The following is a 288358-nucleotide window of genomic DNA, read 5'->3' on the forward strand; positions in this document are numbered from 1 at the left end:
AGAAATACTGATGTATCTGTAAGTCCTTGCGACATGATGCGTCATACATTGAATATGACGCATCATTGGTGTCGCAAGGAGTGCGCAGTGAAAAGTGACGCATCGCTTTTTTCACGCAGCGATGCGTCACTTTTCATAAATGAGGCCCCAAGAAAGCATTGCTTTCTGCATAGAATGCGCACAAAAGATAAAAGTATGAATGCGCCAAACAGTGTGAGGATTGCGCGTATTAAGCACTGACAGGAGGGTGCAAATGATGACGCACAAAATGGCCCGGTATCGTGAGGTGAGTGCGTAATACTGTCCTGGGTGGAGCCAAAACTCACTCTTTGAATGTTTTAAAGAATTGAAAGCAACACATCTAAAGACTGCTGCGCTGTTCAGCCAGACCTAAAAACTGAATATTGACAAAGAAAGGAGAGCAGCTGAGAGCGCTTTGCCGGCTCGCGCGTTAAACGCACGGGGGCGTGGAGGGCAACGTGCAGCTACATGTCACCGCGCACTGTGATGCATGAAAGCACGCGCTCCATCCGAGCAGCAGGCAGTGGCAGCCATTAGCAAAACAGATGACTTGTCCTGTCGCCAAGCTGGATCCTGCCTTTCTGACGTGTGCGGCACCTGCTGCGTGGCCGAGCATGATAATGCGGGAGACACAGATTCCCATGGAGATGGTCGTTCATCACGTTTCCTCCCTCTCTTATGCTACATTTGAGGGATTATATGAGTTGAACATTGCACTGAAGAACAAGTGATTTAATCACACAAAAGATCATGGGAGGAATGCTTGGAAATAGTCTAACTACTGTGGCAATCACTCTGTGTAGCATTCCAGCCCACTGTTTTTCCCCGCTGTGCCACTCTAGAAAAAGGCCTACCTTATGCAAATAAGTACGGCCTCTGCTCCTCATGGAAACAGTCCGTCCCGAACTGTCCGGCATGGCCCCCTCCAGTAGGCAACAGAAGCAATCCCAGAGCAGTTTCAGCTTTGCTAGGCATCATCAGTGAGGTATAGCTTTGATCCTATGGCACAGTGAGCAAGGTATCCACATCTGGACATACTCTTGGCCATTTAGAGGATTGCATCAATCATACAAAGTACTGACTCAGCTCCTCATGGGAACAGTCTATCCCGAATTGTCAGGCGTGGTCCTCTCCAGAAGGCAACAGAAGCAATCCGAGAGCAGTTTTGGCTTTGTTAGGGCTCGTCAGTGAGGTATAGATTGGATCCTATGGCATAGTGAGTAAGGGACCCACATCTGGACATACCCATGGCCACTTAGAGCTTTACATCAACCACACAAAAGGTGATGGGAGGAATGCGTGCAAATAGTCCAACCACAGGCAATCACTCAGGTAAGCATTCCAACCCATCGTTTTTTCACCCACTGTGAAACTCCAGATAAAGATTTGCCTTATGCAAATTGGTACTGACCCCGCTACTCATGGGAATAGTCCAATCAGGATTGCCAGGTCTTGGGTTCTTGTGTTCCGGTTCAGAGAGGACCGCACTCTGCAGCTCGGGCTGGAGTGGGTCTAATCTGAGGTGGCTTGATGGGCAAAGGAATGATGGATAGGAATGCTACCCGAGCAATTTTCAGCGGTATGCCTTATTACAAGCATTTTTCCGATCACATTTTCTGTGTTTGCCTGTGTAATTTAGACACAACATTTACACTTAAAAGTCTGTGCAAAATGATATTTTCACTGTGTAATAATGAAAGAGCGACATTTTCACCAGCTACAAATTACATGTTGGGGTGTTCAGTTTATGCAAATGCAGATGCAAAATTCATTGTTGATACCCGGGGCAAAAATGCTCCAGCCAACGGTTCAATACCTTTAATTCCTCACTTGACTCAGGTCCCAGCTCTGATACATGGGTGATGTGATCTTGGGCAGGCCTGTGACATGCGTGTGAGCAGCATCTTTTTTTCATTCTGAGGTTTCAATCACAATAGAAGTGAAAAAGAGTAGTCAGATAAAAGCAAGATGGCGGTCGCTTGACACGGCCGTAGGCGGCTCTCAACTCAGTGACAACCATGTAGTCCACAGTTTAATAATGGTTAAACCCCCGAAATCCATAGAATTTAAAGAGACCGGCTGGGCCTTACCTTGGATCCAGTCTATAGTCCGGCAGGCCGAGTAGGGTATTATTCATTGGAGGTGGCTTGAGAAGGAGGTTACCTTGGTTGCCGGACACCAGATCCCGATGTCCAGAGCAGCGTCAGCCATGAGACCCAAATCAGTAGCAGTGAGGTTCCGTGACGATTGTAAGTGGTGTTTTCGACTCGCACGAATATGGTCGAGTCTGGTATCCATGAACCGCAAATGACGAGTTTAGTGGGTGTACGCAGTTTCGCTGTGCTAACCTAAACCGTTCGTCTGTTTCGTGGGTTTATCCATCTGTACCCACGGGTTCCATCTTAGATACGGCATCCATTTTGTTTCTTGCCCTCAAGTAGCCAGCGAACGGACGTTGTCCGCTTCGCGACCCTGGGATTCCCAAGACATTTTGCGGAGGACACATTTCCTTTGAAAGTGTCGTTATGATGAGGGGGATGATACTGTAAGGCAGATGGCCCCGCTCGAGGCTCATCTTGCCGTGCCGGTCTATTGTCTCAGCCGTGCATCTCATTAGGCACGTCCCTTTGATGCCTGTAGCTCGTGTTTCCCAAAACCTCCCCTTTTACACCCTTTCCGATCTCCCCACTGTTTCCATCTTCCTCTGCACCTGTCCTTGTTCCCTCTTCGATCTGTTTATTGCTGATTGGAATGTACTAATGGTGGGAAGATGGGCTTTTACAGTTGGGAACCGCCAAATGTTTCCGCACTTATGTCCCGGACCCTGAATACATCAAAGCGACCCCTCTCGGGGATAACTATGGGAACCAAGTTGTAAACCTTTGTGTACCATGTAAGCCTATGGGAGAAATATGTATAAAAAGGAGCGATCCACAGTAGCAAATTGAAGCAGATCCCGCGAACATACTTGTTGTGTACTTCTCGTGACTTCTGTGTTCCCTGCAGTAAATAAACCTCGAATCTTTGACGCCGAAGGAAGTGTCCCGTGTCTCTGTCACTTGTACGCCGGAACAGGTTACCCACGAAGGTTTCAGGTGTTGTCCCCTGGCACCGCTGGGTCTTAAAATAACCCAGTCCTTCAGTTGGCGCCCAACGTGGGGCTGCATCAGTGGTACCGGTCCAAGCCCGACGATCGTGAGGAACTTCGTGTGAAATCTCCGAGGGAAGGTGCACCCCGCTTCATCGATCCTGTTGTCGAAATAAGTGGCCCGACGACTTTTCCCGCGAAGATTCCCGCCTCCTGACGGCTGCGACGGACTGCTGCCCTGACTGTAGACCTGTTTTGGCGCCTGGCATAGACCTTGGTATAGCGAGACGATTGACAGGCCTTCCTGGTGACGCCATCGATCTTTGAGTTAAGTATCTGTGGGTCGCTCCCAGAGTTCTTGGTTGTGGTTGCTTAGTTGTTGCATGGTTCCATTGCATTTGTGGTTCTTGGTACTTTGTTGTGATATTTGACGACTGCAGCCGCCAAAGACCGAGGGTTTTTGCTCTTTGCTGGGACTTGGTAAATCCCGTAACCCTTGAAGTTTGTGAAACTCGGCTAGTGTGCAAGATGCCTGGTCGCTGTACTCTGTTTAGTTGTTTCAGACATTGTGGTACGGATTCCCGACTGGAGGACTCGTATCCGATACCTCCGGTTGGAACTCCCACTTATGAGCTCTACAGTAAACATGGACTAGGTCCTATTACCTTTAATGAATATTGGATTCGTTACACCAAAAAAGATGGTGTCCTTAGTTGGCCACCTCACGGTAGTTTTGAGACCCCGATTTTAGATAATCTTGAGGCTAAATTGTTTAAGAAAAAGTCAAGGCCGGCCATGTTTGATGCCTTTCGGTTGTGGCGTAAAGAAGCCCAACAGAAAGAGATCAGACAGACTAAACGTAATCAGAGAGATGGTGTTGCTACCATTGTAAAGAAAGCAGAGCAGTTCCAGCGTGATAAGGAGGATAAGGAAAAGGAAGTATTTGATAGGCTACAGCGTATGTCTATAGATAAATGCTATCCCGCTTTGCCTACGGAGTCGGATAAAAAGGAAGAATTAGTTGAGGATCCTTTAATGTCCTATCTTATGAAGTCGCCACCTCCGTATGCACAGGGTACCACGGCTCCCGCGGTACCTCCAGTGCTTCCTCCTATTCTTCCTCCTCAACCTGTTCCTCAACCTGTACCTGTTCTTCCGACTATTCTTGCTCCTTTGCCTACTGCTGTTCCTACTGCTCCTCCGCTTGTACTTCCACATACTCCTGCTCCCGCTACCGCTCCTGCTTTACTTACTCCTGTTGCTTCGTCTGTTTCTACTCCTTCTCTTGTTAATCCCTTATGTTATACTTCTCCATCTACTCGATGTCGTACCTCTCCTGTTGCGGCTAACTTCTTTAATTCTCTTGGACCTATTCTTGAGTCCGCTGGTTCGGACGGTCCTCAAAGGCATAGCCAGCTTCCCGGTAACAGGGAACGTGCCGCGCTGTATAACATGGCGATGGGTTGGATGACATATCCTCTTAGAAATCCTCCACGTGCTGTACTTGATACGTTCTGTCAATTCAATATACCGACACAGAGATACGTTTTCGAAGAAATGTGCAAGGTTCTGCGCGATCAAATATCGGCCGATGCATCTGATGATGTATTGACCGCTTTGTCTGATCTACAGTTTCAGTTCTCGAGCGGAATGATAGTGGACACCAACGTTCGACGCGCTGTTGAACGGTTGTTATCTCTTCGTCCCTCTCCGATACCTCAAGCCTTGTTCGTTGAGGACGTTGAAAAACAGTTCGATGCGTTTGGTCAGTTTCCCATGCGAGAAGTTCCTCCAGTATGGATGCCAGCTAATCCTCAGGCTCAGCCCCCGATCTTGGCACATTTCCAGAGAGGGTGGATACACCTCCCATGGAAACGATCAGAAGTTTTACAGGTAAAGCAATCTTTGCCTGACCCTCGCAAAAATCCTGCAGGGTACTATAAAGAATTATCGCAGCTTGTAGACGCTACGATAATGAACCTTGCTGATATCGATATGCTGTTCGGCAATGTCGTACCGCAACCGGTATGGGCAAAGATTCGTCAAGAAAACCATGCGGTAGAATTAGGTGGTGATTGGGCTGCTCTTATTGCGGCAGATGCACGACAAGTTGGTGGTGCTAAACCTGAACAGCTTATTACCGATCTCCCTCAGAGAATAATTACCCTAATGAAAACGCTTATGCCTGCTATGAGGGTGAATTGGGACAAACTGTCCGCTTGCAAACAAAAGAAGGATGAGAGTGTCTCGGATTTCTTTACGAGATTCGAGGAGGCTTTCATCGACCACAGCGGTCAAGATATGGGTACCGAAGGTGGTCAAAGGTTGTTTGTGGACAAATTTGTTTCAAATTTATTGCCTGACTTGAGCAATAAATTAAGAAACTCCGAGAGTGCGTGGGCTGTCTCTACTTCTGCTCAAATATTGGCTACGGCACAGTATTACGAGAACAGAGAAAAAGAAGAGAACGACTGTGCAGATAAAAAGACGAAAGAACTCAAAACTAAAGTGTTGCTGCAGCAGGCTTATCCTCCGCGTTCGACTCAGAATGATTCGCAGCGGAATCGGTCGCAGCCACAGTCAAATAGGTCGCAATCGCGAAATGACTCCTCTTCCCAAAGATCTTCGTTAGGGTACAATCAGTGTGCCTATTGTAGACAGGAGGGTCACTTAAAATTCAACTGTCCTGTTCTAAATGATCGTAATAGTGGTAACTCCTCTAGAGGAGGTCATGGTGGTTCTCAGCAGAGATCACGTGGTAGGGGTCGTGGTGCTCAAAATGATCGTTCAGATAACTCATCAAATTCCAATAATTGTTTTGATCAACGTGGATCCTCGCAAGGACGATCTGCGCAGTACAATGTAGACGATTATTACGTCGATCAGGGAACTGACGACAGTAATTACTAGGAGAGCCATAGACAAGGAGAGGGAGTGGTATCAGTTCCGGTTGATCAGAGAGGGCCTTACGTCGCAGTTGCTACATCGGGCGTCGTTGAGCCTTTTCTGTTGGACACTGGTGCAGCGAAAAGTTCCATAATGCATTCGAAACTCCCTGGCGCACCTTTGTCTGGCTTAACAAATGTTTCCGTTGGATTCTCTGGCGCCCCTGTTAGCAATCCAGTTTCACGCCCTTTGCCTCTTACAATTGGGCCACGCGAGCTTCAAGCTCCGTTGATTTTGACTACTGGTTGTGGTGAAAATCTTTTGGGCCTGGATTTGCTAAAACGTTTGTATGCGACTTTGTATTGTTCTCCTGCGGGAGTAAAGCTTACTTTGGGTGAGAGGGTTGTCTCTCCTATGTACTTGTCTCTCGATAAGCTTCCACCGGAATTGAGCTCTCTTCCTGCATCTTTGTGGGCAACAGGTCCCAATGATGTGGGCCTGCTTGACATCTCCCCTTATGTTGTTCAGCTGAAATCTAATGTGCGATTGCCACGTATTCCCCAGTATCGAATCTCTCTTGATGGTGAACGAGCACTGTTAGCGATCATCTATGATCTGATCGAGAAAGACGTTATTGAAGAAACTCGGGGAAACGTGTGCAATAGCCCTGTACTGCCCATTCTGAAACGTACTGATCCCTCGAAACCGCCTGTTTATCGTTTCGTTATCGATTTACGGGAGGTAAATAAAATTGTGATTCCTCAGTTCCCTGTTGTGCCTGACATCACGGCGCTACTGACTCTGATTCCAGCTTCTGCATCTTGGTTTTCGGTGATCGATTTGAAGAATGCTTTCTTTAGCATTCCGATTGCCGAAGAAAGCAGAGACCTTTTCGGTTTCTCTCTTGGTGGCCGTAGTTTCCGGTTTAAACGTGCTCCTCAGGGCTACTGTGAGAGTCCATCCATTTACAGTCAAGCCTTGAAGGGTCAACTGGATGCGTTTATGTTGCCGGCTGGTGCGGCCTTAATCCAATATGTCGATGACTTATTGGTGGCTGCAGATACTCAGGACATTTGCAAAATTGCTACGGTGTCGTTGCTGCAACATCTCTGTGACTTACATCACAAGGTGTCACCTTCTAAACTCCAATATTGTTGTCAAGAAGTAACCTATCTAGGTCACTTATTGTCAAAGGAGGGAAGGCGGTTGACCCCAGAGAGAATTGCAGCAATTGCGCGAATGACTGTGCCAACAACCCAAAGAGATGTGCGTGCCTTTCTAGGTATCACGTCATATTGCAGGCAATGGATTCCAAATTTTTCATTGCTAGCGAAACCATTGGTGGCTCTTACGTGCAAGGATGTTTCAACTGCTTTACCATGGACGGAAGAATGTCAGAAGAGTTTTTCTGAATTGCGTGACTCATTGTGTTCGGCTCCTGTGTTAGGTACCCCTGATTACAGCAAGCCGTTTACATTATACGTGCACGAGAGAGAAGGTTGTGCTTTGAGTGTCTTAACGCAACCTTTTGGTGGTAAGCAACGTCCATGTGCATATTTTTCCTCGACCTTGGACCTGGTAGCTAGGGCATTGCCGAGTTGCTTGAGAGCAACAGCGGCAGCTGCGGTGTCCATCCGACAATCAGCAGGATTGGTCATGGATAATATGCTTACGGTGATGGTTCCGCATGCAGTTGATACTCTCCTAAATCGTACGAAAACTCAGCACTTGACGAGTGCAAGATTGTCTGGGTACGAATTGACGCTTTTGGCAAGTCATATTCAGATAAAACGTTGCAATGTCCTAAACCCGGCGACTTTATTGCCAATCAGTACAGAGTCAGATGAAATAACAGCTCATGACTGTTATTTAAGGACTGAGGAGGAAACAAAAGGTCGCGTGGACCTTAAAAACACTCCTTTGGATGATCCCGATGGGACTTTGTATGTGGATGGTTCATGTTTTAAATTGCCAAATGGTGATGTGACGACTGCGTATGCTGTTGTAACTTTGACTACTGTTGTGGAAGCTGCAAGATTGAATCAGAACTCTGCCCAGGCTGCAGAACTGATTGCTCTCACTAGAGCGTGTGTGTGAGCGAAAGGGAAACGTGTGAATGTGTTTACCGACAGCCAATATGCATTTGGCGTCGCCCATAGCATTGGACGATTGTGGAGAGAGAGAGGGTTTATGACGTCGCATGGTACGAAGATTCAGCATGGCCAGCTTGTGAATGATCTTTTGGATGCACTTACGTTGCCTAAGCAGGTAGCGATTGTTAAATGTAGTGCGCATCGTAAGGTGACGGATGATGTCGGTCGTGGTAATGCGTTTGCGGATGAGACTGCTAAGGAGACTGCCCGGAACCTTAGCACTCGAATGTATGTGACGAGTTTGGTTAGGTGGCCTACAGAAACGAGCATGTGTGAGGATACTATCGAGAGTGTGAAAGCGATACAGAATGAGGCCACCGAGACTGAAAAGACGAAGTGGAAAGAAAGTACGGGAAAGTTGGATGCGAATGGTTGTTGGGTTGATTTGTCGGAACATAAGAGATGGATGTTGCCAGATGCGTATGTGCTAGCTGTTGTGACGATGGCACATGGGTTAGCACATATTAGTGTGAAAGGTATTTGTAAGTTGCTGTCCCCTGTGTGGAAGAATGATGGTATCACGAAATGTGCTGAACGGTTGGTTAAGAATTGTATGGTATGTATGTTGTACAATCCTGGTAAGGGAACCCCAACACCTCCTGGCCATTTTGCTCCCCCATCATGTCCTTTTGAGGCGATTCAATTAGACTTCATCCATATGGAGAGATGCAATAACCTGAAATACGTCTTAGTTGTGGTTTGCGCGTTCTCCCGATGGATTGAAGCCTACCCCCTCAAAGACAACACTGCCCTGTCGACCGCGAAAATCCTGCTGAAGGAATACTTTCCTCGGTATGGAATGCCTCGGATTGTATGGTCTGATAACGGAAGTGAGTTTGTGGGGAGAGTGATGAAGAGTGTGTGTAAGGGCCTTGGAATTAATCAAAAATTCCATAGCGCCAATCATCCCCAGTCAGCTGGTTTGGTTGAAGGGTATAATGGCACCCTTAAACTAAAGCTGGCGAAGATTCAGGCTACGACTGGTCTTTCGTGGCCTGACGCTTTACCCTTAGCTTTATTGTCAACAAGGGCGACAGTACACTCCCGAGTAGGGCTTAGTCCCTATGAAATAGTGTTCGGTCGTCCTGCGAATGTTTGGGGGGTCACTAGACCGGGTGTGTTTTCTAGCCTTGAGTACCCAATGTTGATTGACTATCTTCATGATCTGACTGCTAAACTGAGGTTAATTCACCAACAGGTTTACGAAGCACTGCCGACGCAGACGGAGGGTCCAGGCCACCAGCTCCAACCCGGAGACTGGGTGGTTACCCGCAACTTTGCTCGCAAGAAGAATTTGGAACCCCGCTTCACTGGACCCTTCCAGGTCCTCCTTGCCACGAGAACTGCCGTCCGTTTGGAAGGTCGAAAAAATTGGGTGCATGCCACTCATGCAAAGAAGGTTCCTATACCTTTACCGGCAGACTCGTGGGTGAGGAAGGGCATTGCTTCAGCTGAAACCGAAGGATTGCCGGCTTTTGTACCTTTTAGCGACGCACAACCTGTCGGAGAATCCTCAGTGCAGCAGAAAGACATTGTTGAACATTTGTCACCAAAAGACTCAAGACCAGAACATTCGACTGATCAGCAGAACTCTGTTCCCTCATAGGGTCCTTTGTTTGATGAACAGACACGTCCTGGGAAAACCCGATACTTTTTGCGATCCAGCACTCAGGACTAATAAAGAAATTCTGTTTTCCCCTTGACAATTGCATTATCCCGTATGCCAGAGGTCTTCAAACTTTTTGATGCCGAGACCCCCCTGTCAAAAAATGTAAGGCATAAGGACCCCCTCCGACAAAAAAATTCTAGAACTTGGTACTCATCATCATCGACAACCAAAAGCGCCCCCAATTACCACGGCAAATCATTTTACAGTGGGGAAATAGTATTAAACAGTGTTTAGCAAATCAAAGGTCAGTGCCCCTAGAAGTTCCTCCTCTATGCAGGCCAGACATTCAGTACAGTGGGAGGCTTAGTGTCTGGAAGGAGAATGGCACCCATTGTGAACACGTGTTCCCATGCATTTGGTGCAGGTGGAGGACAACATGTTGCACGGTCAGACTGGCTAAACTGAGCCTTTGCCTTCGAAAGACCTTTGCAGGGTGAGGGTCAGAAGAGAGGTTGTGAAAGGTTGCAAAACACACTTGTCTAGAGATGGAAGCAAAAAGACACACGTTGTTTCTTTTTTGTGGGTGGAGTTCATTGTACCCAGAGGCTGGTAATCTAACAGACAGGTAAACTAGATCATTCAAGATCACACAGGCAGTCGGCAAGGAGCTGAGTGGCCTCCAAATTAGCACACAAAGCGATTCTGTGAGAGCCTGGCCTTGACACGACAGACAGCTGTTTACCGCACGCCATTGTCTCCTTCTCCCCTCCCCGGTACCTGGGTGATTTATGACGTTTTATTGCTGACAAACTTATAGACCAGTCATGGAAAATGATGCCAGGAGAGTACAGTTTTGGCACACATCGGTATTCAATACCACAATGACAACAGCATATATGCGGAGGAACCATTCAACGCTGAGTCACATGTGCTTAGTTTAGGACACAAAATCTCATTGCAAACAAAATGGCGGGATATGTTCTATATGAACTGAAGACCCACAAAGTATTCACTGCTGCAGCATGTCAAAGGTATTGTAATTGCATTTATATAGCGCTAATTACCCCTGAAGATGTGTCTAAGCGCTTTTCCAGCAAGTAGCACGCTTCTACAGAACCCATAAAGAATTAGTGGTGAATTAGTATAGTGAAAAAGGAAAGTAATTTGGAGTGGTGGATATGGTATTATATATTTGGATTGAGAAGGATAGTGGAGAGATGTTTTGGAGCTCATAGCAGTAGTAGGAGGCTTAGGGTGAGTAAAAAGGAGACGGAGGGGGAAGAGTCAGAGGGCAGGGTTTAGAAAGGCTTGTTTGGGGGGAGGGAACAGAATAGCAGAAGAGGTATGAAAAAGTTAAGAATTAACTAAATGGACATTTCGAGACTTAGTGCTTGGTCACGTTTGCTGAGTAATGCTTTGATTTTACTCATGAGAAGAAACTTATGCATTGAAACTGTAGTTGTATCTACATGGTTGACTAAATGTTCTGGCATATTCTTATGTTTTGCTGTATTACCACGAATATTACTTCCATTGCTTGTCATTTATAGACTCTTTCTTAATACATTTGAACTGCACAATTTAAATTACTCCATGTTTTGGAATCTTGTTTCTTTGCAAAAAACATGAAAAAGCCTAATTTTGTAATTACAAATGTCATAATTTTTCTAATGTGTATAGCACCAATATCTTTAAAATACATTTATTTTCAGGACACAATGATCTGTTTCAACCACAGCTGAAATTCAGAAGGCTATTTAGGTTTCCATGAGCCCATATTCACAGATCTAGTGATTAGCGCAGTTATAAACCACAACCAATGCCCTCCTTCAGGTGGAATCTATAAGTGGGTAGAACAACCTATGAATATTCTGACTGCATCAGGTGTTAGATCAAAACCTAGACAGTTGGTCCTGTATATATAAGAACATGCTAATAGATTAGAACTGGGAACGTACATAGAATGTGGATCCAGTCTACATAGCCTTGACATCAGTGACATGAATTTGTGATCTCCTGTTTACATGTATGAAGATATGCAAGGATATTATAGATCAGCCATTGGCCGCATGTTTCTGCAATTTGCATCATGCACTGTTTTAAGAGTGTGATCACAAGCTCCATTCCAAATTGCAGAGTTAATTTCAAGGACTGCTTCCTTTTCCTGTGCCTTTAGAATTTTCTCTTGTCACTGCAACATTTGCACTAATATTTAATTGCACATCCTATTGAATTTAATATACGCTATTTTTCCTATATAAAAAAACACTGCTACATGTAATAAAAAAAACCTGAGGCGGTATTGTGGCCACCAGTCTCATATATTGCGATTTTGGGAATATTTTCTATTTATACCTTTTTGACAAAAAATGATGTCCTCAGATGAACTCTCCCAGACCCGTTTTAAATGATTCCACCACGTGATACTTTTTTTGTACTACAAAAATCACTACATCAAGTAAGGTGCAATCATGGATGCTTTACACATGAACAAATAACCATCGCTTTTTTTGGGGAAAGTGTGGCAACTATAGTTGGCCAGAAACATCATATTAATCTGCTGCTAAATAATAAAAGCGGAAAGAACACACAAAATAAACATTTAAATGTCACAAAAATGAATCTGTAACTGCAGCTACAAAAACAGAAAGTACACCAAAAATAAACACCATTCCACCGTCATAAAAATTAGCCTTTTTCCTGCCCCCCCCCCACCCACCTCAATCAAGGAAACCGATAAGAAAGAATCTGTGTGTGTTTTTTTGCGTGCATGCTAGACAGTTTCAGTGTATGTCTGCAGCTGAAAAGCCAGGGCCTGGGGGATGAGAAGGGGGCTTAACTAATTATTCCTGGAAGCTTCGGGTTGCCATGGAAACCGGCCTGGAAGGAGATCCTAATGCCGAGGCAGCAATGAGCCACGGAGATGAGTTGAAAAAAAGAACTCGAGGTGAAAGCAGCACCCGCCAAGAAAGACAACTGGATCCAGTGAAAGGCAGCAGAACTCCGTGAAAATCCAGCCTGCATTATGAAAGCGCTGGTCCATGTACAAAGTTCGCGGGCATTTCCTGGTGAGCTGCTGCAGTCTCTCTGATTGGAGGACAGGCATTGATGACGTAGCCACATTATGATTGGCCTATTTTGCCCTGTCCTCCAATCTGAGAGACTCCTGGGATGTAATTATTTCGAATACAAAACGAAACGAAAACGTTTTGGATTCGAAGCAGCAGTGAGGCAGGTGAATGCGCGACCCCCTGTCAATGACTCCACGCCCCCCCTGGGGGTCGCGCCCCATAGATTGAAGACCTATGCCGTATGCTACGATCAGTCTGAACACCCGTATTATTGTGATTATTTCTGTATATATTGAGTTTTGTTCCACATGTGTTTTTTCTTCCACAGCTGAGAGACTTTTTGTACATACATTGTGAATAAAGGCCGTAGGGCCGCGCGTGTACTTCCTTCTGGTTAGTAGGTCTTGACGCTAGGTTAAAGACCGTCGGTTCCTGGGAACTCCTGGGGATTGACTACTGCTACACAGAACAAAGTGCGTCAAGAAACGTTGCGGACGGTCATAGGGGATGGCGTTTTCAAAGCTGATGGACTTGGAAGAAGCTCAGGCGCAAAGATTCAAACTGCAACAACTTATTCGTACCAAATGTTTTATGTTTCAAGTGTTCGTATTGCTTTTGACTGTTTCTGCACTATTGGCGGGTGGGGTGTATTACATGATGTCGTACTTCTTACCTTCTGCCATACCTACTCCTACTTCTGATCCTAAGCTTACCTCCACTGCATCCCCTCATTCCTTCCATATCTTACCCGAACACGAACAGGTTAAACGTACAGAATTCCGAAATAATTCCTTTATCCAGCTCCTTCATCAGCACCAGTTAGTGGTTAATACTACTAATTGTTGGGTGTGTGGGCTAATGCCACATACCACGGATAAGGGAATTCCATATCTGGTCCTACCTTATAGTTCCCAGGGTTCAGCTCGAGCATTCCAAACAATGTTTCGGAGCGCACTAGATTCTTACCCCAGTCGAGAGCCACGTTCTCCCTACTCTGGCCCTGGCTCGTATCATAAGCCTTTGTCTATAGCGATAGAAGATTTGGATAGAGATATCTATGAGCCGTCGCTCATCCCAGAGGAAGAGGTACAAGCCTATAGGGTCCTGAGTAAGGTCGAGTATAGTGCGCTCACGAGTGAAAAACAGCTTAGAAGCTCGCCTCCGATATGGGTTGTACCCCACATTGGTAATTTCTGTCTAATGGGTCGTGGCCGAAGATCGAAAGCTCGTCTCGGAGAGAGTGCTTGCTCCGAGAATTACATTCTGCCGATGGTCTCGTCCCCTGTGTTTCTGGCTGCCAAGGGTACATACTTTGTCTGCCATGATCGTGCGTATGCATGGTTGCCCTCCGACTTTGTGGGCTCATGTTTTATTGCAAATCTGTTGCCTCCGATGTTCACTGTAGATGCAGACTATCACAAGACTAGAGTTGTGAGGGGCGTAATTAGCAAAGAGGACACTGCCGGTCAAGAGGCAGGAGACTTTTTCAAGGGTTTCCTCCCGTTTTGGGGGCCTATGGTTAATAGTAGGAACCTGAGACAATTGACTCGAGTGGTGGAATCAACAGCTAATATTACTGCCAGTGCCCTTGGTAATATCACCACAGAACTTCAGGCGGATAGGCTTATGACGTTACAAAACCGTATGGTTTTAGACGTGATCTTAGCAGATCGAGGTGGGGTATGTAAGGTGATCCATTCGAGCTGCTGTATTTTCATTCCAGATAACGCTCCGACCGTCTATCAAACCATCTCAAAGTTACATAAGATCTCTGAGTCCATACACGTGGACGTAGGGGATTGGACGCTGCTTGGGTGGTTTTGGGGCCTGATGTCGACTTGGGGTTGGAAGATTCTGATGATTGTCGGAGTTGTTGTGGCGTTCCTGTTCACGTGCTGCCTTTGTGTGCAGTGTGGTCCTGCCTTATGTGGCCTCTGTGCTACGACGTGTATAAGGCAACCGCCTGTTGCCGAAGGAACTCGGTTGGACAGAGTGATGTTACAGCAACATCTAGATGGTCTGATGAATATCGAATATGATTCTGACTAGTGCTTGCCTACATGAGGGCAAAAGGAGCGTCTGAGGTTCCGTGACGATTGTAAGTGGTGTTTTCGACTCGCACGAATATGGTCGAGTCTGGTATCCATGAACCGCAAATGACGAGTTTAGTGGGTGTACGCAGTTTCGCTGTGCTAACCTAAACCGTTCGTCTGTTTCGTGGGTTTATCCATCTGTACCCACGGGTTCCATCTTAGATACGGCATCCATTTTGTTTCTTGCCCTCAAGTAGCCAGCGAACGGACGTTGTCCGATTCGCGACCCTGGGATTCCCAAGACATTTTGCGGAAGACACATTTCCTTTGAAAGTGTCGTTATGATGAGGGGGATGATACTGTAAGGCAGATCGCCCCGCTCGAGGCTCATCTTGCCGTGCCGGTCGATTGTCTCAGCCGTGCATCTCATTAGGCACGTCCCTTTGATGCCTGTAGCTCGTGTTTCCCAAAACCTCCCCTTTTACACCCTTTCCGATCTCCCCACTGTTTCCATCTTCCTCTGCACCTGTCCTTGTTCCCTCTTCGATCTGTTTATTGCTGATTGGAATGTACTAATGGTGGGAAGATGGGCTTTTACAGTTGGGAACCGCCAAATGTTTCCGCACTTATGTCCCGGACCCTGAATACATCAAAGCGACCCCTCTCGGGGATAACTATGGGAACCAAGTTGTAAACCTTTGTGTACCATGTAAGCCTATGGGAGAAATATGTATAAAAAGGAGCGATCCACAGTAGCAAATTGAAGCAGATCCCGCGAACATACTTGTTGTGTACTTCTCGTGACTTCTGTGTTCCCTGCAGTAAATAAACCTCGAATCTTTGACGCCGAAGGAAGTGTCCCGTGTCTCTGTCACTTGTACGCCGGAACAGGTTACCCACGAAGGTTTCAGGTGTTGTCCCCTGGAACCGCTGGGTCTTAAAATAACCCAGTCCTTCAGCAGCAAGGGGAAGAGGCACAGCCCACCAGATAGCGCACATCCCAGCCGACAGCCCAGTTGGAACGCAGACAGAAAACGACCAGAACGGAGATCACCTCCGAGGTGAAGGGGAGGAAGGCGATCACGCAGCCCCAGCAGCAGTGGACCGGCACCTCGGTGCTAGAGCTGCTCCGAGGCACCAGAGGCATTGGGAATGGCTCTCTGGCCGCTGCAAGCACAGAGAAGGACTGTTTGACACCCCCTGTTCAGGGAAGCGGCCAGAGCAATGCACAGAGTGGAGTGCAGGCCAATAATAACATTCAGGGCTCTGGGGCTAGCGAGACATTGGTAGATGTAGCCACTTTGGATAAGCTACCCATAGTGACTGGGGGTGAAACTCTGGGGCCCCATTCACAGGATGTGAGAGACCAAACCCAAGGGGCAGCAGTGGAGAGTAACATGGGAATGAGTACAAGGGACATGCAACAAACCAGCACAAGCGTCATTTCAGGGATACCCTCTCAAGTACGGCTGCAGGTTCAGGATGCCTCTCAAGGAACCTATACCACAAGCAAAGGTGATGCAATCCCATAAGATATAACTAAGGATGGGGAAAAAGTCCACACCATAGAAGATGCTGATCCAACAGTGGAGGCTGAGCCAGATCTTTTACAGTCAGATATGCTTAAGAAGCAAAATCTCCACATGGTACGACACTCCAAGAAAGGGGGAACACGCAGTGGCTGGGAGCAAGACTCTGAGGCAAAATATTATTTTTCTCCCTTTCGGATGCCACTTGGTCAGATGTAGGATCAACTTCAGGGTCTGTCACAGATTCAAGTGAGACGGAGAGTCTACCAGGTGACAGCGGTAGCGATACGACAGCCACCACATGGAAAACACATAAAAAACTGGGCAAAATAGACAACCAGAGGTACAGAGACCTAAAGTGGGACTATTCCCCAGGAGATCAGTTTGTTGGGGACAGCAATCATGCCCCTCTTGAAGGACAGCCAACAGCGCCTCCCACCCTGGATACTATTTTGCAAAGTGTTGTTGCTCACGGTGAGGAGGCTTGTTTGGAAAGCCGACATTCACAAGCTACAGCCCGTAAACTGCAAGGGGCAGTGAGGAAAGTAGCTAAAACATGCAACGCCTTCAGTGACCATCTGACGGACCTCAAGTCAAGAACAGCTGCCCATGAGATGGACATCGCTGGCACCAGGGGCCAAGCAGAAGCACATGAGACACAACTGATCGACATCCAGTGGAAGCTTGAGGACAAGGAAAACTGCCAGAGAGGGAATAATCTGCGGTTCCTAGGAATTCCTGGAGGGAAAGAGGGATCGGATGATTGAATGTACATGGTCGAGCTGCTGCAAAAATCCTTCCCAGAGTTAGAAGGGTTGAATTGGCTCCACGAAGTTCAAAGGGTGCATCGAGTCCCCTTCTCTCTTCAGCAACCAGTCGAGCCTGATGCTAAACCACGCGCTGTCCTGGGATATTTCAGGAACTTCCTGCTGTGGCAGAACATCTTTGAAAAGGCTAGGCCTGAAGCTCAGCCATCCATGGATGGCTTTTCATTTTTTACCAGGCCAGACTTTTGCCATGTGACGGTTGAACGACGTTGGCGCTTATTCCAAATGATTTAGTTATTCCAAGATAAAGATGCACAGGCTTTCCTGATGAACCCAGCCCGCTTGAAAGTAATCTGGGGGGACCGAACCAGATTTTTTACATCGGAAGTCTAGGCTAAAGAGTTCTTGACAACAGGCGGGGTATAACTTTAAGGTTTATATGTATGTATAGGTATTGTCTATATGGCTTGGGGACCCAGGTAGGGTCTCAGGAATAGTAGGCTGAGAACCAAGCGAATTACAGCCCTTATGAAAAGCTGGTAGGAACTAGGGGGGTTTAAAGAAAAGAAAAAAAAGGGGAGGAGGGTCGGGGGTAAACCCTTCACTGCTTTGCAAAAATGTAAAAATGTAGATAGACCAGAATCACAAATTCTACAGTAAGTTAAATAAAAAAAGAGGGAGGTGGAAAAATAAATGCGAGAGACTTCAGGTAGGGACACACTAACATGAATGCCACCGGTTGAGATGGATGCCGCCTTCCATCCACTAAAGACTGACACAGGTCTGTTTTTTCCGAATGGAGGGTGATGTGGGGGGAGGGGATGGCTGGGGATGTGAGGGGTCTGGGGGAGGTTGGGAAGGGAGTGGGGGTCAGGAAGGGTGGTGGTAGGGGGGTGCTGAGGGGTGAGAAAAATCCCAGAAAAGAAGCAGGATTTGTGCAACCTATGTAAGGCTATTGGAAGAATTGTGTCTAATTTAAAAATGCATGACAATCAATTTGGATTCCCTAAATGTTTCAACAATGGGTAGTCTAGTTATTTTCTCAATAAATGTTGGGGGATTTAATGATAGGGGGAGCGGGTTAGGGTGAGTGAGGTACTTAGATATTTGGAGGCAGGTATAACAACAAGAGACCCACATCCTGTGGCAGCAGAGATGGCTCAACATGATTCCAGGATGCACACAGGTAGTCTGCTCTTCCCAGACCACTACAACTAGAGGTGTCGCAATCTATGTTTCAAATCAATTGACTCCAGCAAAGCGAACTCTAGCAGATAAATGGGGGCGAGGGGCAATAGTCGCATTATGAGTCGGGCTCACTATATGCACGGTTTATGGGCCCAATTTAGATGACCCTGGGATGCTTGAGGAACTGGAATTAGAACTAGCCTTTTGGCCTGGCCCCTTCATCATTTGTGGGGATTTTAACATTCCTTTGGATACTAATGGCTCTTTCACTAAGGAATATCAGGGGAGAAAGCCTAAAGTTTATAAAGCACTAGCCGCTGTGACCTCTAGCCATGGGCTAATCGATATATGGGTCTCTAGGAAGCCAAGGGACTTAGGTTATTCTTACTTTTCTTGCCCACAAAAAAAGTACACCTGGCTCGACTATTTCTTCGATACTAATGTTCTTCTTGATTGTGCCTGCAATTTAGGGGTGGGAAGAATTTGCGTAGTCGCGCTACGCAGAGCTCCGCGAAACAAGAAAAAATCTCCGCGAGCACGCACAAGTTGCGCGAACATGCGGAATGCTTTTTTCCTGTTCGCAATTGCTCTTTGCGTGCTCGGGGAGAAATATCTTGCAAACACGCATTTTGAAAGCGCGAACAAGTAAAATATTCCGTGGATCACGGAAATGTTGGCAATTCCGCGTTCTGCATGGAACACAAAATTACCAAAATTCCGCAAGTTCCGCGAGCGGAACGGAATTTACCATCCAGGCTTAGCCAGCATTAGGACGCTGCAGAAAATAGTGTTGGATCACAACCCTTTGATACTGGAAATTATGGTCCAGGGGCATTAAAGGCGCCAATTAAAGGGGACCTTTGACAGGAAATTATTGGTCAATGAGGTGTTTATTGAACATGGACATGTCAGTTTTTTTTAATAAACAGATTCAGTGCCTCTTGAGAAATAGTGTGGGACATGTTTAAGGCAGGCTTAAGGGGGGATGTTGCTAGCTTTGTCGGATCACATAGGAAGAGGCAGGATAGAGGATCTACTCTGACTGACAAACCAGCTGACTAAGTGTGAGGAGGAGCACACAACTGCAATTGCCCATAAACAGGCAGAGCTAAAAACTCAGCTTCAGTCGGAGGTCATAAGGATAAAGGCAGAAATCAATAGTATCTATAATAAGAAAGTTGCAGAATCATATCAAACGTATGCAAGGGACAATCATGAGTAAGGGGAATTCTCAGGCAAACATCTAGCTCTGTGGCTAAGACAAAAGGCAGTTAGAAATAACATTGTTAGGATACAAAAGAAAGATGGGACGTTTGCAATGGATCCACAAGGAATCCTTAGTGTGATTGCAGAATTTTATGGGGACCTTTATCAGACTGAGAATAAACCCTCAGCGAATGGTGGGCTAGGGTATGGAATAAATCTCACTTAGTACATTTGTCATTTTTGCAGCTTTTTCAACTGTTTTCTTTTTCTTATTGTAACTGCTTTCTTTTCTGGGATATATAATAAAAAAAAAATATATATATAAAAAAAAAGAAGTCGGAAAGTCTTTAAATTTTTAATGGATATCCGCTGGCTGATTGTAAAAAAAATGGGCTTTGCACGGTCTACTTGGTCTGTATAGACTGATCTAGTTTGGATTTGCAGCAGGAATAATTCTGAGTGTAGCCAGCCTGAAAATGAATGTGTTGCTGTAAAAAGGTTCCATGGTCGGCATGCACGCTCTGCTAACAGCCTGACACATTTCCGTTTCCTCTTCTTGAAATGTAATTGAAATGAAATATACCAACCTATTAAGTTAAACAGTTCTGTCCATACACCTTTGATCGTCTTGCCTGAAACACATTCAATTACAGTTCAGCGACTGCTTGGAAACATCATTGGAACCAAAAAAAAGACAATTTGCTGATGAGTCCAGGAAAGGTCGGAGTTTATAGACTCGCCTGTTACCACCACACAAAAGAAGTAACATATGTACTAGTGCCAGCTCTCCTGGCCTTTGATAACCTTCTGGTAATCAACCCCAATCGTTTAAGATGCTTCGGACCTTTTAAATGGTCTTTATGTTGATTCTATGTTATCACATTTCATTGTTGCCTTTTCTCAACCAACTTATATATCTATCAAATCCTTTTTAGTTTGGCTTTATAAATGCCGATGTAATCACTTATAAGTAGAATCCTTTACATATCTATATCTATACTACTATTATAAAGGAAGAACTTTGAGGCTTTGAGGCGGGTAAACTCGGGAACCACCACATCCACACACCCGATACATCGTTGGAAACCTCAGGGTGTGCAGATGGACAAAGGCTATATAAAGTTAAAGAATACGTTATATTTCAAAAATTCACATTATAAAAAAGTAGTCCCCTCGAAGTAGCGCCGGCCGTGACCTGCGTGCTGACGTCAGGAGCACGGGGAGGAGCGGCGTCCAGGAGCGGTGGACATGGCACGGGGGAGGAGCGGTGACGAGCGGCGAGGAGCGGTGGATTGAGGAGCGGTGGCTGAGGTAAGGCAGCGAGGGTCGGGGCAGGCGGGGGACGGGGTCATGTAAGGCTCCAAACTACCACGATCACGCTCATTAGTTTCACCTCAAACACAGCTCAGGAAGTTGAACTGCAGAACGCCAGCGTTTCAGCGTTTCAGCTTTAAGGGTCATTAGGTTGACACGCGGGCATTATGTTACCATGCTGGAATCTCGGCAGGCCGAGCTCCGTCAAGGGTAAACCCAGGCTCAAAGAGACCCCACAGATGAAAGTGATCCGTCAACCTCGGATCCTTGTTTAAATGTGCCCTCTTTTTGTGGTACTTTTCATGTGGACGGGGAAAGCAAACAGCCCGTAGAGCACTGCTGTGACTATCATATGTCAACTTTTTAAGGCTCCGGGGACAATGTCGGTGCAGGCGGGGGTCGGGGCAGGCGGGGGATGGAGAAAGCAAGCAGCGTGAAGGAAAGCCAGGAAATCTGGTTCGGTTTATCCCCACTCTAAACATATGGAAATGGTAATTTCCAGGTGAAGGCTGGAGTAATAGCTGCAGTACAGTGAGACGGTTTTACATTATAGTGCACTGCTGTGACTATCATATGTCGCCTTTTTAAGGCTCCGGGGGACAATGTCGGGGTAGGCGGGGGTCGGGGCAGGCGGGGGACGGGGCGGGCGGGGGCCCGAAATGCTGGACAATTTCGGGGCAGCCGGGGGTCGGGGAAGCCTGATTGCTCCCTGACAAGGTCGGTATGGGCTGCTAGTATATTAATAAAGGAAGACTTAAATGAGGTAGATGAAATTGATGAGTTTGTAATTGGTTGAGAACTAGAGAGGAACACAGCTGCCATGTTTACACAATGGAATTGAACCTCTGAACCAGAATCTTCATATGGCATTTTCTGTTTTCATTGATCAGGCCACAACTGAAGCCAGTTACTGCCTTTGCACATCAATGCATTTGTTTGAACTTGTTAAAACGACATTGATTTTAAAGCTTTCTGTCAACTTTCTGTCCATTTACCACTTAGTGCATACAGATAATTTTCTGCTGTGAATTTAAACTAATAGTGGCTCAGGAAACTGCACAATTAAGCATTTAAAATTTCCATCTACTTGTTGCAAAATGTCAAAAACTGTATTTCTTTGAACACAGCAAATGAAATCAAATTAGACTAAATTTGCCATTTAATAAATACCCAATACAGGCTTAAGTGTGAAATATGAAACGTGTCAGGCAATGCAAGTACATTGAAGTGGTAAACTATAAATGTTCAGCTATGTCCCTAAACCACTTTCAATGTGCAAAGCAGTACTTTTTTATATGAACTTTATTAGATCTTGCAGTGTATATACAAGAAATGACAACAAAGAGCAATGAAGCGCAATGAACACCCCTAAATATCACCACCGTGGCACAGCAATTGGAGCGAGCACAAGCAAGATAACCTGCAAACATCAGGTAATTGAGCCCGCCGGTACCTCCAAGAAAGCCCAAATCACTCCCGCCTATGTAGAGAACCTAAACAGACGCCGAGAGAAGCTCGGACGAGCCCTCGTGTACACAGCCCTGGGTGCCCGATACATGAGAGTCTGCTGTTTTGAATCACTGAGGCAACAGCTCGCATTCTAGGAGAAGGCGCGAATGATCCCGGGCACGTTAAATATCTCAAAATCACGGGGAACCAATATTAGGCTACTATCAAGACAGAAATATCTGCATGTCTTACTTTTTAGGATAAGTAAACCTAGAAGACTAAATTTTAGAGCCTTGATCTTAAAATTTATTTTTGAGACATCTACCTATCCCATTGTTTGGAAAAAACAAATTGAGAGCTATAAATCGTCGAGCTGTGATCCCAATACCACGCTCTATGAGCAGTCTCTGACCCATAATATTACTGAAAATAACAAGGTTTCATATCGTACATGGCTACCTGATAAAGGCGTAATGCCAAAACGCACGTACTAGACAGACAAGTATGAATGCATAAGAATATCTGGAATACACAGATTAGCATTTAGTTGTGAAATCATGTGATGGGTATATATGTGAAAGTATAATTTGGAATCCTTTATAACTGTATTCATAGTCCTTTTTAAAAAAAACAAGAACACCCACAGATGACAAAAGAATGAAAGAAAAATAATCAATATTGATTTTTGATATCGTATAATCTTTCGGTGTTTGCATATTCTTAAATTCGTGAGTCCAGTTTTCCATTATGTGTCCTAAATGTTCCAGACAGCTTTTAAAACATCAATCTTACCACCCAAGCAGATAGAATTGACTAATTCTTACAAGGAATCTCAGTGAACCAAGAAGTCAATGGGTTTGTGACCCAGTACATGGAGGCCATGAATGCCAGCATAGATAAGCCCCCCAAAAAATAAATCTAAAGGATAAAAAATCTGCACTTGGTACTCAAAAGATCTGAATGAGGACATGAATACTGTCGAGCAACTGAGCACATCTGGTGCAAACATGTTTTCCAGAAGAGTCTTGCAAAACTGAAGAATGAATGAAAGAAATACAAACAACACCGTTTGAACCCGTATCTACGTAGATTGACCTGGGAAAGAAAATACCCCGAAAAGCATTTCAAATTCGGAAAATCTACTCTACCACCTTCATAGGAAGATACTGACTTTCCCAAAATGTAGAAAATTCTCCATCTTTTTTAATAAAATTGTAAAAAAGATGATTATTTTCTTTACCCTCTTCCGACTGAGAAATCTAAGATTACTTGGTCATCTTCAAGAGAAGTCACACACAGGAATGCTCAACAACATAATGAAGACCACGTTATCAACTCATTTCCTAGAACAAATGCTCTCTACACTTCTCAAACAGATTAGCTCTTCCTTTACACCTTTACTAGAATGACCTGATCAACACATCTTGTCACAAGCTGCAGTATAATAAGAGGTCGGGCCTCCCACATCCAAAACAACCCAGAATGGATCCTAAAGTTTTGAATTGCACTCAAGTTTTAAACTTGCCCCTCTTAGCAAAAGTGCATAGAGGCTTAGAATAAACCTTAAACAGCTAAAAATGACATCCTAGATTATCTTCAAATTTAGCTTCAGGTCAATAGCTGCAGTGAAACTTCACGTACAGGAAAACCCCAGCCTCCCCATCATCTTTCACTTATATGCAGCATTAGACAGTGTAAATCACTCCACTCTCTTGGACATTCTCAAAGATAGAATAGATTTGAGTGGCACAGCCCTCGGCTGGTACTTTTCATAAATTACAAACCCAAGTTAGCACCTCCAATTGCCAAGATCTCTCTCTGTCCCCTCTATGGTACACCGGTGCATTCCGCAATGTTCTATTCTCTCTACATTGTTTTCAGTTTTTGAATGGAAACCCCTACCTCACCTCAAATATCTCATCACACTTGTACACCGATGTTAGTCTGCTGCCCTAAAGACTGTGAAATTATAGCTTGCTTAAAAGAGAGATGAACAAGGCATTTTTGTGGTCACAAATGCTCTTATCCACAGTCTGCACCCGCAAAAATGCTTTTGACTACTCAAATGGGTTTAGAAATGAATAAGATATACCTGTTTAAAAGGGGAGTGTTGTAGGCATCCCTTCCAAACAGTGATCCATGTGTATCAACACCTTGACACCCCCGGGTGTATATTTCGCGCTTTATACATTTCTTTTTCATTTCATTCATTTCATTCATATCAGGGGCTTGAGGACCGAAATAGTGGTAATAAATGATTGACAAGTTACTGACCTCCAAGTTGGCATTTTATTTTTAGCACCTTCTTTGGCGACCCCTGTCCCTTTCTGAATTCTACACATAATTTGTTATGGAGTAGGCAGTGGTCCATTTGAAAAAAACGAAACTGGTCATCTCAGAAGCAAGGACCAACTCCATATCTGAGACACTCTTCTTGAAAACCCATCGGTTAGGTTGGAAAAGACACTCAAGCAATCCTTCTCTGGGAGGGCCCTGGGATCTAGAGCTCCAACCAACCAGGCAGCGAGGCAACCTAGTCTCAGGAAGCCTTTAAAGGGAATAGAAAAGTTTGGTATTCTAACAACACTTTATATTATAATGGGGCAATGCCAGTGCATTGAAAGCTATAGCCAGTGATTCTGGAAATATGTCTTACTTACATTAATATTCTGCTTAAGCTCCTGCATTTATGGTGTCACACTGTGACTTTTTATACCTCTGAACCTATCTGTTGATACACTGCTACTGCATTCCTGTCATGGATAGCTGGATTTTAGTCAATCAATACCCTTGCAACTTGTCTAAGTGGGAGAACACAATCTAACTATATTCTAAAGATAAATGTTCCTACTACATGTGTGGTCTGATGTCAGATGCACCTAGCTGCCTGTAATAAGCCATTACAAGAGACTTTTGAAAGAACAGTGCTCAGGTCTCATGGGGGTCTTCAATCGGCTTGTAGGAAGTTCGTGCACAAGAGCCCAAGTGCGGTTTGTGTGCCAGTAGCAGTTTGTAAAATACAATTATTCTTGGCAAAGCTTACAGAGGCAGTGCTTGTGATCCTGCGTTCCAGCTTCAGTCAACTCTAGAACGAGGGATCTTATAGGCAGCTTCGAGGAGTGAGCATCACCAGTATGTCTAAGAACAAACAAATGTTTTCACAGGTGAAGGTTGAGGAAGCAAAATAATTGGCTTATTAGTTTTGCTCCTCTACATTTCACCTGTAAAAGAAATGGTGGGGCAGATTTACAAGAAAGTATAATAGATGCGTCACTTTCCCTGCGCCGCCCTGAGAAACCCTTGCACCACCATAGATGTGCATATTTATAATACGGCGCACCATGGCGCAAGGATTGACAGATGGGTCACAAATTCTGATGCATCTGTTGGGGCAAAAGTCACGCATTGCTGGAGTTGTGTGGCAAGCATGATGCAAATCCAGCAAGGCATTTTAAGGGCCTATTCCCACTTCACAGCATCACTCCTTACGCCTGTTTCATTCAGGTATAAGGATTTGACAAAGTGGCATCCTAGAAATAACGCGGTGAAATCTTGTAGATTTCACTGCGTAACTTTTACGAGGCTTTCCTGCGTGGGAACGCCCACCCTGCATACATTATCCCCGACGCAGGTATAATGTGACGAAGGGCTTCACAATGTGACGCATCTCCCCAGATGCATCACGTTGTAAATTGCCTCATTTTTTAAGCCGTCGCTGCGTCACTAAAGTGACGGAACAGCGGCGCTAATGTGTTGCCTTGGGCTTGTAAATCTGCCCCTGTGTTTGTTTCTTGTAATGTTGGCCACTGCTCATTCCTGCAGGATGCCTAAACAAAGCTGCCAAAATGACCCCACCTTCAGCCAGTCCTGCCTTTAAAGCCTGTAGCATGTTACATTCTGGGACATGTAGTTTTGATTTTACCATTGACACTTTCAGCTTGCAAACTGAAGTTCGGTAAAAAGCAGGATTGGTAGAAAGTGTCACGCATAACATGGGACCACTTGGCAGCTGTGTAGTCTATTTAGAGAAATGAGAAAGATTTTTCAGTAAATAAGAGTAAACAGAGCCTAGTGACAAACCAACTAACTGCCAGGGAGGTCCACCCACCACCAAGTGCACTGTGGAGGGCGCAACATACTTAAACACGGTACTCCAATATTTTACCACTAGTTGTGCATTCCAATGTTAGATCAAATTTAGGAGGCACTGGAGGGGGTGAAGTGGAATTGACTGGAAGTGGAGGGAATGTTTTATACATTTATCTGTTTTGTCATATGCTTTTTCAAGGCTCCCTTGGCAACCACTGATCTTTCAGGCTGCCAAGAGGTACAGTGCAGGGATAGTAGTTTTTACTTTGAAATATTCCTCAGTGCTCCCTAGTAAAAGCACCCTATAATGAAGCTGATAACCAAAATACTTGTCTACAGGCACCATTATAATCCTTTTCCTCTCCCTTCTAGCACTCCACAGACGCAGGGCACTCACTCACTCACTCGTGCGTTCCACCACTCCCGCGACCTCCTATTTGCTGATGCTTTGACACATTTCTCTGTGCTCCATTCTACAGCAGCTACTGCTATAGTGTCCCTAGTCCCCTTTGCACCAAATAAACAATTCACACTCCAGTACTCATTCATTTTCCCCTAGTAGTCAAAGTTCCTGAAGTGTTACAGTGATGCAGGCCAGGTTCTACCCTCTGCATCCTTTCATGCACCACAAATGTGAGTCCAAGGACTGTCAGACTAAGGGCTAGCACCTTTATCAATGATCATTCAACTCAAGGCAGCCTAGTCCAATCCACTTTGGGCTACACAAACGCCAGGGCATGACCATCACCCCTCTAAGTATCACTCTTCTGTAGCACCTATTCCTAAAGAATGTCCTCTCTGTTCTCCCAGACATCAGAGCACGTAAGGTATTGAATGGGAAATACATGTTTCAGCAAGGGAGAGACAGCTGTTTGGGATATGTGTTCAAACTACGTCACAGAGAGAAGAAGAGGGGTTGTCTGCTCCTATGGTATTCTCCTGGGCCTGGCATAATTTCAAGAAGCAACCTTGTTTTTCAGTCTCCCTGACAGACTCTGGGGCATATTTACGAGTTCTGGCACATCTCTGCAAATCAGCAGGGATGCACCAGAACAGATGCGGCACGCAAGTCTCCCCTTGCGCCACCACTGATGCATCTCATTTACAAAGCGGTGCACAGTGTCGCAAGGATAGACAAATGCGTGTCGCATCTTGTGGCGTAAGGACTGAGTCGTTTCGCAAGCGCAATGCACAAGGGCTGCCCATACCTAACGTGTTGCGCCACTCCTTACGCCTGCTTCAAGCAGGCGTAAGGTTTTGTCACAGCGACCTCGGAAAAGTGACTTAATGAAATCTTGTAGATTTCACTGAGTCACTTTTACGAGGCGTTCCTGCGACGGAACGCCCACCCTGCAATGGAACGCCCACATGAAACCTAACTCAGGCTTCATGTGGCGTAGGGCTCCCTAGATGTGTCACGTTGTAAATAGGGCACAACGTGGCGCATGGTTTACGCCGCCGCTGCATCACAGAAGTGACGCAACGGCAGTGTAAATATGTCAAATGGAGCATGTAAATCTGCCTCTCTGAATCTGCTATCAGACACAAATACATACACTGACAAATATTCTAATAGTCTCTGCCCTCGTTCTCCTACTACCGCCTTCCCCTCCTTCCAATTTGTCAATTAGCACCAGGAATCATAGGAGCCAAATCTCTGAACCAAAGATTGCTTTGGCTTGCGCACTTTTCACACAGATGCTCAAAGATAGACCCATGGGTTGTTTAAAATAGCCAAAGCCCTCTGCCCAGTGCCCTTCTATGCTTTTACTTGAAAAGTTCATAAGTTGTATTTTTTTACTTTCGCTTTTAGAGAATTGGACAAGGAACCCTGTCTAGGGTATTCAGAGCCCGCTGTGGCCCTCCTGGGATCTAACTGACTATGATGAACTCATCCGCATACACAAGTGCAAATATTTTAGTTGGGGCCTTATAGGAGCAGAATTTTACTTGGATGTTATGTCTAAAATACGTTCACTCGTGATGTTTAAGAGGTATCCCTGCATCACTCTGGGTCTTTGGTGGATTTTGCTGCATGTAGGTTGCCTTCCGGCCTTGTCAACATGGCCCAAATGTTATTATGACCGCTGCTTAGTATGGAAACTAGAGGCGCGAGCCATTTAGGTGTTGACAGTTTTTGCCACAACAGTGGTCATCAACGGTGTTAGAGGTCTTTGAAAAGACCACAAGTACACAGAGCTGCAGCACAGCCCCCCTACCTAAGGATTCAGTGTCGAGCAGTGCAAGAGCAACCACCCTGTGTCCCAGCGACATTCCCGTGGTTAGGGTAATTGGATGGGCGGTCATCTACCTGTTCTGAACATACAGAGAAACTTTGGTTTTTGGTGTCAATGGCCACCAGATTTTGACTGAGAGTTTTTGCTTTTATTAAGAATTGATATAAGAAAACAAGATGGTCCTGGACATATTTAAAAGAACACAAATCAATGTATGAATTGTTATTTACACTTAAAGGAACAAATCCTGCAGGAAGAAAGGGGCGATGGAAAAACAATAAACAGCCAGATACATGTATTAATCGTTCATAGTACCCAACATCCTTATCAAAGAGTAAATCTTTTCATCGGTCACAATATTTCAATTTATTTACAATATATATAAAACATATGTACACAAATACAATTTGAATAAAAAGAGGGAAACTGCCAGATGCAGTAAGTATGTGAAAAGAAGGTGCTCAAGTGATTAGAAGAAGGAGAAAATCCAAAAGGGGAAATTCAAAAGGGAAAATTCAAATAATTTAAGCTAAACTAAAATGTGATTCTTCTAGTTATTAAGGATTGAGCAACGATAAATGACTGGCTAATTCGACTAGCTCACTGCTTGTGATAAGGTCTTGATGGGCACATGATGGACTGGATAGAGAAATCTTATATTTTTAGCTCAGCCATGAACACCGGATTAGTCGCCGGGGTGTTCTGATGGTAAATCAAGCAACTAACAGTTTTAACAGTGTTGGACTTCATGAATGCCAACTTTGGCCCATAAGTTCCAGCACGTTTCCCCACAGACAGAGAACGGGTAAAAGCCTTTAATACATCAGGACATTGGTTTCCTCACGCTTCCTTTGAGTGTTGCCTCTTTTCTATTTTAGTAGATCTTTTTTAGAGCTTGACACCTTTTTCATATGTCACCAAACATGTAGGAACATGTATCTGCTCCTTTGGTTTTACCCAATAGATCTTAAAATTGAAACCCTCATGCCCACTATGGCAAACACTTGTTCTGGAAGAAGGAAAAAGAAGCACAAAAGAGTGGGGTAAGCAATCTCTCCTGTGTCGTGCAAGAGAATAAAAATCAACCTAATTGGAAAAGAGCCCAATATCTTCAAAAGCATATTCCAATAAAGAGCAATAGCTCTGGCCATTCCATGCTGAGACAGCAGGAAATGCCTAGTAGAGCACCTATACTAACGGTGCAAATTATTATCTCCATAAAATGCCAGAACTACCCTCTCCAACTGCTTTGTTTGAGCTATCACTACAGACATGTTGGCATTGAATTCTCCCATCCATATATGATTCCCTCTGAACATAGAAATACCTTTTGATGACCTGGGTTCAACTTTGAGAACATACTTCAATACAAAAGTAACCCTGGGCGTAGTTCGCGTAGTAGCGCTACACATAGCTACGCGAAGTGCACTTCGCACTACGCAAGCTACGCTTAGCTACGTGAACTGCGTAGTGTGGAAGGAAAAATGCTGTTCGTACTGATTGCACAGTGCAGATGCAGTCATTGCAAACTGCATCTTGCACAGTGCAAGCAGTTTTTTGCCGCTCGAGTAAATTTGTACTCGAGCAGCAGCTTTCTCAACGTGGACTGGTAGTTTCTCATCGCGAGCGGCCGCGAGCATACGTGACCACTCGCAATGAGAAACCTGACCTCCCTGCATTGAGAATCTCGTCGGGGACGGCGAGTAAGCAAAAAATGCCTGCTACACTGCGCTATGCATTTTTGCACTGTGGTATGTGCAATTCATGTAGCACGCAAGCGTACCGTAGTCCTTTGCCCTGGGTTATACAAAAGTATTCTTTGCGGAGCATACACATTTATCGAGTTGTAATTGAAGCCCTTGATATCATTTGAGGTGAAAATTTGATCTCTAAGTGCTATCGCATATGAGGAGGAATAGCTTATCACAAGCTTCATAGACGTCTAGCTTCCATGTCTCTTTTGGCGGGTTTGTGTTCGGGACATTGTCTATCTCAGAGCCTTTTAAGTGCTGGGTACAAAAAGTCCTTTCTGTTTTCCAAGATAGGCAAACTGGGATTCCATGTTTCTTGGAACAACAAGCTACCCAGGCCGTGATTACAAGTTTAGGTGTTATTTATCGCACCTAATAAATAATGATACCACGCGGCACGTTATTTATCATGTGAGATAAATATCTCCTATTAAGAGCTGGTGGGGAATACCATGCATATTTAGTTGTTTAACACACCAAAATACTTCTGATACGGTAAATACTGTATGCTTTCCCCTGTTAAATGACCACAGGTTTGACCTGCAAAAAGTTGACAAAGGTTGAGATATTTAATTAATCCGCTAATTATCAGAAGCATTAAAAATGCATCAACTCATAATTTTGACTTGTGCGTAAACAGCTGTATACAAACGGGTCGGAATATACTGACCAACTCATGATAAGGAGATGGTGGAGTGGTGTGGCTCACTGGTTAGAGGCAGCAGACCTGAGAGCAGAGGATGGCCTGGCACCAGGGTTCAATTCCCGACGCAGCAGAGTGGTGGACCAGGGTCAGCAGACTTGATAATTCTCGCCTCGGTGCCTACTCTAACCAGGGATCACACTCGGCAACTCTGAGCATTGGCTTTCCTCATCTCCACAACAGCCCCCCACATTCGCCGGGGATGCCTGGTTTCACCTTGGAGATACCCAGTAGGGACCATCTCACAGGGAAAGCCAGGACAGGTTCCCCAGCAGTCTACTGCGCGGAGATACTCCTTCGGGAGTCGATTCTAGCACATTACAAACCCACAATTAATTATTTAATTAATAAGGGCCTGAATGTCGTTACCCCCATCTATTCTCACTGCTCCACAGGTTCTCACACTAGTACAGCGAGGCTGGTACTAAGAGACATTCACCGGTAGAGCCAACATTTGATGCTGCATCAGAGCCGCATTAAGCTTTTTACAAGGAACCACCAGAAACTAAGATAACGTAGCATGACTTGCACCATTGAATGAGGGTTAACTTGAATATTTTATTTTAAATCGTGGCTATTTGAAATCTATCTTCCTTTGATGTAGGGTAGACCATCACAAGTGAACTGCCAATTAATTCTACTCTAGTGAGAAGCTGGCATGGATTAACCTCTATTTTATATTCTAGAATAATTGCATTTTCAAGTTATAGTTGACATCATCCTGAAACATGTATAATGAATTATTACAGTTGTCTTGCCCTACCTAACTTTGTTATAAATTTCATGATCTTAGTATGAAATGTCTGGGGAAGTCTCATTTTTGCAGAAAGGCCTCAGTGAGTTTTCAGTGATCCAAACATTAATTATCTCTCAATTTATGAAGAACACATTCACAGAAATACAATACCAACTTCAGCTCCCCGGTGTTATCAACAGGCCCAGAACACTTATCACAGCATTAGCCTTTAATAGCTGTCTTGCCAGTAAGACACAGTAACCAAAGCCAATTCTATTGAGCATCTCTTCAGTGGCCAGCACAAGTCTGGGCTGGTTTGCATCCATCGCACTCGTGCAGTTTTGCAGCAGCATTTGTTGCTCATAACAACTGTATTATTTCCTGAACAATTTAGCATTGGTAAATACACTACATTGTTTGAGCAAAACAAGCACTTTGCACTTGTTGGTTAACGCAAGTGTGGGTGGAAACGAGTTAAAGAGTTTACTCGAAACCAGTGCAATCTATGATTCTAGATGTGTTGTAGCAAAATTGTACTTGCACCAGCGCACGCTGTGAAATCGTGAATTAGTGGTCAAGAATTGCACAAGCTCGAGTTCAAACAGCACAAAACAGAAATGGCAGTGAAATAGGAATTCACAACAAATTAAATCTATGCAATTCAGAGATTTTAGTGCAAACTTGCAATTGAGACCTTTCTCAACTCTTTCTGCAACATGTTGTTTCTGTGTCAAAGTCTTTAGACACAGCCATGACCTTTCTATGCACACGAGGTCGTAGAGTTTGTGCTCTGCACAAGTCTTCAAGTCTTCTGCACTTTTGACTTTGAAACTCTGCAGGAACAGCTTCTGATGTTGTGAACTCCGCCTCTTCCACTTTCAAGACAGCTTGGAGTCAATTAGAGACAAGCAGAAGATTCCAGGAGTTCATTACGCGGAGGCATGTGCGCGTGCTTTATTGTCGATTTTAGGGAAATGAGCGAGTTATTCCACTCCCAGCAAATGCTCTGATCACAAACCCTGCAGTTGGTAATGCCGCCTGTTCTGCATAGAGAACGGTTCTCTGAATTAGTGGCTTTATTGATAGTAAAGAACTGTGGGGTTTTAAGCTTCGTGCAGTAAACCCCTTGTGCTGCAAGCAGAGAGCAGAGGGATACCCATGCAGCCAGCATCTCGGAGAGCCTGTCAGCCCTCTAAGGATGATGTAGCAGGGTGGAGGCATTCATTTGAGGAGCTGGTGGCTGCTGGTGGGCACAGGTGTTCATTAGGGGACTGGCATTTTGTTTTTAATCATCAGACTTTCACTCTGAGCAAGATAAAGAAAGACAAAAGGGAGAAAGAAGGAAGAGAAAGGTAGGAGAACTGTGACAAGGGGTTAAGAGGCGATAAGCAGAGAAGAAATGTATGATGGCAGAAGAAAGAGACATGAGGTACAATCACGATGAAGCAGTCTTAGCAGTTGGCAACCTTGGCATTAGGCAGTCACTGTGGTGGGGTTTTGAGTACATCTTTAGGTCTTGCTTTACTTTTCTCTTGTCTTTTTTTACACATTAAGCACTGAAAGAATTTCAAAATTCCACATTTCTGAAAAGAAGACTGGTTTTATGAGCCATTCTTTTATGTGTCCATGGATGAACCGATTTAGATTTAGAGCCTGAATTACAGTTTGTTAGACGGGTTACTTCTCCACACATTCTCCACCAAACTGACAATCTGGCTTCTCTATTCTGAACTGGGCCGCCATATTTCCGGCAGTGATGTCATTCTAAATCTATGGCCTGATGGAGTTGGAACAGTCAAAGTGAGTTCATCAGACCATCTGCGCTATTTATATTGGGGGCTGGGGGGTGTCTGATTTTTTGACAGCCTCGTCAGAAAGTATATTGTGTAGGGTGGTAACATTGTGATTATCTTCCCATTCCTCATAGACATTCCCTTTAGTACCTCAGTGGTTGAGAGTATTAGTGCGTCATGAAGAGCTTGGCAGAATGAGAGAACCATTGTAAATTGGCAGTGCCCTGACCCCAACAGGTTGACTATTTCCCACCTCAGTTAGAGGTGAAGGAATTAATGCCTGACTCCTGATGGAACTTCCCCTCGCTCTGCTGTCGCTCAATCAGAGGCGGTGACCCACGCACCATGGAGCTTGAGCCCTTTGTGCATAACATAACATGTGTATTTTGTAAAGCCCACGTTCACCCTGAGGCATCTTGGCGCTGAACAACAGATGTTTATTGTTACCCAACTCAATGGTACTCATTTTATCGACCTCAGATGGCTGAAAGGCTGAGGGGACCCACCGGGATTTGAACCTGTGACCATGAGGTTGAACACAGGCCCCTGCAGTGGACGCATTAGTCCACTGAGCCACCAGACCCGGCAACATGGGAATCACCCTATTGAGGGCAGTTATCCTGAGGCATGTTTTCCCTCCTTAATATAAGAACGGTGAGCCGGGCCATGGGAAAAACAAAATCACGCTAGGAGAAACCGTCCTGCACCTTTGGGCCAACACTTTTTCATTTTCACAAATATGGGTTTGTTCTACCCTGCACACTATCTCTCGCAATTAAAGTACTGGCAGTTGGATACACCAGACGCGGTGGCCATAGAAAGTGATATTATGTCATGTCTTTGCAATCTAAACGCCTTATAAAAATTTAGATCACTCCCAGCAAGAGCAGATAATCCATGCTGTCAACCTGGTACCTTGCTCCAGTTCTCTTGTAAATGAATCCTTGACGTCACACCTCTGTCACCCTCTAGCACAGAGCTGGCCTGATGATGAGGCTGCAACATCCTCTTGAGCAGGTGGAAAATGCCTGCCATTGTATGACTGGATCATTTAGAATGCATTCTGGGTCTCACAACTTTCTGCAACCCTCAAACTGAATTTGGTCAATGCCGGACACAACAGTTGGTCCATTGTCCCTGAAATAGACCTGGCAGTGTTCCTGCTGTACGGGGAACAGCGTTTACAACACAACTTTTACAACGAAGTACCTTTACGACGCAACCATTACAACGCAAGTCATTACAACGACTTGCGCTGGGGGGGGCGCTCTAGGATAGGGAATAGTTTTAATTTACTATCCAACACCTTCCCTACTATCCACGGGGACTGGAGTTGGAATAGTAAATTAAACTATTCACTACCCAGCGCCCCCAACGCAAGTCGTTGTAATGACTTGCGTTGTAAACGTTGCGTCGTAAAGGCATGCGTTGTAAAAGCATGCGTTGTAACGACGTACATCCCTGCTGTACATACATCCCTGAATCGCTGATATGGAAATATCTTGAGAAAGGAGGCAGGTCCATGGGAGTGGTGTTGGGTGTAAATTGATTGGTGCTAAAACATGTCTATGGTGTCTTAGTGGACGAGTCATTAAAAGGGCTTTTGTAGACACCCCGCAACACAACTATACCCGAGGGTCGGTCGACACAGCCATTGACCCATGATCCTCTACTCAGAGAGACTAGATGGAAATGTAGCTATTTTAAAATTCTTCACACTTTGGCATTGGTCACCATGGATGCTACATGGGTCAAGGCTATCCGTGTACTCCAGACGCCGGAGGTGCGTAAGGAAAATCTGTGATCTCATTCACTAATTATCAAATTGTGCCCGTTTCGACTCATGTTGGGCTGCAGTGTGGACTATCTTATTAGGCGCTGATGGAATTATCCTCTCCCCTCCGCTCACTTAGCTCTCCTTCATGATATGGAGTGTGTAGCGCTATCCAAACATAATCGTAGGAGGCTGGCGCCATTGTTGGAGATGGCCAAAACGTGCATCCTCAGACATTAGATGAAACCATTGCCGCTGACTCAAACAGAAGGGCTCACTGTATTAACAAGAGTAGCTGATTGGACGAATCATACACAAGGTCAATGACCAAATAGGCAATCTTGACCATTAGCAGCATCAGCATAGCCACACTGTAGATACTCAAGAGTAGACACGAATACAAGTGCGAATACTGATGAAACATAGTCTTGCACATACCTGTCACGCAGTATCCCTGCCCATAGAATAAGGGAGCTCCTCTTTTTAGCAGAGAAGGATGGAATGGGCAATGACACCCTGGAATAAAAGTGGGTACATTAGTAAAAGCTCAGGTTTGAGGGGATGGGTCTGGGAATGCTAAGGTATGGAGCATGTGGAGTGACAATACACCATGTATGATTGACTATCTCCAGCACTCTATTTCAGTCTTGACAACATACCTTGCACTGCTGTCTCTCTCTCCCTCACTCTCCCTCTTTCTCTCTCTCCCTTGCGCTCTCTATCTCTCTCTCCCCCTCGCACTCTCTCTTCCCCTCTCTTGAGCTCTCTCTCTGTCTGTCTCTCTCTCGCTCTGTCTCCCTCGCTCTCTCTCTCTCTCTCCCTCTCGCACCCTCTCTCTCCCTCACTCTCTCCCTTTCTCTCTCTCTCTTTCTCTCTCTATCTCTATCTCTCGTTTTTTCTCTATATCTCTCTCTCCCGCTCTCACTCTCTCTCTTTCTCACTCTCTCTCGCTCTCTTGCTTTCTCTCTCTTTCTTGTGCTCTCTCTCTTGCTTACTCTCTCTCACACTCTCTCTATCTCTCCCTCGTTCTCTTCCTCTCTCTCTCTATCTCTCTCTCCCCCTCTTTATCTCTCTTCTCTCTCTCTCCTTCACTCTCTTTCTTTCTCCGTTGCTGTCTCTCTCTCCCTCTTATTTCTTTTTCTCCCCCCCACTCTCTCCGTCTGTCCCTCGTTCGCTCTGTCTCTCTCATACTCTCTCTTTAGATCTCTCTCTCTCTCGCTCTCTCTCTCACTTTCTCTCTCTCTCTTTCTCTAACTCTCTCTCTCTTTTGCTTTCTCTCTCGCTTCCTCTCTCTCTCACGCTCTCTCCCCCTCTTTCCAACTCTCTCTCTCCCTCCCTATCCTTCTTCCTCCCTCGCTCTCTCTCTCGCTCTCCCTCCATCTGTCCCTCTCTCTCTCTCTCCTTTGCTCTCTCCCTCAATCTCTCTCGCTCTCTCCCTCACTCTCTCTTTCTCGCTCTCCCCCACTCTCTCTCTTTGTCCCACGCCCTCTCTCTCTGCCTCGCTCTCTCTCTCTCTCTCTCTCTCTCTCTCTCTCTCTCCTTCTCTCTCTCTCTCTCCCTCGCTCTCCTTCTCCCACTGCCTCTCTCGATCTCTCTTTCGATTCTCTCCCCCTCTTTTTTCAAGATGATAATTACATTCATGGGAAGTGAAATTAAGGTGGTATGCAGTTATTTATTTACTATCTTTTTATCCTGGAGGGCATCTCCATTTCACGATGTTTCATGTTTCGTTAGTAGGATTACGATAAAGTTAATTGTTTTACGTTTACCTCAAAGTCCATACGGTGTATAATCCGTCTGTGACACACTTGCTGTATCTGTTTCACCTTATTCCTGAAAACCAATAAAGAAATATTGGAAAAAAGGAACGAATAAACAAACTTTCACAAATAAACAATAACCACTACTGGTGTGTGCTTTAAATCTTGCTCATGAGAAGCTTTCCAACAGTTTCTACTTTTAACCTGCAGCACTGGTTAACCTGTCAGGTTCTGCAGCATGAAAATGTACTTCATCCATACAAGTGTAGACCAAGCATTTCAAGAATGGACCGACTTGCCACAAATATTCGGGGTATGTCGGTGTGAAGTAAAGAAAATGAAGTCTGTACTTCCCTATATGTACTTAGATCCTCAATATTGTCATTTAGTCACGATATTGTGGCCCCCTAGATATCCTATTTGTGATATTCACGCGAGAAGAGAAAGGGCTAGGTTCCTCGCAGCTGATTGGATCAGCGACAGCCGCATGATAATGAGACACGTAGGAGTACCTAGAAGCTGGTAATTTAAGTTGTCTACTCAGAATGGCACTCTGCAATGCTAGTCAGTGCCACTGGCGGGTAAGTAGGGTAGGGTTTTGTGTAAGATCCTCATTAAAGAGTAGCACGAGGCAGAGAGTTTGTTGACATGACATGTAAGTGACAGATCAGATTTGTACCTCTAAATTCCGAACTGAAGTTGCTTCAGTTCAGTAAATTATTTTGCTGTGCACAGAAAGGTCCACTTTGTTCCCAGAAAACTACCCTCCCTGCATCCCAGTGGACAGACTATAAGGACCAGTCGAAGACTCCCTTGATGGTGATTGCTATTGGTGGTGTCTCACATGGGCTAAATTTGACAGGCCCAAGTCTACATAACATTCCCCGGAAGTGTCATCAATGGTGGTTCAGGACTGCCTTGCATGAGCCTGCTGTTACAATGTCAACACAACGTTAATTGAAAATGTGTCACAATCTCACCAACTTCAACATTAAAAGCTAAATGCAGAGTAAAAATAATCTTCAGAATTTCCTCTAACATAAGGATAATGGATGAAGGTTCTCTTCCAAATTTAGCACTATACCCAGAAACTGGAGGATTTTCCATCACTACACAACACTAAAGCATGCCCTCAATAACAAGAAGCATGCGTAGTACAAAGGCAAGATGAGTCGTTCTTGCTGGAGCTTCGCGACCGCTTATTGATCACTTTTTGCAAGACCTATTCGTAAACCTGATGACGCAAGTGGGTGACTCAACTGATGTATGAGCTCCTTCGCAGCCCCAGCAACAGTCATGGTCAACTAAAATATGTTCTGACTTAAGTAGATGCTGACGTCAACTACAGACCTCCGTCTGTTTCTTGGCCTTAGATCAAGTGCAATGCAAGGGATACAGTTTGGACCATATAAGTTATCATTGACAAACTTTTAACCAGTGTTGCTTGAAAAAGGTAACTAGCTATGCTGCCAAGATGTTTTTGTAAGAAGGTTCCTGCTGCATGTCTACTCCATTACATTATTGATCTGCACACATTTAATATCTTTAAGATTCCCTTCCATTTACTATTAGCTTAAGATCCCTACCCAGCACATTTGTTGGCTTGTCAGTTCTTTAAGGGCACACGTGCATATGTCAATGGATAAGTTATTCTCAGCTTTTTTGCTCCAAACAAAAATAATCTTCTTGTGAAGTTTCAGCTTTGGTCCCATCCTTCCTCTCTCTGAATTATCCTAAACCTTTCTGACTGCTATGAAATCCCAAACATCCTTTCCAAACTTTTCCATCCTTTTGAGGCATGTCTACCAACTAACAGATGCGCATAACCACTATTTACAAAAAAAAACTTACTACTTCCCCTTTCAAATGCATTCCAATCATCCTATTCCTTCTCTAAACTCTACTAAAGACACCAGAAATCAAGACCACAAACATAACTCACTGAATGCACAAAAACAAAAAACATTTACTAATCTATTAACTATTAACCTCAACTCTTGGGTTCCGGGGAAGTGTGATTCTCTCCTCAAAGTGCTCCAATGCCTTGTCATGGGTAGTAAGCGCTATATAAATACCATTTAGAATTACAAGTAGACTACATTTCACATACCAATGCATTAACATCCTGTCCTTCTAAAGATATACACTCACTGTTTAAAAATGTAGTTATAATACAGTGAGTTGGATTTATGCACCACTAACTGGTGTAACTTCCTTTAATTTGGTCCCTCTTTATGGGTATTGTGGTTCGTATGGTGGTAAAGTGATTTGCCAGGAATTATAAGGTGCAGAAGTCTGACATTTTATCTGAAACTAGTAAATCTTGTCTCCAGACTTTCAAACCATATTAAAATATTGATTATGGCCAGAATTGAAGACCCTCATTTCAGATATGGCAGAAAGGAGACTGCTGGTGAGATCAGAGGTTCGAGCCTGCTTATCATTGTGCACACTAAAGGCAGAGAAGTGTTAAGGCATGGTCAAAGTGTTTGTCTATGCACCCCAGCCCCTCCGCCCATGGGGCCCCTGGGAAAAGTAACTCTCTCTATAGCTATCTTTTTCTCCAGCTTTACCTTTAGCATATTATTTAATATTGTCTGACATCATAGGGCTTGAATTAGATGAAAATAAGGAATTAAATACAACGTTTTTACGATGGGGATCCCTTAAGTATGCTTGCCCAGGGACCCAGAAATTCTTAAGATGAAACTGACTAAAGGAGGCTGGGTTAAGCCTGTTCCATGATATGGGGTCTGGGAGGAGAGTGGGACATCTCTCTCTCCTCCTAAGGACATTGGAGGTCGAGCGCAAAGCAAAGGGAGAAGCAGACAGGTGATGTGCCGATCATAAGTCTGACGCACGGCATTACCAAAATTACCCAGGGTGAGCATTCAGAGGGAAAACAATCCCCTCCTGCAACCTGAGATGGAGTGGCAGGCAGTGCTTAATTTGAGCCGGTGATATCTAGTGCTCGGCACCTGTACTTAATTGGTTTCTGGTGCTAGCTAGACACTGGCACCACATTTTCAAAACTGCACTTCTGACATTCTGCCACATGGTGGCGCTGCTCATCTAAATTTAGAGTTGAGCAGAATATCGGTTGCTTATGAATACAATACACATTAAAAATGACTAATACTTGCCTCCCTAGCCATTCGTTTAGCGTTGGACACCTGGAATAATCTGAAGAGTCGCACTTACAGGCGACAGAGATGGTTAGTAGTTGTTTTGGCAGGAATGACAGGGGCGGATGGGTGGTGCTAGCTGCAGTCTCCTCCAGTCCAAGCCCCTGTCACCCATTATTTTTCAACTTAAGCATTGGTGGCGGGGCTTTAATTGAGCCAGGTCACTCGGGGTCTCGGACCTGGAATTAATTAAAAATGGACATTGAAACGGGCCCCTATGGGTCTTATCTTCATGTCCTTATTTTTACTGGCAAAACATTTGTTGATACCTGAACAATGAATGTAAAACAATGTCAAAGGTAATCCATGTTCCTATTCATATTTCACATCCTTAGCCCTCTTGGGAATGCAGGGCTAAGTCAACTATTTCCAGAAAGTTGTATTTTTTTGGTGTTGCAGATTACTCTTGTATAGTGCATGCTTTGAACTGAGGCCTCATTAATGAGGCCCTACCAGCACTATTGCGCCACTGGAACGTCCCTTTTTTATGTTTCGGTGGCGCAATAGTACCACTAGCATATTTAAAAGGCCACGTAAAGGCATGTTACGTGACGTTTCATGGTCTTATAAATATGTGGCCTTTCACACAGAAAACTGTGTAAAAGGTGCATTCCATGGGTGTTGCTGGGGGCGTTCCCAGCAACATCCATGGCTTTTTGACACTGTCCCAGATTTACGAGAAATTGTAAGTTTGAGGCAGCACCAATAACGTACGCTTCCCCAGGGAGGCGTAACTAAGGTACAACTTGAGGGAGGCACAACGAGGAGAAAGACCTTTATTTTTCTTCGTTTTTCCTCTTGCTATGTGTGCTGCATTCTGCAGCACACATAAAAAGAAGACAGAACCTCTTGTGATTGTCCTACAAAAAATAATCACCCCCGCATTGCAGGCACCCTTTCACCATGTTGCAAGGGGGCCTGCATTGGCTCACGGCAGCCCATTGTGCGCCAGCACAAAGGAAAAGTGCAAGAATGCGTCATATCTAACAGATATGGCACATTCCTGCCCTCCCTTTTCTTTTGCCGTATGACAGTGCAAAAGCAAGGCCTGCTGCACTGTCCTACGTCAAAAGACCCATAAAACAGACACTGAGTTTCCTCAGTGTTTATAACGGGCCATGATTGAAATCATTGGAGTGGAGGCTGAAGGAATAGCGAGTATTTCAGAGTGCCTGTTAAAGGGTTAAAAGGGTGTTCAGAATGTATGGCCATCCAATTTTTGGCCTCTCTGCAGAGCGTACAGAGCGTGGATGGCCTATTCCATTTGCAATTGTTATTCTTTACAAATATATGTGAAGGAGGTACACAGATCTCAAAATATTGACAAGGTGAAAGTAAGAGAGAGTGAGAAGTTGGTGCTGAAGAGGAAAGAGATGAGGTGTAAGATATGCAGATGGATGAGATGTGGAGAGAAAAAAGGACTTACGGGCTTAAACATAGAGTTGACATAGCAAGAGTTATTGAGACACACAAGAGACCACTATCCCTTCCAAAATCCCCAGTAATGTTTAATTCTCACCTATACAAGAACTATTGGCTTTGGCAATGTGTTTTTGCCATGTTGCACACCAGTGTGGCTGCTGTTCAGCATGGCTAAAAGTTATTGGCTTGGAGTGTCCTAGAGTGGAGTGGGGGGAGTAGAGTGTCGCAGACTAAATTTGTTGGAGTACAGTGGAGTAGGAGGAGTAGAGTGTCGTAGAGTTGGATAGAGGTGAGTAGAGCTCAATGGTTCAGTGGCACAGTGTTATGGAGTGTAGCGTCATAAAGTGCAGTGTCATAGAGTAGAGTTGCGTACAGTGGAGTAGATTGTGGTGAAATAAGGTATAGTGGGTTTGAGGGTATTGAGGCAGTGGGGTGAATTGGATTGGATTGGAGTAGGTTGGGGTGTATTGGATTGGGGTGGAGTGGGTTGGATTGAGTGGAGTGGGGTGGATTGAGTGCAGTAGAGTGGGTTGGATTGGAGTGGGTGGACTGGATGGGGTGGATTGGATTGGAGTGGGTGGATTGAGATGGGGTGAGGTGGATTGGAGTGGGGTGAATTGGATTGGTTTGGAGTGGGGGTGGGGTGTATTGGATGGATTATAGTAGGGTGATTTGGAGTGGGGGAATTAGAGTGGAGTAGATGGTGGTGGAGTGCACTGAACTGGAGGGGAGGAATGGAGTGGGTTGGATTGTACTGGAGTGGGGTGGATTGGAGTGTGGTGGACTGGGTGGATTGGATTGAGTGGGGTGGACTGAACTGGGGTGGGTGGCGTGGTCTGGGTTTGAGTGGGATGGATTGGAGTAGAGTGGGTAGAATGGACTGCAGTGGGGTGGGGAGGATTGGATTTGAGTGGGGTGACTGGATGGGGTGGATTAGACTGGAGTGGGTGGACAATGGTGTGGGCTAGATTGTTTTGGGTGGAGTGGATTGGAGTTAGGTGTAATGAGATGGATTGAAATGGAGCTGATTGGATTGGAGTGGGATGGTCTGAAGTGGGTGGACTGGGGTGGAGTGGAATGGAGTGAGGTGGAATGGAGTGGTGTGAATTTGAGTGGGTGAATTGGAGTAGGGTGGTTTGGGTTGGCATGGGGTGGAGTGGATTGGAGTGGAGTAGATTGGGTTGGAGTGAGATGGATTGAACTGGGGAGGGGCGAACTTGTTTGGGGATGGGTGTATTGGATTAGGGTGGGGTGGATAGGAGTGGGGTGGGGTGGATTGGAGTGCGGTAGATTGTATTGGGGTGGATTGGATTGGTGTTGGATGGATTGGATTGGAGTGGGGTGGGATAGATTGGAGTGGGGCAGATTATTTTGGATTGGAGTGGGCAGATTGTTTTGGATTGGAGTGGGGCAGATTGGAGTGGGACAGATTGTTTTGGATTGGAATGGGTCATATTAGAGTGGGGCAGTTCATTTTGGATTGGAGTGGGGCTGACTGGAGTGGGGCACATTGTTTTCTACTGGAGTGGGAAGATTATTTAGGATTTAAGTGGCACAGATTGTTTTGGATTAGAGTGAAGCAGATTGGAGTGGGATGACTTGTTTTGGATTGGAGTTGGGCAGATTGGATTGGAGTGGGTTGATTGGACTGGAGTGGCTTGGGGTGGGGTGGATTGGACTGGTGTGAGGAGGATTGGATTGGTGTGGGTGGTATAGATTGGTGGTGGGCCGATTATTTTGTATTGGAGTTGGGCAGATTGTTTTGGATTGGAGTGGGTCAGATTGGAGAGGGACAGATTGTTTTGTATTGGAGTGAGGCAGATTAGAGTTAGCCATATTCTTTTGGATTGGAGTGGGGCTGATTGGAGTGGGGCACATTGTTTTCCATTGAAGTGGGGCACATTGTTTTGGATTGAAGTGACACAGATTGTTTTGGAGTGGAGTGAAGCAGATTGGAGCAGGATGACTTGTTTTGGATTTGAGTTGGGTAGATTGTTTTGGATCGAGTGTGGCACATTGGAGTAGGGCAAATTGTTTTGGATTGGAGTGGGGTGATTGTGGTGGATTGGATAGGAGTGGGATGGATTGAGGAGGGAATGAGGTGTATTGTATTGGGGTGAGGTGTATTGGATCGGAGTGGGGTAGATTGGGTTGGGCTAGATTGGCGTGGATTAGATTGGTGTGGGGTGGGGTGGATTTTATTGGAGAGGAGTGAATTGTGGTGGATTGGAGTGGGGTGAATTGGGATTGAGTGGGAAGATTGGGGTTAGGTGGATTGGACTGGAGGGGGGTGAATTGGAGTAGGGCGTATTGTAGTGGGGCATATTGGTGTGGAGCAGATTGTTTTAGATTGGAAGAGGGCAGACTGGAGTGGGGCAGTTTGATTTGGAATGGAGTGGGGAAGATTGGAGTGGGATGGTTTGGAGTGGGTCAGATTATTTTACATTCGGATCGGACAGATTGAGGTGGCACAGCCTGGAGTGTAGCAGGTTGGAGTCGGGCTGACTAGAGTGAGGTGGATATGAGTGGGGCAACCTGGAGTGGGGCAGATTAGGGTGGTGCAGATTATATTGGGGCAGGTTATTTTGGATTCAAGTGGAGCAGATTAGAGAGGGATGGATTGAAGGGGTCAGATTGTTTTGGATTGGAGTGGGGCAGATTGGAATGGGCAGATTGTTTTGGATTGTAGTGGGGCAGATTATTTTGTATTGAAGTAGAGCAGATTGGAGTGGGGAAGGTTGTTTTGGATTGAGTGGGGTAGATTCTTTTGGATGTAAGTAGGACAGATTGGAGTGGGGTAGATTGTTTTAGATTGGAGTGGGGAAGATTGGAGTGGGGCACATTGGAGTGGGGGCACATTGTTTTGGATTAGAGTGAGGCAGACTGGAGTGGGGCAGACTGTTTTGGATTGGAGTGGGGCCGATAGAATTGGGACAGATTGTTTTGAATTGGATTGGGTGCAGATTAGAGTGGGGCATATTCTTTTGGATTAGAGTGGGGCTGATTGGAGTGGGGCAGATTGTTTTGGATTGCAGTGGCGCAGATTGTTTTGAATTGCAGTGGCGCAGATTGTTTTGGATTGGAGTGAAGCAGATTGGAGTGGGATGACTTGTTTTGGAGAGCTCATGTGCAAAATCAAAAGAAAGCATCAGTGCAAAGAGAGAAAAAAAGACTTTGCAAAATAAAAGAAAGTTAACTATAGCAAATAAATATTTGCAATTTTGTTTGTCCTGCTCGCCATGTATTTGCCAGTCACCCACCTTCTGTTTGCAGGACACTAAAAGTTAAAAGAACAAAATAGTACCTCAATCACATCTGGAGCAGCGAACGGGCACTGACTAAGTTGAATCAATCAGTGCTTGGCCCCTGTTCCACATTGAGGAATGGAATTGGTGTATTAGGTCTGCCTTGACGAATTATGAGGCTGTAAAGAAAAGTGCTGTGCAAGCAAACAAATGGTAAGCAACGGGTAAGCAACGGGTTGGCTCCTAGCCCTTGTTGTTAACAACAGTGTCTCACAAGCTAGTCGCATACGCTAGCGCATGCTCTCGCAGGCTCGACCCTAAAAAGAGCAAAACAGATTAGTGGGTAAATAAGGCAAGAGAGACGGTTAGTTTATGGACAAATATATCCAGTGGAGGCACACAAAACAAAGAAAGCTATAAGCTTGTGGCCATTTTGAACTCTCAGTATAGGTTTCCTGATGGGTTAGAGCATTCTTGATAGGAAATCAAGATATTTTCTGCTGGGGGTAGTACCTTGCGGCCAGAAATGTAGGAAAACTCTGGAGATTGTTTGGAGATTTCTCATTTTCTATTTGAAAGCATGATTGGACGCTGAAGCTAAATACTGAGACAAATTCTAAGGATACAGTTGTGTTTTGGAAACAAACTTAAATAGTTTGAAGTACTGTTTCTGAATTTTCCTTTATGGGAGATAGGCCTATGCTTTTTGTTGCATATTTTTGGATCCTATACTGTGTGAAGAAAGGTGAAGGATCCTATTCACTATAAAAGACTGTTGATATAATCACAACCCCTATATTGGGTTTCAGTTTTAAGAAAATACAACTCTGCAGTATTATGAAGACATTTACTGTGACCAAGAGACAACAGTGCCCAGAAGAGTCATCAGACATCAGAATGGTGATATACATTGTCTTCAATTGATCTCTTTTCTCATTCCCCTTTCCCCTGGTTGACTGCAAACCAAAATATTGCTATTATGTACAGGGACTGTGGATAGGAAGAAGTGAGGAAAAGTACATTGCCTCATCAGATCTGGAATTCAGGTTAGTGTGTTATGACAGAGGCCACACATTGGGGTCAATCATTGTGAACATTGTTGGAGCTAGCTAGAGCATCACTCTATTGTTCGTTGATAATTTTCACCCGGAGATAATGATTTGGCCCAGTCAATTGGTTTTGACTGAAAAAGGAAAAGAATAAGGGACTGACAGAAGTACAGATGGCCTGTAAGGCAAGTTATAGGGACAACTCTAATACCACTGTGAGTTTAGAGAGCCTGATTAATATTGTAGTTATCAACAATACCAATGGTCACAGTATTGTGACCATGATATCAAGGGATAGTATATCCAACAGGTAAGTGCAAATAAAAGGTATGGATTTACTATTCATAGCTCCACATCTACACACCTTACTGATATTTATCAGAGACACATATATGTGGAGGTAGGTACTGAAAATGTAGAGAAACTTACCTGTCAGTATTTGTTCCTCAATAATGTGGTCACAATATTGTGACCTGTTGATAGTTTGGATTTTATATTCCCAACTCACACCTCTTCAAAGATGGCGCGTGGTAGGAGCAGCAGCAGAAGATCAGCAACACCAGAAGTGTTAAAAGTTAGGAAAAGTTGCAAAGTGGGAGTTTGGAGAAGCCAACATGGGATGTTTTGACTTGTTTAACCCCTTCCACGCTGATGACGAGCTGGGCTCGTCATGGCGTAGCCTCCTCGCATACTGATGACGAGCCCAGCTCGTCACATAACATGCGCTTTTAAAAATCTCAGCGTACGAGCGGAATTCCGCTAGCGCGCATTAGGTTAAATGGTAGGATGAAATGTATGCATGAGTTTAGTTACGGGGTTATATTAGCGTGCCTAGCCCTATAGGACTGAGAAAGAAAAGGGTGGGCTTTATCCTGTCTCTTCAAGAAAGCACCCTGTTATCAAAGTCAAAACAGGTCTTGTGTGATTACCGTTTAACCCCTCAATGTTCTAAAGCAAATGCGGCCCGCGCCTGACTCTGCTGACATTGATTGCCATTATGTCATCACAGTCCCTTATTCCGTCGAAGTGGTTTTTCAGGGAATATTAATAGGTGACATATTTGACTATAGGAGTGGAGGACCTGATATTGGTGTTGAGAAATAAAATGTCACCAAATGTTTATACTATGAGGGTCTTGGGACTCTAACTTGTAAGCAAAAATATTTCATTGAAACCCACAAATTCATGTAATATGCAGCCTGGATCCTCAGACGGCAGCCGATGGATTGTTGGAACAGCACCCAAGGCTAGGCCTGGATGGTGAACTCTGCTCTGTTCGCAAAGTTTGCGGATTTTGCCGCTCTCCGCAGAGCGGAACAGAGTTGTCCCTCGCTCACGCTTGCCAACCTCAAGTTGGCGAGCAGGAGTGAGGAAAATACACCTCCCGGTGAGATTTCTCAAAGTGGGCAGAGAGAAAACTTCAGTTTGCATTGAGAAGGCTGCCGCTTGGGTAGAAAATCTAATCAAGCGGCAAGAAAAGAAGCAGCACCCTCTAGCGCTGCTCGAGCCAATCTTACAGCATGCGACATACACCAGGCACTGAAAATCAATGTGAAAGGCCTGACCATGTGGACTCAGCCTCTTGCAGAACTCCACGTGGCGCAAAGGACTTTTTTGGTCACTTCACAGAGTTCTGCGTAGCAGAACTCCGCGAACTCTGCCAAGGACTAACCAAGACAATCTTTTAGGGTCTTGCAAATGTACCGGCGTATTTAATGTATTGCAAACATACATTTAAAAAATGCATGAGGGCTAGTTTATAAAAAAAAAATGCTGAAGAACAGGAAAAAGCAGTTCCTTGTGTCTGTTTTCAGAATATTCTTCTTGCCCCATTAGAAGGATAGCCATGATTATTGCCCACTACTTCGAATCAAAGATCTTGAAGATCTGCTAGGCTTTTACATTTTTATTTTATTTTGGAAAACTTGCTTTATGTGAGCAAGAAAACATCTTAGGTTAAACTACATAAAACTAGTAACACTCAATAAAGAAGAGAATTTAAAAGGTGTAAATTATTTTGCTAATATAAAAGTACACATAATATTCATAAAATCAATGATAAAGTTAGGGAATTCAAACGATTGGGAATGGGAAACACATGAAGTTCAAAGGAGATTTTAATTGACTCTCAAAATGGGCAAGCACGTTTGCTACTTAAGGCTAGCTTGGGATTTGCCATATTTCTTTTCTAATCTGTTCACAAGTAACATAAAGGAAAATGGCACAAAACATAGATCTGGACAGGGAGAGCTAACAATCTCTCACACAAGCTTCTTCAGACACAGATACAAATGTGTACAATATATCCATATATAAAACTGGCAGCAGGTGTGCCCTTAAGGGGACATACCGTCCCGATTAGAACTGATGCCCCCTCAGAGTGTGTTGTTGCTGATATCTTGAAGGAATGACAAGTGAATTTTGCAACTTTCTTCCAGTTGACAATGTTTGGCTCCAGGAAGGGAAAACATTTGCTGCTTCAAACCTCGTTTAGAAATCTGCAGGAGCTTGAAAACTGATAATAGGAGAGGACTGTCAGATCTATCTAGTGTGCCAATTTTCGTACTCAAAAGGCTAACGCAAATCCTCTCTTCTGTTCCCAAATCGGGTCTTTAGAAACTGTTAGTTAGCCTTTTATGTTCCATCCTGCATCAGTCAGCTCAAGGCATTTATAAATAGTCCTGAGAAGACATAGTGCATCTTTCTGCTCCAGATACTCAACTCATCTTAATTTTAATGCATTCTTATGATCTCAGTTACACGGACAAATTCCTAAGGTACACTATTAAGACTCATCACATGTTCCAGTATGGCCCTAATGCCAGAGCAGTGTAAGTGACACCAAACTCCCTTTGATTCATGATGATATCACAGGGTTGACCCTTGACTCCACTCATCAGACTCCTATTTGCTGTGGGGAGCAGGAAAAGACAAGCCAAGCAGTGGAAATTGTGAGAAGTAAGCAGGCCTCTTAGAGTCTGCTTTACTATCCGGCCTTGCTTTGCCTTCATCATCGCTGAAATCAGGGGTGGCAAGGGCAGTGCCAAGGGTGCCAAAGGGCCAGCCAAGGGACGGTGGTTGATGCTACCCCTGGGTACCCCTAATTCACATCCATTTCATTTCTTTGTCTCACACTGTCGTTCCATATGATATGGTGAATGTGTGAATCCTTGAGTCTCTCAACCCAATACTTAAGATGCGAAAGCCATATTGGCAACCTCTATCTTGACTTTCATCACTACTTCTCTAAGGTTGTGGAATCTAGTGGTCGCCATACTCAAGATAAGGTAAATTCTAGTGTATCAGATCTCTATCAAAACAAACATTAGGAGTTGTCATATGACATGGTGCATATGATACCGGGCATTAAAGAGTAGAAACAAGGAGACTCAATTGGATTTATATGGGGGGGGGGGGCTGAAATGTATGCCAATGCCTTGTGCGGCTCTACATCTGCTATCCCCACCCCAACACAGGCAGTTCATAATATTACTTGCTGTTTCCAACGCAGAATGGTGAAAGAATGTTTCACAACTCATAACTTGGTATCAGAACACCAATTGGGAAACCATTTGGGTTTGACCTGTACAACCACTGCATAGGTAAATCCAATCAGGTTTCAGGGTATCCCTAATGAAAATTCATCAGGCCAAATTTCATTGAAGACATTTCTTTGTGAAGAATATTTGCATGAATTTGGGGAACTGTAAAAAGTCGACTGGATTTTACTATTGAGTGGCTTGGTGAACCAAGCCCAGGAAGCCAGTGTAGAAAACTATGTTGTGCATGTTGTTAAATGAGTTCAAGTGTCTAATCAAAAATTGTAGGTTGGAGTGAACTTCTATCTATTTCCTGGGTGACAGCTGGTAATGCAATCTTTTCATTCTGGCCACTCCTCTGGAGAACAGGGCTGCAGTTTTAAGACTGGGATTTCAAGTAGTATTGGCTCACAGCATTCAAGACTTAGGTGATGGGAAGTGATGTGAAAGGAGATATCAGACACAATGGAACACAAACATCACTAAACTTAATAAAGATCATATTACAGGTAGCAGTATCAACTTTTAAAATGAAATATGTCGAAGCTCTACCCGTCCTCCTCTGCCTTTGGCCGACTCCTATACGTCTCTGTTGTTCCATTGCCAATCTTTCGCACCTTTTGGCGTTTCCTTTCTTGGTTTAGTTATCTTTATTATTAAAATAAAAAACAACCTGCAATGTTCTGATGTGAATCGCCTTGCACTATTTTCCTCCTGAGTCTATGCTGCCTTGCCTCCGGGATGTTAGGCTGAATAGCTGTGTGCTCTTTCATAATAAAGGTTTTAAAAAATTAAAAAAAAAAAAAAAATGAAATATGTACTTATAAGATTAAATAGACACCAAAAACCAAACCAAAATGTTCTAGCCTTAACCACTCCATGGATATGACCACAGCTTTGGCACTGGGTGGGGTCTATGCCCTTGAATCACTGTAGAGGTTTTCCCACAATTCAATTTTTGACCCACAGCAAACTCAATAACCTGTATATTTCTCCTTGTAGATTAGCCAATATGTGAGTTCAAAGGAGGCACTCCAAATTTCCCAAGATGCATGATAACAGAGCAGCCGGACCTTCTGGACAGCTATAGGAACCCAAAGTGTTACCACCCGTATGCCTGGGTAGCTGCTGCTCCCTTATACCTGGTCATAGGACAACTAATGGTGAGAGGCATCTGGTTCTTGTCTGGTTCTTGTCTTGGTTTCATCTGTACTTCGGGAGGTGAAAAGGAGGATCAGCCTTTCCCCTGTAAAATATGATCTGTGCCTCATAACCAGACTTCTCAATTCCCCCCCAAAGTTGTGTGCAGGTAACTTTATTTTACATGATTAAATTCCAAAGGGAAGACCACTTGCAGGTTAAATATTTTGCTGTGAAGGGAAGTTGATGTCCTGCACAAAATGGTGGCTCCTTTTCACAATGTTTCTATTCTTTCCCTGTGGACACATGCGCATTGTCCCTCAGATCCAGCCCTCAGACTATGAGGGCCTGATTCACAAATGTACCTAAGACTTGTAAAGTTACGAGTGTGAAGCCTGCTCACCTGGGTTGGATTTCCGCAATGAGCCCAGCAGTGCAGAGAATCTACTCCGAATGTTGAGACTCTCTATTTTACGAGTCGTAAGTCCCTTTGAGAATCGGGTCCTAATAGTCTTTTAACTGTGGGATATACAACTAAGCCATATCCTGCATCGGACTGACCATTGCAGTCACTTTCCCTAATTGTGTTGTTCTCAGCATTGTCTAGCTACTCGAGAACCTTGGCAGAAAGTGTCTGGTAATAGTCAAAGCTAAATCACAAAACTTGACTTTGGCCACCTAGGGCAGAGGTGACATGCATCCTATTTAACTAAGTGCACTGATGCATTCTGTATCACATTCCTGTCCACTGAGTGTTTGTAAATCTAGGGGAAGATTTACTATTCTTTCATGCAACGCAGCAAGGCAACTTAGAATTCCATCTCGGATAACCTCTAGATCGGAACTTATGGCCCAATTTAAATGTTGGTGGGTGGCCAGTTTCTCTGCAAGGCCAACAAAGTAAATTAGTCTGTCCTCCTTGCACAGGTGCCGCCTGCCAAATTTAGAAATGACCACCAAGCAGGGAGTCATTTCTAAAGCATTGGAAGAAACTCCGCCAATATGATGGACCCGTGCACACAAATGTTGTCTTTTTTATTTTCAAAAAGAAAATCCTTAAGTGAAATTTTCACTTCCCCTTACCACCGGGGTTTTTCCTGGCGTGACAAGCTCTGAAAACTGACCTCTAATTTGCCCATCTAAATGAACAGGTTGGAATTAGAGGTCTGCCTCAGAGCACCCTTCAGAGGGGTTTAGTCACGCCGGAGACAGAGTTGTCTGTGCCTTGATTATACCTATGGTCCACCCACATCTAAGGGACATATTTACAAGGGCTTTATCTCAGCTTTTTTTGGCTTAAAAAGCCAAAAAAGCGGAGATAAAAATATTGCCCTATTTACAAGAAGGTGCAAACATGCATAATCGCATGTTAGCACCCTTTTTTCCCAACGCTTCCCTTTGAAACTCTAATGAGTTGCAAGGTGGGCGTCACTGGGCATACCCCAGATGGGCTACCTTGAAAATATCGCTGATGATGTTCACATCGCGATATTTACAAGGCAACCCACAGGATTTTAGCAGATGTTAGATTTTGGCGGAAACAGCCGTTTTTGCCAAAATCTAACGTCTGCTAAAATCCTGACTTACCTTGACATAGGGGGTGGATTATGCTGATACGACCACAGGGTCGTATCAGCAAGGTTATCACCGTTTTGCAGGGAACATCACTGGAAAACCAGCGATGTTCCCTGCAAAACGGCGATAACCTCACTATCTCTAGAATTTTTATCGCCCTGGAGAAACGCGTTGTTAATAACGTGCTACCAGGGAAAAAAATTCCATAGATAGCCTGCGACACGAAATTTATCGCTAAGCACGACCAGTGACAAATATCGCTGGCCATTGATAATATGCCCCTAAAGCGGGCGGGCTTACCACTATGTTGGCTGGTTGTGACCACTATCTCCAGTGCAACGGAGTTCCCTCTCCACCAACATATAAATTAGTCCCTAATTATATTAAAGTAGATTTGCTCATTCCACCAAACCCCCACCCAGGACATTTCGAATCTTTTTCTTTAATTCTACATTTTTCACAGAATTAAATGTAGAGATTTTCGCTGTGGTCTTCTGTGGGCCTAATTTTTTTTTAGAAAATCTGCTGTTACCTTTGATCTCTCTAATTTCTGTTGCATATTTCCTATTACATCTTTATCTTGTACTTAAATGGGAGGTGAACATGCTTCCTTTCTTAATGTAATGTTATTCGGTTTGTTTTTAAACTCATCCCCTACACTCGTTTTCTCCAAGGCTTGCTTTGCTACCTCGACCATGCTTCAAAGGCCTGCTCCTGATGCTGCTGGCAACATCTGGACGCGGTGCGACTTCAAACACGTTAAATCAATGTAACCCCTTGGTCATTTCCATACCGCGCATCTGTGCGGCCGTGAAGCACCTGTGTGCGTCATACGTGTACACGGTAATTAAGTAAAAAGACCTGGGTGCATATATTCCACTTCCATAACCCAGTTTTAAAACTGTTGAACACATCATTACTGATGTCTGAGGCATTGATGGCTGGTAAAACGAGATGCTTCATTTGTGTCTCGAGAGTTTAAGAAACCTGATACATTTTTAGATTTTCTCTTCCATATAGGCATAAAATCAAGTAGAAATTCTTGAGAGCAATCTCCCTTTTTATTAAATGTTTAGTGCTTTGCAGAGTATTGGAAAAATTGGAAACGTTTTTTCAAAGCTGATGGGAGCTCATGTTCCACTATTCGAGCTAAGGTTAAAACTTCCTGCCACATGCATCAAAAGTAGGATTTGTGATTAGCAAATAGCGATTTAAGGAATCACTATTTGGTATTGCAAATTCTTATGCATGTAGAAATCGCAAAAAAAATTGTGATTCTTAAACATTAGCTAATAACGATTTGGTAGTTGTGATTCGCTGTTAGCTAATGTTACCCTATTCATTACTATGGGGTCTACGGGCCAATAGGAATAAATGGTAATGCATTCGCAAATTGCGATTACCAAATTGGTAATCGCAAATTGTGAATGCAATTCCAAGGGTGCAAGGGGGCCTATGGACCCCTGATGCACCCCCCAAAAAAGGTAAGTGTGCACATGTGCCACAGTGCGCCACATGTCACTTTGAAAAATGGACTTTTGTGCATTTTCAAAGAATGCGCAAATTACCATCAACTTGAAGTTGATGGTAATTAGTGTTTCCTAAAAGCACAGTGTGCATTTAGGAAAAGCTTGATGCACCGCCTTTAGGGAATCGCAAATTGTGATTCCCTAAATGCATTCACAATTTAGGTAATCGCAAAAAATTGTGATAACCTAATTTGCGAATGGAAAGGGGGTCATGCATCAGAAACGGAATTTTCCGATCAAAAACGGGCGGATTCGCAGAATCATCCATCACCCATTTGCGACCAGGAAAAAGGTTGATGCATGTGGCCTCTGTCTGCGTCTGGATCCAAGAAGTATTTATTAAGTTATTTTGTTTAGGGTTTCGTAAAGTGCTCCCTGTCTCCATTAGAATACTTCAGCGCGCTGACAGTGAAGACAAAAATGCACTTCCTGAATAAGGTAGGGGGAAAAGTGTCCAATCGGGTAGGAGAGTCTGATGTCTGATATTCCTCAGCCCCTGCTTTGCAGAGAGCTCAGTGGAAAACAGGTCCAAATAGCTCCAGTTTCAGACATTTCCTAAACAGCCTCTACTCGGATTGGGATCTCAAGACAGGGGCAAAAGCTTTCCAGAGGCTGCTGCCTTGTGCACAGAGTAATCGCCCTTCATACTTCATCCTCTTGAGAGATCCTTTGTTAGACCTACCGTTGAGCCTTGAACAACAGTTTCTGTGTAGTTATGGTGAGGTGCCAGTTTGTGTAGGTATTCTGGGCCTTCGCCCCAGTAGGCACTATGAAAAGTGCACAGGACCTTCAACTTGATCTTAACACCATGCAGTGCTTGAAGGGCTGCATCAATGTGGTCTCGCTTTTGGACTGCAACACATATTTTGTATGCCGAGTTCTGTGATCTTTGAATTCTGGTGATGGATTTCCTGGGGTGACCAGAGTCGATGAGGTGACATTAGTTGTGGCGTGCCAAGATGCAGGCTTATACCTGCTCAATATGGTGCTTGATTCAGAGTAGGCATTCTTTTCTACAGCATTGCAGTGAGGAGTAATTGTTATCCCTTGATTCTCTAATTTAGATAAAGAGGAAGGAGAGGTCCAAAGCCTGGGGGCCCAATTGAAAAGAATTTCACCCTGGTGAATCGTGCAACCTTCTTCAGGACCCGACCTCTCTGCGGCTACCCCTGAGGGCTACGTAGCTTGTCGTCAGGATAGACCCAATAAGAAGGGTGGCGGGCTAGCAATAATCTACTGTAGCAAATTCTCAGCTAAAATAGATAATATACCATTACAGACCTGTGAAGCATTAAGCTTCTCTATCCTACTAACCCCCTCCCAAACTTTTAAGGGTATTTTACTATACCGGCCCCCAGGTTCTCGGACTCAGTTTCTCTCCACTCTGAGCACCATGCTAGAACCCTTGGCCGCTGAACCGTCCCTCTCCATTCTAGGTGACTTTAACTTTCATCTTGAAAATTTGGCTGACAATGATACAACCACGCTACTCTCAGAATTAGAGGTGTTGGGTCTTTCGCAATGGGTATCTAACCCTATGCATATAGCCGGCCACACCCTGGATGTCCTCTTCTCCAACTCTGCAAACATTACCTTAAAGAATATTCTTCCCTTGCCCTGGACAGACCATCATGCCGTCATTTCTAATATGCATATTAATAAAAAATTGACACCCAGTGCCCTCTCAGGCCCCCCATCTCTATTAAACCTATTAAAGCTTGGAAAAGCACAGATCCTGAGCTCCTTAGAGCACATCTATTGGTAACTCATCCAGAAGCTTCCCCAGACCCCAATATAGCATCACTAAACTATACTAAATGGCTGCAGTCTGCATTTAATTATCTGGTGCCAAAACAGACTCTCTCAAAAAATTGTTGCTCTCCTTCTGCCCCCTGGTTCTCTGAACCCCTTAGAACACAGAAGAAGCTGTGCAGGAACCTCGAAAGACACTGTCGCAAAAATTACAACACCCAGGAAAAAGTCCTTTACAAAGAATCACTTAACAAATACAAACTGCTGATCACTCAGGAGAAAAGCAAATATTACATTACACAGATTGAATCTGCACAAGATTCCAATAAACAGCTTTACCAGGTAGTCGCGAAACTATCAGGACAAATCTAAAATTGTAATCCAGCCCCAACACAAGCACTTTGCGACTCCCTGGCTAATTATTTTTTTGAAAAAGTGAATGATATTTACACCAACTTCTCCTCATACGCCCATACGAATGATCAGCCGTCTAATACTGACCCTACTAAACACTCTCCTTCCCTTACTTTTTTTGAGAACACTGCTCCCGATCAAATTTCACACCTAATTGCTACCATTAAGTCCGACTTGGCCACTGACCCTTGCCCTCCTTCAGTACTCAAACCACTAGCTGACCTAGTTGCACCATCACTTTCTAACATCTGTAATGCAATGTTCTCATCAGGCATCTACCCCAGAATTTGGAAAAAACCATTATTAAACCCCTACTGAAAAAACAAAATCTGGACTTGAATGAAGCAAAGAACTATAGACCTATAGCCAGTATGCTGTTTCCAGCCAAAATCTTTGAAAAAGTCATAAACTCCCAGCTTTCCAGTATATTGAAGATCACCAACTCTTGAATGACACTCAATTCGGCTTCCGTAAAGGTCACGGAACAGAAACGGCGCTCATCAAAGCTTCAGAAGACATCAGAACTATTCTTGATCAGGGAGGAACGGCTGTCCTCATATTGCTGGATCTCTCGGCGGCCTTTGACACGGTCGGCCATGCTATTCTGATCGACCGTGTCACACAGATAGTCATCCGACAGATGGCAAGAGCCTTATTGTCTTCTTTTCTTACTGACCGCTCCCAATCGGTAAATCTCGGCCCCTTTAACTCATCCCAACTTGCCCTCCCGTGTGGTGTTCCACAAGGATCCTACTTAAGTCCGACACTTTTTAACATCTATGTGTTGGACCTGGCCAAAATCATCAAATCACACGGGATGGGCCTTACATCATACGCCGATGATACCCAATTGGTGCTCTCAGTATACAATGATGGCGATAAAGTGGCAGCTAACTTTCAGAAGGGCATGCTTGCCATTAGTAGTTGGATGGCCACTAACTGCCTCAAATTGAACTCTGAGAAGACAGAGGTGATGATACTGGGTAAGTTATCTCCAGTTTGGTCCCCCAGCTGGTGGCCGCCCTCGCAGGGTTCCCCACCTGCTCCAGTTACCAAGGTTAGGAATCTGGGCGTCATATTCGACAACTGACTATCCTTTGTTCCCCATGCCAACTCGGTGGTATCATCCTCGTTTTACAAGCTGCGCATGATAAAAAAAAAAAAAAACTCTTGCCATACCTACCTACCTACACTTGTCATGTCCACTATTAATTACTGTAATGTTCTTCTTTTCAATGCCCAAAATAAAGTCATTCAAAAACTCCAACTTGTTCAAAATGCTGCAGCCAGAATGTTATCTGGAACCCCCAAACACAAGTCTATTTCCCGCATCATTCAACAATATCACTGGCTCCCTGTGAAAAACCGCATAAAGTTTAAGGCTCTATGCATTGCTTATAAAGCATCCAGCAACTCTGGACCTCAATTCCTTAACAAGGCTCTTGCAGCATACGTCCCCACTCGGTCCCTCCGCTCCTCTACAGCTAATCTGCTTACGGTCTCACGAACTAAGACTGCTTCTTGGGGTGCTAAGCGTTTCAGCGTGGTTACAGCAAAACTCTGGAACATCCTTCCAGCTGAGATCAGATCCAGCCCATCGCTCCTAGATTTTAGAGGACAGGGGGAACAGTCAAAAGTGTCAAGGTGGGGAGGTGATGCCATCCAAAGTAATGACCCAACAGGAAAATCTCATCTTCTTCTTGGTTTGCAGCTTGTCAATATTGAATTTTGCTTAATCAAAAATGATGACATTTTGCACATTTCATGCAACAAGAAATTCATAAGTTATTTGGTATTATGCACAAGTAATTAAAATTACACACGGTCCTATGAGAAGCGCTGCCTATTGAGTCACTCTAGAAATCGTCCGCCGCTGCTGGTGAATCGGTATTAGCTAATGCAACACCATTCATTCCTATGGGTCTACAGGCCCATAGGAATGAATGGGAATGCTTTTGCAAATTGCGATTACCAAGTTGTCAATCGCAAATTGTGAATGCCGCTGCTGGTACTCACACCACCCTCTTGAACACCCACATTGACTCCCTCTCATTGTAATTTTGACTCTCATTTTCATGCTCTCCTCGTCATTTCCCTCAGTGATGGTAATCTGGTACTGTTCAACTGAGTGAGAAATTCACATTTCAAGGTGATAATTAGTGTGATTTCAATTGTCTACTTGAAAAACACTGTTACCTTCTCTTGATGTTGCTTGAAAGTAAAGTACGGTGGAATTACATTTTAATCGTTGTTTCTGCTCATCTCCTCATGACTGTACCTTGGTGTCATTCATCATTCTTTCTGTTACACATCCCTCCATGCATGCCCAGTTCTGCCTCTCTGTTTAAGGGGCATCCCAAAGTCTCTTTTGTTGATCCATCTCTTATTCACAGCCAGCTGGTGTGAGACATTAGTTTTTGGCACCCACAATCAGCGGCGGCCGGCATAGGTAAAGGTGGTGGGGCAGTGGGGTGGGGTGTGGTGGGAGGAGGGAATCGACAGACGACGGAATAGGTATAATTAAATTCATAAATAATACCTAACCCATGGCTGTCATCTTCCCTACCGCCGAGCCCTGCCGCGCCCGCCCCACTGCGCTTGCTTGAGCCGGATTCCACTGCCCCAATGACCTCCTTCATCACAAATTCCCTCACTACCACCCTTTGATAGTGCCCTTCATCTCTCCATAGCCCCTCTCTCACATGCATTTCTTTTGTGTTATAGCGCTGTTAATGCCAGTGTACTGCGTCAGAGCACTTTATTTATTTATTTATTGAAGTTTTGTATAGCGCTAGCTGGACCCGAGGGTATCAAAGCGCTTCACAGCAAATACAAATAAGCATCAAAAAGACAGTGTGGAAGGTAAATAAGGGCAGGGAGCATAGGCGGGGAAGTACTAGTCTGCACAGTAACAACATGAGCGCAATTAAGTAAGAGTCTGCATAGTGACCACATGCGCGCACCTACAGGGCGTAGATCGAGAGCGAGTCATCCGACTCTGGGATCGTAGAAATAATGGTCTTTCAAAGTCAAACGAGGGGTTCTCGTTACGATCCAGAGCGCTCCAGGAAGAGGGCTTTGAGTAGCATTTTGAATTTCGGGAAGGAGGCGGTCATTCTGATATGGGGGATGGAGTTCCATATCTTCGGAGCATTACCCGCAAAGGACTTACTAGATTTTTTGTGTTTCTGTGATTTCAGAGGAATGAGTAGGAGCGTGTTGGAGCTTCTGAGGTTCCTAAACTGACCGGCCCTTTTGAGTTTGGTGGCCAGATATTCAGGTTTGGCTGTATGCAGGGCTTTGCGCGGGGACACGCCGGGATGGCGTCACCAGGCGCTTTATAAACTCCTTTATATATATATATTTGTGTGTGAGGCAAGCTGTATGGAAGCTGGCTCGTTGGTCAATAGGGAGCCACTTCAGATCCTTGAGAGCCGGGGAGATGTGCTCGTATTTCTTTGTTCCCGTGACCATTCTTGCTGCGGCGTTGAGGGTAGTGGTCAGAGGTCCCAGGTGAGATTTGGCTGTTCCAGTCAGAGTTGCAATGCCGTAGTCAATTCTGGGGAGCACCAGTGCCTGAGTGGCCTGTTTCAGGTCTTTCGTGGGGAGGAAGGGTTTCAGTTTATAGAGAAGTTTCAGGTTAAGGAAAGCACTTTTGGCTGTTTTTGAGATGTTCTTTCATGTCCAGTTTGGGGTCAAGAGTGATCCCTAGGTATTTTACGGAGTTTGTAGGTACTAGAGGAACATTAAGGGCGTTTAAGGCTTTGAGCCATTCTACTATTTGGGGGTTTTCATCTTCATTCGAGATGAGGAGCACTTCTGTTTCATCTTCATTGAGTTTGAGGTGGTTGGATGAGAAATAATGTTGAACCTCTGTGAGTGTGCCGTTCAGTCTGTGGATGTGTGCGATTGAAGTGGTTTCCAGATAGAGTTGTGTGTCCTCCGCGTAGAGGTGGAAGGGGATGTTGGAGTTCCTTAGAATTGATGTGAGGGGCTCCATGTAGATGTTGAAAAGTTGTGGTGAGAGTACTGACCCTGTGGGACTCCTCTACTAATAGGGAGGGGGTCGGATTCGAAGCTTTTAATTTTTATTCTTTGTGTGCGGTTGTTAAAAAAGGAGGAGAACCATTTTAAAACCGTCTTTTCCAAACCCGCTCTCTCCTGGAGGACATTGAGTAGCAGGGTATGATCAACTGTGTCAAACACAGCCGAGAGGTCTAAGAGGATGAGAAGACTACATTAGTTGGAGTCGAGCGACATGTGTAGATCATCCAGGACATTTAGGATTGCGGTTTCAGTGCTGCAGCCCTTTCTAAACCCTGATTGGTGTGGGTCGAGTAGATTTGTGTGCTCTAGGTGTTGGGTTAGCTGTGACAGCACACATCTTTCCAGAATTTTCGATAAGAGTGAAAGGTTCGAGACTGGTCTGAAGTTGTTCATGTCCTTGGGGTCAAGGTCGGGTTTTTTTAGGAGTAGCGTGACTTGACCTAGTTTAAGGCAGTCAGGAATGGTGCCCTCGCTCAAAGAGCTGTTGATGATCTTGGCCCAAATTGGGGCTAGAGTGAGCTTCAGGCCTTTGGTCAGTCTCGGGGGTAGCTGATCAAGGGAGTGTGACGAGGGTTTAGCGATGGCTATGAGATTGCTTATCGCTTCAACCTGGATAGGCCGGAAGGACGACCAGCGAATAGCTGCGGTTGCTGGCCTGATGTGGATAGTTGTAGGGGGGTGGGACTCATTTACTTGTGTAAATCATTCTATAGCAAATGTTACATAAAACAATGAGGATTACAAAATCTAGGAATCACATGTCATCCTTACTAGTGGGCAGTATATTTTCAGAGTCTTTGGTGCGGAGAAGCACAACTTCAGGATTTAAAATTTACTGTTCTGTTCTGTGAACCGCATGATACAAGTTCTTTGTAGCAGGCATATTAATCCTCTGCGGTACTTTATGACGAGTCAAAATAACCACTAGACAAAACTCCATCTCTTTTCAGCAGGAATATTAATCACCAGGGTTATCTTGACATTTTTTAATGTTGCCTGAAAACAGCTAGACACACAAGGAACTCTGCAACAGGTGCTTTTAAACCCATGTTATTTTGAAACACAGTGCCTCCCCGAGATCAGTGCCAGGTGTGGCTGCACCGGTCACACCACCCTAAAGCTGGCAGTGCAGTTTTGATCCCTGTCACTGACTTCCCTCTTACACTACTGCATACTTCTCTCCCATATCTTTCTACCAGCTCTCCCAATGCCAGTTCACCTTCAAACCTTTTCTCGGTCTCTCCCACTTGCTCTTACACTGATTGATTCCTTTGGTGGCTCTGCCCAGGCTCTTTTACAGAGCCCCTTGGGTGCTTGCATTGAGTCTCTTATGATGCCTTCTAGTTGTGCATTTTGCCACACCTTTCTTGTTCCTCATGCACCATGCCCTACTGCAGAGCTGGGTGAGCAAAGCTTGCAGGATGCAGGTTTGAATTCTAGCACAGATGACTTGGTTGTTCATCCTTCCAACGTGGGTTATTTAACACCTATGTTTAACCTGTAAGTGACTGGTTTGAATCATGCTCCTTTCTTCCTTATTAAGCAGATAAAATAAGTTCTGCATGAAAAACCAAGTTTTTACACTGCTAAAAGGCATGCAGATACCCTTCCTTCCTATATTGTGGCACGTGGCCTGCAGGCCAGAGATAACATCCAATGATTCAGCTGAACCTTTTTTAATGCAGCCTTCATATGGACTAATAATCGTTCATCTCTTTCATCTATATCTAGATTTTCTGCTTTTTGCACTTCTTCATCTCCAGACGGATGGTACCCTGACTCCACGTGTGCTAAGAATAACTAGAGATGATGACTGATGAGTGTGTTAGACAAATGAGTAGTGATGCTGGTTAGAACATGATGGCTTTGTAGATGATGTAGCTGGTTTTGAAGATCAACGCAGGCTCTTGAGGGGTTCCATCAGAGTAGGGATGCTGTCATATTTCTTCCGGGACTTAATGAAGAAAGCCCCCCCATGTAACATGCCCTTGAGGGGGCTAATGTGGAGTTGGGGAGGTCGTGGGTCATGGCTTCACCACCATCCAGATGAGGGAGAACAAGAGTTTGAACAGCAGTTCTGAAGTCCTTTTATGGAAGAAATGTTTTCACTTCCTTCAGAAGGGACAGCTAGGACAACGCCATCTTTGTTTTCTTTGTGATGTCTTTCTTGAGGGTGAGGTTTGTATCCAGAATGAATCTGACTGAGTTTGCCTTGAGTGAAAGTTGGGTTTTCCAGTCCACCAGGTTCTTGGTGTTGAGCCACGTGACCACCTTGTTGTTACTATTAAGGGAAAAAAACAGTGGCAGTAAAACCATAATAGGCAGCAGGTTGATGCATTCGTCCAACAGAGGTAACAACATGTTGGTGTCAGTGGTTTATGTTTTCCTAGTTTTGCCTTCTTTTACTACCTGCCGATATTTTACTACTAATCCTTTTTGGGTTCCGGAGTAGCATGCTACTTGCCAAAAAAGCGATTCAACACCCCATCAGGGGTAACAAGCGCTATATAAATACAAACATTTTTTTCCCTCTTCTATCCTTCCGCTATCCCTCTGAATCCAAATAACTGACTAACCTATCCACCACTCAAATTGCTTTCATATTTCACTGTACTAATTGAACACTAATCCTTTATGGGTTCCGGAGTAGCGTGCTACTCACCGAAAAGTGCTTCAATGCCTCGTCTGGAGTAGTAAGTGCTATATAAATGCAATAACAATTACAATATTTTACTGACAACTAAGGATTGCATCGATGCACTTTACACATTTTACTCCTACATGCATGCTCCCGACCTCTTGTCATCATGCGATTTTCCTATGAACTATTTAAAATGTATCTTTTTTGCTGTCCTGAATGGCCTGAGGTGGTTACGACTCTGTGCCTCAAGGAGAAATCCAATAAGAAAATATTTTTTTGTAATACAGAGCAAAGCTCAAGGTGTCTATATCCCTCTGACCCATATAGTGAAAACATTCTTATGTTGATACTTACACATTTAAAATTTCATGCTTTCGATGCGTCTTCACATGGACTTTCCTCCTACCCCTTCCTATGAGCAGTTTTCCACGACTAGCAAAGTAAGGGGTGAATGGTGGTATCATTCGCCAGCCATGAAAAATCTCTTTCTGATACCTGTAATAATCAATCTATCTATCTATCTATCTATCTATCTATCTATCTATCTATCTATCTATCTATCTATCTATCTATCTATCTATCTATCTATCTATCTATCTATCTATCTATCTATCTATCTATCTATCTATCTATCTATCTGTGTGTAAACCTTTTGAAGAGTATAAAGCCACTTTTTGTGAATTCCGAAAGTGTCTTTAGTATCATAAAAAAAGATTCAACATGCAGGTTGAGCATACACACACAAATAATAGGCCCGAGTAAGTTTCTAAGTAGTTGGAGGGTTCGGATGTCATTGGTGGCTGAGATCAGGGCGGTTTTGGTGGTGAGATTGATGCAGAAGCCGGTTAGGGAGACGTTAAGTACCTGGTTCTGCTCCAGGTGTATCATATGTTGACTGTTGATGATCTTTTCCAGTACCTTCACTAGAAATGGGAGCAAGGAGATTGGCCGATAGCTTTTGAGTTCTATGGGGTCGGTGGTGTTTCTTTTGCGTACTGGTCTGACTTTGGCGTTCTTCCAGGCGTCAGGAAATGTTGCAGTGGTGATAGAGGTTGTCGCGTAGGGTGGTGAGTTCCTGGCCGATCCTAGGGTTTCTGAGGTTGAAGATGTGGTGTTGGCATGAGATTGTGGGAGCTCCTGAATGGATAGATTTCATTGGTGGAGTAGATGTTCCAGGTGGTCAGTGCGTGTTTCGTGTTGATTACAGTGGTGGCGTAACTGTCGAGGTAGTCTGTAGGTGTGGGTTGGGGGTTTGATGTTTCCGTATATGGTTGCAATGTTTTCGTGGAAGAAGTGGGCGAAGGTGTCGTACAGCTCCTGTGAGGCTGTGATGTTGTTTTCGCTGGCAACCGGGTTGGGGAATTCCTTAATGATGTTGAAAAGTTCCTTGGTGTTGTTGGCGCTGGTTTTGATGCGTGCAACAATGACTATCTTCTTTGTTGTCCTCATCAGGCAGTGGTAGAAGTTGAGAGAGGTCTTGAAGGCTGCCCTGTCGAAAGTGTCCTTGCTGGTGTGCCGTTTCCTCTCTAACTGTTTGCTGTATCGTTTTTCGATTCTGAGTTCTTGGGTGTACTAGCTGGCATTTTCAGAGGATTTTCTCTGGACGTTACTCTTCATGAGGACAATGCCGTTATCCCTATCAAGAGTAACATCTAGAGAACATCCTCTAAAAAGGCTATCCTCTAAAAGATACCTGTTTTTTAGCTGCCTTTTCCATATGTGTGAAGCGAAAGGGCAGAAGGGAAAGGGAGGACTTTTCTAAGAACTTCCAATAGAACAAAGCTGGAGGCTTAAATTGAGGAAACTCAGATAATAAAAGTAAATTCTGATCTAAGCGGACCCCATGACATTTAGCTCTGGAACATGGGACTGAGGGTTGAACCAGGTCAGCAAGCCACTACCACTGTCACCATGATATATTGTGCTTGCTAACTAGTAACATTTCTGTTTTCTCATAAATGGGTCTACATCCAGTTTTACACAGGCACCATGCAAGATCTGAACTTCTCCTGGGTATCCAGAATAAAAGATGGAGAATAAGACTATAAGTTGTTTATCATCAGCACAAGATAAATATTACAGCCAAATGATGTGACCAGTGCCACCAAGCGGGCCATATATACATTAAACAATGTTGGACTAAACGAGGATCCCTGTTGGACTACGTATGGTGTAATAGATGAAGAAGGATTATAAGGTGGTAGGAAAATAGATTGAGGTCTATTGGAAAAAAATAGCTCAAACAGTTAAGAACCTTTCACAAATTCTGTTGTTAAAAAGATGTTGAAGCAGAATCAGATGAGAGACTGTGTTGACCATGGCAGACTGTTCCATTAAGATTAGGATGGCCATGCCGCCATTGTCTAAGATGGTGTTAAGATGTTCTAAAACTGCTAACAAGGTAGTTCTCTGCTCAGGTCTGGAATCAGATTGCGAGTCATCAAGTAGGTAATGATACTCAATATAGAAAGATACCTGTTTATTAGCTGCTTTTTCCATATGTTTGGAGGGAAAAGTCAGAAGGAAAATGAGGCTACATTTACCCAAAACTGTGGGGTCAAGACTAGAGTTCTGGGGGGCTTAGGCGCACATGCAGCAAAGGTTTTCGTTAGTGTAAACAGTGCAATTTGCAAAAATCGTCGGTTTACGCCCACAAAAAGGCCTTTTGCGATGCATTAAAGTGTTAGGCACTCGCAATTTAAGAAATCGCAATTTACTGCGATTTCTTAAATTGTGATTGCATTTAAGGAATCGCAATTTGCGATTCCTTAAATGAAATGCTAGAAGCACTTAGAAATAGCGAATTTGCTATTTGGGGCAGCAAAATACAGAGAAATTACTCTGGTCTGTATTTTGCAAAACCCTGAAAAATGCACTGACGCGCATTTTTCAAGGTTTCAGGTTATACACAGGGCCCGATTCATAGAACTAATCTGAGGCAAAATCTTAAACTTACTACTTTTGGTATTCAATGAAGGCATTTAGTAGTAGTAAAGTTAGGATTTTGTCTGAAGTCTGTTTTAAGTCTGTCTTAAGTCTATCTTAAGCAAACTTAAGACAAAATCCTAATTTTACTACTACTAAATGCCTTCTGTGAATACCAAAAGTAGTAAGTTTAGAATTTTGTCTCAGATTAGTTCTGTGAATCGCCCCACACATGCCCTTGGGGCATGTAGGTGCGCAACATGGGTGCACATCCTTAAGGCCCATAGGAAGCCATTCCTTAATTGCGACTCACATTTTGCGTGTCGCAATTAAGGAATGTTTAGAAATCGCTATTTTATTAGCGATCCCTACATGCATAGGCTTTTGAGAGTCCTTAATTGCGACTCACATAAGCTTTTCTTGATGCATGTGCCTGTTATTACCTTACTCAAAACCATTTGGCTGAACACTGAGTTGAATGAGTAGAAAAACTGGATTCTCCAAATGTTTCTGAAACTTAATAAATGAATTTTTAGGGCGAGAGGTAAGGTCTTTCAGAGAGTTTAACCTTGTACATGGAAAGTTCATTCATCGAATCTTTTGAGCTTATTTGTGGGAACTGATAGAAGGTTTGTGTGGACGCTCTCACGCGCCTGTGATGCTGGATGGAGGAAGGACACGTTGAGGCGAGAGGTGGTGTGACCCTGAAGTGATTTCTAGAAGAAGCACAATGTTTTGAAATGTGATCTCTCCTGAACCCTGACCCAATGGGGGGCAATGAGGCAGGTTTAAATGGCCTTCACGTTTTAACATGTATTTTTACTCTAGCACCTTTAATCTGAAATGTTTTATATTTTGCTAGAAATTTCCTCAGGTAGCCAGTGTGCATTTTATGGCATATCTCAGTGAATTAATGAATGCAAACCAGAGACTTTTGGCATTTGGTTGGGCCATATAATGGAATTCCGGCATTTTCTGTCTCAGCCTTGTATCTTGTCGAGGTGAATAAATCGAGTAACAGTCAGTTGACTTACATCAGCCTCTATTATCAGAACGATTAGTTTGAGTCAACACGTCAACCTCTCCATATTATCTTGTAATATCACTTGCTTATACACTCTCAGGGTGTCTCTCCTAAACACATGACACATCAGTGAACGTGACATGCAAACTGCTGATATATTATCTGTTTGCTTATTGAAAAGGTGCAACAGGCAAACATGTCACGGGATAAACACACAACACGCACCTTCCCCAGCTTCACACCGGTGTCAACATCTGTTGAGTTCTGTTTACCTTCAAATGTAATTATTGTTTTTTGACGCGAGCAGATGAATTGTGGAGCGCTTAATAATATGTGTGCATCCGGGGGGGCTCATCCGAGATCATAAACAGACGAGGAAGGCAGATAATCAAATCAGGGGGGTAGGCAGGGAGTGAAGGGTCCTGACAGATGTGCACCCGGGCTCCTGCAAAGTGCAGACATGAAACGACGCTCAGAGCAGACTGTAAACCGTGAAGATAATCCTTATGCTAATTCTGCGCACATCTCACGCGTGGGAGCCTCCTCCGTGCATTAGGCTTTCATTATATACTGTATTACTCTGACATACACACTCTACATGACAGCAAAATCACCACAAAATATGTTTAGACGTCTGTACACAAGGGCAACCGTTCGCAGGCACGCTCGTATGTCCCGAGGCATTTGTGTAAAAGATGCGCCGATAAACTGCATGAAATCACAGCCTGTCTCTGTGGATCATGTACAGGAATACAGTTCGGGCGCGTCAGCAGCCACATACAACTCCTGCTGTTAAAAATAGGTGATAAATGCATGTACAGGGCGCAGCGCAATGTCTGCCTCTACTCGCTAGTACAGATGGGGAAATCAGGGGTGGCTCCTCAGTAATGGCGGAGGAGCGTTGCCCCACTGGTCAGTCAGTCAATGGTCTAGCAAATGACCGCTGAATAAATTAGCCATTGCCAGCAGTGTACGGCGAGGTGTGGTCTGGCCCAGCAGAGTGGAGTGGGAGGGGCAGTGTCAGTGCGCATGTCTGTTTGGCCGGCTGTCTTAGGCCGCCCAGACATGTGCACTTAAGTTTCTCCAACCCAGCTGTTTTACATGTTGGAGAAATGCCACAGGCACCTAGGCACTGTCTGAGTCGCGAACCACGCCACTCAGACCAATCCTGGCACTGCTCTCATAGCATGTGCCCTAGTGCATGCTGGGACTCGAAGTGAGCCGGAGAAGTGGACCGAGGCACCCGCCACTGACTCAGGTACGTTTTTTTATTATTCATCAGTCCCGCCGACCCCCCACTTCAGTACTCTGCAACCGCCACTGAGAGAAATGCATTCTGAAAATCAGAGGGGTAGCTTCGTCAATAAGACTGAAGAGCGTCAGATTTTCCGACAATCAAACTGGCATATCAGGTTAAGCATCATTTGGGAAGCAGCAGTGCTTTAAATGAGCAGGTACTGTCCGGTACTGAGTACCTGCACTTCTTTTATTTGGAAGGGAGAGTACCTGCTCTTCTCAGTAGTGCTGCAACACATTTTATGGGAGAGTACTGGCACTTCTGTGGAGCAAACAAGTACTCTAAACTGGTGAGTACCTGCAGCTATTTATTTCCTTTTAAAGCCCTGGGAAGCCTTAAGGGCCAATGGAATGGACTACGGATTATGAGTGGTACTCAAAACAGTAGTTTGTAAAACAACCATGTTTTAAGACCTTCAAAACAGAGCTGAGTGTGTGTGTTTTGCCAGAGTGAGTATTTAAAAATCTCAGGTGAAATGGAACAGGCCACTTACAATACCCGACTGAAAGCTCTGTACCCATCGATTTATGAAATAATACATTTATTAGGGGGGTGAAACTCCCCAAACACTCATACGACCATGCTGAAAATATCACCGCACCTAAACTAGAAAGTTACAGTGGATTTTGTAAGAGAATGTTTCTGGGAACTTCATAAATCTCGGTTGTAAGCACTCATCATAAATGAAGGAGCATCCACACATGAAAGAGGAAAGGGTGCTTGGTAGAGGAACAGCAAGTAGGATGACAACAAGGTGCTCAATGCCGGGGACCCGGAGGGCTGCTCAGTGTGGCAAGAGTCATGGACTGTAGGATAAATATGTCAAGCTGAGATGCCAGGGTGCTCCCAAACCTTACTTGTCAATGGCACTGATTTAGAAGGCAGACCACTGCTTTTTCAAACAAACTACATCCACCAACTTGTCTTGTCATTTATTACTCATGTCTCCTCGGTCTTAAGCTCCACTCAGTTTCTCTTATGTGATCTGTCCCCCACTCCTTAGGAGGTCGTGGGCAGTTCACTTCAAGAGTGGTTTGTGACCCCTTATAACTCCCTCCCCGCCCACCTATGACTGACCCAGGACCATCTCACCTTCAGGAAACACCTCAAGACCTGGCTCTTCGAGCAGTAGTGACCCCCCCCCCCCCTCAGCGCCTTGAGACCCTCACGGGTAAGTAGCGCACTCTATAAATGTTCTGATTGATTGATTGATTGATTGATTGATTGATTATAAGGAGCTTTGCCAGTGTTGGATGCTCTTGTACCAGCAAATAAGCTTCTTGGTGTACTAAGGCGACCCTTTAGTGAAATGCCATCACCAGTTTGCACCACAGCCCTTAGAAATAGAATGAAAAGTGATTGGTTTGGTGCATTTAAAGTCTTTCTACTTCCATGGACCAAAGTGGGAACAAAAGAAAGACTCAGCTGGCAGCAACACAAGAAACAGAGCTAATTAAGTGCCAACCCCGTGGCCACTGGTCAGTTACCCTTAATTAAATGCAGTGAATGTTGTGCTCAGTGCCCAAAGCATCTCACACAGCAGTTGACCATTAGCTCCATAGCAGTTTCTCTTGTGCCCATTGACCCAGTCTGGCGCTGCAAAGAGACCAGTTATGGATCCCTGGCACACTGTGGCCACTGAAGACACCAGGGGGCCATGCTCTGCCTAGTACTCACACAAGGCCTATCTGATCAGCAGATGCCATGTTGTCCACAGCCAGCCATACAAATCCTATGGGCACAGATTTACTGCATCATCAATGTATAAACCACACAGCTAACATGGTCAGATAAGAATACTGCTGTTTGGGGCCATCCACTGCCATCTGCTAGCAGCATTCCATTTAAAACATACTAAGACATCACACACAAAGATAAATACATGGACACAGTCACACCAATGTTAGCCACACTTAGTGCCCCAGTGTTGCAAACCAAGTGGTCATGAATGTGAACGCAATTTATAAAGCGCAAACTCATGCCCGAGGTCGTCATGGCGCTATAGGACGAGGGAAAAAGTGAAGAAAGGATTTGAGAGCATACAGCCAGATTCATCATCGGCATGTTTTGCGAGTCTGTAATAGCGATTTATGAGGAATCGCTATTACAGACTCGCAAAACGGGATTCATGTAGGAATCGCAATATTTATTGCGATTCCTACAGCTTCCTTATTTGCGATTAGCTAATTGCTAATCGCAAATAAGGAATAACTCCCCATTCATTCTTATGGGCCTAAATAGGAATGAATGGGAAGACATATCAATGTGCGAATTGCTATTAGCGATTCGCATTTTGATTTTGCGATTTCAAGGGTGCAGGGGTGTCCAATGTTGCACCCCTGAAATGTACATGTAGCCTGATGTTTCGCACACACATGTCCAAAGGACATGTGTGTGTGTAACATACCACTTAGAAAAATGCACTAAAGTGCATTTTTCTAAGTTTTCGCTATTTACCACGAAGTTACACTTCGCGGTAAATAGCGGCCAGGAATAGCCAATTCGCAAATAAATATTGGTTAATGAATTGCTTTTAAGGAATCTCAAATAGAGATTCCTTAAATGCAATTCCTCGCAAATATGCTATTTCGCAATTACCGATTTTTGCATTTGGGATGATGAATCCCAAATGCAAAAATTGCGCTTGAAAAGGGCCAGATTCGCAGAATCTGGCCCTTTGCGAGCCGATTTTCCTTTCATGAATCTACCTGAAAGTTTCCTTGCAAGAGATCAACTACCACTTAGTCTTGTGAGAAAAGTCAGGTCTTGGAAGATACAGAAGAAACTGATTAACTAAATTGTAGAATTTGGCGGATGTGATGCTATGTCACAAAAGTGGGTTTTGTCCCGCCTGCTGTAATACAGTGGATTAAAGCCTATGGCACTTGTAATGCAGCAGATGGGATATCTGCTATGTTTTGACAGAATAATCCCATATGCCAAATTCTAAATAAAGCCCCAAGTCTCTAAACTGAGTGAATAGATGGTAGGACCAAAGGAATGCTCAAATATAGCGCACCAGAACACCATACTGGACAGTCCACCCTTAGCCAGCCGGCCCTTCGTTTGTACAGCATGAACGTCCAAAGAATGATTGCTATCACCTTATGCATGATGGGCACCAAAAGCAATCCAAATTGCACGCGTCTCAGGTTTACAACTTGATATATATTTACACCTTTCTGTTGAAACTCTCTTGAATGCACTTCTACCTAGGCACAGTTGCAAACCAAAACACCCATACCAGTCCTTATATACATGGATGAGACACTTTCGACAAGGATGCACACATCGCTATTTCCAGTTCCAATATGGGTAGGCAAGGAGAGCACTCACAGAACAACAAACACCTTTTGCCATCTTACGGTGGATCCGGTGGAAAAGGCGCGTAGCAGTCACAATGGCAGATACTGTGCATGCAGATGCTGGATCTGCTGGTGGACAGCACTTGGCATGAATAGAAGGCTCCTGAAGAAGGTAAGGTGTATTCCTTCATGGGAGAGGTGCAGCTTTTATACAAATACTAACACCCCCAGGATTGGAACAATGGACAGAAACACTGGTAGAGATGTCCGAGATTCTCGAAGGTGACATGATCTTTCTTACGAAAGTACAGCAACAGGTTAACGTCATCTACCATAGTAACAAGGTGCACTAATTAAGGCAATCACGCTTGTCTCAGAATGTGTCCAGTACCCCTTAAATAATACATCTCATGATCTTCCATTATTTTCCAGATGGTACATTTTTACAAAGGGCTACTTTAGTGCTGTGGGGTAATGGGGCATCTCTCAAAAATTAAGAATGTCCCATCCATCTAGTTCACGGTTCCCCTGACTCATTTAGAGGCAGTAGACGTGCTAAAGATAGATCCACTATCAGAAACAAGCAATGCTCTGGGACTTTTCTAGCAGCTCACTTAGAACACCATTTATTTTTCCTATCCTGTTTTGCCATGCTATGCTATTCTTTGCAGACTGGCCAGGAAAAAAATCAGTGATCAATGAATTACAAGGCCTGCGCCTTAATGGGTGAGCTATCAAAAACCAAGGTCACTGGCAGACCAGCTCGAGGGATTGGGCTTTAAGGTGGTGCCTTAGACAACTTTGAAACCTCAGGATTCTTAAACTCATAACTCTACCCTAACATTTTACCTCAGCCACTGCCAGAGCACCCCCCTTATTAACTCCAACCACAGCTTTCTTGTTCTCCTTCCACACCAAGTTCCACCTCATAGCAGCATCATCACAACAAAAGGGCAGAGGAGAACAGAGACAATGCAATATCCATGAACAAGAACGGATTCATCATATTTGATCTCCTCTCAAAAGCAGCACCCGACCTCGCTTTCATCACTGAAGCGTGCTAAGTGAGGATGTATCCACAAGCCAAGAATGTATTCCACTGCAAAACGGCATCATGAACAGGAATCTCATTGGCATCATTGGGGGCTACTCACAGATGGGACATCACTTTCACTGCACTGGAACACACCTTGGTGACTGGTGCAACTCCCTTCATCTGGTGCAACCATCACATCATTATAAAGATCAAAGTAGTGATCTATAAGAATACCTCCAACATAGCAGTACCCAACAACAATAACTCTGCATATGTATAGTAGAAATTATTGGACCTTGGAGATTATGATTGTGGGGATAGCAAGGAGTTTTTGTTGGAATCCAAGGCATGGAAACATGCATCACATGTCAGTCATTGTGTAGGAGGTGCTCCCTGTGACCTCATTGGCATGTGGTATTAGGGGTAGTACCGAGACCATGGCTCTCCGTAGGTTTCAAACAACAAAAAAAGAGAGGTCTAATCTGGTCAGGCACACGGCTACCAGAGATATGGAGCAAAAAGATAAGTGGATGGTATTGATCACAGTCACTCTATTAGAGTGGGATCACAGTCACTCTATTTGAGTAGGAAAGCCCTCACACACCGACCTGGTCAGTGTCATGCTTCATCATCGGGCCCCACCGAAGAGACCGAGTGTCTCTTCGGTGTGCTGCGACGCCAGAAAGACTGCGGAGCTGGTTGTGTGGGGAGGATGTGTTGTGAAGATTCTCAAATTAAAAGTGACTAACAGGGTATCAAGAAAAAACTTTAATGAGTGATCCCTAAGACACGTGTAAGTGGTATATGTGTCTGAATTTAATAGCCAAGGTTGTTAGGATTTTAGTTTAAATTCAGCTAAATACCACGAATATATTAAAATTAATCAGTCAACATGTTTCTGCCTTCAAAGTGGTATATATTCACCATGGCATTCTTCAGGACTAAAACCCCGGCGGTATGGACACTCTAATAGTCCACCCTAACCTGGGGGCGTGAAAGTGAAAAAGAAAAAGTGAAAAAAGTGCTTAAAAAATTAGGAGAGCAACTTGCTCAATCCAAAAAAAAACCCAAATTCAGGGGTGTATCAGCACTTTAAAACTGGGCGCTATTTGCCGCTCCTCACACTCAATACTCAATACCCTCAAGACCGGACCCCGATCGTCGGGGTCCGGTCTTGAGGGTTCTTGCAGGTTGACAAGCGGGCTGTGAGCGCTGAGGGCGATGTGCCAAGCGCGCTCCAACCCCCCCTCCCGAGACCCATGGTGCAAATAGCGCCCAGTTTTAAAGTGCTGATACACCCCTGAATTTGGGTTTTTTTTGGATTGAGCAAGTTGCTCTCCTAATTTTTTAAGCACTTTTTTCACTTTTTCTTTTTCACTTTCACGCCCCCAGGTTAGGGTGGACTATTAGAGTGTCCATACCGCCGGGGTTTTAGTCCTGAAGAATGCCATGGTGAATATATACCACTTTGAAGGCAGAAACATGTTGACTGATTAATTTTAATATATTCGTGGTATTTAGCTGAATTTAAACTAAAATCCTAACAACCTTGGCTATTAAATTCAGACACATATACCACTTACACGTGTCTTAGGGATCACTCATTAAAGTTTTTTCTTGATACCCTGTTAGTCACTTTTAATTTGAGAATCTTCACAACACATCCTCCCCACACAACCAGCTCCGCAGTCTTTCTGGCGTCGCAGCACACCGAAGAGACACTCGGTCTCTTCGGTGGGGCCCGATGATGAAGCATGACACTGACCAGGTCGGTGTGTGAGGGCTTTCCTACTCAAATAGAGTGACTGTGATCCCACTCTAATAGAGTGACTGTGATCAATACCATCCACTTATCTTTTTGCTCCATATCTCTGGTAGCCGTGTGCCTGACCAGATTAGACCTCTCTTTTTTTGTTGTTTGACATTTAACCGGGGACTAAGAGAGTGTCTTTGACTCTCCCTACCTCTCTCCTTGTTGATATATCTCCGTAGGTTTCATCATCTGTTGACATAGCAGGTTGGGCATCAAATTCCTTGGGCTCCAAAGCTAAACGCGGGTGTTTGCGTCACTGTGCTCAGGTCATGGCCTCTGTCTTTGTGGTGCTGCTGTGTTGGTCCCTCGTCATCGACTCATCTATAATGCAGAGGCAATAGTCAAATCTTGACTTTTAGAGGCCTTCTGGGTCATTTATTTTTAGAATAATGTATGTAACAATTGCACAGTTGCATGTAAGGTTAAACTATCTGATTGAGTCTGGTAAAGGGGGTTAGGTAGACGTTCAATAGGAGAGGCAAGATGATGCACCCGTCAGGGACAAAAAGTATTGAGTGTGAGGAGCGGCTATAAAAATTGTGTTTTAGTACATTCAAAGGTGAAGCAGCATGTAGCAGCATGTAGCATGTAGCATCATGTAGCACCTCTATGTAGCAGCATCTGATGGTGGACAGTGTCAAATGCCTCTGATAGGTCCAGAAGTGGTAGGGTAGCCACTTGTTTTGGGATTGCCTGTGCATCTCTACTTAGTCTGAATCCCAATAGTCGATCAGATATCTGGGCCTGATGTTAGAAATTTAGCGAATCGTAAGTCACAATTTTCACTATTTTCAAATTGCAAAATAGGATGTACCCATTTCGAAAAAGCAATTTCCCCTATTTCTAAATTCCAATTCTTAATAGCGATCTGTAGTAAACACAATAGGTGAATTATCATTCACAAATAGCATACGTTGCAGAGGCAGCAATGAAGTGATTTAAACAGCTGTTTGAGGTCCTGGGAGAAAAGGAGTCCGTTTCTCTCAAAAGAAGAAAAGATGTCCATACAAGAGCCAATAGAATAGGTTTTCCAGAAAGAGGAAATCAAAATTCAATGGTATAGAGCTGGAAATATTAGTTAAAGATGAGTTGTAGAAAATGAAAGAGTGTTTGGCAAGGCATCCCTCACAGTAACAGAAGCTATCAAAACAGGTATGGATAAGGATTCAAACTGGGATTGGTGCTGTTGAAGTGATTTATGAAACTTTGGAAGAAATATTAAAAAGTTGGTATGTCCTTAGGTCACTAAAAATGAAATCTAACTGCCAGGGGGATGTGGTCTGCTGCAGCAGGTGGTGGACCCAGGTCTAAGGAAAGTGCTTCATCTTTTGAGCAATTGACTTAGTCACCTCTACAGCATGAGGAAGCGGCAGGAGAATCAGCTATAGATTCATCTACTCCTAGAAAAAAAACTACAAGTATTTTTTATTTAAATAGAAAATTATATATCGTTTTATTTAAAGAACTTATATTCGTTTAACAATATTCTACACAATAATCCATGTCAGGGTTTACTTTATTTGTAAACAATAACATTATGGGTAATGTAGTCCTTTAGTGTCCCTTAGAAAGATTTAAAAATGATGTTGAGAACTCATCTGCAAAAAAACAAATACACTTAATTACAATTATCATGTTGATCATTTCATTATGATAAAATGAGCAATTAGTTAGAAAACTGAAAATACATTAATATTAATTAATTAAAATATGGTCGATGAAAATCACATGTCCCCAAACAGAGCTACCATCCCAGAAAACACGGACCCAACTAGTTGAAGAACCATCAGATGCTTAAGCTGTTGATATTATGGAACCTGTGACCATAGATACTTCTCTTAGCAACAGAGATGATAAAAATCAGTAAGATGTGGGTACAGTGTTGCCAGCTACTAATGCATCTAGTATTACTTCAACTGTAACACCTGCTTTTGTTACAGCATCCACAATACAATGTGTTACAAAAAAACCGCATGTGCATCTAAGCAAGCAGGTACTGAAATTCCAGAGAACACACATTCGTTGCTAAAACAGCGGCAGCAGCAGCTCAAGAAAAATCAATGCTAATAATTTAAAAAACACTGGGCCGCGTGTGAGCTCGGTCGAAGGGTTAAGGAGGTTCAGAACACCATTTATGAGTCAAATAATGTATTAAGTGGTTTGATATTAGACAGGCTATAAAGGACCTATGACAAGCAAGAGGGGCAAAGTCCCAGAAAAATAGCCACACAAAAACAGAGAGATTTGTGCTGTAAGGACTTAGGCCAGTCTGTAGAGATAGAGAGGTATCTGCTACTAAGACATCTAATGCACAGGTAGAAACTATTGAAAGGGTGAGTTAAAGTAGTGACACAGCCAGAACTCTGGCGTAAATGCCGCATACCCTGGAGCTATTTCAAAATAATGTCTCTGACAGATCCACAGTAGGTCCAGCAGAAGGTGAAGATGCTTCTACTGTTAGTAATGTGCATGAGCCTTGAATTAGTAGAACTACTAGTAGTCAAAGTGTGCATGAAGATGTATCCAGAACATCACATACAATTAAAAAGTCTATAAGTAGAAGTTCAAAACAAAAATTGTTCAGGAATGTTAGCGTATGTTGTTACAATTTTTTTTACAAATGTATGCATGTCAATAAAGTTTCTTTTCAAATAATGGTTGTCACAGAAATAATGCCTTGGGGGCTCATTAGTATGGCAGACGGATGAAATGGGACCACCCGCAATGCATGCGGCGGTCCCACACATACAATTTGGATGCGCCCGCCACACTGGCGGGCGCACCCCGCATTTTAACATTGTGGCGGGCGAAAAGGACAGCCCGCCGCAATGCCAAAAATGCAAGTTGTGCATTTGAATGCACAACGTGACAGGCACCGCGCGCCACCATATTAACAGATTTTCTGCCCGGTCGAGGCCCGGCGGATGGTCTTTCCATTCACCGGGCCCCCCCTGACATTGTAATATGGTGGGGGGAAATTTGCATGCGAGCGGGACAGAATGTCGGGCGGATTGCCACTGCCATGCGGGCGGTGGCAATCTGCCCGACATTCTAATGGGCCCCTTGGTTTGTGAATACAACAAAAAAGGTATGCTTATTTTATGAAGAAATCAATTTAAATGATTTAAAATAGCGCAGATGCATTTCTTTTTCATACCTTAAAAGTGATTGTTGGACACGTCTTTTCATCCTCTTCAATTGATTCATCTGAAAGTATTTCAGATGCCTTTACTTGTTGTTAAAGAAAAGTGCAAGCATTCAAGGTCCCAACAAATATGCACTGTCACCTATCGAAATAATTCTCTGTACAAGCATATTTAAATGTACTTATCTCTGATCTTTTATTAATATGGTATCCTTGCCAAGCAACCAGCCATTTCCAAACTGTCCTATAAGTAGTAAGTTATGTAAAACACTGTGTCTAAAAATATATGAATCACGTGTGGTTCCTGGGAGGCGTGATACAATAGCTCTGATGAGGCACGAGACATTACAAACGAACTGCATATTTAGAGAATGGTGGCATTTATAATTTGTATAAATGTACTACGTCTCTGATGGTAGAAAAATTAGCATTTCTGTTCCATTCACACGTCCAATCACATTTGGAAAATGAGCAATAGAATAAAATGCAACCTTTGCGATTTGTAAATCCGCTGGAGGGTGAGGAAAAAATATGGAGCGGTAATTGTTCTGAAATAGTACCTGGAAGGTTCTGGAATATTCTAGACAGAGTACCCTGTGTTATTCCGCCAGCAACTGCTACTTTGATCTGGAGGTGAAGGCTATATAAAACTTAAATGTGTGTTGGGATAGCCACACTTCGCAGAGTGGGCCTTTTTAAAACAGGCTTCAACTCAGAAATTACAATTAAAATCACCTCCTTACTAAATCTGTACCTACTGTAGGCTTCGTTGTCTGTGTGTTCACTAAGGGTGGGCGTAGTTCGCGAAGTAGCGGTACGCGAAGCTATGCGAAGTGCACTTCGCACTACGCGAAGTTCACGTAGGACTACGCGAGCTGCGTAGTAGCATGTTCGCACTGTGCAAGATGTGTTTTCACTGATTGCACAGTGCGGACAAGCATCCGGCACTGTGCAATCATTGAAAACGGCATCTTGCACAGTGTGAGCTGTAGTTTTCTGCTGCTCAAGTAGATTATTACTCGAGCTGCAGCTTTCTCAACGCGAACTGGTAGTTTCTCATTGATAGTGGTCGCGAGCATGCGCAACCACTCACAATGAGAAACCTGACCTCCCCGCGTTGAGAATCTCGCCGGGATGTCATTTTGCTTGCTCGCGGTCGCGAACATGACGTTCAGGACCGCGAACAAGCAAAAAATGAGTGCTGCACTACGCTACGCTGCACTACGCGTGTTCGCACTGTGCTACGTGGAGCTCGCGTAGTGCGAAGTTGCGCAAACTTCGCAAACTCCGCGAGTGTAGCGTAGTGCTTCGCCCAGGCCTAGTGTTCACATCACAGTCTGTTTAGACATTCCCTTTCTTCTCCCTCTTCTCGGCTGAGATCCTGGAATGTACATTGCTACAGCATGGTATACAGTGCTGCCGCGGTGAAAAAAACTAACGTATTTTGAGTGATCTTCCAATTGCTTATCACCTGGTTCAGGCTGGTGTTTATTTGCACATGCTATTTAATATTTTTGCAATTGTTTGTAATTTGCAAATACTTTGCATATTCAATTTACGAATCTGTATTTGTGATTCGCTATTTATAACATGGTTGGGCCTGCACGGAGTAGTGGTTCCTCTTAAGGTTGCCTTCATCCTTCCACTGTGGGTATTACAATCTGCATTCCCTTTCCCTGGATGACCCTACTCCAAAACTTGGCAAAAGGAATACACTTTCACTCATTTCCCTGCCAAACCAATTTTCCCTGCTACAATACCTCCTGGATTGTTGTAGGTGTCACCTGACCAACTAAGGACATTGGCTGACAAAGTAAGATGCAAGTCAGATGCAAACTTTACAGCTTGACAAGCTTGTTCCAGTCTTTTCTCCCTCTGCCCTCCAGAAAATCCCCAATAGATGCACTCTGCCCCAAGTAACAAATTGTTCACATTAAAAAGACGACTGTAATTTGGCTGGCACTGTCTTCACTCCAGTGCTCCCAAAGCAGGATCATTTTAGGAGTGTACAAGATTCATGTCATGTGGTTTCGTGTAATGCAAACTTGTGCATAAAATTTGCAAAATGCAAACCCACCATTCCCCGCTACATTTTTGCGCCGAATGTGTCCTTGTGTCGCTTTTGAAGCACGGAAGCAATTTTTACTAAAATCAACTGCAAAAAAATTTCAAGGACGGTAAAGTAAATGTAACTGAGCGCAACTATTATAGCCCCAGGGGTCGGTAGGTGTCCCAACATGTTTCCCAATCTCTCCACAAGCAAGCTAGTCGCATGTCAGTTTTGTCAGACTTAAAATTACAGAGCCTGTCTTCTTGCTCTTCCTTCACCCCTTTTTCTCCTGCCTTTTTCTTTCACCCTGTCTTGTTCTCAGCACATTACGTCATGTGGGTTAGCTAAGTACATGTGCCAAAGTGCCTCAAGACACTGTTGTACAAACTGGGATTGACTAACCTTGTAACAGAAATGTTAATGTCTTTGCTTATAAAAAATTAAATAAAATACTTTGAAATAAAAATATTTTTTCTAAAAAAGGACGGAGAACAGCTACTCACGTTCTCTTGTTCACATATGTTTGCAGTAAATGTTTGCAATACGAGGTGCATTTGTGGCAAATTATTATCGTGAATGGTGGGTTATTAAACAAAGTGGCAGAAAGGCATAATTTTGGGAATTTTGCATAAGAAGCAGAACTTGAAATTCCCAAAATTACACGACTTGTGCTTGCCTAATATGGATTTTGCCCAGAACAAATACTTTGACTACCCCCTACCCAGCCAGGAGCTCTGGTTCATATGGACTTCCGAGGGGCATTGCACCAGCCCAGAGAGATGTTTGTTAAGGACAGGATAGTGGGTGTAGATATTTCACACCAGGGAAGAAGGAGGTCTAGCTTCTGGAGAATCCCTATAGTTATGACGTCACGTACCCTAGAGAAGAGAAAACTGGACTGTTCAGTGTATAGAGAGGAGTTGACCCAAGACCAGGAACCAAAAAGCAAGGACCAAGTGCTTGAAGCCGGCGTGATGATAATCTCAGTGGAATGATTAGTCTAAGAAAGTTGAAGACTTCTCAGCCTAGTTTAGCAGAGTCAAATCAGGCAAGAAAAATATATGGGACCAAAATTCAAGGACATGAAAAGAATCATTTAATCACTGAAGGTGTAGTGAGAAAGGATTACTTCTGACCCTCCTAAAGGGACCTCATAGATTACCAATCCTGATAGTTTTCAACTTTGTGTATTTCTTCAAAAGTGGTGGCCAGGTTGCAGAGAAAAAAACGTTTATTTTTCATTTTAATTTTTTTTCTTCTATAAATTGCAAAAAGGGGCCACATTGCATTGAAGCTGGAACATTCGTGCTGCCCGGCAGCCCTGCCAAGTGCCAGGCATCTTATGTTAGACTAACATATTTTTGGTAACGTCCCTTTACAGTAATGACTAAGGGCCTGATTTAAATCTTGGTGAATGGGGTACTCCATCACCATGGTGACGGATATCACATCCACTGAAATATAAATCCCATAGGACATAAAGTTCTAAATCAGGTCCTAAGATTGTCATGCACCTGGCAGGGCCTGAATTGCCTCATCCAACACCAACACCCTTTCCTATCTCTTTTACATTGATATGTGGCTGATCAGAATAGCCAATTAGAGGCGATGGGTGGTCTTTACGCTAAAGCTTCACTCCACTCTCATCAAACAATGCAATGGAGCTAGCTGGCCCTTCCCTGTCCTATTATCAATTAAATTCATGGTTTCAGCACTGATGAGCATGCGCACAAGTAAGGGTCAAAAAGATTTTTATCTTAGGAATGGGGCGCACTGCTATACAATAACGCTAAGACTCGTGAAGAGTTGGATTTAAGTGGAGTTCGAGGTGCAAAAGGGCGGTGGATGAACCCTGTAGCCCCCCAATGGAGTGTCAACCTGGGCTAACACTGTATCAGGACAAAAAAACAGATACCCATGCACACTCTAATATAAGTACAAAAATGGAGTTAGAAACAGCTTAATAGAAATGTGGAGACAAAGGCATGCCAAATACATTTATAATTCAAGTATTGAGACAGGATAGATCAACGTTGTCGTAGAGTGTCTTTTAATGTTCAGACACAAGAAGGACCAGCTGACACGTGTTTCGTCGTATGTGGCAGAATCCGCCTACGACTCTTCAGGGCTGTACAAAATTGGGAAATGACCGAAGGTCGCTCAGTCGGTGATAATTCCAACCCGACAGGGCTCAGGACCAGATAAAACACAACGGCGATGAGGTAACGTTTCCTGCACGAGAGTCCTTAGCGCGTAAGTGAGTAAGTAAGTTGGCGGTATGCCTCGAGTATTGGGTTTCAATGGAAAATTCCAGGATAAGTACTCGTAATGTTCTATCAGATCCCTTCAGTCTTCTGGGCGTAGAAAGGTCTTCACTCGGAACAAAACGCATGACTGACGCACCCGTCTTTCTGCACACTCTACAACAACGTTGATCTATCCTGTCTCAATACTTAAATTATAATTGTATTTGGCATGCCTTTGTCTCCACATTTCTATTAAGCCGTTTCTAACTCCATTTTTGTACTTACATTAGAGTGTGCATGGGTATCTGTTTTTTTGTGAAGCCCACAAGTGCCTAGTACTATGGGCCCTCAGTGGTGTAACGAAACTTCAGGGGACCCCAATACAGAGTACATGGAGGTGGCCCCCCACTCTCCAGACCCAGTCAGGGGCCTGCAGCCTGTGTACTATGCCGGAGGGGGCCCCTGCACCTCGGGCATAGGGGGGTATTATTATGCCACTGATGGACCTAAGAGAGCGGTTCCCACCCCCTACCACAGTAACGGGCGGCGGCCACCATTTTGCAAAAGGAGCTGGAGATCACTGTGTCCCTCTGGAGTCTTGTTGGTCCGGGTGGCTGAGTCCTGTCAGCCTTAAAGCGGCCAAGCCCAGACTTCACCTGATTTCTAATTTCTAATTTAAAATATTTCTAGAGCGCAGCGTACACCTTGCGGTTTCTTGGCGCTAGGGGGATCAGCAACTGAGGGAGAAAGACCAGAAAAAAGATAAAGGGGATATAGAGAGAGTTTAAGTGGGGAAAGCCTGGCTGAAGAGGAACGTTTTCAGATCTCTACGAAAGGGGTGATACTGAGTGGCAGAGCGGAGGTGGTCAGGGAGTGAGTTCCAGAAAGTTGGAGCCAGGGTGGAGAAATTGGCCCCGCCCCACTTTTTACGAGTGAAGCGAGGGATCTGAAGGAGGGACTTGGAGGAAGACCGAAGTTCTCTTGCAGGCACATAGGGATTGATTAATGAAGAGATGAAGGCGGGGGCAGTGCCCTGGCGGGCCTGGAAGACCCGCCGGGCCTACCGAGACTCCATACTGAGCGCGTCCCTCTCTTCCATGCCAAGGTAATTCAACACCCACTCAGAGCTACTTGAGAAATATATGTTGTATTCCTACAACCTATATGTACATTTTAAAAAGGGAAGGGCTGCTATTTAGCACCCTTAAATATTTTAATAATTAAATGCAAAACATCAAGTTGTGAAGGCTAATGGTTTGCAAGAAGCGGTCAGGACCTCCTTTCACCTTGCCCTGGTGGCTGCAATCAGCTGATGCTAGGCAGAAATCACTGTGTGCAACTGAGCAAACCAACTGGGGTGACTTTACACTTCTAATAAACAGAGAAGCCCAATGTGCACATTGATCTAGCTGCACGGATTAGAGCACACACATTTGTCCAGCGCCTGGAAGCACACAGATCTAACCTGTAGAATGGCACAAAAACAGCTAAATCCCTAATTTGCAATTCGGCCCCTTGTGTCTCCACAAGTTTACTTCTCTCACAGCTTACTTCTTTCTCCATGCCTTGGATGGACTGTGGTGAGCTCTGGTTTCTGCTAACTCAGACAGCCCTCTCCTCCTCTAAGACTCTGGTCTTTCCCTTGCTTCTGACAGCAGTGCTCTGAAGAAGACACCCCCAGGTCATGTGCATTCTCCCTGCTACTCAGTCTCGCCAATACTGTGCTGTGGGAATGTCAAATACCTCTCTCATACTCAGAATTCCCCCTACAAACCTTTCCTCCCAATCTGTTCAGCAAGAACACCAGCACCTGTCTCATGATAATATCCAAAAGGGCAGTACAGCATCAGACCTGGCCTGACACTGTCATCATTTGAGGAGATGATCCTGGCACGCGCAGAAGTACCTTAGGGGGGAGGAGCTTAGCTTACATCTCACACAACCTCAGCTGAGCTACTGTCACAGATGCCAAGTGGCTGTGCAGTGTTTGTCACTTCAGTTTTAGTCTAACCTTAGCACCATTTTTTTGCCAACATAACCGAGCACATTTTGCATTTAAGATGAAACTTGAACAGTGAAACTGCTCCTCCCAAAATGAAACATGATGTAGGTTAAAAGGTAAGCACAAGAATAACATGTCAACTATGCTAAAGGACTTCTTAGCATGTAAACATTAACTAAGAGATCGTTCTTCCTCAGCTAAATGCGAACAAGAGTCAACAAGATTTGGAAGAGTGGAGGAGAGAACGAAAGACAGAAGGGTGAAAATGGTCCTAGGGGAGGAAAGAGAGACAAATGGAAGAGGGCGATTCTGCAGAATCCATTTTGTTTCTAATTCCATGTTGTGGCACTTAATATGAGTTTGCATTACGTCTAAAGGCCTGCTGCCCTGTCGAACGGGCAGTGACCACAAGACATAAAGGAAATCATAAGTCTATGAGACTGGATCCACTTTGCTTCAGTTGCACAACAATATCCAAATATATTAAAATGTATGTTGCTGGTTATTGGTTGGATAAATGTTTGGAAAACTCAACGTCGGGCATGCGTGATTGGCTGTGTTAATTAGGCAAGATGTATCAAAAGGTATACAAACCCATATCAACCATGGATAGGGCTGTCTCCTCACTGTGTTTAATAAAATATTGCTTTGCACTTTACTACATATTTGACTTATTTATTATTAGGCTTCTACAATAAGAGGGAGAAAATGAAGGAAATGGGATAGGAAGTTGGAAATATGAGGAGAGAAGTTATTGTGACAAAGTAGGAAGTAGAGATGTTAGCAGCAAGGAGGAAGAGAATGACAGGAAACAAAAGTAGAGAGCAGGGAAAAGCCAAAGCAAGGGATGGCCAAGACAAGAGAAGGGTTATTATCAGTTTCCTGGCCTGTAAAAGAATAAACAGTGTGGTTCTGTGAAAACGGACCTTGTCTCGTAAGGTTATGGTTCCGTCACGATTTTGGTGATGTCGGACCGTATTTAGTGAGTTCGGCTAATATGGAGTGAATTTGTCACGTTAACTAGCGAGTACATTACGTATTTGGAGATTTCGTCTCAAACATGGGTCCCATTTTGTTTAGGTCTCCATTTTGTAATGCCATCACGCAGGCCGACGAATATGGTCGAACGAACGAAGCGGCCTGGCCTTCACGTATTGGTATACATTAACAGGATCTTTCTTGATTCCGAGGTGAATTGCAAGGATCTGATTCCTTCACCTGAAGCTGACCCTGCCAAGTCAATTTCCCTGGTTTTGATCGTTGTCTGAGATTGCCAATCACTGTTGAGGACATCGTTAACTTTTAGTCTCCTTACACATGCCTTTTCTTGCTCACTACCAGTCATTGTTTCCTTTTCTATGCTCTTTATTACATGCATTGTGCTTTCAATTATGGGTTTGTCCGGCTTGTGGAGATTGGATTTTTGACATTCCCAATTATTAACTTTGGGTTGGGATGTTGCAAACTGAGCATTTCATCATGTGATACTTTGTGTGAGAATGTACCCCATTGGTTGGAATTTTGCGCAGTGGGTGTACGTTCGAAATGTGAATATCTATACTACTATTATAAAGAGAGAACTGTGCCCTTTGAGCCAGGTAAACTCGAAAAGTACACCACCAATCAAAACACCCAAGACATCTTTGAAAACCTCAGGGCAAGCAGAAGGACATAGGCTATTAAAAATAAAAAATATACGTTGTTTAAAAAATGTCGAAATAAAAATAAAGTAGTCCCTTGCAAGTAGAGCCGGCCGCGACGTCTGCGTGATGACATCATTTGCGTTTGCGCTCCCTGGCAACACTCCCGGAAATGGCGCAGAAGATCGTGACCTGCTGGGAGGACTGCCGCGGCCCTGCTTTCTGATCGGCGAAGTGGCGGCCTGTGTGGGTGGGGCGCATGGAGAGTGGCGGCCTGTGCGGGCGGGGCGCCTGTAGAGTGGCGGCCTGTGCTGGTGGGGCGCCTGGAGAGTGGCGGCCTGTGCGGGCGGGGCGCCTGGAGCGGGACCAGCGGCTAAGGTAAGGATCAGGCTCTCCGGGACACAGGCGGGAGGGGGCCAGGACGGGAGGGGGTCGGGCCGGGCCGGAGCGGGAGGGGGCAGGAGGGGGCCGGGGCAGAAGTGCACGCAAGCCTCAAATGCTGCCCCTAGGCCCTTTCTGCCCCAGGCAACGCTGGGGCAGGCTGCTAGTTGTGTATAAAAGGAGATGCCTTGCTTTACAAATTTGAGCAATCTCCTGAAATACCTCCTTGCTGTATTTTTAGGATCACTATTACTGGCTGCAGCTAATAAATTTGGTCTCCGACGCCACCCAGAAGTATTCCGTGTCTCTGTATACCAAGACAGGTGAATCCGAAGACTTTGGGCGTGCCCCTGGCGCCGCTGGGTTCTAAAAGCCCGGTTCTTCAACAGTGCCTCATATGCACTACCGTAGCTTCTCTGTAATCTATCAGTTTAGATTTAGAGGTAGGTGGTGATAGAGAATTCCCCAATTCTTGGTGGAGGTGCAAAAATCTGAAAGAAAATTCATCAGGTTGGATTTTATGGATCATAATAGTTACGCCACCTGTGTACCTTCAGTAAGAGGATGTCAGTTTATCACCGGTTGTCCTTTGTGCAAGGAGCAAATGTTCAGGCCCCGGTGCTTTAAGCTGTCTCTGTGCTTGACTTTTGACAGACTCGGACGCAGCACAATAGGCTCCCAGTTTCAGCATTTTTGTTTTTGTTTTATATAGCCCGAACTAGACCCGAATTTATCAGAGCGCTTTACATAAGCATCACAGCAGCCTGATTCATCAAGGTACCGTTTTGCGAGTCTCTAATAGAGAATCATAAGGAATCGCTATTAGAGACTTGCAAAATGGTATTCATGTAGGAATCGCAAAATAAAATGCGATTCCTACAAATTCCTTATTTGCAATTAGCAAATTGCTAATCGCAAATAAGGAAAAAACTCCCCATTCATTCCTATGGGCCAAAAGGCCCATACTTGAAAACATACGAACATCCTAATTCTATCATATTGACTGTCACCCGAGAGCAGAAACATTTGTACATTGATGAAAAATGTATTAACATTAAAACCAAAATCTGGATACACATAATACTATAAGATTAAAAATATGATGGCGTAATACTTAATACAAATTTAAAGAGCATTTTGGGACTGTAGAAATACAAGTGCTCTTAAAATACATTATAAAAAAAAGGAAAACACGGAATAGAAGAGCAGGGTGCATGATGCCAACCAAAATCACCATTGGGCTAAACAACATAAAATTCCATTACGAAAGTACCATGACTCCGCAATGCCATTATAACGCATGGCATTACATTTTATATGCTTTTACCACGCATACATTTAAAACGAAATTCGTTGTAAATGCATGAATGGTAAAAGCATGTTTTTTTTTACATTTTTGGATAAGGTAAGTATGGGTATAGGGGTATATGTTTTGGGGTACTGAGGTATATGTTTTGGGGTGTTTAGGTATTTTAAGGGTTCAGATATAGTTTTGGATTATGGGGTACAGGGGTAGTTTTAGGGTTTAGGGATAGGTATGGGGTTTGGGGTACAGGGGTATTTTTAGGGTTCAGGGCTAAGTTTGGGTTTTGGGGTACAGGGGTATTTTAAGGTTCAGAGGTAGGTTTGGGTTTTGGCGTACAGGGTTATTTTTAGGGTTCAGGGCTAGGTTTGGGTTTTGGCGTACAGGGGTATTTTTAGGGTTCAGGGTTATGTTTGGGTTTTGGGCTACAGGGGTATTTTTAGGGTTTAGGGATAGGTTTGGGTTTTGGGGTACAGGGTATATTTGTAGGGTTAAGATGGGTTAGTGTTTAAGGGTGTTGTGGTATTTTAAGGAGTAAAGGTGGGTTACGATTATGGGGTGCAGGGGTATTTAAAGGGAGCAGGGTGGGATTAGCACACGATATGAGACATGGCATGAAGGGCGGAACCTACCTCACGCCCCCAGCGTTTGTCACACCCCCAGCACACGCCCACAGCACAACGCAGTCACGCCCACAAAGGACCACTTTGCTGGCACGGTTCTTTTACCGTTTAAATGTATATGGTGGGCGTCTGCATAGCCTATGTCCTTCTGCTGCAACTGCCCTTTCCAACGCTGTATTGGGTGTTGTGATTGGTGCTGTGGTTCCTGAGATTACCCGCCTCAAAGGTTTGGGCTCTCTCTTTATTATATTCGTATATATTAACCTGTTTTGTTTATAGAAACAAATTTCTCATGTGCTTTGGTATGTGCTGCAACTAGTATAAAAGTCAAAAAGCATCGGCATGTCTTGCCTTTAGCCCCGCCCCTAGCCCCACCCAATCGTCACATTTAAATGAGTACCTGCACTATTTTTTTCCCGATTTAAAGCACTACATAAAATAACTTAAAGGTTAAAATCACAAGTGTAACAATCATAATGCTTCCTTAGTGGCATTCTATTCCATGAAATAGGTTATTCCTATGGGTTACTTCCCCCTATAGCGAAATATGAAAATTGGCATTAAAAGGCTATATCAAATTTCATGCATAGGGCATAAAATCTCACAATTCATTAATCACAGAGTGAACGACAGAAAAGAACATTAAAACCATGAGTAACTTTCCTCCCATTAGCATATTGCTCTCTTTTTTGTGGAACCAGCACTTAGCCAGTTCCTAAACAGCTGATGCTTGAACACACTTATTAGGACTCTGTCAACTGAGAAGACCACCAATCTGCTTGTATTGGTGCAGATAATGCTATATGCCTCCATACATATGTCAGGGTCAAGCTTCCTACAAAGAGGGGCTACTCACTTTCTTCTCTGATACGGATATGCTGGGCAAAAAAATAGAATATACGTTAGAGATTGCGAAGGCTCACCACAGGCAGGGCATACATTTCCCTAGGTGCAACTCTTGACCAATTAATGCAGAATTTGTTATTAGTTAGGAGAGTCCTGTAGCTGAACTAGTTAAACAGTTTACGTGTCAATGGAGGAGTCATTTCATCTATGGTTCGCTCATAACATGGAAGTCCTTTCACATCAACGAATTCCAGTGCAAAAGAACCTATACAAAATTACAGAATTCCCCCATGAGATGTTTCATACACATGCGGTGTACAGAGGTTTTATGGGTTTTTTTTGGTAAGAAAATCATGATTTTATTGAAGACATGGGGCTAATATTCTGCAGACCTCTTTTACTGCTTTCATACACATCAGCAAGATAGATTGAATTCTCTTGTGTAAAATAAAAACCGTAAAGTGCTAGACCATGCAGAAAAGCATGGAACCCGCAACCATCTTCCTTCCTTTTATACTGAGAATAAGCAGTCTTCACTGTACTTCCCTAACACTGAAGCACCTTGCTCCAAAACCTCGTCTTCCAAATTCCCCAAATCACAAATCAAACATTCTTCCTCGCCTCTTCTAATTTATTTTTAATAACTCTTTTTATTGAAAAATTGGCATGTAGACAATTAGGACACAGCATTTCGCAGGTAAGCAGTAACACACAGTGCATTAAGACATCAAAAGCCCCTGTACCACAGTACAATACAATTTTCCTCGGGCATACCACACGATCCAACATTAGAAACAATATCATCCCGGCTCCCCGGCGGTACACATATCTCCCCCGGAAGGTGTTCCAAGGCCCCCAAATTTGCAACCACTACTTCGGGCATCCCCTTGAAACTTAAATAGGTATCTCTGTCACCATACACCAATCCATATCCTTGACCCAGTCAGCAATACGCGGTGGGTTCAGAGCCCTCCACAATTGTGCAATATTCCGCTTGGCCACCATGTAACCCAAAGCAACCCAGAACCTCTTCTTGGCCGTAAGGTCAGTGGGGTCCCATATATTCAACAAAATCAATTTGATGTTGCACTGTATCTGCCATCCCAGTACTTACCCCAAAATGAGTACCACCCCCTCGCAGAATTTTTGAATTGTCACACATTCCCAAAGTGTATGGATGAAGGTGCCCTCTTGCCCGCATTGTTGTGCACAACCACTGTAGTGTGCATAGCCCATATGGACCAATGAATGGTCTGGACAAATATATCCTATGGAGGATTTTTAGTTGGGCCAATCGGAGTCTGGAGGAGATGGCAACTTCACGGGGAGAAGCCACTGCAGCCCGCCACTCCTCATCCTCCAAGCCAGCGACATCATGGTCCCATTTACCTCTCAGGCGGGTCAGGGGATCGGTCATGTTGTTAATAAGCTTCTTGTATATGAGAGATAGGGCTTTTTCTGGCAAGTCACCATATAAGATCCTGCCCTCCAAAGGGGAGGAATCAGGGAGGACCGTACCTTTAGGGAGAACTGCAAACAAGGCATGCCTGATTTGAAGGTACTGGAACTGTTCAGATTTGGCCATTTCAAACTCTTGACGTAATTGGGAAAAGGGTATGACATTGCCTGATTTCCAAAGGTCCCCAATTTTGGAAAAGCCAATAATATCCCATTTGTCAAAACCCAAGGAGCGCGACAGCAGACCCAGCTGGTCACAATTCCAAAGCGGCGTAGCTTGAGTGAGCATGCCCTCCCAACCCAGACTTTTAGTAGCGTCCTTTTCGAACTTGCATGGCATGTTTGGTCGGGCCGGACAAGACGGATTTCTGAGATTTTGTATACAACGCACCCTCAAACCCACCCCCGGGGAGGAGCCAACGATCGATCCGAAATGCCGGGTCATCATGCCGTTTATAACTGCACTGGTTAATGGCAGCGAGCTGGTGCATAGGCTTTTAAGGCCCACACGATATGAGCCTAATGCTGCTGTTGACCACAATTGATGCAAATATGTCAGCGTTCTACACTCAGTTTTTGGGGCAATGTGTAATTGGGCTAGATCTAGACATAACAGGATCATCGGGGTATTTGCAGGTCATTTTAACAGCAATCTAATAAACTTATTTTCTACTGTTGTTAGAATATGAATGCTTGCAAATCCACAGATTTCACAGCCATATAGGACTGCACCTAAGGCCTACAAGTTGTAGGTCTCTAGGGCCGGTGATGGACTCCTGGAAGTTGTTCGTTTGTGCATTTTGGCGATACAAACTGTATGCTGGGTTGAGGCTAAGTGCGATTTCTGAAGTTGAAGGACCCAATTCAGGTTTGGCGTAAGACCTCATTCAAAAATAGTCAAAGCGGGGCGCCAGTTCAATCGTATTACTACCGTCATGTGCCTCTTGTAGCATCTTTGCACTGCCGGACTAAAAAACAGTAATTTGTTTTTTGAACAATTCAATTTCAAGTCCTTCTTCATACAAAATGAACTACAGTTGTTTAACAGCTGGTGCAGCCCCTGAGGACATTTTGAAAGTAGCAGAGTATCATCAGCGAAAAGGACTGCTGGCTCCCCGTGGCCACCCACCTTTGGGGAGTCACACCGATTCTTGTCCAGGTACTTCACCACCCCATTAATGTACAATGAGAACAGTGTCGGTGTAGGACAGAACCCTGTCTAAATCCACATTTTTTTCTAAAGGGCTCTCTCACTTGCCCATGTTCGTCCCACCTCAATGGCACGTAATTTTCTTTGTGGAGCTCTACCAATATATTCAATAGGTTTAGATGCCCATTTCATCCAGGGTAAGAAAAGTTCTGGGATGGACTTCCGGAAGCTGTGAAGGGGAAAGGCTTTTGTGGGGGCAGCAACTGTTTTCCTATCCCCAATTGAACTAAGAGGCTTGAGTGACAGCCTAGGCAATGATTTCTTATAGCCACGTGCACCTCAGAACTTCTGGCTGCAAAGAACGCACCATGTGCAAATGATGCTTCAACTATGTCCGACTTGGAAAGTTTTGGACTTTTTCATAAATGAAAACGTTGTTTGCTTTCTCATGACTCTGAAGACAAAAATAAACTACACACCCCTTGAGCTTATGCTTTTAAGTCTACCTAATTCAGTGCTTACACATGGGGGGGGGGGGGGGTGGGACATGAGGAGAAGCCAGGCCGCTCACACCCAAACTCTTGTTTTTAAAGTAATAGCACAACGTTCAAGGTGGTTCTGGTGGCTCAGGGGACTAATGTCCACAGCAAGGGCCTGTCTTTGATGTCATGGTCACAGGTTCAAATTCTGCTGGGTCCATTCCGCCTTTCATTCATCTGAGGTCGATAACATGAGTATCATTGAGATGGATGACAATAAACATCTATTATTCCGCGTCAAGATACCTATGGGTGAAAGTGTGCTTTACCAATACACATTTTATGTTATATCTAATTTGAACCAAAATCTCACAATTAAATGCACAGGGGAGTGAACAGTCAGAGGTTAGAAATCCGGCTCGGCAGAGTTGATTAAGACTGGATGAAGGATTGAAATTCACCCAGCCTGAGAGCCTCCCAGTTGGTGAATATTGATGGGGTGGGGGCCTCCCTGTTTAGTTTACAATCAGTTTAAATGTCCAGCATTCACATCCACAACAAACCGAACGCCGGCATCTGGGCTGAAATAAAATCTGGGGCGGCCTGGACGACCAATGCGCTCGCCTTCCTACACCTCCCCTTGTTGCACGCAAATTGCGTGACTCAACGCATACATAAAACTCGTGGATTCAGACGTGCATCCCTGTGGTGCCACTGCGCAGAGGCGAGTGGCAAGGGGCCAGCAATGGGGGAGGGGGGGTGGGGACAAGAGAAAGTGTAATGAAATGTATGCTTTTAATTTCACTTAAAAACTCAAAGCAGGCGAACCTGAGATGTGTCCTCCGGGAACGTAATCAATATGAGAGCAGACAACAAAGGCCTGGCTCTGACGCAAGCGCGCGCGCTGCCCGGGCCCCATTAGCTTATTGCATGGCCTCCTCTTCGAGAGCTGCAGGGAGCTCTCCCGGGCCCAGGCTCGGCCTCTCAGCCTGCTTTCAGCGCACAGAACACTAGGGAGCAGCAGCTGCCTGTCAACAACCCCTTCCCGAGCACGCGGGATAGCGATCCGTGCTTGCTACATTGTAGGACGGGAGTGATGGGGGCTGGGCGGAAGGAAGACCAGACGAAATGCACTTCATGATAATACGATTGCGTCGGCAACAATCTGAGTGCTGCAGACTTATTGCTAACATGCATTTCACAAATAATTTCTAATATTTTGCTGGTCCTTTGTGTAGACTTGAGAGAGCGCAATTTGAATATAAAGTATATCGTAGCCATATTTAGACGTATATGTTATAAACGTAGGAATGAAATGCAAATCGTAATGTGAAGTTGATGACTATAGCATAAAGTCAATTAAAGTGATATTATGGTATAGGAAACGTAAATGTATTTACACGTTAAACATGCATTAGATTTAGAAGGCTCGTATACGTAGTGGGCTAATGTAGAAATGCCTACGAACAGTAGAACGTGCAGAGTAGAATTCATGTACGTGTGTAGCTTTAAATGCAGAAACGGCGAGAAATGTAACATGGAGAAACGTGCAGAGAGCATACATAACGAAGCAACCAATGAGAATAAGGTTGTATTCTATGAAATTTATATTCTATGTATTAAGGTTTATATTCTACGAAATTGTATTTTAGCTAAGATCTATTCACATATGAACGAAGTATTTGGTAGATACGATTGTATATAAATGTATGTTAAAGGTTATATTGTGGAGAAGAAGTTTGTAGGAATGCTAGAAGAAATTAGGTCATTTGTGATTATAACCTGAATGACCAAGGGTTCGCAAGAGTGTAGTCCAATGTATGTAATTTAGTGGGCTCACAGGAGTCGTGAATAGTCTTCACATGAAGGTGCGAGCCGAAGAGTCTAGCATTTGTTAGATTTAAGGTGACAAATGTCGAACGAAGTTTATTGCCTAAACATGAGAGGAGGCGATTGGAATTTGAGCTTTGTTTTGAATGACCATTCACAGGATCTAGTAAGGTCAGAGAAAGAGTTGTAATGTTAAGGTCTTGTTTAAGGTTATCTGACTTTGGATGGAAGTGTCAACTAAAAGTCGCCAACGAGAAGATGAAGATGACATCTGAAGAGAAGGGTCAACCTAACGGACGACGCGAAGAGATGAAGCAATGGAAAGAGCCAGAAACTGACATCATCGGGGAAAGTCCGTGGTGGGCGTCAAGGGGCGTTCCACCCACACTGTGATTGTGTATTTTAGGGACAGCACCCCGGGGATAAGATAGCGAAGAGCTCAGAGAGAGGAGAGCGAGAGGCAAGTTAGAAGGGTAGATGCCTTGAGCAGATGCGCTGAGAGAGATCAGAGCGCAAGGGAGCAGTAGGCCGAGGACCCTTAGAAGAGCGGATGGGTAGGCAGAGAGGGTACTGCTTCTTAAACTTAAGTTACCTTTAGAGGCTAAGAGAGTTTGAACTTCTTTGGAAGTCAAACTGCTGACACCTTTTTAGGGAAGAAACTTGCGAAATAGGGATGTCACCTAGTATAGAGTAGGGACAGATTTAACTTGATTATTTTCCTCTTTCTGTAGATGACGCAAAGGAACCACTTTACATCGAAGCTTTGATTGATTTTGTATTCTTTGTATACTTTGAGATTTATCCTGAGAGGATTGTAATTTACATTCAAATTTGATTTTATATAAACCTTTTAAAACTTTATCAGTTGTAAGTGGTTCTTCAGAGTGGCGTCATTTAATGGGGTTTAACTAAACCTATGTGGGAGTTGTCTTTTACTCAACGACAGATATTAGCGGTCCAAAAATTACGAATGAGATAAATTATTAAATTGATTATAAATTGATACCAAAATCTCATTCCCCGCAGACTCAGAGGGCCCTAACTTTGGGCGGCCCTCGCGCATAAGGGTACTGCGTGCAGGAACAAGGAATGCACTCGGACACTGATATAGATACTATGGCTGGACTGGCCTCGTGCGGCCATGCCCCCTTTTTTATTTCTCGCCCTGCGCCGCCCCTCGGCGTAACGTTTGAGTGCCACATTTCCGGCACATGCTCGGCAAAACATTGCACTGCTGACTTATTACTAGGCCTGGGCGGTAAATTTCGTTCCGCTCGTGGAATTTGCGATATTTTGACATTTTCGCATTCCGCAGAGAGCGCGAAAATATCAAAACTTTCACAATCTGCCAGGAAACCGAAGTTTTTTCTTGTTAGCTCTTAAAAAATGCATTCTTGTGCACGCGTTAGTGACTTACCGGGTCCCTGCGTTCGCGACGAGTTTCCCTATCCGTTCGCGTGCATCACGAGATGTTGGATTGTTGGTAGCCGGTCGCGCTATCCAGCGCGAGTTTGCGATCAGGAACACATCATTCGACCCAGGAGAGGAAATAAGCATCACGAGCAAGATGGCCGTGCCCATTAGCGTCCGCATGGGCAAGTTAGAGGTAAATTTCCCAGCGACCACGCAAAAACACATCGGGAACGGGTGGGAAAAGCAATCTTCGCGAAAGTTCCGCGTGCTCGCGAGATTTTGCGCAATTTCACGATAGTTTGTGAAAGTCAATTTCACAATTTCCGCCCACCCTATTACATACCATCCCAACTCAGTCTCTTCTCCTCCCTTTGCAGGGGGGAGCCGCAGTGGTCACTCCGCATGCAAAATCCCTCAGGCGGGAACTCAGGGCCAGATTCCTTCTCAGTTCGTATCTGGGATGATGACCCCTCTACGGGGATGGATCCTTTGATATCACTGGTATGCCCGTTTGTTCTCCTGAGCTTAGTGGCGAGGTCTCAGCTTCTCCCTGCCCACTGGGCAGCCGTCCAGTAGTGTGCTTGTGACCCTGCTCTCATATCTTTCATCTCCCACTTCTCTTGCCTCGGGCTCAGAATCCTGATCTGTGGCGGGACGAGCTTCCACTACCCCCTTGAACCATGAGATGTGTCTGGTTACCTCCTCTCCGTCCTTTTCCACAGTAACCATGGTCCCTTTGACACCGGTCACACTCCAGTAGCCTAGTTCATAGGGGGTTCGGAACTTTCCTCCCGGCCTCCTGTCTCTTATTATTACACGGTCCCCTGGTTGCAGGTGGCGGGCCCTTGCCCTTCTTTTGTGGCTGGCTTCTTTTGTGGCTGGCGGCCAGGTTGTGCTTCTCCCTCCATCTGAGCACTTCCGTCTCGTTGTAGGGCAGCGGGGCCCATCCGGCGCAGACGAGGAGCGTGTCTCGATGTGTGCCGTTGAACATGAGGTCCCACGGGGCTTGGTGAGGGGTGCTGTGTGGTGTGCTTCGATATTCCTGAAGGAACAGTTGGAGGTGTCACTTAGGATCTGTGTTCTCAGCTACAGCAATGCGCAGATTTTTGTTGAGAGTCCTCATGAACCTTTCAATTTCCCAGTTGGCCTGTGGCCACTAGGGGGTAATACAATGGTGTCGGATTTCGTGGTGCTGTAGGAAGCCTTGTAATTCTCCTCCTTTGAAAGAGGGCCCGTTGTCGCTCTTGATCTCTTCCGGGCACCCAAACATTGTGAATATCTTCTTGAGCACCTGTTAAGGGTAAAAGCGGCAATCATGAACATTATCTGCACCATCTTGTCTGATGGAAGTTCCTCCGCGCACATGGACTGCGGTCATTCTGACCACCGCAGCCATTTTGTATTCCATTGGTCACCTTTGTTTCACACTGCCCATACTGGCATCCCTCTGACCAGCCTGGTATATGAGCTGGGGGCTATGGACTATCGCCACGACAAACATCAACACCACTTGCTGCCACAGACTCGTTTTTCCTCTCATCTCTGTTTACAGGCAGGCCCATGGACACCCTTACGCAAACAGGTTCCAAATACCAAACTGACTCTTGCAAACATGGTTTATTGCAGTGCACACAGCAAGACTTGTTTTTGCCAACAATGTGACCTGTTTTTATCAACAGAACGGACTCTTAGATCTGGCCGGTCTCACATGTTTTAGACCCCGAAGCAAGGTCCAGCTGCAAGATTAAATTGTCTGTTTGGCCAGGGTGGGAGGAGAATAACTGTTGGGCTTGTGCAACCATGTTGATGAAACAATGTTTGGCTTGTGTGACAACCTATCCGGGGCCGGGATACCAAGCTTACATGACACTGATCATAAAGATTTCTTTGTCCTGATACTGTATAAAAGTGACCGGCAGGAGAGCTGTTGTTAGAACACCTCAGTAGATTACCACAGTGTCTGTTGACAGGTTCTACTCATGAGAAATAAACTTGTTTCTTGTCTTGCAGGTGCCAGCGCCTGCCTCATTATTTTGATAGTAAATCCAGTGAATTTAAGGTGACCCTGTGCCGGGCAGCATTGGGTGTCTTAGGAGATTTGCTGATTTTCACACACCGGGGCAACCCGGAAGACGCGGTGGAGCTGACGACTTTTACAACTGGGTATTTGAAGTAGCTGTCGACCATGACCAGGGTCATTTGGCCACTGGGGAAACTCCCGAAGTCAATGCTCACCTTCTCCCACGGGGTCTTCCTATGCTCCTCCGTCTGGATGGGCACCAGACATTCTGGTGTCCCGGTTAGCTGGCATGCCTGGCAGCTCCTTACGACTTCCTCCACCCGGGCCTCTAATCCTGGGAACCAGACTTTCTCCCGCATCCTGGCTTTCATTTTCTCAACCCCTTGGTGCTCTCTGTGGACTAACAGTGTTGCACGAAGTTGGAGGGCTGCGGGGATGACTATGCGACACCTTCGCACAAGTGTCTCATTTTGTGTGACACTCAGTTCATTTTGGATCTTCCATTTCTTTGCGAAGCACTCACTGTCATGTCCTGACCTGTCCTTTGCTGTTTGTAGTAACTGGTGCCAGTTGCCGCCTTAGAGAGCACCACTCAATCTAGTGATTACCGGGTCTCGAACAGCGGCCACTGTGATGTCTTCCAGGCTCAATGCTTTCGGGCTTACGGCTATCGAAATCAGATTTATGTGGGTCTCTAGAGACTCAACTTCCGGCTCTTCTTCCTGGTGTTCCCTGGGTGTGGGGTGTCGAGAGAGAAAATCAGCGGGGTTTTTGGCACCTGGTCGGTACACGACCTCCATCTCATACTGTTGAAGCTCAATTGCCCATCATTCGATTCTTGGGGGTGGGTGAGGCGCCAACTCCTTGAAGAGAGGTACAAATGGCTGGTGGTCCATTACAACCTTGAATGGTTGGCCACAGATATACAAATGGAAGTGCCTCCACGCCCACCAAAAGAACAAGGCCTCCCACTCGATCAGCGCATAGCGCTTTTCGGTGGGAGAGAGAGACTTGCTGGCGTAGGCCAATGCTGCTCATCTCTCAGGTTCCTGTTCTTGGGTGAGCACCGCCTGAGACCCACCGGGCTGGCATCGACAAGTAGCTGTGTGCGCTTGATAGTGTCGAAATACACCAGCGTGGTGTGGTCGGGGGGAGAGAATTCTTGATTCCTTGGAATGCTGCTACTTCCGGCGGTCCCCACCGCCACTTGGCATCGGAGCAAGTGAGGTTCCGGAGGGGTTCTGCGATGGTGGCCAGGTCAGGGATGAAACGGCCACAGGACGTGGCCATCCCGAGAAAGCATCATACCTCCGACATTGTTGTGGGAGCCGCTGCGTTATTGATGGCTCAGGACTTTCGTAGGTCTACTTGGATTCCCTCTTGGTTAAAGATGTACCCAAAGAAACCTATCTTCTTCTGGAAAAACAGACATTTTTCTCTGTGCAGGGTGACCCCGTGTTCCTGGAGTCGCTTCAACGTGGCCCTCAGATGTCGATAGTGCTAATCCGCAGTGGCGGAGTGGATGAGGATGTCATCACTCACGTTTAATACCCCCGGCAGGCCCATGAGAATCTCCCGTGTCCTGGAACCCTTCTGCTGCAGAAGATATCCCAAAGTTAAGCCGCTTGTATCGTCGCAGCCCCAGGTGGGTGCTGAACGTGGGGATTTATCTGCTTTCTTTAGCCAATACCAGATGGTGGTACCCTGCGTTCAGGTCCAACTTAGAGAACCACTAGGACCCATTGACGTCGGACACAATGTCAGCCATCGTTGGAGTGATGTGGCGTTCTCGCCTGATGGCCTTGTTGGGGAGGCGCATTTCAATGCACAGCCTGATCTTCCCTGGCTGTCGTGGCTTCTCTGCTATGACCATGGGTGACACCCACGACCCAGGCCCAGGGACTTTTTTGATGACTCCCTGCTCTTCTCCTCTCTGCAATTCTTGTTCCACTAGCTGCCTGAGGTGGAAGGGGACTCGCCTGTGGAGTAGGGCCGTTGGGGTGACTATTGGGTCGACGTGGAGCTTGATTAGGGCTTTTTTGATGCATCCAAGCCCTTTGAAAAGGCTGCAAACTGGCTCAGCAGTTCCTTGGTTTGGTTCGCCCTCACACTTCGCTCAAACATCACTCGGCCCAGGTCTTCAGCGGCATGGCTGCTTACAAACATGCCGCCTCCTGGTCGATGACGTGGACATCTGTTAGGATCTCGTTGTCCTCTGACCTTATTGCCACTGTCATCTTCTCTAGTAGCGGCAGGGGTGTGGTGCTCCCGTACACAAAGATCTTGGTTTTGGACTATTTCAGCTCGGGCCTGGGCCGCAGTTGATTATACTGCTGGACTCCCATGACCTTGCTGAAGCACTTGTGTCGATTACCGCCTTTTCTTCCGACCCAGCTATCTTCACGGTGCACGTGGGCTGCAGCCTTCTCCGTCTCTTAAGCTCTTGTATGAACGATATTAGGTATGTCTCCACCTCCTCTTCTTCCATTGAGGTGTCTTCCACTCGATAGGTGGCCTGTTTATTCTTCTTTTCGCTGCATGAGGGTGTAAGGGAGGTACTTGATAGCTAAAGCACCATCCTTCGCATCGGTCTGCCCCCTTTGCTGTCCTAGTATTGGTTCTTCTTTCGGCATACAGACGCAAAGTGGTTTGGGGTCCTGCAGTGGCAACATCGCTGTCCTTCGGCGGGGCACACAATGACGGTGTACTCTTCGTGTCCACAGTACCCACAGTGACCTTTCGGGGCTTGGGGTGGACAGCTTTGCTGACCCCTCCCTCTGTCACGTGTCCTCATGGTGTCCAACCCTTTCCGCTTTGACCGTTATGCTCTTTTCCTCCATCCATGTTTAAGCTAAGTCAATCTCATCCGCCCTGGCTGCGGAGAGGTCATGAGTCCCAGCCAGGACTAGTATGTAGTTGAGGGGTATATCTGGTTGCCTCAGAATTAACCTGTGTAGGGTTTTGCTGCGCACCCCTTGGATCAGCTGGGCGTGGATCTCCTCTGAGGCGCTATTATCTGTGGTGTAGGTACTTGCCAACTCTCTCAGCCTCCCGCAGAACGTGTCGATCGATTCCGCTTCTCTTTGTCGGGCTTGATGCAGTTTGAACCTCTCGAAATCTGGGTTCAACTGTGGGTCGAAGTGTGTGTTAAGCGCCGTTACCACCGCCGCGTAGTGATTTGGCGCCCCTGTGTTTTGGAGGTGCTTGAACAGCAGGTACACTTACTCACCTGCATAGTGGAGTAGTAGTGAGCATTTAACTGCTCCGTCTGTCTCTGTTGTGGCCACAAAATAGTTTTATAGCCATCCTAGCCATGTTTTCCACTGTGGGGACGCGGTGGTGGGGTCCGCCGCCTCACTGAATGGGGGCAACACCCCTGCGGTGGCATGTTGCATGATGATGTGGGTGGGCTGCTGGTTGCCGTCCGGGTTGTCACCCATTGTCACTCTGATGGTGTTTCCTTTCGCGTTGGAGGAGGATGGTGTATGCTGGATGTCCCCTCACTCCACTCAGGTGAGTTGTGCCTGCTCCCTTGAGCCACCCCGGTCCTGGCTGTGCGCTTGCTGCAGTGCTGTGGGGGTGTATTCTCCTCTTCCTGTCTTGAGGGGTGTCTGTGTGTAACAGGCGCCGTGCCAGGGCTTGTCTGCAGCCTGCCTCTGTGGGGTGTTTTGGCTCTGTGCCTTTGCTGGTTGTGTAGGCTGGAGTGGCAGTTTATGCACTTTCCAGTTTGGGGCCTAAAGCTCGTGTTGGCCTCCAGGGATGGTGTAGCGCTTCCTGTCCAGGCCCGAACAGGTGCTCTTCCTTGCCATGGGGGGGGGGGGGGGGGGGGAAGGGGGGGGGGGGGTTTGGGGGAGGGGAAGGCAAGCGCTGTTACTGTCTACTGCTGAATTCCAGTGTGCCTCTGGAATTCAGCTGATGGATCACCTCTGTCTTGAGCAGTCCACAGGGCCGGGGAGCGCGGGCCGCACTCCTGCCCCTTCTCAGTGAGCCACGGAGCGAATTGGGCGGCTGGGTGAGACGTTGTGGTTGGGGCAGTGCACTGGAGTATGGGTGTTGGCTCCATTCCTTGTTGCCAGTGAAGAAGGCCCAAACTTTGGGCGGCCCTCGCGCATAAGCGTACTGCGCGCAGAAACAAAGAATGCACTCAGGCATTGATATAGATACTATTGCCATACTGGCCTCGTGCAGCCACACCCCGGGCCTCATTTATGAGGCCCCTTGCGCCATCGGAACTTCACTTTTCATGAAGTTCCGTGGCGCAGAAGCCTGCGTGGTATTTATCAGGCAGCAGTGCGCCAGTTTTTGTGGCGTACTGCTGCCTGATAAATATCAGTCCCTTTAACGCAGTGTTCTGCGTTAAAGGGGCGTGCAATGGGTGTTGCTGGGGGCGTTCCCAGCAACATCCATGGCCTTTTGACACTGCCCCAGATTTACGAGAAATCGTAACTCTGAAGCAGTGCCAAAAGCTTACGCCTCCCCGGAGGCGTAAGGGAGGCGCAACAGGAAGAAATGTCTTTATTTCTCCTCGTATTTCCTTTTTCTATGTGTGCTGCATTCTACAGCACACATAGAAAGAGGAAAAGCCTCTTGTGATTATTTTTGTACAGAAAGGTGCCCCTTCCTGTACAAAAATAATCTTCCCCGCAACGCAGGCACCCTTGCACCATTGTGCAAGGGTGCCTGCGCTGGCGCAGGGAGCCCATTGTGCGCTGGCGCAGGGGAAAAGGACAGGAATGCGCCGTGTCTTATAGAGACGGCGCATTTCTGCCCTTTTCTTTTGCCGTAGGGAAGCGCAGCAGGGAGGCTGCGCTTCCCTACGGCAAAAAGTCATAAATGAGGCCCCCCGTCTTTTATTTCTCGCGCTGTGCCGTGCCCGGCTCAACGCCTGAGTGCAACATTTCTAGCACATGCCGGGCAAAACACTGCACTGCTGACTTATTACACTATGGTCATACATGCCAACTTCTTAGACCAGGAAAGTGGGAGATAAAAAATAATATTCGGGGAAATGTATTTTTCCCATTGACTCCTATTGAAGCTGAGGCAATTTCAAGCGGACGACAGCTAAACTAAAGCCATTTATGGTTTCCGAAATCTTGAGTCCCGTCTGAATCGGGGCTGTTGGCATTCAGGTAGTTTACTTTGAGAAGTATGGTAGCCATGCACAGACAGCTCAGCTTTTTCTCCCCGGGTAGAGCAGGCCCAATGGTAACTTCATTAATGATAGGGTGACCAGGCATCCTGGATTTGCCAGGACAGTCCCGGGTTTTCACCAGCCGTCCCGGCAGATGTCAGGAAATTAAGCTCATGTCCCGTTTTTAGAAAAAGTCGAATGAAAATGGTCTGAGGTATCTTTTTATGTTTTGCAAAGCAGGGATAGTTAGTAGCTGTTAGAGGAAAGCAATTTAATTAACCGGCATGCTACTGTCTTTAAAAACTGCATTTTATTCATACATCTGAAATTCTCTGCTAAGGAGCACTGCCATTCTGTGCTCTCGGTTGAAATAAAATTGTAGTCCTTCTTCAATTTTTGGGAAAGGTCCCAGGTTTTGGCTTTAAAATTCTGGTCACCCTAATTAATGAAACCGTATTCATGATCTGGTGTTGTAGTTTTAAGTAGCTACTAATGCATTCTAGGAATTGCAGTCCTGGCTCACGTCAGTAGAAAAAACATCAGGTATTGTTTTTAGATTATCATGTCTTTGTAAAGGAGCAACTGGAATGGGATAGCGGGTCCCTGATGAAAGGAGTCATCCGTGGACCTTATATTTTGGATCACAGGTGCTTTCATTGTAGTTAGGGTGACTGAATTTTGATAAAACCCCAAAAAGGGACATTCAGCAAGCATAGAAGAAGGACTACATTTTCACGTCTGCTGCGAGGCACCAAATAACTGAAATAACAGCGCGCATCAACATAGAAACACAGACAACGAAGCTTTAAGGGACTAAATTAAATCAAATTTTAAACCCAGCCTCATGGGTGTTAATTAAATTCTGTTCTGATAAGAGCTGCTAACACGTACAGATTTTCAGCACACAAACCTGTCATCCTCTGTTTTCAGATGATCTTCCGTAAAAATCGGGACTTGAGGTAAATTTATCAAAATCTGCTGGGACAGCTGTGTTGTAAATAAGTAGGACCATTCCACATAGCTTCTTTATGAAGATTTATTCCATGTAAGATGTTATACAGAAGAGCACCACCAGGAGTAGCCTCCCTGCTGCTCCGCCCTTACTCCAACTGACACTCTCTCTCATCCATCATTCCATAACCAGCTCTCACACCAACAGTCCATTCCACAGACACACAGGCTGAGCAGCAGGTAGAACAAGCTGGTGGAAAACCAGACTGTCCCTGTAAATCCAGGACACCTGGTCACCATATTGTAGTCTTTATTCTGGATGTCACTCACAAACGTTTGAGCACACCTAAGCTGGAAACTTAGGAAATGCTGATGTAAATTCCCAAAACTAGAGTTAGTGAATTTAAATCTGGTGAGATTCATGGCTATACATAGGCCTTAGTATAAAGTACATATCTATCATTGGTGCAGCGGGTGCTACAACGCTTTTAGAACCTAATAGAAGTATAAAGAACCCATTTTCTTTATTGTATTAGGCAGCATCACCTTAACTAAGCTATACATTTAGTGCAAGGCCTGTCAGAAGCAATTATGGGGCACAGGTCAAAAACATCACTTGGGGATTCTACTCGGGTTCTCAAGCCAGGAAGTCCTAAGGATTTTATCAGGACCTTGGTCCTTAACAGAACTGCCAAAATCGACCGCCTGGGTGCCGATAATTTCATCCTTATTGGCGATTTCAATTATCATGCTGAGATGGCTCAAGACCTGGACACCGACCAATTGATTACATCTCTCCAGACCTTAAGTCTGGAGCCATTGGTAGTGGGGCCCACCCATCAGGCAGGTCATACTCTCGATCTTCTGTTCACAAACTCCACCAGGATCACCGTGGACCCAACTGTACAGCTCCTTTGGACAGACCTTTATTTAATACAGTTTAGTCTTCCTGTCAATGAGCCGAAAATAAGACGAGATAATGATAGCGTCATGATCAGACCTTGGCACAAAATTACATCTTTCTCCTTCGCTAATAATTTCAGCGCCTTTTTCCAGGGTTAAGATGAAGCATAAACCATCTCCCTGGTTTACTGCAGAACTCAAAACTCAGACATTATCTAACAGGAGGGCTGAGCGTCTTTGGAGAAAGACGAAAACAGCGAAAGATCAAGCTAACTTTAGAGAAAGTCGCTGTGCATATCTAGATAATATCAAAAAGGCTAAAAAGATGTATCTAGCTGGGAAGATTAACAATGCAGCCAGCTCAAGTAAAGAACTCTATAAAATTGTGAAAGAATTCTCCACCCCTGAAGCTGTACAATCCTCTGTGACTCAATCTCAGGAATGGGTCAATAAAGTATCTTCTTTTTTCGATGAGAAAATAAAGGTCATATACAGATCTTTCCCACACAAGGACTGGATCGATCTGCAGACAACCAATAGAAGTGACCCACCAACCTCCCTGTTGACTAAATTTCAACCAGTAACCAGGGAGAAGGTCTTGGAGGTCATTGTCAAAATTAAATCCGGATCTCCTACAGATCCCTTTCCCCCATGGATGATTAAGAAATTAGCACCCTCTCATATACCAAGGCTTACAGAGATTTTTAATCTATCTCTGGATCAAACTGTTGTCCCGGGCAAATGGAAGAAAGCTCAAGTTAGGCCTATTTTGAAGACGCCTACATTAGATGCTAGTGAACTAGCCAACTATCGTCCCATCTCGTTGCTGCCCTATTTTGGGAAAGCTCTCGAAGCCTTGGTAAACAGACAATTAACCAGCCATTTAGAAGGGCATAGTCTTCTCAACCCCTCTCAATTGGGATTCCGTGCGGCACACCGCACCGAAATGGCAGTAGTCGAAATGATCGACAATATCAGGTTTGCTCTAGATGAGAAGGAATCAGCTATTCTGGTGCTGTTGGATCTATTGGCCGCTTTTGACACCATCTCCCATGACATTTTGCTACAACGGCTCTGGGAGATGGGGGTCCAGGGAAAGGCCTTGTATTGGTTCAACAATTATTTAAAAGATTGTTCAACCACTGTGCACCTTGGTTCCATGGCAGCATGCAGCAGAGCAGCATGTTTTGGAGTACCCCAGGGATCTATCTTGAGCCGATGCTTTTCAACCTTTATGTCACCCCCTTGGCCAAGATAATTAGATCTTATGGCTTTGAAACGGTATCATACACCGATGATACCCAATTGCTGATAACATTCGCCCCTGACCCTTCGGATACTATTATCCGGTTTAAGAAATGTATGACCCACATTGACAGCTGGATGGGTCCTAATACATTGCAATTGAACAACACCAAAACTGAGATAATTCTGTTTGGCAGGGCTGAAGACCATTGGTCTAGTGACTGGTGGCCCAAGTCACTGGGCCCCTGTCAATCTCCAAAACCAACTGTATGCAATTTGGGGATCACTACCGATAATAAACTCTCGATGAAAGCTCATGTAAACCGTGTAGAGGGCACCTGTTATGGCATTTTACGCAAATTGCGGAAGATATTTTTGTGGTTACCAATCGAATCTCGTGAGCCACTCATGTAGAAATTGAAGAAATTGATGTACATGAACAGCACTCATTTCCCTTCTTCTCCCACTCCTCTCCCTGTGAGCACCATGAATACCATAAACTATTGACCGTATCACTCTGCCAGTAAGAGCCCATACCTATATGCATATGCACAGCCATTCTAGGCACCATGGCCTTTTTACCCATTGGAATCCCCGGCTTCCCCCCTGCGCGTATCTTACACCCCCTCTCTCTCTCATGCATAAACCATGAAACCCTCTCCCTCTGCGCGACCCTGCTGTGAAAGGCAACTCTCCTGCTTGACCCGCACAAAACCCCCCATTCCCTCTTGAAGAGGCATCCTTCGCCTTAGCTGACATAGCCCTCCCCAGCTGCACCTGATTGCCCCCGCTCTCTCATGTACGGGTCATAAGATCTCTCTCTCTTGCTCTCTCTATGTGACTCTGTCCCCGTGTCCACCCTGGCTCCCCCTCCCTTCTCCTCACATGAGCAGGCCGTAAACCTTCTTCTTCTGCAAGACCCTGTCCTTGAGAACCACGACCGCGCCTGACCAACACCTCCTTTCCTTCCATGAATGCCCCTCTGTTGACAAGCCTTCCCTCCGCGCTCGATTGTCCACGCAGCATGAATGCCACTCCTTTGATGACCCCCTTTCCCCGAGCCCGGCTGACACACATGTCCGAGGCCATCGCCTAAGCCAGGAGATACCATTTACTGCCCTTATTGTATGAAGTCACTCCTCTTCAAAGGACTCACTATTGATTCTGGCCACCCCACCCCCTGGCTATGATTAGGCGCGCACATCCTACACTGTTGATGAAACACTCAGCTGCGTGATTGCCCTCCCCTCTTATCAGCAGGTCAAGGGTCCCTATTGTGAACACATGTGGGGTAGGATTGACACGAGGATTATAGGGATGTCTTTTCCTTTGCGTCATACTGTCCTGATTGTACTCTCAAGTGTTTTGTAAGATATAAAAGCCAGAGTCTCAGCTCACTTGTTAGAGCACCTCCTGAAAGACACCGTGTTTCGTGTCCGAAATGACTGGCTCTCCTCATGAGAATTAAACTCTGTTCTTGATTCCTGCTTCCAGCGCCCGTCTCTTTATTTGGTAACTATTCAACATGGGAACTAAGAGGCGGTTTGCGCCAGCAGCCTGGGCATCGATAGAATTATGGGCTCATTTTCCACAATTGGCGCCTAACGTGGGGCCCATCAGTGACATAAGGTTCGGTAAGAAAGATCCAGACGAAGAAGCGAACATCTAAAATGATCGGAGTATACCTGCCTTGAGAGGGCCCTAGCCCGGCTGCCGATCAAAAGAACTTCGCCAATTCTGAACGGACCTCTCTTGAGTGACCTATTGTCCTGACTGGAATCCCACAGGAATGCTACATGGAGTAAGAGAACGATCGGGCGCTGGAGGAGGAAGTCGAAGAACTGTCCGTATGGTCCGGTCCGGGTAAGATTAAGTAGGGTGTTTTTACGCCTGATTGGTAGGATGGTTTTATCCATCTGATTGATTGATTGATTGATTGTATTGGAACCGGTATGTGTATACTGGCATCGTTGGTATTGGTTCATTTAGCTTTGAATGCTACTTGAAATATTGGTTCTCTTATTGAGAACGAGACATTCTCTGTTTGCAAACAGCGACGAATAGGAACGTCGTCCCTCTTTGCAGATAGAGAAGGGTAGGTAATGCAGACTTTTGTCCCCGTTGTAATCCGTCATGCCTACTTTTCTCCCCACTGATTGTTTTGAAGTCGATTAATAATCGATTGTTGCTCTTTGAGATCTTCCCTGTCCACAAACAGAGACGAATAGGAATATTCTGTTTCCTTTATGGATAGCGAAGGGCAGGTAATGCAGACATTTGTCCCCGTTGTAATCCGTCATGCCTGTTTTTCTCCCCATTGATTGGTTGGTTGCCTGGACATTGTTGTTCCAGGAATTGTTTCGTTTGAGGTATTTTCTATTTGCAAACAACGTGGAATAGAAATATTCTGTCTAGTCTTTGCAAGTAGAAAAGGGTAGGTTATGCCCCTTTGTGAATTCGTCAGTCCTACCCACTCCCCACTGGTTGGTTATTTGGGGGGTAGCTCGCATGGTCCGCCCAGGAGACTACCCTTATGGAGGACATATGCTCTCCACTCATGGGCCATTTAGTAGAAATAGACCGACTGGTCCGTCCAGGAGGCTACCCTAGTAAGTGGAAGTACATCGCTCGGTCTGTCCAGGATGATACCCTAATGAAGGAATATATGTTCCCCTTTTTGATCGATAATCTCGTTCCACCCCGGACCATTTATTGGAGGGAACTCGTCTGGTCCATCCAGAAGTACCCCCTAGTGAAAAGGACACATAAAAATATGAGGTGATCACCGTTCCCTACTAACAGAAGACTTTAGCTCGAAACACGCTAAGGAAAAGAAAGAAAATAAAAAGAAATCAGGCTAAGTCAGTAACCCCCTGATGAGCTTTTGACTTCACTAAAAATAAGAAACATTAGAAATAGTTCGTAATAAGAAATATAAAATGGCGAAAAAGTTTGACAGCAAAGACAACCACGAGGTAGCTAGGTTTCACTGCCTATTCCTGCTCCCAACATGTCTGCCTCATTGCCCACCACGCCCAAATACCGGTCACACGAAATAGAAACAAATTCAATAGGTACCTACCCCCATTCCCGGAAGCTCCCGAAGTGCAACAGGTCCGCGGTCACGCCCATCCGGAAGGCGAGGCCTCGAGGCACGAGGGGCTCGCCTGGCCACGGTCGGTAGGAGATGATGTTGGGCAGGCGGTCCAAAGAATGACAAGGACCTCTCCATCTCTTCTCTTCTGCCGCCCTGCGGGCCGCGGGGAGAGAGGGGGCTGTCTTGCCTCGGCCACCGACCACCTCTCTCTCTCACCCGATCCGGCTTTCGTCGAAGGCCGAAGCCAAGGCGAGGATGACGGCATTTCTTTGTGCTATAATGGCCGCAACTACACCCAACGCCTGATAGTTGCAAGTAGTCCCGCCACATGCCATCGCCTGCATAGTGACAAGTAGTCCCGCCACATGTCCACCCCTGGACAGTTCCAGGTAGTCCTGCCACATGTCAAGAGAAAAGGGGGGGCTGTCTTGCCTCAGCCGCCGACCACCCCCCCCCATCTTCAATGGCTGGCACGGCCAATATCGAAGCGACGGAGCCGAGGAACGGCGCGGGGTCGCTGGAAGGGGGAGGCGGCGCGAACGAGCCTCCCCCACCTCCCTACAGGTGGAGGCTTCCAGCGACACCCCAATGCTCTTACTTAAAGAGGGTCAACATCAAAAAGCGGTCTTCTGCCCAGGACGGGCACACGCTCCATGCCTTCTCTCCTCAACCTTGAAGATTCTATAAGAACCGGGGGGCACCCTGATCCCTCCGCATGGGCTCCCCCGCCCCCTTCACTGGGAACCACGACATCGGTGCAACTCCTGCCGGCGCCAGCCTCGGATTGGAAATGGCTAAAATGCAGCCACGGCACAGACTTGTTCAGTTCCGGAGGAACACCAGAATGACCCGGTAGGAAAATTGTTGCCGCCCTCCCCACTCTTTGACTAATGGTCCATATTTGTTAGACTGTTAACCACATAGCACAAAACTTTTTGAACTGCCAACGGAAGGTTCTGGGCCAACCATGCGAGACTAGAGACATTCTGACTGTGCTGGAACTCGCCTGACCCCACCCAAAATGGCGCCGACACACGAAAACGGAACTTTTGAACTCCCTGTTCACCCGGATTGCTCGAATATTGATGCTCTAAGATATGTATGTATTTTTGGACAAATGAAAGTCGATAAGATGGATAGTGATTATGTGCTTAGAGAAGAAAGCAATACAGATATTGATCATGTGTTTTGAAAATGAACTGATTTAGGGTGGGTACTGATTGAGAATGGGAACAATGAATTGGTGTAATTTAGACAGTGAACGAGCATCTGGATAATGAATTAATTTATTTTTGACTGAATACTCGACATGCATCATGCTTGCTCTGTGGTAAAGCTCGATACGATTTTATTGCACTGCCGCACTTTATGCAATGAACTGCCATCAACTTCTTTCTTCCTATGTACAGTTCCAATCTGCTCCGTGGCTGGTCCACGGGATTATAGGCCTGTATTTATACATCAACACTTTTTATTAAAAGTATTTTGAAAACGAAAGCATAGTTGTAGCAGTTGCATTAATGAGTTTTGGATGTCTTACTACTGTGAGCAAAGAATAAGTATGATGAAAGATGTAGATCAAAAGGATCAGATATTTAGCAGCTACATTATGTATCACAGGCAGCCAGAAAAGTGTTTTAGACACCCTTAAAAACGACACCACAGAAATGCCACCTGACCGTCACCCTCGCACCCGACAAAGAGGGTTACGACCGAGTAACTCATGTAGATACGCGGATCGTCAATGATTATCTATCTGACATTGCTGGTCCCTCTGGGCTTAAACGCCGAGATGGTAAAGAAATGCAGTACGTGGAGATAGGTCGAGTATGTGGTAGGTAAAAACATTTTCGGACTACTGCATGCTGATGTACTTTGAATGCTGCCCCCCACCCCTTCTTTTCCCTCCCTTCTGCAGGTCACGTCAGAACGTCGGCTGAAATATGGGAGAGCGATGATCGAACCACCGACGAAAAGGGAAGGAGGGAATATGTGCATAGTCCTCATAACGATAAGTTTTTAAAAGACGTAGACTTAAACATGACTGTTCCTCCTTAGAACATAGCAACTGGGAGGATGGACTGACATAGAAACTGGACAGGTACTGAATGACGAAAAAAAATTGACTAGAAATGACGCGTTAAATAATGTAACTGGACGTTTGACTAGGCAGGGAAAGGACAAAGAAAAATATACGGGTAAGGGTTACCACGGTACCACCCGTCTGGGAAGTTAGAAATGTTGCTGGTGTTCAAAATGCACTGCCCCCTTTTTCACACTCTTACAGATGTAGCCAAGCTGTCCGACTGTTCTCCCGATCAATACTTGCCGTTGCCTCAGCCTGGAGAACTTCCCACCAAAGGAAGGAACTGAAAAATGGTTTAAGATCCAACCATGGGTAAATAGCACGACCAGGCTAATTTCTGACCGACCAACTGAGGTGTAAGTATTGGCAATTGAGAACGCTGGCCGACATAACTAGCGAGAAGGAAAAGGAGGGAAGGGTAGAAAGAGCTAAGCACATAGATAAATAGGATAGTAAAGATACGTAGGATATAATATGGATTTTGTTGGCCACCTGTTGTTTCCTGTCCTGTCGTGAATGTCTTATATATGTGTAATGCATGTGCCGTCTTCCCTGTCTGAGTTGTGTGTGTGTAATGTACGGATTTATGTCTTCCCTCTGTCTGTATTTGCGTGTTACCTGACCTTTGCTGTTCTGTGTTGTGAGCGCACTAAATGACCTATTTTCGTACACGTCTCTCTCTCTCTCTCTCTCTCTCTCTCTCTCTCTACATGTCATACGTGTACCGAATGGCTCGTTTAGATTGCGGACGACTCTCAATCTCTACGAGAGTCTCCCTATTTTCTCTCCCTCTTTTTGGTAAAATTGTGCCCCACCGGCACCAGTCTGATTTGATACATATTGAACGCGAAGGTGTTCAGCGAAATTGACCGAAACTAAAATGATTGTATCTCGCCATATTACTGCCTCTCCTTTCTGCAAAATGAATGAACTTGAATTGGCTGAGAAGGAAAGGACAGGTAAGACGACTAAAAGTCCCCCAAATCTGGCCATTTATAGGGGAACTGTATGTCAATGGCACCTTATGTCTGTTCTTCAGAGACGAACGCCAACGTCTAGATTGACCCCCAATGCCCAGATTGCCCCACCCCCCTTTTTTTGCACCCAAGCACGAGCGCCCGAAGCATCCCCGCCCCATTTGATAGACCCCAGCTGCTGTCCCGGATATAAACATGATGACCATGAGTAGCTGTTGACCCTCGAGAAAAACCTTGTTTTGCCTGACTCTCGATGATGGCACCCCCGCCCTGTTTGAAAAGGTTAGCCAGTCCTGAAGGGAAATGCTCCGTAATGTTGAATATGATGTAATGCACAGTTGATGGGAATCTCATTTATCCTCACTTGAGTTATAAATAGAACGATGGATAGACCTGCCATAAACTCAGTAGGAATACTGACACAGGTACTGCTTGGTAATGGACCTCTGACTGTGACCAGTGAGCGTATCTCCCAAATGCGTAGAATTGAGGGAGGAATTCACATGCGTAGATATCTTCTTCTGCCATTTCTCTAAAACCTTGTCTTGTACCTATTCAAAGATTCACGATCACCGAAGGAGATGGGTCAGATGTGACGTACAGCCTGACTGCAGATCTTGGGACACGTATGACCTCGACCAAAGGTGGAGCTGCAGAGCAACAAGATACGGGACGAGACCGCAATTTCAACGTGGAAAATGAAAAATGACGGGCCGCCTTGAAGCCCTCCGTCTGCTAACCCACATGTGCCTGGAGTCTCCGTCCCCCTTCCTTGGGCCCGATTGATGGGCCTGCCTGCTTGTTATCCTTTGCTCCCTTGGTCCCTTTTGTGTGTCCCAGGAACTCTGACCCAACTCCGCTCTCTCTCTCTCTCCTATCGACTATTTGAACCACACTCACCCTCTTTTCCACGTGACTTTTTGCCAAAGGAAAGAACTGCATTCATATGGGAATAGGGTGTTGCCACGGAAAATATAGGTGCCGAGCATAAGGCGCCGCCAAACGGATTGTTTAAGGAACAGGACTGTGGTCTAACAGCAGAGGACTGACCGCACCCTGCAACGCGTAAGGATAGAACAGAGCTGGACCTATAGCTCCACCGCCGGTGCTCAACAGCGCCAACGAAAGTACCCGGATTGGAGCCTACCAGTGATGGCTCGCTGATAAAAAGACACTGTGACGAAGAAATCTTGTGTATTGAACTGAATTCCGCTCTCAACTACCTGGTCAAAACTGTTCATTGGTCACATTTTTAAGTTAGAAAGATTTATGCTATGTAGTGCGTTTAATTGCTAGGAACACAACGAAATGCAATTTCCTATGTGCTGTATTCTGCCCATCACCTCAGCTGTCTATGATTGTACGCCAAATGTTAGTATCGACAAAATGCTAATTCATCAACGATGCTTGTCTGCCTGTAACCCCATCAATTACAAAAATGACTGCTGTAATGTAAAAGGGGCGACTGTAGAAATTGAAGAAATTGATGTACATGAACAGCACTCATTTCCCTTCTTCTCCCACTCCTCTCCCTGTGAGCACCATGAATACCATAAACTATTGACCGTATCACTCTGCCAGTAAGAGCCCATACCTATATGCATATGCACAGCCATTCTAGGCACCATGGCCTTTTTACCCATTGGAATCCCCGGCTTCCCCCCTGCGCGTATCTTACACCCCCTCTCTCTCTCATGCATAAACCATGAAACCCTCTCCCTCTGCGCGACCCTGCTGTGAAAGGCAACTCTCCTGCTTGACCCGCACAAAACCCCCCATTCCCTCTTGAAGAGGCATCCTTCGCCTTAGCTGACATAGCCCTCCCCAGCTGCACCTGATTGCCCCCGCTCTCTCATGTACGGGTCATAAGATCTCTCTCTCTTGCTCTCTCTATGTGACTCTGTCCCCGTGTCCACCCTGGCTCCCCCTCCCTTCTCCTCACATGAGCAGGCCGTAAACCTTCTTCTTCTGCAAGACCCTGTCCTTGAGAACCACGACCGCGCCTGACCAACACCTCCTTTCCTTCCATGAATGCCCCTCTGTTGACAAGCCTTCCCTCCGCGCTCGATTGTCCACGCAGCATGAATGCCACTCCTTTGATGACCCCCTTTCCCCGAGCCCGGCTGACCACACATGTCCGAGGCCATCGCCTAAGCCAGGAGATACCATTTACTGCCCTTATTGTATGAAGTCACTCCTCTTCAAAGGACTCACTATTGATCCTGGCCACCCCACCCCCTGGCTATGATTAGGCGCGCACATCCTACACTGTTGATGAAACACTCAGCTGCGTGATTGCCCTCCCCTCTTATCAGCAGGTCAAGGGTCCCTATTGTGAACACATGTGGGGTAGGATTGACACGAGGATTATAGGGATGTCTTTTCCTTTGCGTCATACTGTCCTGATTGTACTCTCAAGTGTTTTGTAAGATATAAAAGCCAGAGTCTCAGCTCACTTGTTAGAGCACCTCCTGAAAGACACCGTGTTTCGTGTCCGAAATGACTGGCTCTCCTCATGAGAATTAAACTCTGTTCTTGATTCCTGCTTCCAGCGCCCGTCTCTTTATTTGGTAACTATTCAACATGGGACCAGCGCCCGTCTCTTTATTTGGTAACTATTCAACATGGGAACTAAGAGGCGGTTTGCGCCAGCAGCCTGGGCATCGATAGAATTATGGGCTCATTTTCCACAATTGGCGCCCAACGTGGGGCCCATCAGTGACATAAGGTTCGGTAAGAAAGATCCAGACGAAGAAGCGAACATCTAAAACGATCGGAGTATACCTGCCTTGAGAGGGCCCTAGCCCGGCTGCCGATCAAAAGAACTTCGCCAATTCTGAACGGACCTCTCTTGAGTGACCTATTGTCCTGACTGGAATCCCACAGGAATGCTACATGGAGTAAGAGAACGATCGGGCGCTGGAGGAGGAAGTCGAAGAACTGTCCGTATGGTCCGGTCCGGGTAAGATTAAGTAGGGTGTTTTTACGCCTGATTGGTAGGATGGTTTTATCCATCTGATTGATTGATTGATTGTATTGGAACCGGTATGTGTATACTGGCATCGTTGGTATTGGTTCATTTAGCTTTGAATGCTACTTGAAATATTGGTTCTCTTATTGAGAACAAGACATTCTCTGTTTGCAAACAGCGACGAATAGGAACGTCGTCCCTCTTTGCAGATAGAGAAGGGTAGGTAATGCAGACTTTTGTCCCCGTTGTAATCCGTCATGCCTACTTTTCTCCCCACTGATTGTTTTGAAGTCGATTAATAATCGATTGTTGCTCTTTGAGATCTTCCCTGTCCACAAACAGAGACGAATAGGAATATTCTGTTTCCTTTTTGGATAGCGAAGGGCAGGTAATGCAGACATTTGTCCCCGTTGTAATCCGTCATGCCTGTTTTTCTCCCCATTGATTGGTTGGTTGCCTGGACATTGTTGTTCCAGGAATTGTTTCGTTTGAGGTATTTTCTATTTGCAAACAACGTGGAATAGAAATATTCTGTCTAGTCTTTGCAAGTAGAAAAGGGTAGGTTATGCCCCTTTGTGAATTCGTCAGTCCTACCCACTCCCCACTGGTTGGTTATTTGGGGGGTAGCTCGCATGGTCCGCCCAGGAGACTACCCTTATGGAGGACATATGCTCTCCACTCATGGGCCATTTAGTAGAAATAGACCGACTGGTCCGTCCAGGAGGCTACCCTAGTAAGTGGAAGTACATCGCTCGGTCTGTCCAGGATGATACCCTAATGAAGGAATATATGTTCCCCTTTTTGATCGATAATCTCGTTCCACCCCGGACCATTTATTGGAGGGAACTCGTCTGGTCCATCCAGAAGTACCCCCTAGTGAAAAGGACACATAAAAATATGAGGTGATCACCGTTCCCTACTAACAGAAGACTTTAGCTCGAAACACGCTAAGGAAAAGAAAGAAAATAAAAAGAAATCAGGCTAAGTCAGTAACCCCCTGATGAGCTTTTGACTTCACTAAAAATAAGAAACATTAGAAATAGTTCGTAATAAGAAATATAAAATGGCGAAAAAGTTTGACAGCAAAGACAACCACGAGGTAGCTAGGTTTCACTGCCTATTCCTGCTCCCAACATGTCTGCCTCATTGCCCACCACGCCCAAATAACGGTCACACGAAATAGAAACAAATTCAATAGGTACCTACCCCCATTCCCGGAAGCTCCCGAAGTGCAACAGGTCCGCGGTCACGCCCATCCGGAAGGCGAGGCCTCGAGGCACGAGGGGCTCGCCTGGCCACGGTCGGTAGGAGATGATGTTGGGCAGGCGGTCCAAAGAATGACAAGGACCTCTCCATTTCTTCTCTTCTGCCGCCCTGCGGGCCGCGGGGAGAGAGGGGGCTGTCTTGCCTCGGCCACCGACCACCTCTCTCTCTCACCCGATCCGGCTTTCGTCGAAGGCCGAAGCCAAGGCGAGGATGACGGCATTTCTTTGTGCTATAATGGCCGCAACTACACCCAACGCCTGATAGTTGCAAGTAGTCCCGCCACATGCCATCGCCTGCATAGTGACAAGTAGTCCCGCCACATGTCCACCCCTGGACAGTTCCAGGTAGTCCTGCCACATGTCAAGAGAAAAGGGGGGGCTGTCTTGCCTCAGCCGCCGACCACCCCCCCCCCATCTTCAATGGCTGGCACGGCCAATATCGAAGCGACGGAGCCGAGGAACGGCGCGGGGTCGCTGGAAGGGGGAGGCGGCGCGAACGAGCCTCCCCCACCTCCCTCCAGGTGGAGGCTTCCAGCGACACCCAAATGCTCTTACTTAAAGAGGGTCAACATCAAAAAGCGGTCTTCTGCCCAGGACGGGCACACGCTCCATGCCTTCTCTCCTCAACCTTGAAGATTCTATAAGAACCGGGGGGCACCCTGATCCCTCCGCATGGGCGCCCCCGCCCCCTTCACTGGGAACCACGACATCGGTGCAACTCCTGCCGGCGCCAGCCTCGGATTGGAAATGGCTAAAATGCAGCCACGGCACAGACTTGTTCAGTTCCGGAGGAACACCAGAATGACCCGGTAGGAAAATTGTTGCCGCCCTCCCCACTCTTTGACTAATGGTCCATATTTGTTAGACTGTTAACCACATAGCACAAAACTTTTTGAACTGCCAACGGAAGGTTCTGGGCCAACCATGCGAGACTAGAGACATTCTGACTGTGCTGGAACTCGCCTGACCCCACCCAAAATGGCGCCGACACACGAAAACGGAACTTTCGAACTCCCTGTTCACCCGGATTGCTCGAATATTGATGCTCTAAGATATGTATGTATTTTTGGACAAATGAAAGTCGATAAGATGGATAGTGATTATGTGCTTAGAGAAGAAAGCAATACAGATATTGATCATGTGTTTTGAAAATGAACTGATTTAGGGTGGGTACTGATTGAGAATGGGAACAATGAATTGGTGTAATTTAGACAGTGAACGAGCATCTGGATAATGAATTAATTTATTTTTGACTGAATACTCGACATGCATCATGCTTGCTCTGTGGTAAAGCTCGATACGATTTTATTGCACTGCCGCACTTTATGCAATGAACTGCCATCAACTTCTTTCTTCCTATGTACAGTTCCAATCTGCTCCGTGGCTGGTCCACGGGATTATAGGCCTGTATTCATACATCAACACTTTTTATTAAAAGTATTTTGAAAACGAAAGCATAGTTGTAGCAGTTGCATTAATGAGTTTTGGATGTCTTACTACTGTGAGCAAAGAATAAGTATGATGAAAGATGTAGATCAAAAGGATCAGATATTTAGCAGCTACATTATGTATCACAGGCAGCCAGAAAAGTGTTTTAGACACCCTTAAAAACGACACCACAGAAATGCCACCTGACCGTCACCCTCGCACCCGACAAAGAGGGTTACGACCGAGTAACTCATGTAGATACGCGGATCGTCAATGATTATCTATCTGACATTGCTGGTCCCTCTGGGCTTAAACGCCGAGATGGTAAAGAAATGCAGTACGTGGAGATAGGTCGAGTATGTGGTAGGTAAAAACATTTTCGGACTACTGCATGCTGATGTACTTTGAATGCTGCCCCCCCCCCCTTCTTTTCCCTCCCTTCTGCAGGTCACGTCAGAACGTCGGCTGAAATATGGGAGAGCGATGATCGAACCACCGACGAAAAGGGAAGGAGGGAATATGTGCATAGTCCTCATAACGATAAGTTTTTAAAAGACGTAGACTTAAACATGACTGTTCCTCCTTAGAACATAGCAACTGGGAGGATGGACTGACATAGAAACTGGACAGGTACTGAATGACGAAAAAAAATTGACTAGAAATGACGCGTTAAATAATGTAACTGGACGTTTGACTAGGCAGGGAAAGGACAAAGAAAAATATACGGGTAAGGGTTACCACGGCACCACCCGTCTGGGAAGTTAGAAATGTTGCTGGTGTTCAAAATGCACTGCCCCCTTTTTCACACTCTTACAGATGTAGCCAAGCTGTCCGACTGTTCTCCCGATCAATACTTGCCGTTGCCTCAGCCTGGAGAACTTCCCACCAAAGGAAGGAACTGAAAAATGGTTTAAGATCCAACCATGGGTAAATAGCACGACCAGGCTAATTTCTGACCGACCAACTGAGGTGTAAGTATTGGCAATTGAGAACGCTGGCCGACATAACTAGCGAGAAGGAAAAGGAGGGAAGGGTAGAAAGAGCTAAGCACATAGATAAATAGGATAGTAAAGATACGTAGGATATAATATGGATTTTGTTGGCCACCTGTTGATTCCTGTCCTGTCGTGAATGTCTTATATATGTGTAATGCATGTGCCGTCTTCCCTGTCTGAGTTGTGTGTGTGTAATGTACGGATTTATGTCTTCCCTCTGTCTGTATTTGCGTGTTACCTGACCTTTGCTGTTCTGTGTTGTGAGCGCACTAAATGACCTATTTTCGTACACGTCTCTCTCTCTCTCTCTCTCTCTCTCTCTACATGTCATACGTGTACCGAATGGCTCGTTTAGATTGCGGACGACTCTCAATCTCTACGAGAGTCTCCCTATTTTCTCTCCCTCTTTTTGGTAAAATTGTGCCCCACCGGCACCAGTCTGATTTGATACATATTGAACGCGAAGGTGTTCAGCGAAATTGACCGAAACTAAAATGATTGTATCTCGCCATATTACTGCCTCTCCTTTCTGCAAAATGAATGAACTTGAATTGGCTGAGAAGGAAAGGACAGGTAAGACGACTAAAAGTCCCCCAAATCTGGCCATTTATAGGGGAACTGTATGTCAATGGCACCTTATGTCTGTTCTTCAGAGACGAACGCCAACGTCTAGATTGACCCCCAATGCCCAGATTGCCCCACCCCCCTTTTTTTGCACCCAAGCACGAGCGCCCGAAGCATCCCCGCCCCATTTGATAGACCCCAGCTGCTGTCCCGGATATAAACATGATGACCATGAGTAGCTGTTGACCCTCGAGAAAAACCTTGTTTTGCCTGACTCTCGATGATGGCACCCCCGCCCTGTTTGAAAAGGTTAGCCAGTCCTGAAGGGAAATGCTCCGTAATGTTGAATATGATGTAATGCACAGTTGATGGGAATCTCATTTATCCTCACTTGAGTTATAAATAGAACGATGGATAGACCTGCCATAAACTCAGTAGGAATACTGACACAGGCACTGCTTGGTAATGGACCTCTGACTGTGACCAGTGAGCGTATCTCCCAAATGCGTAGAATTGAGGGAGGAATTCACATGCGTAGATATCTTCTTCTGCCATTTCTCTAAAACCTTGTCTTGTACCTATTCAAAGATTCACGATCACCGAAGGAGATGGGTCAGATGTGACGTACAGCCTGACTGCAGATCTTGGGACACGTATGACCTCGACCAAAGGTGGAGCTGCAGAGCAACAAGATACGGGACGAGACCGCAATTTCAACGTGGAAAATGAAAAATGACGGGCCGCCTTGAAGCCCTCCGTCTGCTAACCCACGTGTGCCTGGAGTCTCCGTCCCCCTTCCTTGGGCCCGATTGATGGGCCTGCCTGCTTGTTATCCTTTGCTCCCTTGGTCCCTTTTGTGTGTCCCAGGAACTCTGACCCAACTCCGCTCTCTCTCTCTCTCCTATCGACTATTTGAACCACACTCACCCTCTTTTCCACGTGACTTTTTGCCAAAGGAAAGAACTGCATTCATATGGGAATAGGGTGTTGCCACGGAAAATATAGGTGCCGAGCATAAGGCGCCGCCAAACGGATTGTTTAAGGAACAGGACTGTGGTCTAACAGCAGAGGACTGACCGCACCCTGCAACGCGTAAGGATAGAACAGAGCTGGACCTATAGCTCCACCGCCGGTGCTCAACAGCGCCAACGAAAGTACCCGGATTGGAGCCTACCAGTGATGGCTCGCTGATAAAAAGACACTGTGACGAAGAAATCTTGTGTATTGAACTGAATTCCGCTCTCAACTACCTGGTCAAAACTGTTCATTGGTCACATTTTTAAGTTAGAAAGATTTATGCTATGTAGTGCGTTTAATTGCTAGGAACACAACGAAATGCAATTTCCTATGTGCTGTATTCTGCCCATCACCTCAGCTGTCTATGATTGTACGCCAAATGTTAGTATCGACAAAATGCTAATTCATCAACGATGCTTGTCTGCCTGTAACCCCATCAATTACAAAAATGACTGCTGTAATGTAAAAGGGGCGACTGTAGAAATTGAAGAAATTGATGTACATGAACAGCACTCATTTCCCTTCTTCTCCCACTCCTCTCCCTGTGAGCACCATGAATACCATAAACTATTGACCGTATCACTCTGCCAGTAAGAGCCCATACCTATATGCATATGCACAGCCATTCTAGGCACCATGGCCTTTTTACCCATTGGAATCCCCGGCTTCCCCCCTGCGCGTATCTTACACCCCCTCTCTCTCTCATGCATAAACCATGAAACCCTCTCCCTCTGCGCGACCCTGCTGTGAAAGGCAACTCTCCTGCTTGACCCGCACAAAACCCCCCATTCCCTCTTGAAGAGGCATCCTTCGCCTTAGCTGACATAGCCCTCCCCAGCTGCACCTGATTGCCCCCGCTCTCTCATGTACGGGTCATAAGATCTCTCTCTCTTGCTCTCTCTATGTGACTCTGTCCCCGTGTCCACCCTGGCTCCCCCTCCCTTCTCCTCACATGAGCAGGCCGTAAACCTTCTTCTTCTGCAAGACCCTGTCCTTGAGAACCACGACCGCGCCTGACCAACACCTCCTTTCCTTCCATGAATGCCCCTCTGTTGACAAGCCTTCCCTCCGCGCTCGATTGTCCACGCAGCATGAATGCCACTCCTTTGATGACCCCCTTTCCCCGAGCCCGGCTGACCACACATGTCCGAGGCCATCGCCTAAGCCAGGAGATACCATTTACTGCCCTTATTGTATGAAGTCACTCCTCTTCAAAGGACTCACTATTGATCCTGGCCACCCCACCCCCTGGCTATGATTAGGCGCGCACATCCTACACTGTTGATGAAACACTCAGCTGCGTGATTGCCCTCCCCTCTTATCAGCAGGTCAAGGGTCCCTATTGTGAACACATGTGGGGTAGGATTGACACGAGGATTATAGGGATGTCTTTTCCTTTGCGTCATACTGTCCTGATTGTACTCTCAAGTGTTTTGTAAGATATAAAAGCCAGAGTCTCAGCTCACTTGTTAGAGCACCTCCTGAAAGACACCGTGTTTCGTGTCCGAAATGACTGGCTCTCCTCATGAGAATTAAACTCTGTTCTTGATTCCTGCTTCCAGCGCCCGTCTCTTTATTTGGTAACTATTCAACATGGGAACTAAGAGGCGGTTTGCGCCAGCAGCCTGGGCATCGATAGAATTATGGGCTCATTTTCCACACTCATTCAAGGCCTAATTATGAGCTGAGTGGATTATGGTAATGCTTTACTGGCCTCCATCAACACCGACCTCTATGCCAAATTACAGACCCTCCAAAACACTGCTGCCAAACTTATTCTGGATCCACCGATGAGGACATCATCATGTGCCAACCTAAAAACTATCATTGGCTACCAATCAGGTTGAGAGGCAAATTTAAGATTCTCTGCCTCCTACATAAGAGTCTTTATCACACAGGCCAAGGGTATCTTGGCAAAAAGCTGTGAAAATACCAGCCTAATACAACTTTGAGATCTAGCTCTAAATGTCTTTTAACCCCTCTAAGGATACACACCGCGAGACACGGTGGCCGATTTTTTTTCCTATCTCGCCCCCCATTTCTGGAATAAGCTCCCCTCGCATATCTCGTCCATTTCAGATCACCTGTGCTTCCACAAGGAATTTAAAACCTGGCTGTTCCCAAATTAAAGTGACCTATTGAGTACGATCTGTCTGCAAGACCTTCTGACATTGACATTGACATTGACATTGTAGTGTAGGGATGTCAGTAAGATAAGTATAAAGATGTGAATGGTGAATAAAAGAAGAAATGCTGCTTGACTAGTATTGGAGATGTTCCCATTCGGCAGGGTCGCCCTGGATTTTTCACCTTTTGCTCGCTATAGAACTCTGTACACGTTGTCCCTGCTAACCAGTGATAAAGCGCCTGTGCTCCACCTTTCAACATGGTTGAATTGCATACTCCTAATTGGCATATTTAACTTACCTATACATTCCAAGTATATCGTACAAAGAATACTCAGGGCCTGTAAGGTAAATGTCACTAATACTCTGCAGCACCCATTGTGCTTTCCACTGCAGTGACAGTGCAAACATGCCTTCTGGCCTATGGTTGTTGCAGTTTTAAACTGTAAATTCAATTTGTCAAAATAACCCATTTTGACGAGCAAAAATCGTCCTTTAAATATTTATAGGTCACAATAATGTAGGCCTTATTGCGCATAAGGCACAGTGCATGGTATTTAAAAGTAGAACATGTAGGAATTGAATGTTAACGATCTCCCTACAGTGAGAAAACCCCAAAAGCTGTTTCCATTGCAGCAAGGCTGCCTATTCCATTGGAAAACACTGTACTACATTATTATGTTTGATAATGATAATTTCTGTTAGGAACCAGCTTAAAAAATAACGAAACCACTATTTAATTGTAAATAAAAATCCAATTCAATGGTTTAGTGGGAGTTTTGATAAGTAGTAGGGAAAAAATACTTTTAGAGAGTTAACATGTCCCAGAGTAAAGCCTCTGGAGGCCCATTTGCATTTGTTCTATCACTTCTGCCAGCCACTAAATACCATGTGAATAGGTGTGAAATGCCTCCCAGGAGCAAACAGTAGGCGGACCTGAATGGGCAGAGGTGACTTCTGCGTACCTGACATAATAAGCAGGGTGATGCTATGGGCTTCCTTTCTGACGTTACAGTGTCCAATCCCGCTTGAATGTCAAATCCTGCCTGAAAGGTCTGCTTTGGTTTTGCATATAACATTTGGGGCGCACCTCTAAGAGGCATCTCAGGCAAACGTTAGCTGGCACCAGGGCATGGCCCTTATTTTGTCCACCTCAGGTAGGCTGGCTCCAATGACAATGGGTCTCATTTTGACATTACGTTCTCAAATAATGCTGGAATGTCAAATCCTGTATGACAGGTCTGTTGGGGTTTACATATAAAAATTGGGGCTCCTTTCAAAGGGCAAAAACAGGATGCCAAAACAACTCTTGTGTATCAACTGCCTGGTTGCTGGAAAATCCTGCTTTGTTCTATCAGACTTCTGTCTCTAGGTTTATTGGGGGTAGGTTCACTGCTTCAAACTGGATTTTAGTGTACAATGTGGAAGAACATTAGGATTAGCATAGTACACTCCCCCTACACATACACCCAAACCTCAGAGCACAAGTTGAGTATGACCAAAGACTTCTATTCCTCGAAGAATCCCAACGTGGGCAGGGTTGTCTCTTGGGACTTTTATCCCATGGGTTAGGGCATGCCCAGTAGTCATTCCTGCCATTAGCTCATGCCAGGCACACATGCGGCGCCTCCAGGCAATCACTTCTGAACACTTCTGTTCCTGACGAAGGTCAAAAGTGACTGAAGCAGCTATCTGCAGCCCGGGAGGAGCCCTCAATGGACCGGACATGCCCTCTCTCTCATACAGAAGACAAAGAAGGTTACTCAAATAGTCATAAGGCTGATCTCCTGTTTGGCACTCTGAGTCCGAAGGAGAAGTAGCTGGAGAAGAACCCAGAGCAGAAGCCCTAGAACCTTAGGCCAACTTAGCCATATGCCTGGGTTCATCTGTCATTGCTTTTGCCACAGCTGCTTCAACACTTTTCTGCACCAGTGAAGCAGTCAACATTGCAGGGAGGTTGCTACAGGGAGAAGGAGGGTCCCTGACTTATTTCTTCTAGACAGGATTGGGCCCTCATTGTCAGAGGAAGATGACTAAATATATCTACCCTTTGAAGATCTCTTACCCAACAACACTGCATGGAAAGTGCTTTGTCCGAAATCTGGAAAAACCAACTCAATTTCCCACCAATCCTCAATCAATTTTTTTCTCTATAATAAATGAGCAAATATAGTCCTACAGATCCACTTACCCACCACCACACATAGGGAGAGCCCTACCTTGCCCGCCGAATATTGCTCTAATTCCAGCGCATTGCTGGTGCACCCCTTCACCTGCATGTACAGCTCGGCTACCAAGAGCCAGCCGGACTCCATCACAGATGCTCTGACAGTGGATTAACTTGCATGCCTCACAGTGAGGAAGACTTGTGCGGGTCTGTGCAACCTGGATGTTCTCTGCCCGCAGCCCTTCACTCGGTGCATCAATCCAATATTGAGAGTTCTTGGCATCGAAGGACCAGCTGCGGCACTGCCAGCATCCACAGAACTAACAGGAGGAGTGGTAGGGGAAGGGCCTTGTATTTTCAGGTATTACAAGGTAAATTGATCTGTGAAGGCAAGACTGCCTCAGGTGCTATGAAAGAAGCGAGGAGGTGGCGAGGGGTAATGACCCACTAAAATGGGACTATTATTTTCAGGATCATTAAGTGAGGCAGGGCCAAGTTGGCAATTTCCTGGGATACAAGAATAATCACTTGCCTTCTACACTTGCTTTGTATACTTCTTTTGCTGCCTCTTAACTAAGAATTTGTAGCCCGTAACATCTGAGATGTTACTACCACCCAGATGAGCAGCACCTTTCTTGGCATTGGCAATATTGAAAACTGGAGTTAGCACTTCCACTCCTTAATCTAAGATTAAGATGTAGCTGCATATAGACCCCAGCTACAAGAAGAAAATCCACTGGGCTATTCTTGATTATTTCTGAATATGTTTCATTTCAGAAACAAACAAGCATTGATAAAACCCAGTGGCCTTGATTACGTTAGATGAATGTGTTCTTTGTTCTAATGATTGTAGCTTTATGAAAGGTTTTTCACAATACAGATTACAGGACCACTAAACATCATTAAAAATCAGAAATTCAATTTTTTACAGGCTAAACTGCCATTAAGCCTGGGTCAAAATTTTAATTACACAGGAGGAATTAGCATAATTTTCGTAACAAAAGTTACGCAAAATTACTAAAATTAAGCCACTATGTTATATTGCGTGATTTTAGGGAGAAATTATAATATGTGATGCACCGTTCAGATACATTTTGAACACATCTGGCATTCCGGGTAGATTTTTTAATCAAGCATACTGTTCGAGTAATTTATGAGTGTGAAACTACAAATTCAAATGTGACCAGCATATTTTGAACACGAGCAGCAGTTCATATAATGTAGGCAGTCAGCAAACATTTCCGGTAGATGTTTTTACCCGAGTTGACAGTTTGGGTATTTCTTTAGTACATTACTATAAATCCGGATGCGAGCGGCAGTGTTTTGAATGCGGGCACCTGTCAATCACCTTGAAATTAAATTTTTGAGTTGAATTTTATGATCGGACCATTCGGATAATTTTCAGAAATCAGAACATTACCACTACAAGTTTAGAATTCATGAAGGCCTAGCCAAATTCTAAATACAGCTTCTTAAATGATATACATACATACATGATATACACGCAAACATATACAGGAGGCACATAGGCTAGTTCATGGTGCCAACTTTTTTTGCCGTCTCCGAAGAATTACTGTGGTTTAATAAAAAGCACTATATTTCAAACAAGTGAAACAGCAGAACATCAGCATTTTAATACTTTAGCACAGACTAAAAGCAAAGCAAAACCCAACGAATGTGGCTGTCAGCTAAGAGCACCGTTAATTGAGGTCTGATGACATTTAATTATTTCATTTCCATGGGACGATGAGTTACAGACCTGGCCATGATTGTAAATAAAGAAGGGCTTGTTTTTAATTTTGTGCTCCATCCCACACTTCTGCCATTGCAAAGCAGTGCAGATTGGTTAACCTATTTGACAGTGCTGACTTACCCACCTCTGTAGGATGAGAGGTAAGTCAACCTTGCTGTCATTAAAGCTCATGACATATATAGATCTTAAGGGCAAGCATAGAACATACTGAATCTTCCTGAGGAAACATGGGGTCGAATTACAGTAAGGACACCCTATTCCTTTTTGCACCAATGCACACCTTTAACTACTGTACTTTCAAGGCAGATAGGGGTCACCCTGAAGGCAGGTGCAGTGAGTGCCTACACTCGCCTGCAAAGGGATGAGAGGTGTCCATGGGATCCATATTACCCACTTTCAGAGGGTGCCCAAGGGTGCACCAACTGTCCCCCACCTCTTTGTGGTGCATTATCAGTGTGCCCCCTGATGGTCTCTTTGTCTCTGCACCTGTGTCCAGGTGCAGAGTGTTTCCGTCAGTAACATAGGGCCATGCCACATATTAATGATGAAACACCCCCTTAAGATAAAGCACCAGTACTATCTGTATTACAGAAGTGGCCACACAAGCATTGTCGACCCTATCTGTAATTTTACAGTGCCCTGGAAACACGGAAGATCATGGCACATGCCCTCTGTGCCCTACAGTACCAGGAGACCACGTTACTAAAATAGCATCACAATGATAAATGCAAGCGTGGCCCATGGGGTAAAACAAATCTTTACCCCGCCTTGAAATGATACTTGATTTAGGTAAGAGTTTGGCAACACTGGTCTGATAATGGCCCTTTGTCTCAGGTGGGAGTTATGGTATGGACAAGGCCAGACTGGGAATGCAAACCAGCCCTGCCAATCAAGGAGGAACTGCGGGGGAGGTGCTGGTGGGAAACACTGCTGATGCTTTTGGTACAGGGGGCCGATATTGCAGCACTGCTGCAAAACCGCCCCCCGTACCAAAACCGGCCCCCAACGCCACCTGGAAAACGCCCGGTACCTACTACAGCCGGTGCTGCCTTGGTACTGGAAAGCTTTGCAATGAGAGGACTTTGCTAATCATATAGGACTTCCTGAGGTCATGAGAATGTTTCTCATGAACAGGCTTATAATTCAAGGGGATATTATCAAGAATGGAGTTAAAAATTATCACCGGTTTAGCGGCAGAAAACTGCTGCTAAGGCGACGATAATGGGCTTGATAATATGCCCTTGAGAATTCCAATAGAAGTCCATGTTCTGGTGTGAACTTGGGCTTCTATTGGAATTCTCCAGGGCATATTATCAAGCCCATTATCACCGCTTTAGCAGCAGTTTTCTGCCGCTAAACCAGCAATAATTCTTGATAATATGCCCATGCCTCAGATGCTTGGCATACCTCATTTTCTAAAGGATGCTAAAATGTGCCAGCATGAGTGGTCTCTGTATGCATTTGTTTTGTGTTTCGTGCCACACACAAAAACATGTTTTGGGCATACATTGAGGAAAGATGTTGGGTCCGCCACTTTAAACAATATGAAAACATGCACCAGCCCACACCTTTCACAGCTCAGTGTGGCCGGCAGCCTCCCTGCTGCAATTTTCCAAGCTTTCTGGCCTTATAAAAAAACTCTCTGCCTGACATGCAGCATCTTTTCCAGCTCTCGTCACTCCCAGAAAGACACATTGCTGCTAACTTACTGACTGGTTTATTGGTGAGGACTAACACTTTAAAGTGCTGCCTCCCTCCTCACGCTATCCAGTGTCCTGCTACAATTTTCTCTGTCATCTGGCTTTCTACTAAAGTCTGCCTACCTGACACAGATCATAAGTGACGCATAAGAACGCAAATTGTTCCAAGAGCTCTGCCAACAGGCCGGGTGGCCAGCAGGCAGTGTACAGAGGCCCAGAAAGGCTGCCAGGCTTTCTCCATCAATTGCTATTTATCGTTGCACTTTATTAGATTTGACTACTTCAGAATGACAGACCAATTTTGCAATGTAAGAACACTCCAGCACTGTGTTCATCAGAGCTTGAAGTGGATAGGATCTATGGGGAACAGATTGCCCATGCTTTTCTAGTTTTACCAAAATAGTCCTCATACTTTTCATAAACAAAAGTTTCTTAATGGATAATGTACCTCGCTTCGAGTGCCTCCACCTGAAAGCATCAGGAAAAGGATCTTCTGTTCTGTGAAACTGAGGGAGTGACAGAGAGCTAAAGAAGAAACGGAAAACCTTCTTGCCAGGGTGCCTGATATCGGAAAGAAATGCCAATATATGTAGTTATTTAATCAGAAACTCTAAGGCATGCTTGGGAGCCATTATAGGCTTTAATTGACAAAGTCACTTGAAGCTACATAGGGACACTGATTTATTATTTTTGAGTGGTAAAGTTAGGTTGTTACCATCAGGAATTTTAGGGTGTGTTCTTTAACACCTTGACCGTGGCACGAATTCCGCCGCGGTGCTGGTGATTGATTGAGTGGGCGGGATTCAGACGTGCACCGCCGTCCTCCGCACATGCCCACTGTGACATCAAACGGCCGGGGGGGCATCTAACGCATGGAAGGGGTTAATGGGCACTTACAAAATATTTGCATAGGGTTCAGTCTGATTGAGTTTTACTAAAATATATATTTTGATAGGACATATTTTATCTTAAACACTAGGGTCTGATTTAGAATTTGGTGAATAGACCATTGTTCCTTCATCATGGCGAATCAAGTGCATCTGTTAGGGCAGATGTTATCCATCTGCTACATTTAGCATGATGGACCGCCATTCTGTCATTGTGAAGGATGGCCTTTGGCTGCCCTTCAGCCGCCTGTTGTCGGTCCTGTTCACTGTCGATGGACACCACTCTGTCAGCGTTGGTATGGAAGACATCTATCCACTAAATTTAGAGTTGTCTGCCCTCAGAGTGGGACTGAGGGCAGAACATCAAACAATTCATAAGTTATTAAAATAAATATTAAAACATATTAATAAGTAAGTACATATAGTATATATTATATGTATATATTTAATGTATATTTTAATTATATATTACTCATAATGTTTAAGCATTTTAAAATATTTTTAACTATGTTTATTTTAATTATATGTATTATTTACTTTATTTTACATTATTTTTTAACTTAAATAAAAAACTATATTTTTAACAACAATATTTTTGACATCGATATTTTTTTAAATATATTTTTGTACTTAACATAATGTAGATAGGATGTCGATATTCTTGATTTCGATATTTTTGGTGCGATATTTTTGTAGGTCGATATTGTGACCTTCGATATTTTGTCAGTGATTCGTATGTTTGCGGATGGGGCCTGCCTTCAGAGGCCATGGGGACCATTTCTTTCCTTGTATTAGAGCCTGTGACGTACTGGCTACCCACTGCACGTGCAGCCACAAGCATAGCACCTAACACTTCCCTCAGAGGTCGCACAGCGACCACAGCTACTAGCAACAACGCACTGTGGGGTATATTCACAAGAACGTGTGCTAAACATCACCAAAAAATGCTAACACAACTTTACACATCGCATCCTATTGCGGGAAAATAAACCTGTGTCAATGTGGAATTCACAACACGGCTGCACCTTGCGATAGTCTGCCAAAAACGCGGCCAATGTCTGTGATACAACCACCGCGATGGAGATAAAATCACAAACCCCAACGCGTAAAAAGACGCTATGTGCCCAAACGCGATAAGAAAACAGTGACAACCAGCGAGAGGCCATCAATACCCATGCTTAATGCGGGATAAAGCACAAGAACAGCATACAGAAAATGCCACTAAAAACACCATGGAGTACCACGGATGCACCCTGACCGACTGCAGAGGAAAACATGAACCCCACAATACCCATGGAGGAACACCCAGGAATACAGGGCATGTGGAAGGCCAATGAGAAGAGGAAGAGGAAGACAGGGTACAGTCGCCAGGAAAAACGGATTATCGCCATGGATGAGCCAGAACACCACCATCAACTGTACGTCACCTCCAATGTGTCATTGGCAACAAAGAGGCAAAGATGACACACCACCTCGGACCATGTGAATGCCGTCGCATGGCAGAGTAGGACAATGGAAGAGTACAAGAGGCCCTGGACTGATGTGAATGGCAAAACCAAGCAGAAACTGGCTGTCAACACAAAAGCAGCAACGTACCCCGGAGGAGGGGGACCTGCAGAACGCCAGGAGCTGAATGACATGGAGAAGATGTTGGCCTCAGTCATCAGTCGGGAGACGGTGACAGGAGTTGGGGATCCGGACACCTTCTAACATGACCTGACACCACGTCAACAGGGTGCACACTGACCAGGAAGTGGGTGGACGGGGGAGATTGGCACAATGGCACACATGCACAATTAAGCAGAGCACACTGCACACCCACAATGACTCAGGATCATGTCTCTGATCCCACGGGAACACTGCAGCACACACACAAACACCAAGTAGTCCCATGTACACCATTTGCCCAAAGGGGCATCCACACAACACATCAACAAGCACACAGCCAACACATGCACACGTACGAAACACAGCAAACATGCATATACGTCAGCCACACTGACAATGCAAAAGACACCACATGATGATTAGCCTGGCTGCAGTCCAATCACCATGACAATGTACACAGCATGACACTGAGGTGGCTGAGTGTGGGCCACAATTGGAAAGGAGCAGGTCACAATCAGACACAACCACCTGCAAAAACAACTCCTGATGTCAACAACACTTCTGTAGACAAACCATGTCCAAGAGTCACAACTCGACAAAGAGCACATGTTACCCAAGTCTGCAACATCTCAACACCGTGGAAGCACAGAACTGACAAGCACCCCGCATGAAAGGGACCAGTGGCAGACAAATCAGAGCAACAGGAGCACATAACCCACCGTGCAGAATAGGCACAGAAGTATAAGTGCACCTCCACATTGACAACATCCCAGTACAAACAGCAACACCTCCACAACAGAACACAGGACACAACTGGTGCCCACATGTGCACAGTATGGCAAATCACATCTGGCACAGTAGGAAACTGTGACATGACAATATACCAGTTCAACCTGTAACCTGCAAATGTGTTTTATTCACACATGCTGTGCTTTTGGACATTTTGTACTGTCCCAATATTGCCAGGGACTGCCACAATGTCACGTGCTCATGAGAAGAAATTGTCAATGATGAGGTTCCTACGGGGCATTCCAGCCGGAGCTGCAGTGGGATGTGGGCCACCTGCCCCACGGTCCCCATCATCATCCAGTACTTCTGGAAATTGGATCCGTGGGGCATTGGTACGTACACAGATGTTGTGTAACACACAACATTCAACTATCATCTTGCACACGATGTCCGGGCTACACAGGAGCTTACCACCTGTGCCGTCCAGACACCTGAAACATGACTTCAACACACCAAATGAGCGTTCAACGATCCCCCTGGTGCGTATGTGGGCAGCATTGTACTGCCTCTGGGTGGGTGTGTCTGTCTCGGAGGGGTGTCATCATCCAAGGGAAGAGTGCATATCCTTGATCCCCTGTGACAGTGCAGGGAGAAAAAAGAGTCAATACTTGGTTCAGCTGGATGTGATGGCAGGCCCACTCATCCAGTGATGCCTGTGCTGCCTTTGTGTGGGGTGAGTGTAAGCCAGCCCTCAGGGAGTAGCTGCTGCTGGCAACATCTCCAACAGTCATCAGGTACTCAGAAATTCAATGTCAGAACGACAAGGGTGGGGTGACTTGAATCGCAGAGGATTAGTGGCCCCAGATGCACAGCGGCCGACACGGGCCCACCACCATGGGAGGCTGACCTACACCTACGGGAGACTAAGGTAGGGTTGTGAGGGCAGAGCAGGGTCTCATATGTGTCATAGGTGACTTCCACGGAGTGTCTCAGGGGAGAATGGGAGGTCTACCCACAGGGCATGATGCAGAGGGCACATGCCAGCTGTGCCCAGCAACATGGCGGATATGAATGCCACAGACTCATGCCAGACACCAAGTCCGTACCTTCCTGTTGCTGATGACAACCCCCAGGCCACAGGCTCAGACACCAACGATGTTCCGCCAGAGGCTGACGGTCACTCATGGCGCATAGGTTTAGTGGCACCACATTTCGCCGGCTTGGGTTGAACAGGGTTAGTGGCACCACGTGTTGCAGGCTTGCATTGAACAGGGTTAGTGGCACCACTTATTACAGTCCTTTCGACATGGAATTATGCCTCACTGATCGAAGGGAGTCTGGAGCTGTGGCCGCTGCCACGGACTTGGGGTCTTTGCCATTCAGGACTTAGGACACAGTTCCACATGTGGGACCAACTGGGACGAAGAGGACGCCGGTGGGGTATGTCAATGTGAAAGGAGTAATGTGGTCTAGCGTCGTGGGGCCAGCAATGGTCTGCGGAGGCTGCTGAGGTTGCGGGACTGGGGCTCGGAGCTTGCACCGGCACGTGGTGGGCCCTCTTTGACAAACGACAGTGTCGGAAGGTGAGCAGAGTGGCCTTGGGGCGCTGAGGCGGGCAGGACTGGTCTGGGTATCAGCATCCTGGGGTGCAGCAGACGCACAGGGTCGCAGGCTCCGCTGCTCACGGTGTAGGCCTCGTGGCGGACTGGGAGGCACTGCCCTGTCGGTGACGTTGGCCTTTCCGGGAGAGAACCACGCTCTGCGTCAGGGGTTTTTTGTCCACACCCCTGCGCAGCCCTGCCGTACTCAGAGCCAACCCACTACGCTCACGCACACAGGGGGGATGCAGCAAGCGACATTTCCGCTATCTGAACCACGGCCTGGGGTGACATGGTTTCATCCACTGTTCACTACTCACGAGTCACCAGCAGTTGTGGTCTGCATGGACTTATCTGTGGCTTGCATCCCCATGTCTATCCTGCACATCCACGCCTCACTGGTTGTTGTGTACATTCCCATTAACTGGTCCCTTGCATGGCTGCATTCCGCATCTACACACATTCAGCTGTTGTGTGGCTATGGTACCATGATACAGCTGTTTTGTGTGCAGGGGTAGCCCAGGATCACCATGGAGTGGTGTTGTCGTGTCTGGTAGGTGGGCATGTTGATTGACATGTTGTATGTGGTTTAGTCACGTGTGCAGACCCACAGTTGTGTGTTGTGCGATGGTGGCTTTGAGGTGTGTGGTGTGTTTATTTGGCACTTACCAATGAGTAGTCCAGTTCCATATGTGCCATCCTGGGAGCGCTGGTTGATGATGGACTGTCGGAAGATGTAGGAATAATGCACACTGCTGGGGTAGTTTGCGACGACATAGGTGAAGAGTCCTCGGTGGTCCACTATTTCCTGTACATTGATGAAATGTGTGTGCTTTCTGTTGCAGTAGTGGCGTGCAGTATCTGCAGGGGGCACAAGTGGGACATGTGTGCAGTCTATTGACCCCAACATGGCCAGGAACCCAGCTATGGCGTAGAAGCCTTGCTTGGTCTCCTGCTGTTCCTGCGCAGTGTAGGGAAAGTGAAGGCACTGGGGTATGAAGCTGAGGATGGCATCCAGGACAGGTGTGCTGAACTTTGATAGGGCTGGCTGTGAGAACCCTCCGACTCTGAAGGTACCAGAGGCCAACAGGTGCAGCACAGCCAGCAGCTTTGTCTGGGGAGGGATGTTGGTTCTCTACTGTGTTGGGACCGCCAACCTGCGGGCGATGTGGGTCATAATGCGGATGATGGTTATCCTTTTGAGCCTGTAGTGGGCAATGACTTCCTCGGGCATTAGGTCTGTGAGACTGGTATGTTTTCGGAAGGCCCGCTTTCTTGCACTGTGCTGCCTCTGTGGTGGTCCAGGGGAGGGGCGGGTCTGGGTCCTGGGGGTGGTGGCGGTCCTGGGGGTGGTGACGGTGGGTGTTGTGGCCCTGTTGGGGCTCTGAGCTGCATGGTGAGTAGCTCAATGGCGTAGTCTGTTCTTCGGGTGTGGCTGTGTGCGGGGCTCCGTTGCTTACTGCAGATAGTCGTCCGGCTTTCTACTTGCAGGAGGCAGGTGTTAAATACCTGCTGCTATCGTGGCTTATCGTGTGTTTTTGACTCGCATTGCAGATCTGGCAGTTCGTTGTGAAAGTGGTGTTTGGGTTTTTTCGTGTGTTTTTGCACGGGAACGCCTACTCTGCATCTCATTATGGTTAGTTTGCGGTTTCCACCGTGGAGATAAATTTTGGGTTAGTTATCGCGGGAATACTGGCGATGTTTGCAGTTTGCGAATGGGGTGTTAAATCTATCTCCACTTTTGAGGCGTTAAGTTGGGGATAAATCAGAGATAAGTCCTTGTGAATATCCCCCAGAGTCCTGACTTCAGTCACCTCAGGGTGGATGAAGCTTGCACTTAATTTCGGGTCCACAACGGCGCTGGCAGCTGTTGTGTAACTGCCAAATGCAATCAGGGACCGCTGAGTTCAGTTCTGCTGGCGCCTGTTTGCTTTCCACAACAATTGATCATTTTCCCAGGCATTTAGTTGGTATGACATTCATTCAATATAGAGGCGGAAAAATCCCGGCTGACATCCTCCCAATGGCGCGCGGATGATCCGCGGCTCCGCAGGCGTGAAGGATTCGCTGTCTCTTCGCGCTCACGCGCGCTCTCCCTGACGCGTGCATCGGCACGAGCCCACACCTTGCTTAATAAGCAATTTCATTTGAATACACTCGGTCTGTTCGAGCTGTCACAATCTACACTGATGGCGCGCGGGTGACGTGCTTTATCGCTCCGGCGGAATGCAATATCCCCAGGTATTACCGCCCCGAGAGCGCGAGGTAAAACCGAGTTCGACATCTCCCGCTCCCCACTCTCTTCCAGGTGCTTTCTTCCTTCGGCGGGGCTGTCATCCGGGACTCTGGAGCTCGGCAGTGGCGGGGGGCAGGAACCCCATCTCTTCCGTTCTGATTTGCACAATGACAGCTGAAGTCCGGCTTCCCGCCCTTTCTATCAATGTGAGCTGTGAGCTCTGGGCCCGGAGGGTTGGTCGGGAGGGCAGGGCCTGGAGAAGGCGCAGCATCCTATGCAAATAAAGCCAAGTCATTATTGCAATTACAGAAGAATAAATGGCATATTATGAAGGCGCACCCTGCTTGGAATGCTGAGGTCATTATTGCAATTACAGAAGAATAAATGGCATATTATGAAGGCGCACCCTGCTTGGAATGCTGAGGTGAACTAGCCAATCAGAACACCCAGAACTGCCTACTAAGTTCTGTCACTGACACTCTGTAATGTATGCATAAAGCAGTCAAGGGCAGTTGTTCCCCTTGCTTGTATTGGTGAGACGAGGACAGGTGTCACATGCTGGATTTCGTCACCCGCTGTTAATCGCCCCTCCCCTCATTATGCACCTTGCAATCAGTTTTGCACTGCAAAAGTGAGGTCAGTGGTCAATTAACAGCAGTCAATGTCTTCAGCAAAGGCGATGACCATTACTAACCCCCTGAGCAGTGAGCAGTAATACATCTGTGCACAATATGTATGAAACGCTGAGAATCGCTCAGCCAATGAGAATTCTAAATACTGTTTTCCTGTATCCTTGTCGTGGTCCCTCACACTCAGCTAAAGCCAAGAACTGCGGCCAAGGCGATTAGCAGAAGTTAATGTTGTGAGAACGGGGCTATAAAGCTCAACTTTAAGTATAAACTACTGTACAGAAGACCCAACAGAAGCAGCTAGGGTAAAGGCCATTCATTGACGCAGAATGGAATACCCCAAAAAGACCAGCCAATCCCTGCCAATGATAGAACCACACACATTTAAAAGAGAAATGCTGAGAGGCAGGCCTACCTAGTCTACACCCCGAGTGTATGCAACACGATGTCCTCTAAATCAAACATGATCCCCTTACTCACCTCAAGACACCGAACCCCATCTCTTGACCAGACCCACCTATTCAAAGAACTCTTCCACTGCACCAAGGATCTCTGATTTAGCATAACAGCCAGGTCAACACCTTATTTACATTTTGGTGGTAAAGGAAATGCTGGGTGTGGATGGAGTCACCTGGAAAATTTGAGTACTTGGCTCCTCCGACAGGCCTTCTGAACCTTTCTCAAGGACTTGGATCTCAACCGAATTAGCTCCATGAAACCTCCCCTGTGTACGTGCGCTCTACAAATTAATCTTTAACATAGCATAACATAACATGGTGAAGGAAATTTCACTGGCAGATTCTTCCCAGGATTTAGAATTTATTCCTAAAATGTGATACTTTTTTTACCGTACAGCTCCATGACACAGCCTTCTTGTGCCTAGACCCTACATGATGCTAGTTTTGACACTCAAACTGTCCATCCTCTCTCACATCCCTTCATCTTTCACCAGCCGCATAGCAGTAAATGATGCCGAGGGTCATGGTAGGCAGCTGTGTTATGGTGCCACCAAAGATGCCAAAAGAACATCTCACGAGACAAAACAACCAGAAGTGCCAATACTGATAACTATTTAGATCCTTTTAGTGGACACATACATTAAATCAAGATGTGTCCAGATAAATCAATTATCTTTATTTGATTGCAAACATGAAGTTCAAAACATTTATTACCAACAACTTCACGGTGTCTTTTTGGAAGGAATTACACCACCTGAAAAGAAAAATACTACTCTAAATACAATAAAGATCATATTCAAACACATTCACCACCAGATTCATTCAAACTTACACTTCACATATCCAAATACACTTACTCAACATTCACACTATTACATACAGCAGCCCCAACACAAAAAAGTTCAATTGGAATTTAGACTAGACTAAGGGGCCTGTCATCAAACAATGCCAGGAATCAATGTTCAAACTTGGTTATGCACTATACGTGAGAAATAATTCAAAAAGTTAATTATACAAAACATAACCAGTCCATATGTTTACATCAAGCATTTGTTTGCCAAAAAAGAAGAAAGAGGGTCGACGCGTTTCAAACCCCTTAAATTCGTGAGGTTCTCCTCAGGACCACAAAAGGAACTATTTAGTTTGAACCGTTAATGGTAAAAAGAGATTTTTTCCAGATGAATGGAAGAAAACAGCAAGAAATACTGTTGGTGGTGAAGTCCAGGTGGTTGCACTCGCGAGTTACATATGCTTTAGGCGGACTAATATTCAGCTTAATTGCTGGAATGGAGCCGGATCTTCAGGCGTCACGGTGCCGCGTCGTTGTCGATGTGTTTCTGTGTAGGACGTGAGGCGCCTTCGGTATCAATTGAAGAGCAGCAGCGCGATAGTTTGGAGGCTGCTGCAGTTTGCTTTGCACAGCTCACAAACGAGGGGGCACAGGGAACTCTGTTGTCAGTTTCTGGAAGACACTGGAAGAAACTGACAACAGAGTTCCCTGTGCCTCATCACTGCCACAGAGTATTTTATGGCATCTAATCAACCTGGCACGGCTCCACGCATGAGGATCATTTGTTTCATTATCTAGAAGACATTTAATAGTTGAGTTTTTGATGGGCTTTTAATGGCAGAGAGTTTCAAAACAATTTCTGCCTCTTGATGGAGGTTTATACTATGAATGATTCAGAGTCTTTATCTGTAGGAAATTTAATGGAAACATATATGATAAGTATGTAGTGGATCTGCATGTGACGGGCATTTCAAGGCACCTTGAATCAGTCACAATCAATAATAACCAATACCTCATTGTCATCTTCGTAAAGGATCACGGGATGTCTAAGGCTCCCATCTACAAAGGCCACTCCAGGCAAGTTACCTCCAGCATCTTCACCTGGAAAAACAACTTCTCTGCCCCTTGAGCATAAAGCCTCATCTCAGCGCTATCTACTATCACAGTAGACCACCCCTGATAGACTCACTCTCTAACCCTCATCCCAAACTCATCCTTGCCTGCGTCCTCTGCAGCACACCCTCTGTGATACCCAGAGCATATACATCCATACCCCTAACAGAAATTATATGGTGCACAGACAAAATATCCACTCCAAAATATCGACTGGACATAATATCGACTTTTAAATATCGACTGGACAAAATATTGACTGGACAGAATATCGACTACAAAAATATCGTTTTTAAGGTAAGTGAAGTAATATCGACTGTATAAAATATAGATAGCAAAAATATCGAATTTTTAATAATATATAATATTTTATAGTGTATTTTTATGTAATAATATGTGTGAAAAGTGTGTATTAATGTTATAAATAATTTTATTAAATGAATTTTGTTTTTATAATAATTGCGTAATGTAATTCTGTAGCGGGTTGTGGGTTTATAGGGGAATAGGGTGGGAAGTAATTTAATTATAATTAATTAAATATGTAAATTAATTAATTGATATTAATTTAAAATTAATTGTAAATTAATTTATATGTGTTAATTAATTTAATAGTAATTGCAAATTAATTAATAATAATTGATTAATTGGTAAATATGTAAATTTTACTAATTTAATGCCGTAGCGGGTTGTGGGATTATAGGGGAATAGGGTGGGAAGTAATTTAATTAATAATAATTAAATATGTTAATATATTTATTGATAGTAATTAGCAAATAATTGATAATTAATTTATATTTGTTAATTATTTAAATAGTAATTGTTAATAATTTTATATTAATTGATTAATTTGTGATTTTTACAAATTTAATTATTACAACTACGCTTTCCAACGCTTTCCCCACTGTTGCACCCACTGGAGAGGGAATAGTAATTTTAACCCCTACGCTATCCAACGCTTTCCCTACTGTTGCACCCACTGGAGTTGGAATAGTAATTTTAACCCCTACGCTATCCAACGCTTTCCCTACTGTTGCACCCACTGGAGTGGGAATAGTAATTTTAACCCCTACGCTATCCAACGCTTTCCCTACTGTTGCACCCACTGGAGTTGGAATAGTAATTTTAACCCCTATGCTATCCAACGCTTTCCCTACTGTTGCACCCACTGGGGTTGGAATAGTAATTTTAACCCCTACGCTATCCAACGCTTTCCCTACTGTTGCACCCACTGGAGTTGGAATAGTAATTTTAACCCCTACGCTATCCAACGCTTTCCCTACTGTTGCACCCACTGGAGTGGGAATAGTAATTTTAACCCCTACGCTATCCAACGCTTTCCCTACTGTTGCACCCACTGCAGTTGGAATAGTAATTTTAACCCTTATGCTATCCAACGCTTTCCCTACTGTTGCACCCACTGGAGTTGGAATAGTAATTTTAACCCCTACGCTATCCAACGCTTTCCCTACTATTGCACCCACTGGAGTGGGAATAGTAATTTTAACCCCTACGCTATCCAACGCTTTCCCTACTGTTGCACCCACTGGAGTTGGAATAGTAATTTTAACCCCTACGCTATCCAATGCTTTCCCTACTGTTGCACCCACTGGAGTTGGAATAGTAATTTTAACCCCTACGCTATCCAACGCTTTCCCTACTGTTGCACCCAATGGAGTGGGAATAGTAATTTTAACCCCTACGCTATCCAATGCTTTCCCTATGTTTGCACTCTTTGGAGTGGGAATAGTATTTTTTACACTTCAGGTATCGTACGGTAATATAATAGTATCTTATTTAATTATATATGTTACTATATATATATGTTTTAACAAATATGATTGTTAAAAATTATTTTAATTAATTTTATTTATTATTCAATTATTATAAGTTAATTTAAGTATTTTTAAGTATATTTTAGTAATTAAAATTTAATATTAATTTAATTTAACACAGTTTTTAATAAAGTCGATATTTTTTACAACTATATTATTGTAAACGATATTTTGTACTCGATATTTTTGTACTTACCTGTTTGTAGATACAAACTCGATATTTTGACTGTCGATATTTTGTCCACGATATTTTTGCAAGTCGATATTTTGTCCCTCGATATTATTTCAGTGATCCAAATTATATCATTCTCTTCCATGTCTTGGCCTTTGAGTTCAGCATCATTTAATGGTACTCATGCGGCAGCACCAGTATACAATGAGGGTGGGCGGAAGATGATGTGGGTAGTGGTGGAGGGAGTTTCTACTGTTCTTTTTGCATTTGTCACCCTGAGTGGGACGGATATGCCCAGATGTGGGTCCTGTGCTCTCCATGCCACTGGAGTCAAGCTAGCCTCACTGATGAGGGTTGAAACTCTGAAACTGGTCCAAGGTTGCTTGCTCCTGGTCCAGGGAGGACCTTGCCTGGCAGTGTGGGCTGGACTGTTTCCATGGGGTACATGGTCAAGACTGTTTGCATGTGGCTGTGTTTAAACCAGATTGGCATGGGGAGCAAAAAAGCGATGGATTTAGGCCCAGATCTCTGTATTAGGGTGAATGTTTGACATTGTTCAACATTCTGTCCATCAATTCTTCTTTTGGCATGTGAATGCCCCACCAGAAATATAGTGGGAAAAGGCTTGGCTGCCACTGTGTCTTGTGTGATTTCTCCAGGTAAAATTACCACCTGATAGAATTGGGTCTGGTGTTTCACCACCCGGAAAACAATGTGTAGAATACACGTCTCTTTATAAGCATACAAGCAGCAAAATGCACCACACAAGCGTGTTCATACAATCCTCAAAAGATAATCTGTTTTTTGGGGATGATGAGCGTCTGCATTAGCAGATGCAAACCACCAATTTTGGCTTATTCTGGTCTCAGAAATGCTGTGGTCCCAAAATTAAATTTCTTGTTTTGCTCTTGTACCTTAGTCTTCCTCTATTCTTTTAAAAGACTTTCTTTTCTGTAATTGTATCTTGTTTAATAATTAAACTATCACTGTGAAAACATTAAAAGCAGTTCTCCACTGGTCTACACAAGTCCGGCTGTCATGTATGACGAAGAAGCTTGTCCGAATAGTGTACGTGAAGCTTGCTTGCATAGCAGTCTCATGAAGACTTTGCAGCTGTGCTCTGGTTGAAAATAAACACAATGGGCCACATGCATCAAAGTTAGGAATTGCGATTCCTAAATTGCGATTTTTAAGAAATTGCAATTTAGGAATCACAATTCCTTATGCATGTAAGAATCACAAAAAAATTGCGATTCCTACTTATTCCTTATTTGCGACTCACAAATTGCGAATCGCAAATAAGAAATTGCATCCCATTCATTCCTATGGGCCTAAAGGCCCCTAGGAAGCAATGGGAATTGCATGCCCAATTTGCGCATGCAATTTCAAGGGTGCAATTGTGCCAAAAGGACACCCTGATGCACCCCTGAAATTGCAAAGTCAACACATGTTGCACACACACATGCCCCAAGAGCATGTGTGTGTGCAACTTGAACTTTGAAAAATACAAGTTCTCGCAAATTACCATCAACTTTGAGTTGAATGTAATTTGAGTTTCTTAATTGCGGAATTGCATTTTTTTTTGGTGTTGGTGTGCTGCATTTAGCGAATCGCAATTTGCGATTCCCTAAATGCAATTGCAATTTATGCAATTGAAAATTTTGCGATTACTTAAATAGTGATTTTTGCATTTGGAATAATGCATCCCAAATGCAAAAATAGCGGTTGCAAAGGGGCACATTCTGCGAATCTGCTCCCTTGCGACCTCTATTTTCAATGTTGCATGTGGCCCAATGTCTTTCCAAAGCATTTGGTAATCCCAGATCCTAGTCTACTCACAGAGCCCTAGTGCAGCAAGAAATACATGAGAGCCGAGTTGATGCTGTGGACTCAGATGAGGTGGAAGCCATTTCACTGATGATGAACTATACCAGGTGCAGGCACAAGATCAGAAGCCATGGTGAAACAAGATGGATGCTAGGATTTTAGTGCAGAAGTGATTGAGGACGAGCTCATGGGATCACTTGCACAATGTAAGATCTGTTTAGAGCTGCCACAAACACCAGTATTACATCCTCAGCCCTCAAGTAAATTAGAGAAAAACTGATTTAGTCAGGGAAGGGCCTGGAAATTCTAGAAGAGCCTTCAGATGCTTTTAGGCCCCCCTAGATCACAAAACAGTGTAGGATAAGAACTTCCCAGATAGGATTCCACTTCAGGACCAACAGAGGTAAATCATCTTTAACTGCACTTCATTCATGGATCTTTGCCTGGCAATGATTTATAGCTGTATTGCTTCTCTGCTTCTGTTTTTTGCAAAGATACATAATTTTTGTGTTTCCTATCCCTGCTCCTTTTCTGGGTTAGGTTTTGCCTTTATGTAGACGTTAAATACTGTTTGCTTACCCTCTGGATGCTGCTGGTCAAAGCGTTTGCTACTCTTTGACATAATGGGATCAGCAATGCTACCCTGGTCACCTTCTGGTTTTGTCATGGCCTCTCCTGTCCTGGAAAAGAGTGAGACACTCACGCCATAAGTGTATATTGTACAATTTTATATGTGTATTGCCTGGTCATTGACTTCTTGATTCTCAACATCTCGATTCATAACTCGCTCCACCCCCAACCTGAAAGTCAGTCATTATCTGTCTGATGACCTGCACCGGTTCACACTGGATCTTACCAACAACATACCATACCACCGTAGCCCTTCCGCATTGCATGAAGGTGTATTTAAAGATATGTACATTTGAAACAAAAATGTAATTTTTATGTAAATTTTCTGTCACCTGAGGATCCTTTGCAGTGAGATGTACGTTTGAAATAAAAGTTCATTTTAATGGAACTTTTCTTACATCTAAGGATCCTTTGCAGTGAGATGTAAATTTGAAATACAAGTTTAATGTAATGGATCTTTTCTGACATCTGAGGATCCTTTGCAGTAAAAGCACTTTGAGTTGAAAGACGGGTTGGCTTTTGTACAAATTCTGTGAGTAGTTATGACACCCACTGCTCCACACCAGCCATGATAACAATCAGAGATAATTGTGAGGAACACAGTGTCTTCTTTCTGGAGACACATTTAATTCCTGCCTAATACATTTGTTTCTTAACCCCTTCCTTGCGGTGCGAATTCTGCCACGGTGTGGGGATTTAATTAGGGGGCATAACCCCTTGCGTGCTCAGGATGGCCCTCGGCTGCCCTACGTCACGCTGGGCGTGTGCTCAGGATGGCCGGGAGGCCGTCCGAGCGCCGCCCACTAAGGAATTCTTCTGCACAGGCGGGGAATTTAAGCCGCGCTGCAGAATCGGCGGCGTTCGGACGGCCCCCGGCCGTCCTGAGCACACGCTCAGCGTGACGTAGGATAGCTGGGGGTCGTCCTGAGCACACAAGGGGTTTATACAAGGAACAAGCCTTATTCTAATGAGGGTGAGGGGCGGGTCATAGCTGGCCTGTGATGGTCCTCCTAAAGGACCTGACGCACAGTACCAATAAGTGGAAGTGGCAGGCACTGTGTAATTAATTACATGTTTTGTGTGCTTTGTAAATGGCACTCAGCAGACTGAGATTAGGAATGCACAAATTTGCAAAGTTTTGGACCACACAACTCACAATTTTTTGAGTGTTGTAAACTACGCACAGGGTGAAATGTAAAAGAGAAATTGGTGCAAAAGGTGGCCCTGTGCTCCAGCAAGAAAGTTATTCTGCCACACTGGGCAGTGCGCATGCCGATCAGCATACGCCCAGCCAGTCCTCTTTTTACTTCTACATTGGAGTTAAGTTAGAAACTCCCATTTCCGGACACGACTTGATACTCTGCCGGCATCAGGATACGCAGCGCTCCCTTCCGAGGTGGGTGCTGATTCCACATTGCGCCCTTCTTCCACCCTTTTACTCTCATTTTCCTCTTTTTAACTCAGCGCGATCTTCCCTTGCAGGGATGCCTCGCTTACTCTTCCCCCGTTAACCGTAACAGGATTTCAACGGGTGAGTCTCTGTACACTTTAGTTTTCATTGAGTGTCGGCAACGAAGGAATATGCCACTTAGTATATCTTTTGTTTACTTGGTTCCTCTGCTGTTTTTTAATGTGTAGACAGTGTCATAAGGAAGACTTACCCATCATGGGCGACTAAGCGTCTCTGAGCCGACACATAGTAAGCATACTTGACCCAGGTTTCTCGCACCTTTTCCTTGCTTTTTGAATCACTTCCTTTGCTCCTGCTCATCTCACACCTTATTGCGCACTCCTCTACCACGGTCAGCCCTTTTCCTGACTGGTTCGTTTGATTCATGGGTCTCTGTTTGGTGCTTTCACTTACACAGTTTGCATCCAGGTGTTGTATATAGGATTGCTGACAACACCGCCTTGTGTTTGGTTCTTTATACTTTTGGGATTTTCAGATTGGGTTCTGTAAACACCTTATTGCAGCATGTATCCTATTCATCCTGCCCCCCTTGATTGTACAGCCGCGAATATACTGCCGACTGTGTAGTAATGTACATTATCATTATTTCGTAGATTCCCCTGACGAAGGGCAGACAGATGCCCAAAATGCATTGGGATGTGTAATTGAATGTGCTCTCTTCGTGTCACGACTTTGTGAATGTTCAACAAACTCAGTGAAGAACACTCAATAAAACTTTATTGAGCAACCAAGCTATGAAGTTGATGTGTGCTATAAAACACATTTAAATGTTTAAATTCATGTTCATTATAGTTTTAAAATGTCAAAGTGATTTGAAAAATACTGTTTTCATTGTATGTTGAAGCAAGGTTTCCACTCGTGTGAGTGATACACGCAGTGCATTTGGTTTCCGGGACACCTCCCGGACATTATTTTTGCGATCAGCACAACCTAACATCTATCCTTTCCCTGAAGTCAGAGGTCCAATGACGGGGGACCCAGTGGCGTAACAAATCATGAGGGCCCGCACAAAATTTATGGTGGGGGTCCTTCATGCTCTGGACCTAGTCAGGAGCTTGCAGGCCTCTTGCCCACTGCCCTTGCACAGTGCCGGAGGGAGTCCCCTAGAGATCGGGCTCCACTGCACCATGGGGCCTGAGAAGGCTAATGTTACTTCACTGGGGGATGGGAAATGAAATCCTCCATTCCTGGCTATCAGCTGCCTGCAGTAGTCACCATAAAAATGGGAGTCGTTTCCAAAGGTCCATGTCACTTCCATGATGGGTCTTCTGGAAATGGCAAAAGAAGATAACTTACCTAATGAGCAGCAGATCTTGGGCAGCCCTTAGTGACAGCCGGAAACTCCGTTTCGTACAGCCTGATGCCCTCTCCAAGATATATGGATGGGAGAGAGTTTAGAAAGTGAAGCTTTGCTTTGACCAAGCCAGGACACTTTACATGTTCGGGGCACTGGCGTAACGAAACTCGAGGGGGTCTCCCTGAAAGGGACGTGGAGGGCCCCCTCTGGGCTCATTCAGGAGCTCTGCAGCCCGAGTGCTGTGCTGAGAGAGCCCCTTAGAGCTTGGGGCCCCCAGCACCGCGGGGGATGCGGGCCCGTGTTACGCCACTGGTCCGGGGATGAAGTTCCCTGATTCCACTAGACGTTGGAGGCTTTGGGTTCCACCTCTCTCTCTCTTACTTGTGATACCTTTTTGCTGGTTTACTATTAATCATTCATGTGGTAAAGTGTGCAGGCTGGAGAAAGCTATACGTTAAAAGCCACTCCATTCTGTTTAGTATCAATGCTGTGTGTGATCTGCATGATTCTCTCTGCAGTGTGCTAACTGAAGGGTTGCAAGAATAGAACATGAGTCCTAGCATGCATTCACCAACCATCTCACAGACGCGCTGACTGCGGGCTGATGCAGGTGCAGCGGTCCATTGCTTGTGGCTCATCAGCCTGTGCTTGAGGTCTCACTGTAGGATACCTGCCAAGTTACAAATAAATGTCACAGTGTGAGGAGTGGATGGGAAATTGAAGGAAGCGGGGTATCATATCAAGAGGTACTGAAGAGGCTCTCTGCCCCTCACCAAGCCCCTGTCCCCTCTCCTTTAAAAACCCCAAAACAAAGGGTCGGAGGCTGCTGCAGATGTCCTGGGGTGTTCCCTCCTAAATTCGCCCTCAGAATTTGCTCTTTTATTGTGAACTTCTGATAACTCATCCTATAATCGTGAAAACCCACCTAAGGTACACACAAGCCCCTCTGGAATATTCCATCTGCCATGCAAGTCAGTATAATAGGCTCCAACCTTATTAGGACAACTCAAAATACTATAGTGATGTTTCCGCTATCAAGCTTCGACCAAAGACATGGAGGGCCCGATTCACAGAACTAACTTAATGCAAAATCCTAAACTTACTACTTTTGGTATTCACAGAAGTTAGGATTTTGTCTTAAGACAGACTTAAGACAAACTTAAGACAAAATCCTAACTTCTGTGAATACCAAAAGTAGTAAGTTTAAGATTTTGTCTTAAGTTAGTTCTGTGAATCGAGCCCGGACTCACTGAGAATCCCTGGCCTCACCAATGTCTCAACGGTGGTATCAAGTATTCGAAGACTTCACTGGAGACAGAAAGGGAAAACATGGAAGGAAATAGATCTATGGAGCTTCTGGTACCTGTTCCAGGCCTTGCTTGGCCCTCCTCAGGGGCAGTATTATTTTTGTGGAATTAGCATTTTCCTGCGAGGACCTGTATTAGGCCATGGCGGGCTCAAAACACTTGTTTCAGCTGGATGATGATCTGTAAGAAAATTATCCAGTTGCATTTGCTGAATGTAGATTTTTCAATCAGACATCAATTTGAAATTAAAATATAATTGATCTGAAACTTTTCTGACATCTGAGAATCCTTCGCTGATAGAACGCTGTGCGGTGACAGTGCATCGCGGTCAAAAGACTGATAGCCTTTTTGAAAGGTGATAGGAATTAAATGTCTCCAACAGCTCACAGTCAGCAGCCACCAGCTCTCCTCCCTATAATATGTCCTCCCTACCATACCAATGACCTCACAGCATTTCACACATCATAACATTCACAAGAGCAAAAACATAGCAGTCCCTTTGTAAGAAAAAGGAGTATTAATTGAGGAAGGTGAGTGAAAAACCACCTCACAATAAAACAAGCATTTGCAATGCAATCTGTCTCTCCTTTGGGACCGCATATGTATTTAGCTATGCAGCACATTAGCCTAGGTGCTGAAACATCTACTGTTCTTTAATATGGAGGGAAAGTAAGCACCAAACTACATGACACGCCAGGCATGGGAACACATGGAGATAAATATTGCCTTTCAGTGGGAAATGGTACAGACCAAAGCTCTGTTTTAATATAAAATCAGGGCCTTCGGTGGTCATGTCACTGAAAATATAACATTTGATAAAAATATTATTGCCTACGGGTGCTCGGGAAGACAATTTCTATGGACTGGAATCTAGAGAACGCTAAGTGATTCTGGTATTTTACTGACCTCTGCTGGTCGTTGTCTATCAAAAAAGTTAAATAGAGGCAGTTGCCAGAAAAATAAAACAAAGAAAGTCCCTCAGCAGAAATCAATTCGGGTATTTTACTGACCTCTACTGTTCGTTTTCTATCAAGACAGTTAAATAGAGGCAGTTGAACAGAAAAAAATCCCTAAGCGGAAGCAGACAAGTCCTAGGGCTGATCTCCAGAGCCCACAAAGTACATACACAATAAAGTATATACTAAACTATATACAAGAGGTCTCGAATGATCGACCTAAAAATCACAATCCTTGTCAAGGTGAATTACAAACATTATTAAACAAACCTGAGCTAGCTCAGCACAAAAGCAGTCAGGCTTAACTTAGAGACAATGTGTAAAGTATTTATGCAGCACCCAAATGGTAATAAAGTGAAAAAACAACGTAAGGAAATTCCCAAACCAATTTAGAAAAATATAGTCAATTTTAATAAATAAAATTACACCAAAACAACAAATGTCCAATATGTAGATACAGAGATATGTTTTTTTATAAGTTTGAATTAGATATAGTTCCATGAAGCACCAAGCAGCAACCATGGTTATTGGTTTGTGCTAGAGCAGGTCAAATTCAAAAGTTAAGGCTATCCCAAGGATCTTCCCTCAGCCCGACGTTGCTCAACATCTACATGGCCCGCTCGCCCAAGTCGCCAAACTGCACGACCTCAACATCATCTCCTACGCCGACAACACACAACTGATCCTCTCCCTCACCAAAGACCCTCTCACTGCCAAAACCAACCTTCACCAAGGAAGGAAAGCTGTTGCCGAGTGTTTGAAGAACAGCCGTCTGAAACTGAACTCGGACAAAATGGAAGTCCTCATCCTCAGCTTCACCCCAAATGCCTGGGACGACTCCTGGTGGCCAACAGCCCTGGGAGCAGCACTGACATCCACCAGCCACACACGCAACCTGGAATTCATCCTCGATCTAACACTCTCCATGACCAAGCAAGTCAACGCAATCTCATCCTCCTGTTTCAACACCCTCCGCATGCTCCGAAAGATCTACAGATGGATCCCCACCGACACCAGAAGAACGGTCACCCAGGCCCTCGTCAGCAGCAGACTGGACTACGGAAACGCCCTCTACAGGGGAGCTCCAGCCAAACTACTGAACAACTGCAACGCATACAGAACGCCTCTGCACGCTTGATCCTCGACATCCTACTAAGCCAATGCACAAAGCCGGCTTCATAGGAAGAGAAGGTCAGGGAAATGGATGAAGTACAATTGCCATAGACGCGGCGGCCATCTTAGAGTGGGGACCCTTACTAAGCTAATGCAGCAAGGGGTGGGAAAAGATAAACACTTAAATGAATAGGGAGTGTGGATCGCTACTAGGCCAATGCAGGGAGCAGGGAATAGATGTAGAACAATTATCTGAATATTGGGGGATAAGTGAAGTGCAGCAAGGTGGTGACCATCCTAAATACTACGAGTGCACATGATGTGAAGAGTGCATATTGTGACATACGACGCAGTGTAGCAAATTACGGTAAGGAAGGCGTACGACAATGATTAAAAGTAAAGAAAAAAGTGGCATATTCATATGCGCCGCAGTGTATGTATTAGTGGAATTACCAAGGCAGCTTGCTGTCAGGAGAACGTGAGTCCAGTCAAGAGAGTGATAATTTAGGCAAAGGGAGAGCCTACGGGGAAAGAGGGTCAGAATAAATGAACAGTTTTAGAAGAAGGGGACTCCACGTGGAGTTAGAACAAGGTCTATAGTTACCCTTCAACAGCGGGTCTGGGAATGGAGATTTCCTGCGTTTCTACACGAGGCCGTCTCAAATCGCGGCTCGCTGTGGAAAGAGGAGTTGAGCAGAATCAGTAAGGCCTCAGGGGCGGGAGGCAAGATGGAGAGGTTAGGCTAATTCCCCCAGGTTACTCAATCATCAAGAAAGATAGAATCAAGTAAACAGGAGGAGGACTTGCACTAATTTTTAAAACTGAACATAACATCACGCTTGTCGAGTCTCAAGATCCTTCATCCTTTGAATACCTTTGCGCAGATCTCTTTATTCACGACTCCCCCACCACTCGGCTGCACGCCATCTACCACACCCCTGGAAATTGTATCTCTTTTACTGAAGAGATGTCTGACCTCATTATCCAATCCTCTCTATCACACTCTAAGAATATCTTCCTTGGTGACTACAACGTCCATTGGAACAAAATTGATGACCCTGCTATCATCACTTTTAAGAATACCATGGAAATCACCAACATGACCCAACTCTGCCATTCTCCCACTCACAATAAAGGTTCCACCCTAGATGCTATCATAACTAGCAATGATCTAGCCTCCCTCTCTAGTATACTTCCTATCGACTGATCTGACCATTACCTCGTCCTCTTCTACGTGAAAAGACCCACAAATCACCCGCCCCCATCAACACCCTACCTAAGAAATCTACATGCAACCTTCACCCTATCCCTCTTGATGAACTGGAATCCACAATTAAAACCTGCTTACTTCACCTCCCTCTCTCTGACAGTACTAATGACCTAACCAACCATTATAATTAACTCTATTCTCCAAGCCCTTGACGAAATTAAACTCAAACAACACAAAAACAACCCTCCCAAATCCTGGTTCAACTCTGAACTTAATAATGAAAGACGATCCCTAAGACAATCTGAACGTGTTTGGAGAAATCATCCCACCGATGACAATCCTACCCTCCTCAGAACTGCCAGAGTTCAATACAAAAAACACATCTACAATAAAAAAGCCTCCTTTCTCCGGTCACAACTTGACCAAGCTAAAAACCGACCAAGAGAACTATTTAGCATTGTTAAAAAACAAACCTCCACTGGCCCTCCTAAAATATCTGCCTCTATTGACAAATGCAAAGAAATCACCAGCTTTTTTAGCAACAAAGTCAATAAGAAAGAACTATCCTTCTCCTCCCTCCCCCCCTCTCTCCAACCCTCCCACACTCAACACACCCTCCCCAACACCCCTTTATCTCTTTCGTCAACTCTTCCCACACTCCTCGACCCATCTATTACCCTTCCTACTCTAGCGCATTCAGACCTCTCTCTTAATAGACCCATAACTAAAAATAATGCTTCTTGGAGTGAATTTAGTCCAGTTTCAGTGTCATCGATCATTTACATCATGACTAAACTCAAACCTTCCTCCCATTCCAAAGATCCTCTTCCCGCCCATTTGGTCCAAGACCTCAAATCTACCATTGCCCCTATTTGGACCAATATCATCAACTCCTCCCTTGCCACTGGTTGCGTCCCAGCCTCCCTTCTGCTTGATCAAATCTCTCCCATCCTGAAAAACACCTCTGCCGACCCAAATGACCTTAACATCTCTAACCTTCCTTGTCTCTCTAAAGCCCTGGAAAAAATGTGTCCTATCACAACTTGAGAACCATATCCTCGACTTCAATCTCCTTGATGTTTTTCAATCAGGATTCAGAAAAGGTTGTAGTACAGAAACTGCAATGTTAAATATCACGGATGACATTCATCGCTCCCTTGACAATGGTGAATCCTCACTACTGATCCTCCTTGACCTCTCCGCGGCATTTGATACTGTCCATCATCCCACCCTTCTAAACACCCTCAAAGATCGATTTGGCTTGGAAGGCACTGTACACAAATGGTTCTGCTCATTCCTTCAAAACAGATCACAGCAAATCAAGCATAGCCACTTCCTTTCTAATCCTCAACCTGTCTCACTCGGGGTCCCTCAAGGATCCATCCTCTCCCCAACCCTTTTCAACCTTTTCATGGAACCACTCACCCTCATTCTCAAACAAGCTAAAATAAGTTACCACCTCTACGCCGACGATACCCAATTATACTACAAGATCAAATCCCACAACGACATCCTTCACCTCAACGACACCCTAACTAAAGTACAAGCCTGTTTCCATCTCAAACTGAACCCCAAAAAAACAGAAATCATTCTTTTCACCCCCAAAAACAATACCCTTCCCATCCAAATCTGGATCAATGATATCAAAGCTCTCAATTGCTCCCTCTCCACCTCTAACTCTGTTAAATCCCTTGGCATCAGCATCAACCAGAATCTCAACCTCATACCCCACATTAATAATGCCGCCAAAAGTGCTCTTTTCACCCTTCTCCACCTCAAGAAAATCAAACCTTTCATTCCAGCTGATAATTTCAAAATCGTTGTCCAATCGCTAGTCCTCTCCAGGATTGACTATGCTAACGCCACCCTTGCCGGCACCCTTAAAACCCATCTTGCACCGATTAAATCTGTCCTCAATCTTGCTGCCCGACTTATCTCTGACTGTAAAAGATTTGACCACATATCGCTCGTCCTCAAAAATCTTAATTGGCTACCAATTGAAGGAAGATCCTCTTACAAGATTGCCTGTATCACCCACAAAGCTCTTCATCAAAACACCCCCGCCTACCTTGCGACCAAACTAAAAAAAGCAGGCTGCACCAGGTCCCTGAGAAGCACCGACTCCCTTCTCCTGATCCGACCCAGACTTAATTGTCAAAAATCTCAATCCTGTGCTTTCTTTGGTAATGCTCCTACCATTTGGAACTCACTCCCCAAAAACCTTCGCTGCAACCCCTCTTACCCTCTTATAAAAAAAAAAACTCAAACTACTTCTCCACAACAAATATTGGGGTACCTAGCATGTCCACTCTCTCTACTCTTATACCCTCCCCCCACCTTGTCTGAATTCAACATCTTCTCCCCTGTTAACTGTTTTGCCTATTTTTAATTTGTACCTGTCTCTTACTCCCCCCCTTATCATATACTTTTTGCAATACTGTATCCCATTGCTACTTCCGCATATATTGCTATTTTATCTTATTATGTCTAACTCTGTTGTAAAGCCCTCTGATACTCCAGGGTCCAGCAGCGCTATATCACTGGCAAAAGCTCGGCCGGCAATCCAGGATAATATTTTTTGATCAACATGTCACTCTAGACAAAATCCCGCCATATGCAAATCATTACCGACCCTTCTCCCATGGGAACAGTCCATCCCAAACTGTCTGGTGAGGACCATTAACCCCTTTGGTGCTCATGACGGCTCCCGGCCGTCTTGAGTCACGGTGGGCGTGAGCTCATTACAGCCGGGAGCCGCCATGACCACGCCAGCGATCGTAATGTTCAGCACCAGCGCGGAATTCCAGCCACAGCCAAGGTGTTAAAGAAAAGACCACCAGCAACCAGTAGCGGTCAGTGGTGGGAGTGCTGCCAGATGCGATGCAGTGAGCGCAACGAAATTCATTTTTTTTTTTTTACTTACCTGTAATCGGCCGTAATCCATAGTTTACTACCCCCCACCCTGCCCCTCCTCCTCCCCACATCACCGCCCGGCAGCACTCCTACCACCGACCGCTACTGCCAGCAACCCCAGACCATTTTTTAACTTACTTTGGTCTCATCAGTGAGGTACAGCTTGAGTCCGATTGCACAGTGAGCACGGGACCCACCCTGGACATACCCATTACACTGAGGGCATCAACTGCAACAACAATAAGGTGATGGATGGAATGCTTGAATTAATCTTAATCACTGTGCCACTTGGGCCAATTTACACACAACCCCAATGAGGATAAACTAGTCTAGGGTTGCTTGTGTTCCAGTTCAGGGAGTACCTGGCCCGGCAGTTTGGGATGGACTGTTCCTATTGGAGCAGGGTCAAATCTGATTTTCATATAGCAGGGTACAAACTGAGGTGGCATGGTGGGCAAAAGAATGATGGGTTTGAATGCTACCCTTCATGACTGTGACCATGTGTCAGATGTCAAATGGTCCCTGCACTGGCTGCTGGTGAAGCCAAGAATCCCCATGATAATTCTGTGCTTGGTTTACCCTGCATACTACAAAAATGTGCTGATCTTAATGATGAACATTTTGAACGATAATGCCACAGGAGGCATCTGTGATGGCGTTTGCATGCTCTGCAAAGGCAACATGCCCTCCTTGCTGCTATACCTTTTGCAATAGTCTAGCAATTTCCTAGCTGTTACACTCTTATGAATCCTTTTGTCTGTGCTGTAATCCTTTTTGAATGATTGTGCTTAGGAGGCCCAGGACCACGATGCTACATTTGAGAAAACTGAAAAAAGAGCAAGCAATCTAATTAAAAGATAAGTGAGCTTATGGGGAAGCAATTTATTTCTCTTTATGATCATAGAATGACTGAAGAGTTAGGGCATGTTTGTTATAGATTTTAAAAGTTTGTGTTCATAATTTCAATTTTAGGTGTCTCCTGTAGGCAACTTTAGCTGTTTATGGGCAGACCGATTGTTTTTATAGCATAACACATACTTAGAGCAGGGGTTTGTTCAGCACCTTGCTCACGATTGGATGGCTTTGCTGTCTATCTCAGCTGTCTGCTCTCGTATCAATAGCTTTCCTACCTATATTTGTGTTTGTCCCGCCCAGGAGCATTTTGATCACACAGCGATATGATCAGATGAGTTATATCCTACCAGGGCACACTCAAGGGAATTGTATTCCCTCTTTTTCATCTTAGTTTAAGCACTCCATGAGAGTGCAAGTATATCCTTGCTCTCCTCCTCTTCTACTCTTCTGTGCTCCCTTCAGTCCTCTGCTTCACAATGCCTCCATTCCCATCCCATTTCACATCTAACAAGTTGTTTTCAGATTTATTTTTTCAGAAGACCCGCTGCAAAGTGCTGACCAAGCCACTCGCTCTTTCATCCGCCCTTCTACCTCACTCACCCCAGATATATATATATATATGGTCCAGTGAAAGGCTAGTGAAGCCGAAACGCGTAGGTCGTCCGATTTTGCACGAAATTTTGCACATGTTGTGTAAAAACAAATAAAAGTACTGTGAAACGCTTACCTGCTGCTGTGCCGTGACTTCTGCCGGTGGGGGAACTAGAGGGCAAGAAGATTCAAAGCAATATATATATATAATCAGGTAGATGCGTCACTTTTTAAACCCCTGCGCCACATTATACCTGCGTCAGGTATAATGTATGCAGAGGGGGCGTTCCCCCGCAAAAAGCCTCGTAATAGTGACGCAGTGAAATCTATGAGATTTCACTGCGTCACTTTTAGGATGCTGTTGCGTCAAAATCTTGCTCCTGCCTCACAGCAAGCATAAGACTGACGCAAGCCCTTTCACATGGGGCTTTCCCCATGTGAAAGGACTCATTGCTGGAGATGCGTCACTTTTGTGACACACTCCAGCAATGCGTCACTTTTGCGCTTACAGATGCGTCAGAAATACTGACGTATCTGTAAGTCCTTGCGACATGATGCGTCATACATTAAATATGACGCATCATTGGTGTCGCAAGGAGTGCGCAGTGAAAAGTGACGCATCGCTGTTTTCACGCAGCGATGCGTCACTTTTCATAAATGAGGCCCATTGTCCCTAAAGTTCCTCAAATGTCTTCACTCCCCCATGTCGGATTGCGTATAATTGCTCGCTGATTCTAACTCACCCCATTTTCTGTAGTAAGTCCCTCATTGTTGGGACAAACTGAATTCACCATTTTTGAAGCAATAGGGACCTAGCTACGTCTGTTGCCACATATAATCATTTTATCCATGTATTAGATGGGCCAAGTGCCGCATCAAACCCCAAAACCTTCAACCAAGTAGCTGGGACTAAATTGTCCTGTCATTCCATCACAAGATATTGGTATATTTCATTCCAAAATCCCTAAATAGATTAACAGTGCCCGACTATATGCTCCCAATTGGCATCTGACCGATGTGTGCATCGAAAACAGTGGCCTGGAAGATTGGGCTTAATTTGTGTTAAAAAGAACGAGGTTCCAAATAGCAGACATTGCTAAAAAAATAACATTCAAAGCCAATTGACTTCAGTGAGCACGCTAAAATTCAATATATTAACTACCTCCCACATCTTACTTGTCAATTCCAGACCTTCATATTTTCCCTATTTTTTATGTTTTTTTGGGTAAGGTCAGAACATTTAATACAAGCAAACATTATTTTCCATTCTCCTGTCTTTTCATATAGACCATCTCCCACTAGTGCGGAAACCACCTTTCTGCTACTGAGGATCTGACCTGCATATAGGTTACAGAAAGTTTTTGCAGCGTCGTAAACGGACCCAGAAGCAGAAAATCATCTTGTATGAGCTGTCGGTCTTCCGCTATATTTAGTTATCTCTCCCCCAAGAGAAACTACAAAATGTTCCTATATGCGGCTTTTGCCCACTTTTGGACAATATCGGGAGCAAGATTCACCCAGGATTCCATGACTCATTCGGGAAGGGGTGTTGCCACATTAATATAAGGAATGGAGTATCTCCTGTAGAGATCACCAAGCTTCAGAAAAACCACTTCAAACTCTTATTTCAATCTATTTTAGGTGACTTTATTGACTTTAGCACCTACCAAATATGATACTCATTGAAGAGCAGATGCATAAAATTATTCATAAAAATAACTTAGTGAACCTTTGAATTGAACCTGGATATATGCTGTGCAAAATAGGCAAAATAGTAATCTTTAACCCCTTGCGTGCGCGGCGTATTTTCCGCCTGTGCTGACTCCGCCTTGCGCGGGCGGAGTCATGACGGAACGGTTCCGTCATCAGCACAGCTCAACCGATGCTGATTTCGGAACCGTTCTGTCATCAGTACGCAAGGGGTTAAGGTTGAAAATCGCCAATCCTCCATCCTCCCGTTGTTAACATAAAGTGCATAGTGCAACTAAGGCTGTTTTTTTTGGCAAATAACCGATAAAAACATAGACTCCACCAAATTAAAAAAAGGGGCAATTAACACACATGGAATAGCTGAAAACAGAAAATTAAACAATGAAAGAACCAACATTTAATCAGAGAGACTATCCCTAAAATAGTCTGCGAGAGCGAATTCCACTGTGAGTATAGATCGTGTACTTTTAAAAAGAGAGCGGCAAAATTAAGATCATATCTTCAATGTGAACCTGATACACAGATATTGTTTTGGCTGTGAATTAACACGAGACAATGTCCGGGTGTAAAACATCAGGATCACAATGGCACAGTATTATTTCAGATTTTTTCTTATTAATTCTGTTCATCCCTAATTTCTGACATTGTGCGAAGACCTCAAATGCCTTCTCTTGTGTCTCCTTCCTACTGTTCAAAATGAATTTAGTATAATCAGCATATCATTTTATTTTACCCAACTGTGGCAGAGGGGGGCAGATACCGTTATCCCCTTGGATAGATATATAACTAATGGCTCAATAAAGAAAGCAAATAAAATGGGTGATAATGGGCATCCCTGATGGGTTCTGCATAGCACTTTTTATTTGCCCCAATTCGATTGTGTTGTCACTGATTCTGGATTCTGCATGTTATGTTATGTTATGTTATGTTATGTTAAAAATATTTTTACCGAGCTCGGTCACCAGACGGTTTCATGGCGCTTGAAACAATTGCGGGGGAACAGGATGGCAGGTTCACTCAGTAGGCTAGCCGAAAAAGGTGAGTCTTAAGTAATTTGCCGAAGCAAACATAACGAGGGCAGATCCTAAGGGAAAAAGAGAGGGAGTTCCACATAGTGGGGGCCAGGAAAGAGAAGCATAATCCTCCATGCTTTTTGCGTTTGAACCTTGGGATCGAAAGCAGGTTGTGAGAGGCAGACTGGAGGTCTCTAGAGGGGGTGTAGCGCTGAAGGCTGGATGTAGTAAAGGCCGGGGCTTGGTCTGTAAGGGCCTTAAAAACTGTACAGCCAAGTTTGAACAAACAGCGATAGGCCACGGGGAGCCAGTGCAATCTTCTCATCAAGGGCGAGACATGTTGGTGTTTGGGCAGATGAAAGACCAGTCTAGCCGCCTGGTTTTGCACCAGCTGCAGCCGATGGAGATGGTAAGCAGGAATTCCAACATAGAGGGAGTTGGCGTAGTCAATACGCGAGGTGACAAGAGCCATGATGACAAGAATGAGTGCCTCTACGAATTTTGGAGATCCTGCGTAGATGGAAAAAGCAGGAAGATGTTACTGCATTGATTTGAGGCCTCATAGACAGGTCACTAGATATAATAATGCCTAGGTTCCTTACCAAGTTGATGGGGCAGGGTGGAGGCCGAAGAGAGGGCGGCCAGAAGCTGGAAGTCCAGGGGTTAGCTGGCCCCCCGTCAACACCAACTCAGTCTTGTTAGGATTAAGCTTCAGCTGACTATAATGCATCCACTCAGAGATCACACGCATAGTGCATTACAGTACATCTTATATATAAGCCCCGTGATCTGCAACGGAACACCAAATCTAGTCTGAATATTAAACAAAGTTTCCAGACCACGATCTCAAATGCTTTTACTGCGTCTAGCGGAAGCACCAAAGCAGGTATATCATTAACTCCAAAATAATCCAACACTTCTGCCAAATAATGTGTATTTGACTCCAAATGCCGTCTGGCTATAAGGCCATTCTGATCTGAATGGATTACTCCTGAGGCTATCGAATTAAATCTATTGGCTAGTAGCTTTGTAATAATTTCATAATCAGTGTTTATTAATGAAATAGGACGATACAAGTTTGGATCTTCGGCATCCTTTCCTTTCTTTAAAAAGCTTACTACATTCCTCATAAAAATATGATGGTATAGGCCCCCTTTTAGCATTCCATTAGCGACCTATAAAAGACAATCAGCTAAAACATCTGAAAAAAGTCTAAAAAATTCCACTGGAATCCATCCGGCCCACAGGTTATGCATGTACATGCTTGCAATCGGAAAAAACATTGGAACACCTAAAAGCTTGGCATTTTAGACACAAGACCTATAGGCATTTCCAATGCCTGTCCTATTTAAAAGTTGATTCTTCAAGTTATGGGCTTCCTACTAAGCAAATTGTGTATTTGCTGAAGTTTTAGAATGAGGCCGCCCCTGGTCCTGAAGGGAAGAGCATCAGACCAGAATACAAAGCAGGAACATTCTGAGTGATAAGAAGGCAAGCACAAAAGAGAAGAGCCAGGGAGGTCTCTTTCCGAGAAGTAAGAGGAGAAGGGTTGCCAACAGGGCCAGAGGCTGCAGAAAAACCAAGAAGACATGGGGCAATGAATACATTTGAAATGGTATAGTTGGCTGTCCAAGGCACTCTCTTGACAACGCTCATGGAGCTGTTTGTTCGCCACTGTTGCACAGTTTGCATTATTCTAGCCAGCCCATTGAAGTTGCTGGTCTGCAAAGTTCTCTGAGTAAAAAATAAAAACAAAGGTTATCTCTTCTGTGGCCTCTGGGTGTACAATTCGGTATAATACCGATGTTCACACTTACAGGAAGTTTGCCTCTGCCCTTTTCTGCACGTGCTAGGATGACCCTGCCCAAATGCTCATCATATGTTATCATCTGTGACACTAAAATACTTCTTACAAATGTAAGTAGTGCACATTCATATGTCTTACATATGCACATGTAACATCATATGTTTACGCTTGTGAATGTGCACATTATGGCCACAATTTGAAACAAGCATTAGCAAAGTTAAAATGAACTGTTTTTTAAAAGGCCCTGTTGTTGGCTTTGAAAATGCTTGCTATCCCCAGCATGGGAAAGCATGGCCGGCAATCTTGGAATGGGTTTCCTGATAAAATAAACACATTCCAAAATGGCCACCAGGCGTCAGGCATAATGCGTACGTATCGTGATGCATACATGTGAATGCAGTGTGACTTATGTGTGTGCATCATTTCGTTCCTCGCCGGAAGGACCCAGATATGCCGCCTCCCCCGTTCAGATCAGAGGCCACCGAAGTCATCTGCGGCGTACCACAAGGATCATCACTCAGCCCCTCCCTCTTCGTGTACATGAGCCCGCTCGCAGCCATCGCACGCCAACACAACCTCAACATCATCTCCTACTCCGACGACACCCAGCTGATCCTCTCCCTCACCAACGACCCCGCCACCGCCAGAACCAACCTGCACAAAGGGATGAAAGAAGTAGCCGAGTGGATGAAGAACAGCCGTTTGAAACTGAACTCAGACAAGACGGATTCCTCATCCTTGGACCATCACCATCTGCCTGGGACAACTCCTGGTGGCCCCCGGCTCTAGGCAGCGCACCCAAACCAACGGACCACGCACGCAACCTAGGCTTCATCCTGGACTCCTCCCTGTCGATGACCAGACAAGTCAACGCCGTCTCGTCTTCATGTTTCAACATCCTACGCACGCTCCGAAAGATCTTCCGTTGGATCCCCACCGAAACCAGGAAGACGGTCACCCAGGCACTTGTCACCACCCGACTGGACTACGGAAACACCCTCTACACCGGAACCACAGCCAAACTGCAGAAAAGACTCTAACGCATCCAGAACTCCTCCGCACGACTCATCCTGGACATCCCCCGCCACAGCCACATCTCCGGACACCTGAAAGACCTGCACTGACTCCCCGTCAGCAAAAGAATCACGTTCCGCCTCCTCACCCACTCACACAAAGCCCTCCACGACCTAGGCCCCAGGTACCTCAACAACCGCCTGACCTTCTACACTCCCACCCGCCAACTTCGATCGACCAGCCACGCGCTCGCCGCCGTTCCATGCATCCGAAGAGCCACCATGGGAGGAAGATCCTTCTCCTACCTGGCAGCCAAGACCTGGAACTCCCTCCCCATCCACCTCCGTCTTACCCAAGACCACCTCTCCTTCAGGAAGCAACTCAAGACCTGGCTGTTCGAGCAGTAGCGGACCCCCCCCCAAAGCGCCTTTAGACCCTCCGGGTGAGTAGCGCGCTATACAAATTTCTTGAGTGATTGATTGATTGATTGATGAGACATGATGGCCATACTTAATTCACCAAACTAACTGGGCAGATCGAAAATTGTTTGAACAGTAAATTCAAAATGTTAAAAAACAAAACAAAAGTGCAGAGTGGGAAACCGGGCATGAGCAGCTCAGCCGGACCTGTATGCTGCTGGGTTCCTGGCTAAGCCCGGGCGGGTAACTACGCTCCACCAGCATAGTTTACGTAGTTTTGCCTACTCCGCGTTCCATTAGAATGCGGAATTTAGGTAGAATACGACTCAATGGCTGAGCGTAGTTAGCCAGCCCCTCCACCCTAGCAAAGTAATTATAAAAATGCACTCACCTCCGTGGCTGCCTCCTGCCTCCTCCTCGCCACGATCGGTGTCCTTCCGCGTCCGCGCCGTCCTTGTTCTGATAACCCCTACGTTATACGTCTTGTGAGTGCATATGAACACGCGCTAGACATTTAATGTAGGGGTTATCTAAAAAGAAGGACACCGAGGAAAGAGAGCGGCCATGGCGAGGATGAGGCAGCCATGGTAGGTAAGTGCTTTTTAAATTACTTTCTAATTATTTTGGGAGGGCGCGTAGCGGAGCGAAGTTCCACTGAGTTGATAATATGCCCCATGGCCCCTTGTTTCAGTGAAAAAGAGGAGCACAAACTGTGCTGTGACCGGGTACAAAATGTGTGTCCAAACAGTGGCTTTTATAAAGGGGGCACAACGTGCCTCTGGCTCTTTTGGAATTTCAAAGAGTCCCTGAGTCATTGTTACATACGTTTTGCACACTTACAAAGAACAGAGGGGCATATTATCAAGGGGGGTGATAGGCAATTTTCGCCGCTTTACCGGCCGTTTTTGTCCGCTAAGCGGCGATAATACTATCGCCCTATTAGCAAGCTGTTGCTAACAGCAGTTAGCTACAGCTTGTAGGCGATAGTGAGCGGTTTCGGGTCCACTTTGCATGTCAGCGATATTTATCGCTAATGACATGCAACGTGGGCGTACCCAACCTGTCATCGACTGAAAGCAGTCGCTAACATCGCTATCGCCTATTACCAACACAGGCGTAGCGATGGAAATATTCGTGCTAAGCGCGAATATCTCCAAAAACTAACGCCTGCTCAGACCAGTTCTTAGCCATTATATCCGATGGGAGGTGGATATAATGGCTAAGACCCTGTTAGCGATAATGCGTGAATATCCCTGTATTTTCAGCGATATTCACGGATTTTGCCGCTATCGCCGGGAATTTGATCGCTTTTGAGATAAACGATGCTAATAGCACGTTATCTCAGCGATAAAATCAAGTGATGCGCGGCGATAAAAAAATTGCTGCTAACCCTACTTAGTGATAAATATTGCTATTTGTTGATAATATGCCCCTCAGTGCGGCGAATTTCAAATATTTTTAATCTTTGTGTAATTTGAAAAATAAACACTCTCACACTTCCATATGCGAGAAAGGACTTTGCACCAGGGTGAAAGTGAAAAACGCAAGTGGTACGATTGTTAAACATTTATACAGAACTAGCATGATCATCAAGAACTTTTTTTCGGATTATTTTTAATTTATAAAAGCACAGATAATAAATGATACTTTAATTTGGAAAACATACACACATTAAGTGAATAATTACAGTAGATAGAAATAAAAAATCAGTGAGTTTCGTAACCATATGGCGTTTTTTTACAAATCGCCCTGCTGAAAAACAAACCAAGGGACTTGATAATAAAAGCAGAAAAAAGTACAATTATAAATACATCCAATGTAAGAAACACAATACATATTGGTGCTTAAAACCTTCGTAATATTTTGGAAATAAGATCAAATGTATTAGAGACTTAGCTCAGGCCTCGTCACAGGGGCAAATTAAAATGGAATCAGCGTCATACCGGCCCAAGGGAACACAGAAATGACTCCTTTTTGAGCCAAGCCGAAATTTGGACAACAGAGACCTTTCCCAAACATCACTATCAAGTACAAATGAGGTTCGGTTCCTAACATGTTTGGATAATGGCAGAATCTCTTAATGTAGTTTTCTCCATGGCCTTCATGTCTCTGGGGCCCGATTCACAGAACTAACTTAAGACAAAATCCTAAACTTACTACTTTTGGTATTCACAGAAGTTAGGATTTTGTCTTAAGTTTGTCTTAAGACAGACTTAAGACAAAATCCTAACTTAAGTCTGTCTTAAGTCTGTCTTAAGACAAACTTATGACAAAATCCTTACTTCTGTGAATACCAAAAGCAGTAAGTTTAGGATTTTGTCTTAAGTTTGTCTTAAGACAGACTTAAGACAGACTTAAGTTAGGATTTTGTCTTAAGTCTGTCTTAAGACAAACTTAAGACAAAATCCTAACTTCTGTGAATACAAAAAGCAGTAAGTTTAGGATTTTGTCTTAAGTTAGTTCTGTGAATCGGGCCCGTAGTTTGCAGAGGAGACTGCCATGGATAATTGTTTGACTCTAATATCATGGCCCTTGGCAACCTGCAAAGGTAAAGAAAACATATCTCTAGTCTGCCAATGCCTTCCAGGGTGCTCTGAACATAGTTCAGTCAGGGGGTCTTATGGCCTCCATTACATGCTAGACAATGAGTAATGAACCTTCGATCTGGTGATTCAAAAAAGCATGTTGATTTCCCCATACTGTAATCAAAAGGTGAGCGGGGCACCTTTAGTGAGATCTTTAACATAGAAAAGGCCTAACTCCTTATGTAGGACATAATGGGAGCTGGACAGAGATAGGCCTAAAGGTTGTCTACAAATATGTGCAGTCCTCTTCCAGTTGGGGTTTTAAGCGGTCCCTAAAACCCCATAAGGCTGCCCTATGGATCATTAATGGTAGACACTTACGCTTGTAGATTTCAAGAATTGGTTGCACTGGTTTGCTCTTCATCTTACTTGAAAAATTAAATAGAGCACCAGCAGACCAGATAAAACTAAGGCATCTGTAAGAAATACAGAGGCTCATTTATGAGCCCCTGCGTTACTTTTGCGCCGCCGGTGCGTCACTTTTTGTGACGCACCAGTGGCGTAAAACATGTCCCATGTTACACCATATTTACGAAGTGACGCATCTAGGTAGATGCGTCACTTAGTAAACCCCTGCGCTACATTATACCAGAGCCAGGTATAATGTATGCAGGGTGGGCGTACCCCCGCAAGAAAGGGTCGTAGAAGTGGCGCAGCGAAATTTTTGAGATTTCTCTGCACTTCTTCTAGGATGCCAATGCATTAAAACCTTACGCCTGCCTCATGGCAGGAATAAGGGTGACGCAGGCCCTTTCACATGGGGCTTGCCCCATGTGAAAGGAACATTGCTGGAGTTGCGTCAGGCTTCCGACACAACTCCAGCAATGCGCCACTTTTTGCACTGACAGATACGTCAGTTATACTGACGCATCTGTCCTCCCTTGTAACATGATGCATCATATTGTAAATATGACGCATCATTGGTGTCGCAAGGAGGGTGCACTGAGAAGTGGCACATCGCTGCTTTCACGCAGCGATGCGCCACTTCTCGAAAATGAGGCCCACAGTGCTATCAGAGTTGTCTATGAATAGAACAAGATTGTCTATTAGACCCTTTGGTCGATTGGGGGTGCGTGAAATCAGAACGCCGCCATCTGCGTATAGCAGGGCTGGAACAAACATAGGGCCCGATTCACAGAATGAACTTAAGACTCAATCCTAAACTTGCTACTATTTTGGTATTCACAGAATGCACTTACTACTTTTGGTATTCACAAAAGTTAGGATTTTGCCTTAAGTTTGTCTTAAGACAAACTTAAGACAGACTTAAGACAGACTTAAGACATACTTAAGACAAACTTAAGACAGACTCAAGACAGACTTAAGACAGAGTTAAGACAGACTCAAGACAAAATCCTAACTTAAGTCTGTCTTAAGTCTGTTATTTCCTTTTCAGAAGGAAGTCTAGCACATGATGTCAATCTAAATGAGAGTTCATTAGGGTTGTGGCCACTAAAACACTTTTCACTTGTGTCTTCAAAATACGCACTCATTCATATCTTTAGAAATAAAAAGATAATCGATAACAGAACCTTGACCCCAAACTATAAAAGTTGTATTGTGGTTTGGCACCTCTTCCATAATTTCAGCTGTGTTAACAAAATACCATTTGTTCAAGGATTAATGCCTAAAATATAGGAACAATTGAGAACAATATGAATTGATCTGCAAATTAAAGGTCTTTTGGAATTAGTTTTGGTCAAAATCACTTTTTTGGGGCCCACCAGGGAGGGGGGAACAGCACCGACACGGACTCTGAATGAAGGTGTGACAAAGGGCGCTTTATTGGAAGCACGTGCACCTCACAACTTATCCCTTGGCCTGTGCCGTACAAAACTACGCCTCGCTAAATAACAACTTCCAAACAGGACCCCCCTCCCCTGAACATGGTTCCCCAAAACCAAAACATGAACAATTAGCAAATAAACTAGGCTCCCTACCCTCTAAATAACCTGTTGCACTTATCCCCCTCTCCCTTCATAAACAGACCTCGTAAATTCTCCCAGCCCTTAGGGAAATAACCGCCAACAGTAAACTGAACAAACACACCAGCACCTGTTCCAGCGACACAAAACCCCATACAGAAAAGACTCCCCCCTGATGCACCAGCTCCCAATGAAACTGCCTGCCTGTCCTCACGGACCAACCCCTTACACCCCAACTCCCTACCTTCCCTTCTTGCCAACCCATAAAGGGCGGGCGGGTGGGCAAAATTGAAAATGCCCCCCACAGTCCCCAAGCCGGCTGCTGTGTCACTGCCACGGTGGACAGTGACCTAAAATGGCCGTTTTATTATCCCCTAGCCCAAATATAGCCCAAATGCAGCCCAAATACCAGCCCAAACCAGCCCAAAGGAACTAATAATAATAATAATAATAATAATAATAAAGGGGCTTGTAAAGCGCCTGGTGACGCCATCCCGGCGTGTCCCCGCGCTGTGGAGAAGAGAGTCAGGGCCAGGAGAGGGAGTTAGGGGGAAAACAGATGGGTTTTCAGACGTTTTCTGAACAAGGTCTCTGAATCCGCTAATCTGATATTCATGGGGAGAGAGTTCCATTCCTTGGCAGCCATTACACGAAAGGAACATCCACCCATTCTGGCTTTCTTGGTGCGGGGAATTTTAAGCAATCCAGTTCCCCCAGAGCGGAGAGTTCTGTTAGGCTCGTAGGGGATAGCCAGATCAGTCATGTAGGAGGGAGCTTTGTGTGAGATAATCCTGTAGCACATAAGGAGTGCCTTAAATAGGACTCTCTTTTTTATTGGGAGCCAGTGCAGAGTAGCTAGGGCTGGTTTAGAGGCTGCTCTTTTTGGGAGTCTAAGGACCAGGCGTGCTGCCGTATTTTGGAGTACTTGGAGTCTCCTGATGTTTTTTTGTGTTGTTCCGAGCAGAAGCACATTTCCATAGTCTATCCTCGAGGTCACTAGGGCTTGGGTCATAGTGCGCCTGGATTCAAGAGGGAGGAGGTCTAAGGTGCGGTTCAAGGTCTTCATCACCCCGAAGCATTTCCCTACCACTTTGTGCACATGGCTGTCATAGGAGAGTCTGGGATCAACCCAGATCCCTAGGTTCTTGGCTGCTTTACAGGGAGTGGGTAGCGGTCCCAGACAAGATGGCCACCACTCCTTGGTCCAACTAGTATCCCTGCCTCCAATTACCAGAACCTCCGTTTTTGAACCGTTTAGCTTCAGACAGTGCTGGGTCATCCAGCCTGCCAGAGTCTGCATGCAGGTTTTAAAATTATCTGCAGCAATGGAGGGGGCTTGGGACAGGGAGATGAGAAGTTGGGTATCGTCGGCATATGAAACTAATTCAATGCCGAACGATTGGACCACGTCAGCCAAGGGGGCCATGTACAGATTGAACAGGGTAGGGCTCAGGGCCGAGCCCTGAGGTACCCCCTGTTCTAAGGCTATGCTATCAGAGAGGTACATGCCTCTCTGAACTTGGAAGCAGCGGTTTGTGAGGAAGGCTTTAAGCCAGCCTAGTGCTTCCTGGGTGACCCCGGCTTTGTTCAGACACTGCAGCAAGATGGAGTGTGCCACAGTGTCGAACGCGGCACTAAGGTCAAGCATAATCAGTGCCATAGTCTGGCCCTCATCAGCGCCTGCTCTTAAGGTTTCGGTCGCTCTCAGAAGGGCGGTTTCGGTGGAGTATCCTGCCCTAAACCCTGATTGGGAACTGTGGAAGGCATTGTTTGACTCAAGATGGGCCATGAGTTGGCTGTTAGCTATTTTTTCGGCCACCTTCGCCAGATAAGGTAACAGCGAGATGGGCCGCAGGTTTTCAAGGATATCCTGACTTATGTTTGGTTTTTTCTTTATTGGAAGTACGATGGCTTTCTTCCACTCCGCAGGGAGGGTCGCCGTAGAAAAAGAGAGTTGGAGAATGAATCTAAAATGTTGTTCTAAGACTTTAAGGCTAGCTGCTAGTATCTTGGGAGGGGCAGGATCCCGAGGGGAGCCCGATTTAATGCTTTTACAGATATTATTGAAAATTGTCGTGGGAGGGACAGAGAAGCAGTTTAGGCATGTCTTAGCGTGAGTGATCTCCAAGTTCTCAGTGAAGTCGGATCCCAAAGGCACATCATTAGCAAAGTTTGCGTAGATGTTGGTGATTTTGCTAGCAAAGTATTTAGCAATATTATTGCACGTTTCAACAGAGTCATTCTGGGCAATGCTCTCATTAGTAACCACCGAAATTTCTTTGAAGATTTTGAAAAGCTCCTTAGAGGAGTTCTCAGCCTCTCCAATGCGGGTTTTGTAATGAAGTGCTTTAGCGGCACGGATAAGTTTATAGTAGCTCGCTTGCGCTTTTTTATAGTGGTCTTTGGCTGTGGGGCAGAATTTAATGTGCCACTCACGTTCCAGTTTTTTGCAAGCAGATTTTGCAACCTGAAGATCTGAGGTAAACCACGGGGAGGGTTTCCTTCTCTTCTTATTAATTACTGACCTACGGATTGGAGCAGTATTATCTAGGGCAGTTAGTACACAGTTCTTAAGGCAGGTATAGGCAGTCTCACAGTCGGACCCTCCAGGAGGTCCTGCCCAAAACCAGCCCACTTACAGTGCTGGCTACTGCCCCCCCCCCGGACAGGCCTCCCTCCGGTCAGACGTCCCTCCCAAAGCCCTCTTGGGGCCCACCAAGAAGGGGGGGGGAACAGCACCAACACAGACTCTGAATAAAGGTGTGACAAAGGCTGCTTTATTGGAAGCAGGCGATCCTCACAACTTAATCCTTGGCCTCTGCCGTACAAAATAGCGCCTCGCTAAATAACAACTTCCTAACAGGACCCCCCACCCCCTCCCCAAAACATGGTTCCCCAAAAACCAAAACATGAACAATTAGCGAAAGAAACTTGTCTCCCTACCTAACTAAATAACCTGTTGCACTTATCCCATTCTCCCTTCATAAACAGACCTCGTAAATTCTCCCAGCCCTTTGGGAAAAAAACGCCACTCGAAAGACGGCTGCTGGCTTTCGACCCCCCATTATGACGCCTGAACCCAAGGATACCTGCGCACGCCTAGTTCCCTATCCAACGCCTCCTTGAGCTGGACGATGTACAATTCCATCCTGTACCTAGAAAGGTGAACCCCGTCCTCCCTAAAAAAATATACTGCCCCATACCTCAACTCCGGATGTTCCATCGTGCTCATCCTTTCCTTTTCACAAAACCCCCACATTTCCTGATTGATCTTCCTACGGATCCTATCTATGGCTCCCGGCCTCTCCGCCCCCCTCCAAAACCTTCGCGGAACCAACTCAGACCAAATCACATGACAGCCTGACCACTTGTGCCTTACCTCCAACAGATCCCTCTTCATTTGTTTCACTAGGGCAATCCCCTTGCACTGGACCAAATCATTTTCCCCCAAATGGATAATGACTACATCTGGGCACACCCCCCTTTTTACCACTTTGTTCAATGCCGGCAACAATTTGTGCCACCTCATGCCCCCTTTTGCCTGCCAATTACAGTGAAACATCCTGGGGTCCAACTCCAAACTCAAATTGTTTTGTTTCTCCCACTCAGCCCTCTCTGCACGCTTCACAAAAGAATGTCCTATTATGCAAATCTCCATGACTGTCGTAGACGGCCCACCACCGCACCTGTAAAGACACAGATGTAAGATAGCTAAAAAGGCATGTCAGTCATTGTTTCTCCCCTACCCCCCTCAGCCTGACATACTTCTTGTAGCAATCGGACCGCCAACGCCCCAAATGTACCAGGTCTGTCCTCCCCCAACCGTGCCTCGCCACCTCCGTTGCGGCCCCGATCCTGAACGAATGTGATCAAAAAACCGCCGGAACATCACCCATGGCCCGTAGGGCATGCTGCAGGACCCACAACAACTGTGCTGCCGTCACCTTGCCCCTGTCCATCCTTGTAAATACTTCCCCAGACCCTGAAGGCTGATCCGACGCCAACAACCGTCCCCACGCTGCCGGGCAGACCGCCTGTGATGCCACCGGACCCATCACTACCCACGTACCAACGCCACACTGATCCGTTTTCGAATGCCTCAGACGCACCGCCACCTCCGTCGCCCTCAGGTCCACCCGTTCCCCCCAGCAGCTCCAAAACTCTGAAAGCTCCAAAAAACATCCACGACATGAGTGTGGAAAACAACAAAGTCTCATCCTGGTCACGACAAACCGCCGGCTACGTCCGCAACAGCCCCTCAAGCATGCCTTACGTAACCGGCCTATGCTGGTTGACCTTGGCCCCATTCTCCTTTGCCCATCCCTCCATAAGCCGTGTCCCTAGCTCCCCCGCAGACGGTGCGTACCCCCAGCACAACTTGCCCATGAAAGCCACCGCTGACAATTTCCCCGCAATCGTGACCTTCGACAAACCCTTATCCATCATGCTCAGCATAATTTGCCCTTCTTGCTCCTCCCAACGCCAACACCCCCTCTGGGCATGGCTCCTCCATCCAAAAACTCACTCCAAGCCTGCTCATACGCCCTCCACGTAGACGCGGCCACCGACGCTCTTACCCGCTGTATGACCCTGCTTCTCCTACCGCCACAATTCTGCCGGTACTGGTGTCTTGCAGTTGTTCTCCTCCGTGGCTAGCCCATGGAACCTCCGCCACTGTGAATAAGACAAGGCATCTGCAATGTCATTGTCCACCCCTGGCATGTGCAGAGCTTGAAACAATGTCATGCTCTAAACAGCGCATCACAAAGACTCTCATCAATTTCAACACCTGTGGGCCCCTTGCCGACTGCCTATTCACCACCTGCACCACTGCCATATTGTCCACCATGAACTGCACCCTCTTGTGCGCCAACTCCCACGCCCAGACGGAGACTGCCATCACCAGCGGAAAAAGCTCCAAGAAAGCGATTCTCCGCCCCCTGCCCTGCCAGTGCCGTGGCCATTGTTCCCGCACACCACCTGCCGTCCCAATACAACCTGAAACCGCCTGCCCCCGCCGCGTCAGACGACATGGTGATGTCCCACACCCAGTCTTCCGTGGGCGCCATGGGCACCCCATTGAAACGCCACAAAAACGCCTGCCACATACGCAAGTCCTCCTTCGTCCCCGCCGACAAGAGCACATGATGATGCGGCAGAGTCAAACCCGAGAGCGCCAGACACAATCTTCTGCAGAAAGTGCACCCCACTCTCACCACGCGACATGCAAAATTCAAGTGTCCCAGCAGCACCTGTACCTCCAGCACCATCGCTTTCTGCTTGCCCAACATGCCATGCACCAAAGCAAACATCTTCGCTCCCTTCTCCTCCAGCAGGCGTGCTTCCATGGCCACTGAGTCGAGCTCAATTCCCAGAAACGACAGCACCCTACTGGGACTGTACGTCTTCTCTGGCTCTAAGGGCACCCCGAGGAAGTCCATGAGTTCTATGAAACTGTCCAGCTGCCGCTGGCAGTCCGTCAAACCAGGCCGTCCCACCAGGAAGAAGTCATCCAGATAGTGTGTCGTGTGTGAGCCTGAGTGCCAGGAAAAGGCCCACTGCAGAAAAGACCTAAAATGCTCAAACAGTGCACACGACGTGGAGCACCCCATGGGCAACACCTTATCCACAAAAATGTCCCAGTCGAACTGGATCCCCAACAACTGGTGATCCTCCGGATGCAACGGGAGCAGCTTGAATACTGACTTGATATTGCATTTTGCCATGAGGGCCCCAGCCCCAACCGCTGCCACCATCCGCCGTGCCACATCCACCAATTCGTATGACACCGACGCCATCTCCGCGCATATGTAGTCGTTCACCGACGACCCCTCCGGCCACGACAAGTGCTGTATCAGACGAAACTGCCCGCATCCTTAGGCACCACTCCGATAGGCGAAATTATCAAGTCCTGCATTGGAGCCTCTCGAAATGGCCCCGCCATCCGCCCTTCACTTACCTCCTTAAACAACTTCTCCCACACCACCGCCTTGTGCGCATTCACTGACTTAAGATTCTCCGCCCACTTGGCGATCCGCGGGCACTCATAGCCCAGCCGGAAACCTTCCCGAAAACCCTGCCGCAACGTGTCCACGTCGTCCACCCGCGGGTACGCCACCAGGAAGGGCTCCAGCCGCTCCAATTTAACTAGCATATGAGCCTTTTCCCAAAGCCCCTGCCACCCCCTGCCCCCTCCCCTCCCCACTGCCTGGGTACCGGTTGCCGCAAGCTGTTGTCCCTGGATATTGCCCCCGACCCCCCAGCAGTGCACCACCGGGTGTCTCCATCCGCACTTCAAGCACTCATGCCGAAAACGGCAATACTGTCTACCACAGGCGCCCTTGTTGAAATCCCAACAGGCGCCCACAGTGATGGTCGCGGACCCTTCTCCATGCCCCACCCCCCCGCGGGTGGGACGCGCCAAAAAGGGGGACGGCGTCAGCGGTAAACCGCTAGCCATAAAAATTGTCCGTCCGAACTTCGCCCCACCCATAGTTTGTTGATACAGGTCCGAATCGAGCTCGCCCCGATTCGCCTCGGGATCTCCCACCAAGGGTGAGCGGAATTCCTTGTCGTAATGCGACCAGGCGTACCCCCCGTACATGACCTGCGCCCACCGCACCACATCTATATACTTGAAAAGCTCCACCGCCCGTTCCGGGTACTTTTTGCAGTACACGCTCGCAAAAAAAAAAAAGGCCGCCGACCAGTTGTCAATTGTCACAGGCACCTTAGGCCGCCGCGCCAGCTCCTGCTCTACCTCCTTTGACCCTTCCTTCACTGTCAGCTCCCTTTGCAGGAGCTTCAAAATCTCCACATACTCCCCCTACCAGATCTTCTCCTTCATCGCCAGAGAGGGTGCGCTCCCAGCGGCTTCGTGACGCCCATGTATGAAAGTTTATGCACTGGGACATCACAGCTCTCCTACCCCCCTTTACCGCCGTCGGTGCCTTTGCTCGCCTTTTCCGCCCCAGCCCCTCTGATGCCTTCCCCGTCCGCCTTCCCGCCCCGACTCATCAACACACGCCTCGTCCGGACAACTCCCGCGTCCACCACATACCGGCCCTTACTAAGCCTCACCCCCATCCCCCCGTGCCTCCGTCCCCACTGCCACATCCACATGCCTGGCTGCGCTCAACCCGCTCCCCGTACCGTCCTTACCAGGTGTCATGGGCGGCGTCCGCACTGGATCCCGCTGCCTAACCAGTGGAGCAGGGGGGGCCGTCACTCTTGCAGCTCCTTGTCGAGGGCATTCCTGCAAAACACTACGAACATCATTATGCCTCTCTCCCCCCACCCCCCACGCCCCTTCACCCCTCCCCTCCTGAATCTCCCTCTCCTCCGGAATCTCCTCCTCATAATCCAACTGCAGCATCTCACTCTGGTCCAAGTCCTGCACCGTGCTTCTATACCCCTACCCCCATGTTCCTGGGCTCCATCCTGATCAGGCCTGCCTTACTCCTGCACCGATGCAACAAATCCTCCAAATCCACACACCTTCTCCTCTCATCTCTGTGGTTTTCCTCCAGATCTGAATCCGCAGCTCCTGACCTGCGCCCCCGTCCCCCGGCGGCCATCTCGACCCTTCTGGGTGGGGCTGGCGGGGATCTACCTCCCCACCTCCCTGCGTGCGCCGCCGTCAGGTCCCTCGTTGGAGCGCGACCGCCGCACCACATCTATATACTTGAAAAGCGCCAACGCCCGTTCCGGGTACTTTTCGCAGTACACGCTCGCAAAAATAAAAAAGGCCGCCGACCAGTTGTCAATTGTCACGGGGACATTAGGCCGCTGCCCCAGCTCCTGATCCTCCTCCTTTGACCCTTCCTTCACTGTCAGCTCCCTGTGCAGGATCTTCAAAATCTCCACATACTCCCCCTTCCAAATCTTCTTCTTCATCGCCAGAGACAGGTGCGCTCCCAGCAGCTTCGTGACGGCCATGTATGAAAGTTTACGCACTGGGACATCACAGCTCTCATTCCCCCCTTTACCGCCGTCGGTGACTTTGCTCGCCTTTTCCGCCCCGGCCCCTCCGACGCCTTCCCCGTCTGCCTTCTCCGCCCCCGACTCACCAACACGCGCCTCGTCCGCCCAACTCCCGCGTCCACCAAATACCGGCCCTTACTAAGCCTCACCCCCATCTCTCCCTCTGCCTCCGTCTCCACTGCCACATCCACACGCCTGGTTGCGCTCAACCCGCTCCCCGTACCGTCCTTACCTGGCGTCAAGGCCGGCGTCCGCACTGGATCCCGCCGCCTAACCCGTGGAGCAGGGAGGGCCGTCACTCTTGCAGCTTCTTGTCGAGGGTGTTCCTGCAAAACACTACGAACATCATTACGCCTCTCTCCCCCAACCCCCTTCACCCCTCCCCTCCTGAATCTCCCCCTCCTCCGGAATCTCCTCCTCATAATCCAACTGCAGCATCTCACTCTGGTCCATGTCTTGCACTCCTGCTTCTATACCTCTGCCCCCCATATTCCTGGGCTCCACCCTGTTCAGCCCTGCCTTACTCCTGCACCGATGCAACAAATCCTCCAAATCCTCCAAATCCACACTCCTTCTCCTCTCATCCCTGTGGTATTCCTCCAGATCTTAATCCGCAGCTCCTGACCTGCGCTCCCGTCCCCCGGCGGCCATCTCGACCCTTCTGGGTTGGGCTGGCGGGGACCTACCACCCCGCCTCCCTGCGTGCGCCGCCGCCAGGTCCCTCGTTGGAGCTTGACCGCCCGTACTAGGCAGAGCCGGCCCATCCCCTCGGTGGAGTGGAGCCGCATGCTGCTCTCCCGAGCGCCTTTCCCAGCGATCATGTTGGAAAAAAGAGGTGGAGTCCAGCATGCTGGGGTAAACATGACCACCCGTCCCACCCGGTTCCCTCGTGCCCCCTCCACCTCTCGTCCCCATCCCCCTCCCGCCGAATGCCCCCCACCATGCCGGCCTGTCCCCCCACCCCATAGCCCCCAGCCACCCCCATGTGCCACCCTCCCACCCGCAGGTCTCCTCCGCCCCCACACCCCACTCTGCCGGATCCCAGTCCCAGCGTTCCGCTCCACCACCCCCACACACCCCGCACCCCAGCCTGGCTCCTGAACCCTCCCCGTCTCCCCTCCCACCGTCCGGCCGCATCCCACCCCAACCACCCCCAAGCGGCACCGCCAGTCTGTTGTCATGCACCCCCCCACGGGCTCTTCCCCCCCTGGTCCCATCCGCCCCTCCTCCACTTCCCAACCCCCCCTCGCTCTCCCCTAGCCCCCTTGCCCGAGCAACCTTCTGTGCCCCCCCGGGGACTGCGGCCTAGTAGGCGGCACCACACTCCCCTTGCCCCCTCCTCAAGGTCTGACTCCTCAATTAGGACTGAAAACTCCCCCCCTCGTGCCCCGGCGAGGCTGCCCCCCCTCACCCGCGCCAAATCTCCTTGATGCTCCTGCCGGTTTGCGTGTTATGCCGTGCCCCCCGCCGAGCCTTGTCTGCCCGCACCTCCGCCTGTCCCCCCACCGCCCCCCCACAAACTCCAATGTGGGCCTAGCAGCCCCACCCCGCCGCCCCACAGCCGCTTCTGCCCTCTGCCTCCGTCTTGCATCTCGCGTCCTCATATTCCTCTGGGCATTGCCACTCATTATGCCATCTGCACTGGTGTGACAGGATGCATTCCATCCAGTATTTTGGCTGTCCCATGTTGGCTGCTTAGTTGTGTCCGCCCCGCCCATCACCAGCACAGCTTATCCTTCCCCTCTGCAGACACCCCAAAGCAATGCCAGTATGCCCAGTGGCATAACAAGAGGGAGCGGGGGGACGGCAATCATAGGATTCTCACCAGCACCCCCCCCCCACTCTTCAATGCGGCTGCTGTGGGATGGTACAAACGCTGGGACCGCCACGGGCAGCCAAAGGGCTAGCTATGCCACTGAGTATGCCCAATATGAGTGGCAGGCTTCAGCAGATTTAATGATCTACCACAAAATGGCATGATCCCAAAATCTGCAGAATTCGAGGACCCCGGTCTCTAATCCACACACAGGGCATAGCCAGGTACTTGGGGCCTGATTCACAGAATGAATTTATGACTCAATCCTAAACTTACTACTATTTTGGTATTCACAGAATGCACTTACTACTTTTGGTATTCACAGAAGTTAGGATTGTGTCTTAAGTTTGTCTTAAGACAGACTTAAGTTAGGATTTTGTCTTAAGTCTGTCTTAAATCTGTCTTAAGTTTGTTTTGAGACAAACTTAAGACACAATCCTAACTTCTGTGAATACCAAAAGTAGTAAATTCATTCTGTGAATGCCAAAAGTAGTAAGTGCATTCTGTGAATACCAGAATAGTAGTAAGTTTAGGATTGAGTCTTAAATTCATTCTGTGAATCGGGCCCTTGGTTCTTCCATATGTTGCTGAAAGGGAGCCTCTGCTGCGACTCAGTTGTTCGCAGCTCTCCAGCTGAGACAATCTTCAAGGTAGGCTTTGAGTTCATCTTCTGAGACTTTATTGCTTATGGCACATCTTGATGCTTCTTTGCAACATCACTTCAATTAGTATCTTTGCATCTTTGGAACTCTTCAAATAATTTCCTTGCATCCTTCAAACTCTTTAATCTCTTCCAGATGTGTCAGGATAGGTTAGTGATTAGCTAGGTACTTTTTTTGACTGGCATGTGAGACGGGTTTTTTAACAAAAATAATATCCCATTGTGTGTAGCTCTCCTGCATTTAGGACACCATATTTATGCCTGTTGATACTCCGGCTAATGTATTCTGATGCCACACCTGCTGGGAGCATTTCTGAGTTCTCGCTCTGCATGCAAAACCCTTTGAAACTGAAGCTCGTCCATGAAAGCACAAATGCAAGCAAAACAACAAAATTAAAAGTACCAAGGACCTAAACTCCGCTGTCCATATTCAAACCTGTTGTACGCTCATACAAATGCTATTGTAAAAAGTGAAAACGTGCAAAAGACAATAATTGCAATTTTAGACAAATAAAAATATTCCGACGTCAACAGAACCTACCCCACAGTGAACACTGTTAAAGATGAGAGTGCCCGCATCCTGGGTGGGAAGTGTAATTGTACCAATATTTTTTTTTAAAGGGGACAGAGGTAAGGCTAATTGCTACCGTCCCATATCCCTTCTTGACTCTACCTCAAAATTAATGGGTGAATAATGTTGGAAAGGCTAGAAAACTGGGCCGAGGAAAATACCATCTTGAATCAGGACCAGTATGGATTCAGAAGGGGTATCGGGACGGTGGAACAATGCATTAATCTGGAGCTACTTATAGGGAAGTATACCTTAGCTAAGGATGGGGTTATTCATCTTTGTTTTGTTGACCTTACTGGCGCCTTCCATCTTGAGGCACAGAGGGTGTGGGGGTCCCGCACTTCCGATTTGCATGCACCCGCCACACTGGCGGGCGCATTGGGCATCTGCAACGTTGCAGCGGGCAGTGCAGAGAGCACCGCCCGCCGCAATGCCACAGAGGCAGGTTGTGCGTTTCACCGTGCGGTGCCTGCCATGTTGTTCATTGAAAGGCAGGGGGGTACCATAGGTACCCCCCATGTGCACCCCCACCCCCTGGAGTCCCTGGGGGCCTGTAACGGGCCCCCCAAGCAGACTCTGCATGCCTTTCCGTGGCAATGCCACCACGGAAATGCATGTTCAAGACCAGATTGTAATATGGCTGGCGGTGTCTGTCAGACACCGCAACCATATGTAACCCTTTTCCACCCTGTCGACATGTCAACTGGGCGGAAAAGTGGCAGACGGTCTTTCCGTCCGCCTCAGACCCTCCAGCCATTGTGATATGGAGGGGGTCTTTTCTACGGAAATGGCGGGCGGATTGCCCCCGCAGGGCCAGTGGTGACTACCGCCGGCCCGGCGGGGGCAATCTGCCCACCATCCTAATGGGGCCCATATTGTTAATCTCTACTGTGCAATTCCCTCAGTAACGGGTACACAAATTTATTTAACACAGGTGCAAAATATACAGCACAGATTTTATCTGACAAGACTCGGGCTTGGTAACCTTGATAACTTAGAAGTTTTTCTGAAACAGGATAAGTGGTGCCATAAATTAGCAAATTGCCCATGCGATGGAAAGTCCCCCCAATCTACGTTGCACTTTTTACTTTTTTGTGGATTTTATACTGATATTAGGAAATCCTTTTTAAACCTTTGTTTTTATTGAACCCCTTCGCCACGGGGCTAATTCCCCCGCAGTGCGGGGGGGCGCACGCGGCGCCGCAGTGCTTGTGATGAGCTCGGCTCGTCACGCTGCATGGTGGCGCTGTGCTCATGACGAGCTGAGCTCGTCATGACCACGCCCGTTTCTATGGAACGCTCAGCACAGCAGGGGAATTATCCCCGCGTGGGAGCGCCGGGCGGTCATGACGAGCTCAGCTCGTCATGAGCACAGAGCCACTGTGCCTTATTGATGAGCTGAGCTCGTCATGAGCACCCAAGGTGTAGGCTTTATCACTATAAACATGCTTTTAATTTTATATGTAGCCTGGAAAACCAAAAAATTACTGATGCAGTTACGATGTATATACAACTAGCTATAAGGAGAAGAAAGGCTCATGCACACTTGGACGCATTATTGTATGAAAAACTAGATGATAATATGTATGAAAAACTAGATGATAATATGTATGAAAAACTAGATGATAATATGTATGAAAAACTAGATGATAATACTAGCTGGGTAATTCTTAACAGTACTATGCGTATATATATACTTGTTTGACTTTCTTTGCTGTCCATTATGCACGAACTTACTTGTATATAAATAACGCCATTAGGTATTTTATTTATTAATACGAAAGGTTATTATGCCTGTGTACTATTGTGCATGTATCCGTGGAGATAATATTGTTCTTATATATTTGAACACTTTGAACTTTATTTACCTGACTGTTTATGAATTGTTGGTTTCTCTCTGACTGCAAATCTCGTTGCCATAGGCTAGATTGCATTCTTCATCCAAAAATTAATTGTAACTAGATATATTTTATGATTATGAAATGTTGATTTTATCTTTTGATTGTATTTTTTGCAAACTGTAATTTTATTTTATCTGAATAGAATGCTTTTAAGGTGGAATTTTTACACCAAATAAAGCTAATTTGATTTGATTTGAGAATGCTGACAGCACAGAGCTGTTGATGGGCCCCGTAACAGTGTTAATGCATCTTGTTGAACGCCGTTAATGCACATTGCTGTAAATATACTGATGTGTAACTGTTAATGCCCTTTGACAAAGAATGCCACAGGTGAGGATAGGGAGCACTGGGGTGTTGGTAGACACAGCTGAAGAGTGTAAAAAGTGCGGATAAGGTTGTTAATGGAGACTGGTTTAGGCACTTCCTGACAAGTGGTAAAGGGTACTAACAAAGGTGCTAAGTGAGATGAGATTACTGAACGATGTTCAAAGGGATAGCTAACACACCCATATGGAGAATGTCAAAGTCTGTGCATCGAGAGTACCACAGGCTGTCTGTGGATGGATCTAAAGTTGGCAGACAGGAGTGCAGTAAAGATATCTTTGACCCTGTTCATTCGCACATGATTGGGGGCAGATGAAACTGCGAGGCTCATCAGATCTGTGGAAATTCACTACATATTGCAGAAAGAATGTTCTTGCCTAGCAGATGCTGCATAGGGGATGTCTACCAGGTATTTCCATGTTTTGTGACAGAGGCACGCGCGGAGATAGACAAATTCACCGAAGACCAAAAGGAAAGCTATCATTTGAGTTCAGATTTTCTGTTATTCACAATTTAGCTATGGTCCAACACTTTCTACAGTGGAGAAAACTACTTCTTCACTAATGTGAAAAATGAATTATAATCGAGTGGGTATGATACTCCGCAGCGGGTTTTACTCCCACATAATTTACACAAGTGTGAAAACATGTAAGTTGACGTGCTTCTATTGCATGTGTGAATACTGTAACACCCGGAGTACCATGGTGGCACATGCCTTTTGCATATATAGAATTGAACACAGTTTGTACTCTCTCCTCATGGCCACGAGCGTAGGAAAAGGTACAAATACATTCTATGAGTATGTATGAATATTACTTACTGGCAGATGCATCAATGTAGCCTTTTGCTATTCCTAAATAGCGATTTTTAATGAATCGCTATGTAGGAATAGCAAAAGCCTATGCATGTAGGAATCGCTATTAAAATAGCGATTCCTTAACATTCCTTAATTGCTACTCGCAAATTGCTAGTCGCAATTAAGGAATGCTGTCCCATTCATTCCTATGGGCCTACAGGCCCATAGGAATGCATTGGAGATTGCATGAGCAATTTGCGAGTACCAGTAGATACTCGCAAATTGCTCATGCAAATTCAAGGGTGCAATGGTGTCAAAATGACACCCTGTTGCACCCCTGAAATTGATCAATGCACATATGTTGACCACACACATGCCCTAAGGGCATGTGTGTGCGCAACATGAAACTTTGAAAAAATGCACAAAAGTGCTTTTTTCAAAGTTTTCACAGATTACCATGAAGTCCAACTTCATGGTAATTTGCTCCCCCTATTAGCGAATTCGCTATTTTTTTGACTTTCATGCATTGCATTTCAGGAATCTCAATTTGGGATTCCTTAAATGCAATCGCAATTTAAGGAATTTCAATTTAGAGATTCCTTAAATTGCGATTTTTGCATTTGGGATGATGCATCCCAAATGCAAAAATACCGGGAGCAAAGGGGCAGATTCTGAGAATCTGCCCATTTGCTCCCGGTATTTACTTTGATGCATATGCCTGCACATGCCTAAGTAGCACCACCAAAGTTCAGTTCGCCCCCACCTCTGACTATAGGCGTTTGCACCCTACCCATCCACTGGTTCCATGCCTCCAGAACTCAGAGGAACTGTTATTAATATTTAACTGAGTCCCCTCCATATATACATGCCTAGGTCCGAACTAGTGGGTGTGACATCTGAGATGGTGGTAGGAACCTATCCTGGAGTACAACCATGGCCAGGTCCCATCTTTTCTATCCATTTTCTAAGTCTTTAAACGAAATAAGGTGGACCATCAGCCACCCCCATGATCTGCCAGCACCAACTTGGAATAAGTGTTTGTATTTTATACGGGGAGACTGAACTTTGAGACTTTGGGGGATCCTCAGGAAGTGGAACACGTTGAGATGTCTCAATTCTGGAGTCCATATCCTAGTGGCTTCGAACGTTGACTGTCCATTGTTGTTAGATTACTGGAGGCAGCTGACAGTTATCGATGAAGGATTTAATTTTTAGGATGAAAGACAAAAGTGACTGATAAAGACTAGTTCCTATGATTGATTAATCGATGATTAGGACTATGAGCTGTGGTTTTTTAAAAGTGATGGGTTTTTAGGGACAACGGTGAAGGCGCTGGATAGAGGCTGGTATGAGCTAGTAATGGAGGCCAGTGAAGACTGTTCTAGGAATTTTTTAAACATCTGCAGCCTTGGTGTTTTCAGTGGAGAGTGTTACAGAATGTTGTTTAGGGTTTTAAATGTTTATTGGAAGCTGAGGAACAGTAACATAGTTACATAAAAATGTACTGAGTATAGATACATGATTATCGTAGATGTAATCAACGATGATGATGTCACCAGATGATGGTAAATGGTTTAAGTCACATTAATAGGAGTCCATTTGCAAAATATGGGGAAGAACTACTTATATGTCTGCCCTCTGCAGGATGTTCAGCTGCCAGTCACCAGCTCAAAGTCAGACCATCTTACAACAGATAAAGATTTTGGGCCAAGAAAATTCCACCATAAAGATATGCCACCAGTGCTTTCTAGGTCTTCTAAAACCTCACAGAGGCTGAAAAGCGAACACCCACTGTTAATGTCACCTTTCTGAGCACCCCTGCAGTGAGCGGCTCTGCTCCTTTGATGTATCTGATACTGTCCTTTTGATATTCAGTCAAGTCAAGGGGGATCATATACTGTACTTATGGAAATATATATTTCCTTGGTGTTGCAAAGTCATCCTGTGCCGTGAGCAACACCCACAAAGTTGTGCTCTCTGGTACTGGTGGTAACTGACTCTGACAGACACTGAGCTCTGCCTAAAGAGTACCATGCAGAAACAGACACTTAAAATACAGCAAAAACACCTACATACACTAGGGTACACTAGGGATTAGGGTACCCCTGTGATTGGTATGACCTCCCCTAGAAGGCCCTAGTACATAATAGGGCAGGGGGATTGAAACTACCTTTAAGTCTCTAGTATATAATAGCAGTAGCCGCCGGCATGGCTCACGGGTGACGGGCGAGTGCAGGGCGGATGGAGGTTGTCACATGTGGGTGGGGGCGACAAAGGGGTTTGGGGGTTCGCGCGTCAGGGGGTCACCCATGGTGCAAATATCTTTTTTTTTTAATTTAAAATGGTACTATGCTCCTGCTCTCCTCGTGGAACTCGAGGAACAGAAAGCAGCCCACACTGACCGATCACAATGCTGTAATGCACTCAGGCTCCCTGACCAATCACAACGCTGCAGTGTAGCATTGTGATTGGTATGAGCGTCCTGGTTGGATGCTCAGCCAGGGAATGGGGGACTGGGCATGTTCTCCACGCAGGCTGTAATGCAGCCTGTTTGGAGAATGGGAAAAGTGCGCATGACTGGTTTGGGTGGCCCGAGAAGGCCAACCAAATAGGCATTGCGCACAAAGGAGTGGGAAGACCACTCCTCCCCTACCCTGCTCCGGGAGCAGAGCAGCCCGGAGCAAAGGAAACATAAAATGAGAATAACTCAAAGTTATTGTCATTTTATATTTCCTTTACTTTGCCCTTCTCAAAAGCAGTTGGGCGACGCTCCTCCACCATAGCGAAGGAGCCGCCACTGTATAATAGGGCATGGCAGTTTAGAGGCCAACAGCCCTTTCTGTACTTGCATGTGTGCACTGCTGAAGCCTGAAGTCAGTTTAAAAGCAGCCCTGTGTTGCAGGACTGCTCTTAAAAAGCAAATTGTGCCCACACTTGACTTTGGTATTTGGGGCACTTAAAAATAGATAACCTACAATGTTTGGGCTTATTAGGTACCCCTAGGGTCTCCCCAAGGTATCACAAGGGTGGGGGTTCAGATATTTAGAAGGAGGACCCTTATAAAATGAATTTTATATGCCCTGTGTTAAGTGAAATTGCACATTTCACTCCCCACATTGTGATAAAGTGCTTCACAATATTGATTTCTGTGCTAGGAGCACAGTAGAAGGAGGATCAGCAATATTTTTACATATTCAGAAGTCTCCCCAAGGTGTTCCAGGGCTGGGGGTCCTGTAGATATAAGCAGGCTTACTATAAAAGGTGTTTATATAAGCCCTGTTGGTGGAAAAATGGCCCAAGTCATTTTCCCATTCCAAATCCCATGTCACATAGGTTAACACGGCAAAAAGGTATTAACCAATAAATCTTGCTAGGAGAATCATAAAAATAAAATTAAAGGACTTCTCAGAATGGCATTGATAAATCCATAAATATGGTATTGTTTAATTGCTCCTAAAATGAGCAGGCAAGACGTTATAAGTAAGCATGGGCGGAAAATCCGTTCCGCTCGCGGATTTTGCGGATTTTCGGGAAATTCGCAATCCGCGAGATTCGCGAATCTCCCGCAAAATCCGCAAATCCGCGAGCAGCGGATTTTGCTCGCACTGTTCGCGTGAGTTCGCGCCCCGCGAATAAGTGCAAAATTGCAGAAATACGCTCTTAGCAAAACTGAAAGTAACTACTTACCAGGTTCAAAAGTTCAGGCTCATCATTAGTAGCCATTTCCTGTAGTGCTTCCTGAGGGGCCCCTCCAGAGTTCAGTTGCCAGTTGAAACTATTATGTGACCCTGCTCTGAACCTCAGAATAGTTACACATATGCCACAAAGGTCCTGAATTACAGCTAAGGGAGACAAGCAGGAGCCAGGCTGGAAGTTAAAATCCATTAATCAGCCCCTAATTCATTATTGTCAGTTGGGGCAGGGCAGGTGTTGTAACTAATTTTGCAACAATGAAAGCACTTAGCAAGTGCAAAAGATCACTAATCAGGGCGCACTAAGGAAGCAGGTGCCAGCTAAAAAAATATTCTGTGACACATTAATCAGCCCCAAATTAATTCAGGTCACTTGAGGCAGGGAAGGTGTGCTTTGCTTTGCCGAAAATAATGTACACTGGACAACCAGAGGGTGTGGTGATGAAACAGAGGGTGGCATGGGTGGGCCAGAGGGTGGCATGAGTAGTCAGAGAGTGGCAGTGGTGACAGAGAGTGGCAGTGATGAAGAAGAGTGTCCCAAACAGGCTGGACACGTAGAAACAACAAGTTCGCAAAACTTGCGACCCGACAGGTAAGTTCGCAAATTGCGAAATTGTAAAAACCCTCGCGAACTGGCAGAAACACGGGCGAACACAAAAAAAAAAAAATCCGCAAATTCGCGGGAATTCGAGGATTTTGCGGATTGCGAATCCGCAAATCCGCAAAATTCGCGAACGCGAGATCCGCAAAATTCACCCATGCTTAGTTATAAGACTTTCCTGTCTGTAAGCCAAAATTCAGCCTTCCAGTCGTATGTCCTGATGAGTCAGAGTTAAGTGGATTAGGCAGCTCTTCACGGGGGGGGGGGTCTGATACACAGGAATGTCCGAGCAAGGGGAGGAGTTGTAAACAATATACTTCAATGAAAGGAGGAGACAGGTAAAAGACACCAGTTCTATTTTTTTCTATTTACACTTCTCCTGTTCTCCTGTTTGAACCCAGCCAGATGCTAGACTTAAGGAAGGAATGAGCAGATGCAAGGGGGAGAGTCTATGGATATTAGCCACCTTGGAGGTGTGTTTAGCCAGCTCTTCTCTCCCTGCTGGAAAATAAGCATGGGCGAATTTTGCGGATCTCGCGTTCGCGAATTTTGCGGATTTGCGGATTCGCAATCCGCAAAATCCGCGAATTCCCGCGAATTTGCGGATTTTTTTTTTTTGTGTTTGCCCGTGTTTCTGCCAGTTCGCGAGGGTTTTTACAATTTCGCAATTTGCGAACTTACCTGTCGGGTCGCAAGTTTTGCGAACTTGTTGTTTCTACGTGTCCAGCCTGTTTGGGACACTCTTCTTCATCACTGCCACTCTCTGTCACCACTGCCACTCTCTGACTACTCATGCCACCCTCTGGCCCACCCATGCCACCCTCTGTTTCATCACCACACCCTCTGGTTGTCCAGTGTACATTATTTTCGGCAAAGCAAAGCACACCTTCCCTGCCTCAAGTGACCTGAATTAATTTGGGGCTGATTAATGTGTCACAGAATATGTTTTTAGCTGGCACCTGCTTCCTTAGTGCGCCCTGATTAGTGATCTTTTGCACTTGCTAAGTGCTTTCATTGTTGCAAAATTAGTTACAACACCTGCCCTGCCCCAACTGACAATAATGAATTAGGGGCTGATTAATGGATTTTAACTTCCAGCCTGGCTCCTGCTTGTCTCCCTTAGCTGTAATTCAGGACCTTTGTGGCATATGTGTAACTATTCTGAGGTTCAGAGCAGGGTCACATAATAGTTTCAACTGGCAACTGAACTCTGGAGGGGCCCCTCAGGAAGCACTACAGGAAATGGCTACTAATGATGAGCCTGAACTTTTGAACCTGGTAAGTAGTTACTTTCAGTTTTGCTAAGATCGTATTTCTGCAATTTTGCACTTATTCGCGGGGCGCGAACTCACGCGAACAGTGCGAGCAGTGCGAGCAAAATCCGCTGCTCGCGGATTTGCGGATTTTGCGGGAGATTCGCGAATCTCGCGGATTGCGAATTTCCCGAAAATCCGCAAAATCCGCGAGCGGAACGGATTTTCCGCCCATACTTACTGGAAAATCAGCCATGATGAATTTTGGAGAAATAGTGCTATCTGGAAAGAAATACTGCCACACTTTGGAGGAAGTGGTTATACCCTCGGGTGTTGCCTTGCACCCCATTGGACAGGAGTGCGCTCCTGCTTGACCCAGAGAACTTGGAATAAGTATCTGAGAGGGGCAGAGCCTCTCACATCTGCCTCTTGAAACCTAAGAGAGCAAGATGGGTCCACGCTGAGGAGTTTGATGTACATTAATCAGGCCCTGCACTCTGAAGATTGCGCCTCCTGCACCATCCAGAATTACAGCCCTGTGGATTACCTTACTTTAAGGACTAAAGAGGACTTTAATTACCTTACTTTAAGGACTAAAGAGTGGATTCACTGCAAGCTATAGGTTAACAGAGTTCACCCAGAACTTCACCACCAGGAATTCTCATCGTGGAGTACCACCGGTGGATTTGTAAGGGTTTTGCCCAAGTGAATTGTGGGAACTGAAGTAATTTTGGACACTTTAGGACCCTTTGGGGAAACTTCAGGAAGACATTCCAGATGTTTGGAGCAACTTTGGAAAAAAGCTCCATGAGTGGACCGACTCGACCTGACGAGCCAAGTCGGCAAACCTAAACCGCGACTAAGCCTGCCGTACAGGTTCACGCTGAAAAATTCTGGAGGTCCGACTTCCAGACTTTGAATGGGAGTAGACTGAAACCCAAGCCAGGGAACCCTCACTGAATACGGCCTGGTGAAAGCATCAAGGGACCCGCAAGAAAAAGCTCAGTAAAAGTTTCTAAGTCCAAACATAGAAAAGGTGACTGGGACACCCACTTCCAACCACGAGCCGGCCTGAATCTCTGGCTCATCCCTCTGGAATGCTCCGGAGGTCTGACTTCCATAAGTTGGACTGGAAGCTTGTCGCAAGGCAAGTCGGTGAACCCTCACCGAATCCGAACTAGCAGAGAGCTTTGAGGGACCCCGGTAGAAAAGCTCCAGAAAAGTTTCTAAGTGAGAAGGTAAAAACTTTGACCGAGACCTACAGTGAGGGATAGCCCGGCAGGGCTCCATCACGGTCTGCCTGAAACTTTGACCCGGTCTAGCGTGGCAAGATATCCCAATAGGCGCTATAGGTTTCTTTGTGCTATTTGGTTCTAAATCTTTAAAAATGTATATCTCCAGTTCCTTACATTGGCATTTGTTTCATTTTGTTGTCATTTTAAAGATAAAAATATTTCCTATTTTAATACATTTGTGTTGGTGTTTTATGTGTTGTGTCTTATTTATTTACTGAATTGGTGTTTATAAATGCTTTTCATACTTGTCTTTGAAGTTAAGCCTGCATGGCCGTAGCCAAGCTACCAAGGGTTGGCATGGGAATAACCTTCTAAGACCTATTCTGAGCCCTAGACTATGTCAGTGGCCTTAGTACCAGCAGCAGCTATACATTTACCCCTACTAATAATCCACTTTCCAACACCTGGCAAGAAGTGTCTCAGTGCTTAATTTGTGCCAGTGATTGCTGGTGGGGCCCACAGGCACTCATTTCTACAGACCAGCACTTTTTTTTCCACTTCAGACAATTACTGGCAGAAAGTGAAAGAAAAACACACAACGGGGAAAAAAGGAGGAAGATAAAAATGGAAAAATCGTCACAAAAGGAGAAATCAGGAACTGGTAAAAGTGAGATAAAGGACAGGGAGTGTCTGGAGTGGATTAGAGAGGCAGGAGGTAGATTTAAGGCTACACAGCCTGGGTACTTGGCACATGGGATTTAATAGCACTGGCTGTGGGCTTCTGAGCAGGGCTTTTGGCACCAGCACTCTTTCTTTTACAAATAAAGCACTGGACTAGACCAAGGAATGCAAGCATGCTTTGTAATCATGAATGGTTAAAACATGGTTCACTGCAAGTCTCTGGTATATTGGTGACTATCCCTATGAGAGCTGGGGATACTTAAGCTTAAGGGACACTGACCCTACATGATGACTGTCTTTTGGAACTTCTGCCTATAAAATGGAGCATCTTCTGATATTGTCACTTGTCTTAGGTGTCACAATGCATGGGAGGGGACAATACTCTAAGCAGGTGATAGACAGGGTTAGCCTAACATGTTGAATGCACCCATTTCATAGTAATGTGAACCCATGCGGAAGACCATCACACACCATATTTTCATTTCTGTAGGATCTTTCATTAATGAGAGAAGAACCTGTCTCTGTGTAGGAGAATAGAGCAATTTCCCATAAAAGGGGAATTAAAAAGTGCACAGTATTAGAATATCTACAGTATCTATATACACTAAAGTAAATATTGTGAGAGCAAAATAAATGGCAAAATGGTTAGTGAGTTAATCGCTCACTTCTAACATTTGCTATGAGGTGCAGTCATAAATTTAAATCCAGGCAAGGCCAACCTAGTCATGCGTCCTTCCAATGACAAGCGAATTGAGCACCATTCAATTGGGCTATTTACAGCGTTTGGCCAAAACTCAACTGGTAAGAAGCGCTATACAAAAATAGTTTGTATTATTCATATCATGGTTGTGAGATAGGGTTTATTGCATCATCAGATATTAAAATTGTAGTAATGTCAGTGATGTCCACAGACCTGTATGTCCTGACGAATTAGCTTAATGGGTTAATGCAGAGAATCGCATATACATTGAGGGTCATATCTTAGACTCCCACTGGAGGCAGCCTAGCCTTAAAACTTTCTAAGGTTAATAAATTGAGCAGGCTAATAATTATTCATTGTTCTAGACGACTGATACAAACGTCATATGAAAACTAAAGTTAGCATGTATGTGTAGCCAGTCACACTACATTTTGCATGTATGTAAATACAAATATTAACATATGAACTAGGTCCACCTTTGACGACTTTCAGAGAATTTGTGAACAGTGGAAGATTTGGAAATGCTGTTTGAGTGAACTGGATATGAGTTGTACACATCTTAAGCATCTCCTTATACCGTTGAGCTCTGACCCGGCGTGTGACATCAGATATCTTATATTTTCCCCCCACTCTAGACAATTAGTCAAGCTATGTCGCTTATTTTGAAATCTAACTCTGAAATTGGCATATTATTTCCAATCTTTTTTCAAATTGGTGTTCATTAAAAAACACTTTAGATCACAAGTGTCCCATTAAGAACATGTAAATCATTTTTACTGACATTTTTCTTTCATGTGTTCAAGACAATAAGGATAATAAAAAAATAGAACATGGGGATTTTTTATTGTTTTTTAAAAGGTTTGACTACCTTGTTTTGAATTAAAATTATTAAAAAGGAACTGGTCGGCAGTGGGTTCTGGACAATAACTGTCTAAACATTTGGCATTCGTGCGAATAGTAATTATGCTAATGGGCACATATTAGTGAACACAGGAGAAAAATAAAGGCAGGGAAATGTCTCTATTGGGAAAAGGACCACTTTGCTTTTGGGAGTTCCTACAAACAAACTCATGTAAATTGAAAAGACAAGGCCTGGACAATAAGGACCCCCTCCCTCCACCTTCCCCCTCTACCTCCTCGCCACCGGATTGAGTAGCAGTTTTATCGACTTTGCAGTGTAGAACTACCAAGAGTCAGGAAGTTACCTGGCAACACCAGGGTGACTCCTGTGCATGGGAGACAGGATTTTGACAACCTTGCAAGACAGCAAGGGGCTCTGCCCAGGGGAGCAGGGTTAGTGAAAGGCGAGTAGCAGAAGGGATGATGGAGGTCCTGTCAGTGTTGTCTGTACAGGAGGTGTTAAATCTTCCTACTACCAGACAACACGCATCATGGTTACTCATTATCAAGGGCAAACCTCAGGAACAACCAAATAGGACAAAGAGATGGATCTGGATTCGCAGGGGCTGGTAGAGCTACCCTTGCATTTTGTCAGTGGAGCAATATTAGCGAGTGGGCAACGACTCTCATCCTTGTCTCTTATCTCATCATTCTTATTCAGCAATCATAGGGGTTCCAGAGATCCTAACTGCAGCCTAAATGTGCACAATTGCATTCATCCCTTGTGGGCTTTTGTGGTAATCGGCCACTTGCCTCGGAGGCTGGTTGAAAGTCCAGTGGTAGATGTCCCGCTCCTACAGTTGGAAAGTACGTCATGGCTTCTAGGACCCGACTTACAACATGAACACTGCTTAGATGCCTGCTGAGTTTCACGCATGACTGCAGCATGCTGGGGTTAGCATTTCCTCTGAGTTTGCTTGTCATGCCTGTAAATTAGTTGTGTATGACGTCGGCTGTGACCATTGGAAGGGTCTGGGTAGCACTAATGTGAAGGTCTTGCACAATTTGTATCTTCCTAGGCTCCATCAGAGCAGGGGCGGCTCTGGGTTCATGGTGGCCCTGGGCAGGGAGCGTAGGTAGGGTGCCCCGGAAGCGGGGGTCCGGGCGGGGCGGAGCGCGGAGGCCAGTGAAGAGGGGGGGTGTCAGGGTGTTTGGAAGTGGAACAGAACCAGAGGCCACCAAATCCCTGCCAGGGGCCACCACACAAATATGTATCCGTCCTCAGAGGATTATTATATTAAGGATATATATTGGGGTGGTCGCCCCTGGGGTTTGGAGGCCCTGTGCAGGTGCACAGCTTGCACATGCCTAAGGCCGCCCCTGATCAGAGTAGCATGCATGCAAGGCTAACACGGTACCCACCTGGCTTGTCTAGGTTGCCCCACATGCTGTCTGCCAGCCTTTGCGACTGGACTAGCTTGTGAAACTAACCTGGGTGTTATTGTGACGAATGGCACTGACATGGGTGAGGGCTCCTTGCACTACTGGGGCTCATGCTAAGTCCCTGTTTATAAATGAGAAGTTATGAACGAGGATTTGGCAATTTAGATGAAGGACAATCTGCTTAAAAGCTGGATGGGCAGTAGAGAGCAGAGTTATTGCTGTAACAGTTCCACAAATAACACCAACAGCATCGCCCTCTGGCACATAAAGCTCCCAATAGACCCTGCCTCCTGTCTGTCCATCTACCAAATGAATACATCACTCTTCCTCCTCAACTTTAAGAAGTGCATCTAAGAACAATCACATTCTGGATTTGACTTTACAATACCCTCCATGCCATCCCTTGAGTGCCACTCACCAACGAAGGTGGATTGGAAGACTGCCATAGACTGCCATAGTGTTTTCCATCTACTGTAAACCCACTACCCATCATTGCCAGCCAACCAAGCAACAGTACTGCTCCTTGAAAGACTCTGCTTTGAACCTGTCTGGGAAAAGTCCCCACATTGGCCCAGCAGAGCCTGTACCACTGCCTTGGGTCCCCCATAGAAAGCTGTAGCATTATTGGCATCTCCATCATCACCCTAAATGTTCATGTGTGTGCACTAAGCCTAAGGCCTTCCAAGGTAAGAACTAGAGCTGGGCACTGCAGACAGATGTGCAAACCATGTCCACCTGGTGGCACCAAACTGATTATATTTGCAGGACAAAACATTTTACCTGTCTCCTGCCAGGGAGAACGGCCTACCAACCTTTTCTGTGCTCACTTATCGATGAAATACAGGGCCTCTCGTAAGGTAGAATGCGGGGTCCCCCAGGGTTCATCACTCTCCCCTCTCCTGTTTAACCTCTACATCTTCCCCCTTATTTTTATGTTACAGCAACTGGAGGTCACCGTGTTTAATTACGCGGATGACCTCCAGCTCATTTTTAATTTGTCCCACTCACCTTCATCTGCCCTGAATGTTCAAACCGTCATGACCCTCATTCAAGATTGGATGAACTGCAGCCACCTCAAACTCAACCCGGACAAGACCGAGCTGGTCTTGACCGGAGGTGGCTGCAGTCCCTGGTCTTCTTCTTTCTGGCCCCCCTCCCTTGGTGCTCCTCCACTCCCGGTCCCTAAAGTGAAAACCTTGGGAATCTTTCTTAATCCCCAGCTCACTGTCCTCCCACAAGTCAACTCTGTTGTTTCTTCATCTTTTTTCTCTCTCAGAGTAATTAGAAAAGTTTCCCGCTTCTTCTCCCCCCCAGCTTTAAAAATCATCATGCTAGCCATGGTATTGTCCCGTATAGACTACGGCAACATAGTCTATAACGGAGCCCCTGCATACATGATCCACCGATTACAACTGGTGCAGAATCAGGCGGCCCGCCTGATCCATGGCCTTCCCAGATATCATCGGGTCACCCCTATACTCAAAACTCTGCATTGGCTCCCCATAAGGGAGCGTGCCTTGTTTAAACTCGGCTGTCTCACTTACCAAGCCAGAGTGGGCACTGCCCCCCAGTTCATCTGTGCCCTCATCAAACCTTACTGTCCAGGCAGAGAACTTCGCTCAGCCCATCTGGCCCTCCTCACCATCCCTCGCTTTAAAAAACAGAGGGCGGGCGGAGCGAGATTCGCTGTCCTGGCTCCAACTTTTTGGAACTCCCTTCCGATTGCTCTGCGCACCTCACCCTCCTACCCCCTGTTCCGTAAAAATCTTAAAACTTTTCTGTTCACGCAAGCCTACCCCTAATCCTTCTGCTGCTGCCACTCACTGATCACCACTAGCGCCATGAAACCGCTGGGTATGCGAGCGCTGTACAAAAACTTTTAAATTCAAATTCAAATTCAAATACATGGATGTGGCATGCGTTCATTTTTCTGCTTTGCTGTCATAAATGTGTGCGAGGGTGTGGTACATGTGCCCCTGGCCACATTGGCTTCCATTTTGTAAGAACAGAATCCAAGTAGTGCTTAAGATGGAAGGTCTGAGGGAGAGCCCAGACAGCCAATGTGAATATGTTAGACTGATGGAAAAGACCATCTTTTGCATGGTATTTACCCCTGATTTTTATTTTCTATTACTGAACCCATTTTTGTGGCCTATGGGACTCTGCACACTTTACTCCTGCTAACTAGTGGTAAAGCGCTTGTGCTCTGCCTTTTAAGCACTGTAAAATCAGCATACTCCTGGTTGGCATCCTCAATTTACTTATAAGTCCCTAATATATGGTACTACATGTATCCAGGGCCATCCTGTAAAATAAATGTTACATGTAATCTGAAGCACTCATTGTGCCACCCACTAAAAAGCACTAGTACATAACATTCTCAGGCCTGCCAGTGCAGTCTAAGTGTGCAGTTTAAAACTGTATGTCGATTATGGGTGGGCAGAATTTTAATTCCGCCGGGGGTATTTGAGAAATTTGGTAATTCTGCATTACTTTTGTAACATGGAATTAATGATTAAATTCCGCCACTCTGCCGGCGGAATCAATCTGAAATGTTTTTAATTTGTAAGAGGGCTGGAAGGGGGAGCAGTCCCTCAATTTTTAATAACCACGGCAGATAACGTTTAATCTGCAGTTGTTTCTAAACACAGAGGGATCGGCTTCTTCTTCCAGTCCTGTTCAAAGACCACTGCACAGCAGTGCATACTCCTCTGCGCCCTTAAATACATATGTAAGAGCGCCGAGGGGTATGCACTGCACATTAGATGCCCACTCTGCCCCTTCTTGGAATTCCGTGGAATTCTGTGGAATTTTACTGTAATTCCATGAAATTTTGTGGATGAAACTCCACCAATTTCACACACCCCTAATTTTGACCTGGCAAAAACCTTTTTCCAGGCCTAAACCTTCCTTTTTAATAACTATCGGTCTTCCCTAAGGTATTTCTTAAATGCACATAGGGCAGAGTCCATGGTATTTGAAAAGTAGGGCATGTATATTTAATGTTTTACATGCCCTGACAGTGAACAATCTCGAAAGTTGTTTTTCACAGTAGCAAGGCTGGCTCTGCCATAGAAATAATTGGATTATTATATTTTATTTTATTTATAATGCATAACCTCCGTTTGGGAGCAGTTAGTACCATGATTCAAGGACTCATTTTAATAGCATTGTAAAATCCATCTTAATGGTCTAGTTAGATTTTCTAATATTTTAGAAATTGCACTTTTAGAAATTTGCCATTTCTTGTCTGAGCCAAAAGGTCCTTCTTCCAGCGTCCTGTGTCCCCTGTCTGGGAATGGCTCCCATGTAGCTAGTTGTATTTTTCTTCCAGACTTGAACTAAAGGCTTTGGTGTGGAGAGGTATTTTTCTTCCTTGAGCAGGATTTGATTTGATTTGATTTCAGATTTATAAAGCACCAGAATCACCCCCCAAGGGGTATCCCCGCGCTCGCAGCATGCTTAGTCAGTAGGAAGCAGGGGAATAGGTTAGAACAATAAAGTCTTCAGATGCCTGCAGAACTTCAGGAGTTCAGATTATTCACACATATGGATTGGAAGTTGGTTCCAGAAGGTATGGGCTAAGTGGAAGAAGGCTTTCCCGCCTAGCTGAGCTTTCTTGCAGCGTGAGACCACAATTAGAGATTTGGTCCCTCAGCGTAGTGTCCTAGGAGGTTGATATTTTTTTATTTCTCTGCCAAATAAGTAGGCCCATTGCCATTTAGGGATTTATGCACAATGAAGAAGATCTTAAAGCGGATTCGCTTCAGTGCAGGCAACCAATGCAGTCTCTGCAAGAGTGGAAGAGAGGGGGTGAGGGCAAGAGCATTCGAGACCAGTCCTGCAGCGATCAGCAATGCATTGAAGGAGTCTAGTCCATTTAATACTAGTGCCTGGATCAAAGTTTTAGGACTGGACAGGGAGAATAAGGAGAATAGTCTTCGCAAAAGACCTAGTGCATGAAAGCAAGCGCCAATAGCGGTAGAAGCCTGCTCCTTCATAATTAGTTTCTGGTCCAGTCGGACCCCTACATTTTTTACCACAGTCTTGGGCTCCGGTGCAGGTCCCAATTCTGTTGGCCACCAGCTCGGAGACCATCTCAAAGGAGCATCACCAAACAGCATAATTTTCATTTTACCCACGTTGAGCTGGAGGAAATTTTGCCTCATCCAGTTGGCAATGGCTTTCATGCCTTCTGAGAGAATGGACTGGGCATTAGGATCATGTTTGTCAAAGGATAGCAGGAGCTGAGTATCATCAGCATAGGAGATGGGTGTAAAACCTAGCTTTCTGAGTAAGCCTGGCAAAGGAGCGACATAGATGTTAAATAAACTGTGACTGAGACACGATCCCTGGGGTACTTCTTTGGTTAGTTCCATGGTCTCAGAACAGAAGTGACCCAGATTGACAGTCTGGGTTCTGTGCAAGAGAAAACTCATCCCCCATTGTAAGGCTATTCCTTGTTTTCCAATCTCACTGTGTCTCCTGAGCAGAGTTCGATGTGAGACAGTGTCGAAGGCTGCCGACAAGTCAAGCAGCATAAGTACAACTGCCTGTCCATTGTCCAGAGCCTGTCTGATGTTATCCGTGACGACAATCAAGGCTGACTCAGTGGTGTGTCTGGGTCCAAGATCATAATGAGATGGATCAAAACAACCGGATTCCTCAGCAAAGTCTGAAAGATGTTTATTCATATGTTTTTCTAACAACTTGATCAGAAGATGGTAACAGTGAGATAGGACGATAATTGGTTAAATCATCCATAGAGGCCTTAAGGATGGGCTGAAGTGCTGAACCCAACTTCTTCCTGAGCTTCAAATGATGCCCACCCAGTCCCTGGTTGATGTGGCTTACACCTAGAGTAGCCTCCCTTTTGTCCTGATAGCCAGCTTGACTCCAAACCCAGTGGGAGAAGAGACTGCCCCAGAACTGGTTTAGAGTGACCACAGGGGAAGCTTGTCCATTTCCATATCCACAGCTCTCAATGAGTATAGGGAGCTCTAAACAGGGAAGACGGGTCTGCCATGTTGGATTTAGGTACAGCGGGGAACTGTAGAATAATTTGCAGTAAACCACAAAGGACATTCTGCAAAAGTGGGTAAGGTTACTACTAGGAATGTTTTCCCCATTAGTTAAGGAGTGGCCAAGAGTTTCCCTCAGGCTGACACTGGGCATAAATATGACATCCCCAGTTCCCTCATCAGAACACGCATGGACCTGTGGACTCAGATGGACTGCCCTGCTGTCAGAAATCTGCTGTCTGGAATCTGAAGGAAGACTGGACCTGCTTGCATTGAACATAAGACCCTAGAAGTGACTGCAAGGGTCAGTTGGCTGACTTCTTGTTTCAGCTACAGGGACATAACAAGCTTCCGAAGGCCTCACTCCCTACTGCTGCCCGACTGACCAGTTCCAACTGAACCTGATCTCGACCTTGTTCCTTGTCTCTGCTGGAGTGAGTACTAATCCCTGTGTGGTGCCCCCAGGTCCTGAACCCTTACTTGGTGTTTGAGTGCACTCCACCTGACCAAACTGCAAAAGCTGGTACTTAGAAAGTGTTTGCCAACTTTTCCTCCAGTGAATCACAGGAGGCAAGGAAAGTCATTGAGCGAAAGCCGTCAACATTGTAGAGCGCATTGGATTCAGCTTCCTGGTTTGCCCTGCTGAAGGAGATGAGACTTCCAGAAAAGTTTCTAAGTCTGAACGTAAAGGGCTCATAAGGACGGATGCTGAGCTGCAACCTGTTGATGTTGAGGCCTTCATGGGCATGGACTTTGGACTTTGTCCACTCTGACATTTTCCGTCTTCGTCAATAACCGAACTGTGCTCCCCAGCAACCCACCATTGTTGAGCCCTGCTTCGGATCAACCTTGCAGTTTGACCAGTTGACAAATTGCCAATGACTAATTTGCCTCCATAAAAGTTCTTATTCAGAAGGTACACTTTTCACTGGAATTAATCTGGTCCTTGTCTCTGACCAACGCTCCATCCTGGTTGGCCAAAACATTTGACTTCGACCCCTCCTATCATGACCTATTTTTAATTAAAGCTATTAACATTCATATCTTTGGTTCTACTGATTGGATTTTTGTCATTGTTGTGTGATTTTATTTATTAAAATGTGGTATACTTTTCTAAATTGTTTTTTGAGATTTGTATTTTGTTGTGTTTTCACGTATGACTTTTTGAGTACTGCATAAATATTTTACACCTTGCCTCTAAGTTAAACCTGACTTCTGTGTGCCAAGCTACCACAGGGTTAAGCATAGGTTTTTTAGTGACTTTTGTGGTCCACCTTGACAAGGATTGTGATTATTGTTTGAGGCAGATCCCTCCCTTACCCCCTTGACTAATACTACAATTTCCTCCAGGGACTCTTTCAAACTCTTTGAAGCTAGAGAGTTTCCCCTGCCTTTTTCTGGCCCATTGTTCTCTGGATTGGCTATACACCACAGGCCAGCAGATAGCTGAGTTGCAAATATTTTGTGCCCATGTACGTATCTCTTAAGGGGACACTCCCATCTCCACCCCATCTTCTCAACTGCCCACCTGCTCCCCAGCTCACACTCTGGACAAAGACAATGACTGGACTAGAGTGCATGGAAATAACAAACACATGGAAATGACAAATGACAAATGTGCAAAGCTGCCCAAATTGGTCAAAGAAGTGAACTACTGGAGTAAACAAAGTCTATCTGAAACTTGAGTATAAAGATGGTACACAAACTTCCAGTTATTGTGTGCCAAGATTGCCTTTCTACAACCATTATTGCTACACTAGAGGGATCAAGAAACTCTTTGAGCTCCAAGGTTGTGGTGTCTACTGCCAGCTCCACTTGCCATGGTCCGCACCAGACACCTGGGGAACTTTGACTTGAACTGACTTGAACTGCCAGGAGAAACTGTGTGGACTCGGAGAAGGAGGAGTGACCAACTGCTAAGGAGGGAGATGGGTGGTGTCCTGTCCAGGGAAGTTACCTCGAAGGGAGCTGAGGCAGGACAACTTGGAGAAGTCCACTAAGTACCAGGGTGAGATGTGTGCCACTACACAAGGCTTACATTTGGAGTCCCTGAGAATCATTACAATTTGGCTAAACTGTATACCATCAAGGTCAGGGGTTATCAGAGGGTATTGGGGATCTTAATTCTGGGCAAGCTCCCCATCACCTCAGTGCTGGAAAGCCGCAAAGTAATACAACAAAATGACCAAGCACCATGAGGCCGTGATGCTCTACAATGGGTTGGACCACCTTCTGTGGCTGACATCACCAAGAAACAAACTTACTGTGATAGAGAGATCAGTGCCAGAAACTAAGAACTTGTCCGGAATTATGGATTTCTGTCTGGTCCTGAAGACGAATTTTCAAGCATTGGATCAATTGAGATGCGAGCACTGTGGCCTCGACATTGCGTCCAAGATGAATGGTGACACTGCATCTGCTTACTCTTTATCTCATGGCGTAATAAAGAACGCTGCTCCACCACCTTCAGGGGGCATGCCGTTGACACCCCAGGAGCAGGTTAGAAAACAACGCATAAGACAGACATGGCTTATGTCATAACTATGGAAACCATAGAATATAATGTGAACTACTGGGCAACCTTCCATGCGGGGTGGAAAGGAGTGTGGGGAAGTGTGATATCTAAACCTCTTGATAACAGAAAACTGGGGCTTTGTTCCAACCATACCTTACAATACCAAACCATACCACTCCATAAGCTCTCAGACTTGGCCGATGGAAAGACGAAGAATGCAATTCAAGATCTCCTAGCAAAGTTATCTCCTTGAGGGTGGTACATATCAATACACTTGATGCAATGCTAAAGCCCTTAGTAAGTTGCAGGTTCTTAAAACTATTTATTCATAGTATTGCATTTTGTGTGATTTTGAATAAAGTATTTCTTCTTTTTAAAATACTTAGCACTGACTGGGAATCCGACTGTTTACCTACATTGTTCCAACATGCCAGAGGCTGTTTACATTGGAGACCTGCTGCGGATAGTGCTAAATACTTAGCACTGACTGGACATTCAATTATTAACCTGTACTTGTGTGTTACTGAGAATGCAAATTCTAGTCCTGAAGACCAAGCCCTGCACCCAGCCTAGTTGGCCATGGGCAGAGGGGATTGCCTGCCTTAGCAGAGTTGGGCACAGGAACTAGAGGTCAGAACCTGCAGTCAATCCCACCGGGCATTGCCAAAAGCCATGCACAGTTGGGGTTAGCTGTCCATGGAGAGGCAGAAGCAGGGATCTCCCGGATGTCATATATGAACTAAAGCCTCAAAAAATCACTGAAAAAACAAAAAGTTGAAGTGCACTTATGGATAATCTTGCTTATAACACCTTCATGTATATTTAAAAAAAACTCTAAACCTCATCCGAAGAAACTCATTTAAAGTGGGAGTATGGCTATAAATTAAAACGAAAACCACTGACATTTGTCAGTTATAGAAGGAGCACAATTTATAACTCGCTCAACAGCCGTGCAAACCATAACTTGCACTGTAAATGCAATTCGTATGACCTCACAATATTTATATGAATAGATAACATTTAAAAATGAAATTTAATTTCACTGAATTCATAACCACTTTTGTGCCTCTTTGTGCTTCTATTTGACCGCCAGTTACTCCTGTGCTTTCCTGTCTCCCCATCCCACGCTTTCCGTCTCCCTCATTTCTTACCCTCTTTTCCGTTGCAAGCTATTTCCCACCTCCTGCAACCTGCCCTTCCCTAGCCCTACCTCTGCCCCCACCGTGCTCCTCCTCCCAGGACCTACTTAATGGTGCCAGCTGTGCAATCCCATTGAGCAGGTGCCCAGGCTCCAGCTCCCAATTACCTGGATTGCTTCTCCGACCAGTCTGAGGGCCACATGTATGAAACCATTTTGCAATCGCAAATGGTGTGAATGACTAAATTTGACCGTTTGCAAATGCAAAATTGCCTTTCAAGATGTATCAAAGGCTTTGTAGTCGCAATTTTAGGTAATCACAAAAACTGTGATTACTTAAAATTGCAACTACAAATAGGGAATCACAATTTGCAATTCCCTAAGCACATGTACCAAGCATTTTCTAAATGCAAACTGGGCATTTAGGAAATGCTATTACCATTGACTCCAAGGCAATGGTAATCATGTGCAATTTTTGAAAATGCACAAAAATACTTTTTTCAAAGTGTCATGTAGCACACACGTGTGTGCTTTACATTTGTTTTTGGGGTGCTTCAGGGGGCCTTAGGCCCCTGGGAACCATTGGATTTGTATTACCTAATTTGTGATAACAAATTAGGTAATCGCAAATTAGGGCATGCAAAACCATTCAAACTTATGGGCCTTAAGGCTCATAGGAATGAATGGAGTTGTATTACCTAATAGCGGTTACATAATTTGTAATCACAAATTAGTAAGCCTGGGCGTAGTTCATGGAATTTTGCTCGCAAACTTACCGTTTTTGAGTGCAGTGGGGAAAAAACTTCACTTCACTATGCGAAGCGCAGTTTTCTGCACTCCGTGAGCTACGCAGAGTGCAGAAAACTCTGCAAACCCCACGAACGGAGCGGAGTGAACCACCCAGACCTACAAATTAGGTAATGCAAGCCCAAGGGTTCCCAGGAGCCTAAGGCCCCCCTGAAGCACCACAAAAACAAAGGGAATGCAAAATGGAATTTTGACCCTTGAACCCTTATTTACCCGGCCTCGCTGCTTCGAGGCCCGCCTCAATCTTGCACTCCTTCTTCTCTCTCACTCTCTGTTTTTTCTTCTCGCTCTTTCCACTGTCCTTTTCTCTCCCTCTCTGTACCTGCTTTCCTCATTCTACTATTTCTATTGGGATTCTATAACATTTCACACTCTCTCTCTTCGGCCTCTTTGATCTTGTTGTCCTCTTTCCACTCTCTCTCTCTCTCTCTTTGGCCTCTTTGAGCAGTTTTCCTCTTTCCACTCTCTGGCTCTCTTGGGCCTCTTTGAGCCCATTTTCCACTTTCCACACTCTCTCTCTCTGGCCTCCTTTGTGTTCATTTTTCGTTTGTTGTGCTGCTTATGCCACTTTGTGCCCTGTTTTTGCCTTTTTTTTTGCATCTTTGTGCCTCTCTTTTCCGAGCCCATTACTTCTGTACTTTAAAACTTCCCTTCCACCTTATCCTGCATCCCTCACTCCTTACCTCATTTTCTGTTGCGTGCATTCTCCACCCAATTGTGCTGCACCCCACTCTAGCTCCTACTCCCCACCTACACTATCCCCCCTCCCAGCACCTACTTAATTGCGGCTGCTACACGACCGCGGCAATGGCGCACCAAAAGCAAGCCTGTCTGCGCCCATCCACGCCTGGACCGCATGCAGGACCACGGACCCTGGTCTAACTGAATGCCGCCACTACACAGCCTCCAGCCTGTATGCACTCAACACTAGAAGCCACCACATCAGCTGCTTCCACACCTCCCACACTCCATGGTAGGTTCTTTCTGATGCTCTCACTGCCATTTCACCTGCACCAACATGCAATCCCCACATGTCACACACACCTCAACCCATCTAGCATTCATGCTCCTCTACACCAGATCCCTCAACAAACACGAGGCTGAGACCTGGGAGCCCATTGAGAGGCACTCCCCAGACATCCACTTCCTGACAGAGACCTGGCTAAACCCACATCAGCACCCACCATCGCCACATTCACAAGTTCTCCTGCCAGGATAGACTGCAAAAACCCGGAGGAGGACTCGCCTTTATCCACAAGGATTTCATCACGAGCACAACCTCCACTAACGAGGGCACAACCTTCATAGAACTCTTGCACTTTCGACTTCAGACTGACAACCACACCTTCATCAAAGCCACCCTAGCCTACCGACCACCCGAACAATGTGCCACCTTCAGCAATCACCACATGACTTCATTACCCCATCACCATCAGTTCAAACAATTTTATGTTTCTTGGCAATCTGAGTTTTCATCTCAATGACCGTAAACATCCTCACTCCACTGAGTTACTCAAGACCCTTGAGATCCTAGGACTCACCCAGATCGCACCAGGATTCCACCAACAATGCCGGACCCATTTTAACAGCCAGGAACAACTTCAAGTTTAGACACCTCACTCTGCTCATCTGGATAGACCACTCCACCGTCCATTTCCTCATCAAAGTACCCCAAACCCCCTCCGCTAAGACTACCTACAACGTTAGGTGCAGCTGGAACAGGATAAAGGGCACAGACTGGACCATCCAACACCCTCACTGTCCACCAACCAAACGTCATCAACGACCTGCATGCCGACATCAAAGCCTTCAACAATTGGACTACTACCAACGTGGACCCCTAGCCCCCTGAAGAATGTCAGACACTCAAGAACCAACACACTAGCCAGCTGGTATACCGAAGACCTTAGAAACTCCAGACGACTGTGCAAACAGATGGAGAGAAACTGGAGAACCAGTCGGCACAACACTGCAAGAAACTTCAACAAATGCATACTCAGGAAATACCACACCCAACTCAATAATGCAAGAAAAACAGCCTTAGCTCTCAGAGTGGAAAACAACATCAACTGCAAAGAGCTCTTCAACATTGCCAAAGAATTTTACCATCCCCCAGCCAACACCAACTCTATTAACCCTTCTCAAGACCTGTGCGACAACCTCTCCAATTTCTTCCACAACAAAATCCTCAACATCTACAGCAATTTCGCCCCCAACACAATAGACAAGAACTCATCAACCAGCTGCCCACCACCACCAATTCGGACCACAAGGTCACAAACTGGTAATCCCTCACCCCAGAAAAGACACAGCTGAAATCATGAGAACATTCCATGCAAGGGGGTCCCCGACAGACCCCTATCCCCACCAAATGTTCAACCTTGGAAGAACTCTGATCAGCTCCCACCTCACCACCATCATCAACACCTCCATCCAAAGTGGAATCTTCCTAGACAACTGGAAACACACACAAATTACAGCTTTCCTGAACAAAACCACAATAGACCCAAAGGATCACAGCAATTATAGACCCATCTCACTCCTGCTTTTCCATCGAAAGTCATTGAGAAAGCTATAAACAAAGACTCCAACCATCTCAAACAAGACAACCTACTAGACATCTCACTGTCTGAATTCCACAAAAACCACAGCACGGAAACAGAGGACATCGCAGCAACCGATGACATCTGGACCATCATGGACAAAGGAGAAGACGCCGCACACATACTACCCGAATTCACCGCAGCCTTAGACACCGTCTCCCACAACACCCTTATCACAATACCCCACAACTCTGTTATAGATGGTCCTGCCCTGCGCTGACTAGCCTCCTTCTTCTCCATTCAGACCAAGCAAGCCAGGTTCCCACCCTACACCTCCAAAACCAAGAACCTCATCTGCAGAGTCCCGCAAGGATCATCTTCAACATCTACATGGCACCACTCACCCAAGTCATAAGATCCTACAGAATCAACATTGTGTCCTATGCAGATGACACCCAGCTCATCCTTGCCCTCACAGACAACAGCCACACCACCAGGACCAACTTCAATACCTGCATGTCCACACCAAACTCACAAAGGTCAAACAAGTCAACACCGTCACCTCCTCAAGCTTCTTCATCCTACACATGCTGTGCAAAATATCTCTGGCTCCCCACTTACACCAGATGCGCGGTAACCCAGGCACTCATGACCTGCAGAATAGACTACAGCAACGCACTCTACGCCTGCATTACAAAGCAATTCTAATAAAGGCCCAAACTACACAGAATGCCGCCATCAGACTCATCATTAACATCCGCCTGCAATGCACATATCATGGCCACCTCAGATAGCTACACTGGCTATCAGTCCAGAAGCAAGGCCAATTCAAACTAATCACCCATATTACAAAGCTCTCCACAACGTCAGATCTGCCTACCTAAACCACGTCCTCAAGCAACTGCACTCAGCCCCACTTTGCGCGAATACCTCGTAACCAAAGGAGCAAATCTGGAGGACGGTCCTTTTCCTACATCGCCGCCACGTCCTAGAACAATCTTCTACACCACGTCGAGACCTCCTCATTCCTTCTCAAATTCTGCAAGAAACTGAAGACCTGGCTGTTCGACCAGGAGCCTGTTCGGCCTGCTCACCCACTCCGGCGCCTGGATACCCCTGCATAAGCCTGTTTACAAATCCCATCAACATAACACACTACATTGATTGTTGTGTCCGTCAAAGTGGTAATGGATTTGAAATATCATCTGTAAGATGCTTTACAACCTTTGTAATTTCATCTGTTTCATTGAGGGTGAGGTCATGAGGGTGGCATGTTGTGTGCTAGTTGTGGTTTGCATGGCTGTTGTGCAGCTCATGGATTGTGGTCCTGGGCATAATTTACGAATTTCTGCGGTCTTCAGTTTTAATTTGCATCTATACCTGCACTTTAAGTCTGTTTTTTTTAAGTGAATATTTATATATATAAATGTATAATAGGTAAACCTTGCTGACTGTAAGCTGTCTTTCAAGAGCAAGGAATCGGGACTCAGAAAGTGGTCTAAAATCAGAGATTCGCCTTTCCACGCATGTCTCTCATTGCTTATTCCTTGCCTTAGACCATTTCTTAGACATGTTCTTGTTTTGAAATTGAGCCACTTTGAATTGTGTGTTGTCTGTTTCCGCCTCTCGTGATTGGCCCTGTTCAGAGCTGATGGTTCTGAGAGACGCAGTCTAAGTAGCACTTTCCCGCATGCTGTGTGTGAGCAGGCCCACTCCCGCACTCACACGGACGGAACTCCATTAGACCGTAAGTGGCTCAGAGGCGGCGCGAGCATCCCGGGTACCAGAGTCTCCATGGCGGAGGCGAGCCCCCTCCGCCGCGGCCTATCACGGCGCGTTTGTGTTGGAGAGATGAGTGCAGGTCAGAGTGAAAGTGACAGCGAGAGGACACGTGAAATTACATGGCAAACACGCACTTCATCAGCACACTTGTCAAAGGAGGCGCTGACAGACTGCTTCCGAGTGCTCCCGTCTCTGACCCAGCAGGGCGAGGGAAGGGATTGTCAGAGGCTAGGATTTTTATTAATAGTGTTGTGCTTTCTTGTTTGATCTGCCGTGTTGTGCATCAGAATCTCTGACATCCCGGGGTTATTTGTGGGTTTGAGAGCCCTATTCTGGCAGATTTTAGTCACCTTTTGCGCCTCTTGCCTTACCTTTGGTCTGGGATCATTGTTTGTCAATTCTCTGCTAGTAGTGCCCACTAGAATACATCAAGGCGCTAGTATTGATGTAGTTATTTCCAGTTGCCCCCACATGAGATGATTTCTGTACATAAGGGCTGCGCACTTTATCACATCTGTAGAACACTGTTCTTCACCCCTACGATGATGGGCAATGTTGGGCATGAGGGGGGTTTCTTGTGACACCCACAAATCAAGAGTGTCAATGGCGTAAGGCAAGTGGATAAAGTGGGCCACTTGCCACCGGCTGGGATATAAAAGACAACCATAATTGAGGTGCAACGGGCCTCTCATATGCCCCGAGCCCTGGTGTCACTGTACCTGCTGCACTGGTAGCAATGCCCCAAACATTTGCAAGGTGCACTGGCCTTCCAGTATTATGTTGCAGACTATTAAGTAATGTTGGACTTTACCCAGACGCAGATCAAAAAGTGTGAAAAATGCAAATGAAATATCGTTATTGAGATAATTGAGATAAATCGCTTCCAAGATGTGACAATTAACTTTTAGAACCCTGGTGTCATCCTTGGCATCAGTCCAATCCCTGGGGTTGGAAGACGGGGAAGGGATGAGACATCATTGAACGGGAACCTCGCCTTTCAGGCCACTGAAAAGAGCCTTTTTTGCATTCAACACATTTTTATTGACGTTTTAGTGTAGTTTAAGGTTGTCAATCACAAAAGTTAACAACAATAAACATATTAGAAATAAAGCAAAACAGAAATACAGAGCTACGAGGCCGTGGCTGGCACTCCATTAACAAATCCATCATTATTTTGTGTTCCAATCTTTCTGTAAATGTCCAATTTTATTTGAAGGATACTTTTGGTATAATTAGAGCAATGTCCAAATGTTGTTGTTTTGAAAGCGCGGTGCCATCGCTCTGTATTGTCCCTTGTTGCCAACTCAGGAAGAAACAGAGATCAGATGTTGAAGTTTGTCTAACTTCTCCAATTCCACTTTTCGTTAAAGATTGTGAATAGGAACACCTCACAACAGTTCTGCTCCTCAATGCTTTTCTCTACATCTGAAGTAAATGCACATACCATATGTACAATAGCTATTAGTGCTTAATATGTAAACAAAAATACGTTTGTGGGGTCCAAAGATGTTCTCAAGATTTCGAATCCCCAAACTGCCTAGTCTTGATTCCACCTCATGCATCTTTCTTTCCTCACCCTACACTTCCTGTCTCTCTACCTCACTTTTGTAAGTTCCCCATCCTCGCATTCTCTCTTTGTCGCTGTGCTCCTTACCCCCATCTTCCTTCTTTCTGCCTTTTCTGCTTTTTGCTCTAGTCAAAGTCTTATGATGAAAAATAAGTCCCTGCCCCAAAGAATTGGTGCTGATGCTCGTGAACTGGACCCACGCCCACAAATTTAACACTGATAGTTGGCTTTGTCTTCAGCACAGACTGGAAGGTACACTAACCAAGAGATGGGTGTAAGCATGGGCGGAAAATCCGTTCCGCTCGCGGATTTTGCGGATTTTCGGTAAATTCGCAATCCGCGAACGCTCGCGAATTTACCGAAAATCCGCAAATTCGCACGCAGCGGATTTTTTTTTCTTGGTGATACAATTTTGCGGCGTGCGGTGTAAGTTCGCAATTGCGAACATGTAGGTGCGGCGGGCAGCAACAATCTCGCACTCTCGAAATTACAAAAATTGCAATTCTGCACAAGAAATCTACTAGCAAGCAGCATAGACCTTCTGAAAATGATGATTTTTATCAGAATAACTCCTCAGGTTGACATTTGCCTGCACTTTTTTGGATTTGAGGCCTTTTGATTTTCTTTGGATAACTTTTGGATTAGAAATCAACTTTCTCATATAAGCTTGTTCGGGGCATTACAGTTGCTGTAATGCTGTTCTGCAGAAAAACGAGTTTTGCAATAGTGAAAGCATTCAGCAGGTTCAAAAGTTCAAACTCATCATTAGTAACCATTCCCTGTAGTGCTTCCTGACAAGGGCCCCTCCAGAGTTTGCAACAATTGTATGACCCTGCTCTGACCCTCACAGCAGGCTCATAGAATAGCTACAAGTAGGCCACAAAGGTCCTGGAAAAAAAAATTGCACTGCAACAGAAAGCAAATTACAGATAAGGAAGCAGGTGCCAGACTGGAATTTTAAAACAGTGACACATTAATAAATCAACCCCAAATTAATTCATGTCAGTTGAAGCAGGCAGGTGTGCTTGCTTTCCCCCCCCCCATAATCTACAGTGATGATGAACCAGAGGGTGGCATTGATGTACCAGAGGGTGGCATGGGTGAAACAGAGGGTGGCAGGGGTGAAACAGAGTGTGCTGGGAACCTGTGATGATGAACCTGACGTAGAAACAACATAATCGTGACCGTTGCGAGCCGACATGTAAGTTCGCAATTGCGAACTGGTACACAACCCTCGCGAACTGGCAGAAATCCTTGCGAACTGGCAGAAATCCTTGCGAACACAAAAAAAAAATCACGAGAATTCGTGGATTTTGCGGATTGCGAGTTCGCAAATTCGCAAAATTCGCGAACGCCAGATTCGCAAAATTCGCCCATGATTAGATGGGTGACTGTTCTGTTAATAACAGTGATGCGGACAGCATCAGGCCGATATTTCACTAATCCTCTCTTGTGGTGGTGGTTCATGTAGGCAACTTGGTTTCAACAAATATCAATTTTTAGTAGCAAATGAGACTAACTGAATAGCCCCCCTGCTAAACCTCGGTCTATGGTAACACGTGAGTATGGTCAATGTTTGGAGTTACATCCCACAAAATAACAAATTCACAGATCTAACATTGGTCTAGACAATTCTAAGAAATTCTATTACAATCCTTAAGTATTCTTATTTAGAAACAACTTTCAACAAAAAGCAGGGGGACTATTCAGTTAGTCTCATCTGCTACTAAAAATTAGGAAAAGGAATCCCTTTGATATTTGTTGATTACAAACCCATTCCCTTTTTCGTTAAAAGGGTGTCTCCCAGTACAATTTTTGTTGGCACCTTGGGTTCACACATGCATCTGGACATGACATCCCAGCCTGGGTCCTTGGGGGCCAATTTCATTATATGCCCCCACCGGCTGCAAGGAACTCTGCAGTCAAAGAAAAATTGAACACACAGATTAAATCATACGGGCCTCATTTAGGAGGCCCCTTGCGCCATCGGAACGTCACTTTTTGTGATGTTTCGTGGCGCAGAAGCCTGCGTGATATCTATCAGGCAGCACTAAGCCACTTTTTTTGGCTTCAAGCTGCCTGATAAATATCAGTCCCTTTAACGCAGTGTTCTGCGTTAAAGGGACATGCAATGGGTGTTGCTGGGGGCGTTCCCAGCAACATCCATTGCCTTTTGCCACTGCCCCAGATTTACGAGAAATTGTAAATCTGAAGCAGTCCCAAATGCTTAATCCTTCCTAGGGGAGGCGTAAGGGAGACACAACGAGGAGAAATATCTTTATTTCTCCTCGTTTTTCCTTTTTCTATATGTGGTCAATTCGGCAGCTCACATAGAAAGAGGAAAAGCCTCTTGTGATTCTTTTTTGTACAGAAAGATTTCCCTTCCTGTACAAAAGTAATCATCCCTGCAACGCAGGCACCCTTGCACCATTGTGCAAAGGGGCCTGCGTTGGTGCAGGCAGCCCATTGGGCGCCGGCGCAAGGGAAAAAGGACAGGAATGCGCCGTATCTTATAGATAGGGCACACTTCTGCCCTTTTCTTTTGCCGTATTGAAGCTCAGCAGAGAGGCCTGCTGCTCTTTCCTATGTCAAATCATCATAAATGAGGCCCTATGTTTTTACTATTGCTACCGATTTGGAACCTCTTGGTGGGTGACCAGACACAACCAGTTTAGAGACTCCCTGTGGTCTACAGCAAACATTATCTCCATTTGTTCTGAACTCAGCCTAAGCCCATTAGAGCTTTCTTGATCATCAATCATATATATGCAATAGGGCTGTTGGCTGCTGAGATGAGGGGCTGGTCCAGAGAGGGACCATGTAAGCATCATTGACATAGGGGTGGAATTGGTAGAATTCTATTCTATTTTATTCTAAGGTTCTTGCAAAGCTCGTGGCTACCCAAAGACCTCCCAGCACTACAACAGTCATCATAGTTTACCAGATCACCACAGAAGAGGAATTAATTACCATACAGCCAAGTTTTCAGGCCAGACCCATGGGCATAGGACAGAGTTCCCCTTATCAATGTGCTTCGGTAAATTGGGCATGGGTGAGATTCTAGTGCCTGATGATCCAGAAGGGTCAACAGTGGGCACTAGTTTCTGCAGCTGGTCACACAGCATGTGACGTTACTGAAAGGTCACCTTTAATCTGATGAGCCATTAGCATGCCACAGAACTGTTGAGAACTTTGTCGCTTGATGTAAAATTAATTTTCAATAGAGCAGAATAAATAGTGAGTAATTAATGTGTGAATTAAAGCATGCTTGATGTTAATCCTATATCCAAGGTTGCCATCGACTGATTAATTATTAATTAGTGTATGCGACAGTTTGAATTGAGATGGGTGCTAATTTAATGTCATAGGCTAAGAAAGGAGGTAACATCCAAAACTGAAACTGGAATACGAGGAAACAAGGGGAAAGAATAAAGTTTGAAACTCCAACACTTTAGAACATTTCAGAAGCTCAAGTTTCACAGATCCCCCTTTGAGTTTGTGGCTTTAACTTGTACTGAGAAAGTGGGAGTAGACCCCACCTTCACTTAAGACAGAGGTGGTGTGATTCCAAACGCTCTCTCTTCTGATTCGTCAAATTGCCAAATGGGTAAGAGGGAACTATCAAGCAAATTGTACCTAACTGGGGTATTTCAAACTTTTAGGGGAAAAGCTTCTAGTCCACACTCAAGCAGGCGTTGATTGGAGTGCATCAAGAGTGCGTCAATACACCATACCAGCTACACCTGCACCAAAGGCTGTGAGGGGAACGGGGAACAGCAAGCATGACCTACCCGCCTCTGCTCTTCCAACTCTTGTTCATCGAGGCAGGGGGACCTGCAACAGTCTAACGGGTCCGCCGCAAGGGCAACTGCTGACGCAGGCACAGTGAGGGACTACAGCTCCCAGAAGCCCCGGGACCAGGCTCACGCCAACTACGTCATTACTTAGTGCCACCAGCCCTTAACTGCATCCTACGCTTCCCGCAGCGCGGGACGCGTGCGGACAGCACCCGGGCAATGCCCGGGCCAAGGGTGGGCCCATCCTTGCCCGTCAGTGGCCGGAGGAGGCTCGGCCATCTCCCTTGGCTTGAAAATCCCGCCCAGAGGAAAGTAATAGAAGTTGAGGGGTTTTGAACAGGGGCCAGGCAGTGAAGAAGCAGGAGTGAACATCTGCCACAACTGTAAGTGCCACTATTTCATCTGCTTATTTAAGTTGTCCCTCTGGGCTTGTTGTCATTTTCAGCATCAAGAAAGCCCCCACAAATCCAGCTGACTCTATAGAGTTGAGTATGGGGAAACAAACTGTAAAACCTCTATCCCATGCCCCCCCTTGTTCCACCCCGCCACTTCTCCCCCAGACATCAATCGATCGGATGCTACAAAGGGCGATAGGAGTGGTGGCCACAGAAATTCAGCGGACTAAGCGCAGACTGTCTATAACTCCGGACCTCCCCCTGGCCTTGTCACCATCTAACCTTTCCCTTCCCCCTGAAAGGGGCGACAGTATACAAAGCCAGGTCTCTCCGTCTAAGTCGCCTGCTCCAACCATAGGAGCTACATGCAAGGTAACTATCAGAAATAGAAGGGCGCACCTAAGCCCCCGCTAATTCTAGTGCGGCCAATCATCACCCTCAACCTAAGAATGTGGGGGCAAAAAGAGGAATATAAAAAATGGAACCGCCTTGTCGGTAGAAGCCGGTCAGAGTGTCTGGGAGCCTCCAATACAAATGGATCTGACGCCTCCTGCATGGGCTGCTTCATTTTCTAACGCATTATTCAATCAAATCAGCGGCCTTTAAAAGAAGAATTTGCCCTAATCCATGCCAGTCTATACAGTATGACTAAGATCTGCACATGCATAGACACGGTACAGCCAAATCCATCACTCTGCGATAACAGACAAGGAGAACTTTGGTTCCAGCTTTGTGTACTAGCCTGAGAAATAAATCTGCTGATAAAAGTAGAGGGGAAGGTTTTACAGCCCATATTGCAGACACGGGGACAGCAAACTCTAGCAACACAACAGCTCGCACTACAGAGGCTAAGGCAGACGGTCCCGGTGTCCGAAAGGAGATCTCTGCAGCCCCGGAGCAGTCCTTACTCCCCAAGATCACAGAGGCCAAGAGCTACCTTCCATTAATCTGCCCCCTGCAAGCGTACCATTTGTACTAGACCTTGCTGGTGTGCCCTCCCTGGGTGAAGATAAAACAGAAACTCATTTGGAACTCAAAAATAAATGTCTTCATTTGCTCGCTAGACAATATCAATTCTCTTATGTCAATGCAGTTGACATTTTGATGACCCGAAGGGTGAAGTGGATTGGCAACCGGGCTAAAGACTATGATGGGGACTGTGTAGTTGTTAACTTCAGGAAACTCCATTTGGTACAACAAGTTTTATACCTGAGTAACAGGGGTTCTACCATCAGACTCCTTCCCCTCACCTACTTCTATAATCATGGTTTTGCTTGTGGTTCAGGGGTCGGTTGTGTTATGGCACTAGGGAGTGGCCTTTACATCGACTTGGGAGGGGACAGGTGGAAGGCATGCAACAGCCCCAACCATTCAACTTACCCCTTTTCAACAGATTTGAGAGTTTGGAGGAGGTGGACTGACTTTTGATCCCAGGGTCCCCATGTAGTAACACTGGGACAGCAATGCTCGAAGTCAACACAGGGAGGGCAACGGGAAAATTGAAGACTGTCATCGATAGTGGAAGGGTAGTGCGCAAGATCCCATTTACCTTTGAGCAGATTCTTATAAGCCCGTTAAACTCAGCTGCAAGCTTCGTAGAAAACGCAGTGCACTTTGGTCCTCCTCTCACTCAAAATTCTGTAAACAATCTTGTAGCTCCACCAATAAGGGAATTAGCTATGAAGGCTTCAGCCGACAATCAGTCTACCTTCCATAGAATTAAGATAATTTCCTGGAATGTGGCTGGTATTAAAAATAAATTACATTGTCCAGAATGGGGAGTTTTTGTAGATTCCTGTGATATATGCTTATTTCAGGAAACATGGGCTACAGACCACCCCGTTCATAGAGGCTTTGCATATTTCTATATCCCTGCCATTGCTGGAACTAGGGGGCCGGGACATGCCTTCAGGCGGACTCAGCACTTGGGTGGGATGCCATCTGAGTTGCGACCTTAGGCAAGTGGATTCACATAGTCCAGACATCCTTTGCCTAATATTATCCTTTCCTAATAACCTTACATTTTTCTTAATGAATATTTACTCTAAGCCTGTCAAGACGGGCAAGGAGTCCCCTGTACTTGCACATTTAGAAGATCTCCTCTCGGACATTCCCGTGGATGCTGCGATATCCTGGGAGGCGATCTGAACTGTCAGTTTGAGCCCCTACTGAAATCTGAGGATTCGGACAGTGCAGAAGAGGATGAGATATCGGCTATTCCTGAGTCCAATATCCCTCAGGTTATGGCATGGTCCCCCTTAGCTCTTCAAATTAAAGCTCTAACTCTCAGATATTCATGAGAGCCTGCAATGGGCGTTTTCCCTTAGATGCCCAGGTAGTTACACCTACAACAGGTTGGGCCACTCCTCAATTCTAGACTCCATACTTCTGGAAACTAGAATATGGTCTTTAGCCTCTGACTTTAGAGTTATACCACATGAGGACAGTGATCATAATGCGCTGATGGTAAGTTTTGTAATCTCCCCTGGGGCCGAACATAGCCCGGGTCACACTGACCAAGACGATGGGCTTCTCCTCAGTAACAACAGGATGAAAGTGAAGTGGTCATGGCTAGTGAATTCTCAGGAAAAAATGGCAACACTATATATGGAGATCATTCCAGACCTTGAGGCTATGTTAGAGTATGTGAACTCTGAAAACTTAGTACCCCTTGTGATCAACGTAGCTGATATCAATCGCCAAGCTTTACTGAGACTGAAAGATGTCTTTTGGAAAGAATGTCGTAGGATCGGTGCCCACAAACACAGCAATCTTTGTTTGATTCTAATTGTAGGAAAATGAAAAGTGCCTTGATAGAGGCCATACAATCAAAGTGCAGTCAAGTTTCAAGTTTCAAGTTTATTTGATTAGCGCAGTTAATTAAAACCATTGCTATAAAATATCAGCATTAGCACAGTTATCATATTAAAAAACCGAAACTAGAAAAACACACTATCAGGAATAAAAAGTCTATGCATATAAAAGCAGTCTTATAGTTACCAGTGTGATCACACTACTGAGCTAGGCCAGAAAAAGAACAGATTAAGACAGGAGGTGCTAAACTAGGGGACAAAAAAGTCTGTAATGAGTTTTTTGGGGGGAGGAACTGGAAGCACTGGGGCCAAAGGGGGAGAAAAAAGATTGTCCAGGGGCCAAAAGGGGAGAAAAAAGATTGTCCAGCGCAAGTGCAGTCCCACTATAAAAATAGCAAGGCTTGCCTATAAAAACGCCATTCACACTGCCAAAATCTCCTGGGGGGAGAAACAGTGGGCACACCTTAAACAGGCTCTGGAAAATAAAGACCTAAAATCTTTTTGGAATATAGTGAGCTCAGGAACTGCAAGAGGACAGGGTGCTGCCGAACTCAATATAGCAGCAGAAAATTGGGAAGCCCATTATAAACTCCTATATGCCCAAAGTCCTGACGAATGTACTGGTCAGGGTCAAGACATTCTAGCTTATTTAGATACAGACTCAGACACCCCAAAGATCACTCTGAAGGAAGTGTACAAATCCCTTGAAAGAATAGTGCCAGAAAAAGCAGCTGGCCTTTACAAGGCTCCTGGCAACCTGTAAAAGGCGGAACACAAGATCTGGGGCCCTTATTTATGGGTAGTCTTTAATGCCATTCTGGAAAGGATGGACCTCCCTGAGACTTGGCTGGGCGCAGAGGTGATACGAATATTCAAAAAGGGTTCACCTCTTCTCCCAATCAATTACAGACCGATCAGTCTGATCAACGTCTCCCAGAAGGTGTTTGCTAGGATCATTTTGGATTGCCCACAACTATCGATGGAGGACAATAACATCCTTTCCCCCCGGGGTTCAGGGCCAAAATGTCAACGATAGACCAGATTTTCAGGCTGCAGCTCCTCTATTGGAAGATAGTAACAATGGGGGGCGGGAGCCTATATCTGGTCTTCATTGACCTCAAAAGAGCCTTCGACCTGGTTCTCAGAGAGGCACTATGGAAGGTGCTCAGGGAGTTGGGACTTCCGAGTTATACTTTATTCCTACTTAGGAAATTACATAATGGCACCTTTGCCCAAATTAGATATGGTAAGAATCGGGAACACACTAATCGTATACTGGTTAATAGGGGAGTGAGGCAAGGATGCGTGTTAGCTCCCACACTGTTTTGCATCTTTATTAATGGCGTAGTGGATGCTATAAACAAATGTCAGAATATTGATGCCCCTAAGCTAGCAAACAAGAGTGTACCAGCAATGATGTTTGCAGATGACACCTTGCTCCTCTCAAAATCCCCTATGGGCTTGCAAAAAATTTTGGATGCCTTCTGCGCATTTTGCAGGGGTAGGGGTTAAGAAATCAACATACAAAAACAAAATGTATGGTGTTTAACCCCAGTAAGAATGTCCGCTCTAATCTCTGTATGAATGGTGTACCGTTAGAAAGGGTTTCAGAATTTGACTACCTGGGTCTCACTCTAAATGAAAAAAATATGACCTGGAAACCGCAGGTGGTTAGATCTAATCTGAAATTAATACAGACAGCTGGGGGTCTTGCTAAACATTTCAGAAAGTCCTACCATAAACCCCTGAGCCCGGTTATAGAGATCTATAAGACACAAGCCAGAAGCTCAGCTCTCTATGGGGCTGAACTATGGGGGCACTCAAATCTTAGGCCAATCACCCACATGGAAAATAACATTCTGAGGCAATTGATAGGGCTTCCCGAAGCTCCCCTCTGTTGCCCCTGCATATCGATTTGGGGTGAGACCTATTGCACAAGAAATTACAAGGCGTCCGCTCCTGTATTGGCGACGTCTGTGGGCAACAGATGAACTGGCGAAGTACTGAGCCGAATTGCAAGAAGTACTTAGCCTTCCGGGGGCAGGGAAGCTACCTTGGCTTATGCACATCAAGAAAAGCTTAAATGAGATAGGCTGTTCTGAGCTATGGGTGAGTCCTCTAATTGCCCATATCAGGGTCACACGTACATATTTATGCACCAGGTACTGGAAGTGGAAACTTGACAACATCCCAGAGGACCCCAATATCGTCTCTGTGACCCGCCAGTTTATGGATATAAAAGCCATCTACCAATTAGAGCCGTGCTTGGATTATATACGTCCAACCATAGCTAGGAAACTCTACGTACAGTTTCGAGATGGCTGTCTCCCCCTGTATTCATTTGTTAATAAATGGTCTAAGTAGGTTCCCATGGCCTGCCCCGCCTGTGGTTTAGCCGAGGAAACAGAATTGCATGTTTTTTTTGTTTGCCAAGGCTATTAAAAGATCAGAAGAAGAGAGCTACAGTAATTATGTAAGAATCTTGGTGCAACTCATTGTACAGATGTGTATAGGCTTTTAAAACACGACACTAGCATGCATATAGTATTTGCTACCTCACGATTTTTGTTGCAATGTGGTGGGCTCGTCTGCAATTTTTAAAAGTTCAAGGAAATGTATTTTTATAACTGTGGTCATTGATAAATTATGAAAGATCTTTTTCTTTTTTGTTAATTTATTTTATTCATTTAACCATTTTTATTTTCCAAATCTTTTTCTTAATAGTTGACATGAAATGCTGTCTTTTATGGTCTCACAACCGAAGTAAAGATTTTCAAACAAACACGAAACACTGTCAAATTACAGGAACGTGAACTCAGTGAAAGACTAATGGAATGTAGCGCCTAGCCCCTTTTCTATTCTTCATCAAAGAGGTGCCTCTTGAAAATAAGACATGTATGCTGGTTGTGTGTTGATAGGCGTCTCAAACTCCCTTGGCTACTGTACAGGGGGATGTTTTCCAGTTATCCTATGAACCTGAGCATGGTAGGACTCCAAGCGGGGAAGGCCTTTAATTCTTGAAATTAGTCTCTATTGTAAACCCAACTTATTCTGTAATATAGAATAGGGGGCTTATAATATACTGAATACAAAGGATATCCCTCAGTGTAGAACGAGTCCCAAGGAGTGGGGACAGGCTATTTCAAATACTAATAATATTCCCAAGTTTAGCATGAGACTTAAGGTGGGCAGCCTTCTGATCTGGAAACTAGAGATGTTCCTGAGTGCAGAGTGAGACCTGAAAGGAGTTAGCAGACTGAACTGAATGCACTGGGTCTTACTGAGTGTAAGCTAAGATTATACCCCTAATCTACCGTCAAAACAAGGAGTGGATGTACCAAACATAATTCTGCGAGATTACGTGGAATTATGTGAGAAGTGCATTTCTGCCTAGGGCAATATTTTCATAGTAGAAAATGCACCCTCATATTCAAAATGGATGTGAGGATGAAATTTGTGCTAAGAACGTAGCACTAAATCCAACTGAATATAAACAACAGCATGAGCAGCCGCTCACGCTCACTAAATGTGCTCTTGCAGTAGGATTTTACCCCCTAAATTAGTCCTAATTACATGAGCGTCACTATGGGTAAATCCACTTCAAAGAGTAACACAGAATTACTAAAATTACTCTGATTACTACAGCTTAATTGAAATTCCACCCAGACCTAATCAATAGTAGTAAGACAAAGCAACTGAATGGTTAGGGTTATATCCAGAGGTGTAAAGTAGGCATTGGGAGAGTGGCCATTTGGTGTAGGATATTGTGGGAAACTCCCATTGGGTGCAACTACAAACCTGTAATAAAAGGTTGACACATTTATTTTTGCTATCTTTTTTTAAATTGCCCATAAAATCCTCACATTTGCCACTTTTGACTTTCTGTGTGAATTGAAATAGTTTACAATTTGGGTGAAGCCATTAGAAATCTATAAAATTAAAGAAGGGTAGCTGTAAATAATTGGAGTGTTTTATAAGAGGTGTTCCGAGAGACATAAAATAGACAACAAGAGCAAAACTAAACAGTTCTAGGGTGTCATTCAGGTTCGTGAGGTGAAAAACATCCCCTTTATTCACCCTTTTTATTGTATACAGCAAGAGAGGCAACCACAGCCAATTAGTAAATATCATAGATGAGTAACTAGTATCCGCAAGTCCTGGATATTGTGTTAGTTTCTTTGCTTTAAGTCATTCGTTTTTTCTTCTTTTTTCTCTACAATAGCACAGCCTACGCGTTTCACCTTGAAAAAGGCTTCGTCAGGGCTCTGCCCTCTTCCAAGCGCGTCAACGCATCAGCGAGGACTTTCACCTGCTGAATTCACCGAAGCCCTTGACTGAACAGGGATGTCCTCAAACAAAACCTTTAAAGTTTCTATTGGCTAGATGTATCAAGGGTTTTCACACCAATCAGCCCGTTTGCGAACGGGAAAATGCCTTTTGGGATGCATCATCTCAAAAGGCCATTGCAAAATAAGGAATAGAAAAATTATTTGTGAATCCCTATTTTGTGAATGCATTTAAGGAATCTAAATTTGCGATTCCTTAAATGCAATTCTGGAAGCACCCAAAATTTACGATCTGGCCTTAAGGAATCACAAATTATCACCAACTTCAAGTTAGTGGTAATTTGCAATTTCCTAGAAAAATGACTTTTTTTGCATTTTCAAATAGCCATGTGGTGCACATACATCCCCATAGGGCATGTTTGTGTGCCGCATGTTCACACATGCATATTTTAGGGGTGAAACAGGGTGTCTTTTTGGCACCCATCCCCCTTGAAATTGTATGCGCAATTTGCGAGTACCTATTGGGTACTCGCAAATTGATCCTGCAATTCAAACTCATTTATATGGGCCTCTTGGCCCCTAGAAATGAATGGGAAGCCATTCCTTATTTGCGACTCCTAAATAAGGAATGCATAGGATTTGCTATTAAAGTTGCGAAACGTACATACATTGCATTTTGCGAGTCCTTAATAGCGAATCAGTAAAATTCGCTATTAAGGACTCACAAATTACAATGATGATACATCTGCCCCTATGTATCTGTTTTAGTACTGCAAAAATCACTCCAGAGTCGCGACTGCCCATCGATGATTCGCAACGAGTTTGTGACATATGCGTTGCCGCTTCCTTGTAAGTTCAGAATTCAGCTACTTTCTACTCATGACAAACTGTGTTGCCGCTTCCCCGTAATGTGCTGTATGCCAACCCTTTTATTGACCATTCCTCACCATTACTCAAATACAATTTATTATGTATGTTTTCCCTTCAATCTCTTCTCCTGGCCAGATGAGCAGCACAGGCTTAGGGGAGTCATGGGGAGGCACACACAATCTGGTGTCCTTAAAAACCAACATCACCACCCATGGCATTATGCTCTCCTCCCAAACTCAAATGTAAAAAAAATCTGCTATCCTGACACTCACACTATGTACGCTGGAACAACCCCTGTTCTCGCCTAACCTTCAGTCAAATCTAAAAACCCTACCTGGTGTCCTGCCACCCACCGATATTCACTTTCAGCAATAATTTTATCTGGCCCCAAAGCAGGCTTCTCTACCGGGCACCCTGCCACTCCCTGCATTTCTCCTCTCATTCTACCCTTTCAACCCAAAAATGTTCACCCATGTTCTACCACCCACGCCACCCTCTGCTCATTCTCCCTCTCTCTACCCAAAGCCAGCCTCTTCACTCTCATATGAGAGCAAAGATCTGGTACCACCATGACAGCAGCCCTGTGATAACCTCTCAGCATGGCATGATTTTCCATGTTAATGGGGGTCTCCAGAGACACGTGAGTAACTGGGAAGAGCATGATTGGCAGAGGCAGAGCACTACTCTGGTTCTCTCATTTCCCTCATCTTATGGGAAACCCTGGAGGGGGGATGCTGGTGAGATGAGAGAGCACCACCAGCCATTGCTCCTCTTTGCTCGGGTTTCTGGAAACCTGGTCAGGATGGAGGAACTTCAAGGAAGAAAGTGCTTCCCATGGTGGCATCACACCAGTGGGAAACTTTTGTTTTTCACTTCTGTGACATAGGAACAGTGAATAACTGATCAAATAAGCCTTGACTTATTCTGTAACTATCAGTTAGAGCTCCAGGTCTCACAAAAGCTTCTCCATCTAAGTTAAGTGAAAATTTATTGTAGGGTGTACTGTAATATTTTATTACACAAGCAGTCGCTCACTGATCGCAGTTATTGGCCTACTCACAGGTTGCAGAGCTTCCTACTTTTCCTATGTTTACCCCCTACCCCCAAAAGCTTTCAATATCAAGAGCACTAGAGGGCGCCCAAAATGGATCTGATGTTTTCTCGCGTTAACTTGTTCAAGACTTCAAAACTGTATGGATGTTTCCAATTTCGAAATGAGTTGGGTTAATAATATCTCGATTTTAATGAGACACATCCAGAAAACTAAGGGCTGATTCCAGGTGGCCCATTAAATTGAGATCATTGTGCAAGTACCTACATGTGCTGGGATCACAATTACAAATGGTGTGATGTTTGTCACTCCCAGTAATTACCAAATGTGAAAAGGCTTGCATCCTTCATTACATTTTGGCAGGTTAAATTTAACATGAGGAAAAGAAAATGACTGAACTCAATTGTGCATACAGATTTCGGTGCAGTAAGAACTAAAATGCTCATGTTTCCCCCCAAAATGTATAAATATGGGATGACTAGCCCATCCTATAAATTCCAAACACCTCTCTTTACCCCCTGTAAGTCCCTAGTAAGTGGTACCCCTGGTACCTAAGGCAAGGAGGCTAACGAGGGCCCCCAAGGGCTGCAGCATGTATTGTGCTGCCCTAAGAGACCCCTCACCTAACTCACACAGACTGCAATTGCAGGCTGCATGTCTTGGTGCAACCAACGTGAAAATACGACATTGCACACATCGCTGTGTGCCATGCATGCAGAGAATGCATGCAATATAGGTAAGTCACCCGTACTGCAGGCCTTACAGTCCTAAGACAGGGAGGTCTATACTACATGTGTGGACATTTCTGCATGAGCAGATATGCCCCTGTGCTGGCCGGTTCAATTACTGCCTGTAAAAGTGATCAGGGAAGCCATTTTAAGTTCATGTGCAGGACACAGGTCAAAAGCGAGTTTCCCAGCTACATGATGGTTTCACTGAAACCAAAGATGTTTGACATCAAACAGCTTGTATTATTAAATCCACACTGATTCCAGTGATGGATTTGTTAATACATGTACCCAGAAGGCACCTTAGAGGTACCCCCTATTACCCTACCAGGTAGTAGTCGTCTGCCACCACAGACAAGTGTCTAACCCCCTGAGGTGAGAGCCCATGTTCTCAGGAGATCAGAAGCAAAGCCTGCTCAGCAGAAGATGATTTTTACCCCCGCCCACAGTATGACCCATAAATTTGCATTCCACCGGCAAGGAGCTCACCACCTTTGGTATGCAAATCTGGCTTCCTTCACAGGAGAGGATGCTGACCATCCTGTCCAGTGCCTTTTTGGCAATAACCAGGCGGGAAAATTAATAGTCAGATAGGAGTTTCCACCCTGAGGCTAGTTCCACCCCTAAGGTGGACTACCAGATGTAGATGTGAAAATTAGAAGTCTGCCATCTTGCTGATGGCAGAATTAGAAACTCTAGGACAGGGTTATACTCACTTCCCACAGCAAGTGGTCATGTAGTGACCCCAGTGGTAAGTAGCCCATTGACGACTACCCTACATTTCACTAACGTCCCTAAATCTAGTATTTAGGGTAGCCCCTGGCACCAGGAAATCATATCATGCCGACCTGAAAGAGGTACAGTGGAGAGCCACAAAAGCAAGAACAGAGTGTAGTAAAGTACTCTTTTTGTCATGGTTACCCCCAACTTTTTGCCTGACTCTGATGCATCTTTGACTGAATGTGCACTGGGTTCCTGCTAACCAGGTTCCCAGTGCCTGTTTTTTTGTCCCAAACTGTACCTTTGTTTCCACAATTGACACACCTCTGGCTCACATATAAGTCCCTTGTAAAAGGAAAAAGTGGTTACAATGGCCCTGTGGGGTCCTCTAAGGGCTGCAGCATGTATTGGGCCGCACTAAGAGACCCCTCACCAAACATATGCACACTGCCACTGCAGCCTGTGTGTGTTGGTGCAGATAAAAGTGAAGAGTCGACCTGGCACACACCCCTGTGTGCCAGGCCTACCAGCACTGCAATAGGCATAAATAATTCCCCCCTACAGCAGGCCTTACAGTCCTAAGGCAGAGTGCACTATACCTCTAGTGAGAGTATAACTGCATGAGCAGACATGCCCCTATAGAGTCTAAGTCAATTGTTATTTTATTTTTTATATATTTGTATTGAGTTTTGTTGACCATACCAAATGGGACACCAATTGATATCCATTGAACGTAATATAGTGGAAGGACAATCGTACACCAGAAAGTTTCACAGGAAAGGATAAGCACCTTGGAGAAAAAAACTTCAATAAATCTGTAAAAAGATGGGCATACTAAACCATACTATTAATATCAGTGATTTTACAATACAGACACAGACTTGGTTTCATCAAGTCCATCCAGTTCATAGTGTGAGATCCAGCTTCCCCATATCTTACGAACCTTACGTGGACACCCCCTACTTTTATATATTACCCTCTGTGTTACCATATAGAGATCTATACCCCGTCTCCATTTGGTCATGGTGGGTTTGTCCAGACCCAATACTTAGCCAGGTCCCTTTTAGCCACTACCAAACCTAAGTTGCAGAATATTAATTTCACACGTGGAAGATCCAAATCATTGGGGATACCTAGGAGTATTCCGGTATAGGTGTCTCTAGGATTGTGCTGAGTTCCCGCATTATCCAGAATGACTTAATAACCAGGCACGTCCATAGTGTGTGAATGAAATCCCTGAGACTCTCCCCACAGCAAAGACACTCCGGAGAAGCTGCTTTACCCATTCTGTGGAGGCGGGCCCTATGATAAGTCCTATGGAGTAGTTTGAGCTGTATGATTTAATCATGACCTTCGTGAGGGAACATTAACATTGCCTCCCAATCCAGGTCCTCTAGTTAACCGACTTCCATTTCCCTTGTAGTTCTTAATTTTAGTAGGTTATCAAGTATGTTATTGTTGATGGTTTACTATATGTAGGAGACTGCTTTCTCCTGTATTTCACCCATTAAAAGTCTACCTTCTAGACGGGCATATTACGGGAGATGAAAAGGAATATTCTCTGCTTTCCAGGCATGGAATAGCTGTAGGAATTTGTAATGTCGGCTGTCCTTTGAGTTGGAAATTCCTCTTCAGGGACGTGAAAGGCATCAAGGCTCCCTTTTCTAGCAATTCCCCCACCCTAGAGATACCAATATGGTCCCAGACCATGTACTCTTTCAATTTCCCTATTTCTTTAAGATATCGTCCCACCCATAGTGGAGTTTCCCAGGTGATATATTATGGTTCCATCCCATGTAAGTGGTGGCCCTATTCCATGCTTCAATCGTCACTTGGGGGCTGGCAGTAAGCCTCTCATTCCCCTACCCCCATAGAGATAGTGGAGGTATGGAATGAGCGTGTTTGGAATTGTGTTCTTTCTATGGCATAGGTAGGGTTATTACCCTCTACATACATCCAATCATTTATTCCCATTAACTGGGATGCCCTGTAATGAGCCTTAATATCTGGTAGGGAAATCCCCCCATTATAGGAATTGCTCTGTAACGTCGGAAGAGCTATTCTAGGGTGCCTGTCATTCCACAGTAATTTTCAAAGTGCACTATTAATTTTGACCCTGTTTGTTCAACGCCGTACCTTGTGGAGTGTGAAGAAAGGACTTTTGCTTGCCGTCCTTCTGCCTTTCAGCCCTCGTGAAGAAAGGACTTCTGCTTGCCGCCCTTCAGCCTTTCAGCCCTCGTTACCTCAGCATCGTGCATCGTGGATAAAGTCCAGCGGGTGTGCACAGAGACTCAGGGGGTTGTGTGCCGAAGATCCATCAAGGGGAGAACTGAGACAGCAGCAGGGCTGCGAGCGGTGTCGCAGGGACTCCATTTCCCAGGAGGCCCTGCTTGACTAACCCTGAACACCTGGGAGGCTCTCCCTGCTTGACCCGCCCCCCTCCTCCTCCCCTATTTAGTTGGCAACCCCACACCGCTGCGCGGGAGCGCCCGGGGCGAAGCCCGGGCCAAGGGCGGTCCCGTTTAAGCCCGTTAAAGACCGGGTACGTGGGCCACCTCCCTAACGTTTATATTCATATATTCTGTCTGCGCCTCCATTCTGCATATCTGTGCTTTTATTTTTTGTGGCACTACAACACTGTTTCTCTGGGACAAAAACTGTTTGTGTGCTCTTGTATTAACTGGACTACTGTGTATTGTTAATCATGTCATCTAGAGGTAGCAGGAGCAAAACTGCACAAAGTTTGGCACAGATTACCGGCCCGATTGACCAATTCATTACCAGGGCTAATGAAGCTATTGATCAGGGCATATTACTCCTGGACCGATGAGTTTCACAAGACTTGGCCCAAGCAAAACGGTCCTCGTTAGGCCCCTTGGCTTAAGCGCAAACTCCTATCCGTCAGCAGGAGAAGGCTCCTGTAACAGAAATACGAGCAGATATCCATGGTATGCCCAATTTGGTTAACCTGTCGGCATCCCTATCGTTGCTGGACTCGCAATTGAGTCAGACTTTTGATGCAACGCCTGACATCTCTGCGAGCCCGGTCCTGTTGGACCCTGTACAGGCACAACTAAGGGGGACAAGGGAGGGTGCAATCCCAAAGCGGAGGAAATTAAAGAAAAGAAGCACAAAAATGCAGCTAAGACACTGTCTAACACCCAGGGGGTGGGAAGTACCATACTATAGTCAATGGGCCTTAATAACTATCCGAATGAACGGAACATTGAAAATGACACAACTAACCCCCCCTCAAGTATTGAGGACCTCAATGAAAATGATAATAACACTGATGTTGAAATCATGGGTGGAGGCTACAAAGTATGTAAAGGCAACAACCAATTACTGGCCAGGATTGGAGAATTTATTAAGATTCAATTACAGCCAATCCAAGTGAGCCTTACCACCATCGAGAAACAACTAGCAGCTGTGACTTTAACCCTGAAAAATCCAAACAACTTGAAGGGCCTAGGGGTGGCCACTGTAGGGGGCACAAAAAATAAGATTGCCAACACCACGTCAGGGCAATGCATCAAAAATACCCCTGTCGGACTGATAGACCCAAAAACTAAGCCTCCTCAAGATACGACCAATAAGGTTCCTGATCCACAAAAATCCCCAGCCCCTATCATCATATAGGAGAACGGGCTAAGGGTGGGGGGTGTCAGCCCATAATCCCTCCAATAAACCTCCCACCCGAAGCAAGCCCATTTGTAGTCATTATGACGGGGGTCCCTGTGCTGAGTCACAATACTGAGGAACCCACCTGGTCTTTAAAAAATAAAGTCCAGCATTGGCTGAATATCAGCAGACCATTGCCACAAAACTGTGCTAGCAGGATCAACATGGTGCGCAGGGTTCCCTGGATTGGCCACAAACTAAAAAGAACCTTGGGTGACTGTATTATAGTCAATTTTGAGGATCCCCGTGCTGTTGATCACATCTGCTCAGGGGGCTCCTTGGCCAAGGAGGATGGAATATGCACCAAACGCCTATCGTTCTTTTATCCACCAGTAGCCCGCAACATCGAAGGCCCGGATTGGTCTTGGAATCAAGCGGGCAATTGGGATAGGGGTTGGAACCAAGTAGGCAATAGGCAGGGGAGAAGAGATTGGGCGGATTGGTCAGGCAATGACAGGAGAGATATAGTGTTTAGGGAAGGATGGGGTGGTATACCAACTTCCAACAGATACAATTGCCTAGAGATGGCTGATTGACCATCATCGTGTATTGAGCAGGTTGGCGCAGGTCCAATAATTTTAGATGACAAACTTGTGCAACCATTTGAAAGCTTTATTAACGACCGATCTCCTGAGACAATTATCAGACTAACTGATACTTCAATCCCACCTAACAAATCATCTACTAATAAATCCCTAGATAGCCTAGGGTCTTTAGTGAGCAAGGCGGATGGCCCCACCGGCGAGGGGGAACTGAACCCATTCAACTAGTAGAGATTCAGAATGACAGGGAAGTTTCTGGAGGGTCCGATAGGCCCATGTTTTAGAGGAGCTTACGAGTGGAAAAGAACAGTCCACCTATAAAAAGATAAAGTTTGTCCCTATTATCTTGGAACATTGCGGGTCTTTCGAAAAAATTTAAGGACCCCACCTTTCTGAGCTTTGTGGCTCAGTTCGATGTGATCTGTTTACAAGAGTCCTGGGATAAGGAAGAGACTCACTTGGAGGGTTTTAGCACATACGCTGCCCCGGCCCGTAACACGGGCAGAGGAAGATGTTCTGGTGGCCTTTCCACTTATTTTTCCAACTTGGCTAACCTGACAGTAACGAACTTGGATAGTCAAGCTGCCCTGTTAGATATAAGCATTTCTTTCAGATGTTCCACATTAAGGGGAGAGGGTCTCAGAGTTTGCTCTTAATTAATTTATACAATAACATCCCAAAAGAGGATCAAAAGCCGGTTTTAGAAGAACTTAACGGAGCTATCAATAAGGGGCTGGGAACAGAGCAAACGGACACATGTTGTATAATAACAGGCGACTTCAACTGTCATTTGTGCGCCCAAAATGGGACAGAGTTGTGTGGTATAGTTGACCTAAAGGGGGAACCTTGCACGCATTTTGAACACTCTACCTTTGGTAATTTACTAAACGCCATGATGTATGACCTGAGCCTCGGATTTGCAAACGAGTTGAGTGACCCACAGGTCAATTTTGAATCTACATTCACTGGCCGGGGCCTTGTTTCCCTTATTGATTATATGCTGGTCTCCACTAATTACCACCATAGTATTCGGTCATTTAACACCGAAAAAATTGCACTGAGTGACCATTACCCGATCAGTGCCACCTTTGATATGGGTCTCAGGGATAGTCAAGCTCCGGACCTGGTAGAGGCAAGGATTAACGGTTATGTAATTAAGTAGAACAAAGTTAACTCTGAGAAGTTTATGCATGACCTAGTGTCAGACGACCTTAATCCCTTTATGATATGCCTCGAAGATAATCCCAATCCTTCAATGGTTGTAACAGCATTTGGGGAAATTACATCCAAAATAAGCAGCTACCTTGTAAGAAAGAGGAAGAAATGTGACAGGGATAGAGCAGAGGGCTGGTTCAGTTCTGATTGCACTAAAGCACATCTACACCTGAAGCAAGTACTGAAGAAGGTACCAAGAGATAAATTAGAGATAAGGGGGGCAAGAGCAGCCTATAAACTTGCGTTTCATAACCATAAAACGGAACTTAAGGAAGCGGCTTGGGAGGCCTTGCGAAAGGGTAGCGACCTAAGAGACAATACTTTGTTCTGGAGAGAGGTTAATGCCCCTTTTTTTAATGCCAGGAAAACAGACTCGATTGAGATCGCTATTGAAGAATCTGTCTGGGTCAACTATTTTACAGATTTGTTTAAGAAAGACGACCTGGGCAGCTTAGAAATCCCTATTCGAGCGGACTCATCCGCACAGGGTCTTACCCCAGAAGGTGCCCCTGTTAACGCCTTCCCATTAGAGATAGTATTCACATTAGCAGAGGTTGAGTTGGCAATACAGGAAAGTTCCAAATCTAAAGGCCCAGGCCCAGACGGGGTTCCTATTGACATATACAAAGATAACATAGCTCTCTGGGCACCACTCCTGACCAACGTTTTTAACAGCTATAACATCACTGGTTTCCCAACTACATGGCAGGAGGCAATTGTAGTGCCCGTTTTCAAAAAGGGAAATCGTCAGGACCCCAAATGCTACAGGCCGATTTCCCTGTTAGATTCAATGATGAAAGTAGCCGGCCGAATTCTGCTGAACAGACTGCAAACCTGGGCTAAGGATGTGGGTATCCTTTCCTGGTTTCAGTATGGTTTCAGAGCAGGGTTGGGGACCATGGAGCAGAGTCTCAATCTGGCATTAATCACAGGGAAATATATGGCAGCTAAGAAAGGCAACCTTTTTATGACATTCGTTGATTTAAGTTCAGCCTTTGACTGCCTTAGTCATAATGTCCTATGGAATACATTGACTGAACTGGGGATTGATGAATCCATCCTTGATTTCTTAAAGGAGCTCTACAGAGGGGCAGGTGCGAGGGTGCGACATGGGTGAAATGGGGAATGCACGGAAAAATTCCCCATTAAAAAAGGGGTGCGCCATTGTTGTATATTGGCGCCACTCCTTTTTAATTTATATATCAATGGCGTGGCTGACCATCTAATGAAACTTGATGTAGATTACCCTCAAATAGATGGTAGTGCTGTACCAATCTTACTTTATGCAGACGATGCAGTTATAATGGTGAGAACACAGACTGGCCTACAGAAAGCATTGACCAGTTTTTCTGATTATATGGGGTCAAGAGGCCTAAAGATAAACGTGGGAAAGACCTTCACCATGTGCTGCTCGTCGAAATCTAGCACCCAATGTAAAACTTTTTTAAATCAATCAAAGGTTAGCCAAACAAAAACATTTTCATACTTAGGCATCATGTTTAACTGTAGGGGTTCATGGACGTCCGCCGTAACTAACCGTAATCTGGCTTTTTCTCGAGCCATTGGTGCACTGAAGCAATTCACAAATAAATTGGGTGGTAAACCAGTCCAAACCCTCCTTGATATCTATGCTGCAAAATGTGTGTCTACAGCAATCTATGGCGCTGGCATATGGGGGATGGCGAACTGCCAGGAGATACAGACAAAGGAAAATGCCTTTTTCCGGTATCTCTTGGCTGTCCCGAGGTCAACCTCTAGTACCATTTGTCATAGAGAGCTTGATAGGGTCCATATATCTGACTTAAGTAAAATTAGCCCAATCATGTTGTGGCACAAGATTTGGACCACAGAAGACACCGTTTTTAATAGGCTTATTGTTAGTGACTGCATGAAACTAGAGGGGGGAAAAATATCACATGGTTGTCCTATATTAACATTTTTTTATCCACTTTAGGTCATCCAGAACTGTATGATTCTCCTATCACATGTGAATCGATTTCAAAAAATCTCTCAAGGAAAGCTGCCTGGCCTTACTGGAAGACAGACGTGATCTTTCTGAGAGAGGCAAACCTAGTATTATACAACATCATCTCGTGTTACAGGGACGGGGTCTACATCAATATTTATCCCCAGATCATTCGAGCTACACTAGATTGTTGCTATCTAGGATGAGAACAGACAACTAAATCAGACTGTTGACTTTCCTGAATACAAACGATTGGTCTCGCAATTTAATTAATTGCCCATGTGATGATGTCTCAGTACAGTCTAATATACACTTTATTTCCTTTTATAAATATTTTGCCTGGGGGAGAAAAAGATATCTACTACCCCTTTTAAAATCATGGGGTCTGAGGCAGTGTAGACCTGCTTTGATTAAGCTGTACATGTTACAAGATGACCTGACTATTTTAACAGCAGCAAAGTTTTTAAAATATGTAATTAGATGCAGATCGTCGATGCAATAAGTTGATGTAGCTGTAATCTGTAACCAACTGTACCTGATGTATTTTCTATCTTATTTACTGCGCTAGTTTGCACTTTAGGCCTGGGATGGCCTTTTAAAATACTTGTTTAATTCGTATAGTTTACAGCCTCTAGTGTTTATTACAGTACGGCCTTTTATGCTATTTTAGATTGTTTTTATCTGCCTACATGAAATGAATTGATTTTATATTTGTGTGTAATTGAAATGTTTAAATGTGCTTATATGACTTGCTTTGTAAAGTCGAATAAAGCTACCTTTGAATTTGAATTTGAATTTTGACAAAGAAACCATCTGGGATTCTACAATATCCATTTTGTAGGGCAATTAAGAATTTAGGAAGGGTTATCATTTTGAACATTGTTGCTCTTCCTAATAGTGGAAGGGGAAGTTTCTTCCATATGAAAGTTGGTCAATAGTGTGTTGACATTACGCTCTATGCACTTCTCATGATTGACTGTGTAATAGATTCCTAACTATTTAAATCCCTCCCTATTCACCCTGAGTCTCCCAGGAATGTCATTCAGTTTAGTATATCTTCCAAGGGGGTAGAGAAGCGATTTGTCCCAGTTTATTGTATACTCAGACTGTTTGGACAGGTATAACAGGATATCGTCCACATATAATGAACTTTTTTCTTCTGGGATTGGAGAACCATTCCCCTGGAAACCCCAAAGGTGTGGGTGTCCCCAGACTACACATACCAGCAGCACCAGAGTCATGGCAAATAGGTGGGGGGATAGTGGGCAGCCCTGACGAGTTTCCCTCCTAATACCGAATTCTGATGACAACACTCCTTTGACTCTGACTGCGACTGTGGGTCTCTCATATAGCAGGCCAATCCATTTCATAAACTCTGGCCCAAATTCCACCCTTCTCAGAGTTTGCATCATTAAAGACCAGTGCAAGGCATCAAAGTTCTTTTCAGCATCCAATGAAACAAACAAATGTGGTTCCGGTTTGCCTTGGACGTCGGTCACCCAGTAATTTAGTGTACATAGATTCGCTCTGGTGAAATGCCTGGGAATAAATCCAGATTGTTATTTATGCATTAGTGGGGAAATAACCCATATGAGTCTGTTTGCCAAGACAGCAGATGAGATTGGCCTAAAGTAGCTACAGACGTCTGGGGCTTGCCGGGTTTCTGTATGACCACAATCGTGGCTCAGCGCAAGCCATGAGGGAGAATGCCACCTGTCCTTGCCATTAAATATAGCTGGAGCAAATGGGGGTCCAGAATATCTACCTGTGTCTTGAAGAACTCAGCCGGGAGACCATTAGTTCTCAGGGTTTTGCCTGAGTTTATTTGGGATATAGCACTTTGGACCTCTGCTAGGGTAATCTACTCTTCCGAGGCCATGCGATCCTCACCAACGAGGGATGGTAAGTTAATATCTGTCTATTAAGGCAGCATCTGCCAGACGGCGGTCTTTGTAAAGGGCCTCATAAAATTTAGCAAATTCATTTGTTATTTCCCTGTCCGTATTATAGAAGATGCCCTCTGCCCCGTGGGTCTGGGGAACCCTGTGAGTTCCCATTTCCTGGCGGCTCAGCCTGGCCAATAATTTTCAGCCTTATCTTCAACCTCATATGGCACGTCTCATTTGTGACTAGTGTTACACACTCAGCTTGTGGAGCTTATATCTTCCTTAGTGTAAACGGACTTGGTGAATGGACATTCTGTGCCTCTGCTTTTATGAGACTTTGATCTAATCCCTCCACTTCTCTGACGCCTTCTTTTTCTGGAAGAAGATAATTTTTTTAAACCTGTCCCACATCATTACCTTGTAGGCCTCCCAATGTGTAGTATCCCACTGAACAGTAACCTTATTTTGAAGCAAATAGATTTCTGATTCCGTCCGAATCTCCCGTAGGATGGCGTTGTTCCTCAAAGCCCAAGCATTTAGTCTCAAGCTCCCATTATTGCCATGCAGTCTCTGCCCTACCGTTACCCAGAGTGTTAAGTGATATGATAGGCCTCTAGCTAGGTAGTCGGCTCTATGTAGTGTTCCTACCTCCCCTGTGGGTGCCAAGATATAATCCAGTCTGGAGTATACTTTGTGCAGTCCAGAATAGTATGAGTAACATCTATCTCGTGGGTGCTGTCACCACTATAGGTCTGTGAGCCCCAATGTGTCTACAAAATAAGCCAGGGACATGGGTCTAACTGAGGTATTTGTCCTGTTTTGGGATCACCACATTGTTAAAATTCTCCCCCAAGGATAAACAAGGAGGATTTGTTTTCCAGCAATATTTCAGTAATTTTCTTAAGTATGTATTGTTGGAGACAAGGGGGTGCATACACAGTAACAATATTGAAATCTAGCCATCCCTGAAATACCCTGGGCTGCGGCATATGTTCCATATGGATCTAATCAGGTTTTCTGCACTTGGAAGGGGGGGGGACTTCCGAATCAGGATGACTACCCCTCGAGATTCTTTAGTTCAGTAAGATTTTATTGAATTTTAAGAAAGGAGAAGTACATAAATACATACAAAAAAGTGAAGGAATTCATTAAAATACAAAGAAGCGAAAAAGAATAATCATAAAAATACAGTCATCAATAAAATTAATCGCAAGAAGAAATTTGTCATTTAAAGGAAAAACAGAAGAAGGGGGAAGGAGGGGAAGGGAGGGGAAGGGAGAAGGGAAGGGGAAATATACATTTCATAGCATAAACACCTAAATAAGTAGAGTTACCAATACTACATTAGCAATAAAACAACAATAATTATAACTGTACATATGAATCTATAGGAGACCAGAAAGATTGAAAAGTTGAAGAATTATGATGAATACCTTGCAATGACAATTGTGCACCTCTTCTTGTAAAGATAATCCAGGACCACCAAGCATGGACTGAAAGGGAAGAAGCATCCTTCCAACAAAAAGTGATAGATTTTAATGCAGCCGATACCAGAAAATTAAATAACTTTGATTCAATATCATCAAGGGGTACACTCAAAGCAACAGATTTACATATAACTAAATTATAAGAGGATAAATAGGCAACATTTTCTGTATCACGTTTCATACTTCAGACCAAAATTTCAAAATAGTCGGACAATCAAATAACATATGACGTAAGGAACCAGGATGTAAATTGCAATGCCAGCATAGATTAGATGGTAATAAGTGAGCTTTAAATAAACGCAATGGTGTCCATAAGGAAATAAATAAAATATAAGCTTTAGTTTGATAAATTGACACTGGTAAACATCCAGAAATAGAAAGGGTCCATATTAATGACCAGGAATCATTTGGCAGCGATAAAGATAACTCATTATTCCAAAAAGTAGAAATTGTATCAACATTGGAACCTAAGGATAGGGTGAGTTTCTTATAGAATACAGACACCGCTTTAGAGGATAAAGAAACAGTGTTAACATATATCATAAAATCAGCTGTCATTTTAGAAGGAATGCCATTAGGGAAGGAATCTAAAATAGAATTACAGAGAAATTGATATTTTGACAGATCAGATAAAGGCAGATTAAATTTTGATTGGAGTTGAATAAATGGAATAAACTCGTCATCCATGAAAACATCTCCATGATAAAAAATACCTTTAGCAATCCAGGAAGACCAAAAGGAAATATTTCTATTTAATTTTATCAAGGCACTATGCCATAAGAACAAATATACTGTAGAAAGTAAGGGGGATTCAAAATTGGAATCTAAATCATTAAAAATTAATCTTGATGATTTAATTATGGAAGAAGAATGTACAATTCTAGATACGGGAGACATGGTTAACAGGGATAATAAGGGAAAAGGTTTAACAAGGGAAGTCTCAATATGAAACCAGATAGGGGGAGTAAGCATAGGAGAGATATTAAACCATAACAAACTCTGCTTAAGGATAAACGCCTTATGATACAAAAGGAAATCAGGTATGGCAAAACCAATATGACATTTGGGGATTTTTAATTTTTTATAAGCAATATGGGGAGGCTTATTATTACATACAAATTTCGATAAAAGTTTGTCAACATCTTTATAAAATTTGAGTGGAAATTGAGTCGGGATCATTGCAAGAGAATAAAATATTTTAGGGGCAATAGTCATTTTAATAGATTCCATTCTCCCCCACCAAGAAAGATGAAGGGAGGACCATTTGGATGTTTTTTGTTTAATATATTCTAGAAGGAAATCACAATTTAATTTTAAAGTAGCATGAAGGGATGATGAAAATAATATTCCAAGGTACTTCAATTTGCTCTTTTGCCAAACTATATCTGGTGAGGGTAGCATATCAGGAGTACATAACATATTTAGTGGAGAAAATTCAGTTTTAGTAACATTTAACTTATAACCTGACACAGTAGAATACTTAGAAATAATATCAAGCAAAAAAGGAACAGAGGAAACAGGATTACTAATAAATAATAACACATCATCAGCATATGCTAAAGTTTTAACAGTAATATCATTGATATTAATTCCTTGAATGTTATCACATTTTCGAATGTAATTAAGAAATGGCTCTATACCAAGTAAAAACAAAAGAGGGGAGAGGGGACAACCCTGACGAGTTCCTCTGAAAAGAGAAAATTGGTTAGTAATCTGACCATTAATAAATAATCGAGCTGTGGGAGCATAGTATAAAGCAGAAATCATACGAATAAAGGAGGGGCCAAAATTAAAAGATAACAAAGTTTTAAATAAAAATTGCCAATGGATTTTATCAAAAGCTTTTTCAGCATCTAATGCCATAACACCAGCAGGGCTAAGGATAGTGGAGCTTTGCTCAATAACATGTAATAACGTTCTCGTATTATTAGCAGAATATCGATTTTTCATAAAACCAGATTGGTCAGAGTGAATAATTGAGTGAAGGATAGGTGCTAACCTGGAGGCGATAATTTTTTTTTTTTTTTTAAACCTTTATTGGAAAACGAGCAGGAGATAGCAGTGGTACATTCATAAAACCATACAAATAGTCAGAGATAGTGCAATGCAGCAATAGACCTCAAGGATCCAGGTGTCATGGCCAGGCATAGTACAGTTGTAGACATCAATGGAAAAACACATAACAACAGTAAGTGATCTGCGTGCAACGCATCTGCACAGAACAGTTGGCGACTGCAGGTGTATGGGCCCGTAGCTCACACTCGGCAAGGAAGGGTGAAAAATAGCAACACAGTACACGCCGAGCCACCACTCAACATTTGATCAGATGAGGGACCCCCATTACCACCACAAGAAAAGCAGTCAGTGGCCCATCACACCGCCCACAGGGACAGCACAGTGTAACTCACCCAATTAGCACAGCAATAGAATAAAGCAACATCACCACTCCCTACGAAACATAGTGACCGACAGTTGCCAGTGCAGCCTAACAAACATCGCAGCACTAACCAACCCCAACCCGATCTTCACTCTCAGGTTCAGAGTCCTGCACCGCCCTAGTAAGGAGGTACACCTGCAATGGGCTCCAAAAATCCCTAGGCCTACAGCGCACAGGCATCATGTCCGCATATATGTTGTACTGGTCCTGGCAGTAAATGATATCACCCAACCAGTCCTCGAACTTCGGCACTCTGCCCCGTCCCCAACAGCAAGCCACTCGTCGTTTGGCCAGCAATAAGGCCACGTCCACAAATCTATGGTGGACTGCTGGCACCTCCTTAGTATACCCCAATAGTAGGACCACAGGGTCGAACAGCACCCCATCCTCAGTCATAGCCTGAAGAGCAGTATGGACCTGTACCCAGTATTCCAAGATGGCTGCACATTCCCATGCCAGGTGCAGAAAATCGGCACCCGCTGCCCGGCAACAGGCACATCTATCGTCCTCTGACAACCGAAATCTAAGTTTCCTGGCCGGGGTGTAATAAAACCTTTGTATGAATTTGTAGTGTATGATTTTCAAGCGGCAACTAGAGGAGATATTGGCAGTCACACCACAACAGTACGCCCATTGCTCGTCAGAGATGGTGATCCCAAGTTCAGCGTCCCATTGTTCCCGTACCCGACTAGCCGGCGTAACTCGTTGCCGTCTGATGGCGCCATACAATTTAGAAACCAAGTGTCGCCCATCGGAGACCAACAGAACGTGGAGCGGTAAGGTCACGTCTGGTTCCTTAGGGAACTCATGCAGTAAGGTCCGCAGGCCTTGTCGCAAGCGGACATAGTAAAACATCTCCAAGGGGGAACAAGTCACATCGCCAAAAAATTGTTCACGGGTACGAAAGGTGCCCTCGCGAAAGAGGCTCCCCCACGTAAGCGTCCCAAGCCGCTTGTACAGACGCTGGAACCCTGTCTCATGTAACAGGGACAAAGCAGGATGATATGCTAGGGGCAGTGCAGGTGAGTAGAGGAACTAAAGACCCAGCAGCTTCGCCACACGTTTCCAAGCATCCACTGTGCAAGTCACCGTTGTCTGGTGTGTGTCCACATCGCCTACATTGCCCAGTACCATGCCCTCCAATGGGAGAGGTTGGGCGACCCATTGTTCAGCCGCAATCTGTGGCATAAACGCGTGGGGCGCATCCAGTGGTATGCATAGTGTGTTTGAGCGCTCAAATAATAAAGTTCAAAGTCAGGAACATCAAACCCTCCATCAACATAGGGCAATGTTATGGTAGCCCACGCCACTCTCGGTTGTTTACCCCCCAGAACAGACGAATCAGTTCCGAACGGAGACGTTTAAAAAAATACGCGCCAGGGTGGTATGGTATATTCTGAAAGAGATACAAAAAACGGGGTAGGATCACCATTTTTATCAGAGAGGCTCTGCCCGCCATGGACAACGGCAGAGACATCCATCTCGTAATGTCATCCGCAAGTTTAGTGATAGCGACCCCGTAGTTAAGCCTAATAGTCTCCTCCTTGCTAAGCGAGACCACAATACCAAGATATCGCAGCTCCGAATCACTCCACTCCAGAGGGTAGTCCAATGGAAAGCGATGAACCGCTGCAGTGAGCGGGAAGAATTGGGATTTCTGCCAATTGATATGTATCCCAGAGACACCTTCAAAGGCAACAAGCTCTCGCAGAAGCGCGTTAAGATTCGCTTGCGGATCTTTCACATAGAGCGTGACATCGTCTGCATACAAAGAAATCCCCACTTGGCGCTGAAAACAATTAAACGCACTCTGTTGATGCAGTTGGCGAATACGACAGGCAAGAGGCTCTATGGCAATGGCAAACAGGAGGGGAGAGAGGGGGCATCCCTGCCTAGTTCCCCTCGTAATAGGAAACTGGGGGGAGAGCACACCATTCATGACCACCCTCGCCACCGGGTCAGTGTACAGCAATTTGACCCACGAGATAAAAATTCGAGGAAACCCCATCCTGCACAAGACATCGATCAGGTAACCCTACTCCACGGAATCAAACGCTTTCGTAGCGTCCAAGAAAACGGCAGCTACCGGGAGCTCCGGAGCTATTGTCGGGATTAGGGAAAACAGCGTCCGAAGATTATGAGACGTCGCCCGGCCAGGCACGAACCCGGACTGATCGGGCAAGACAATAACAGGCATGAGCTCCGAAAGCCGCGCCGCCAACACTTTTGCCAGTATTTTGACATCACAGTTAAGTAATGAAAGAGGCCTATAGGATCCCACGGCCAGGGGGTCCTTATCCGGTTTGAGTAACGAGGTGATATCAACTTCCCTCATAGACCCTGGCAATTTCCCCATATCAAGGGACTCCTCAAAGACCTCACGGAGAACTGGAGCCATAGTATCTACATAACACTTATAAAATTCGGCGGGGAGGCCGTCCAGCCCTGTAGCCTTTCCGTTGTTAAGAGACATAATAGCGCCTCTAATCTCCTCCTCTTCAAGGGGCCTGCCTAGGAACGCCCTGTGATCGTCTGATAGCCAGCAGAGCGCTAGATCATCAAGGAATCCCCCATATCTCACATCTCCCGATTGCTGAGTAGTGTACAGTTGAGCGTAGTGGTGGAGAAACGTCTCCTGAATCTCCCTCGTGTCCCTACAGCGTGTGCCATCCAGCAAGACCAGTTCCAACACATCCGAACTATACCTCTGATGCCTCGTGAGCGCGGCTAGTACCTTCCCAGGCCTCTCACCCTCGCAGTATCTCCTCGCCGTCCAGTATTTCCCCCTGTGCTTGGCCTCCCTGGCAGCCTCCTCCTCGTACTCTGAGAGCTTACCCCTAAACTGATGCATGAGGTCAGGATCAGAACCAGCCTGTAGGCCGCGTTCCAGCTGTCTTAAGTCAGCCTCTAAAGCCGCGAGATTTTGAACAATAGACCTAAGCACCCCACAGCTCTTGGAGATGGTGACACCTCGAATCGTAACCTTGAACGCCTCCCATATCACCTCCACACTATCTACAGATCCTTTATTCCTTGGAAAGAAAGCTTCCACTTCTTCGCCAAGTTCCGCCTTAAAAACGGGATCCAACAAGGCAGAGGGGAAAAGCCTCCAGGGCGGTCGCGGCCTGTGCAGCCCAGGCACTGAAAGCACAACTTTAACCGGGCAAGGATCAGAGTACGTTCTGGCTAGGTGTACCACCTCTCGCAACCCTGCCACCAGTCCTCTGGAGAGGAAGACATAGTCCAGTCTCGCCCAGGAGCGAGCCTGTGCAGTGAAGTGCGTGCCCTCTCTATCCGTCGGGTGAGCATACCTCCAACTGTCAATCAGGCCTGCTTCCTCCACAATGCACCGTAAGACATCCCTGGCTTGTGTATTGTACTGAGGACTCCCCTCCGATCTGTCCTCCAAAGCCTGAACTGCTAAATTGAAATCCCCCCCCCCATACAATATGTGAGGCTTCCACAGCAAGAACATGACCCCAAATCGAAAAAAAAAAAGCAGGTGTATCAATATTCGGTGCATAACAATTCACAAAGAGCACAGTGATTTGCCCAAGCCTCTCCCACAATAACACATATCTCCCTTCAGGATCCACATGCGACCCCAATTCTTGAAAGGAGAGCGTCCTCTTGATAAGTATAACAGCCCCACGAGCATACGAGGAGCACGATGCAAATTTCGTCACTGCAGCCCACCTCCCTCCAAACGTAGGAGCAGGCACATGTCGCAGATGCGTTTCCTGCAGTAAAGCTATTTGTATTGCATGTCTATCCAAATAGTGTAGTACATTCCGACATTTCCTGGCATCATTAAGTCCACGCACATTCCAAGACAAGATCGATATCTTATCCACAGTATCAGTCGACATCACCCGTGATCAACGTGCAACGGGTCATACGCAAGCAGTGCACCATCTCACTCTCTCGGGACAAGGCAGTGGAATGGTACCATCGCACACACCAACCCCTCTAACAACCTCACACCACGTTCACCCCTGCCATCTTCAATCCCAAAAACCAGACACCCCCCTCCCAAACACAAACAACAACATCCGTGCAACAGGCACGCATACAGCTCAAAAACTAGCGCGTGGCATACACACCACATCCCCTCAGCAACGAACATGAGCGTCACAGGAGCAGCCTGACATCGTCCACCCCCTCCCCCGCAACAATGGCCACCATGAGCGGGCAGATCAGTCCCCCCTCCGTACGCACCAGACCAAATTAGACTCGGCAAGGCCGAGGACGAAGCAGAACAGTATTCCCAGACCACCGCCAGGACAGACACACAGCCGCAGCCAGCCCCGCCACAATCACAAGGAGCAAGTGGGACATGCGCTTCCAACACAGCTTCCCCCCCTCCCACCCACCTGACCAACCCCAACTCGTCAGGACCCCCAGGTACCCTCCCTCCCTCCCCCATCCATCCATCCATACAACCAACAAGTCATTCGTACAAAGAAACTCAAAAATAATGGGGCATTCCCGGTAGGGTGCCCACCAGAGGTGCACATCACCACTCCCACACACTACGCCGTACTCCGACCCACAGGGCGTATTCACGGCCCAGGCGCAGCGTGGGGGTGGGTGCCCGGAGCACATCAATGTCATCAACCATCGCCCCCTCAGTGACCCCCAACAGCGGCCACTCAGACCAAACCGGTTACCCTCACGTCCACCTCCATCAGTACAAGGCTGGAAGAGCCCAGGCCACAAGCGCAGCTATACGAATGTCCGTGCACAGCTTGCATCACAGCCGCCGCGCCGAGAGAAACACATTCAAGCGTCCTCCTCCTCTCCCGCCGAGCGGTGGCCCTCCCGTTCCTCCACATCCTGTCGGTCATGCGCAGATCGTTCCCTCCTGAGGCGCTTCGCAAAGTCCTCTGCATGTTGAGGATTCGTGAAAAAATGCTGTTTTGCCTGATGGGTCACCCTCAGTTTAGCAGGATACAGCAAAGCATAGTCCACCTGCAGATCACGAAGTTTTTTCTTGACCGCCAGGAATTTACGCCGTTGCTCCTGCACCATAGGCGTGAAGTCAGGGTAAATGGTGAAGTTGACCCCCTCAAAGGAAAGCGCACGATTAGCGCGAGCCGCCTGGAGAGCAGCGTCCCGGTCCCGATAGTTCAGGAGACGGGCAATGATAGGGCGCGGCGTAGCCCCCGTGGCCCACCGTGGCCCAAGGGAGCGGTGTGCCCGTTCAACAATGAATTGCGCAGAGAATGTCTCCGCGCCAATCGCGCCAACCAGGAGTCTCTCCACATACGTCTCCATTTTTCCCCCCACATTGGTCGTCTCCGGCACACCTACCACCCGTATGTTATTACGCCGACTTCTCGCCTCCAACTCCTCATTCTTAGCGGCGATCACTCGTAGGATATTGTCCATTCTCGCCAGCTGGGTGGTATGAGTGGCGGCAGTGTCGTCATGATCTGAGATGCGCTGCTCCGCCGTGGTCAGACGTTCCTCATGCACATCCAGTTTCTGCACCACTGCGTCCATGCGCGAGGATAGTTTGTCCACTTTATCCACAATAGTGGCAAAACCCTGCCTCATCTCCTGCATCATCTGCTGAAAGTCTGGGGTGGGAGGCTGTAGAACAGCATCAGCGACAGGTGGGGGGGGGGATCGCGAACTCCCGGCCTCCTGCACCAGACGAGCACCCCTCCTGGCCGCCACAGAGTCAAAGGACAGCTTAGGCTGCTTGTTGTCAGGTTTCCCCATGTTGACACGCTCTCAGCGCGTGGTAGTCCCCACAGAGGTGCACAGGGAGAAGCCAAGGGACTGCAGGGTCCAAAGCCACGAGGTCCTAACGGTGTGTCCCACCAGCCAGAACACACAGCGCACAAAAGTCCCAGACCAGCGTGTAATGTCCGGCCAGCCCCACAATGTCGCCACGTTACTACGGGATCTGTCCCCTCCAACAATCCCAAAACCAGCCACTCCTGTAATGGCAAAGAAGAGCACCCTCAGTTGTAGGCAAGATTAGGCAGGGGGGGCCCAACAGTAGTGCAGCACATCACCTCCCAGCGCAGGGAAATAAGCGCCACGGAAAGGCTGCACCAAGGACGGCGAGCAGAGACCTGCACCGGCGATGCCTCCCAAATAGCAGATATCACACTCCGGACAATATGGCCCGTGGTCCAAGGCAGGGACAACAGTCAATAGAGTAGACAGCCGGACGGTGCCACAACGCAAAAGGAGAAGCGCAGCGCTCCAACATCAGGCGCCATCGACACTGGGTGGCTCCATCACCCAGCCACCTTCGTGAGGAAAATGGCGCCAAACAAAAGTCCAGGCAGACGCCTCCAGCACCCGTGGTCTACACTGAGCCCACCACTCCACAGCGCAGGCCGCTTCCCAGCAGACGTGAAGAACACCACAGCCGGGGGCACGAGCAGGCATGAACACCCCGCCACTCCCGCCTGAGTAATGGCCGCGTCTCACCTCGGGCTGCAGACGTGGCCCCGTCGCGCTCCGCCTCCGGAGTCCGGCGTGGCTCCCGCTCCGATGCTCCACACAAGCCTCCCTGGTTCCAGGCAACGGCCACAAGCGCCCGCTGCGGCAGGGCGTCCAGCCGCAAAAAGAACTTAGATGGGGAGGGGACAGGGCCTCCACCACACGTGCGACGCCGCGGTCTGGATTCGGCAGGGACGCCGGACCACGGTGCACCCGTCCTCCAGAGCGTCTGGCGGGGGAAACTTCAAGCCCCCGTATCTCCGGTCAACATGCTCCGATCAAAACAGGAGTTGGACCGAGTGCGGTCGGTAGTTCCCACAGCTAGTATCCAGGGTCAAAGCAGGGATGGGCGATGGCCGAGAGGATCAATGCAAGGATAAAAGCTCCGGGCGGCAGGAGCCTCACGACAGTGCGGCCATACTGCAGTGCGCCCTCTAGCGCCCCCCTGGAGGCGATAATTTTAGCATATAGTTTACAATCTTGATTAATCAATGAAATGGGCTGATAATTAGCAACAAGGGTAGGGTCTTTATCAGGTTTGGGAAGTACAACAATTAAGGCCTCAGAGAAAGAACCTGAAATGGTACCTGATGAAGAAAAATGAGAAAAAAATCTGGCTCAAAAAAGGTAAAAGATGATGTTGAAATTCTTTATAAAATTCGGCAGGGATGCCATCAGGACTAGGGGATTTTTTCTTTGGAAGCGATTTAATGGCCGAGAGAATTTCCTCATTAGTAATGGGTAAATCTAACTTAATTTTATCAGAGGAAGAAATGTGAGGTAAATCAGAATGTTGTAAAAAGGAATCAATTAAAGAATCATCACAATAATCTGGCTTATTATATAAAGTGGAATAAAAATTCAAAAACTCATTAGCAACCTCATTATGGGAAAAAGCTATTTTACCCTGAGGACATTTAATGGAGGTGATCTGAGTTTTGTCTCATTTAATACGTAAATAATTAGCCAGAAGTCTACCAGACTTATTGGCGTTAAAACGAAATTTAGCATTGGATTTAGAGAGTTGTATCCCAGCTCTAGTACTGAGAATAGCATTGAATTCATACCTCAGCTTTTGTAATTTTACTTTATATTGGGGATCACTAGACGTAATAAATAAACGCTCAAAATGAGCTATTTGCTTCTCTAAGGATTTAACCTGAGAATTAAACTTTTTATTTTCATGAGCCATGATAGAAATAGTGGTACCCCTAATTTGGCTTTAAATGCATCCCATCGAGTGGTAATAGAGGTAGAACCTTCTAGATTGAATGTGAAATGATCCTGAATAGCCTGGAGTATTTTGGGTTTATGAGTGTCATTAAAGACAATGTCGGAATTCATACGCCATCTGGATTGTTTAGTAAATGAAGAGGATACATTTAAAACAAAAGAAATCATAGCGTGATCTGAAATGTCGATGGTACCAATGGTAGGGTCATTTGCAAATTGAATAAGGGAAGGGGAAAGGAAAAAATAGTCAATTCTGGAATGGGAATTATGAGGATTGGAGAAAAAAGAAATTCTTTGCCAGTTGGGTAGTGTAATCGCCAAATGTCAGCTAACTTGGTGGTTTGTAGAAAAGTCTTAAAGGCATGAAAAGTCTTGGACGGTCGAAATCGAGATGTAGACAGTCTATCCAATAAGGGATCCACAAAAATATTGCAATCACCACCAAAAATCGATGGAGCATTTCCCAACTTTAAAACTTCAGACGTAACAGTGGCCCAGAAAACAGGATACTCTGACGTAGGGCCATAAACATTAATCAAAAAGAAAATAGAGTCATGAATTTTAACTTTAGCTATAATATATCTGCCATCAGAGTCTGAGATCTTATGCAGGACCTGACAATGCAACCTTTTGGCAAAGAAAATAGCGACTCCATTCTTTTTACCTGCAGCAGGTGAAGAGACAATAGAGTCCACCCACTTTTTGTTCATATAACTTAAAACGTTATCATCAACATGTGTCTCTTGGACAAAACAGATGTCAGCCTTAGAATTACCTAAATAATCTAAAATTTTTAAACGTTTTACTGGATGTCGTAAACCTTTTACATTAAGAGAAACAATTTTAATAGTATGAACATTAGCCATTAGGATAGAAGAGAAGAAAAAGAAAGAAATGGGAACAAGAAGAAGGTAGGTTAAGACAGGTTAAGATAGTAACTCTGATCGAAAAATTGGAAAGGGAGAAACAAAAAAGAGAGAGTAAGGCACAAACATACAACATAAATAAAGACAAGGATACGCACACCCGTTCCTCAAGCATGGCCAGTTACCGTTGGAGCCCATAAAGAAATTTAGTTATAAACCTGCCACAAGAATCCAGCGAGATGCAGTCAAGAATTAGGGTCTTGTGTATCCATTGATGGAGGAGCCTGCTGTTCAAGGAAAAGACGAAGATCTTCTGGACGCTGAAAAGATTTAGAGACATTGTCTTTCCAGACTCGCATTGTAGGATCAAATAGTCCATATTTGAAACCAAGGCTCCTCAGTTGTGGACGAAGAGAAGAGAATTCTTTACGAATAGCCACAGTTTCTTTAGCAAAATCCTGACGGATGAAGATTTTGGTTCCATTCACCAGCAATGATGGTATTTCACGAACAGCTTTCCGAATAAGAACCAGATGATGATGACGCAGGACCTTAAATATCATCTGCCTTGGCTTTGAATGACGAGTATTACAATGTGACGGAACTCTATGAGCTTTATCAATTTCAAATTTTTCTGCGAACTTAATATTCAGGAGACCAGGCAGAAGAGATTCAAGATAAAGCCGACAATTAGTCTCTTCGATTTCTTCAGGCAAAGTAAAGATGCGCAGATTGCATTGCCTATTGCGATTCTCTAAGTCTAACAGCTGAGTATGCATTGGAGTAATTCTGGCCATTAAAGGTGTAACAGCATCCAACTTATTTTTATTATCTTGGATTTTAATGGTATTATCTGACACCTTCATGGACATAGAAGCCATATCTTTACGAACATTTTGAACTTCTGAGGCAGTGGAGTCAGTATTCAAACGCAAGGCTTTAATTTCCTCCAAAATCGGAGCCAAAGAAGGTTCAGAGGATTCCACCACTTTAGATTTTGTTGGAGTAGGGGAAACCTGCTGCTTCCTTTTATTTGTGGGAGGATTTTTTTAATCCATTTTGAGGAGAAAAAATATTCCTTAATATGAATAAAATAGACTGAGACAAAATTATCTCAAAATGTGAGCAGAAATGTTGTAAATATGGACAAATGCAGCATAAAACACTGAAAAAACCCAGGTGCAGCAGCTAAACTGAACTGTAGGCGGAGCTAGGCCCAAGCCAGCCTCTTTCTTAATTAACTCTCCGCCTCCAGGCTCACAATCTCGGCAGGACCTCGAGGAGCAGTATGGAGCAGAAGCATGGGAGGTGAGGAGAAAACTCCAGTCGACCAAAATCGCCAGAAAAAGAACTCACAGGTGAGGAGAGGCTTCAGGAGGCAAGCACCGGTGTTTTTGCCGGTTTTAGGCAGGATTTCGTCGTCAAATTGAGCTAAAAGCTCCGAGGAATCACGGAGCTCCGGTGGCGGCGGCCATCTTGGTTGACGCGCTCGCGCGTCTCCTACCCCTCGCGATTCTGACATGAAACCAGCATGTGCTAGCATCGTATATGCACCCAGTGGCATATGGTCCCCCTAAGGTGTGTGTTTCTTGCAGTAGGACCATGTCTGTTTTCAGACACTTAATGTATGTCATTACCAAACTCTTAATTTTGTTTCCCAACTCTTTGACATTCTAAGAAAGGATGGACTGCGGTCCGTGCACTGGATCATTGACATTCATTATGTCCACTTAAGCATAATTGAAATTCTTCCATGACAGTGAATTTACAAACTTTGTTTCTGAAACATTCTGCTTCCAGGCTAAACAATTTAACAAACAGTAAAAACAACACAAACATAACATTTTTGCTGTAATCCCTCACCCCTCCCCAGGTTCCCCACACGCATTTACCTCCATAGCACAGAAGGTAACCACAGTGCAGGTCCAATCTAGGGGGCCAGCAGCCCTCCCACAACAAATCCCCTAAATGAAGTCAAAGGCCCAAAATAATCATAAGAAACTATAATAAAAAACAAACATTTTATCTTTCACAAATAGTTTTTGACGATTCCGAAAAACAGTCACATAACTAAGCGAACCCTCTCACTCCAAGAGGATAACTCCATTCACTACTCCGTGTATCTCGACTCGTCTACTCTCAAACAATATATTTTAACAATCCAATGCTCATAATTGCGCTTTCACTCATCCACTATCCAACCAAATACACAGCTTTCCCCAATATACACTACACTACTGAAGATTCACTAGAAGATAATAAAAGGTGAAAAGTCACCCCCAACATTTGCATTCACACGTCCAATAACAAATCACCGGGGGTATTGACCTATAGCTTCCCCAGTCTTCTAGGTAACCCCTATCAAAAAATAGTTTACTGATACATCGCAGTCTGTCTGCACCATTACAGGATCTGGGGTTGATTCTCTCCCTTTGGGACCCACTTCTTCGTCAGTGGGCCCTTGGATCCTCTCTTCTCCCCTCAAAGTTAAAGGAAAGCTGGCTTCCTCTCCACTCCCCCTCATGCTACGAATCTGGTGATGGTGATCTCACTATGGTTCTTCCATGTTGATCATTCGGAGGCTTCTTCTTGGGTAAACCGATGCGGTCCCTATGCTTCCTTTTAGTGGACCACTGTTTAGGTCTAGCCCTGAGAGCTTTTCCCCCATTGGACCCTCCATAGCTGTAGACCGGAGCTGAGGTCTCTCCTCCAGCCAGGTACAGGCTTCCTAAGGCGTGGCAAAGAAGAAAGATTTTCCATTGAATAAAATCTTCAACCTGGCTGGGAAGAGGAACATATATTGCAGTGTCAGGGTGTGGAGCTTTGCATTCACTGCTTCAAAGGATCTTCGTTGTTTCTGGACTTTGCAGGAATAGTCAGGGAACAGTCTTATTGTGGAGGATTCATATGTGAGCTCACCCATCAGCCTCGCATCCCACAGCAGTGCATCCCAATCCTGAAAGTTCAAAACCTGGGCAATTATGGCCTGAGGAGCAGCGCCCAGTGGTGATTTGGGTGCCAGCGCTCTGTGTGCCCTTTCTATATCAAAGCAACTGGAAAAAGTGACATTAGGAAAGGTGGCCTGCGAGCAGGTACCAGGAAGGTAGATACACTTCACATCCCTCCGGAAACACCATCTATCTTAGATTGTTTTTCCATGCCCTGTTTTCAGCATCATCAACTCTCCACATATAAGATCCTTAGTGACTGCTTCAATATCTAGCAGATCCCTATTGATTGCCTGGGTGGAGTTCTACACTTATGATAGTCTCCCCTTGGGTGCCATGACACAATCTGCCACCTTGCGCATGTCATGTCCCAGGAGTGAGACTGCTGAACGAACCTCCCCAATTCTCGATTCCAGCGTTTTCCCAGACAGGTGTGTAAGGTATAATCAATGCTGTTATTTACCATCATTATCAAAGAACTTTATTTCAATCACTTTAGATCATGAAAGTGTTGACAAAACAAGAAAACATCATACATATACATAAAAACACAGTTATAAATAGCAATAAATATATTTTTAAGAAGCGCGAAAAGCACACATAAAATATGATTTAAAAACAAAATAAAACCACAAATTTGATAAGCACAACACAACAAACTATAATGCATAGAAGAAATAGCAGCAAAGTGAAGATTGGAGCCTGCATAGAGGAAAAGAAACAACAGTGTTGCACATCGAACCACAGTACACACTAGACATTAGATAATCCATTTCACAGATTAAAAGCTGACTGGACATATTTTGAGCACCTAATCCAGATTGTCACTAGAAATTTGGCCAGACAAAAAAACACAACCCAGATGGTGTAGGACTGCAGTCATCTAAATGCCTCCTGGTTTCCCTAATGCCCAGGTTTTTGCAAAGTGGAACAATCCACTTTGCATGCAGCTGTTTGTAGAGTGTGCAAAAAACCAAAACATGAATAGGGCATTCGGGACCCCCTTTGCAACCTACACACAGACCATCATTAGTATCACTATCCTTCTGCCATTTGCTGGTAAATGATTTTACAGGCAGAGTTCCATACCTAAATGGTAATTTTAGTTTCCTAGCTAAAGAGGGAACCATTTCATCAATGGTGCTTTCAGGGAGAGTCATTGGTTTGTGGTCAATAAAGGCCACAGACAGGGAGCCCTTACACTACATAATATTATCAATTGCAACACTCTCTCAAAAAATTGCTTTAATGCTAGCTTTACCAACTAAACACATGATCTCAGGAGAGACCCAGAATGCGTCCAAGTTTAACCTTTGAAGCAGTGCCTTAACAGTACAAAGACACAGAATTTTCCTTGCACACTGTGGAACTAGAAGATCGTTGATGCCCTCCCGATAAGACTCTAGGGCTATTGTGGTCCATAGCTGATGCCTATAAATGAGGAGTCTACACTCATTCTTGTGAACAGTTTTCTTCTGGGGCAAATCTATATTAAGTGAAGTCAATGGTATACTTGCCCAAAGGTTTAATGGAGTCCTTATGAACCTATTCTCCACTGTGGAGAGGCTCTGGGTTTGTGAACAACCCCAGAGCTCTACACCATATAGGAATGCCCCTTGGACCTTAACATTACACATGTCTATTGCCGGAGTCACCCTTCTCAATGTGGTTTTCTTGTGTATTTTCCCTATTTGAACAGTGTGTTGAACCATGGACAGCTGTGCTTTTTCCACCTACGATGACCAGCATTGATTCTTCATGAGTTTAATGCCTAGATACTCAAAGTTTGGCCCCACATCTAGGGGAGAGTAACCCTCTAGCACCCTCGTCTTATAAAGAGTTGACCTATTTTTCGACAAAATCAGACATTTGGTATTAGAGCTGTTAAGCTTCAAGCGCCCATCAACACAGAACAGTTGAAAGGAGTTCAGGAGATGTTGTAATCCCTGCGGTCACTTAGATATTAGCAAAGTATTGTCCAGAAAAAGGAGTGCAGGACCCTCCGCGCTCCTCCTATTCTGGGTGATTCACAGCCATCCCTGTTAAAGCAATCAATTACACTATTAGTATATGACGTAAACAGAGTAGGTGCCAAGACACACTCTTGTCTGACGCCCCGTTTAATATGAATGGGCTCAGTCAGGGCCCCATTCTACCCCACCTCACCTGGGCAAGGGTGTAAGGAGGTAGCCTCAGTAGTATATTCAGTAGGGGGGCGGGTACACCCATCTTCTCTAGAACCCTCCATGGGTTGGCTCGGGGAACCATATCAAAAACTGAGCGAAGAGCGGCAAATGCAACATAGACTTTGCCTTTGCTGATGATCACCTCTCCTCAATAAATATAGGCAAAGTGGAAAATGTGATTTATGGTGCTCACATTTGATCTGAATCCTGCCTGAAATTCTGAAAGTCCACTCTCTTTACTTATCCAGTCTTGGATACGGACCAAAACCTGTTTACAAAAATGTTGTTGCAAGGAATCGATCAGGCTTAGTTGCCCGATCTCCCTTCTTGAAAATAGAAATGATTCCAGCAAGCTAGACTAGTATTGGAAAGCAGGTTAATGTATGGCCCCCAAATTTCCGGATTTTCCCTGTGTAGATCATTGGGCAATCTATCGGGGCCCGTGGCATGACCAGGGATACGACAATTGATAGCTGTTAGAGTTTCATTTAATGAAAATATGAAACTATTAGAATTTGGGAAGAAACTATTCTCATGTACCATGCTAAGCCTCCTGGCCGTGTCATGTTATTTACAATATGTACATGTTTCACAAATTATAATCCTTAAACCTATCTGGAATATGAATTCTCCTTCCCGACCTCCTATAAGACGGACCATCCTTCTCAACTTGCTTCTCATAACACTAAATCATGGTGCTTATTACGTCATTCTCCCAACACTTTTTTCACCAACATACTCTTGTTTCATAATTCTCATCATCCCCTTCCACATGGTTCTTTTCCACCTTCACAGCTCTCATAAGATTGGAATAGGACAACTTCCCTGTAAATATTCCAAGGATTCTTAAATTTCACCACCTGTCCCACATCAATGTTCAATGCTTTCCTTATGTTCCATTCTGTTAATTTTCCACATACTTTAGGTGTTCTTAACAAATGTACTTATTGCTTATGGTTAAGTATACATAGGTTATTCTATGCTTAACATGTATACAACTTACTGTGCAGTTTTTATATAAGTTACTTGATTAAATACTTATGGTTCTGCATTTGTTAATCTATCACAATATGTAAATATTATCATAACTATTTTATCTACAATTGCTTCACTATTGATTGAAAAAATCTTTTAAAAAGATACACAAATTAGCTTAAAGTGCAGCAACACTTGAAAGTCAGAGTTTATTAAATACAACTGGATATTACCTTCTTTATACATGTACACCCTCTACGTACTGATGTATCTATATATGTCATACTTTACTCCAACTGTATTTAAGAAAAAACAACTTTGAATCTTTCCAATGCACTACGCCATGCTTCACCCTCTACCTATCTAAATATATAATCTTCCACCACTCTGACCTATGCCAACCCTCATTCTACCACTATGATCTCCAAAATAACCGGTTCTAGACTCTTCCCTCCTCTATTCCTTCATGGATCACCTCAAACCTCATTTTACTACTGTGATCGCCCAAACAACCTCTTCTAAATTCTTCCCTCGTGTACCCCTCTTTGAACTCTCTCAAAAACTCATTTTACCACTATGATCTCTCTAATCCATTTCTAAGAACTCTTCCCTCCTCCAAATTTCCTCTTACTACTATGATGTCCCCATGAACACTTTCTAGACCCTTTTGTCTCTCCGTTATCCTTTTCAATCCAACTAACAGACTCGCATGTCCACCGCTCATATCAAATCCTATTTCCTTATACTGATTTACCACTAATCCATTTTAGGGTCTGGAGTAGCGTGCTACTCGCTGAATAGCGCTTTGACGCCTGGTCAGGCGCTATATAAATACAGTTACAATTACAATTATCCAATCCAACACGGGTCGCCCATAATCAGGTCCTTGCATCATCAGTGGTATTAATATACTCAAACTTACTCATGTGCTTGTACACACGTACGCAGTAGGAACACGCGTGCGCCCATGCATGCATAAACACGACCTCTCCCATGCGGGCTGCCATCACTTTTTTTTTTTACTATGGCGTTTCTTTCCAATGCTTGTTAAAATGTAGTTTCAAGCTGCTAATAGCACATTCCCCCAGGGCGACACTTTGAAGTGATTTTTTGATGCAAATTTCTGGTCCACTATTTAATCTCGCTTTTCCAATAGCCCAGCAGTGGGGAAGAGAGAAAATTGTGAGCTGTCCTCGTTTTGAATGTTGTTTGTTTTATAAATGCTTTTGCGGTCTTTCCCCAGCTGCAGTCAAACCTCCATTCCTGTTTGTTCAGCCTCTCTCGACGGTGCTTTAATTGATCTGTTCAGACCCTGCTCATTAGCGGCTTATTTGAGTTTTTTTTAAAAAACACTTGTGTACCTATAAATTTCGAGACATACTGTGATAACTTAAAATAATGAGGATTTTTTTTTTTAGTAACTCCCTCCTGCAGACTTTCTCTGGCAGCAAGTACAGTATTTGTGGTAGTTTTATTTTTTCATTTATACACTCTTTTGTGGAAAAACGAACCATACAGAATGAATCCCATAATGCAGCAGCGGGTGAAATAAAGATTTTCTTGAACTGTCAAAGAAGGGAACTCCTATTGTTTTCATATCCTGTTTGTTCCTCCTCCACCACCTTGGCACTCATTGTAAGTGGTCATAAATGGCACCTGAAGGTCTGATCCCTAGAGTCGCTGATATTGGCAGGTGTGGTCATTCTGGGGAGTTGAACCACTAAGAAATTGAGAACTAAGAGGGGAATTGAATCTACCACATCCAATTGTCCTCATAATGTCTTATTCTTAACTGCCCTTTCGCCCAGAGATTGTGGTTGTTAGAGAATTCCAAGTACCCAAGAAAGTGGAGAAAAATTAGATACACGTCATTACAGATAGACACAAGTAGTTATGTGGTACTATACAAGTTAAACAGAATTGTTTGTTTACACACACATATGTAAATAAAGGACACAGTTCATTCTTCCATTTGCAGCAGTCAATGTTTCGACCTGCATAGGAGAATCCCTTGGTCATCATCAGGTCTACATAATATTTGAATGGGAGTATCAGAAAATAACCTGAGAAACGCATTGACAGCGATATTATCAATATTGATCTAAAAAGAATTACGATAAAGAACAACAGTGTTGCAACACTGAAAACAAACTAGAATAGTTTCTCTAGCACATGTATTGAGTTGGGTAAGGGATATGGGGATTCATTGGCAATTCCCTCTCTTTGGCCCCCGTTAGGGTCTGGGGGGGCGGGGGTCCATGACAGGTACTTCTTGTTCCCTGAAGAACTGGGGTGGGGGTAACTAGTTTGTTTTCCTGTTTTCTAAGTTGTGATTCTGCACAACCCTGGTATCTGTACCCTCAGAGATCCATATGCCTGAGTCCCAAGAGATACCCGCCATAGCTTCCAATGACAGATACAGACTGTGACAGCCTTGTGGGCCTCATACAGGTTATTACATGGATTGTATGCGGTGTTCTTGTTAAAATTAAATGTGGTGCTGTACTGAAGCAGGCCAGGAGACTAAGGGCAAACATTCTCCTTTTACAAGAGGCACATCTGTTAGGGTCTAAAGCGCCGTGCTTGGCTCACTTTGGATACACACATACATTTCACTCTGTGTTCAAGAGGGGATCACGGGAAACTGGTATACTAATCCTTCGCAGGGACCCATTTCGTCCCAATAGAATATGGACAATTATGGTAGATGTATTATGGTGACCGGTGCACCTTATGGGGAGCCACTCACATTGGCTAGTATAAAAGCCCCATCTCCATTAAAACATATCTATGTTGACAAATTTATCAGTCTGAGGGGAGAACTGCCGGGTGGCCTCTCTGTCATAGGTGGAGACTGGAACAATGTACTGAATCCAGGGGTTAACAGATGGTGTGCCAGAGGTGGGGATGTCCAGATTGAACTCACTCGTCTCCGCTCTGGGTTGGACTAACACACAGAGGGCTTTTATGTCCAACTGAAGCTGGCTACACATATTATTCAACAGTCCATGGTTCATTTTCTAGGCTCGACTATTTACTGATTCCAAGTGGATACACGCAAATGGTGTCGCAAGTTGACATTTTGCCAATGGGGTTGTCTAACCATTCCCCGTGGCCCTTAGGCTTCATGTAGGTCCGGAGCGCCATCCATTCCAGTCTTGAATGCCGCCCTTCCTTTTGCAGAACCTGTCATCTAAGACACTCCCATATTTGTCTATTACAGACTACTTTCCCATCAACATATATACAGCATCCTCCAGAATAGTACTGTGGGAAGCCCTCAAACCAACATTACCGGGGGGGGGGTCGATATTAGCTATTGCACTGGTGAAGGTAAGCATAAGGCTCATGCATTGGTAGTACATGAGGTTCGGATGCATGCCTTAGAAGAGAGAAACCGCCAATGGGGCGGTGCGGCTGCAAGGCGTCAGCGGCATCTAATTCAGCAGCAGTATCAGCAGCTACTCCTTGATGACGCTGAACAAGTGTGGCAAGCTGCACATAGTAGCATATACCAGTGGGGGGACAAGTCAAGTAGACTGCTACATAGGCTTTGTGTCCCGGTGGTGCGCAACACCAAAGGTGAGCTATTGTCAAGCCCAAAAGAGGTGGCCCAAAGTTTTGCTGCAGTCTAACGTAAACAATATGCCTGAAGGGACATGATAGGTATGGACCAGTTATTAGAGCTTTTTATCCCTTACCGCTCGGTCCCTTTCAGACACCGCCCATGCCCAATTAAATGAAGTGATCACTGAAGAGGAATTATCCATGGCCCTGGCAGAGATGCGGCTTGGGAGAGCCCCAGTACCAAATGGTTTCCCTGGCAAATTCCTCAAATCCTGTATTCGCAACTCAGGAGCCACTTACTGAGGGTAATTTACTCAGTGTTCAAGAAATCAGTGCTTCCACTAGACTGGAGACACCCTGATATTGTGGTCTTCCTGAAACCTGGTCGCCCGCCTAAAGACCATTCCTCATGTACCCCTATCTCGCTCCTCAATGTAGAGGTGAAACTCCTCGATAAAACTTTGGCCAACAGATTATTGAGATATATGTCGGGCATGGGTCACCCAGGCTAAGCAGGGGTTATGCCATATAGGGCTACACGCCATAACATTTTGCGCGGACTGCTTTGAGAAGTTAGATGTGGTTTTATTGGCCGATATACCACAGGCTTTTGACTCGGTCAGCTGTGAGTATTTATTTGTCCTCCTTCAGCACATTAATTTCAGCCTGAGGTTCTTATCCTACATTTATCTTTTATAAACTGATCCTACTGCCGCTGTCCGAATGGCTAGTGGGGTCTTGTCTCGTTTCCGGATCCAAAGGGGTGCAAGACAGGGGTGCCCATTGCCCCCCCTGTTGTTTGCCCTTGCCATGGAGCCTTTGGCAGCATGGATGAGGTTGGATGCCTAAGTGAGAGGCTTTGAGTGGTTGACTAAGTTGTCTAACAGGATAGCATTGTCTGCAGATGATGTTTTGTTCTTCCTTTACAAATCCCAAGACTTCCAGACCCTGCATCCTATAGATCATACAGGTCTCTGGTGAGATCACTGGGCTATATATGAATATCAAGAAGTGGGTGGTGCTCCCGGTGGGAAGGGCCGCTGGCAACATGGAGTAGGCTGCTGCGTTAACATTGGTTACCAACAGGTTCAAATATTTAGGGGTGTTTATTTCCTCATACTCCTTCTTTTTGTGGGCCCGCAACATTGGTCCACTTTTATTACATGTGAAGAAGGCATGGTCCCCATTGCCATTATCTCTTCTCAGCAGATCGGCAATTTTCAAACTGGTCTCACTTTCCCGTATGCTATACCAGTTTCAAAATTTCCCCCACATTATTCCAGCATCCTAGTTCCGACAGGTCAACTCTGTCAGAGCATCACCATAGCTGATATGCAATCCTACTATATGCCTCTCATTTATTGATCACCAAAGACTGGTTTTATTGCGCTCAAGATTATACAGAATATGGGACGGAGAGCGGGGGTTGAGCTTCGTTCCCTCGGCGACACAGGTGGTCATATATGTCTGGAGGCGCTCTCTCGAGCGGTTGGGAAAATTGACACAGGGAACCCCCTTATGGTGGGGCATGTTTCTTGGATAGGTGGCCCCATTGAGTGGGTTCCATAGATGGGACGACATAGGGATATCGACGCTGGGTGATATAATGCAGGGTATGGTTTTACAATAGCTCCAGGAGCTACAGATGACTGTCAGCTTCATTGCAGCCTGTTTTTCAAATACCTACAGTTCTGCCATGCCATAGCCCCTTATTTGCGCGACCTACACGTGCTACCAGAGTTCAGCCCACTAGAGGGCAAATTGTTAATGGGTGACTTAGGCAGTCACAAGATCGCACAAATGTATCAGTCACTGATCACAGACAGCTCCTCTACTTTACCTGCCCATAGAGCAACACAGCAGGGTGGCATAGACAAGTTTGATGAAGAGGACTGGACGGAAGCTCTGGGGACCTTCCGCAGGGTGGCTGTTTCCTACCGCAACATTTGATTCAATTTAAATATTTGCAAAGAGCTTATGTAAATGTAAATGTATTGGCATTTATATAGCGCACTACTTACCCGTAGGGTCCCAAGGCGCTTCGACCGCTGCGAAACCCTTCCTGGCTTCCCTGAGAGATGGTCCCTTAATGGGTATCTCCAGGGTGAGACCAGGCATCCCCGGCGGTCTGGTGGGGCCGTTAGTGAAGATGAGGCAAGCTAATGCCCAGAGTTGCCGAGTGTGATCGCTGATCAGAGTGGGCACCAAGGCGAGAGAATTATCGAGTCCGCTGACCCTGGTCCAGAAACCTGCCGCGCCGGGAATCGAACCCTGGTCCCGGGCCGTCCTCTGCTCTCGGGTCTGCCGCCTCTAACCAGTGAGCCACACTACTTCACTAGCTTACTGTACCAGGCACTAGTTGTGGCGTATTGGTGTAATTAGATCATGCACTTGCCGTCGATGCAGGAGGGAGGAGGGTACCTTCCTCCACACAGTGTGGTGTTGCATGACGTTGCAGTGCTTTTGGCGAGGGGTGTCATCTAGTCTGGCAGAGGTCCTCTCCAGGGAGATCCCAGGGACGAGAGCAAACCGCTATCAGCTATGCCTGTTATTCCTGGGATTCACGTTGGTAAAGAGAGACATAGCCAGAAGGTGGAAAACTGACTCTCCACCATCCATAGGGGCATGGAAGAAAGGTATGGATTATTGTATGGACCTGGAATTTGCAGTGTTCAAAGCTAGAGGCTGCCCACAAAAACATCAGACTATATGGCGGCGCTGGGCAGATTATAGAGGCATAGTTTTGGCCCTGGTGCGTACTGTGGAGGTTTAGCTGGATATTGAAATATGAATGTACAGGGCCACAACATGAGGGGAAAATGAGGGATTAAAGAGCGTGTCTCTATGAGGGCTCTATAGAGGGAATGCTGGTTTTAGGGGTGGACGGTGAACGACTGTGCCAGTTTTTTGTTTCACTCTTGTTCATGGTTCCTCACCCCACGCTTTCTTACCTATGTATGTGGGCCATCTTTGCCTTGTTATATTATCAAAACCCAAGAAAACGTGTTATGAAAATAAACCTAGAAAAGGACTTACTTCAGTGGAAGAAGGTGGTACTCCAAACTATACACTTAATTGAGTATGTTTCCTGCTATCTACTATGTCACTTCAGGTTGCATAAACTGTCTTGTTGGAGATATGTTTCATATTACCAATTATTGCACATTGCTCACTTTATGACTACTCTCTGACTTCTGATTTTATTAGCTTAAACACTGAAGTGTGGTTTGTAAATTATGAGAGACTATTTTGAGACTATAGGCACACACAAGTACATTGTTTCTTTGATTACACATGTGAGAACCTGAGAAAAGAGAAATTCTATGGCTGGGTTCTGTTCTTCAGGGATGGGTTCCTCACAGCCTGCTGCCACGTAGCCGTGCCAGATACTCACCGGCGGTAAGAAGAAAAGTAATCATAATTTTAAAGGGCTATGTCTGATATCCTTAGTGATACCAAAGAAAGAAAGAAAGAAAAAAGAAAGGAGGGCGAGCAACAGTATCAACACTTACAAAATGGTCACAAAGAACTCAAGTAGAGGATACATCAGCAGATTCGTCTAAGTGAAGAGTAAGAAACAAAGAGTAGCAGTTTAAGGTCAATGATCATAACAAATGTTTTAAAGGAGTATGGTCAGAAGAGACTGGGTAAATTAAATGGATGAGAACTGGGAGAGGTCAATCCATGTTAGTATTTTGCAAGCAATAGTTAGGCATGCATTGTTCAATGCTAAAGGGTACTCAGAGAGTTAAGATTAGTCTGTAAATGAGAGGACAAACAATTACTCTATATACTATGATAACATTTGTTCACTATGAGATGATTTTAGCCAAACCAGCAAGGTAATTGACCTAAGTAAGCACCACAACATAAACTCTCAAATCTATGATAAAATTGCCTTTTATCAGCCCAGGACACTTTGATACATTAATCCAAAAGTTTTACTAGATCCTTACATATCAATCAATGTCTTTCTTGCAAACACCAAACTGGTCTATTCCACACCTTCCCTACTACCAGCATGATCACTTTCAAAATGTGCAAATGCAAATGGATGACAAATTAAACAACCAGAAGAGCCCACTGCACATATCTTCAAGTCCACTCTGCCCCCTCTTGAGAAGAAAAATCTATTTCAAGACAATGTATTTGTTTCAAATACTTTGTAAGAATTGCCAGCAGAACAAAATTAAAAATATGTGCATGTGGCACGAGTTGAAGACTCCCCCAAGACTGTGGGGCCCCCACAACTAGTGGGGAGGCCCTTTCTGAATCAGGCCCTTAATGTCTATCCAGCTCTGCATCTTTGAAAAAGAATAGGAGTCAAACACATTTTTATTTATTGTACCTTCCAGGTGTCAATGCATTGTAGGCCCTACACCTGCCACATTCTTGCCACAGTAAAATTACTTTCATCCAAAGACCACTTCAGCCATCACATTTGGTGCTATCTCAAGGGAAATGTAATTGGCAGAACATCCACCAGGTCTCTCTAGCATGCTGGAATTGGAAGAACTAGAAGAAACGTCCTCCGGAGGGGATAATTCAAACCCTTGGAGGGTGATATATGTAGATTGACTTTTTTCCTCCAAAATGTCTATATTCACATTTTTCAGATGTTACAACACATACATTTGTCAAAATAAGAACCATCAGGGTAATGGTCTGACATCAAACAGATTGACTGTTAACTCACAAACGACAGGGAAAACTCCAGACTATGAAATTAATTCGAAAATTAACCATACACTGTAACATAAACAAGGTTATGTGAAACAATCTAATCTTGCACTAACTCACAATTTCGTTTACACAGAACTGGAAAACCATTCCGGAAATTTCATGAATAAATTAATGGAATCAAAGCTTAAACCAATAGTCCCTGAAGAAGACCCACAATTTACTATGACATTGTTATTTATCCAAAAGTCAATAATACCATAACTAGAGTCCTTAGTCTTTATTAGTGTTCTTATGGTGGCTTGGCCTCGTAGGGGTGTAAATGCGTTTCGGTCTGTGGAGTACTTTTTAGGCCTCGTCAGGATGATCCCAATAACCTATAATTTAAAAATATATACATAGTGCAATTTTGCTAACGGCGTAACAGATTAACATTGAAGCAGGACACAGCACTTTAAGGGGTATGTCTATGAATATTTCATGTTGCTTGGGATTATTACATGTAACACATGTAACAGCCAGACGGGTGGTGGTTAACAGCATGTTAGAGGATATGGTGTAACTGGAGCCATTGGAAATGTGTCTCTGAGATGCTAGCAGTGTTCATTGAACCAATAGTAGAGCCGAGGGGACTCTTTTATGTGGCCTATACATTTTGAGGGCAGTATGGTCTTGTATTGCCCATTTGCCCTCACAATTGGGCAGTTGGGTTTGGCAGGGAAAAATTTAGATTTCTGCAAACTACCAGAAACCTATAGAGCTTCAGGGCATGGAGCCAGCATGGAATACATATAAGCTGCTACAGCCACAGAGCAAGGAAAACACCATGCATGAGAGACACCATTTTAATCAGGCCAACATACCAAGGGGCCTGATTCACAGAATGAACTTAAGACTCAATCCTAAACTTACTACTATTTTGGTATTCACAGAATGCACTTACTACTTTTGACATTCACAGAATGCACTTACTACTTTTGGTATTCACAGAAGTTAGGATGTTGTCTTAAGTTTGTCTTAAGACAAACTTAAGACAGACTTAAGTTAGGATTTTGTCTTAAGTCTGTCTTAAGTCTGTCTTGTTTGTCTTAAGTCTGTCTTAAGTCTGTCTTAAGACAAACTTAAGACAAAATCCTAACTTCTGTGAATACCAAAAGTAGTAAGTTCATTCTATGAAATCCAAAAGTAGTAATTGCATTCTGTGAATACCAAAATAGTAGTAAGTTTAGGATTGAGTCTTAAGTTCATTCTGTGAATCGGCCCCAAGGACTCTATGAGTACCATTCATTCTGGACAGGTTCTCCTGGTCCTCACAAACACATAAAACCACAACACACAGCACTGTGTATTCCGCACACCGTGGCAGGAAAGTATGCACAGTAGTTATGGGGATATGAACACATTTTACAGAGGCGAGCCCGGCTTGTCCTTCCTTTTCCGTCTAGTGAGAGAGTAAAAAAGCCCTGGGGTCCTGAAACTAGAAAGGCCTGCCGTCAGTCACGCCAAAGCCTTGTATGAAGGAGCAGTACCCACCTTTGACTAGATGTGCAAGTTGAGCTAGCCAGAAGAGTACAGACTTCAGTGTTGCTAGCCTCATTTTTACAAGTCAGGGGCATGATTATTAATTTGGGTGGGAATACACCTACCAACTCAATAAACCCACTTTGGTTAGGACTAAACACAGTTAAGAGAGAATCTCTGATCAAAAACTGGAGCTAAGTCACAGCGTTAGGCAACATCCAAAGATGTTTGTGTTAAATGTTAGCGGTATAAACAACTACAAAGTAAAGAACACATCACAATGAAATTCCCAAACAATTAAGAAAAGTAGAGAAAACTTAACAAAAATACATCAAGATCATTAAAATAGATTAAGGGGAATCAAAGATATTAATTGTTTAAGTTTGAAGGCAAAAAGTGCCTAGAAACAATAAAGCGCCATTAAAAAACAATAGTTTGCAGTGGACTGGACCCCAGGTGCAAATTCAGTCTGACCGCAATAGAGGTCAGATACCCTGAGCTACCCCTATCAATGCTTTTGCCTTCAGGCTTGGGGGCTTATTTACAAGCCCATTGAACCTCCAGTGCGTCACTTTTTTAGACGCACCGGCGACACAGTGGCTGTTTATACTTTGTGCTATATTCACTGGGAAAAGCCTGCCGAGTTCACCCACTTGAACCAACTTCAATTGCAAGAGAGGTTTTTGACATATAAGAACATCTTCCTCTAAAGAGGTTTCTTTGCAGACTTTTTCCTGATGCATTACAGACATTTGATTGAGTTACCTCCCATGGTGTGTTATTTAAAAAATTCCACAATCTTCATACGGTTTGTGGAGATTTCAATGTTTAAAAACAATAATTCACATAGTGGATGAGAAAAGTTGTGCAACTCTGCACATTGACTTGCTCCTTATGCAGACAGAGAATGATGATATATAATAGGTATAAGGGTTGTTGATGCTCCTTTGGAGATTGATGTGGTCCCTTGTGCAGAAGGTTGTTCTTGCATAGGGAGTTTCTAAGGCGAAGCCATTTGTGATTTGAACATTTTCCAATATCAACTCATTGTGATAGTTCTGTTTTGAAACATGGAGTTGTTAATTAAGAATGCCTTTTACAATCAGTGAGAAGGCCTATTGTAAAATGAATACATCATGGTCACATCAAGTACGGGTCTTCACAAGTTAGATTTTCCTGATCATCAACACAAAGGCCAGCAGCTTTTCTTTGCCTTTGGTATATATGTAGGTGGTGTCTATACATTAGTCACTCAGCTGAGATGAACGATGCTGGTATATATCTGGTAGGATAAGGTGCACATACATTCGAATCATTCACCTTCAATCACGTATGGTACCGTTACCGAACATTTTTTGTGGATCTCTTCAGCTACACTGGCTGCCAAAACCTGTAGTTTCTTCCTTACTTGAGTTAGTGTACATTTTCTTTATCCGAAATAGATCTTGCCAAGTTTTGGCTCCTGATCAACTCACCTTAGTAAGGAGTTCCCATTGTTTGACCACGAATTAGAACCTTAAATTGGGTTTATTGCGGAACCTTTTAAGGCAGGATATGGCAGCCGTCATAACCAGTATCATTTTAAGACGTTATTGAGCATCAGGTTTAAAAATAGACTATCTGTAAGATCAGGGTTAATCAAGAGGGATCACTTGTAACATTTAGAGATAGGTTATCTATATGGTCAGGGTTAATGAAGAGGGGTCACTTGTATCAAACACTGTGCAAATTTAATTGCCTTTGGTGTTAGCCGCAGTTCTCCTGAGGGCAGGGGCAATGCTGATGTGTGGTCTAATGTTACAGGTATGTTGTTGGAATTTAGGAGATGATGCTTCCAAATATTTGGAGCTGGACAACAAATCATTTGGCTGGTGATGTACTTAGTAGGTGGGATTGATGCAGGTCGAGAATTAGAATCTTGGAAGAAAAGGGTAGGTGGCCTTGTGGGAAAATCCTGAGAACGCCTGTTTCCCGTCCAGAGAACAAATGAAGGAAATATACTGGAGATGGGTGGATACCATTACATATAGGAACAGTCACCCCTTGACTCTGACGGGCCAATTCCTCATTGTTAAACCAGTCCAAAACTTAGAACCTTACTGGGATGCTATCACAAAGCAACAAGATAGAAAGCTCCTATTTCAATTGAGAGTCGGTACGCTCCCAGTCAAATCGTTTACCACAAGGTGGGAGGCCTCAACGGACACTCTTTGCCCTAGTTGCAAGGAAACCTCTGAGTCTTTGGCTCATTTGCTATTTGCCTGTCCCGCCTATATTCGCCCAAGACGAATATGGCTGGCCCCTATTTATTGAGCCCTGGGGACAAGGAAATGCGATGAGGCGCTAAGATTGCTTCGCTCTGAAACATGGCTGCCACTTAATATTGCTGCAGCCAAATATTTAGGCTGGGCATGGACTATAAGAGCCAAAGCTACTGCGGCATCATGATGAATGTGCTTCGTTTATATGCCTTTATTTGTTATAGAGACTTGTATATATATATGAATTTATACATGTTCACGGCTCCAAAATTAGCAACATTGTACTGCTCCTTTTCTATTGTTACTATGAGCTAGGGGGCATATTATCAAGGGGGTTTATCTCCGCTTTTTTGGCTTTAAAAGCCAAGAAAGTGGAGAAATAATTATCTCCCTATTACCTAGCTGTCGCTAACACCAGTTAGCGACAGCTAGTAGGAGATAGCGACCATCTTGGGCCCGGCTTTGCATGTCAGTGAAATTTATCACTAATGACATGCAAAGTGGGCGTGCCAAGATGTTAGCGACTGGAAACAGTCGCTAACATCGCTATCTCCTATTACCAACTTTTGGAGATATTCGCGCTAAGCGTGAATATCTCCAAAAGCTAACACCTGCCCTGAGCAGTTCTTAGCCATGTTATCCAATGGGAGGTGGATAACATGGCTAAGAGCATTAGCTCTGTAATGCATGAATATCGCTGACTTTTCAGCGATTTTCATGCATTGCGGCCGATTTTTATCGCATTTGCGATAAACGTTGGTAATACCAAGGTTTATTTGCGTTAAAAATCGCCGCAGCTTAGCGGTAAATTTTTGTCTCTAACCAAGCAATAGCGATAATTATCGCTATTGCTTGGTAATATGCCCCCTATGTTTCCACGTGTGTTTATTGCTCTAGTTGCAGTGTTTTATAATTAACTGAGAGATGCTACTCATGTTATCTGTTTTATTGGAACCTGAGGTAATGGGTTATGCTTTTATGACTAATTGTCGAATAAAGCTTAATTGATGATGAAGATGAAAAGGAAGATACCGCCCTTAGGATAAAGAGTACCCCACGACTGCAGGACCCCACCACAAGTGTGGAGGCCCTTCGTGAATCAGGCCCTGAGTATATTCAGTATAATTGCTTGTATCACATATTATGCAGTTTCAACTCTCTACCACCGCCTTCCATAATTCAGGGTAGCTCACCATTGCGACCACTAGAAAGTCAAATGGCGCATTTGGAAGGAGGAGACGCATTTAGCCCAGTGAGAATACGGACAGGCCACTGAGCAAAGTGGAAGGCAAGCCCTAACCCCATGTTTCTGAAAGTCTGCTGGGAGATTGAGTTGGAGAGTTAGCACCCTGGAACCATGAGTATCTTTAAGCCCAGTTGGTCACATTCATCTAGAAGTGAGGTCAAGTAGCTGAATGTAATGGACCTGAATCCTCCCTGAAGCTCCCAGCACTCAAGAAGCTTGTATCTGCCCCTTCGTCCCCAAAAGGACACAGATGTTTTTCCACAGTACCCTAGGATGAGGGCTTGTGGCCCATTGCCTAAAGTCTGTTGCTTTCCTTCGAAGTTTAGCCCTTATGCCACCAGGGACCACTTTGTATGAAATCATTGTTGGAGGCTATGTCTAAATCTTAGGCCCCATTTGGGGCTGGTAGAATGCATGGACCAAGTGAGAGCACTGGTGACCAAGCCAACTGAAATCTTGACTGTGACTGACCTATTTTATAATATGTGAGCCCTTGTAGCTAGGTGCCCAGGTCCCTATGGATAATGCCTTTTTTAGGTGCCTGCATATTTCCAGACCTTTTCGCCATTCAAATACTGGAGAAGTCGGATCCATAGCTCGAAAGACATCACCCCCTATAACCCCATTGCTGGTCCTATAAATATTGTTAAATACTGCACATTTGATTCCTTGAAATGTGTTTGACTTTAGTAGGAGTCCTCTTCCAGTTATGGGTGATGGGTTTGTGGACATACAACTTGTTTTTGCTGGGGAGTCCGACACAAGTTATCAATGTGTCTAGATGGATAGAATACTGGCATAGACACACTGTTGCTCTATGGCTGTCCATTTGCTACATTTACTACCTCAGCTAACTAACTCACAGTAAAACCAAAAGTTGACAAAGGCACTCGCGCCTTACTATCTTCCTTGCATCATGAACACACAATCAAATACCCATACTCCCGCTCAGCAAGGAGAGGCAGTGTCAGGACAGTAGGTCATCCCAGCTCTCAGCATCACACTTCAGAGTTGACGGCCATGCTCTGGGGACAAGTGGGAACTCTTTCATCCCGCTGAGAATACTGATGCAATGTTGATATGGGTGGCATCTTATTGCTGAGAAAATGAGAAATAGCTATGTGTAAACAAGGGTTAACAGACTAATGTTGGCCCACGTGAAATGATAACCCATCTGAACAAATTGTTGTGAATCTAGGGTCAAGTATACTAAAGACTTGCCTTATCCTTACATGGCGCAAGTCTTTTTAAGACAAGGCAATCCTTACAAAGCCACGCAAGGCGCAATTTGCACCTCCTTGCATGACTTTGTAGGAAATGCAACGCAGAGAAGTGGCTTGTGCTACTTTGTGTTATATTTCATTGTGGTAGGCCTTCTATGGGTGGAGCATGGGCGTTTCAGTGCATCCACCGTTGGAATTTGATGCAATCCAAGATTTACTAAAGGCAGAAAACCTGGGATTTCGCCAAAATGGTGTGTCTATCACAGAAAGGTGTAACAGGCAGAAATTTCTCTTTGTTACTTCCACTTTCCATGTGTGTTACATTCTTCATAAAAAATGCAAAGAGGAATACGCCTCTAAAGATTGGTTTTCGTGCACAAAAACCATCCTGCCCACAATGCAGGCCCGCTTCTACCACAGCACAAGGGTGCCTGCATTGGTGCTAAGCAGCCACACACATGCCATCGCTAGGAGAGAGCTGGCTTGTGCCATATGTTTGTAAATATGTAACAATTCTGCTCTCTCCCTTTAATGTAATGCAGAGCAGCAACATCCCTGACTGTGCTGCGTTGTGGGAAATTTTAGTAAAAATGACACAATGCCCGCTCCGGGTGACGGGCACCTGTTGTGTCTTAAGATCGAGGTTAAAATGCTAAAATTATAGTTCTCTCTGCACTGATGTCTTTAAAACAAAACATCTGAAGTGAGTTAACCCCTTCCCCGCTTATGACGGAACCAGGTCGTCATGAGCCACGGGTGGCGTGTGCTCATGATGGCATGATTCCGTCATACTGCGGCTGCTCAGCCCACGCGGCACTGATTCCCTGCCTGTGCGGGCGAATTAGTGAGTGGGCGGAGTTGTGACAGAACGTCGCCATTATGAGCACAGCTCGCCTGTGACTCATGACGGCGTGCTTCCGTTGTGAGCATGGCGGCGCCTCGCTCACCCCCCACCTCCCCAGCGCCGCAGTGGAATTACCGCTGAGGCCAAGGGGTTAATAAAGTCGGCCACATGTCACGAATATATGTGATATAAAGGACTACCATGATTAAAGCCTGACACAGAGGGCACTAAGCACTGATTAAAGACATATTACAAATATCTTTGGCGACCAATGCAGGGGTCTCTGACACGTGTATCCCAGCTCTGAAAACAAAACTCCCATCGCAGGCTCCATCCTTGTCAATGGGTTGCCCACATCATGATAAACTTTATTGAAAGCGTGTAGATGGTGAAAACTTCTCAGATCCTCAGACACTCTTCCCACATATTAATAGGTCCATTGGTCCAAGTCTCCCACTCTCAGATACACCAGAAACCTACCATCATTTGTACACTTTCTATTTGAGAGAAATGACCTTTAATATTTTGCCATAAATGTCATGGGTTATGCAAATTATGTCACGTAAACAATTAATAATAAGACATTTCGACGTCTTCCCAGATGAATTCACATGAACTAAAATATGCGGGCACATCTCCTACGTCCAGCAAGATGAGCACTAAGTCTGTCACTGTTTTGGGGTGTGTCGTGTCTTAAGTAGATGAAAGCAGGAGCAGTGCTATTTTAGCACCCTAGACAGTGGTAGATGGTTGCCTGCTGTGAGAACCTCAATGTAATGTGCTGCTTTTGTCTGCAAATGTTGCAGTGCTATTTGACATATTTAAAGTAAACAACAGAACTCAATAACATGCACAGCAACATAAAACACAAGTAAAACATAACAAGGCAAATCACAACAAATCAATCATCATCATCAAAATACTTTTTTCGGTTTGAAAAATCAAAACCATAAAAGTCAAATACAGTAACAATTTTAAACCATTTACAAGCAAGACATTCTGTCAAAACAGAAAAGAACAGAGCTACTGCAGAACAATGCAAGAAAATTGAATTGCGATAACGTAGCTCAAAACCACAGCAGAATTTATAAAAATCACAGAATACATCACAACCACAACAAAATGCCACACAACAAATTTGCACCAACGTTCTTGTCACACATTACCACCTCGGGAGACCTGTTTTCATAATAAGGTGGTGAATTGCATTTGGAGCAACAACCACCTTCACATGCCCCTAAGGACATGAAACATCAGCATCCACAAACGGTCTATGCCTCTGGCCCACAATCTTTTTTATGTTTTTCACTTATTGTGACCATATCCAATGATTTCATTAGATCAGAGCTTTCTGGTGTTAATTCCTTAGACAACATCATGGGGGTAGCTGTCTAGTAGTGTGACACTCAGTGATGGCTTCAAAGTTAAAAAACATGACTCTATGGTACAGGTAAAGTGTTTCTGTCAGTGGGAAATAAAGAACAGTTTCAAAGTACAATATGACAGTCGTATGTCATTTTATTAGATACTTTTTGTAATTGTTTTATTCTGAGGTTTTCCTCTAAGGACATTACTTTGAATTTCTATCTGCTACACTGAGAAGCAATTTCCTTGGATGCTTGAAAGTCTCATCACTGACCATTAAAATCCCCCTTCACTCCTAAGCTCGAACCTTTCCTGAACCCTAAAAACTCCTCTACACCCCACTAAGTTCCATACATGGCTCAATCCTAAAGAGAAATCTCCACCCCTAAACTCCACCCATCTCTGATCACTAAAACTGACTCAACACCCCGAAACTCAATTCTTCCCTGACCACAATCCACCACATCATCTATAAATTCCACTAATCCCTGAAACTCTAAACCCCTTTCTTCCCCTAAACTCTCCCTATCTCTAGGTCTGGCTGCAAATTCTGTTCTGCTCTTGGAATTTGCGGAATTTGGGTAATTTTGCGTTCTGCGGAGAATGCGAAATTGCCCAAAATTCTGCGTTCCGCAACTTCGGGAAATTTTTTGCTTGTTTGCGTTCTCAAAATGCGTGTTTACTAGATATTTCCACTTAAGCATTCAAACAGCGATTGCAAACAGTAAAAAAGCATTGCGTGTTCGTGGAATTTCTACGCGTTTGAGGAGATTTTTTACCGTTTCGCGTAGATTTGCATAACGCGATTACGCGAATTCCACCCACCCCTACCTATCTTTTGCCCCATAAAAAATACACATATATACACATATTCAATGCTAAAACCAAAAGATATAGTGACATTATAATTAAGTTTTCAAATGAGATAGGAGCTAATGTTTAAAACCCAAAAAACTAATGTAATTCACGAGCTATGGGTTAGTCTACTAATACTAACTTGAAACCCCACAATGCACTGCTTATTACCTCAGCTATTACATACATCATGAAAAGTTAATTGACATCATTGTTCAAATTCTAAGTTGACCATATGCTCAACCCTCTCGGGCAATGTCTGGCAACCCCTTATGAGTTCTAGGCCCTGCACCCTTCACCCTGTGAGTACCAAACCACCCAATGTGTGTGTACAAAATCAATCCCCTCATCACACAGCTAAACCAGTTAGACTGTGTGCCCAACACTGTGTGGATGGACAACTAACTACTAGAAAAATGTATTCACTCACAGCTTAGTAACCACATAGACCACTTATACCTGCTCAATCAATTCCAATCAGGTTTTCATGCAGGGCACAGTACAGAATCAGACATGACCCACATAATAGATGATGCATTAAAAATCCTGGACCAAAACAAATTGTGCTTACTAATTCAGCTTGACCTATCCTTGTTCTTCGACACGTCAAACATGACAATGTACTAGATCTCTTGAAACACAGAATGGGACTATCTGGTCCGGTCCTAAACTGGTTCACCTCCTTCCTTCAAAATAGAACACAAAGTTTCAAGGTCAATCAATCCTTATCCAAGCCCACCCCAGTCACTTTGGGAGTACCCCAGGGATCATCCCTCTCCCCTACACTTTTCAAACTGTTTATGGAACTGCCCAACAAACTTCTCGGCTCCTCGAATGTCCACTTTCACATGTACGCAGATGACACACAACTTTACATAAAGATCCACTCACTTGAAGACATCAAATCTCTCGTTTCAACTCTCCAAGAAACACAGACCTAGTTGGCCAATAACGACTTAACACTAAACACCCTCAAAACCGAATTCCTCTTAATCGCTCCCCCAGCCAATCAACAACCATCCTCGAGTGGATGCAACACCTAACAGCACTCAACGGTCAACCCCTCATCATTGACTCTGCGAAATCTCTGGGAATAACTCTGGACAATAAGCTAAACATGCAGAAGCTCATCAGCGCCGTGACTAAAGGAGCACATTTTCAAATGAACACCCTGAGGAGACTGAAACCCTTCCTGCCTGCAAATGACTTCAAACAAGCAGTTCAAGCTCTAGTAATCCCCAGAGTGGAGTATGGGAGTGTCGCCCTCTGGGGCCTTCCCAGATCGACGATGTCCCCTCTATGAGCCTCAATCAACGCAGCTGCTAGATTCATCACTGGCTCCAAAAGAAACTGCCACATCTCCCCTGACCTCCCTTCCCTTAACTGGCTACGTTTTGAGGCCAGAATCCATTCGAAAATAGCCTGTATGAATCACAAGGCACTACATCACAATACTCCAAGATACCTAGCTGAGAGACTGGTACTATCAGGTGCTAATAGAACCACCAGGAGCTCCTACAATCTTCTTTTAAAACCACAAAGTTTTTCCAAGAAAAAAACATACAACCAGACCTTCTCGGGAATCGCTCCCAGGATTTGGAATGCATTGCCCCCAGAAACAAGACAGAACCCGTCCACAGCATATTTCAAGAAAGAAGTGAAATCGATTCTCTTGGCCAAATTTACTTGAACTATTTAGACAACCATGTATATATTTGCCAACCTGCTTTTGTCACTACTTTTATAATTGGTCTAACCCATATTATTTTTATGTGTACCTTTGACACCTATATTTGCCATGTAAAGCGCTTTGATACCTGCAAGGGTCTTGTTCGCGCGATAAAAAAGTTCAACATAAAAAAAAAAACTAGCCCCATGCCCCGCAGACAGCCAATATACCTTCTGCACACAGCCATCATCCGTGCAGAGTGGTGAGTTGGCCCTGCTCCCAGGCCACTGCAGGTGGCTTGCCGTCCATGCACAGGCCTGCACAAAGGTGGTTGGATAGAGGGTCTGGTTTGAACAGATTTACATTAAATTACAAAAAGCACTCTTTCTCTGTAAAGTTCTAACTTTTTACCCAATGTAGTGCAATTCTGTTCAGCCATTTTATCTGTAATGGAGAACAAACACTCCTATGGGAATTAAATTCTGAAGAAAAAATAATGTGGAAAGCGAATAAAAATAAGCTGTTGATTGGTCACATGCAAAAAGAATTTGATGGAGGGAATGCTGGACAATGCAAGCATTCAACACCAGTCACGGGGATCTAGGTTAAATCCATCATTCTGTTGCTCACCACACCACCCCAGTTTGGACCCAGCCATATGCAAATCAGTCTTGACCCTGTTCCTTGTGGGAACAGTCCAGCCCAAACTGCCAAGCCAGGTCCTCCCTGGCCCGGAAACAAGCATCCAGGGACCGTTTTCAGGGCATCACCCTTCATCGGCTAGGCTAGCTTGAATTCAGTGGTGTAGTGAGCACAGGATCCACATCTGTGCATACCCTTCCCACTTAGGGCGACATATGCAAAAGATGTTCACATTGAGCACAGAATCTTATTGCTTGTTTCCAGTCCAAGGAGGAGCTGGCCTGGCAGTTTGGGCTTGACTGTTCACATTGGGCACAGGGCCAAGGCTGATTTGCATATGGCTGGGCTCAAACTAGAATGGAATTGTGAGCAAAAAGACAATGGATTTAGGCCCAGATCGCTGTACTGGGGTGAATGTATGACATTGTTCTGCATTCTGTCCATCAATTGTTGGTTTTATATTTGTCACCCCGAGTGGGACTGGGATGCCCAGATGTGGGTCCCATGCTCTCCATTCCACTGGAGTCAAGCTATCCTGGCTGATGAGGGGTGAAACCCCGAAACCGGTCCTAGGATGCTTGTTTCCAGTCCAGAAAGGACTTGGGCTGGCAGTTCACGCTGAACTGTTCCCATTGGGCACAGGGTCGAGCCTAATTTGCATATGGCTGGGTTCAAACTAGAATGGCATGGTGAGCAGAAAATTGATGGACTTAGGCCCAGATCTCTGTACCGGGGTGCATATGACCCTGTTCTGCATTCTGTCCATCAATTGTTGTTTTTGCATTTGTCACCCCTTGCCTGGCAGTTCCGGCTGGACTGTTCCCATTGATGCTCATCCTGGGCAACTATTCAAGAGGGCCTGGCCTGGCAGTTCGGGCTGGACTGTTCCCATTGGGCGCAGGGTCAAGACTGATTTGCCTATGGCTGGGTTCAAACTGGAATGGCATAGTGAGCAAAAAACACGATGGATTTAGGCCCAGTTCTCTGTACTGGGGTGAATGTATGACATTGTTCTGCATTCTGTCCATCAATTGTTGTTTTGTTGCATTTGTCACCCCTTGCCTGGCAGTTCTGGCTGGACTGTTCCCATTGATGCTCATCCTTGGCAACTATTCAAGAGGATGCATTATCTGCCATTTCTGTTTTTGTGTTTTGTCCAATCAGTGTTGCTCTTTTGTGAATGTATCTGCCTCTGCCATTGTCCTCTTTTGTTTACACTTGTAACTGTGTCACCTGATCTTGTTCTTTGTGTAACTATGTGAGCATCATTAATTTATAATTGTATTTTGTCTTAGTAAATCACGTATATATACTTTGTATGGGTACCATTACTTTTTCTTTTTTTGGGTTATATGATTTCTTCGGGAATATGTAAAAAATACTTTTTCTGTAAATACTTTATTTTTCAACTGTATTTCTGTTATGTCTATGTGCATGGGACTGATCAACATGAATTAACAGCATTCATTGTTATTCAACCTTGATCACGCTGTGCAGACTGAGGTCACAGTGTAAACCTAGATATGTGAAAAACAGACAGTTCTCATATAAAGAAGTGTGAGCAGTTTTATTTATGAGAACAGAGCTGTGTAGTGTTATGTGCAAAGGTGGCAAAATGGTGTTTAAGCATATATTTCACTTATGCTAACATAGCAATGTCAGCATGAATATCGTATCCTCCCTACAGGCCGATAAACTTTTTAAAAGGCAGGGGCTGTGTGCCCCACCCCCGAGCCATCAATGGCCTGATGACACGCTTTCATGGGGCTGGCTCACATACTGTGTCCGGGGGAGTCCACCACCGAGACACAGCAGTTTCCTTGCCCACACCGGCATGGGCAAGGAAACATGTTTTTTTCAAACCTGGCGGGAACATTTTTGAAACTCCTGCCATGTGGGAGAAACCACAAAGTTTACTCCCAGCGGGCAGGAGCTTCAAAAATGCTCCTGCCGACTGGGATCAGACTTTTGATCTGTTTCCCTGCCCACACTTATGCGGGCGGAGAAACAAATCAAGAGATTGATCCCTCCCGGAATGCCCCTACGTCCCCAGTGAGTGTATGGTGGGTGTCCATAGTAGAGGTAGGCCCCGGGGATTATTATTATTATTATTATTAAATGAAATTTGTAGAGCGCGCTGACACCATGGGTTTCCTGGCGCAGGGATGGGGCCCCTGGGGTCAAAAAAGGCTCAGGGAGGTGGACTGTGGGCCACCCGCCAAGATTTAAATCACCATCTGAGCTTGGAAATGACAGTGTGCACTGATTTTTGGCGAGACAGAGTGTTGGTGCTTGTGTGATAATAAAAGCAAGGTGTGGGGATTGTATTGAATATGCACTTCTTTTGCTTGACGGAAGATCCAGGAATTTCAGCACTGGCACATTTCTGTTACCTGAAACGGTATTCAAGGTTTGAAGCACTGGTGCATTTCTGATACTTGAAGAAGGACCCAATATTTGAAGCACTGGTGCATTTCTTATACTTAAAGGAAGATCCAAGAATTGGAGCACTGTTGCATTTCTGATACTAGAAGGAAGGTCTGAGAATTGGAGCAGTGGTGCATCTCTGTTACTTGAAGGAAGATCCAATAATTGCAGCACTGGTGCATTTCAGATACTTAAAGAAGGATCCAATGTTTGAAGAACTAGTGCATTTCTGATGCTTGAAGGAAGAACCAAGAATTGGAGCACTTGTGCATTTCGGGTACTAGAAGGAACATCCAGGAATTAGAGCACTGGTGTATTTCTGTTACCTGAAGAGGGATCCAACATTTGGAGCACTGGTGCATTCCTGGTACTTGAAGGAGGATCTACGAATTACAGCAGTGGTGCATTTTTGTAACTTCAAGGAGGATCTAAGTATTGGAGCACTGGTGCTTTTCTGTTACTTGAAGAAAAAATCCAAGAATTGGAGCACTGGCGTATTTCTGTTACATGAAGGAGGATCCAATGTTTGGAGCACTGGTGCATTTCTGGTACTTGAAGGAAGAGCCAATAATTGGAGCAGTGGTGTAATTCCGGTCTTGAAAGAAGATCCAAGAATTGGAGCAGTGGTGCACTTCTGGTACTTGAATGAAGATCCAAGAATTGGAGCAGTGGTGCATTTCTGTTACTTGAAGGAGGATTTAAGTATTGGAGCACAGATGCGTTTCTGTTACTTGAAGGAAAATCCAAGAATTGGAGAACTGGTGCATTTCTGACACTTGAAGGAAGATCCTAGAATTGGAGCACTTGTGCATTTCTGGTACTAGTAGGAAAATCCAGGAATTAGACCACTGATGTATTTATGTTACCTGAAGAGGGATTCAAGAATTGAAGGAGGATCCAACATTTGGAGCACTGGTGCTTTTCTGCTACTTGAAGGAAGATCCAAGAATTGGAGCACTGGTGCATTTCTGAATCTTGAAGGAAGTTCCAAGAATTGGAGCACTGATTGATGCCTTTCTGGTACTTGAGGGAGGGTCTAAAAATGTCAGCAATGGTGCATTGTTGTTACTTGAAGGAGGATCTAAGAATTGGAGCACTGGTGCATTTCTGATACTTGAAGGAGGGTCTAAGAGTGGCAGCAGTGGTACATTTCTGAAATTTGAAGGAGGATCTAAGAATTGCAGCAGTGGTGCATTATTGATATTTGAAGGAAGATCTAGGAATTGGAGCACTGGTGCATTTCTGGTACTTGAAGGAAGATCCAAGAATTGGAGCACTGGTGCATTTCTGGTACTTGAAGGAAGATCCAAGAACTGGAGCAATGGTGCATTTCTGATACTTGAAGGAGGATCTAAGAATTGCAGCAGTGGTGCACGTTTGTTACTTGAAGGATGATCTAAGAATTGGAGCACTGGTGCTTTTCTGTTACTTGAAGGAAAATTCAAGAATGGGAGCACTGGTGTATTTCTGGTACTTGAAGGAAGATCCAAGAACTGGAGCACCGGTGCATTTCTGATACTTGAAGGAGGATTTAAGAATTGCAGCAGTGGTGCACGTTTGTTACTTGAAGGAGGATCTACAAATTGGAGCACTGGTGCTTTTCTGTTACTTGAAGGAAAATTCAAGAATGGGAGCACTGGTGCATTTCTGGTACTTGAAGGAAGATCCAAGAACTGGAGCACCGGTGCATTTCTGATACTTGAAGGAGGATTTAAGAATTGCAGCAGTGGTGCATTTCTGATATTTGAAGGAGGTTCTAAGAATTTCAGCAGTGGTGCATTACTGATATTTGAAGGAAGATCCAGGAATTGGAGCACTGGTGCATTTCTGGTACTTGAAGGAAGATCCAAGAATTGGAGCACTGGTGCATTTCTGGTACTTGAAGGAAGATTCAAGAACTGGAGCACTGGTGCATTTCTGATACTTGAAGGAGGATCTAAGAATTGCAGCAGTGGTGCACGTTTGTTACTTGAAGGATGAACTAAGAATTGGAGCACTGGTGCATTTCTGGTACTTGAAGGAAGATCCAAGAACTGGAGCACCGGTGCATTTCTGATACTTGAAGGAGGATTTAAGAATTGCAGCAGTGGTACATTTCTGATATTTGAAGGAGGATCTAAGAATTTCAGCAGTGGTGCATTACTGATATTTGAAGGAAGATCCAGGAATTGGAGCACTGGTGCATTTCTGGTACTTGAAGGAAGATCCAAGAATTGGAGCACTGGTGCATTTCTGGTACTTGAAGGAAGATCCAAGAACTGGAGCACTGGTGCATTTCTGATACTTGAAGGAGGATCTAAGAATTGCAGCAGTGGTGCACGTTTGTTACTTGAAGGATGATCTAAGAATTGGAGCACTGGTGCATTTCTGGTACTTGAAGGAAGATCCAAGAACTGGAGCACCGGTGCATTTCTGATACTTGAAGGAGGATTTAAGAATTGCAGCAGTGGTACATTTCTGATATTTGAAGGAGGATCTAAGAATTTCAGCAGTGGTGCATTACTGATATTTGAAGGAAGATCCAGGAATTGGAGCACTGGTGCATTTCTGGTACTTGAAGGAAGATCCAAGAATTGGAGCACTGGTGCATTTCTGGTACTTGAAGGAAGATCCAAGAATTGGAGCACTGGTGCATTTCTGGTACTTGAAGGAAGATCCAAGAACTGGAGCACCGGTGCATTTCTGATACTTGAAGGAGGATTTAAGAATTGCAGCAGTGGTACATTTCTGATATTTGAAGGAGGATCTAAGTATTGCAGCAGTGGTGCATTACTGATATTTGAAGGAAGATCCAGGAATTGGAGCACTGGTGCATTTCTGGTACTTGAAGGAGGATCCAAGAACTGGAGCACTTGTGCATTTCTGATACTTGAAGGAGGATCTAAGAATTGGAGCAGTGGTGCACGTTTGTTACTTGAAGGAGGATCTAAGAATTGGAGCACTGGTGCATTTCTGGTACTTGAAGGAAGATCCAAGAATTGGAGCACTGGTGCATTTCTGGGACTTGAAAGGGGTCTGGATATTTTTATTTCTGTACCTTTAAGGAAGTCCTCACTGGTGCAGTGTGGGTTGTGCGGGGTTGTACAATAATGTGGGTAACAGACAGAAATGCATTTCTGGCAGTGTAATGAGGATCTGATAGTTAGTAAAATGATGGTAATTCCTGCTTAGCCTGAGAAAGCAGCGTTGGCAACTGAGTACGAATGAGTGGGCACTGGATTGAGCACTGAATGCCATATCCTTCAGCCTATTTTAAATTCCAGTGAACAGTGAAATATCATCTGCACTTCTAGGAAGAGGCTGCAGAGAAATGCCGATTTACCGCAATTTTTAGAAGGGAATTAGTTGCAGGAGACATTGAGTGCGTGCACAATCCCAAGGGAATCAGATCTGTGAAACCATAAGTTCTTGTACTTTTAAAAGAAAGCCCTTTCTGGGAAACAATGTTTATTTTATCTCACAGAGAAGACATTGCTCTGAGACAGTAAGCACCTTCTGTTCCAAGCAGGGATACCCTGTGACAGTAGGCGCATGTTTTCAGATCTAAGAGCTGTGATACCATGGACAGCTGAATTTCTCACAGAGATAGGATTGAGGTGAGAGACTTGACATGAAGAATCTACATTCCGAAGAAGCAAATGCTGCCAGTGAAGGAGTACCTGCGCTCCTCAGAAGTGGGTGTTTGGAGAGGAACCTTCACATATCAGGAGCAGATCACATGAGAAAGAAATAAGTGACACTTTCACAGACAGGTGTCTGTGAGACAATGAGAACCTCTGTGTCTCACAGGCGTGTCCTGTGAGTGATTGAGCACCTGGACTTTTCATAACAAGGTGCTGCAAAAGAGTACTTGCACTACTTAGAAAATGAGTGCAGGAGGCAGTGTGTAGCTGCACTTCCTAAAGTGGCCCACCGTGATACAGCAAGTACCTGCACCGTGTGTCAGGGAGTACCTGCACTTCTATGACACGTGTGCTGAACAACAGTGAGTACTGTCCCTACTTGTGCCTGCCTCCATGGTGGGCAGAGTGGCCCACCATTGTGGGGTTTCCATGTACTATCTATCTAGGACCATGCACAGATTCCCGGAAGCACTTTAGTGGAGAAGTGAGATATGCACTGTGTGGACCCAAGATATGTTCTCAATCAATCAATCAATCGATTTCTATAGCACAGCTAATCACCTAGGAGGGTATCCATGCCACACTTCCTTTGCGGTGATTGTCTGAAAATAGCAAGTGCCCACACAGAGAGGTCCCCAATAAAGTAGCAGTACTCCACCACCCATAGAAGAACTCCCCACCTGCATGCCACACAACACTATGCACAGGGAGCAGAGTGTGCTGACCACCACATGCCCAGCTGTTGCGCTCTGCAGACCCATCCCTCACTGCTCTGTCCTATACTGATCCTAAGGGGGCTGACAATGACCTTAGAGTTAGTGCAAATAAATAGCTACCTAGAGGGAGGATGGAGAATCCTTCATTTCGGAATTAGCGCCCTCACACACCCAGCCCGCTGGGTGTCATGCTTCATCATTGGGCATGCTCCTCGTCAAGTCGGCGCTGCAATACCGGATGGGCATCCTCAGTGGGGGCTCTTTGGCGGAGATCTTTTATTCTTTGCTGTATCGTGAGGTGTGTGTAAGGGGCCCTGAAGTGTAGAATTGTAGTGATGTGGTTTCTAAAAAGACCAAGTGAGTGAAAACAGGGAACGGGAGGATATGGGCAACTAATTTTAATAATCCTGTCTCCCATCCTGATTAAAAAGACTGATGGTGACTGTCTATTGTAATGTTATAGGCAGGTTGCGCTATAGTTTATGCGGTCAACATGTTTCTTGCCCTAGTTGTCCAGGAAAGGTTCAGGCGGGAATTCTTCAGGACCTAATTAAGAATTAGAATCTACACTGAATGACTGGTAATGGAGTGTCGTAACCTAGATATTACCAGTGTAGTAACGCCAGTGGCGTGTGGTGTCCGTGGGTGCCGTAGCTAATCTAAAATCTAATCAAGACTGGCCCCATCGGATAGCGGCATGGAGTGGACATGTTGATTCAACGTGTGTCATCGGCTCGCGCCTACTCGGCAGAGGACTTACCCTGCTGTGCCGGTTCTGGTCATTCAGTGTAGATTCTAACTCTTAATTAGGTCCTGAAGAATTACCGCCTGGTCTTTCATTGCCCAATGATGAAGCATGACACTCAGCGGGCTGGGTGTGTGAGGGCGCTAATTTCGAAAGGAAGGATTCCCCATCCTCCCTCTAGGTAGCCATTTATTTGCACTAACTCTAAGGGTGTTGTCAGCCCCCTTAGGAACTGCATACTCCTTTCTTTGTTACTTGCATCAGGACCCTATGCTGGACCTTTAAAGCCCTTGTCTCTACTTGTTGTGAACGCTGTCCTATACTGACCCATGCCTTTCCAAGGAGGGGGGAAACTTGGCATTTTAAATACTAGCATGGCTTTTTAAAGTGACCTCCCACTGACTGGCTGGACTGTCGCCTCTGCAGTGCTTTGACAAGCTGAGCCGGCAGTCAAAGGAGCACATGTGCAGCACCTCTAGGGTAAGCAGACTTTCAGTAAGATGCAACGGGGGCCTGTCTGCACATCCTGATTGAGGAACGCTGGTAGGGCTGGGGCAGTAGAGTGGTAGCAAGGGATAAGCAGGAGTGGAGATAGGGTATTTGCCAAAGCTCTTCATGGGCCAGAATAGCATGAACAACAGCAGTTATGGATGGAGGAGCATTGGGAGAGCGCGCTCTGTAGTAGAGTAGCAGGGGTTCAGCAGGTCTGGGTTCAGATGAATTGGCAGAGTTGCTGCAGCAGAAGAATAGCAGGGTGGGCTGCTAGTCTACATGTGGGAACACTGACAAAGCTCTCCCTGGGCCCGATTCAAAACATGAACTTAAGACTCAATCCTAAACTTACTACTATTTTGGTATTCACAGAATGCACTTACTACTTTTGGCATTCACAGAAGTTAGGATTTTATCTTAAGTCTGTCTTAAGTCTGTCTTAAGTTTGTCTTAAGTCTGTCTTAAGTTTGTCTTAAGACAAATTTAAGACAAAATCCTAACTTTTGTGAATCCCAAAAGTAATAAGTGCATTCTTTGAATACCAAAAGTAGTAAGTTAATTCTGTGAATACCAAAATAGTAGTAAGTTTAGGATTGAGTCTTAAGTTAATTCTGTGAATCGGGTCCTCAGTTCCTGAATTAAAAACACAAGACAAATCTAAACTGAAAAGAGTTGACAGAGCGCTTTTTTTTTTTTTAACATAGCGAAAATTTGGTCCAGACGCATTAAAGAGCTTTACATGAGCAGCAGGTTCTACTTCTCAAGGTCAGACTTTTTCAGGTGCCTAAGTAGACTCGACTAAGGGGACTCAAAACGAAGTCCAGCAGATCTGAAATGGGAAACTTTGCACATTAGGCCACATCTCTTTCATGATGCTACATATCCTGCCAGTGATGCAAGTCAGGGTGAGTTTCTGCAGTACAGAAGATGCTGAGATCATGAATAAACGTGCATAGAATCATCTTAAAGTCACAGGCATTACAGGCTAAATTATTAAAGGTTTTTTGTCACGTGGCACCACACAAGGGGACACAAGGCGACACAAAACCTAAAATGAGGTTTACCAAGCCACTCAAGGTTCTGCGTGGCTTTGTAAATCTACAGGAACGCAAGGCAGTGCTGGTGACATTTGAAAGTGGTGGGGCGTAAATACTGCACTGTGGCGAGCGCAGCGCAGCGAGTGAGGCTGAACCACCTATGGGGGGGTTGGGGCTTCTCCCACGAGAACATTTTGAAAAAAGTGGGCAAATGGTGCATTCTCAAGCACATTTGAGAAAGAGGTGGCTTGGCGAATACATCTCTGGGAGTAGCCAGACAAGTCTCTTTACACTTGCACAGATACATCTCTCTCCCTGCATTCATATAGGCACAGTCACCCTGCACTCATAGACCCATCACTCACCCTTCCCTGACACATCAGTAAGCCAGCATTCACCCATCCACATCACTCACCCTGGCCTCACACAGGCACCCTGCTTACCCTGCACTCACACGGACATCACTAACCCTGGACTCACACAGGCAAACTGCTCACCCTGCACTCACACAGACATCACTCACCCTGGCCTCACACAGGCACCCTGCTCACCCTGCACTCACATGGACATCACTACCCCTGGACTCACACAGGCAAACTGCTCACCCTGCACTCACACAGACATCACTCACCCTGGACTCACACAGGCACACTGCTCACCCTGCACTCTCACAGACATCACTCACCCTGGACTCACACAGAGATCACTCACCCTGGACTTACACAGGCACACTGCTCAACCTGCACTCTCACAGACATCACTCACCCTGGACTCACACAGGCACACTGCTCAACCTGCACTTTCACAGACAACATTCACCCTAGACTCACACAGGCACACTGCTCAACCTGCACTCACACAGACAACACTCACCCTGGACTCACACAGGCACACTGCTCAACCTGCACTCACACAGACATCACTCACCCTGGACTCACACAGGCACACTGCTCAACCTGCACTCTCAGACATCACTCACCCCGGACTCACACAGGCACACTGCTCAACCTGCACTCTCACAGACAACACTCACCCTGGACTCACACAGGCACACTGCTCAACCTGCACTCACACAGACAACACTCACCCTGGACTCACACAGGCACACTGCTCAACCTGCACTTTCACAGACAACATTCACCCTAGACTCACACAGGCACACTGCTCAAACTGCACTCACACAGACATCACTCACCCAGGCTAATTCTAAAATGTGGGAACTCATTTTAGAGATGTTTATAAATAGTCACAAATTAGCATTTCCGTTTTCCCTTATGGACTTTGTACAATTTCTGTGGAAAAATATGCCCTGTGGCGGAGACTCAAAGCACTGGAATGTCAAATTTGCTGCCTTGTACGGTCAAGCCACCTGCTAGTCGAGTGGTGTTTCTTTAAACTCATGTGTAAGTAAGGATACATTAGAATTGCTTGAGATTAGGCTGCATTTCAATAAACTGATGCGATAATGCGGTGTCCCATAAAGCAAGTAAAAGATTCGTAATTGAGTGCTATGCTGCGACATGGATGGATGGTGACACTTCACAAAATTATAAAAAACAAAAGCTTAATCTATAAAACTTCGACACAGGCACAGCAATACTATAATTATTAAAACATATAATATTCATGTCGTACTTCCCTCTAGGGTTAAGGGCTGCTGTTGTAAATATCCCACTAAAGAGAATCGGGGGGAGGGGACAAAAACAAATGAAAGAGTCATTTCCCCCATTTCATATAGTCTCTCTGTATAAATAATTATTGCGTGCTACACCATGAATCGGAAACTCCCGAGTATGTGATCTAGGACTGTGTCTGTTAGTAGAGTGCAAAATGGCATACGGGTTGTTTTTATTTGCACACTATTCACACCTCTCGAGCAAGCAAACGCTTGCAGGCAAGGTGGCGCTTGAGGATGGGGGCGTACCACTGCTGGGCATCAGAGCACCAATGCATACCTCCAATAAGCCATGCTACAATGACAGACACCTTTTGAGCAAGGGACATATATATACCCCAGCCCCTCTGTAAATGTGCCTTCGTTTTCACGTGGAGGAGCCGTCATGTTTATATATCTACTCGTGCTTAAACATGAGCATCTTTTGAAACAGTTCTGAATTCTGAAAAAGGTAGAACTGTACACTCCAGTCCAGATGCAGAAATAAACTGATGGAAGTGAGGTTTCTGCCTGAACTGTGTAAGTCAGGCCTTCAGGGCCACATTACGTGAAGTTTGGATTCGAAACAGCCGAAGAAGCCGCAGATTACAGAGTGTTTCGCAAGACAGAAAACAAAATTAGGACTTCCATTAGATCTCTGATGCAGTAGCAGGGCTACTTTTTTTTTGTTTACAAATCACTCCACCTTCTTCTGCCACAGGCTAACACACCTTCACCTTAAAACAATACAAACATTCCACGATTCAAAGTTTTTCTTTCTAAAAAAAACACTCTATATTTATTAAGCGTCTACTGACTCTGGATATTTTTATAAAACTCAATTGTATTAATGTATTTACTTTCAAATGGATACTCACCTTGAACACGCCCTTTCCCCACTCCAGTCACAACATTTATTGACAGTCGGGAGCCGGAGGTCACAGTTTTGTCTGGAGCACCGGTGATTATGTGCTGCTGCTACACCTGTGAGTGCTGGGGCAAGCTGGGAGCGTCTCCGAGAAAGTGAAGGAGGGTGGGGTAGAATAGTCAGGAGCCTAGCGGCCCACGATGGTGAGGACTGAAGAATGGCTACAGGCACGCAGACTGGAATACCAGAGGCCTGCCATGTGAGAGAGTGCGCGCAGGCCACCAAACACATTGCAGCATGTCTCCGTCTAATGAGGGGGCTTTCTCCCTTCTCCCTCCACCCGCTCCACTTGCATGCCCTCGACACTGCAGCAAATCACGTCTTCGGTGCCGAGCGGACTACACCACAATACTTCAAGGCACTCAGAGTGAGAGATGACTGAGGCACCTACAGAGCTCTGGGACAAGTAATGGGCAGAACCCAATGAACACTGCGAAGTGACCTGGGTGACACAGGAGTTTGAGCTCAGTTACACTGCACCACTTCAGGCAACTAGACAATCTGCAAGACAGAAGACCACGTCATCGGGGTGAAGACAATCTGCGTGTGGCCCTGCACAGGAGGATAAGTGCGAAGGTAGTCCGATTTAACTGGGGGAACACCGACAGCTCGCATGGGGTATTGGAGTGCCTGCAGGCAGGCGTTGATGAAATAACCCAGCAAAAAAAAACACCCCAGAAGACCCACCTGAACATTACTTTTACCCACTGTACACCATGATGGGAGGAAAAGGTGTACGTTACGAGAGATGTTCCTACGTAAAAGTAAGGGTGAGGGAGGGATGTAATTAGTAAATGCTCACAGAGTGACTCACAGTTTCCGGCTACCGGCTTTGATGTCCCCAGTTTCTTCAGCCCGTCCAAAGGCAGCAGGTCGGTTGGGTCATTGTAATTGTGCATGAACTGCACCAACTTCTTTATCCTCCTCCTCTGTTGCTACTTGCTCCCTGATCTCGGCCTCCTTCCTCTCCGAGTCCGACAGCATGCCCGGCTGCCCGAGTGGAACATCTGGGTGGCGGACCCCAGGGGGGCATACACTTACAGCGCGCCGCTCTCTCATCCATTGTCTAAGCTTTCCTTAACAGCTCATGCGACCCGCCCGCATTATAAAGCAGGAGACTAGGTCGGAATCGGATCTCACCCAGCTGGCAGCTCTACCAGGTACGTACTACTCAGAGAGTTTAGGCGGGGCCGCGGGAGTACAGTTTGGCTTTTTTTTGTTTTTTTTTGTTAACTTCAGTGCCACATCGGGGCTTGCCGTGCCCTGTCGCTCATCCTGGTGGTGGCATCCTCAGACTGTTCTGGTGGTCTTGCAGGGCAGCTTTCATGAGCTGCTCACTGACTGACACTCGCAGGCGCAGCAATCTTCCGGGCATCGCTGACGCTGTGGGACAACCAGCGCTGGAGATGCGGCCGCAGCGCTCCTCGTGCCTGTGGTGGGCCTAGTTTAAATTCTAGGGCTCGCGCGCGGCGGTAACTCAGCCAATCCTGGCGCAGCATAACATCACCACTGCGCCAGGATTGGTTAACGTGCAGGGCTTATACTGCCCATAATGAGACCCGGCTCCCCCGGGTCTCTGCCTGTGTTCCTGCTAGAGGAGGAGGAGGAGGGAAGGGGCTACTGCGTGTGTGCGCATGCGTGGGCAAGTCAAAAAAAATGACTTGTCCTAAATGCGCACACACTGCTGCTCTCCCTGACACGCTGCTATCTGCCAGCCTGCCACTCACTGCCACAGGCCCGCCCCCACCCTTCCGCCACGCGATGAGGTCACTACAGTTAGTGACTCACACTCCGGAAATAATTCATTATGACTGTCGGCGCTGGCCGCGCTGCGCTCGTAGTTCAAATTTTTGGTATGCCCTGCGCAGTGTCAGTGACGTGACGGTCGTCCATGGGCCATGGCTAGTGGGGCAACGCCCCAACGCCCCCAATGGACGAACCGCCACTGCTGCCTTGTGTAACTCCGATGCAGGGAGGCGTGTCGTGGGTGGAGCGTGGGTATTCACATGCATTTGACCCCATGTTTTTCAACATTTTCACAGACGGAAGCCCCTGAACCCTACCAGAAAACGCAGCGCTCATTCAGTAGAATTCGAGCAACCATTACGTCTCCCCACTTTCAAAGTTTACCAGCTGCCACTGCTGAGGGCCCTAGGTGAAAGATATTGTAGGACAAAGCCACATGCAGTCAATGTGACTTTATGCATCCACTACTGTTACTACAGAGAAGATGCTTTGAAATATCACACTGTGCTCTTTCTTTTCATGAAAAATAGAGTAACCATGTGTACTCACTACATTATTAACTACAAAGGCTTTAGTGAGGACAAATTCATATGTACCCATCGCAGAAAAATTCCTTTCACAGACCAAGATATTTGCTCCAACTGCTGGATGTGTTATTTGCCCTCACTCAAACTCACAGATGCAGGTTCACCTGGCAGCGGTCGCTGCACTGTGTTTTGGCACAGTAAAGGGTGTCATTTAAACCCAGGCTGTGGCCTTAAAACAGGTATAAATGGCATTTTACACCCATTTTAGAACAAGCCTTGAGTCGCAGCTTAGCACAAATTGCTGTCATTCACAGTTTGTGCTTGCGTTTACTGGCATCTTTTGGCTGGCTGCAACTGCATGTACAAAACCAGCAATAAAATACACTACGGCCCTTGTTATGGGGGCCCAGAGTGCTAAGCCTCAAGTGTATAGTGTTCTGGGCCATTCTAAGGGGGATATTTATAATAAAATGTCGGAGTGCAGTATTATGCCAAAATAGTTAACGCCGCTCTGACATTTTCAAAATGCAGGGATGCGCCGTATTTACAAAAATACAGTACACCCCTGTGTTTCTCCTAGCGCTGGCGCACTAATAAGGCTGTCTAGCGCCAGCATAGGAAACCTTGCGCTATGTTGCAATGGTGCCTGCGTTGCGGGGGTGATTGTTTATGTGCAGGAAAGGACACCGTCTTGTACATAAACAATCTTGAAAGATGATTTGCTGTTTCTATGTGTTCTGCAGAATAAAGCACCACACATGGAAAGAGCACAAAACTAGGGGAAATTAATAATTTCTCCTCGTATCGCCAGCCTAAGACCAGGCATTCCCTGGTTTTCATTTTTGGCACTGGCAAGCCTTGTAAATAAGGGGAAACGACAAAAAGCAATGGGTGTTGCGGAGGAACGCCTGCTATAACACCCATCACATGCCACTTTCATGATAAGTGGAGCGTGGAAAGGGGCCTTGGGAGTGAAGCCCTCCTAAAATTCTCACCAACCTTTCTTTTGAAACCTTTAAGATGAACTTAAAAAGGTTATTGATTCAAAAATATCCACATCCTGACTGTACGTACTCTCTATTATTTATGCAAGGGTGGCAGACTCAACCCTCTAAATGATGATTTTTGTCTTAGAAACTGCACTGTTATTCACTCGTTTGTATGAATATACTCTGACACTAACTCTTAAAGCAATGCAGACTCTCTAGTTTGACATCTTAACTGATTTCTTCCCCCACAACCAATTTTGTTGTAATTTTCCTAGTAACAAATTGTAACGCGCTCTGACACCTCCGGGTATAAAATAGTCCACATAAAACTACAAGCAGTGAGTTTGCCTTTAGTATTAGCAAGAGTAGTAGCTACTGGTTTATTCCTATAGTAATCTCCATTTATTAACTGACGGTGGCCCCGCCTTTTGCGTAAATGTTGATGACGACACTGGCAATTTTAACACACACATACCTATATGCAGTCACTGAAGTTGAGTAAGCAGAATGTCAGGGGTAACTAGTGCTTAATTTGAAAAACATTTATAATAATTGCAATGGTCCAAAATGATACTTCACTACACATCGTCATAACTTGCACCGCCCACTGCTGGGCGTAGTGCATCCCACTGCCAGCAGTACTAGTACCACCCTTCACAGAGAGTGGGCCAGTATTGCTAGTACTGCTCCTCCCAGCAAGTGGGCCAGTGGTGCTAGTACCACCCCTCCCAGCAAGTGGGCCAGCAGTGCTAGTACCACCCCTCTGAGCAAGTGGGCCAGCGGTGATAGTACCACCCCTCCCAGCAAGTGGGCCAGCGGTGCTAGTACCACCCCTCTGAGCAAGTGGGCCAGCGGTGCTAGTACCGCCCCTCCCAGCAAGTGGGTCAGCGGTGCTAGTACCACCCCTCCCAGCAAGTGGGCCAGCGGTGTTAATACCACCCCTCCGAGCAAGTGGGTGAGCGGTGCTAGTACCACCCTTTCGAGCAAGTGGGTAAGCGGTGCTAGTACCACCTCTCTGAGCAAGTGGGCCAGCGGTGCTAGTACCACCCCTCCCAGCAAGAGGGCCAGCGGTGCTAGTACCACCCCTCCCAGCAAGTGGGCCAGCGGTGCTAGTACCACCCCTCCGAGCAAGTGGGCCAGCGGTGCTAGTATCACCCCTCTGAGCAAGTGGGCCAGCGGTGCTAGTATCACCCCTCTGAGCAAGTGGGCCAGCGGTGCTAGTACCACCCCCCTGAGCAAGTGGGCCAGCGGTGCTAGTACCACCCCCAGCAAGTGGGCCAACGGTGCTAGTACCACCCCCCTCCCCCAGCAAGTGGACCACCAGTGTTAGTACCACCCCACCGAGCAAGTGGGCCAGCGGTGCTAGTACCACCCCCCGAGCAAGTGGGCCAGCGGTGCTAGTACCACCCCCCAGCAAGTGGGCCAACGGTGCTAGTACCAACCCCCTCCCCCCCCAGCAAGTGGACCACCGGTGTTAGTACCACCCCACCGAGCAAGTGGGCCAGCGGTGTTAGTACCACCCCACCGAGCAAGTGGGCCAGCGGTGCTAGTACCACACCTCCGAGCAAGTGGGCCAGCGGTGCTAGTACCACCCCTCCGAGCAAGTGGGCCAGCGGTGCTAGTACCACCCCTCCGAGCAAGTGGGCCAGCGGTGCTAGTACCACCCCTCTGAGCAAGTGGGTCAGCGGTGCTAGTACCACCCCTCCGAGCAAGTGGGCCAGCGGTGCTAATACCACCCCTCCGAGCAAGTGGGCCAGCGGTGCTAGTACCACCCCCCAGCAAGTGGGCCAGCGGTGCTAGTACCACCCCCTCCCCCCCAGCAAGTGGACCACCGGTGTTAGTACCACACCTCCGAGCAAGTGGGCCAGCAATGCTACTACCACCCCACCCCCAGCAAGTGGGCCAGCGATGCTACTACCACCCCACCCCCATCAAGTGGGCCAGCGATGCTACTACCACCCCACCCCCAGCAAGTGGGCCAGCGATGCTAGTACCACCCCTCCGAGCAAGTGGGCCAGCGGTGCTAGTGCCACCCCCCAGCAAGTGTCTCAGGTGGGAAGAGGCCTGGAGGGAGGGAAGACTAGCTTTAGTGCTTTCATTTTTAGCTTTGTCTAGATTCTATTGAAGCAGGATACAAGGTGAGGAATAGCTATGGAGGGTTCTGAAGCATTATTAACATCATACCAGGGCAGTTGTGTTAGAAGGGGCTTACCCGATGCAGGGCTATTAGCAGAAAGCACACCTTGATAGGGGCACTAGAAGGGGGGTACACATCGGAAGAGGCATTAAGAATGAAAATACATTACCAGAGCAGGGTACTACTGCCCTGGGCAGGAGAAATTATGGACTATGGACGAATCAAAATAGGAGGTATCACAAGAGAGGACACACATCATGGGCAGGGGTCATCAGGAGAAGACCAAATAGGTAGTGGGCATCTGAAATGATAATACACCAGCATAGAGCATTAACAGTGGACAGGGCCAACGTTCACTGCTTTACTGGGCTGCTGCCTGACTCGCATTCTCTTCCAGAACGATGAAATCAGGAGCTTCCTGTGCTGTGGCTTTCTGAGAGCTGGCTTCCCATGTGCTGGCTTCCTATGAGCTGGTTCAGACATAGACACTGTCAGCTTCACTCCTACTGACATGTCAATGTCAGGTCCAGGGAATGGCAGCAGACAGTAGTTTGTCATTTCCGCACCCGAGGCTAACAGCCAAGAGGCAGGCCTAGTCAAGGCTGCCTGCAGTGCTGGTGGTACACTTGCTCTTTGATTCTTCATTACCTTAATGCATGCCCCTTTTCCGGGTACTACAAAAGCTGTTCTCTCCGCCCTACCCCTGACTGCATGTTCCTTCTGTAGAGTGTGTCTTTGTACATGTGACCACGCCCCTGCACTCTCGAAATGGAAACTTATATAGTCTGTACATGATGTTATAGCCTTTTCCCTACTCTTTTGAATCTCTGCAAACTTGAATGTTCACCATCTTTCCTATATCCATGAAGCGATGACCTCTCTCATGAACCCATAAAGCTCTACTCACTATCCTGCTGTCAGGATGCAGTGTAGGATGCACTTTAAGTATGGGCGAAATTTGCGAATTCGCGGTCCGCGAATTCATGCAAAATGGCAAAAAAAATCTGCGAGTTCGCGAATCTTGCCGCAAACTTGTGGATTTTTGTGCCATTTGCACAAATATGTGACCACGTGTGCCTGTAACTTTGTCAGCGCGCCAAAAGGTGCTGAGGTCCCATGAGTGAGCTGGCCATTATAGTGGGGACGGGCGGGAAGATGTTTCATACCGCTAGTGTAGGGTGCACTTTAAGTATGGGCGAAATTTGTGAATTCGCAGTCCGCGAATTCATGCGAAATGGCAAAAAAAACCTGCGAGTTCGCAAATTTTCCCGCGAACTTGTGGATTTTTGTGCCATTTGCACAAATATGTGACCACGTGTGCCTGTAACTTTGCAAGCGCGCCAAAAGGCGCCGAGGTCCCTTGAGTGAGCTAGCCATTATAGTGGGGACGGGCGGGAAGATGTTTCATACCGCTAGTGTGTGGTGAACGGGGGCCAAATGGGCGGGGCTTGTATGCGAGTTCACTTGCATCTTGTTTATAAAGGGTCAGAGACCGAGCAGAGCAGCAGATGAGGAGAAAGCAGCCTCCTGGTCACAGGAGCTACACGGGGATCCACCCTCTGGTTCATCACTGTCACCCTCTGGCTCATCACTGCCACCCTCTGGTTCACCACTGCCACCCTCTGGTTCATCACTGTCACCCTCTGGTTCATCACTGCCACCCTCTGGTTCATCACAGCACCCTCTGGGTCACTACTGCCACCCTCTGGTTCACCACTGCCACCCTCTGGTTCATCACTGCTACCCTCTGGTTCATCACTGCCACCCGCTGGTTCACCACTGCCACCCTCTGGATCAACACTGCCACCCTCTGGTTCATCACTGCCCCCCTCTGGTTCGCCACTGCCACCCTCTGGATGATCACTGTCAGCCTCTGGTTCATCACTGCCACCCTCGAGTTCATCACAACACCCTCTGGTTCACCAGTGCCACCAACTGGTTCATCACTGCCACCTGCTGGTTCACCACTGCCATTCACTGGATCATTACTGTCACCCTCTGGTTCATCACTGCCACCCTCTGGTTCACCACTGCCACCCTCTGGTTCACCACTGCCACCCTCTGGTTCATCACAGCACCCTCTGGTTCACCCCTGCCACCCTCTGGTTCATCCCTGCCACCCTCTGGTTCATCACTGCCACCCTCTGGTTCACCACTGCCACCCTCTGGTTCACCACTGCCACCCTATGATTCATCACAGCACCCTCTGGTTCACCACTGCCACCCTCTGGTTCACCACTGCCACCCTTTGGTTCACCCCTGCCACCATCTGGTTCATCACTGTCACCCTCTGGTTCACCACTTTCACCCTCTGGTTCACCACTGTCACCCTCTGGTTTATCACTGCCACCCTCTGGATCACCACTGTCACCCTCTGGTTCACCACTGCCACCCTCTGGTTCACCCATGCCACCCTCTGGTTCACCACTGCCACCGTCTGGTTCACCACTGCCACCCTCTGGCTCATCAAAGCACCCTCTGGTTCACCACTGCCACCCTGTGGTTTGCCCCTGCCACCATCTGGTTCACCCCTGCCACCATCTGGTTCATCACTGCCACCCTCTGGTTCATCAATTCCACCCTCTGGTTCACCACTGCCACCCTCTGGTTCATCACTGCCACCCTCTGGTTCACCCCTGCCACCATCTGGTTCATCACAGAACCCTCTGGTTCATCACTGTCACCCTCTGGTTCACCACTGTCACCCTCTGGTTTATCACTGCCACCCTCTGGTTCACCACTGTCACCCTCTGGTTCACCACTGCCACCCTCTGGTTCACCCATGCCACCCTCTGGTTCACCACTGCCACCCTCTGGTTCACCACTGCCACCCTCTGGTTCAGCACTGCCACCCTCTGGTTCACCCCTGCCACCATCTGGTTCATCACTGCCACCCTCTGGTTCATCACTGCCACCCTCTGGTTCACCGCTGCCACCCTCTGGTTCATCACTGTCACCCTCTGGTTCACCACTGCCACCCTCTGGTTCATCACTGCCGCCCTCTGGTTCACCACTGCCACCCTCTGGTTCATCACTGCCACCCTCTGGTTCCTCGCTGCCACCCTCTGGTTCATCACAGCACCCTCTAGTACACCACTGCCACCCTCAGGTTCACCACTGACACCCTCTGGTTCACCACTGCCACCCTCTGGTTTGTCACTGCCACCCTCTGGTTCATCACTGTCACCCTCTGGTTCATCACTGCCACCTTCTGGTTCATCACTGCCACCCTCTGGTTCATCACAGCACCCTCTGGTTCTCCACTGCCACTCTCTGGTTCACCACTGCCACCCTCTGGTTCATCACAGCACCCTCTGGTTCACAACTGCACCTTCTGGTTCATCACAGCACCCTCTGGTTCACCACTGTGGATTATGGGGAGAAAGCACACCTGCCCAGCCTCAACCGGGGGCTGGTTAATGTGTTACTGAATTTGAGCTTCAAGTCCGGCACCTGCTTCCTTATCTGTAAGTGCTTCCTGTTGTGGTTTAATTTTTGTGACAGCCTGGAGCATTGTGCCATACTTGTAACTATTCTCTGACCCTGCTTCGAGGGTCAGAGCAGGGTCAGAGAATAGTTGCAAGTAGATAACAACTTTGGAGGCGCCGCTCAGGAAGCACTTACAGGGTTACAGCAGGTGCCCAAGTTGAAGTTAATTTCTTTGTAACCATTTTGTAAATGGTTACAAAGAAATTAGCTTCAACTTGGGCACCTACTGTAACCTTGTAAGTGCTTCATGTAGATCAGTTTTTGAAAATCCATCCCGCACGCGATTTCGCGGATTTTTCTGCAATTCCGCGAGATTCGCGGACCGCGAAATTGCAGAATATCTGCAAATTCCGCGAACGGAACGGATTTTACGCCCATGCTTAGTGCACTTGCCATTGCGTACTGGTTTGTTGTGATGGGCTTCTCCGAGGCTCATACATGTGCATGTCGTCAAGAAGGAAGGAGAATGAAAGGGTGTGCATGGTTTTGGTGCTACCTGGACAAAAGTCTCATGTTATAGAAGGAAGCATTTTGTGAAACACCTGAGTAAGGACAAGAAAGACTACATGTCCTGTAAAGCCAAAGGACTCTCACCAGTGTTGCTGAAGGTGGCGGCCATCGTGAATCACAATGTGTTAGTCCCAAGTGATCAATGCGTGCCTGCTAGGCAATTGTGACACAAACCTGTTGCCGCCAGGACTTGTTGTTGGAATCCTGTTATCTCATCTTCTGTGTAGCCAACAAAGACATTTGGGAGCCAGATAATTATCTTGCTGGAATATCCTTGCTCTTCTTTGTTCTCCGTAGGGATTATGAACTCTGCAGCACTTGTCTCTTCCACCAAAGCCATACTTAGGATTATGAGTTCTATTGCACCATTTACTCCACAAGGAATCAATCACACGAATAATGAACTATAGCATCAGCCAATGGAAGTATGCCATCATAGAACCATTGTTGTATTGTTTGCTCATAGCAAAGATGCACATGCCATTCTAAGAAATGCTTTCATGTTACTGTTATCCACTTGCCAGCTTGATTGCAAGTTATTTCTTAATTCTGTAGATAGCTCGTTTTTGTAAACAAGCTAATTGAAATCCTAATTGTTATTCAGTTACTATATCAATACTAAATTATATTTCAGCTCAGAAGAAAGACTGAGTTTCAATTTGAAACTGAGAGTGGAGATACAGAAACTGGCAGCAGATAAATGATGGGGAACACTTGAAGCTGAATCTTCAATGTGCAAACTATAGTCATATTAAAGCTCTTTTTGCTTTTTGATATCAACCCTACAGTAGTGCCGATTAGGTCCAGCTGTGCAACCAGGCGTGGGAGGATATCCAGCATCTCTGTTTGTCTCTCTTGTCCCATTTCCCTTTCTCCAGCCTACTGTATAACTGCATGAAAATTGTGAAGTTGGATGGGGGCTTGGTAGAAACACCTTCACTCCTATCGGATCTAGATATCCATATTAATGTGTCCTGATACCTGCCCCATGCCCCCTCTGCTGCACAGCTGGGGACGTGGCCTCTCTCCCCAATGTGCCTTACATCATTGCATCTGTACCCTCTGTTCATGATCTCTGATGCTCTGTTGTCCCTCCTGTGCCCTCATGTTGACGCTGCAGGCCTGCTGCTCTGTCACAATAGGGATTGCTTGGTGCCTGTGTGCAGCACTGTGACTTTGACAGACAGACCACCCCGGGGCAAATAAAAGCTGCCAATGGTTGCCGTGGGCCAAACAGTTGGAACTTCACAGACCGACAGAGGGAGCATGGCAGAAGAGCAGGCGTGGAGGTGAAGA

The sequence above is a fragment of the Lissotriton vulgaris genome, chromosome 9 (assembly GCF_964263255.1).
Source record: "Lissotriton vulgaris chromosome 9, aLisVul1.2, whole genome shotgun sequence".
Classification (NCBI taxonomy): domain Eukaryota; kingdom Metazoa; phylum Chordata; class Amphibia; order Caudata; family Salamandridae; genus Lissotriton; species Lissotriton vulgaris.